Source organism: Drosophila santomea, chromosome 2R (genome assembly GCF_016746245.2).
Source record: "Drosophila santomea strain STO CAGO 1482 chromosome 2R, Prin_Dsan_1.1, whole genome shotgun sequence".
Taxonomy (NCBI): Eukaryota; Metazoa; Arthropoda; class Insecta; order Diptera; family Drosophilidae; genus Drosophila; species Drosophila santomea.
The window spans coordinates 18906694-19129486 of record NC_053017.2 but is presented as its reverse complement, the minus strand read 5'-3'; the positions used below and the strand labels follow the sequence as shown (position 1 = coordinate 19129486).

Genomic DNA, 222793 nt, shown 5'->3' with positions numbered 1-222793 from the left:
TATGCAATTTGTTGGCTAACTAGATGGCTATCTCTGCCCAGTTTGTGGTAGTTGTTCTCGAGCCGACTCCACTCCACTGGACTTCCCTCCGGAATCTCTGGCTCTTTTCTTTTCTTTTCGTGCTATTACTACTTGTACTTTATGCATCGCATGGCGTTAGTGTTTTGCGTCTTATTAGACTCTAATTGCACTGGTAGTTGGCTGCACTTCGAGTTCGGATTGGGCAATGAATGGGAATTTCAGTTTTGTGGCCCTGATCATGGATCAAAAGGGTTTTCCGGCCCGCACTGGCAACCTTCAATTATGGTCCAAATGAGCCGCAAGCTGGCCTAGTTGAAACCAATTAACCGAAAATGTTGAGGAATTTAAATAAGCGTTATAATCGGAAAACCGTCTCAATAGTTTAATATGCAAACGGTACATAAACGGGTTGTTCCTTATTAATTACCGCACTTAGGTCAATTCGAATTCATTATTCTTAAGATAAAGGCTTTGATAATCTAATAGAGCACTCCAAGAACACTGAGAAACTTACTTATTTGAACACATAAGCATCCTAATTAAATTTTGTACTATTTATGTGTGGCCATAATCATAAAGTTCTTCACCGAATTTCAACCCATTGCCCCACTGAGCGGCTCCAACTGGGCCAATCCACTCAACACCACTCCAATTGGCTTCAGTCCAACCAGCGCCAGTTGGTCTGCCCCTGTCCATCAAGGAAACCACCGCAAGGACGCACAGCGTATTCGAATGTCAGGCAGTTTTGGTATTTGGTAGGTGGCTTCTGGTACCGATAGTTATTTTTTCTGTGGCGTCAGCGTTTCCACTAGGCGACTGTCTTACGCAATGCACTTGCCAGCAAACAAGCCAGCAAACAATCGCATTGACGCCAACAGCCCACAACGACGTCATAGATATAGCCACATTCATAGTCATAGTCATAGCCGCGATGTCATATTCAAATGTCCGGACGGAGCCAAAAGCTGGCGTCACTTTGCCCATCTATGCACTGTGTATCCGAAACGAAATGTTTGAGGTCAACTTGAGGCGGCGCCACCTCCTTCGGTGCCACCATAAAATATTCAATATAGTTCGCATCGTTTTATTAGTTTTACCCCAGGAGGAGCCCCTCGATGGCTTTTCATGCTATTTTTAGTCAAGGCCTCAAAGCAAGCCATCCATAATTGGGCCTACCACTTTGCGTGGGCCAGCTGAACTTGAATAGGCTTTCAACTTGTTAAAGAACAGAAGGTTAAGGAGGCATTGGTTGCTCTATTTCAAACACATGTACCTTTAATGCCTTCGCATTGAATTTAACTCCTGTATTTAGCATCCTTTTTATATACCAATAATGTTGCAACATTTTGAATATGTATTATTTTAAGCTGCAATAAGAATTACTATACCTCCTGCTAAGAGTATAATTATGACCAAACTTTGGCTTCACTTGAGAGATTTATTCCTCTGACCAGACCAGCCCCCGACCAAAAGTCTGGCTACTAAAAATATAACTTTTGTCCAGGACAAACTTATTTCATTCAGAGAATTTCGGCAACTTGGTTTTTTGTGTTTGCACGATTGTGAAAAGTTTTTGTGTAGGCGACTCGTTGTCTGGCAGTCGAAGGAATTGAGGTCGTTCTGGCTGGGTGGGTGTACGGATAAGGCGATAAGGATTGGGATGATGATGGGAATGGGGATGAGGAGTCCACCCCACCTCCCACATGCCAGATGATGCAGCTGTTGTGGGAGTGGACTATATAGATAGGAGCCTGAGGGCTCTGTGTCACGTTTCAATAAGCTTTGATTGCCGGCAATTATCTGGCAGTTGGCATCGGCGAAAGCCTCGAATTTGTCGCGTATCCCTTTGGCATTGTATTATTTATGAGTCCGTGATTTGGGTCCTGGATTCGTCCTCAATTACTGGTACCCGCAGCCAACTGGCTGCCAAAAGTTTGCACATCAGCCTTTGTCGGGATTCGGGACCCTAATTGAATGATTTCAAGAGGAAGGATACTTCTTTTGACGTTAGTCCAAAGATTAAGCTGGCCGGCTTGTGTTGGTATCGTACCCAACTTCGTGGAATGGCATACGCTATTGATTGGCAAACGACTGGTGTTATGGGGGGCCAGAAATTGCGATGGTTTAGTTGGTAATGGCATTATGTGATCCGGATGTAACGAGTGGGCACGAGTGTTTGCAGAGTGTTTCAGTTTAGCAGCTTTGAGTGGTTATGGCACAACTTTGTTATCCGTAGGAATTATTCAATAGATTAGTTTGGAATTACGTTACATTAACTGATACTTTCCGATTGTTTTGGCGAGCGAGGCACAATAATGCGATTAGTTGTTAGCGCATATCATTAGGCAATTACATAGTATCGATTGTTTCTGTTACAGCATTAGGGTTCGGTGAAATAATATTTGCTATCAATGAACTTACAGACCGATTATGGGATATATTCAAACTACCGTAAAACGTTAAATTAGAATATACCTTCAAATGCAATTTAGTTGTTATGGAAATAATTGAACTTAAAGTGGTTTATTCCCTAAAGGCGACCATTAAGATAGAAAATTCCAAAGGAAATGATAGTCTACCTCAAAAAATGTTCTATTAATATACCATTCTAACAAATTTAGCCACTGAAATGCCATAAAAAGTTCAGTGAACTTTTTCGTAAAAACCACAAAGCTATGTGAGTGCTTTGCACCTTATTTTAGCTCAACACCACCCAAATTTCTCATCCAATTCGCGCCTCAAAACAGCGGAAATGCGACGGGGCAGACATGTCTGCTATTTTGTATGCAAAAAAGAACAGAATACTAAAAAACGGAAGCAGAAAGTTGATTAAAATTTCATGGCGACGCATTTGCCTGAGGAAAAACGAAGAAAAAGACAAAGACGCTGCAAAAGTGTCTGCAAATGTAAGGGTAAAACATTTCAGCATGCAACAACTGGGAAAAACATGAGGTGCATGTGGTGCAAAAAGTTGCTGAAACTTCATTGAATTATCGCACCCAGAGGAGCTGGAAAAGTCAAAGAAGGAGCTCCTCACTCTCGCCCGAAAGAAAGCGAAATTGCAATTCATTCGCAACCACCAGTCGCCTGTGAAGACATTTTCCGAGTTAGGAGCTTTTCCCTTCTTAAAGTGAAAATGGTAATGGCCGCGCAGTGGAAATCGTTGTGTGTGAAAATTTAACAAGGGTGAATAAATTTGACTCATCGTTTGCCATACGATTCAATTTGAAGCTCCCCTTAAATTCGGCGAACTTTCTGCACTTGACAGTCATGTGTGTGATTTGATAAACTCGGCTTTTGTGTGGTACTTTATCCGCCTTTCATTGACTTGTCTCATATGCTGGTAAGGGGATTTTAGATTGCTGTTTAAGTTTGCTTTCGAATATAGATCTTACCCAATTTGCGGAAGTTTATGGCAAACAAGTAGATAAGCCATTTATCAGGCACCTTTCGCATAAAAGCAAAGTTTTAAAAGGAGTTTGAACTTTCTGAGTGTTTCGATTCACCTCATTGTTATTTCACAGATAGTGAAAGTTGGAACAGAAGTTTTGATAACATAAAGTTCGAAGAGAGAAAAGTTTTACAATGGGAAGCATGTAGAAAACAAGACTGCCAGCATTATTTGATGTGCCTCAAACCTCCATTTGTTCACCTCTATTTTCTGTCCACATGTCAAAGTCACAAATGTCACTTAATCCTGGCGCAGTCAATAAGCCAGGACACCTTTTTACGAAACAAAAACAGAGGGGTAACAAGCAAACAAACAAAGCTGACATAAATTTCATATGAATTATGACACTTGGAACTATAATGCCAATGCCACACAGCGATTCACAAAAAAAACGAAAATATCCTTTTGTGACAAATGAAACTGAAACCCAAACACGGGCAACTGCAGCACGTGATTGTGATATTACGATTTTGCGATTTCGAATTCCGAATTCCCAATTCCGTTTGAGCCGCATGCTCCATGACAGCTCCATAAATATGAAATATGCTGCCGGGCAAAAGTCACGTGCGATTGACAGACAAATTGAAAGTGCCATTGCATTCGCCAATTGTCTAATTGCCAGTCATTTATTTTCGTGCCAAATTGAAGCGCGCACTTGTCAATGGCCAAAACGTGTCAGCGCTAAGGATCCAATTAGTTGAATGGGCCAGGAAATCAATAAGCATTCGGAGATACTTCTCCCAAGGGCGTGCTTCAGTGTGTAAATACTCCGGCTTACTGTGAATGTTTTCCCAGTTCAACAAGTGAACCAATCGTACATCTCCACATGCTTCGGAAGTTATTTTTAGGAAGCTGTATCTATATATATCAATTTGGATGGTCATTCGATATAAAGTATTCTTCTATTTAAAAACACTTAACATATCACTTTGCTTAAATTCGGATTTCGTTAAATTAATATTAAATTGGCTTTAAAATACAAAATACATTCTGTATGATCATCATTTTAAGTACTAATTCGGATTTCGTTAAGTTAATATAAAATTTGCTTTAAAATACAATATATTCTCTATGATCATCATTTAAGTATTACTTACTAACCTTCTATTTTCATTAAGCGTAAAAATATACGCACAACGCTAATATAAATGCAAATTCAAGCAACCAATTGTATAAATGGCCTATCGAATCACCCTGAATATGAGGAATATATAGCCCGTGCCAGGAGAATGGTAGCCCAGACATTTAGTTGATGCATCTCCCCTAGTTTTACCCATCCCCATCCCCATTCCCATCTTAATTATCCATGGGCTTCAAGTGGTTCACAGTGCCAGCGATAAGGCTGGGGATCCGGGTCCAAAAACAAAACCAGAGCCAGTTGTTGACTAAATGTTTTTGGCGTCCGTTAGTGCAAGATGTGGAATAAGAAAAGGTTGAACACAATCATGACCACACTGAGAGAAAACTACATCTTAATAGCTATGAAAATATCAATGAACTGAAGGACGACATTTCATATGTAAATCTGAAATGAAAGATACAATTAAAGTAGAAGTAAACCAAATATATGGTTTTTCTTTTACTCTAAGAACTAAAACATGTTTTTCTCTGTAGCTGGGCACATTTTCTCAGTCGATTGCCAGGTAATGCGTCTAAAATGAACTTCAAACGGCGCCTCGAGATAAAGAACATTTTCCCCGTTCGCTCGTCTACTCGCTTTCCATCTTCCTTGGTTGTTCAAGATATGTAAATATAGTTCATTGATGATTTTAGCTGGAAATGCGGGTCTTGGATGAGATTGGTCTATCGATTTGGGTGAGTCACCTTCGTTGAATCACTGGAATTAACGAGAAAAATGCAGAAGTGCAGCTGCCTTGCAATTAAAAGCACCGCCCACGCCCCTCAAATTTGCGGATCAATTGGGAAAGCGTGCTATTTTGGACCCGTGCCAAGGATGCGTACCATATATAACATATAGCACCAGCTGGTTTTGCTGCAACAATGCCACACAAATTAGAGCCAGAGACAATGGAGGAGGAAACTGCATTAAGGCGGCCAATTGCGGTGACCGAGGAGGGAAATGTTGGAAAACTCGGGGAAAGGTGAAAGGCGAAAGTGTGCCATTTGTGCGAGTGCGTGCTCCTCTCAGGTAAAAGTTGGCCGAAAAGGACGAGCATACAGGCAAACTGCGGTTGACAATAAATTACGAGTAAAAATTTCATGCCAAATTATTGCCAAACCATTTGGAGGCGGAAAAGCCGTTTCGTTACGCCCCCTATTTGGGCTGCTATTTAAAATTGATTTAAATTCGCCTTGGCCTTAGGCTCTGAATGGGGAAATTATTTGCTAATGGGGCCCGGCCATAAATCTCTGCCACCTTTTTCCGCATTTTCTGCACATTTCAGGCGGAATTTTCCAGGCTGCAGCCAACAAGAGTTGCATACTTACGGGGCACTTTGCATGTACAGTTGTGATTTAGTGGCAATTTCCCAGTGCCGCAACCTTGGAAATAAGGATCTCAAAGTTGGCCTAATGGGTCTCATTACAGTTGCTTTTTAAGCTGAGTTGAAGGTGAGGTCGATGAAGGAGTAGTGAAAATATGGTCAAATCGCGAAAGATGTTACTCTAAGTTTAAGCCGTTTCACCGTTTCAACTATTTGAATTTACATCCAGTTAGGGGAAATCCGAAATGTTCCCTAATAAATCACCTATTGATTTTCGTTGGCAGCACAAACAATTAAGGCAAACAATTAAATATACACCTGAACAAGAAATTTCCCAGAAAAAATGTGTATTACCTGACTCATTAGTTTAACCAAAGCAATAATTTTCCTGGTTTTTCCCAACGCCATTGGCAACAATTGAAAATATGATTTAGGTAAGTGTTTTGATATGCGGCCAGCAAACAAGTCACGAAATAAATAATATATATGGAACGATTTGATTAATAGCCGACCAAGAAGTCCTTGGCAAGGGCTAACAAAAACCAAATAAAAAGTGAAACAAAAGGGAGAGAAACAAATTTCATTGATTGGCTGGACCGCACACAATGTTGAAAGGAATTTTTGATTTATCAGAGGCGGCGGCCATTCGAATAGAGAAATAGAGGGAAATTAGTTAAGGAATTCCGGGCAACGCACAGGTAGAAATGTGGGGAGGAGCAGGAGGAGGAGGAGGAGCAGGGGCTAGGAGGATCCAACAGGTGCCCTCGGCTGCTAATTGAACTCCTTCAACGGCTGGAACACACACTCTGGAACACACACTCAGACATCTGGCACATTAAGTTTTCAGCCACCGAGCTGAAGGTAAGGAAAGGAATTCCCTGCCCCTAACCACCACTTCTCTCCTCCTTCGGGCCGCTTCTTTTTTTTTTAATTAAGTACAACAACGCAGCAAAATTGATTTCCAGAGTTTGCTTATCGCAGAGGCAGGATCTCTAAGAGATGCGATGCCGGCGATAAGGTCGCTGCCCACTCTCCCCAACCTAATATAGATGGTATGATATGTCCATAATCGCTGCGAGATGGTCCCATTCCGTGTTCTGCCGCAGGACGAAGGCGATCGAGGAGGTTGCCAAGTCATTAGGATTATTGGACTGTGCTAATTGCGACTATTAATAAGTTGAAAAAGCAAGATGTCGTGAGACGTTATCTCTCTCTCTCTCTCTCAAGTAATAATCTAAATTTTAAAGGAGATATTTCTCATTTTATTAGAACTGGCTTTTAAGAATGGCATTTACAATGGCTCACCTTGCCGTGACTGCATAAATTAAGCCAAAATTTATGCCGTCCAAGCTCTGGTTACCCAGATTTCTATCGGTCAACTCTGAGAAGAATCCACCAGACATTGATCAAAGCGATGATAGAATAAATTCCAATTAAGCTATCAGAATGCAGAGGAAAACCCAGTGAGATAGATCCAACGGTAAACGGCACTGACAATGCCAAACGAACGTATAAATTTTCCACGTGCTTATCGGATGGGAAAGTATCTAGGGTTCTTCTCTCTTCTGTGAGATTGGTCTGATGGCCAATGTCTCTATAAAGCGATCATTAAAATTATGGCATATCGGTTGACCGACGACCAATTCTTCGACGTGGCCCTAATGAAATTATTAAAAATGCATTTAACTCGGAGCCCCGTCCAGAAATATTCATAATATGCATAAAGGGTCGGGCGAACGGGTCTGGCCCACATAAATAACTAACCTTATGCCATCGTGGCCATAGTGGCCATCGTGGCCATCTTGGGTAGCAAACTAATTATGCATTCATTTTGTTTGCCAACAATTAAGTGGCCCGGGGGCGTGGCGCATTTTTCATTTTACTTATTAGTAGTCGGACATGCCCTTGGGCAGATCCTGTGCTCTGCTTTTGATTAATGGCAGGCACGCACTTGATTTACCAGCCCAAAGGATCGTTAGTGCGGCCAACAAACTCCACAAGCCCCACAAACTCCAAAACCATGACCCACTTAGGAAGTGACTTTAAGAAGGCCACGACATGATCAAATTCAAATGCTAAAATATCAAAAGATTTCCTGACCGCCAGATGTGTAAGTTCTGCAGTGAGCGGAAAAGTTCACATTCTAATATTAATTTGATAAATAAGTAAAAAGTAGCCAATAGATTTAGAGGTATCAAAAAGGCATTGTTGCAGGATGTACTAAATAAATTTATGTACTTTGAGAAATTAAGGTATTTAAATTCCAAGCAAAGTCGCTGTATTTATCTGCATTTTTTTTGGCAGTGACTTCAAACGGGTTTGGCAATCAAATGACCATTTATTCAAGCCACATTCGGTTGCAGTGGTGAAAGAACCACCCACGCGACAATTACTTTCTAAAAAGCCGAACGATGCCGCCTTGCAAATCAAATTTTGCACCAAATTAGGCGCCAAATCGGTTAAAATGTTAAAATTGGAAGCCAGTTGGCCCGCTGGCTACATGCCACATGCCACATGCTGTGTGCCCGCAAAAGAATTCCATTTCATGGGCGTTTTTCTAATTTCTACCAGCAGCAGCAGCCGACGTCGTTGAGGCATCGCATCGCATCGGCAACGCAGAAAAATTCCAATGAACACAGTAATGCAGAAAACGCCTTATCCGGTCGCCTTTTTCGTTATCGAAGAGGGGGAGTCTGTTGGCCAGGGGATCGATCGGCCACTGGAAGGGCAACGGGAACGGGAACGGGAACTGTCAACGCCGAGAGTCCCAGTCCCAGTCCAAGTGCAAGTCCAAGTGCAAGTCCAAGTCCAAGTGCAAGTCCAAGTTGCGGTGCCCACCCATGTTGCCGCTGTCCATTGGCTTCTGCGGTGCATTCATTTGACAAACGCTGACAGCGGCGACAATGTCGCAGCAGCCGCATCAGGGACGCAACAGCAGCAACTGCAACAGCAGCAACTGCAACAGCAGCAACTGCAGCAGCAGCAACTGCAGCAACAGCAACACAGCAAACCGATTGCGGATGCAAGTGGCCATCGTTGTGGGCTATTGGTATTGGCTTTTGAGGAGCCGGCGGTTGGGGGGAACTTGATTTCTTATTTGAATATTTATTTCTGGCGGCAGGGACGTTGTCTTCGGCGTCGCCATCGATCGTGACAATCGCCAACGCAAGTGCAAAACTCTTCACTTCATGTGTCGATCTACATCGGGGGGGTCTCGATCGCGATATGCTGCGCTACAGTTAACCAATCGCAACGTGCACTGACAGAAAAAGGTACGAGCAGGAGTTAGCGGAACTGAATTCCATTATGCATTTGGTTCAAGCCAAGTCAGAGTGCAAAGCACTTCAAACGAATTTCTAAACTCTATTACTGTACCAGCTTTCTAATTTAATTTCTTTTTTTGCAATTGAGAAGAGCTATATTTTAAATGTATCTGCGTAAGTGTTATATGCAACTCCTTATCTACTGCCTGCCTTCATATAATATCAAGTTCACATTATGGCGTACGACGTATGCGCATTTTCTTGCAGTGCACTTGGCCCGCCTATCATAGACGATTAAAATTGACGTTAGTGGAGTTGTGAACGCATCGCTGCTCACACATCGCCCCTGCAACCCCTTCCCCCCCCAAAAAGACCCCGCCACCCCACGTCAACACTTTCTTTGGCTAAACGTTTTCATTATTTATGAATTGATCAATTTGTTGCTGCCGCTGCTGCTGTTTGGCCCTGCAACTACGACTATCATCAGCGACCATCAAGTTGCATCGTTTGGTTTGTTTGTTGTGGCCATTAGCGTCACTTGGTCGATGCCATGAGGCCCCCCCCTGATCAACCGCCCCCTGCTCCACCGAACTGAACTTAATTTATTTCAAATTGTTGCGGCGCGTCATCAACTGCAAAATTATTTACCCAACTAATTTATGCAGATTTTTAAAAACGTTTCAAATTAGTTGTGGAGTGGGGAAGTGGGAAGCGAGTGGGGGGACGTCGTGGGGTCATGGGATCAGGGTGGGTGAGGATGCGAACTATCACGGAGATCGCTTGATAATTGTCATTGACTGGAGGTTAAGTGAGGATTGAGTATCGATATTGCAATGACAAGTCTGTACGCTTCCCTATAAAAATATTTGTAGTGCTTCTAATATTGAAGAACAAACAGCCACATAAATAAAAGTTTGAACTTAATTACCTTGTGAAAGTATCTTAAATTCTCAGTAACTATGGACGAACTCTTCCTGTAACTTTTTCGAATTCTCGGCTAAAAAACCGTTTTCTGTAACAACTTAAATCCTACTGGTATTCCAGCACCTCTGCTGCATTTAATGTGTCATGTTTTGCTAGCGATATCAGAATCAGCAGCAATTTGCATTTAAGGATATATGTGCTCAAGGCTGTCGCTTTGCCATAAATGAAATTGAATGCACACGACATATGTATATCATTGACACACATCTGACTGACAATGGGCCTGAGACACTTATTTGCCTTTGTGGCCTTTTGTTGTTGTTTATGGACACGCGATGCAGGTGCGGCAATTAAACTCAGATCCATGCCATTTGGGAGCCCTTGACAGAACCGACTCTACCACCGCCTTTACCTCTGCCAAAACCCCAAGTTGTACCCAGAGACCAGGGCTAATGAATTGAGTCAACTATTTGGGCAGTCAATTAGCACACAGATGTTAATTTAGGACAGTCCAAACTTTGGCCCCTCTTGGGTGTGCGTTCCTCGCTCGCAATGGAATGCGAACAGCGATCGTGATAAATACAGGGCCACTTCCATAAGCCGAATGACCATCTGCTTATGATAAAAAAAATGATCTAATAATGATCTAATAATGATAATAAAAATGATCAACAAATTTAAACAAAGTTATAAAAATATTTCGAGTATATTTCAAAGTATATCATATGACTATATAGGGCATTAAATAAATTTTATATAAATATCGATATAAATATATTCCAGAGGAAAGAGTTTAGTGTTATAATAATTATTATAGCAAATACATTTCCCTTATTTAAAGGTCTCACTGTCATTAACTCAGGGGCCAGTTAGTCGTTGACTTCTTCTAAATATTGGTGTCACTCGGGTGGACAGGAAGGCCGCGATACTTCCTCCCAGCCCGGAATGTGGGATTGTCGGGTGTACAGCCCATATAGCCGCATTCTGTGGATTGCAACTGGCCTCGGGGCAACTCCCCGCTTTTGGGTTTATTTTCTTTGGCCGTGTATTCATTTCCAAGCACGTTGCGGTCAGGGTTGAGTTCCTGTCAATAGCGTTGAGCTGAGCCTCGTCCTGGCTGATTTCAATTGAAAAACCGCAACTGCTGCAGGGCGATCCTTTGTTGCTGTTAACCGGAAGCCAAGTCCATGTCCAATGTCCTGTTCTCCGTCGGCGGGCTTTTATTTAACATGACGCAACAGAATGGTCGAGAGAAAGGCCACAAATGTCCTGTCGTCGTCTGCCACCGAGTCACCCCTCCCATCATCACCTTTCACCTTTTTTGGCCGCCGGCGAAATTCTGGGACAGCATTCGTCCCATGACTAGGCGTTTTTCGCTTTCTTCCCCTTTGTGACATTTTGCTGCAGATTTCTGCCTCATTAAGGGGCACGACATTCCCTAAAAATCAAAGGAAGTGGAGCGGATGGAAAATGCGTACATGCCAACAATTTTCTACATGAGAAGCGGAAGGAAATTGGCAATTCCAGAAGCGATTAGGTTTGAATCACACTTTAAAAAGAGGCATTGCCAATTAGTTACTTCCCTTTGGCAACGAAATTCGAACAGAAAATATCATAAAGATTGGAGTTTCGAATGTATAATAACATTTACACTTTAAGGAAGTAATTTGACACTGTCATAGGCAATAAATTTATGAGAAGATAATGACAGATACTCGAGTATTATCAGTTTAAATATAGACGCAACGGAAATTGGTAATTGGTACGAAATGGTGTTCATTCATTTTACAATTGAAATGCAGATCCATTATAATAATAATTATAATATTAAATATAATAATAATTATAATAATAATAATAATTATATGGACTTCCCACTTCCAGCAATGTCTGGCCGCATCCGCTCTTACGCATCTAGCATTCCCAATAAATCGAATTTATTTCCTCGTGATATCAGACATTCCTCGATTAGAATCATCCGATAAGAACATTCACAGAAAAGAAAAGTCGCCAAATGAAATCATATTACAAATATGCGGGACAATTTCCACAGCCAACGCTAATCAGTCAAAAGGCGTGCAACCCTTTTGGAATTTCCTTTTAACGGCAACCCATTTGACCACTTGGTGGCTTGTTTTTGGCCCACAGCTTATCGATGATGGTGTTTCGCATCGGGTATCGGGTAAGATTACGTGGAATATTGGAGGGAAATTACCCACCAGCCGGTACGAATGATCTGTGATCACTGATCACGCGTCGAGTGCGGATGTTTACACTTTGCTTGGCGGTTATCGCCGCGAGAAGAACTAACTAACTAACTAACTAACTACACCCGCACCGTACCGCACCGATCCATATTGCCATCTATATTTCGCACTTGGCATAAGCAATTATCGGCGGCGATAACCAGAAGTTGGAAGCCACTGGAGAACCGTGACCTACTACAAAACCCCCCGGCAATCGGAGGCATATGGTATGGTGCAATTGGCCAGGAGCGGCCCGTTTGTGGCATTTACCAGGCGCATTAAGGGCCAACAATCGCTGGAGGTCCGCGGTCCCATTTAAGCCCCTATTTTGCGTCGCGCAAACAACCTGTAAACCTCGCCGCAGGCTTACACATCGAAGTGCAGGCCAGATATAAATAATACTATATACCTTCCACATATAAACAATATCGACTAAGAGAGGAAAAGCCAGCACGATCTCAAGGCATGCCGGCGGACTCGAGGTTGTCAAGTGGGTCTTACAGCCGGGTCTTAGGAGTTCTCCAAAACAAAATAAACCCTAAGTAAGATAAAAGTTCGCCTCGATTTCTTTCCCGTGCAATTCCAAAAAAAAAGTATTTATGGCGCGATTCAAAATTGTACATACAAAAAAATGTCTTTTGTGTGCAGAATTTTATTTAAAACAATATAATTTTATTTCCAGCAATCATTTTCCCCTACAAATATTCATGTATTAACCATTTACAATTTTGTTAAAGACATTTTATTGGCCCGATTTTATTGCACTTTTTATTTCACTAATTGAGTTTATTGTTGTGCAGTCACGTTTCGATGGAATGATACTGGAACAAGTCACGCGACATTTTTTGGCATATCATATCGTATATTCGCAGTCGAGAATCGAAAATCCCTTGGTTTATGGATCTCTCAAAGTTAATCTCTGAATGGCGTCATGTACTTTCTTTATACGTAGAAGGTGGTCAAGACTAAATTAGTTTTGATTCCGTCAGCACAAAAAAACTTGGCCAACCAATATGTTCAAGAGGAAAGTTGAAATTATTCCATTAGCAACAAGATTCGGAGAAGGATCTGGTAATTTTTCCATTGTGGGGCGCCAGCAGAAATTAAAGTGGCCAATTGGCGCTATCAGCGGACGCGGATGACATCACTTTCAACAACCTCTTGGGCGGTCATTAAGTCGCAATTTGGCCAAAATAAATACCTTCGTCTGACTATCACTTATCGATTGGAAATGCGACTTTATTGCCAGTAAGGGGGTCCCGTTACGCAAACGGCACTTGGCTTGGTTTATTGGCCCACAGGCCTCCCCTTGGCTAGCTTTTCTTTTTGGTTCTGGTTTATCGTTGGTGGTGAATGGTAATGGTAAAAATACTTTCGCCATTAGCTGTTTTTTGTTTATGGTGCAGACCTATCGTACCGCAAGGCTCTCCTGTTGCCGTGGTCAACACCCTAGACTCTAGATTCGAATTTGTGGTGCTAGGTCAAGGCCAAGTTATCGCATATCCATATCCATACATATATGTACATATGTGCAAATGCGTTTGTCAACCTTACTCGGCACTTTATACTTTATTGAGTCAGGTGCCAAAAATATGTGATCAGAGATATTAGGGCAAACATAATTGAGGGAATTTTACTAAAGCTGGTCTGAGAAATGGAAATTAAATTAAAATGATTTTAAAAGCAATTCAGTGCGAATATCAATCAAACACGTGATCAACCGAAAATCATCGTATTATCTACTTAAAACAAATATTTACACAAAATGCGGGGAATCCCTTTACACAGTGCTATTTATACATAAATGTACTCAAAAAGGTGCAAGTTCCAATTCTAAGTACCATGGGAGGGCTTCCGCAATTGCGTGCTAAATTGGTTTCTAATCACAAATTCCATTTAGCCCTGACCACAGCAATTTAATTTCCAGGAATTCGCAAGCTAAATTAGAGTTATCACTTGAGGTGAGTCAGGAAGTACCGTAGATCAGAGGCGCGTCCGTTTAAATTACTAAGTATATATACCATAGTTTATATGGCAGCGGGTGTAACTGGAATGGGAAGTCTACTTTGCAGATAAGTGGACAACCGGTTAGAACTGGTAACATTGGCTAAATGATGTCTTATCGCTAAACTAAGAGCTTAACAATAGAGAATTGCCACTAAGTCGGTTTAGTGCCCGGCGGCAATAACACTTGAGATGGGTTCACGTGGAGAGGTCTGTTCCGTTTTCCGGGTACTATGTCTTATTGCTGGCACATCCCTCTTTCAAGAAGTTTATGGCCCAGACAAATCAATCAACCGACCTTGGCGCTAGCCACAATTATCCACAATTAGAGGCAATAGATTAAGTCCGTCAACCGTTGCCCCAAAAACGGAAGTCGAAGGCAGCTGTTAATTGGCTGTAGTCTATAAAAATCAGTCTATCAATGGTCATATAAATCACTACAATTGTATGGGATTCGATTCTTTGATATTCGACCGACGACGCAGCGGCCAAAGGCACACGACGATCCTGTGTGTGCAAGGACATCAATGAAATTAAGTTTTACCAGGAAAATTACATACCTATTACCCGGCGGGCGTACCTGGCCAACATTACAGTTGCCAATTGCCAAAGGCCTCAATTATGCACGGCCTGTCACATAAATTGTCAATTCGTTGGACATTTGGGCCAGGTTAAAATCGGGAATCTACCTGGCTTGTACCTCTTATCGTCTCTTAGCCCACCTCGTCCCCTGTCGCTCCCTTTGTTCGGCTATTTTTAACGATTTTTTGCAACAGTTTTCTGGACTAACTACTGAGCACCGATAGGTGTGTGCTATCTGAGGGCAGAAGTGTTTTATCTGGCACTTTACTTCTTTACTTGTAATTGGCCACGCCGATAAGGGATTGGGATCGGTTAAATCCTGGGTGGCATGCGACCAAAGCGTTACATTTTAAGCCTTGTGCAATTCTATGTATATGCTAAAAATAAGCCATGTTCTCCTAAAATGGATCACCTTCAAAAGAATAAATTACTCTGCGTATATATTACAATAAAGCTAATTGGGTTAACATTTATAATCGAATAGCTCTTAAACATCCGTCTTACCTTTCAGAAAGCTCATTAGCTCTCATTAGATCGCTGATCACTGATCGCTGAATCACAGCGTTTACAAATCATCAAAAGCATGTCATACATGCAATGCCCATGACAACAACAGAAATGCATTTGGAAAATTAACATTTTCAACTTTGTAGCGTGTGACAAGAGTTCTGGCTAACGAACTTTTACTACTTTCTAACTGGATCGCGGGAAAACAAAGTCCGCTCAGCAGTTGGTCGTGGGTGAGTCAAGGTTTATGCTAATTTCGTGCATTTCCCAACCATAATTTACGGCTACATAATTCAGATACTTTATGTGGGGAAAAAACAGTCGGCGAATTCCGAGAGGGCTGGTCAACTGGCCAACTGGTCAACTGGTCGACAGGCTGACAGGAGGCGACAAAACATTTTGACACTTTCCCACATCGGCTCCTCCCTTCACAAAGTCCCTGTCCCGTTGAGTCACATGCGCTTATTTTTGTTGGAAAAGTCGTAAAATTTTTAATAATATTGGCGCGAGAAATTATTTAAAAATATTCTTTGCTCATTCAAATGCGCCGGTCCCCTGATTGACTGCCATGAAGTCATCAGCATCAGCATCGGCATCATGATCACGATCATCAAATTGATCGGCCCAATCAAGTTCTCAGGCGTTGCGGCGAACAACAAAACCTCGATCGATTGGATCTGAAACCTCACCTCTGTGACACTCAGTCGAGTGCCGGGGACAAGTTTTTGAAGTTTTTGTTTCGGGTTATTGTTCGAGGGCGTCAATAGAACGGAATATTGACACCTTAGTTGTTTTGGGGAAAAAAAAGGTAGGGGTCGGAGAATATCGCATTCGAGATGCTTTCAGTTCACTGGTTGATTGTGGAAAGACGAGGCTTTATGGTATATTTGCTTACGTAATAAACAATTCTTATTCAAAACGGCTCAATTATACCACAAATTATATCAGCACGTATTTAAAATGGCTTAGTTCGGATAAATTAATATTTAGAAGTGGGTACATTCTTCTACATAGCTTTCATTTTCAAAATAGTTCGATGCATTTTATCGCAAACTTTCAATTCAAATTATTTTAATTATTTAAAATATTTTATCGAAGGTATCTTCCTCTTTATTATAAAACTGCATATAAAAAACATTAATCTTTTAGCAAAAACTGAAAAAATCTAACATAAATCACATAAAGTATAATCCACAATTTCTTCTCACCGCTTTCTACTCTATATTTTTCACAACCAATCCGAGATTATCGTCTATACTCAACAATATTGTGAGGATCATTGTTTTTAAAGCCTACGCAGAGATTAAACTGGATTTCCTTTTTGGCAAACCAAACAAAATATGGTTCGTAACCCTCTTTACAATCAAAATGGGTACCAAAACTCCGTAACGGTTAACCAGGCAGCATATAACTCAAACTGAAAGCTTTTTACTTTATCTGATTAGGGGGCGAATAAATCAAAATGCCTCACACCCAAAGAAAGGCCGAAACCTTTAAGCCGACTCGACCCAATCAAAAACACATTAAAACCAAAAGGCCGACAAATAAACAACAACAATTTGTCAAAGTGGCAACAACAATCAACGCCATTTAATTAGATGCCATTGATTAGGAGCGCAGGGAATGCGCATCTTCGAATGCATTTTTGTAATTTTTCTCCACGGCTTTTCCCCGCTCATTTCCTACCACTTGAAAACTCGTCGAGCTTGACAAATTTGACAGGCCTGATTGAAAATGAAAAGTTGGACACAAAAAGGTGCTGTTCGACAAAAGAAAGAGGGCCCCGCGAAGAATCATTAAAAGCCCAAGCTTTTCGACCAACAAAAGATGCCACAAACCACTGGCCGAGTTGGGAAGTTTCGGACATTTGAAAGTCTGGGAGTTGGAAAGCAAATGTCAAGTAGTTGGCACTTTCAAAAATTAAAAATAAAATCAAATACAAGTATCGCTGCCACGTCTATTCCCCATCGCCATCGCCTTCGATTTGGGTTTGCCGCAATAGGTGAGAATTTATGTAGATTTTTTCGCTGCCACCTGGGCTATTTGTCAACTAGTTAAGTCTTTAGTCCATGAGGGATTGACAGGCGGGCTAACTATCTAGCTGGCTAGCCTCCGTTTCAATTTGGCTTCCACCTTGCCTTGGCTGCAAAAGCCGGACTCAAAACACCAAGACTACGAGCACATGATATTGTGTGAATATTTTATGTCTGTGACGTGGCTGCCACGTAAACATGCCGCTTAGTTTTGCAGTTTCAGCAACTGCAGACACTTTTTCCAGGTGCTGGCAAATATTTGAAATATTTTGGCTAAGTACAGGCAAATTGCCAAGGCAAGGAGTTCATTTTTTTGCAACCAACGACATAAAATATGATAGGTTGGGGATTAATAAAATATGATGTATGGCAAGATGGTTCCAAATATAAGTACAACTAATGAAAACTGAAAAATAGTAATTATAAGGTTAATTAATTAATTCAATTTGAACGTGAAATCACTTCTCATCTTATACACTTTCTTTGGGAACAGTGTCGCATTTCCATTTACGTAAGTCCCACTTAACTTGATCTGTTCAAGTTGAAACCATTTGAAATTTAGAAAAACTAGGCCATTAAAATATTTAAAGACTTTAACCTACTTTAACGTGGCGTTAAATACCTGAACGAAAAGAACAAAAAGAAAAGTAATAGAAAATAGAAATAGAATGTGAAAAAGCTGGAAAACCTATCTTCGAACACAATGAGCCACTGACGAGCCACACAGCTATGATTGTGTGCACAAGGCACTTACTAAGTGGACTGCCGGCGAAAACTGGCTTCGCAAAAGGTGCCAAAAGCCAAGTTCTGCCAACTGCCAACTGCCAACTACCAACTACCAATTGCAATGGGGAAGGTCAGTGTGCGGTTAATTACCAAACGAAGCTGTTAGACTCACATTTGGCCGAATGGTACTTGAAACACCGGCGATCTGTCGTCAAATATCCATAAGAATAGTATAAGATTGTATACGATCAAAATGCTTGCAGATAACTATCAGTAAATTAGCTTTATTAATAAGTATGACTAAAATCAAATCAAACACTTAATATCTAACATCAGTAGATAATACCAAATATAAATATTTGAAATACTTAATTGTCTCGACTTTATCAAACATTTTAATATATATTTCGTAATCAAACACTTAATATCTAACATCAGATAATACCAAATATAAATAATTCAAATACCTAATTGTCTCAACTTTATCAAACATTTTAAAATATATATCGTAATCAAACTATTAATATCTAACATCAGTAGATATTACCAAATATAAATATTTCAAATACTTAATTGTCTCAACTTTATCAAACATTTTAATCATGTATCTATTTCCTTTAAAATTTGTTAAAGAATAATTCATTTATACCAAATATAAATATTTCAAATACTTAATTGTCTCGACTTTATCAAACATTTTAATATATATTTCGTAATCAAACACTTAATTTCTAACATCAGTTGATAATATCAAATATAAATATTTTAAATACTTAATTGTCTAAACTTTATCAAACATTTTAATCATCTTTCTATTTCCTTTAAAATTTGTTAAAGATTAATTCTTTTTTTTAACGAGCTTGTAATCAAAACGATTATAACTTTTCTGACAATATTTCTTTCGTCAAATGAAAGTATATTTATTAAAGGCACTGGAAAATCTTACCTAAAAACGTATTATTTGTACGTAAACATTGTTTCTAAGCCTAAAATATCTTTCAGTGCCTCCACAGATTCTATGTCCCAGTCGAAGTTGAAGGTGACGTCGAAGTTAAAGTTAGTGTCGAGGTGGGAGCAACAGTTAGCATTCCGTCAGTGCAAGTGGCACAGCAACAGATGGCCAAGTGTCTGGCCTAACTGTTTACCGGCGCTTTTACGATGGCCAAGTACTGAAGGTGAGGGGGTGTTGGTGAAGCGGAGATGTGGGTGGGCGTGGCCAAACATTGACAAATCATCTTGACACCTTTAGACCGTAATAAAAATGGGTTACGGACATGATTTGCAATGCAATAAACTTAATTGAGTGCGCGTCAGATTTTAATTTTAACCCGTACCCCCGAACCCAAAACCGGTTGTTTGTCCCTCTCTCGCAATTATCGGAATTCCCACCCAACGGATCGGATCAAATCGAATCGTATATAGAATGCACAAAAAATTTCTTCAACTGTTTCTCGATTAAGAGCCGAAACAAAAAAGAACGAGCTGGTTCTAAGGCGCGAAGTCGTAAAACGTTTTTTGATGCCGTCATGGTTCCCTTTCGATATTCGCTTTAACGATGCCATAAAAATCGCCGACATTGTTGTCGATATATAGAAGACAGATGACAGATTTTTTCGAATTTAGTTATTGCATTATAAAAAACCGTGTTAAGATTTAAATGGCGCCAAATTGTTAATAAGCGTCGCATATATTTTTGGTCATCATTAACGAGGTATTTCCGACTTTAGTGCCTTGCCATTATGATTATAATGGCTATAAATCGAAACTGATTTTTCGATCCCAGCGTTTAGGTTTTTTTTTGGCAAAAATCTTCTTTGTCCGTATTCCCTAAAGACCTGACACAAAGATTTCTGCATAAGGGCTTAGACAATAATTTTTAAAATATTTAAAATAGGCATAAGCCATAATAGTTCTAGATTTCCATAAAATCTATGTGTACTACATAATTTTGTAGGCCATGGCAAATTATGCCCACTTATATCAATAACCTGCATCAGATGCAACTTTTCCTTTATGCAAATTCATTTAATTTGCAACAATTAAATTAAGATGCTAACTAATCCCACTTAATTGCCGCCTGTCGTCAAAGTTGGCTAAATCCCCGCGTAAGCTGCACTTGAAAAATGGTTAAAAAATCAACATGACTATGAATGTCTCGAAAAGTGGGTAAGGGTATGGAGTTGGCCAGATGCGCCGGTATTTCCGTCACTTAAGCCATGGCTTAAAATGTTTCTTCATTAGAATAAGTGTCATAAAAATAAACGCATAAAAACATCTCACCGATAGCTGGCCGTAAGCGGATCTAATCATTTTCCCATAAACAGCCGGCGATGCTCAACTAAAATCTGCTTAAATTTCACCTGACACGCTAATTTGGCCAATAAACATTCGACAACAAAAAGCTGGGCTGAGAAAAAATGTAACCACAAAATTCGAATGAAATTTCGAAGGCGCCTAGCCGAAAATACCCCAACAACAATTTGTATACAAGAAAGTAATAAAATATACACAATGTGTACAAATACATACATATACATATGTATGTACAATATCTACCGACATTCCTAACCGACTTTGCTCATGTTGTTCTTGCACTTGGACTTGGGCAATAAATTCACCTCAAAACCAGTGAGCTATTTGCTTTTGAGTTATTTTGACGCCAAACCGAGACGTATTCTAATGCAAATTTTGAGTTTTATTTGTTTGGGTTTTTGATATTTCCACTTCCTTCCCCTCCAACCAAAAAAAAAACCTGCTCATCCCGCCTGGGAGGTGTAACATTTAAATGCCGGACAAAGCTTCGAACTTATGGGTTGGGTGGGTCTGGTCAATTATTTAAGTTTCTAAAAACATGTATGATAAAACGTGTTGCGAGAATAATTATCCAGGAAAAAGTTCCGTGATAATACCAAACCATAAACAATAAACTAATACACGATAATTGTAATACATAAATAACAGCCGCAGGCTAAGTATAGATACATTATAAGGTTGGCAACAAACTCAAGGATATTTTACTAAAATCTGTTTGGGAGTTAGCTTTAGTTAAAGATTCTCGACTCCAACCACTAGCCTTGGATTGGAAACCCATATACTCAATGCCGAATTCCCCAGTTTGAAAACCGAAGATTCTAGCGTCATCCACAGATGAAACCCAAGCCGTGAGAGCATCTCAATAGCCTCGTAGACAGATCGCAGAGCGCCATAGAAAAGTGGCAAGTGCTTTGCGTATTTAAATTTATTGCTTAACAAATTTATTTTTTGTTAAACAAATTTATAAATTATTGCCGCGAGAGTATAATAAAATTTCATTAGCGGCATTTGCCGACTCCGTATATGTGAATATCGGTCTAAGGCGTTGGCGTGGCGTGGCATGGCGTGGCATGGCGCGTTTCGTTGTGAGCATTTACGATTTTTTATTTATTTTTGTATATTTTTTTTAACTTTTCGCTTAGGAGCGCGATCACAGACACGCGGCGCCAGTTGGCCAAGAGAGATCTTTGTTTTGGCCAGAGCTGTCTCGAACTGGACGGAGATTGGCCAGCTAGGTGGAGAGCTCAGGCGCAGGTTGCTGATAAATCCGATGTGAGGCATGAAAAGCTAGCCGAATTTGCATGTGTCGCTGCGACACAGAAATCGCTGGTTAATTAATTTCAGACACGCCATACATCTCGGGTACTTTGCATAAATTAATATGAAATCTGTATTTATGATTTATGCAGTGTCAACATGGCCCGAACATCTATCAAACAATTTCCATCGATCGCTGAAGATTGCTGGAGATCGCAGCACAAAAGAAGATGTGATGGAAATATTCGAAAAAAAAACGCCCACGCGTTTTGCACGCGACTTTGTGGCGACTTTGCGGCGACTTTGGCCCGCCACATTATTTATCGTTATCCGAGCAGATTGAGGTCAGGCAGTCAGGAGATTTACACATTGTCACATTGTTGTAGATTCTTATCAATTGTTACACGATTTTCGAATTATGTTTTGATATTCCCCAGTCGATTTTGGTACGATTTGCCGGAATGCGCATTATGAATAGCCGAATTGGGTGACCCCAGAAATGTTGCCATGTTTCCGGATTGCGAGATGGTCTTGGAGAAACATTTTCACAGACCAGAGATGATGGGAAAACACGTACATCATGTCTTCAGAAGAAACCTTGTATACATATTCCATAGATCTGAACAGAATAAGGTAACAAAATACTTACTTTAGAACTTTCACAGACTTTGTTACCAAAATTATCGAGGTTTTTCGAGTAATATTTGTATGTGCTAGAATTTTCATAGAATTCCCCCACTATTCGCTAAATAAATACCGCATGTTTGTATTGTACTATATGTGTTTCATATTTATTATTTTGAATTCGTATCGTTTCATCGTCATTCGCAAATTGCTCATTGTAATTACTATTATGGTTATTGTTTGTCAGCAGCCCATTATCATTATGATTCTGATTATTGTTAACAACATTAATATTTTCGTTAGGGTTTTCAATATTAGGTTGTTGCTGCTGTTGCTGCTGCTGCACATGTTGCTGTTGCAGTTGCAGTTGCTGTTGCTGTTGCTGTTGCTGTTGCAACTTGAGGCCACGAAGAAGTTTCTTTAGAATCTGCCCTCCGTGCTCCTCGTCGTTTGGGTAGCCATCGTCGATTATATTATTAGCATCAATATGATTGCGATTCTCCACAACAGTTTCGGTAGTAACTGTCTCTGTCTCTGTCTCTGTCTCTGTTTCCGTCTCTGTCTCACCTTCGGGGGGCGTCACTGTTGTCTCAACTTGGCTTTCAGCTGAGGCAAGTTCAATTCGATCGGTTAATTGCTTAAGATTATTGTCAATATTCTGATTGAACGCGCTGTGGCTATGGCTAGGGCTATGGCTATTTGGACTATCGAACTTAGTGCTATCGTCTAAACTACTAGAATCAGTCGTGCTACTTTTAGTATTCAAATTATAATGCTCGTTACTGTACAAGTAGTTGTAGTTTTTTGGCAAGGCAGGTATTGCATGATTAACGCTAACGCTATTACTATCAATTAGTTGCTTTACGTTTACGTTAACGTTTAAGTTTAAATCTAGTTCTAAGTTTAAGTTACTATTAACATATGGTTTTGAGTATTCGTTTTGTGGGTGCTGCTCATCCTGCTGCTGCAATCGCTGCGAGGGCAGCTCCACCAGTTGCATATCAGCATCGGGCGCACTGCTGCTGCTGCTGCCACCGCCCCTTGTTGCGCCTGCACCTGTTGCAACCGCACCGGCACCGGCACCTGTTGCACCCGCTGAGCGTTTTCGCCTGTCCCGCTTGCGACGACTGGCTGCCATGATGGCCACCAGATTGAAGGCGCTGGGTGCCAACGAGGCGGCCGTGGCGGTCAGGGCGGTCGATGTGGCCGTCGACGAGGAGGAGGAGGAGGACGAGGCCGAGGAGGTGGCCTTGGGCAGATGCTCCACCCGCTCGCGTTCCCGCTCCTTGTCGCCCGCCTCGCGCTGTTCGCGCTCCCACAACTCGCGCTGCAACTTGTGCTGCTGCCGCTCCAAGCGGCGACGTCTGCGCCGCTCCAGTATTGTGGCATTGTTGTTGTTGTTGTGATGATGAGGCCCCTCCAGGTTTTTGGGCTGCGGTTTGGCCATCACACCCACTGTGCCGTAATGCCTATGGCGACGGCGGTGCTGCTGTGGCTGCTGCTGTTGCAGTTGCAGCTGCCGCTTCTTTTGTTGCAGCCTCTGGCGGCGATCGAACTTACGATTCCTCTGCAGGATCACCTTTTCCTGCTGCAGATCCCGCTCATTGTTGTTGCTGTTGTTGTTGTTGTTGCTATTGGCTTGGTTGTAGGACTTAAGGCTATTACTGTTGTGACTGCTGATTTTGTCAGGGCTATTGCTGTTGCTACTATTGCTATTAATACTTGTTGGGCGACGCGATTTGGAACGCGTCCGTTTTGTGACCGCCACTGGGCTCGCTGGTGTGGTTCTTGTTGTTGTGGTACTGGGTGGTGGTGTTGTTGTTGTTGTTGTTGTGGTTGATGTAGTTGTTGTTGTGGTGGAGGTGGTGGTGCTGCTGCTCAGCACTTTAGCCAAATGTAAATTGAATTTCTCCTCATTCAAAGGAAAGAAAAACAGTATGGCCTTCTTCATCACTTTCGGCTTGGAAAAATCATTTAGGCCAATTGGCTTAAAATTTCCCTTGAAACCCACACGCAGCGCTGGATTATAGGCGCTGCTAAAGTTTTGATTGCCCATGAATATTTCCTCCTTAAAGTGGCAGTCCTTTGTGGCGTTTCTCTATAGAAGAAAAAATAATAAGAGGAAAAGAGGACTTTAGTATGGACTTGAAATTAGTAGCCAAATTATTTGTATTTTTGAGCTCAAAAAATGGAAATAAAACCCCAAAAGTTATTCAGATAAGCTGGCTAATCTCTTAATTAAACACATTTTGGGGGAGGAAGTAAGTTGCAAAATGTAATGTATTATTTATCATAATCGTAGAAACCTATTAAACGTCTACCAACGATTATTAACTATAATATAATAATTGGCGAAAACTCACCTTTCCAACCAGTCTGCCGTGATGGAAGCACAGATAGTAGTCTACATCCGCCGAATAGATGGTGATTTTGAAATCCAAGCTGAACACATCGTTGACAGCTTCCATAGTGAAGTATTCTATAGGTAAAAAGAGATAGGAAAAAATCCGAAATTTAATTAATTATTGGCAAACAACAAACATGCGGTGGCTATTGTGTAAATATTTAATGGAACTGGAACTGGAACCACTTGAAGCGCCTACAGATAACCCAATTAATTGAAAGGTTTTTGATAAAGTTATGAAGGGGCTTTTGATTAGAATGAAACTATGTGCCTTTTCAGTGAAAGACTTGATGAAATCAATAGATCGCCCCAGTCAATTACCGGCGCTGGCTGAGTCGTTGAACTCTCACTGGGCGAAAGGTTTTAACCCTGAAATTGAGCTAGGTCTGATAATTCCGATCGAATTGGCTTGTGTTAGTTAGGCTTTGGACTCGGATCTTTAGGAAAGACCTTCGAAGACCCGGCAAATCGATCATACTGCCCCAGTAGCGCCTGCTGCCCGATAAGATAAAATACGGTGCGGACAATTTTGTTTCCGTTTCATCGGATTGGAATCGGGATTGCATTTAAGCATAACAGCGGTGTATTGCTGGAAATCCCTTGGACTTATGAGTGACGCAAGGCGGCGCCTGATCTTGTCACTTTCGCTCAGTCATCAACCCACAATGAATGCTCCTGAACTTCAAAGCTCCAGCTTCAGCTCCAGCTTCAGCTCCAGCTCCAGCTCCAGAGGCTTGGAAACCGCAGCAAATGAATTCCGAATAAATTAAGAGCGGCCGGACAAACAAAACAAATGCGAAACCGCAATGGGCGCCGTTCGGCGCGGTTCATAACATCAATCAAATATTAAATTACCAATAATTTAATTAAGCACACAATATGCACAGCCACAGCCACAGACGGAGATCCAGACCCAGACAGAGTTCAAGATATATGGTACAGGCCAAATTGGCTAGCTTCGACTTTTTCAAATGCCACTACACGGCATTGTGTACGTCAAAAGTCAATCAAATTACAAAGTCAAACAAAATCTCTAATTATATGCCTAAAAAAAACCCTCTTTTTATTTTACTGTATGTATTGGTTCAGTTTAGGGTGGCCGGACTTTATCTGCAGAAGTACTTGTGTAAATGCCAATTTAATTTAAATGCCAATGGTAATTGATGAACATGCGAGACGCATGAGTAAGAGCCGTCTCAGTTCGCATTCAGTTCGGAATATTTTAGTCGTATATTTTTTATAAATATATGTATATATATATTAGTAATACTTACGATACGTCCGCAATATGTTCTCGGCGGTCACTTTGCCGTGCGAATTGATGTGCAGCGCAAGTTCGCTGTGTTTGCTCAATGTTAAAACATTTTTCGCGGCGCATGCTGGCATCGCAAGAGCAACCACAAAATTCTGCAAAAAGGAGGAAAAAATAGAAGAGAACCTCGATTAATGGACGATTCATTTGCATTACAGCCACATCTGGCCACTAATCCCGCAATCCTGCACCGAGTAACCCTTTTTGCCCCATAAATTTCCATTAATACGATGAGCTTTTTACTACACCGCCGCCCCGCACATGCGACACAACATTTTTTATGGTCATGGTCAAAGTTGGGCCCGCAAGCCAACTGGCCATTATGTTGGTGTTATGGTAGTCCAGGTAATTGGTTTCTCAATGGGATATGTTGTTCTAAGCTTTGACATTCTGTAGATACGGCTAGCCGTTCGTTCCCATGCATTTAAATAGGAAGCAAATGTCCTATTACGGAATTTAATTGCTTGGAATTTGCCCGAATGAATGTGGAATCTGCATGTGATTTGGCTCGAGGAACCTTCTTGGAAAATCACCTGACAAGAGGCAAGCTTCCAGAATTAAATATTTCACCACCTGACACGTGTATGTCTCATGCCCACCATTATTGGCACGTTTTCGACCTTTGGACCACCGAATCGCGACCCACTGTCCGTATGATATCACAATTATTCTAAGATAAAGAAATATGCAAATCAGCAAATCAGCAAAACAGGCGAATGGGCCAGACATATGACATGTAAAGTGGGGCGAGTGCAAATCGAGTATTTATCATTTATCGGGGCTTAGATCGAACCATAGCCATACATCATCGTTCACCGCACGGCACCAACAGCGACCAGGAACCATTATTAGCTATTTATGGGGAAATGGCCAAAAATAACGCTGGACTTTAGCGGAGGGCTTAGTTGGACTTTCGGTTGGGTAAGCGATGGGGTTGTGGACACAATCCAAAACAAATTGACCTAAGCACTGAGATCGACGCGTGCCGATCGATTTATCGCGACTTAACCACTCGTGTATCGTGTTGTGCAAGTGGTTGACATGCCTCATATTTTCCATCATCTAGTTGACAGAGTGTCAGTTTTTCTGTTTGCACTTCTCATAAAAAAAAAAACCAAAAAAATTAAAAGAGAAAAAAATTGAGAATGCCGTGCGACCTTTTCCATAGTTCAATGACGTTGCCCCGGCGTGTATGTGTAACAATCATAATCATAATAATAATAATTATTATTTTTTATAGGCCGCCTCAAGTGGAGAGACCCCACAAAACCGAGAGCCACTCCAATGTACACACGCTTCCCATATCAAAACTCCGAATTGCTTCGCCCCCACTCCGATTTCGATTACACACACTCAATCTCTCGAACGAATAAAAATATTTTGACATTTCTCAAGATAATTATTCAGAGTGTGTTGTGTTGAAAGCAAGGCAGCTTTCGATTGAGATTGAAGATTGAAGATTTCCAGATGGTTTTTGGCTTTTGGCCATCCAATGGATCCAAAACTGGATCAAGGCTTTGCCCGAACTATTCTAGGAAAATATTAAGATATGCTAGTTTGCAGAAATCCCCTGCGAAAGTTATTCATAACCCATTAATTTGCTAAGATACACAATAACGTATGTAGGTCGTACAAATTCAAATCACTGTAGTCACAGTGGGACAAAAACTCACCATCAGTATTAAAATAGTCCTGACATTGGGCATGAACTTGTGGAACCTGCAAGTATGCGAAAAATAAACGAAATGAGTATCAGAGTTCAATAGTATTCACAATTAAATTACGCTAGCCACTATAAATAAAGAGTTGAGTGTGATTCAAAGGAAAAACATTTGCATAAATCTTACAGATTATTATTAATGATTATTATTGCTTCTATTGATTTGTTTTCAACTTTATTCGTTTTGTTTTGTTTTTTTTTTTTTTTTTTTGCTTTCCGAGACGAGCTTCCGTCTTAAACAACAATTAAGTCATTTTACGGCCGATCGTGAGATCTCTAAAAATGTATTTAAACAAAAAATGCGGCACGTATCCATCGGATTTCCATGGAGAGCCCTTCCAGTGCCTCTGGCTCAATGTCACCCCACACAAGTGACCACAAGTGGCCACTCGGAAAACGCCAGAGGAAAATGTGCTTTATTTTTTCCCCTTTTTTGTTGTTTTTTTTTTTTATCGATTCAGCCGAACAAGTCTTGTCATATTTTGTTGTACTTTCCGCACTGCATATTTCGTTTCCCGACCAACTAATCTCCGGGCCCAAAAGGTCATTGATTTCAGCTTAGCACTGAACTGAACTGAACTACAAAAACAGCAAAAGTTAAAAAAAAAAAAAGCACCGAACAAGAAAAGAACTCAAGACTCAGAAGGGTAGTTTCTTAGGACGAAGGTCTCTGTGTGTGAAAAGTGAAAACGCAAAGAATCGAGCTCGAGAAATCAATATGCAACGAACGAACGAACGAACAAGAGTCAAAAGTTAAAACTGCCCCAGGAGGAGGCGACTTGCAAGGGCCCTTAGTGGCAAAACCAAATCCATATAGGAATCTGAATCTGAATCCCTAACCCTCTCAGTGGGCAGTCCCGAAAATGAAAATAAAGCCAAAGCGAACTCAGCCAAATCAAATGCCTGGTGGCGTGCGATTTTTATCATTTTTCAATTTCACAGCAGACAATAAGGTTCATTTTGAAATGTGCAAACACATACGGGCAAACACACATTCTCAATGAAATTTCACAATGCCCGTCGAAGGAACAACATTTTTCAAACGCTTTTATTATTTCTTTGCCTTGCTGCTTGCTTGGCAATTAAGTTGACCTGAAGCTCTTGCAATTTATGCTTAGACGGCTTGCTAAATAAATTATTGCAGGGCTCTTTCTACGACTGCTGGCAGATCAATAGGAGTAGCTGACGAAATTTCAGTCATCTTATGTTAGGTAGTTAGACAAAAAAGAAAAGCCTTTTTCGTGGCCTGGCAACCGCAGAACATAAAAAACCAAAACTGAAATTGAAACCGAAACCAATACCAAAACCAAAACTAAAACCAAAACTTCCAAAGTTCAGAACTTCTGTAAGACCAGACAAAAGAACCGAACGCATGAACCGCGGCTTTGCAGAGAGAAAAACCCAACAAACTCTTTTTTTTATGATTAACAAACTGACTATCCAATAATGACAATAGTTATATATGAATTGTGAAATCAGAAATGGCAAATCATATCCTTTATTTTCGATCTAGATTGCTGTAGTCCCTAACTATTAAGATGCCTCTATGCAAGTAACTTTTTAGTACGCTTTAGGAGAGTTAAAGTTTTATTGCAAGTGATGAATTAGTGTGTAATCCATTTGTAATTTCCATGAAGAATACATCTCCGCTATTAACTATGTATTTCTCCGCGTGCATCGGCGGTTCCCATGTATGTAACTCGATATCGCTTCTATGGCCAGTCGCCTCTGTCTGTGCTTCACTTTTGTTCGCTTCTGCGACTCATAATTACCTTATTTGGTATGCAGACAGGAGCCCAGAATGGAGCCAAAGGGGTCGGTCTCTGGTGAGTGCCTTGAGTTTCCTTGGTCTGGCTTACGCAATGTTGAGGAGCCCAGCCACCTCTGAATAGTGTGTGCCCTGCATACTGAATAGCAATAGTTTTCGATTGAGAGTTTTCCTTTCGCTACGTGCTCACACTTTTCTATTTGTTTTCTGTTTTTTTTTTTCTTTTGCTTGGACCACCCCAAACGAGGAGCTTTCATTCACAAGTCTCGCAACTCGAACTCGAAACAGTGGAACCTCCTTTCGTAATACCAACGACGTCACAGCGACCACATTCGACATGTGCAATCTAATCGCCGGCGACATTTTCAGGCCTTTAATTAGTTTGTCCACTCGATTGTACGGTCTTTCGGCCACCGGCTGTATATGTATATGTATATGAACATACTTATAAATCTGAAAACTAAAATTAAAATTAAACTCCAAGTGCTTCGCCGCGATCGCATCGCACGATAAAATGCTAAGCAGTGGGTCTCTCTTAATTTCCCATTCGATTGCAATCGAATGCAAACTAGTTTGGGCCTCGAATCTCCGACTCTCGAGAACGGGGCACGTGTTGGCATCTACTATAGAGACACATTAACACTTGTTGCTTCCAGCTCTCACTTATAGCCGCATAATTGTACCCCGTCGTAGTTCATACTCATATTGCAAACCAAATACATATGGCATCTGCGGAATGCGCAGCCGATTAGATTAGGCCATAAAGTATTTGGACACAAAAATGAATTGGCACCAAAGATTTGCCAGATAGTCAGTCATTGTACTTTGATTGCGGGCACGTGCTGTGTTGTGGGTAATCCATCGTGTAATTATGATCCTGCAACTGCTGCTCGGCTCGATTTTCCCTCTCGATTGCCAGATTGCCACGTGTTCTGGTGTGAAATTTTATGCTGTCAATTGTGCGAATGATTTCGATTGTAATGACGATGGGAACGATCATGATGACGATGCCAGGGCAACCCTGTGCCATTCATTTTTTGTGCAGTTTTTTCACTTTATTCGTTGCCCGGCTGCACTTAATGCAATTTTTTCCTTTGTTTTAAGGGGTGGCTCGAACGGGGAACTGACTGTTACTTAATACTCTTACATCATCCACCTTGCGCTTTTCGCCGAGCAACCCTAAGCCTCATCCCTCGGAAACCCCCCTCTTTAGCCCTCGAAATCCCTTAAACCCCCCGACCCCCGTCCCCTGATTTCTCCGACTGCAACTGCAACTTTACGTGTTTGCTCTCCTCTGTGCCGACTTCATGAAGTTCCAACTGGAAGGGATGGCTACGATACGTATGTACTTTGTGCCACAAGTACTCAACTGACTCTGACAGTTGCCAGTTTTGTGTTGCCATTGTTTTTGCAGCAGGGCGCCGAGCTGGTGGGCATTATTTGAAAATATTTATATGTGGAATGCGCACAGCAGCAGCGACTGCAGTTGCAACTGCAACAGGCAGTGGGAGGTGGCATTTGAATCGGATGCGGATTCGGATTTGGATTCAGTTGCGGATTGGGAATGTGAAGTATGCATTTTAATGCAACTTGAGATGTAGAACAATATGCAAATCAAGAGTGGGGTTTGGTTATATAAAAATACGTTTGGCAGCAAATTGGCAAAAAATTCTATAACATATATACTAATTATTTGAAAGTAACTTCATAATACTTTTTACCAATTTAAGAAACGCAATTATTAAACCCCAACTTGCTTTAAGTAATTCGCGCACACTTCTCGGCCCCTCTCCAGACTACTTTAATTAAGAGTTAAGACTTGAGTTTGCTCGCAGCAGCAGCATGCCAAAAACTTTGCATACTTTTGGCACCAAGAGTGCTCTTGGCCATTCATCTCGGTTATTTCCCCCTCGGCCCCCCCAAAAACCTCTTGAACTTGTAGCCACCAAAGCAACGCCCCAAATATAATAGAGCAGGCACCATCACCACCACCACCACCACCAGAGCACTGGGAATGGGAATGGAACTGGGATGGGGAAGGGGAAGGGGAATCCGTGAGAGTTCAGTGTACCCCGGCGATAAGCTAATGTTGTTTTCAGACTGTTCAGTAGATATATATAGGAGACGACGAATCATTTGATGTCAAGGCTGCGGGGGAGATGGCAGAAAAGTGCTGGAATGCTGAAAAAGTCGACGTGCCGCCACACAAATCTCGCCTCATTAGCAAGCCGCCCTTCTCACCTTTGCATGCACTGAGCGAAAAGGTGATGGGTTCTGTAATAATTAATTAATTCAAGCGAAAATATTGTATATACAATGGGCGAAGATCTACCATTGTGAAGAGAGGACTACATCTTAGTTTAGTAAATATTTAGAAAAAGGACTACATCTTAGTTTAGTAAATATTTAGAAACAGAGTGTTTTGCATTTGAACTGTTAATAAACATTGATTGTTTGGCTGTTGGTTTGATTAATGGCTCGCATTGAACGAAGTATTGTTAACTTTATTAATGATTATAAACATCACGTGTTTTGCTCGGTGTGACCACCCCCTTTTTTTCTACCCATTCCGATAATATAGTACCGCTTTATAGAGGGTTGTATCTAATGCGATTTTCGCCACCAGGACAGCTGCACCATCGGAGGTGATAAGCGGCTTTCGGCCCTGCGCTCTCAGCCCTTTTGATAAGTCCGGGCTACTTAAGTAGCAGCGAATATACGAATATACTTTGTTAGGCATTCAGCAGCAACTTTCCCAAAGTGTCAACACCGTCCCAGACAGTGCAAAAAAGAGACGGGGCTAGGGCTAGGGAAGAGAAGGAGAAAGAGATGGGCAGATGGCGACGAAATCGATGAGGCGATGGCGAGTTGAAGGCAAACATAAAGGCAAGTGCATCCGTTGAATTTGTCTAGGGCTGTGAGGGGGGGGCTACTCAAATATGACACCTTTTCTGGAAGTAAATAATAATTGCCTTGCACCTGAACTGGGGAGAAAACGCGTGTTTCGCTTTTCATTCCAGCTAAATTGCCAGCTTAAATGGCTAAGCAAATACATTTGATATGGTTTTAAAGCGGATCGCTGAATATATCGAAATCGGGCACCTTATCGAGCGTTATGGTTCTATAAAAGCCAGTTTTACATTACTGTAAATATCTGATAACCAACGATAGTCGCTTGCCAATAAATCACCTAGACAATAAACCGAAAAGATAAATCAATCGCTAAGCTGATTAGCGTTTGGGGATTCAAAGAAACGCCTCTGGTCGAAAATACAAAACTTTCTAATTCATCAAAAACTTCAACTTCGATGCGTTTTATCTGCGATGATTTTTCATGGCACCTCCAAAAGTGGGTGTGCTTATGGTGCTTTGTATTTTTGTTTTTGTTGTTCCTTTTACGAAACCAAACTAAGCCAACAATGACAACACCATTGGCCAGCATTGTGGGTCAGGTGCAACGGCAATCGTGGTGTGTGCAGCTGTGATGCCCAATGCAAATATTTGGCATAAATTGAACAATTAATCAGCCGTCCCTGTCGCTCTAAACAAATATTTGCGATTGCCTTTAAGGAAAGCCAACTTATCGCCGAGTTGTAAAGCACTAGCGAAACGTAGTAAAATATTATGGATACCTTCGAGGGGCCGAACTTTTGGGGTAGGGGCTTTTTTGTTAGGGTCTGCATTACTTACTATGCGAAAAAGCAAAACAAACTATAAACACTTGACGGCCGCATGGTTCTTTTTTGGCGCATTGTTATTATTTGGTATATGTATATATGTACATACATATGTACATACGAGTATGTGAAGATATAGTACGCGTAGTACGCCGTGGCGTATATTTTGAACGTGTTCTTTGCTGATAAGATAGTGACGAACTCGTTCCATTCGCTTTTTACCTTTTATTTTCATTTTCAACTGGGTGAGAACTTGGCTGGCTGGCTGGCTCAGATCATGGGTTTATGGGGGTTGGCTTGGCCAGATCTTGGCCACTTAGTCACTGGCATTGAGCTGGTCATAAAGACATAAAGCCGTAAAAATCGATTAAATCGATTGCAAATCGAAGATCGCCAAAACGTCAATCGAGATATATGCGGCGTGCGGTGAATTCGTGGGCTTATCGCCCTCAGTAATCCATTCCTCTCCGGGTAAGTCCTCCATAATCCAGACAGAGCTGAATCGTACAGGTGCTGGAAGTGTGCCCGGAATGTACTAAACGAATTCTCCACGCTCTGGTGTGATAATGATAAACAAATTCAGAGGCGAATTGTGACGCGGCTTTGCCGTCGGCGGATTACTTATAAAGCTCTGATCCCAGCTGCCAATGTGACTAATCGTTTGATATACTCTATAAGCTACATATATGCTGCTGATTTACGTATACATCATCGCCGTGTTATCTCTATGAAATGGGTGCAGGGCACTGAGGGACGTGCCTTTTGGGGACGTTTCCTAATGCTGCTTCTCGATTTCAAGCTTTGGCGTCATTTGTTTGGGAACCCAATTATTTAAGCCACAATTCGCAACCCACTTTTCGTATATACAGCTTTTTTCAACCGCGCGTAACCTAATTATAAACTATTGGATGTGACATTTTTTTTTTTTTGATTTTTTTATTTAGCGGCTTTGGGCGCCAGCAAACTTTTGTTGGTCTGTTAATTTCCTCAAACTTTCGTATATATTTTACAACCTTTTACAATTAACCAGGAAACTGACACGTTTAATGATAATTCAATATTTTTAATTGTAATTATCATAGTCGCGTTTTGACAATTCTAGGACATGAGTATAAACTAGAATTTACATATTTATTCATTGAACTTGGTGATTTTCCTACGAGTCATGATGGAAAAGAGTGCAGTTAACTTGGCCAAGGTTGTCCGGCCACCATTAACGGTAACAAATGAGGCAAGACTCGGTTTCTGGGTTTCTCGATTGCATTAATCAAAGCTGCACAAAAATATGTGCCTAGTCACAGATGTATTTATGATGTTTTGGCATTTGAGCTCGTGCCGCGTGGCCAAATCATAAATTTCAATAAAACTCTCGAGGGTGTAGATTAATGTATATAATTCGAGGGGTTCCATTCGATGATCTTCTCCTCATGGATCTTCTTTGGGATCACGAAAAACACCGCTGCCGTTCGTGCTTATCAATCGATTTAGACCAAGCCCATAAGTTCTGTGCTCTCGGTTGTTATCTCCGCGTATTTCCGTTTAATTAATAAAAGGAGAAAACAAATTCGAAGTATCAAATCAAATATTGTCTATTTTTACAGGAGAACGCGACGCTTATCGTCTGTCTCTCCGAAAATATTTCTGATGGGGCGTGGCGCTGTTTGTCTTGTGAATTTGTTGAACTCGTTTATGATTTGGACTTAGGTGGGAATTGTGATTGAGATTAGAAACAATTACTCTGTATTAATCGGTATTAAAGGCTTTAGGTTAACGCTTTTCATGCGAGTTTCGCGAATGATTTTCAACGGGGGTTGGCGCGTTTGCAATTGATTTATAACTCAGGTAAATGTCCTGATCACAGAACACGCCACAAACCCTCGAAAGTTTTTCGAAAAAGGGGTTGTACGCACACAGGAGCACGGAACACACACACACACACACATGCTGATTTATCCTGACAGTTTGCATGTGTTGGTGCCATAACAAGTTATAAACGGCAATTATGGACCTGAACCTGAAACTCAAACCGAAACTGAAACTGAACCTGAAACAGAAACTGAAACAGCAACAGAAACCAAGACTCGGACTCGGACTTGGTCTTTGGCACATTTCACATTTCTTGTTTCGAACATATAATTGTGCTTTTTATGTGCGTTTGGAAATTGTTTTTTAAGTGAAATGGCGCTGCGCCTGATAAACAGCCCTCCGTCCACAATATATATTAGTTTTATAGTTGCGTCTGTGTTTGTGTGGGAATTGTGCGAAAAGTAAAGGGAGCGAACAACACAGGTCATGGTATTCGCGGATTATTCCTTGGATTGCGTATGGTTTGCCATCCGTTTTTGGTTTGAGCATAGCGTGTTCCACTCTTTTGCCTTCGCACGTGGTTTAAGAATACTCAGTGTTCGAGGAAAAAATGTTAAAATAAACAGTTCTTAAATAGTTCGATTTTTAAAGCGAACCTAAGAGTAGAACCTTGTGATATGTATAAAATATTCAAGGAAACATGAAAGCACCCCTTTTTCTACTAAATATAACCTGCCAAATATTTTATTTTTTGAATACCACGCCATTTTGGTTTCCTACTTAAACCAATCAGCCCCATTTTCATAGAAGAACGCCTATAATTTCAGCACCTTTATAAATTTATCATGACTATAAAACTTTCTGAGGAACCCTCATAAAAATATATACTAGACACTCTCGGAAACATTATGCGATTATTGGGATTTTTAGGAACTACAATTTTATCATTTTCATGAATAATGCAAAACATTGAGTCACGCTCAGAATTAGTTTCAAAACTTACATCGTATACTTTTGGCCGCATTGTAGCCCCCAAATTTAAGGGTATAAATTATAATCCAACATGGGTTTGTGCGTAGTATCGTCGCGAGTCTATCATTTGACTGACGAAAGAGTTTTAATTTTCTGCTGAGTTTGGAGTCCGAGCGGAAATTCAGAAATCAGAAGTTTTGTAAACTCGCATATGCATGTGGATGTGTACGGCGAATCCGAATCTGATACTTTGGGCAGAAAAGCAGCGTCAACAAATTTACAATTACACCGCAAAAAAATGCAATCAAATACGGGCGTGTTGCTTGGTTTTCAGTTTTTTTGGTTTTTGTTTTTTGTTTTTCGTTACTCTTGCAATTTGTATTTTTTTTATAACCGCACTTTATGTTATGTACATGCGATATTTCGCCTTGATTTGCGTATTTTATTACTTTTGATTAACAATATGTAATTGGTTGTAATAAATATATTATTATTGGGTGTATATACTTGTATTGCACTTTTGTCAACAGCGACGCAACGACGACACGATATTATTAGTTGTATTTATTCGAATATATCTTTTGTGTATTCTCGCGTTGCACAAAAATTTGATTAATTTTGTGGTAACTTTTTATTTTTTTTTGTTTTGCACTGGCACTGGGGCACTCGAAAATATATATTTCGCTTGTGTTTTTTTAACTGGTTTTGGGTGTGCGATTTTTAAAACAAAATCAGTATCTGTAGCCGCGCAATGCACTTTTCACCTCTGGCTAATTAATCTGGCTCGAACGCATTTGTTGCTCTCGATTGTGACTTGGAATTTTTCAAAAATATTTTCCAAGGCATTTGGTGTGCTGGTTGGTGTCTGGTTGACTTGGCTATTGGCTATCCGTTGCTTCCGCTGGCAGCGATCTACAACCGACGAAAGGTGAAAAGAAACTGAATCTGAATCTGAGCGTCGTCAAACATCGAGCTCTAGCGTTTGTCGTCGCCTCGAACCGAACCGAACCGCCAACGACGCCGACAATCCGACCATCCGACCATCCGACAATCCGAATCCGGCCAACCGCGCTCGTTTCCACTCGCACTCGCTCCCGCTTCGAACCGCCCCCGCCCCTCATCCCTCAGCGCGCATTCACAGTTTGTCGTTATAAATTCTTCGAGTCGAGTCGCAGACATGTCCATGTGCGGGTGATAGATGGCTCGGCGGAAAGGCTGGTCCGGAATTCCTCGCCCGCTTCTCACTTCCTTGCGGATCGCTTGGGGCTCGACTCCAAATCTCCCAAGTGGAGCAGTTCGTTCTCAAAGGTTTCTAGGTTCATTTTGGAGGTCAAAGTATTTAGGAAGTTACAGAGTTACAATGTAATGCATTTACCACTTTTTAATGCATATCTGGTATATATTTCTATGTGCAATTCAAAACAACAAGCAATTCAATTACAATGTTGATTAATTAATTATCAAGATCATTTATAAGAGAACTAGGAATTTACATACATTTAAACCTTGGATTATATTTTTAATTGCAAAATCCCGAATATAGCTTATAATTTATTTAGACCAAACTCACCTAACTTCAGTGATCATAAATAAGCAAGGAGACCGAGCAGCTTGCATTTGTCACTCCTTGAAATGCTTGCTCCATTTAGGAAAACTGGGTCTCCCGGCCAGATAATGATCTCTGGGTGGCGTCCACCTGCTCCACTTTATTAAAAACAAAACAAAAAAGAAAACTAGTCTCCCACCCAATTGCCGAATACCAACGGAATGGCCCGGAAAAATGCTAGACGATATTGGGCAAGGTCCAGTTGGCGAGCCATTAGCAAAGTTGCCCCTGCATTTTGATATTGATCGATTAGCCAGCCAGTTGTATCAGGCAGTTTTATTGATCATGCTGTAAATCAAATGGTGTTTGTTGCCAGCGACCCAAAAACAAAGCACAAATCGTACAACGATTAAGTTAAGCAATACTTATTTTGGTAACAGAAAGCTGGAATAAAGAGATGTAAGTAAAAGGCTTATCGAGAATCGCAATAAGTCTAATCATAATGATCCATAGAAAATGAACAGTTTTGTTGGTCAGTTATGGTTGGATCATTGTGAGGGATATGAAAATAGAACCAGTAAACAAATTCCTTAGAAATGTTTAGTAAATTAGTACGTCAGCATCCCAGTGATCTGGCGGAGAATAACGCATGAGACCTACGATATTATCAAAGGGGAACTTCCCCCGAAAACGAGAACAACAACCCATGTGGACTTTGCTCGTGTTTCAATTTCCAATTAACTCGTTACCTAGATAACTGCACAAGTTTTGTGATAGGTTCAATTAGAGCACTAGACTCTTCACCAAAGATCTGGCCATGAATGAAGTGAAACAGCTCCAAAAGAAATACAGTAGCATACTGTTATCAAAAATGCCAAAGTGATCACAAATATTCATCGGTGTCAGCTATTTTGCTTACGTCTTCTAAGTTATGCGACAAATGACGCATAATTGAAAGCGCAATATGATTGCTCTAGAATTCCGTTGAAATGCTAGAACAATGATGAAATGGCAGCATAATCGAATGGGATCGGTCTAGTTGTTTATGGCGCCCCATAAACATGATGAAATTGATAAAGGGACTTAGCCAAGCTTTTATATCCGATAAAATCGTTGAAAATCAGTTAACGTGCTTTTTATCGCATCTTTCGAATTCCCACCTACATTTATTTAACAGCACGAACTTGTTGCGGCTGAAACATGTTGCTTGCTCTGCTAATCAAGCGGACTTTGTCGAGTACATGGTTCTGTTATTCTGCAAGCAGTACACTTTAGTCGTTGTCAAGCAGTGCGTGTGTAAGCCGGCTGTTAGTTGAGGTGTTTAACATTTTGGTTCGATGTCGAACTTGGTATGCAACATGATTTTAGGGGTGCATTTCAAGTTCTTGGAATATTGTTTACATTTGCAGTAAGAAATTAGAATTAAGAATTAGAATTAAGAACTACCTTAGATAAGTTGAATATTTTATAAAAGCTTTATTAATATGGATGTTTTTATTGCTTTGCATGGGAAATTCCTTTTTGTATTACAATTTTTAATTTCAAAAATTTATAAGTCAAAAAACTGAAAAATGTTTTTGGTTATGGTTATATTTTGATTAAAGTTTTCGTTTACCTATATTAAATAACTTATAAATATATATTTGCCATTAGGGAAAAGCAAAGTGGAATGTTCGAAAAACTATTGGTTCCTATTTTAAAATGTCAATTACTTCTATATCTGTGAAATCCTAAATTAATTTCGATTTAATTTAAGCTATAATATATATTGCACAATTTACTAATTAAAGAAGAACCTGTGTGAAAATGTCAATGAAGATTAATGAGGCGGTTTGCAAATGACAAAATAATAAAAAGAACACAAAACTATTTTTTTAATGATAATGACAATGACAAATTAATTAAATCAATGAATCTGATGCAAAATTTCAGGCGTCAGTCTCAAGTGGTTAGTAAAATAAAAAATCAGGCTAATTGATAAGCAGAACAGCGTGCGAGAAATACTATAGCTGATTAAACCTAAACCATTTATTAATTTGCAGGTCACCTCTTTGGCCGGTCAAGGTAAGTGTAAGTCATCCCACCCAGATTGTGTTAATAGAAGAAAATTAAACGCAACCGCACAGAGAATTCCACGTAGCCATAACTGCATAATCACAGATAGGATTCTTATTGAGCCACTGTGGTCCTCATTTTATTTTTTTTTTTGGCCCGAAACAGCGGGACATAAAGGACATTGGCGCCATGTCGCGTCACAGTGAAAAAATGGCAAACGAGAAAAATGTGTGAAATCTTCACGACTCCGGAAAACAAAGGAAACGGATTCAAATATTTATGAGGATGTCAGGTGTCCTGACAAGTCAATTTTAGGTTTTCACCTCTGGTTTCTCTTTTCAAGCAAAACGCAGCTACTCTGATTTATGAGTCTGTGGGTGTCCTTTCGAGACGAGCTCGTCATATCTGATGCAAATGTGTCACACTCACGACCGAGAGATTATTCCCCCCTTTTTTTTTGCCGAGGCTGGAGTTTAGCCACTCCAGGCGCAGAGAAAATAAAAACCCTGAGAAATATTTTAATTAAAATTCACTGCCCCAAAAAAGAGCGGCAACGAAACTACCAAAACCACAGGCAGACAGGATAAACTTAAACCTAAACCCGAACCACCGCCGCCTGATCTCAACTGATAAACGCGAAAAAACCAACAACAAGAGCGGCCCAAAGGTAAAATAAAGCCAACGGTGGGCGTTGGTAAAAAACGATCTGCAAAAAGTAAGTAAAGCACAAAAGGAGGCAAATGCGATATGTGCATATATGATGTGGTATGACGAGATTGGATGCTCTTGAGCTAAATATTTTAAGAGATTTTGTTACAAAAATGTATATAATAATTTTAAATTCATGCTTACAAGCTTATTTAAAACTCTATGGTTGGGAAGGCATTTAAACAGATCGAGGATATAAAATAAGATTTAATAATGATAAACAAGTTTAAATGTTTAGTATAATAAATAGATACATACATATATTTAATTTATTTCCCAAAATTTTTAAAGTAAAGTTCTTGTTGTGTGTTGCTGTGATAAATAAAGATCGTGGTAAACACCAAATGAATAGGGTATTAAAAGCATAACAATCTCCGCGTTCCAAGGAACTGTAAGCGATTGTCTCTGGACGTGAATCGCTGCAGAGAGTTAACCTTTCAACGCCGATGGTGTTGCTGATGGGTAAAGGTTGCTGGACGTGGACAGTGCAGCTCCGCAGGATAACACATGATCAATCGATGGAACTCTCTTTCGAGGCCCGAGGGTCCCCCAATTTACCGCTTGGCATATCGCGCGCATATCTGCTTTATTGTCTCCGGGTTTTTTTGCTTTCGTGTGCAGCAAATTCAATTAAACACAACAGCAATACACAATGAATTTTGTATTTTGTTTTTGGAACGGGAACCCGTTTTTAATTACCGAAAAGAAACGCCCGTATTTGGTGTTTTTCGGCAGTGGCCAACTGTCGAATCGAATTGGTCACTAACAAGAGTTTCGTTAATGAAAATGTAGACAACCCCCTTTTCCCACTAATTTTCACTACCCCAGGGATCATTTTCGCCTTTAATTTATGCGTTGGGCATCATTGAGTTTCCAGTTGAAGTGAAAGTGATCGGAACTTCTGTTAACATTAACGCGTGGCTGACTTCTGATCGATCTTGTCAGAGGGTTGAATGGAACCCCAAGATCTGTGGTAGTTCCTAGATCCTTAATTCCGATCAAAACGACTTGGCAAATGTTTACAAATGAAGTGTACACAGTGAAGACCTCAGACAATTGTTGATCCCTTATGATAACAAACGCGTTGCCCCTATGTTATGTAAAATTCGTATTCGCAAGGGTTGCATGTTTTTAGTTTCCCAAAAATTTCAACTCAAAAAGGCTGACAAAAGTTGTAATATTTCAGTGTCTGTTGTTCCACACCCGATACACGTGTATTTGGGCAATTGATTAACAATACTCCAACCGCGAAGTGAGAGGTTTCAATGTAAAAACAATGGTTTTTTCCGATTTGCACAGAGATACATACATAAATATATGCAGATATGTATAAATGCGTATCAACAAGGGACACAACATCACAAGCCCAAAATAGCAACAAAAACAACGGAATTTGCGTACGTTTGTCATTACCAATAAACAATACCTTAAATATAAACAAAATAAATTCCGGGATTATCGAAGCAAAAATTATATGAAAGGAAACGCGTGTGCCCCAAAATTGGCAAAATCATATAGCCTCTTTAATTTGGAGCTGGCGCCAGTCTATATACGTTATATTTATGACATTTTACGATTTCTGTGAATTGGCATCATCAAATTGGCATTTGCGTTTTTAATATTTTCGCTGCGAATTAACGCTCTTTTGGCGAAAGGTTAAGGCCAAGGCGAAAAGGTTAATGTGTTTCTAAATGCCTTGCTAATTGACGAGCGGTTTTGCACTAACAAAGGGAATCTCCTCCATTGAATTTGGTAGCTTAAATGATTTAATTGAAAAAAAGTTAGAGAAGATTTCGCTGAAGTAGGTCAGTTTCAAGTGGTAATCTCATATGTGGAATATCTTGAGTATCAGTTAGTGAAAGTTAAAATGAACTACAAAAAAGGGAAATTGTAAATTCAAAGGGTTCCAAAATCTCATCTGTAGTATCTACCAAGATTTATACGTACATATGTATATTCCTCTAGGTTCTAAAATTTTAAAATTGATATGGTTTGAAATTCGTTGCTTAAAAGTTACAAAGTAAGCACTAATATTACATTTTTAATTATATAACCCTAATTTAATGAATTGCATAAGTTTTAAAGACTGTAGGCGGGTATATATTTTTGACTCAGATAAGTATTAATAATTTAGGCTGTTCTCTACAAATACTTTTATAAATAACCATACATTACGTTGCCAAAAAATAAAAATATTACTATGAAAACACGTCTGTAAGTTTGTTTGCTTTAGTTGTTAGCTTTTCTAGGCTTGAGTACGCTATTTATTATTCATAAGAAAGCTGTGTCCAAATTTGACCAAGCGATATCTCCACCTGCCTAAAAATAAGACATTTCCTAGTTTGCATCTAAATATGTGGTAATAGACACCTCCAACAACAGCCATTAGCCTACTAGTCGCTTCATTAGAAGGCCATTAAGGCAAAGATGCCACCAGACCGTAATGATCATGGCGATGCTAATGCAGATGGGACAAGCAAATATTTTGATCGGCACTTGTAATTTGATGCGCAATAAATTGCTGTTTCTCCCACCTACAAATGGAAACAGAGGCGGGTGAAAATACACACATTCGAATGTATCAAAGTATCGGAAATAACAATAGGCCAAAGTTAGAGCCAAACATTTTCATTAACCGGACAACGCATGACACCCACAACTTCCATGCTGTTTGCACGCTCATAAGAAGCGGGCTCATAATTCATTGGGCCAATAGACCCAAAGCATCGGCAGCTGCTGTGGGCCAAGAAAAAAATGCCTAAAACGCTGAATGAAATATTCGGGGCTTTGCGTTAACAATTTTCGCACAAGTGCGAAGTGCCACAGCCAACGACACCGGATTATAAAATCTCTTCTCGCTTATAAATACCCCACTAACCGAAAACCGAAAACCGAAAACCGAAAACCAAAAACCAAAAACCGAATGCACGAAAACCGAATAAATCTCGAACTGACGAATTTCGCGCTGTGACTTCCTCTGATACTTAGCTCAAATTCGCATGTGTCCCCGAAAAAAAATGAGGAGTCTGATATGCATTCCTCTTCTAATTAGTGAACTCTGATCACCGCCATGGGAACTTAGTCGAAACGCTTTGGCAGTTGAGGTAATTAGCACCACAAGCAAATTTTGAGAACAGGTGTTCGATAGCTCGTGATTGAAACCAAATCTAACAAGATTTTGTTCGAGCTTTTGGGTGCAAAAAAAAACCAATTGAAAAGTTAAGGTGGAAAGAGATTAAAAAAAGTTTGAATATTTATTATTTATTTCTGGTTACCCTGAGCTCGTTTACGTTGCTTAACACATTACTCATAATAATTTATTTTAAGGTTTTACAACGTAATACTGGAATTTCTACAGAAGTGTTTCCCTTTTTGCTTTCCAAACGCTACGAGCCCTGATCTTTCAGCATCGGAAAACGCCCCCACCTGGCAAACTAATCAACTCAGCTTGAGGTGCAACTGCATGTGGCAACTGGCCCATCCTGTTAGCCAAGTTAACCAAGTTAACCAAGTTAACCAAGTTCAGGAGCCAATGGCCATATGAATGGCAATCGGCCGCCAGTCTATGCGGCGCAATCGAGTGAGAAAATTAAAATTACATGACCGCGCTCTCGACTGCGGATGCAGTGGATCCCACATTAAAAGGTTCATAACTTCCAAGTCAATTACGCGATGCGCCCGCTGCGAGACTCTCGCCTGAGAATGGATACTGGATTCTTGGCTCTGGATTCTTGGCTCTGGATTATGAATTCTGGATTCTGGATTCTGGGATTCTGGGATTCCTGGGATGTGAATTAGAAAAATTGCACGCTCAAGTGGAAGAGAGGACCTGTGGTCTGGTTTTTGGTCCAGTCTGTTCCCTTCTGTTCTTTCTGACTGACTGACTGACATAACTCACGAGTGGCAGACGCGGCAGCAGACGCAGACGCAGACGCAGATACTGATGCAAACAAACACAGATACGGCCTCCGCATTTAACCGCTGCTCCGTTGCAGGTGAACTAGACAAGCAGGAGCAGATCCTCAAGAGCACTCCACAAATAAAAGGGACTACTGTGGGAATCATGCCGATCTGGCCAGCACCAAACACAACTAAAAACAACTAAAAGGAACAGCGCAGTCCAACAGGCTCGCCATCAGCGAATTAATTTGTGACGCGCGCTCTCCAAGGAGCTCCTCCGATGCTACCCCCTCCTCATCCAAAGTGCACAGGGATCCACACTGCACAGCCCATGCCCATCTTCATATGCAGCCAACCCAGTCCAGCTCCAGATTGCCAGTTGCAGTCGAGGAGCCACGGCCTGGAGGCAATTTACTCTCTTCGCTCGGCGGTGCACGCTGTGGTAGCCAAACTCGTGACTGCAACAATGCACAGTGGTCTGTGTTATATATAATTTGGCTTGAAAAAAAAAACTGGGAAAATTGCATATATAAAAATTACAAAATGCTTTATAATAAAATCAGCTACACTTAAAAATATAAATTAGATGATCACCATAAACTTTTTTTTAGTCAGAAGTAATAAATTAGAAAAATCTTTAAAATTTGGAATTGAAACCTATCATACCTTATTTGACTGCATATATTTTCTAACCGAACTTTGCTGTTGATAATATATGTTATTACTCAATGGACTATTATGAAATGTGAGAATGAGACTCATTTAATTAGTTTTCGGTATGTTTTGATATGATTTGAAAATCTTTGAAATTTCTTTCAAATAATTTTCAAGCAACATTTGAGCGATCATTACATACTGTGGCATAGCCGTGCTCGTCTTCGTCATCGTCGTGTGGCAAGTGGCTGCTGCTTGACTGCAGTTGCAGTTTTGGCCTCCGCTGGAGCTTCATCTGCTTGAGCTTCTACTGCTGGAGATGCCCCAGCCTTCTGGAGTCGCCTCCTTCTACTTCTGAGTCGCCTTTTTGCCTTTTTGGGGGCATCATCTTGGCGGCTTTGGCGCTGGTGTCAAACGTTTTGTAATCTGTCACGTCGCATCGTTTTAATATTTGTGCGCTCATGGCCCAAGTACGAGGAAATGCACTCGGTTGCGTGTAAAAATAGGCGTAACCCTTTGGTATTTATGGTCTGGCCGGCTGGATGAGCCGACTTTGCAGACTCTGCCGTCTCTGCAGTCTTCCGTCTTCAGTCTGCATCTGCACTGGAGCACAGTGGAGCATCCGGGACGGCGCTCCCCGATCGTTTTGTTTGGTTTTCAGCAGCAGAATCAGATGCCTTTTGGGGTCTTGCGGCGGTAGCAACAGGTTCAAGTGCTTCGCATAGCACTTGGTCTGGGCTTTTTGGGCCCAGCTCCTTGGTTTCTGCCACTCTTTGATTATCTAAATCATTATTAGTTTGACCTTCAGCCCCGGGCTGGATCTGCGCTCGTGCAACTGCTTCTCTTCTCTTATCTTATTAATTATTTGCTCTTTATTGCCGGTGGAATGGGTCGATGGACTACTGTGCGTATGAGTCATCTTAGAAATGCCGATGGGTAAAATGGAACAAGCGAGAAATGTGCAAGCTGAGAAAGTTTCTGCAAGGAGGAAGAAATAGTTCATTGAATACTTTAGTTTACAACGTTCGCCTATCGATGTAAGAGTTTTAATTAGAGATTAAGTAGATAATCAAATGAAGTGCAGAGGGAATTTATATTGATATTCCCGAATCAATTATTTCTTTTGCAGTATGATTAAGTAGATAATCAAATGAAGTGCAGAGGGAATTTATATTGATATTCCCGAATGATTTATTTCTTTTGCATTTGATTTCCGTTATAATTTTTATAGGACTCAGAATAATTTTTTTTTGTGTATTTATGCTCAGACAATTTAAGGTAAGAAACAAGAATGAGGAACAGAACGTCAGAACGCGAAAATCAACTGACTGACAGCTTGTTATCCCCAAAGAGCCTTCACCTTGTTCCGTTATAATTAGCCATCGCTAATTACCACTTTCGCGAAGACCACCCGTACATTGACCCACTGAACACATTGGCTCACTCCAATGCCCAATTCCCACCAGCTGTCCGTGGGCCATTCAGCACGCATCTCAGCGCGTCAATTTGCCAACCCAACTCAAAGGCCATGACCAACGTCGCTTTGAGCGGATCCCGAAGATACAGTAGTTAGCCATTGCAATGGCTGACAACCGTTAATCAGGCGCCACAAATCAGCAGAGAGCCACATATGCACACATGGGGGATTTGGGGAATGGCCCCCCCTTCTGCCTTCTGATTGGATGGGCGCCAGAATGGATATGCTATATTTAGATAGAGAGAAAATGGCGCTGCAGACTGCGTGATTTTCCATTCACTCGCTGGATCCGTGATGGCAGCCGCTTCCCATGACTGCTCCTTTGTGTCTGCGCGAAAATATTGACACGATCCGCACCGATATTGCACGCGCATTAGAATGGATAAGCTAAATAAACTCGTAAATACCAGTAAATCATTGTGTACCAGCAAAGTGGCCCAATTGCCGCCGAGGATGCGTGGGTGGGATCGATCGTGTTGGAGTGTTAATTGCCCCAGACTCAATCGGCCGGAATGGAATGGAATATTTATGAGATTGGGCAATCGATTAGACAAAGTCCATCCAATGTATATTCATATCAATCGTCGGTGCTAATTGAATTCGAGACTGCGAAAAGAACTGAACAAAGGCGGAAGTGATCGTGACTGCCGATAAATGGAAACACAACAGATGTAAGCATATCAACAGAGGTGTAACTTTATTCGCAAAATACATAACACAACCACAGAATGACTTTAGTCGCCGTAAAAATGAAAGTCTAGCATGTGCTGTATCAAAAAATCTTAACATAATTTATCACAAAATTTTATCTCATCTATCGATCTTTATTCTACATCTTTCCGTTCAGCATCCTTATCTATTCTAATCTAAGCTTTCAAGTATCTCTACTCTCTATATATCTTTCAGATGATCCTTCAGCATTCTACCAATCTCCTCAAGCTTCTACTATTTCTTGCTATCTCTTCTGTAAGGACTCAAGTTCTTAACGATATAATAATTGAACTAAACCAACGCCTACTTATCTCCGATAACTTGTTGTATTGCAATCAATCCGATAAACTAAGTGAATACGAGGTCAAGTATCTAAAACACATGGCACCCATAAGCTTGATGATCTTCACCTCAGTTGAAAAGTTAAATTTCACACAAGTTGAATATAATTTAGGTGCTGATAACAAAATCTTTTTGATTATGGGCGAAGACGAACCACCCTATGATTTCTTTCATGCCCTGAATTTACATTTTCAGTTTGCTGAATATGTCATTGTGATCGATGAACCCGTTGATCTGAAAAGGAGCACCAAATGGCTAGATTTTGTGAAGCACCTTTGGCAGCAAGGATACGTGCAGTTGCTATTCTACACCTCGTTCGATGAGCAACTGTATCACAAAATCATATTTCCCGAAACCATCATAGTGGAGACTTTGATAGAGGACTATATATCCAGTCGGGGAACGTTCGAGGATCTCTATGGCTATCCGGTTAGGGTGGCTGCCTATAATAATGCTCCGCGCTCTATGCTATATGTGAATCACTGGGGCGAGCAGGTATTCGCTGGGTTCTACATGAGATTCATCAGAGCTTTCATAGGCTGTAGGAATGGCAGCTTTGTGCCAGTGCTCACACCAAGTGATTCTCCCGGGAATTGTACCCTGAATTTGGTCAACGAAACAGTGGATGTGTGTGCAGATGCCTTGGCAGCGAATCCTGCCGCTTTTAGTCTAACCCACGGATTCAGGATCGCCTCGGCGAATGTTTTGGTGACACATGCGAAACCGCTCCACTCCTATCGCTATCTGACCGCTCCATTTCAATGGAGTGTATGGGCCTGTTTGGTCGTCTATGTGCTGCTGGTGGTCAGTTTCCTGAGCTTTATTGGATGGCTGCGAAGCGGAAGGTGGGACTTTAGTAAGCATCTGCTCGAGGTATTTAGCTCACTTTTGTTCAGTGGATTCTACCTGAAGGAAATCAGTGGAAGGGCGAGGTACATAATGTTTGGAGTCTTGTTCATAGCTGGATTTGTCTACTCCACCGAGTATCTGGGACTACTCAAAAGTATGCTAATCTCGGAGGTTTTTGAGAAGCAAATTGATACCTTTGAGGCACTGGTGGAGAGTAACATAACCCTGATGGTGGATCCATATGATAAGCTCTTATTTGCCAAATACAATATGCCCCAGATACTTGCCCCCATAATGGAGCTGGTCAGTTTTGAGACTCTTTTGGAGCACAGAAATCGGTTCGATCAGGATTACGCGTACATATTGTTCTCGGATCGAATGGCGCTATACGACTATGCCCAGCAGTTCCTGAAGCATCCGAAACTGTTGCGAATCCCCATCGACTTCTCGTTCCTCTACACTGGCATTCCGATGCGAAAGAGATGGTTTCTGAAGCACCATTTGGGACGGGCCTGGTACTGGGCCTTCGAGAGTGGTCTTACAAGGAAACTGGCCTTGGACGCCGACTTCGAGGCAGTTCGCGTGGGCTATCTGAGCTTCCTCATCACGGAGCATGTGGAGGCCCAGCCGCTGGATGTGGATTATTTCGTCATGCCGGCAATTGCTCTGGCCATCGGCTACATCCTGGCCCTTGTGAGTTTTGTCATCGAGATGACGGCCTGGCGCATGAGGGAATTCCTGGGATGCAAGAAGGCGACGATGACGAGTACCGGTTGTTGTCCAGGAGGCGGTCATCTTGATGTTGATTGAGTGACGGATTGATGTTGTGATGTCTGCTTTTTCTACATTCTTCATGTTGTAAAGTCTTCACAAAAAGTGTTTACCTGTCCTTGTCCGCTATAAATAAAAATAACTTAGCTAAAGATACCCAAATATAGGTGCTAACCACACCATCACAAAAGTTCCTAAAGTATTCCACACTTTTATAATAATTGTTAATTAGTAATATAGACTTGTTTAAATATTGTTAAAATAAAATAAAAATAATATTTGCTTAGTAGTTCCCTAAAATATATTTTGTTTCCATTTCAGATGATTTTCTTTGCAACATTTCTAGCACTGATGCATCTTGTGATTACCCATACAAATTTCATAACTGGCAAAAGTTTGCCTAATATTATAAATGAGCTCAACGAGCGCCTAACAATCTCCACTAATATTATTTTCTGCAAGCAGTTTGACAACCTAATACCCTTTGAAGCACCCACATCGAGATTCGTATACAGCTCGTTGGAAGCCTTCAATATCACCAGCTTAAGGAACCACGTGGGAAACGACAATAAGCTCTTTATAATAGTGGGAAATGAGCCACCTTATGAACTGTTGGCCAAACTTGAGCTAAGCTTTCAGCAGGTGGACTTTCTCTTAGTGATCGACAACCGAATCGAGGAAGAGAAATGGAAGCGCTTTATAAATTATGCTTGGCGGCTGGGATATGTCAAGATCTTAATATATTCAACATGCACAGGACTTGCCTATGACAAAATACTATTTCCGAGTCTGAGGATAAGGGAAACTAATATTGAAGACTATATGAAGGTTCGCGGCACAATTCACAATGTTAATGGCTTTCAAGTTCGAGTGGCTGCGTACAACAATGTTCCCCGAAGTTTTATTTATTCAGATAGAAATGGCAAAACGATATATGCTGGATATTATATGCGATTTGCACGCGCCTTTATGAAACACATAAACGCTACTTTCAAGGCAGTTCATACACCCAACGATTCACCACTAAATTGCACCCAATTTATTCTGAATAATACGGTGGATATGTGCGCCGATGCTTTGGTTCAAAACTCCAAAGTGTTTTTTATATCCAGAGAGGTCAGAATTTCTCCTGCCAATGTGGTGGTACCTCATGGAAAACCATTGCATAGCTATAGATACTTGACAGCGCCGTTCAACACCAAAGTGTGGATTGTTTTAGCCACTTATGTGTTTCTGATTTCCTTGTTTCTTTGTCTGATACACTGGCTTAGAAGCGGAAAATGGGACTTTAGTGGAAATTTGCTCGAAGTGTACAGCTCACTTTTATTCAATGGCTTTCACCTGAAGGCGATCAAGGGAACGGAACGCTACATTCTGTTTGGAGTATTATTCATATCGGGATTTGTGTACTCCACCATGTATTTGGGTTTGCTGAAGAGCATGCTCATTTCGGAGACTTTTGAGAAGCAGATACAAACCTTCGAGGAACTGGCTGCATCAAATATTCCGCTCCTCATCGATCCGTATGATAGTATGATCTTTCAACAGCATCACATTCCAAAATCGCTGTGGACCGCTGTGAGAACAGTGCCATCGGAAACCTTACTCAGACATCGAAACAACTTTGACCAGAAGTACGCCTATGTGTTGTTTCCAGATCGCATGGACATGTTCATCTACGCCCAGAAATACCTACGGCATCCCAAGTTCCGTCGCATACCCATCGACATTTGTTTCCTCTTTGCCGGATTCCCCATGAGCAAAAAGTGGTTCCTCAAGCATCACCTCAGTAGGGCCTGGTTCCATGCATTCGAGAGCGGCATATTAGATAAAATGGCCTCGGATTCCTATCGCGAGTCAGTGGGCCAGGGATATCTCAACTTTCCCATTACGGAGCCCTTGGAGGCGAAGCCTTTGGGTCTATATTACTTCGTGATGCCAGCGATTTCGCTAGTCCTCGGTTATTCAATGGCCTTACTCAGCTTTATTACAGAATTTATTGCGTGCAAATTACGTTTCACTTGCAAATATAGATGTTAATATGGTGGTAGATATAAATGATATGAAGGATTTGATTTTATGAATCAACCAAAAACAAGTCCGAAGAAAATATAAGATAAAAATCTGAGATACACTAAATTTACAGATCATCCACCTTTTAAATTTGTTTAACATTTACTAATTATTCAGCACGCTCCAGAAAATAGTACAACGTAAGATCAATACACTTCTTTTGGAAATAAAATAGGACAGAAAAAATGGGACCACATTTCATTCTGTTATGTTGGAGAAATACTTTCAAAGAATATTTTGGGTATGAGCAATTTATATTCGAAAAAAACTCCAAAGTACCTGGTACACGAAACCAAAAAGACCGTCTAAGACTTGAGATCACATTTTTATGTCAATGCTTATCTGAGCAATTTTCTTTGCAGCTTGAGGCAGTATCCAAAAACCACCCTGTGGCCTGGAACCCTTCGAAATAAATAGCACTTGAGATATTTCCAAAACATTTGCCAGCCAAGTCCCTAAGCAATTTGCACAGCCCATTGTATGCAGTCCGAATGATAACAGAAAAATAAGAATCCGGCCAAGAAGTAAGGGGTGACTTGTCCAAAAATGGAGCTGACTTGCGCAAATATTTGCCGAAAATGGAATTTTCGGGTCAACTCCCCCTGCGGTGGATGGGTGGATTTTCGATTTGGATTTTAAAGTTCGTTGACACCCACGCCTGGCACTTTTTTTAGTGTGTTTTGTCGCTGTGGCGCCATTAAGTATGCAGCAGCAATGTGGCGACAATAAAGTTTACGCCTCGGCGCCATGGCCAAAAGAAGGAGGAGTTGCAATAGCCAAGGATAAATGGGATGGCCTGGAATGCACACAGTGGGAGTTTGAGTTTCAGCTGGAGATAAGTCGTGCGATCTGGGACACCATCGTCAGCTCATCCCAATTATGGGCTATCTCTGCACTTCAAGAAAAATCCAGTTGAGTTGAAACATACATATTTATCTTCAATGCTTTGTATGTGATTTGGGCAAAGACATTATTGAGCAAAATAGTTTAGTAGTTCATAGGAGCATTTGCTAATTTCATGTTGTGACATGTAATGAATAACATTTGTAATCCATATCAATTCACATGAAACAGTAAACTAACTAAAAAAGAAAATAGTCACTGATACAAATAAATATTTAATATTTTTAAATGATGTGTAATTCGTGTGTACATGGGAGTTCAAAAAGTAGGAATTATTTCCGCAAACTTGAGTCATTGTTTTCTCTGTGTGGCACAGTTTCCAGACAATGGAGTTGCCAAGCAGCCCATGTACATCCCGGGTTTGTAGGACTCCTCTTAATGAGTGGGAGGGTCATGTGCGTGCCTCGCATCCATATCGCAAAAATCAACGATAAACTCTCGCCCTTCAGCCGCTTTAATTGCCCAATTCGTGTGTTTTCAACGCGCTTCGAATCGAATCGAATCGAATCGAATCGAACTGAATCGAACTGAATCGATTTCGTGATTGCGCGATTCGTATCTGCTTTAAAGTAAACATTTGTTTTAATCTGGGGGCGGCTTTTAATTAAGATTGCGTACGGCGATAAATGGCAAGTGTTGCAGAAGTTCCCTGCCATCGCGTTTCGATTGAGTAAAAAGTAAGTAAGTTGGGATTTAACTGTTTTTATTTTATTTAAGCGTGTTGAAAGTTATTGATTCTTTTTGTTAAATTAACAATAATTTTGTATTTACTTTTGCAAGTGAGTTCCTATTTTAACGATATCTACTTATATACAAGTTTATACAAATATTCCATGAAATGGATGGTTCAAAATAAATACATTTTATTGAGGGTAAGTAAAAAGGGATTTAACTGTTTTTATTTTATTTAAGCGTATGTGTTGAAACCATGACAATTTTTTGATTCTCTTTGTTAAATTAAAAATAATATTGCGGAAGGAAAAGTGAGTTCCTATTTCAATGGTTCAAAATAAATATAAATTATAAGTATAGTATAATATGTATAGTATAGTAGTTCTAATAGCTAATATAAAATTCACTGATTGCAAGACTTCTTTTAGTTAAAGCTTACTCACTTTAATACTGGTAGCACTGCACCAACTTCTCTCACCTGTTACGCAATTTTCCAAACGGCAATTCAATCCGCCAACTCTTTTATCAGCCAGACAGGGCGACACCGTAAATCACCTGGGAAGCAGACAAAAGGCCAGCGGAAACAATTGAGAGCTCGGACTGGGACGTCATTGATACCAATATCTGATCGACTGGATGGATTCTGTAGCACCTTTTGTTTTTTGCCGGCTAATTGAAATGGCCAGGTGTAATTGTCGTTGATGCCAGCAGCATCCACCATGGCCAGGGATGGCAAAGTTGGTTGCAAAGTTAAACACTGTTATTTAAATCAATGCCGCGCTTCCTTTTTTCGCCGCATCGCCACATATGAGATGGCAATTTATGGGCCATGCCTAATTGTCCGCATCGAACTTCAAAGTGGCCTCGCTCCACGATGTTGGCCAAGTCCGAGGAATGCAATTATCGCGCTTCAAGTTATGCTAAGATAAATGGCCACAAGTCCGGCACAGTCGACTGCAGTCGGTGGAAATTGGCAACACTTTCCAGTCGTCTTTCCCTTCGCGGTCATAAACTAAACAAAACGAACGCGAGAAATATAAAAAAAATGTGTGCTCTTGTTGAAGGCGTAAAAAATAAAAAAATAAAAAAAAAATATGCCGCACACGCAACTGACAATTGGCCATTTTTGGTTGATTCAACAATTTATGGCAGCAGAGGGGCGGAGGTGTGTCACTGGGTCCACGTCGTCGTCGGCATGACCAAAAGACCCACATAATAATCACAGGCATAAAACCTATACAGAAAACCCTTATATTTCTTTAGTTTAATCTTTGATTTTGAATGTTACTGGTTTAGCAGAAAAATTCTAAAGTAAAAAAGCAAAGATCTCTTTGCATTGATGAATGCATGCATTTGCTTTCAATATTTTATATATATTTTTTATATATTTTATATATATATATTTTATATATAGTCGTATAGATATATCATACTTAAGTATAGGATATGTTGAGTTTTCAATGTTTTATATACACATATCTGAGACATAAACATATTTGTTGACCCAGTCGATAAGTTATTAAGCATATTGAAAGCAATGCAGATTTGTAAAATTAAAACCCAGATAAGCTTGCCGCAAAGTCCTAGCTTTTATTCCCTTGTTCAATTCTTTTAATTCGATCATTTGAAAGCTCCATCATCCTGTGTCGTTTGTCCCCAATCAACTCTAAATATTTCCAAGAAAGAGCCTCCTGCAGACATTAATCGAATGAAGATCTACGGACATCGCCTGGAGCATTTGATGGCACTTTCGCTGGATGCCATTGGGCCACGTCTTTGGGTCAGTCAGATGCTAAAAATAAAGAGTAAGAAAGTAAAGGTAGCAAACCGAGCAGCCGCGAAATGAAACGCTGTCCAATTAAGCGCAACAAACAACTTTTGCGCCACATGCCACACAACAGGCGTTTATCGGGCACTCAGATCGCATCGCATCCCGACCGACCGATCGATTCGATCCTTGCCTCCCCGACCGACCCACCACATCCTCATCCTCCTCTCTCCCAGTTCTCCCAATGACCAGGAGAACGGCCATTGTAATGGCCAACGATTTGTCGCTGTCCGAGCGACCAGACCCTGGCCCATAATGACACTCGTTGATCGTGCGGCCGCGATAAGATTGCACAAAGATAAAGCGCCGATATCGGAACCCGAGGGTTAAAATACATAAAGGAGGCGATGGGGCGGAGGCGACAGCAGCGGCATTTATGCTAATAAGTTGACATTTGACCACCATGACGAAATAATGAACCGATCAGGAGCCGTCAACGTGACAGGTACTTCAAGGAAGCAGTACCATGGGTTGAGCATCCCAAGTATAACTTAAATAACTTAAAATTATGTGTTTGTGTGTATATGTAACAGATTGTACATCTGTATATTGCTAACGATATAACTACAATTCAATTATTTATATCTTTCAATTGGTTTTTCATACACTACGAAATAATTCCACCATTTAATGGCTACAATTTGTTTGCGATCGGTCACCGACTAAGCCCACTGTGCTTATTACGCGTTTTGCCGGACAATCTCGACATTTGTTTTGACACAGGAGCAGAACCGACGGCACCACCGGCACCACCGGCACCACCGGCACCACCGGCACCGCTGGCCATGATGATCACTAATTTCCTGGAATTTCACGCGCTCTCCTCGCTTATCGAGATGCAAATTTTTCTCAACTTTTATTGTATCTTCACACGATCTGAGCCGACTGCTTGTTAACTACCATTTTGTGGTCTCAAATGAATTTTAATTGTCGTACTTGTAGTTGCACGTAATTAGCAATAATTAACAATTCGCTCATCACACCGTTGGAAATTTATTACTATCAAGTGGGGGTTTTCTGGAAATTTAAAATATTAAACGCAACTAAGCGGCTACTCCTGATTTCTGTAGTTTCTTTCGCTGTAGTTTCTTTCACTGTAGTTTCTTTCCCTGAAGTTTCTGTTGCTGTAGTTTCTGCTCGAATAGTCCCTTTGATACTTTTGATCATGGTCCTGGTGATAGCGTCTCCAGCTCTGCTGATCGCGTTCTCCTGATCGGTACCCTCGAGTCCTATCCTGCCATTCCTCCTGATCCCTTTCATAGCTGCGGAAATAAGTCTGTTGGCTCCAGCGATTGCCTCTTGAATGGTCATGGGGGTCCTGATAGGATTCCTGTTTCCCGCGACCATATGGACAGGCGTTAAAGTCTCCTGAAAAGAGATTTACAATATAGGGTAAGGTTTATAGTAGTAATTTATTAAAGGCACCGAAGTAAAATAAAGAAAATTATTTATAATAAAAACATCATAAATTGTTCCCTAAAATTAAACATTTTTATTTTCACCTCTAAGCACATACGATAGTTAAGCTGCATATGCTTAATATTAGTATACTTACTGTGGTGGGACTTGTAATGCACATCTTCATCCCCTGTGTAATGTCTAACTTGCTGCCGCCAATCTTCTGGTTTTGTGCTATAGCCATACCTATTGTTATGGTCCTTTTTACTTCGATTCGCTGAGGATCTCTCTATGGAAGAACGCTGCCTATTGGTCTGTTGATTCGGGAGTGTCCTTAGGGAGTTCAAGTAATTGTGTCGTTCGATTTCATGACCGCGGGCCGAAGAAAAGGCTGCAAATCACATATAGAAATAGGTGTATATATAACGAAACTGTATTGAAAGAAAGAGTTTCTACGAACTTTTTATCGCCTCCTCAGGGGACTTGTTCATTACGGAGATCATGAAGTAGCAGATCAGGTATCCAGTGCGATTTACTCCGTGTGTGCAATGGACTCCAATTAGTTTGTCTGCAAGAAAACAGAATTACAATTGGATAAAATAATTTTCAAATTTTATATAAATATACATATACATGTATAAGCTTCAGTACTAAATACTTCAAATGTTAAATGAGTCTTCTCGGCATCGAAGTCAACCAAGTTGGGTGATATTTCTTCCCTGTTTAGAGGCCGCACCACAGCCTTTCTGCAGTGCCGCATGTTGCTGCAAATTGCTACAAATTTCATTTCAAACACGGCCACAGGAATGTCCCTCCTCTCCCCCTCTCCCCCAACCGAGCTCCACCAAGCCTCCCAAATCTCGCTCCACGCCCAATTGGTAACACCCACGCGGCGGGACCGCAACAGAGAAAACCGGCCTGGCAATTTGGCATAAAAGCAGAAGCGACCTGAGCTAAATCTAGAAAACAGCGCGCTCTGCCAATAATAACATTGGCTATAAATTTCACAAAAACATGTCAGCAGGAGGGATTCGCAAGCGGTTTCCAGAGGGGCATGGTGGGACAACCCACCAGGTCGCGGTGGCCTGTCTTTGTGCACTGTGCGGGTGCTTTGGTTTCGGCTTGGGCCTGGGGTTTGGCTTTGGCCTGGTTGCTGGATTCCCTGGTCATTGGCAGCGGGCGAAGCTGCCAGTCAGTCAGTCAGTACGTCATGTTTGGTTTGCTTTCAAGCCAACTTACCAACTTACAGGCAAAACGAATAACGAAATTAAATGACGAGAACGCACGGCGCATCCTTGTCGATATACCAAATACAGTGGGAATAACCTAATATATTTAATGACATACACGCATGTAAGAAGTTCAACGAAACTTAATATTATTGTTCACAACTACGTATGTAATTATTATAATAAAAAATTGTTACAAAAAAGTGTTGTTCAATATGAAACGTCCGATTTAACGTAAAACTGCAGATGATTCCACTGTGCCAACGACTGTGCCTTGTTTTCTAGCCTCATTGGTCGTTGACAAGTTGCGACCACCTCGGATTTGACTTATTTTCCTGATCTGTTTCGTTGTAAATATGTTGGCAGCCTTCGTGTATTTATTTATTGTTTGCTCCACGCGACTTTCCGCGGCGCCAGATCGTGTTTTAATTAAGCCCTAGACGGCATCAGAATCTGCGAAGGCATTCTGGCCAACATTTTTGCATATTGTAAGCCAAATTGGTTCGCACATACATTAGCGCAACATGAAAGTGCCTGCGAAACATAGGTCTTATACGCGCCCAGTTTTTTGAAAGAATGTGCAGCACACAGACGTTTGATACCCTAAAAACTTATTCTACTATGCATGAATAATTAAGTTCGACGTTTTAATAATTTAAGAGTTTTCTTAGAATAGGAGTATACAGTAAGTACAATAATTCTCTTGACTCTATGAGCTTCAGAGCGAAAATGGAACACAGTTTAAGAAGTATTTTTTAAAATTCGAATATAAATATATTATAAAGTATCTACGGCAGTCGTAAAGTTATAATAAGAATTGAATTTCTTCTCTGCATGAATGCATTTGAATTTTACACATTTAAATGAAAAGATGCTTGCCGATGGCCTCGCATGCCTTTGTGCATAATTGGAAATGCCTTTTCCCCACTCGCGGCATGACTAAGCTCCGTGCTCCGTAAGTGATTTGTTTGCCCGGCTCCCGACTGGCAGACAGCCTCAAGCTCGGGCTCAACTCAAAGGCCAAAAAACTGACTGGCTGACTGGCTGGCTGACTGACTGATTGAGTGTGTGCGCGCCCACATTGGTGCGCCAGTTGGCTGTTAAAGGGTTAAATAGAGTATTTCTCTTTTCAGGCACTTGGCTGCGAGCACCGCGAACACATTTCACCGCATTGGCCATGTTTGCTGTGTGCTTGCCGGCTGATAGGAATCTTTGGAGGCAGTGCAGCCAGGGATTAGGATACGTGGTAATTGCGGGTGCCCCCTTTGATACGATTTGTTTGCATATTTTGCGGCTCTAATTGCGTGGACAGATATGCATCTGAATCTGCATTGTTGACGGGAAAGCGTTTCCCACGGCATTGAGCCTCAGAGATCATGATGTGTGGGATGATTTGTCAGCACTCACCATTATCCGCATTGCTCTCAAGGAAGTCTGCCACGAAACCACAGAATCTGCAATGACATGGTAAAGATATTGATCGTTAATAGTAATATGGTAATATCCTATGGCGAATCCAAAATTGGTTTGGGTATTTAGCTGTAACCAGTTACCATTTCAATTTACTTTAATAAGATATTATAATTTCAATACAATGTTATTAGAATCACTTTTATAAAGCAAACATATTATATTATATTGAATGCTAAAACACATAATTATAGTATATATAATATATAAATATTTAAAAGAGCAGTACAAGAATCCAACTTACAATAATCCTAAGGAAATTTAACAATATACATACATATGTACATTTTTATAAGGAGTAAAAACACAACTTAAATTACTAATGATGATAATTACCCGTGAATATTCTACAGTATTGCTCTTATATTAATGGGATTATAAAAGATGAGCTTCGGATACTCAAAAAATTACAAAATTTTCACGCGAAAGCTAATACATAGGGCTATTAGTAGTTGTTTCAATTTATAATTACTTTTCGGCAAGAGCCCGCGAAGGCGTCTGCTTCCCGGGGATCATCAGCTTCTGGTGACGCACATCGTGGTCGGTTAGGGCACTTGGCCGGTAGTATCGATTCGTGTTGGTCAGATCGATGATGAGACCCAGATCGGGAACGGACTGCAGAAGGGATTCGGGCGCCAGGCGGAGATTCTCATTCACTCTGGCGTTGACATGCTGCAAAAAAGAAGGAAAAAGGAAGCTGAGCAAATATACGAGGGCATTACAATGGGGCGGCTATAGATTGCTCAATTTATGCAAAATGCCCGGAGGGCAGGCAATTAATAAAGGCCAAGGATCCGTGGCGTTATTTAATTAAGCAAAAACAATTTAATTTAATATTCATGTGGGGTCCATGTTCCAGTTGCCACTTTTATGCATAATTACAATGCACAAATTTCGTCGTCGTCCGTTGTTATTTATATTTTTAGAGAGCCGCGCAGTCGGTGGTCCAGATCCTGGGTTTTCAACATCCATCAATTGCCGGCTCTCCTGTCAACCGGTTTGGTTTCTTGGATCTCGGACATGGTACGTGGTACGCCATTGGGCGGGCGGGGAACCATCGTGAACTCACCTGATTCAGCGGCACCTTGAATGCTATGAAGCGAGTGCCAGGAACACGATCTCCAATCGGTTTGTAGTTCAACCATCTGCGATTGGCACAAAAACAAATGCATGAGAGCAGCGTAAACAACACTGATTACTGTGGAATTACCTCGGCCCAATGTCCTTGGGCTGCACTCACCTGTCTGGTATAGCTTTGCTCATTTTCTCTGCTTTCCAAACCTTTTACACCCCACTTTAAAACAGAGATTTTGATATTTCGTTAAAAATTGTTCAGAATGTTTTGCAACGATGAATGCTTATTGAGGTGTTGCCAGATCACGCAAGGGAAACATATGCTGCTGTGTTGACACTGTTAGCTAAACTGTGACTGGTCACGATTACTGTTAAAACGCACTCAGTCGCTCTGTAACTGAAGTAAAAACATTCATAACCTATTTTAAATGCTCTTATTTCATACTGCATCGCATTATAATTATTTATTCAATGAAGTGTATGTTTATATTTTTAATATTTCCGGATGAATGTTTTTTCACACTTTTGAGCTTAAGTGCCTGCTGTTAAAAGTTCACATAGATAACAGACTACATATGTAAAGTAACAGCTGTTGTGCATCTGCAAAAGGTACCAAAAAACGACAAACGCGTAAATCAGCGGAAACCTTTGGACTTTCTGTGATTTTGTAGCGAAGGTAAGTTTTAATTAAATATTTATAGACTTAAATTAATCAAACAACAATTTTCCCTCGCGTGGACAGCTCCTTCAACCACCCAACATCCAAAATGTTCGCCAGCAACACGCGTAATCTTATGCGCAGCAGCATCGTAAGTGCAAAATTATTAACCAGATAAAAAAGGCGCAGGCGCTGATGGCTAAAAATTAAATAACAATGTATTAATTTAACCATTTGCAGTTGCAGCGATGCAAGAGCACCTTGGTGGTCGCCGAGCACAACAATGAGGCCCTCAACCCAATCACCCTGAACACCATATCCGCGGCCAAGAAGATCGGTGGTGACGTCACAGTTCTGGTGGCAGGCACAAAATGCGGACCCGTAAGTCCCAAGAAGTCTCAAATTAGGGTGGCTTCACTTGCATGTCACGAAATGTCGCAAAATAATCTAGCCAAGTTCACTGAGCCAGCATCTGAAGATCTTTGCGATCAGGCAGCAATCATACCGGCAACAGGTTATATAAACATATCTCGATAGAAAACAATACTTTGGTGTTGTTTGGAATACTGTGTGTAGATACAGGAATTGTTATAGACCTTAGTTAAATCTATATGATCTAATTATCAGACACACAGTACACGTTATTCTAGTCAGCCGCAAATCCGTTTAAATTCGGAGTTCATTTTCTTTTACATTTAAACTGACAAACAAATTAAAGAAGATTGGTCTAGGTCTAATAAGAAAGTGCACAAGCAAGTTTGTTTAAAATCAAGACTTAATACAGTAATTTAGTTTGTTTTAAAAAAGTGATTTTGTTGGATGACCACAATCTTTATTTCAGTAATATAATTACGATTTAAAAACCAAATGATTTAAGTTAAAATTATCGAACCACCCTAAACCATCTCCAATGATTATAAGTTTTCGCTGTGGCTGACAATCTTACATAACCACTCTTATTTTCCAGGCCTCCGAGGCTCTTTCCAAGGTGGATGGCGTGTCCAAGGTTCTGGTGGCCGAGAACGCCGCCTTCAACGGTTTCACCGCTGAATCGCTGACCCCATTGGTCCTGGCCGCCCAATCTCAGTTCAAGTTCACCCACATCCTGGCCGGAGCTTCTGCTTTTGGCAAAAACGTGCTGCCCCGCGTGGCGGCCAAACTGGATGTGTCGCCCATTTCGGAGATCATCGATGTTAAGTCGGAGGACACCTTTGTGCGCACTATCTACGCCGGAAATGCCATCCTCACACTGAAATCCAAGGATGCCGTTAAGGTGATTACTGTGAGGAGCACCAACTTCCCACCAGCAGCCACCAGCGGAGGAAGTGGTGCTGTGGAGCAGGCTCCAGCTGGAGACTTCGCCAGCAGCCTGTCTGAATTTGTATCCCAGGAGCTGACCAAGTCCGATCGCCCAGAGCTGGCCGGAGCCAAGGTTATTGTGTCCGGAGGAAGGGGCCTGAAGTCCGGAGATAACTTCAAGCTGTTGTACGATCTGGCCGATAAGTTTGGAGCTGCTGTGGGTGCCTCTCGTGCTGCCGTCGATGCTGGATTTGTGCCTAACGATCTGCAAATCGGTCAGACCGGAAAGATTGTGGCCCCCGAGCTGTACATCGCCGTTGGAATCTCAGGCGCCATCCAGCACTTGGCTGGCATGAAGGACTCCAAGACGATCGTGGCCATCAACAAGGATCCCGAAGCCCCCATCTTCCAGGTCGCCGATATTGGCATCGTGGCCGATCTTTTCAAGGCTGTGCCCGAACTAACCGGAAAGTTGTAAGGCGAGATTGTCACGTGTTGTAGTATAAAGATTGTGTACCAATGAATTGATAACTGTTGCATTTATTTGAATTTTTACATAAGTCCGTGGAAGATTTTTCACTTAAATTTTGTAATAAAACAAGCCGAAGACCTATTCTATGTGAAAATTGAAGTCTTATCAGTTCAGAGATGCACAAAATATTTAAACAAAACCCAGACAAGCCAAGCAAAGTAAATGCAAATAGGATAAACTGATTACTGAACATTGCAAATTGTACCTAGTCTGGGATTTTTCCCTTATCAGTTCCGCATCGTATGTTTATTTTTCACGAAGCTTTTATCAAAGCTTTATTAATTAAAGTAGTAATACTAGAAAGCTGTTCAAGCCGTAAACAAATTGTAGCTAAAAGCATCAAAAAGCTTTCTAGCCACTTGCCAACTTTTTAAAAAGTGCGGAATTAGGAACGAACAAAATAAAAAATTTAAGGGTCAATTCGTAAACCGTTGGTATATTTTTGGTACAATCGCGTTAAATATAAATCGCAGAATCATTAAAACTAGAATCAGGCCAAACACTACGCCTATGACCAAAGTGGTCCACTCTAAAGGATTCAGGCTGTTGGTTGTGGGCAAAACATGTGTGTTGATGCCGCTCTGAAACGGAAAAATAGTGACAATGAACACTTGACACAAAGGTAAGGATTGGAGTAACTCACCCAGCCACCATTCTCGTTGATCCACGGAACCAGCTCATCTTCGATCACCTCCGAAACGCTCTCCATCAACTTGGGCAGATATTCCGGATGTCCTTGACGTACACAGTCAACGGAAAGACCGCCGGCGATGGCAAACAATGAGATCACCTTGCTCCAGGTGATCTCCACCCGAAAGAGCTCCCGGCCCACGGCGCCCAAAAGCAAGCTCACTGCATCCGGGGTATGGAACTCACCACCCGGATTTCGGCAAATCTGCCGCGCTACTCCGGTGTAAACTCTGGGATGCATGCGCTCCAGTTCATCGCCCAGCTGTGGGTAAGGTTTGTAAAATTATAAATAATTATAAAACAATTAAAACACTTTGTTTGCTTGCCACTTGCCACTTGGACCGCTGGAAACACATCTCGCACAATGCCCATGGAGGTGGAGCCCAGTATGCTGCGTATGCGCTGCAGTCCCAGCTTTTTATTGAACAAACCGGATCTTCTCAGACGTCTCTTGATGTAATGACCGCACAGGCAACGACCCTTCGGATGTGGATTATTTTGGGGCTTATGCGCTCTATTTGATAGGCAACTAACTCACCTGAGATATGATATCCTGCGCCGGTATCTGTGCCGCCTTCCAGCCAATCGTATAGGAGAGTTTCCTGGTGACGGCATCGCTGACATTGCTCAACCTCCGCCTCGTGGTCTCCTTGGGCCCACCACCCACCTCCAAAAGTGAGGCCGAATGGAGTGTGGCTGGAAAACTGAACTTTCTGCGATTCTGTGCCTGCAGCAGGCGCTCACTTTGTGTGTTGGCCATCGGAAATCCGTTGCTGAAATTATCATTATTCGTGGGATACGAGGTGCCGGGCATGTTTCGCTACCGAGATCGTTCGAGATCCTGAGGGAAATCGCTTATAAGTATGGCAAGAGGTGGCGACACTTAAGTCATACATATATCAACTCAAGCTGTCTGAGTATCCAGTATTTCAGTTTCTAACGATCCCCCACGAAGATTGTGCAGAGAGTGTGTTGTTAGTTTAATAAATTGCATTCAATTTGGCAATTTCTTCCGCTGGGGAATCATAACCAGCTGAAAGGAAACCAGTCCCACAGTTACAACTTACATCAAAAATAATTGGCTCACTACGCTAAATGTCATGTTTAGCTGATTGAAAGCCCATAAATGTGGCCCATAAAAAGCTAGTAAATGAACTCTGAAATCAGATACGAGTAAAGTGAACTCTTTCCACGTGTATAAATGATTACAAAAATTTTAAGTAGACAGACAGTAGACAATTAATGATATTTTATGAAATTTTAAAAGTCAAATCGATGTCAAGTTTGAATAAATATGGATACAGTATCACCTTCAAACCATTATAAAAGTAAATGTTCTAATTAGTATATTTTTTTTTATAATTAATATCAAGGTAGTATATTTTTTTATAATGAATATCAAGGTAGTATATTTTTTTATAATTAATATCAAGGTAGTATGTTTATTTATATTTAATATAAAGGTAGTATATTTTTTTATAATTAATATCAAGGTAGTATATTTTTTTTAGAATTAATTTCAAGGACGTGATTTAGCAACCATGTATTTGAGAACAATGTTTCCCTGCTTAGTTTCCATTATGACGCTCTGCGATGACTGTTTGTTTGAGCCTGCCCGAAATGGGCACATTAACGGACAGATTGTCGGCTCGTTAGGTTTGATTGGCTTCTGGCCAACAGCGATCAGAAATCCGCAATATGGCCAAAATGCTGCTGTGTAAGCTGCTGTTGTCATTAGTTGTCCACAAGCGAGATGTCAAATGGCAAGTGATTTGTGGGACAATCTGGCCGGTGCGGCAAGTGAATCGAAGATGGAACTTGCAACCAAACTCTGATCAATGGCTAACTGGCTGCTTATTCCCCGAAGAGCACTTCGCAATTAGCTTTACATAACCTGACCCACTCAAGACGCATTCGTGACCAAGGAAAGTCAGTTGGGTACAACAAAGTCGTGTGGCAGCCGACCATCAAAAGTGATAGCTGAGAAAGTGTGAGGCTCCAGAATAATTTGGCCTTAAATGAATCCAGGCCATAGTAGTCACGCCCAAAACGCCGCAACCTGGAGCTTATATAAAAACCATATCACTTGCGATTCAATCAGTCAGTTATTGGTCAAAATGTCAACCAAGCGGATCATAGCCCTTTTTGGATTGTTAACTATCCACCAGAGCCACGCGGATGTGTCGCACTTCTTTGCTTCGCCATTGGAACACTACGGCAACCATCTGCATGGCCAAACGCCTTTCCAGGTGGCACTATCGCCTCCGAACCTATATGGTCCCCCGTCTGCTGCTCCCATAGCTCCTGCCCCAGTGGCGCCTGTGGCTCCTGTGGCCACCACCGAATTCAGTCTGCCGGAGATCATCGAGAACCGCAGTGCAAAGATTCAGGGAGCCGGACATGGCAACTTTATACCTCTGAGTCAGCACTACCTACCGCCGGCTGTGGATGAGCGGCCCAACTATGAAAGTCCCAAACCAAGGTGCATTCCAAATCTCAAAAATATTGCTGTATTGCTAATTTAATCATGCATTGCTTTTCTTAGCGAGGAAACTTATCCAGCTTACTACTATCCGCAACCTGGAGGCAGCATCATTACCACCTCCACACCAACCACTGCCACCACTTCGAGACCCATCATTGTACAAGATGCTGGAGAGGATGTGGAGACGATACACTCGCCAGGCTACGACTATCATGCCCCAGTGGCTGTTCCGGTTTTCCCCCAGCAGCCTGCTTCCACTCCTGCTCCAGTTTACCTGCCACCCGGTGATGGAAACCAGGACCAAAATCACCTAAGACTCCGGCTGAAGGACATGCGTTGCCTTTCGGCGGGCTACTTTCGGGCTGTTCTCAAGTTGGACAGCTTTTTGGGAGCAGTGCCCACTGTGGACCAGGACAACGATGATCAGCTGGACAAACGCTGCGAACTGCGGCTGTCTCGAAGTTTTCTGCTCTTGGACATTTCCGGCGAGAATTTCGAGCGTTGTGGTGTGAGAACCTGTGGCCAGGATCTTTGCCTGCGTCTGCGATTCCCCGCCATCAGAGGATTGAGAACCAGTGGCGATTCGATCCTTACCCTACACTGCAAGGCTCAAGAGCGGGTGGCTGTGAAAACGCATGCCCTGAAAATGGGCGTGGCCAATGATGTGTAGGATACCCTTTCCTTTCGGAAATTTGCAAATTTCACTTCTATTAACAAACTATTTTTCTCTTATTCAGCCAAGCCCGCAGTGGAGGTAGCTACGCCCATGGAGGAGATCAAAACGCCTTCCGCACCCACGTGGAGCTGTTGAGAAAAGGAAGCACTGGCTACACCCGTCACCTGGAAAGCAACGGCGCCGTCCAGTTGGGCGAAGAGCTCCTCCTGAGAGCACACGTTCTGGCCGGAGATGGTATGTCATCTAACGTTTAAAGACCATGGTCTTGAAAGGTAGGCCTTGTATCCTTCTTCCAGGCTGGAACTACACCAAACTCAGTGACGTTCAGCTGCAGAGGATTGCAACGGGAGGAGAGGTTCTCAACACGGTTCAGTTGGTCAGTTCGAGGGGCTGTCTAAATCCCGCCATGCAGACCATCTGCGCCCATCCACCCATCTCGGAACCACCGCTCGGCCAGAGGCTGCACTTCAAGGCGGTCATGTTCCCGGGCATGCGAAGTGGTGAGGTTCTGGTCATAGCCATGCGCATCACCGGCTGTTTGGAACGCGAGGATTGCCTGGTGACGGCCCAAGATTGTTTGCCATCGGTGGGCCAACGGAGGCGACGGAATGTCTCACACGGCAATGGCACCGAAGTCTCGGAACTGTCGCATCTCACCTTCCGGGTAATAATGCCCGGTGAAGAGGATGTATCTCTGGAGGAGCGGGATATTGGGATGGGAGATTCGGGGATCAGAGCGACATCCAAATCACTAGCTCTCTTTGGCAGCTTGGGATTTGTGGTGATGCTGCTGGGTGTTGCTGTTGTGGCATTGTATAAATTTGGAAAGTAGTTGAATTTGGCTCAAATTTGTACTAATTATAAAGCTAACAGTTGAACAATGATCCTAGGCTTTTAGTTTTAAATCTATTTTGCCAGTTGGAAACTTTCATTTATAAGTTAAACCATATAACCCTTTCACTCATTCATCTCTGAACCATCAGAAGTATTAAAAGCAGTCACAAATCGCCATCCATGGCAATCGTATCTGTATCTGAGGCGCCAATCTGTAACTGACTTTTATCTATCTGGCTGCCAAGTAAATTGACTGATCGCCACTGCGGAATGAACAGCGAGCCAATGTTTGCCCATTTCGAGATTAAAACAGAAATTAGCACTTAATAAAATGTAATTTATGTTCATGTCGCCGCTGATTGAGCGAGCCTGAGAATAAAATCAAAAAAAAAAAAAAAGAACTACATTTTCAAAAGCTCGAGAAGCAAGTAAATGACTGATTTCCAAACTGCGCGCGCAATTCGCAAATTGCGAACTGCAAACTGCGATTTAGTTATGGCCAGATAGTTAGATAGTTGAAGCCAAAACCGAAATTTTATCACGTTTTCACGCTTCGAGCGCGGCTAATGAAACCTCGTTCGCAGTCGATTTTTGGCTTTGTTATTTGGTGCAATTTGTTGTCGGTTTTCGTATACACTCGTATGATAATCCATCCATCTGCTGGCCGACAGACAGTTTGCGCTTAATGGGCATGAAAATCGCCGCCAATTAGCCGTTGATTTCAGCCACGTTTTACTCGATGGGTGGTCAAAAGTCTAGAGTTACAATTTAATTACTCATTCGGGGCTTCAGGAGATGGAGATACGAGTACGTTGGTATTTCGGATTGGTTGGTTTTGGTTTTAGCTTAAATGTTTAAATCAAAACATATATTTTCTTCTTCCTTTGTGGAAATATAAATGATTATTTAAATGCTTTGATGTGCGCTTTTTAAATATTTGCTATGTTATTTTAAATATTTAGTATTCTAGTATTCTTTAGTATTCTGCTTAGGTTTTAATTAGTTCTAGAATAAAAACACTGCTTAGGTTTTAATTAGTTCTAGAATAAAAACACTGCTTAGGTTTTTTAATTAGTTCTAGAATAAGAACTCGCTGGAAATAATTTCACCTGTGTTTTTTAAGGAGTTTGTTGCACCTTACTCGTATAAAAGCGATCATAAAAATATTCTATAATTACGTTCTATTAACTGTGGTAATTCCCATAACGCTAGCTGGCCTTTTGCCATTTTTTTTGTTGACCTAACCCAAGCGTAAGAGGCATTCCCACAGCTGAGATCATCGACAGCTCGGCGAGATGCCCCCAATTGCATCCCCATCTCCACTTTTGGGGAATGTGGCGCGATGTTTTACAGGCTTTGCCTGCAATGTTGGCTAATTAATAATCCTGACACGTTTCGCCTCGAACACAAATTGAATTGGGGGCACAATTGGGGGGGTGGGAGGTGGTAATCTTGGGGGGGGAATCTTGGCGCTTGCAGGCAAGGCTACTTTGTCTTTGTCGCCTAAATGGCAGGCAAAATGTTTGCCGAACATAAATTAATGTTGTCCCCAGTTCGTGGCGCTTAAGTTCGTGTTCGATTTGGCCGCAATCCGTGTACTCCACTATATACTCCTCTTTAAAGTGAAGTTGCAGTGGAGCTCGCCAGTCGAACGCCACTCATTTCTTTCGCCAAAATGGCTGCAATTTACACTCTTCATTCAGCATCCAAATCGGATAAGTATGTGTGTGTCTGTGGACCTGGCCTAAACAATTTTCATGTCTGCTTAAATTACCGACTACTTAGTGCCCAGTTTAGCAATGCCTAATAAATATTTATGAGCGCACTTCATTTTAGCCAAGTTTCAATGGACAAGCAAAACGCAGTTCTATGAATGGGGATGTCGATGTTCGATGTTCATGACTGCAATCGCCGATTTCGCTGCTCATTAAAGGAGTCGCAAACTCAAAAGGTACCGAAAGGTAGCAGTTCGAGTTAATTAAAGCATTATGTCTGTTACTGATGTATCAATAAATAGCTAATATTTAATCAGAAAAGGAATAAGCAGCTCTCCATTCAGCTTTAATTTCAGAGAAAGTTTACGGAAAAGCGAGAATTCGGAAAGAAAATCTTGAGTCTCCAACTAAACTTCTAAAAGATGAAGGGCATAACATGAAAAACAATAATTAATTAAAAAGGTATTTTTTAAATAAATTGACAACTTTGGAATAAGAAGCTTAAAACCAAATCTTGAAATATACAAAACGCAAGATTATACTTATTTTTACTCGTAAAATCTGCGGATATCTATCTTTATTTATATTTATAATTTCTAGGTGACGCTTTTCTTAACTTTTATTCCTATTTCATTTAATTCTTGATATGCCTGATCTCAACTTTTGTACATTTGTTTCTTTGGATATCTATCTTTATTTATATTTATAATTTCTGGGTGAAGCTTTACTTAACTTTTATTCGATTTAATTTAATTCTTGATATGCCTGATCTCAACTTTTGTGTATAGCTCATCCATTTAACAAGTTCTCGCTCAACGATTCCACGTAAGTATTGCAAATTAATTGGATTACACAAGCTGTTATTTATTTATGCACAACACCCAATTGTTAATGCTCTGCGATTGGCCGGGTTGGCCACAAAAAAAATATAACTAAATCAACATCTCGGAGTCGGCGAGTTGCTCGCACTCATTAGCAACTTTTATTAGCCAAAAGTGTCAAATGCTTTATCTCGGTCTTGGATTGGCCCAAACCGAGTTGCCTTTAAAGCATTCGTTTGATTTCATTTCATTTTTTGTTTTTTGCCAACTTTATTGGCCGCTCGACTCGTTTTTTGTGCGTTTTGCTGCGTTTTTAGCATTGTGGGCATGTTAACATTTGTGTTATTGATTTTTTACAACATTTGACAGTTACGCAGACTCAGATTGGAATTTCGTATATCTTTTTGTATTTTTTAGCTCGCTTTTGAGGCGAATTCGGAGCGCATGACAAGCGATTTGGAGCAATTTGACTTTCGACTGCCGATTGGTTAATCAAATTTGAGTTCATTAAATTGCCATTTTTACATTTAATTGCATATCTGATCGCCGGACAGCAATGACAGCGCATAGTAATACTATATCATAAACGACACATAAACTGCTTCAAAATACTGTCATTTATTGGAGCCGCAATCTTGCGGTTTTACTGCTTTTGCTGTACTATTATTATTATATCTCTGTTTTTTGTTGTGTTTTGTGCTTATTTTTGTGGTCACTCAGCTCGAATGGAAATGGGAAATTAGCAGACGTTAAAACGCCTCTGTTTGACATCGTTTGCAATTGGAAATTTACACCACCCTCAGGCGTCGTTACAGGTGGCAAACATTGTTCAGTTCATTAATTGTTGATTTTGCACTTTTTTCACTTTTTCACCCATTCAGCCACCAATGTGCGTCATTCAAATCGAACGTGAACAGCGTTAAAGCCAAGTTTTCATGGGCCCAAAGGTGGGAGGGACGAGGGGCTACAGCTGCTTTTCGCCAGTTAATTGCATTTACTTCTAGAGACTTTGATCCGATCTTGTTCTACATCCCTAAAACATTTCTACAGATACGAGTATGTACTTTGGAAATGGGTGTCGCAATTGAGGAAATGTTGTGGTTTTTATGCATAACATAAAGCTACTTTTTAAATGAAATTATTTATATTTATTATTTATTTATACAATTTTTTTGTTCTATTCTGAAATTTATTTACGAACTGTACGAAATGTATTGATATTTCTTATAACGAAAACCAAACTGACCTTTAAGATTTCATTTGTTTTATGACTAGAGTTCCAGCTTAAATGATTCGATACACCCACAAAGTGTCACATTTCCCATCCAGATCTTTGAGATACAGCACCCCCATATGAACATACGAGTATGTACGTATGTACATATATTATTAATCTTTGCATAAAAATCGTAAATAATTTCCCCGAATAGACCCGGCAAATCAAAGTGTCCAACGCCTTTGTCAATAAACATTTGTCGTTCCACTAATTGCCAACGTATTTCGCTGCTCGTCGAGCAACAAACAAACAGAAAAGCATTAAAAAACGAAAAGCAAAAAACAGAAAAAACTGAAAAAAAAAACCAAATCATTTATGGCAAAGTCAATTGCGCTATTGCTATCTCTTTCGGCGGTGTGGGTGGAAGCATTACGAAGATTATCCAGCAAAAGCAACAACAACAAGTGCAACACACACGCACACAGAAAACAACGAAATTTAATTAAATTAAAATTGCTGTTGGCCTGTTTCTCCTTCAGCTGCTGCTTCTTTATTCCGGTTAAAAGGGGCGTTCAACTCGAGTTAAAGGGTTTTATTTTGCAATTATTGATATTTATCCGTACCGCTTTTCACACTTATTTATGTTTACGTTTGCGGAGTGACCTTTAGCTGTTTAAATTTTCTGTGTTTTGTCATTATTTGTAATATTCACAATGGCTTGTATTGTATTGAATTACACATTTTTTATTATTCACTGGTGATATTTACCACCATTATTATCACCATTTCGAAAGCCTAATGTAGATTCTTATATTTGCTATTTGAAGAATATTTAAAATAAATCAATAATGTGTAACAACTAATTATTGTACATTTATTTAGTATTACCACTCCCCTTATCACATATTTGGCTTATCGCATATTTGGCATCGGATCGCATTGATACGGATGTTTATCTTTGATTGTCGCGGATGCGCCATTTGTGCTGATAGTGATAATGGGTCATTTGTTATTATCTATTTCAATTTCAGTTTACGATGAGCGAATAATAAGGCAGAACTGTTGGGGTTCCGGCTGTGCGGCATGGAAATTACATAATTACTTATGCGAGGCGCGTTCTGGCTGGCAACGGAATCGGAATCGGAATCAGGTTGCTGAATATTCACGGTCAGCTTTTGTCGTTCGAAGGTTTTTTCGTTTCAAAGTAATCACCGGAAACCACAAATAATTTGTGTTGTCAAATTTGTTAGTGCATTGGAAACCAACCGTTTTATTTTTCACCAAAAACTGAAACTGCTAACTGCCGCAAACGTTCCGCGCTCGTCGAAGGCTAAAAATGAATTGAACTCAAGTTGAAAAAAACCGAAAACCAAATCGCAAAAGCAAACTAACCGCCTTATCGATATAAAAGAGCGCAACTATCGGTGCAGTGTCATCGCTAAGTGTGGTAGTATATATGAAGTTCATATTTCCAGTGAACGGCTGTGGCAGCACTGAAGATAGTTTTTGCGCTTGTTTTGGTGTGGCCACACTGCCTGTTGGCTTGCTATTGTTTACATTCATTTATTTCGCCTTTTAATTTGGTGGTAAGTCAAGCCGGCGGTCTCCTATCATCTGCAGCAAGTGAAACGACAAGCAGGTTTAAGTTTACCGCCTTAAAGAAAGTTGTGATAACATCTTTTCATCGTTTCAAACTAAGAACACCATTTCTTTGTTCTCGGAGGAAGAAGTAACCTTTTTTTTGGCAAGTTCAGCAAACCATTAAAATTCGTGGCAGCCGTTTGCTGCGAAATAATTGCCGATTTTAGACAGGAATCATTAGAAGGGTATATAATCTACTCTCCTTTTCCTCAGTTAACACTATTGTTAAAAAAAAAAACAAAGAAGAACGCGCTTAGTCGAGTGCCTCGACTATGAGATACCCGTTACTCTGCTAACTAATAGCAATATACATTTTTGTATGGAATAAGCGCCACCTGTTGGAGAAAGCGGCACCTGTTGCTCATTTTCAGAACATAAACATAACTGACGTCACTAGCCATCCTTATTTGTATAATATGAAACATTTTAATATAATATAATCAAATAATTGTATGATAAACATAATATATAATAATAATCCTTAGATAAGAACTGACATACGGACATGGCTAAACCACATTTGCTAAAGATCAATAATTAAGAGACTAATGGTCCGGTTAAAAACATTTGTAGATCATTTGAAGTACATTCAAATCCAAAGAGTTAAAAAATAATAAAAAAGTGTCATTATTTCTTAAACGTTTTAACCAAATCAAAACAAAGAGAGTATTTAAAACCATAGGGAAAGTGATAAAAATCTAAATACATTTTATAGATAGATATTGAAAACAAATTTTGAATGCTAATTAATTTAAATCTTCAATACAGGAGGATACACACAAGAAGCTAAACTGTGATAGTCCTCTCCTATATAAAAAAGAGGAAAAGCGAATCTGATTAAACTATTTGATTGGCCAGTTGCCGATAATATTCGACATGGCTGATGATCCGGAAAACTCAGTGGATAGGCCCACAGACGACGGAGATGCGGGCAAACCGGAAAAGATGTTCACCCTTAAGAAATGGAATGCAGTTGCAATGTGGAGTTGGGACGTGGAATGCGATATCTGTGCCATTTGTCGTGTTCAAGTCATGGGTAAGCTAATACTGCTGCTTTCAAATCTCTAATACTGAATAATAATAACAATAATAGTAGTATTAGTGTCGTGTCCTGGATAAGAACTAGGGCCGAGGGAGCACCAAGTTGCCAGCGTAAGCTCGTCGTATTTGGATCGTGGGATCTCGGTAAACCTCTCACCTCTCCAACATAACGAGAATAAATATTAGAAGTGCCTGTAAAAGTAATTACATTCGTTCCGTCCTCACTGCCCCACCAGATAAGCTGTAGCTTGATATGAAAATATATTACTTGTCACGAAGAAAGGTCAGAAATTGTAGGACAACGTTCTTGTACGCATTACTGTCAATCTTTCAAAGCATATGCCTAAATGGATTTAGAATAGGTATAAGAATTAGTTGAATAGCAGTTAGATTTTGATTGTTACATAATGAACATGTGAAACAGTTTAGCAACTAATATTTTTTCTAAATCATCAGCATCTATTATGCACTTTCTCTGCGTCACTGAGAGTCATTGAACACTACGATGGAAAATGAATGATCAAATGACCCAATTCATGACAGGACTAAGCATGAATAAGTGCAAATACCAATAATATCACGCACAAGTAAACAATAAACAAACTAGAATGATGAACACATAATCGCCCAGCCATTGCACGGATGCTTCTTTCGCAATTGTTTATTCGCTTAATAGCCGACCGATAAGATGCGAACCCAAACAGATGCAATGCGAGGTCCATGTAATGCTCCTCCTTATCGAGGCTATTCGGTCAAGCGTCGGCAGCAGCTAGATTTTTGCGATAATTGCCAGGGCAAGATCGAACTCAAGCGTTACTATTTTAGCATTTCATGTGCCTCCGGAATGGCCATCTAGCCGCGATTGGTCATTTAGACACTCACAAATGTATATATAAATAAATATGTATGTATGTATATATTTAACGAGGACACATTCGGAATGAAACTCACGTATCTGAGGCGGTGACATTGCTGCAACTTAAAACTGCATTGTCAAGGTCGTATGCAAAGCGATATTCCAACGAAAGTAAACGTAACTTGGATTTGGTTTGATTTGTATTTTAAATTAGTCTACATATAGATACACTTACAGCGTAGGTAAAGTACAATATATATTCGATATATAGCCAATTGGTGTATTTTTCCAGGGAGATTTTGGTTTGTTTTGCTTTTGCTTGCATTTTGCTCTACAACTAACTACGATTCATGTCATTTTTTACACCGATAAATTCACGCAACATTCATTAAAATGTCAACAAATTACTGCTAGAAATCATAATTTACATAATAAAACTAGTTTTTATGATTTTAAATAATTATAACAATTATGCGTGTAGAAAGGAAATTCTTTTGCTAAGCATTACAAGTTAGCTAGGACTAACAATATCAGAGCGCCTGGATGGGATCATAGACTTCACGTCTTCACGTCTCAGGATAACCGCACCGATTGCGTTTTACACACGTCTCTTAAGCACTAAAGGCACTAGTCTAGTATTTGGTTTGATCGCATATTCAGATCCTTGGCAACACGCCGTTTACATGTTGAAGGACAATGGCTTGATGTTGGCCACCGAGGACATGCGGCGCACACGACCCATCATTTTTCGCTCGATATCCTCCAGCGTCTTGCCCTGCGTTTCGGGCACGTATAATATCACAAAGAACAGACCCACGAAGCAGATGGCGCCGAATAGCCAGAAGGCTCCATGGGCGCCCAAAGAACCTGCACAAAAAAAATATTCAAAATTATTAAACCGCTCTTTTTAGTTAGCTCAAAGCTTGCACTACGCACCAACGAGGTCCTGGAAGGTCTTGGTCACCACAAACGTGCAGGTCCAGTTGAAAGACGTGGCCACCGAAGCCGCAGCTCCGCGAATCTTGGCCGGCAGAATCTCGCCCATCATCAGCCAGGGAATGGGTCCGAAGCCCACGGAGAATCCCAGAATGTAGACGACAAAGCATGTGAGTGGCAGCCAACCCAAATGGGAAACATCTGGACCATGGGCCTTGCAGTAGAAGAAGCCGCCCAAAACGAACAGGGTCAGGACCATTGCGATGTCGGATGCATACAGAAGAATCTAAAAAAAAAAAAACGGAATTGCATTTAGTAAACAAGGACTTTCATTTATATGCAGCTTTAAACCCACCTTTCTGCCCGCCCGATCAATTAGAAGGATGCCAATAAACGTGGCCACAAAGTTAACCACACCCACAATGATTGTGCAGACATTGCCATCGATGGTGGAACCTGCATCCTTAAAGATCTGCACCGTGTAGAAGATAACCGCATTGATACCGCTGAACTGCTGGAAGAACATCAGACCCAACGAAATGGACAATGGCTTCAGATTGTTGCGCTTCAGCAGCTCCAGCATAGTATTCTGCGTGACCTGACGATCGGCATCGGCCTGGGATCGCATCAAACCCTTCAGCTCGGGCTCCACATCCGCCTCCTTGCCACGCAGCCAGGTCAAAGCCTTTCTGGCGCGCTCCTCGCGACCACGGCTCACATACCAGCGCGGTGTTTCCGGGATCAGGAACATCAAAATCAGGAAAGGAACGGGCAGAGCTGCTCCCAGGAAGGCAAGCATCGACCAGTTCATAAAGGATCCAGCCACAAAGCAGACCAAGATGCCAATGTTACCAAAGGCCGTGGGCAGCAAACCCAAAGTGCCTCGCACCTCCGGCTGCACTGTCTCACCCAGATAGACGGGTAGGGATAAAGAGGCAATGCCGACGCAGAATCCAGCCAGGAATCGACCGCACAGAACCATGGCCACATTCACAGCACAGGCAATCAGCAGCGATGAGACGATGAAGGGCACCGCGGTGGCCAAAATGGTGTTGCGCCTGCCCATATATTCGATCAAGGGTCCTCCGGCCACGCCACCTACCAATCCAGCCAGCGGCATGATGCCACCAACCCAGGAACCCTGAAATTAGATAGATTTCAATTGTTAGCTATGTTAGGTTAAAATATTGGATTTCCTGAGGATTACGTCTAGCTGACAAATTTGTGTGAGATGCGAACAAAGAGCTCACTTAACTTTGACGAAATACGTTTTTCTAGTACTTACAGCATCTTTGGTGACCGTAAATGAGGTGATATTCGGATCGGACATCGACACAAGAGCGGGGGACGTATAGGCGCTGACAAATCCAACCACTAGGGAACCCAGCGAGACGCTCAGAGCAGCTATGACCTGGAAATAGGAAGAAATACGATTTCAAATTGGTAAAGCTTATAGTTTTCAACAGTATTTTGATGCAATGATGCAATGCAGGCACCTGGGATAAGGTACAAATGGCCTTGGGCTCCTCAACTGGCACGGAAAAGGACACATGGGTGTCCGCTCGCATGAGGATCTTCATTGCGGAGATGTATCTTTTTTAGCTGAATCACGAACTGAAATCGTTTTTTTTGGGCTGGCAACGAGGCTGCGAATGTAGCTAATACAGCTTTAGCTTCCTGCCTTTCACTTTGCTCCTTGGAATGGGAATACTTTCGGAGTGTTCGCACGTCAAAACTCAACTGAAACTTGTAATTTTGCCCGAGTGCAGCGGCAGTTGCATTTTCACTAGTTTTCAATATTCGAGAATAGTTTGTGCCTGTGATTTGATGGGGCTCAGGCACGTACACGAAGCCAACGAGTGCTGATCGGATCGATATCGCTTATGTGAGCGGCAGAGATTATTCTGTTCGCAAGCGTTTGATCAAGACACCAAGCTTATCAGTTTGTTTTCGAATGGCAAAGACAAAGAAAAGGCGCTATGCCGATTTTGAAAAGCGGTTTCAGGCTGTTTTCAGCGAACGTCGCCAGCTCGAATGCAAACTGCAACTGCCAAAACATCGACAACGAAGTTGCAGGGTCAGCGTTCGGTCAGCTGTCAGAGTTTACCTCTGCTCAACACACAATCTATTTGGATCCGATCCACGCATTTATCAGGCAGCTAGCGATATTTTTAGTACGGCCATAACTAAATGCGTTAATTTCAATTAAGGCAAGAGCGTCTCAGACTCAAACGCAGCGTGCGAAAATAGCTCAAATGGCCCACACACCGGCAGCTCAATCTGGAGGCCCCGTAAATTGCTCAACGAGTGCTTTATTGTCGCATTAGTGCCATTCATAATCTTGGGGCCCGGGAGGCGCCAACGAGCTTAACGAGCGGACAATACGTGTCCTCCACCGCCCCTGGGTTTCACTGTGCGCGGCTTCGAAGGACTACACTCGGAGAATTTGGAGCAAATCTACGTTTAATTACACTCGGAGAATTTGGAGCAAATCTACGTTTAATTACACTCGGAGAATTTGGAGCAAATCTACGTTTAATTACACTCGGAAAATTTGAAGCAAATCTACGTTTAATTACACTCGGAGAATTTGGAGCATATATACGTTTAATTACACTCGGAGAATTTGGTGCAAATCTACGTTTAATTACACTCGGAAAATTTGAAGCAAATCTACGTTTAATTACACTCGGAGAATTTGGAGCAAATCTACGTTTAATTACACTCGGAGAATTTGGAGCATATCTACGTTTAATTACACTCGGAGAATTTGAAGCTAATCTACGTTTAATTACACTCGAAAAATTTAAAGCAAATCTACGTTTAATTAGACTCGGAAAATTGTGAGCAAATCTACGTTTAATTACACTCGGAAAATTTGGAGCAAATTTTCGTTTAATTACACTCGGAAAATTTGGAGGAAATCTAAGTTTAATTACACTCGGAGAATTTGAAGCAAGTCTACGTTTAATTACACTCGGAAAATTTGGAGCAAATCTAAGTTTAATTACACTCGGAGAATTTTGAGCAAATCTACTGTTGAACTCCGAGTTCGGATTTTTCGGATGCTTAGACTTTATAAACATTGAAGAACTATGATCGCTCAAGTTTTTAAATATTTTTAAATTAGAAAGGAGTTCTTGCTTAAGCCCAAAATGAACAGGATGAATTAAGGGTTGATAATGATTTTTCGCTAAGTGCACGCATGTGTGACCCACCTGTGTCCAAATGAATATGGGATTCGTGGTGGGGCGGTAGACCTCCAGCTTGGGCTTGCCATCCTCGGTTATCTGGCGCACGAAGGGCACCGCATGACGGATGTTCTCGCCGCGTTTGTTGCCCATCTCGTCCATCTCGTAAAGTCGACGGCTGCGGGAGGAGGTGAAGAAGGTTGCAAAACTGCGTGTCAGTCGGTTGTGTATTTGGAAGGTTGCCTTTGCTAACAGTAGTCTATTAAAGTGTGGCTCATTGCGTAGGCGCGTGTACGGCGGATTAGCCCGAGGCGAAGATACTATGAGATCGCTCAGTATAGTCCCAATTTGTATGCCACTTGGATTAAATAATCAACGAAAGTGCGCAAATAGCTTGAAAGCAATCTTAGGCATGCAAAGAGCTTGCTATTCAATTACTCGAATTGTTCATCATTTACTACGCGTGTATTTTGGAGTGGCTTACTTTTCCATCTTATTTACATATATGGGGCTCTTAAAGTCAAATATGCATAAACAAATAAGCATCAGTAATTTCAAAGTTAACCTCATTAAGGCTCAAGTCTGTGATTAGTGTGTTTAATCTGAAACTATTTTGTTAACTGAATTACTTTTGAAAAACAACAAAAAGCCAATCGCGTTTTGTGATCTTTCTTGGTATTGAGTGACACCCTTTCACTGAACTTATCAGTTCCAAGAAATGTTTGTTTAACGATCAATTTATCACAACTGTCTATAAAAGCGCATAGGTTGTTTTCCAAGTTCATACAAGTTACCATCCGCTTCCTTGCATTAATGGTAATTCCATATAATTTTACCTATACTACAAAGTCCAGAGACACAAAAGCGTACTGCAGATAACCCCTGGCTATGAACTCTCTCGGGTTTTTTACCCAATTTGCTTGCTATTTTTGATTATTTACCATATAGACACTCACCTTTTGCGGGAATCTGTGCTGATGGAACGCTGCTGTTGGAAGTGCTGACGCGAAGTGAGGAAGTCCTCGTCGCTCTCGCTTTCCAGATCCTTGAGATCGATGATCACCGGCTTGGTAATGTCCTTGGGTCGGTGGATCAGGCGTTTGTGCTCGGCATCCTCGCCCTCTTCGTCACTGTCGGTACTTGATCCCTGAAGGACCTTATCAAGCTTGAATGTTACACGTGGATCCAAGCTCTGGTGCTTGCGTCCTTGGAACTCCCGTCGTGTCTTGTGGAACTCCTCTTCCGACGACGACTCCTTCAGTAGATCCTGCAGAAAGCGTGTGCCCTTCACGTCCAGGGAGACGTGCTTCTTGGCCTGAAACTGTCGGCGATTGTCGTTGGCCAAAATGTGCTTCAGGTCCTTCAAGATGCCCTTGTGATCGACGCTGGTCGCCTTCTGCTGCTGGAATCCAGTTCGCTTCTCCTCGAAACTGTCCTCGTCGCTGCTCTCGGCCGCTTTGTTACTGTTGGTATTGCTGTTTCCGGTATCCCGGCGCTCGAAGGACACGCGTGATCCTTTCAAGCTCTGCTTGCTGCGCTGCAGCTCGTCACCCTGGGCACCTCTCTGTTGGCGATCGCGATGTTCGCGGATCTCCAAGGATGTGGGCGGTGGGGGCAAGGGGGTCAACTCCAAACTACCACTGGCGCGCAGGGGAGTCCTCTTTTGTTGCTGTGTAGGTGGTTCGTTGATGTCGTCGTCCTCCAAAAGTGGGCGAAACGATAGCGGTGGCTCGTCCTCCAGCAAGTGCTGTGTCCTTACGGTCTGTGGATGCCTTTGCGGTGACACTTGGGGAAATAGGAACGGATCCTCTGGCAGAATTGTGTCCAAGCTGGTCGCTGTGTTCGATGTGGACAAATTACTCTCCACGCGATGATAGCCCAGCTCGTCCTGTGTGGATCGAATAGATTCGAAACGAGAGACAGTCGCGAATTAATTAAATTGAATTATAAGCATGGCATATTTATGAAGCCTCCCCATCAGAAGCCTCTCCATCAAAAAACCGCTCCAAACCGCCCGAAATCTTTGCGATTAAGTCGCGAGTGTGTGATTGGCGTTCTTGAACACCACCAATCGCCAAAGGTTGCAAGAGGTCCAGCATTATCAGGTCATGTGCGTACTTGATGCTGTTCTTTAAAAATGTTGTTTTTGGATCCTTGTGATGTTTTTAATGGCCCTATACTCATAGCAAACTTTAATGGCTAATATAATATAATGCTCTTCACACATTTTACTGATAGTTTTTATTAAAGTTTTTTATAGGCTAATTATCAGTTTAACGAAGTGCTAAAAACCATTTATTGTTAATAGTTTATATGTCAAAGGTTTCATCTAAAAATTCTATAATGTAAAATATTTTAAAAATATTTTCAAATATAAGATTAATCCCAATCTTCAGATTACATATAAGAAATCTAATAATGCCTATCCAATGAAGTGGATCTGGGCTTCAGGCTTGTCGACTACCCCAATATTATTTTCCATGGGATACTTACACCTACTCGGGTTAGTTTTTCCTTGAGCTTGCCCATGGCGTTGCTCAGCGGTTGATGACCGCCGCCTCCGCCGCCGGCTCCTCTGTTGTCGCGTCCACTCATCTTATCAGCTCTATAGCTTTGTAGGTGAACTTGAACTTGTAAGTTTTCCTCGAAAAGTTTGTTTTCGCGTCAAATTTTCACTTGTTTTGGTGTCTTCCAATCGATCACATACACACAATGTCTTCTTCTCTTGGTTGACTTGATTTTTGTCTTTGCTGCAAGAAAATAGAGGATTTCAGATCGTTAAAATATTATACAAGGCTATTTAAATATACGTATGCTCTTCACTTTTTAATCAAATGCATTTATCAGCAGTTCTGATTGGTCTGATGTCTGGCACAGTTATATTGCTTTTATAATATGGTTTGTAATTGACTACTGATATACTGGAACAATCTAGAGTATAATTATGCATTAACTGGAATGGCCTAATGTCTGAAAAAAGGGGCAAATCGCAATAATTTAGTGTAGACAGAGTTTTATACTCGAAAAGCTATAGATAAGTGCACTATATCAGCGATTCTCGTCTGCCTCAAATCGTCTAAATTAATGGGTTGGGTTTTAGATAACGCTCGAGCCCCCTGAGCACCCAAACACACCCACTTTCTGTGGCCGGTTGTCCTTGATTTCCACATGTGACCAACTTTGCAGCCACAGTGGAGGCGCTGTTTTTCCGCAATACATATGTATGTATGTACATAGTTGTTTTTATTTACTTTTCACGCAAACTTGTGTGTGCGGCTGGTTTTCGCGGCAACGTGGAATTTATTTATGATCTTTTATATTTGGCATGCGGCAGTTGGCTAAAAAATATACGTCCGAAACGTATTTCAAAAATTTTCCACACACTTTTCTTTGCGCATATACTTATTAGCTGATTAATGACCGCATCGCGGAAAAAAAAGGGAAATATTTTCATTTTTTGGCTTTGTCAAATTTTGCCCGTTCTATTTGTATTTATGTTGACTTTTCACTTTGCGTCATGTGATGCCCTGGAAAATGTGTGGGCGCCATGACGTCGACGATTCGTCTCCGCTTTTCTTGCCAACGCTTTTCCACCAACAACACTCCCTGCTCTTGCCTTTCCATCTATATAAATTTGTTGTGTATGCTCTGCAATTCTATTCTGTTTTCGGAATTCCGTGCAAATATCAGCAGGCGTGACATAACGCCAGGTCTAATTCATGTGTGTGGGGGCGTGGCCTCCCACCCGAAAGTTGAATTGCAGCAACACCGCTCAAAATATTTCAATATTCTGTTTTTTCTAAATTTCTAATATTTACATATATTCTGTAATTTTTGCGAATAAATATTTTAAAAATTATTCTTTAACCTTTGTTAAAATAAACATCTTAAATATATGTTTACTATCAGCTCTATAATTCAGCAAGTTCAAACATAAGTGATAGAAATTACTTGTTGCAGCATTGATACTATGATAAACATACATATGTATGTACATACATATGTCTGAAAATGTCTATATATTCGAAGTGTGTGCATTTCCCTCTCCAAATAGTATACTTTTAATGGCCTAAACTAATAGCATTTCTCCGCGTGTCGCCTGTTCAGTTATCCATTTTTGGTTAATGAACGTGCTGCGCTTTTCGCCAGTCTGAAACGCAATTGCAACGCCAGTGTTTATATGCAAATTCTTGCGCGAAAGGCGCTAAACGTTGCCATTGACCTTGAAGGCCGCCGCCTGAGTGGGCGGTTGGGCAAATGACACATATTTTTGGGGGCCTGCGAGGCGAAGGCGAAAGCGAAGAGATCGAGATCGCAGCACAGACTCTCTTAAGCCCTGGTTGGGGCCAGAGCCGCTCTCTTAACAATCGAACTCACGTGCCGAATGAACCCCGCTCTCACACGCACGCACACTGCCAAAGGGTAAACGCACACAGGTGCGCAGCCTACGTCAACAGTGCAACGTTGCGATTTTGTATTTTGTATACGCGTTATTAGTATTCGTCATGATCTTGCGGGCATTTTATTTTTAACAAACGTTTTTCATGCTGACAGCAGATTAAGAAAAGCGTAATCGAAACTCAAATTAACAAAAGGCAGCCGCCAGACGGGTATAATAAGTAAATTCGCTTCAATTAGCGCAAAAGATCGCCCACACTCGAATTTAAATTAAATTAAAATTAAAATGTATATTTTTGCATTTTTTTTTTTTTGCTTTTTTCTTGTCCAACTTTGTTTTCACTTTTTGCGCGCCACGCCACTTACAAATATGCACTACACACCATTCGCAAATATTTTTGTAAGAGATAAAAGCCAAGTGTTCTTGTCTAAAATTAAGAATTTTCACGGTCGCCACTCTCCCAAAATTGTTCTCGACTTTTCTTTATTTCCTCGAAGATTGCATTCTACCCTTGGGCAAAAAGTTTTTGCCATTTCTTTTTCGCTTGTCTTACTGCTCTTTTACAACATTTTTCGCACATTACGTAAAATAGTTTGCAGTTCGCAGCGGGTTCATTAAAATGTTGCTTCATAAATATTTCCCACTTTGACGTAGTATGCAAAAATGCGCATAAATTGGCAGGTTTTTTTTTATATTTCTTGTATACGCCAGACAGCTCAGAGACTGTTTTATTTTTTTATCTGTATATTTATTCGAATAGTTTCTGCAAATTTACTTGAGAAACGCGATAAGTTGGCGACCGGAACTGCTCAGAAACCAAACTATTCAGAAATAAACAACTGGAATGTAACACTGTGTGTGGTAGTAGTTTTCTTATTCGCTTTCGGTTTTAAAATATTTTTTTTGCGGCGATTTTTATGGTCTTTTACCTTTGGAACAAACTACTAAATGTGATATCCACTATTGTGGCACTGAAGTTCGAGATTCGAATGCGCAACGTTTATATAGCGCACACCGATTTCGTCGCGGAAGAAGAAGAGTTATTCGCTCAAGCTTTTTGTTGGTCCCCAACGGTAAAACAGGCGCTCTCTGCGCCCTCTCTCGCTCATCGCATGCTAGTATGGGTGCGTTGGCGAGAGTCGGGGCTGAGGTATTTCTGGTGAGAGAGCGTCGAGCGAAGGTCGAAAAGAAGGCATGAATGAATGGGGCTCGTCTATGTGTGTGCCTGTGTGTGTGTGTGTGGGACGCCTCCTAGTCGTAGGTGTCTCCGCAGTAGTTGTTGCTCTTGTTGTTGCTGCTCCTGGCAGTGGCAGATGGAGGCTGCGGGAGAGCGTGATGACGCGTGTTCTTGAAGAGAGCAGCCGCGACTCGCGACCCAGTGGCACCATCCAAACCCATTTATTTAGTACTCTTTTCGCGCAAAGGGTTTCCTTGGCTCACTACTCCTTTTGATTCATTGTTGCAAATATTCAGTTGCGCATTCATATGCCAAATTGCATATCAATCAGACAGCTATTAATGCCACAGTCATCGTTCAAAATTGCAATGATTTTTCGGAGAATTTGTAATTTTGTTTGCTTGCTTATTATTCAAAATGTTCAAAATGTAGCAAAACAACACATCATATTTTATTTTTTCAAGCTGTTTGATCGCTTAACTAGGATAGTTAAGCTATTAATCACCATTTCTTATAAGTATGAAACTTCTAATCTCTTTACAAAGTCTTTGCCTTAAAATAAAACGTTGATTGTGGGATTATCAAGATAATCTAAACTTCTATTTCAAGGTTGAAAGCTAACTAACCGGCTAATTTAAAGGCAACATATTATGATTATATTTTTCAAGTTAGGATATAGCCGCAGTCGGCGTACTTTCGGTTTGTACTCGGTTTATTGATTTGTTTTGGCCACTGCTTGGTTATAGTTATAGTATGGTTATGTTCAATGACCAATTGCCGTGGCCGGGAAGCTGAGAGTTCCTCGGCTCCGCCAATTGATTTTTATTTACACACATATTTTCAATTGATTGTTATTAAATTGACTTTGAGGCGCGTGCAAATTTCTGGAAGCCTTGGGAAACATTTTGCGTGCGACTCCATGTGTCCGCCAGTCGATGTCAATATCAATTCACTCACTTTAGTTTTCGGGGGCCTGACGCAAGTGCAACCAAAACAAACGATGATGGATGTTGTTATGATTTGGGGAAATGAGCATTAGGCAAATAATTAAACGCATCACAAGTGCTTCGCGTTTCTGCGGCTCTCTGCACTATTTGTATTTTTATTCATTTATTGGTTTATTTATTTGGCTTTCGTTTCAAAAAAAAAACAAGAGAGAACGCTATAGTCGAGTTCCCCGACTATCTGATACCCGTTACTCAGCTAGTGGAAGGGAGAAGGAGAGTCTTAAACACAATTTTTGGCGGTTTGTAGGCGTTATAGTGGGCGTGGCAGAAAGTTTTTTGACAAATCAGTAGAAATTTACAAGACCAATATAAAAATGAAAAAATATCAAAACATTTTTCAAAAGTGTGGGCGTAGCAGCTTTGGGCGGTTTGAGGGCGTTAGAGTGGGCGTGGCAAAAAGTTTTTTGGCAAATCGATAGAAATTTACAAGACTAATACAAAAATGAAAAAATTTCAAAACATTTTTCAAAAGTGTGGGCGTGGCAGTTTTGGGCGGTTTGTGAGCGTTAGAGTGGGCGTGGCAACATGAATCGACAAACTTGCGCTGCTTCTATGTCTCTGGAGTCTGTATGCTTAATCTCAACTTTCTAGCTTTTGTAGTTCCTGAGATCTCGACGTTCATACGGACGGACAGACGGACAGACGGACAGACGGACAGACGGACAGACGGACGGACAGACGGACATGGCCAGATCGACTCGGCTATTGATCCTGATCAAAAATATATATACTTTATATGGTCGGAAACGCTTCCTTCTGCCTGTTACATACTTTTCAACGAATCTAGTATACCCTTTTACTCTACGAGTAACGGGTATAAAAAAGAACAGCAAACGCGCCCCCCTAAAAAGAAAACAACGCGGGGGGCTCGTCTGTCTCTCTATTTCATAACGTGGCATAAACATTGCGCGCAATGAGACGACACAATTTCCAAGTACCAGGCCCGCCAGCCGGTTTTCGGTTTATTTGCAGATACAGATACCGATACGACTAAACAGCAACAGATACGGATACCTCAGTACTCAGCAATGCAATGGAAGATATGAATGGTCACCAGCGGTCACCCTGACCAACAGAAGTGCCATGAATTTCACCAACTAAAATTTGAAAACTGATCAGCATCGGATTAACCAACTAAAATTTGAAAACTGCTCAACATCGGATTAACCAGCTAAAACTCATAGATTGTTTTTCCTGAGGCATTGACAACAAACTGAAAACCCTAAACGAACTAGATAATGGCCTGAATCCGATCATTACGAAGCATTTACGATAGCAAAACTACCAATTAATAGGTGTTTATTGGCAGCATTTATCTCTGAAGATCAGGACCCCCCGTTGCTCTGCGCCTCTAATCGAATATTTTGGGCAATAAACGGAAAGTTTTTAGTCACGATTCTACGGAGCACGCGTAAGATACTTCGGCATTTCCATTTCCACCACATCGACCCTCATTTGCCCTCGACTCGAAGTTGCGATCGTTTCGTATTGGATTGTATCTGGTGTTGTTCTTGCTTTTTTTTCGATTTTTTTGGCATGACTCAAGGCTCATTTGGATCGAGGAAAAGTAATAACAAATAAATAAATAGTTAAGGCTCTCAAATGTTGATGAATGTTGTCGTTTGGGAAGGTCAAAAATGCGGCACGCAAAAAAATGTTTGAATACAAAACTTGATTGACAGGAATCGCGAGAGGGAGAGAAAGATCTCAAGAGAGGGATGGCGAGAGAAAATGAGCTGGCGAAATAGGAATTTAAAGTGGTGTAAAAAATCAAAAGTGCAATGAACTTTAAAATAATTGCACAAATGTGAAGTACTAAGGGTTTGACTTTGGGCACGGCACTGAGACAAATTTTTGACAACTCGGCAGTTTAAAAAATATTAATTTTTTGAATTTCTCTGCTTTTAATGGAATTAAATGAAATGGAATAGTTCTCAACCCCAAAATGGAATAATCACCATGAATTCCTATCGCTTAGAAACCAGCAATTTCAGATGATTCACCAAAGCATAATGGAGTATTCGCATTAACAGGCTTTTCGCATTCAAGGCTTTTAACTTATCTGTGGCAAGATAGGTGTATCAGTTCTGTTTTCCCGCACATGACGTAATTAACGGGGAGCTTTCACGTAATTACCGAACTGTACTCGCTTTTCACAGACCCACTTCCTATTTTGTCTATTTTTAGCAACTGTTGGGTTGTCTAAAAAATAAGCGAAAACCACAACTGTAATGGCGAACCAAGTGCAGAAAATGCCAAAAGAGACGAGCCCCCCAGTTGCACATACAGGCTAGAGACAGAGAGAGAGTGATACAGAAAGAGAGAGAGGGGGGCATATATATGTATATGTAATGAAAGAGAGGGAGTTATAGAGGGGTAGAGCAGAGGTATAGCACCTGGTAACAGCATTGAGGTAAGAGAAATCCGAAGAGAGTACATCAACCTATACAATTTGCGAAGTGGCGCAGGCGCGCGATTCGAAAGCTGATGCAATTGCGCATTTATTGCATCAGACTCTTTCAACGAGGCTCCACTGTAAACATAAATATAACTCAAACTCTTGTACGTGAACGGAAATTTTCCATGCGCTAATTAAAGAACTTCGACAAAGTCAAATTGAAGCAAATGGCAGAAAATCATTAAAAGCTTATTTATCTAATTGAAGTCACATAAAATTTCGCAAGCGAAAGAGAGAGTAATCAAAAGAGAGAGAGAGAGAGGGACACGTGATCTCTTTCCGTTCTCTTTTCTGCTTTTTTTGCAGCTAAAATTAGCGCTAAGATATCAAAATATGTAAGCCAAAAAAGAGACCAATAAGTTACGTTAAGCATGTGATTCCGCCCCTCCCCCCCTTCTTTCTTTATTCGTCACGCGGGCACCCAATAAAAAAGTTGTGTTTTTTGCAAACACAAAAAACCAGAAAATAGATTTCCGATTTTAAGGAATAATAGCGATACATTTTATTGGCCTCTCAAAGAATAAGTATGAAATGTTCTAGAGTGGATTTGATACTGACCTGCTTTTTTTCTGTGTACATATGTACATATGTATGTACGAACTACACACGTTTGTGTGTATACATATGAATATTCGATTGCGTCTGTATGCGTGGTGACGTTGCCGCTTTTGGCAAACCAGACGAGCCTCCAACCAACACTAAGAGCCCCCATAGCCACCATAGCCCCCATAGCACACACACCCATACACCCATACACACATGACCAATTAAGCTCCACATGATGACTTTGCTGAACCTTTAGATATACTGCAAGCAAACTTTGGCTGGCACCTTGCAGCAGGCCATTTGCCTTGCTGATTAGATCCGATTATGACGATCTTCCCGATCGCACTTTAAACTCAGTCCAACTCACCAATGCACCCGAGTATCCATCCATCCGATCGATCGATCGCTGTCCCCTAGAGAAAAGCTCGCCCAAAAAAAGCTTTGTTCGCCACCTAATCATTAGAATTTGACTTTTGTTTTCTATTAATACCCGGCTAATTTTCAATGGGAAGTGGCTGCCTAGTACAACAACTAACACGTGTGCAAATACGACCTGTTTCAGCGGTGTACCGGAAAAAGTTGCACATCAATAAGAGGGTGTGAAAATGGGTATCTTAAAATCAAGCAGAAGATATATTTAGAAAATATATCATCTGATTTAAATTTGAGTCATAGTAATATTATTCATGAAAATAATACCAGTTGTTAATAAATTCAGTATATGTACATAACAGTGTATTTTCTGGAATGGCTCGTTAAACATGAACCATTTTTCTGTGTGTAGCGACAGGTGAGACAGCAAGAGGTACTCAGACATCCAGGTAATTAAGGCAAGCTAAATGGCAAGACCAGTGCCCTTCAGCCAAGGTCACAGTCACACTGTCCGACTGTCTAACAGCATTTTTGTCACCAACCAACCACCAGTGGGCAGTTCAAAAGCTGCGAAGTTGCGTCAGATCGCTAATAGAAAACTTAACTCGACATACACCTATATGCATGTGTACATACATATCAACATGATATCCACGAGATACATATAGGAATAAACCCACAAACAAAACGGCGATCGGCGGCGTCTGGCTTGACTAGTTAGTCATACACAGTTTCAGTCTGCCAGCCAGTATGCAAAGATTAAAATACTTAACCGAGTCTGGTTTTGGCGGCTTTAATTGATGGCGTTTATTTATAAATCATCTCATGAATATGTACATTTTTCAGAGGGTAAAACAATGTAGGTTCCGTTCGGCGTGGAACTATAGCGGCCTGTAGGGTAGATCAGCTATCGTACGATAGTCTACGGGCACTAAGCAAACTGCTTTTAAGGTGTTAATTAAATAGATGATGCAAAACGGTGTGCAAAAAGTACCTAGAAGTTAACTTAATGCCATCTATTAGGTACCGAACATTCCGAGGCACATCTACTACTCATACTCGTACTCATAGAAGTCAATAATGAAAGCACAAAAATGTCAATGGAACCTTTAATTGTATAAATTAAGCAACAATAAGGGCACATTATGTGCTAAGTAATAAATAGAAGCCTTGACCTACGTGCAAAAATGTTCAACGCGTAGTAGACAGTTTCGATATCGTTTGTTTTCAAAACAAATGCCAAATAGCAAAACTCTGAAATGGCCAACTAATTCTTAATCCATTTATTCCACCCTGCTCGAGAACTCGCCACGTGGACGATTTCAAGTTGCAATCCGACGGCGCCAAGAACATGGCCTCGGTGGCGCAGTTGGCAGCGCGTAAGTCTCATAATCTTAAGGTCGTGAGTTCGAGCCTCACCCGGGGCATGTAACTTTTTTTATTTCTCTTCTCCCCTATTGAATTTCTCATTTTTTATGATCCTTAAATCTAAGTGTTTAACTAAACTGTTTTAATATTTTTATCCCAGTATTTTAACAGTTTCAATTCTATATAATGGTTGTTAGAATGATGTTTACTCTCTTCTTGCTTTAATTTGTAACAGATTTTGTGTTTGGCTTAAATATTATCAGTAAATATCTATCTAGAGTGTGCAGTTGTACCTATTCTAATCAAATATTTTGACATCGTGCAAAGCATTTAGGCAACCCTTCATAAATTGCGAGTGCACTCTACAAATCCGTCATAAAATTACGCTGGCGTGCGGCCGGGATTATTACGGTTACAAAATGCAGTGCCGTAATTTAAACCGTGCAATTACACGACCATTACGGCTGACATTAGCTTCCTCCATCTAGCAACGAGATCGGGACAAAGCAAATAGCAGCGGTCCACGGGCGGTGCAATGATCAGGTCGGAGCCACCAGGCAGGCAAACCCGGGATGATGGGCGACGTCAATATTTGGACTAAACCCACAACCACACCCACCCCGTCTGAATGTCACGCGGTCGCCAGTGGGTTAAGGCTGCTCCAACCGGAATTTTGTGATAGGTCGGTTTAATATTCAATGAACTCTGCTGCACTTGAACAAAAGAACTCAGAAGAGCATAGGACAAGCAAATTGGAAGTTGTTCACCTGGAAGATTGAAATTTATAAATATATTATAATTTAGGGTAATGCATTGTTAACAAAACTTAAAATAATATATTTTGTATGGGTTATTCTTCCAACGCGGTGTAAGAAAACGTTTAGAAGTTGTAATATCGCAAAATTGCATATAAAAAGAGCTCGATCTCAAGCCCTCGACTGTTGCAAGTTGAATATCCCTTCATATGACACCTTGTTGCAACTGGTCAAGTGGCATGGCTTAAAAGACGAAGCAAGGTCAGCGAGATCCGGTATAGCTACCAGTACATAAGATACTGATAACAACTGAAAACCTCAGAGGGAGGGCGCTGCAACAGATCTTTCAAAAAGAGTACCGGCTGCGAGTACCAATTTAAAAGGCAAGTGGAAAATTTCATGGAAAATCCCCAGTGCAGTGCAGAGATTTCAAAAAAGTTCCTCTGAAACAAAAAGAAAAATCCAAAATTTTCCATCGAACGACTGCAACTGATCTCCGATGTGCGCGCGTGAGTGAGAAAGTGCCTCTGCCTCACAACCGCATACCTCTCTTATTTTTGCCCCTCTGAGTAACCGCTACCCTACACAACCATCGCATCGATTCGGTGCTTCGGTGATCGCCATAAATTTCAAGTTTGCACCGAGTTCGCCTCGTTCTCCGATCTCTGCACATGTGATCGGTCATGTACGTATGGCAACTGTGTGTATACCATATGTGCGATACATATCTGTATCTGTAGCTGTATCTGAATGTGCCAGATATTGGCCACTCGTAAGTGGAACAAGCCAGAAATTGCTACGCTGTGTCTTTTCATTTGGTGTCTGTGCAATTCCGTACAATGTATGGCTCTCGAGACTTTTCCGTTTCAGAATTCCCTACCTAACTTCCCAAAAAAATATTTTTATTGACTAGCATTCGATTTTAAGGAAGTAAACTAACCTGCTAAGTTTCTAAATAAATTATTTGCAAGCAAGTGATTGAGATTAAATCGTAGTAGCTATTTGTTTACCCACTCAAAGATCACACACTAATTGCCTGATCTTGGAACTGTAAGAACGTATTTATCTTTACCTTTGTGGCATGCTCGGTGAAGGCATTATCCCTTTGCCACCGCTGCACCACCTTGTTAATTTCCTCTAAATGCCTGAATTATTTTACCGACCGCCCGAACACTCTGCATTCATTAACATTTATCTACTAACATTCACACCTTCAATTCGATCACATGTGCGATTTTCCACGAACCGATATGGCAATGTGATTTGGCAGAAGATATGACTGAAAACACCATCATCCTCACAAAAAAAGTTTCCACGAGCCGAGTGGGGTTTTCCCTTAAAGATAAAGATAACACTACCGTATCTTGATCTAATTTTAAATCATAATCATAATGAGTTTTGGATATTATAGTGTACAAAATGTACTTAAATATTTAAGAAATTTATAGGCACACAAGTGAAATCCAAGTGCAATGATCACAATTTTCTGGATAGGGCATTAACCGACTCTTTCATGAGGATGCACTTAAGAGAGCGTTTCTCGCAGACAGCGAAAGCGAAGAGCGCCAAATCGCAAAGAGCAGCGAACAAAGAGCGGGTTTTGGGGGCACGTTCGTTGGCTGATTTTCTTTATTTTTTTTTCGAATTTCTTGTTGTTGCTGCTGCTTGTTGTTTGCTGGCTGCTGGGCGACAAGCCCCCGTGCATGACGTCACGTAAGCGAGACCGTTACAACAAATGCGAAACGGGTTGTGCGGGGGGAAGCTAGAGAGAGGGTCACAGAGTGTGAGTGAGAGAGAGAGAGAGGGGAAAAGAGATAGCAGCACATGCAACGTGACACGCGAAGCGAAGCACAAATAAATAGTAAAATATTTATTTTAATGTCGAGCATGTGACCAATTTGTCGGTGAATCGACTGCAGCGATAAGACGCAGATATTAAGAGCCCGATAAAATAGCCATCGAGGTGCAGAAAACGCGGGTCGCAGGTGCGAAAATTCTCGATCGTTTGCTATGTACATACATATGTATATGCCACCATTTAAGGGCTATTATTAGGCCCGATCCCAGACAGATTCCAATGCACCCGCCAACCTTGAACTTGCAACACGCAAGTACTTACATACAGATGCATTTATATAACGGCCAGACATTTTTGCATTTGCATATGGCCGTGCACTCGACTAGATCCAATTCCAATTCCGATTCCGATCCGCTCCGATTCACCTATCTATCTATATAGTTCGTTGTATATAGTCGGCGAGCGTCTGGTCAGGTGCGGCAAACTGGAATTCTTAATCAGTCGGCTGTCGACTTGCATCGGCAGACCTGAAATCAAAGGCAGTAACGATTTTGTTAAGTATGTCTGACTGGTTTGCCGGCCATTCCACTGACACCCTCTACTGAATATGGGGTATATGGGTTACCCGGTCGTATAGGTATTCAAAGATGTTATGACATGAAAGCATCTACAAAGAAAATAGTTTATGTTTTGATATGCATTCTTCTTAGCATCATCATTTGTTAAAACAATTTATAAACACTATACATATGTATATTATAAAAAAAGCAATAGTCCTCTAATAGAAATAAAGAATTTGGCACCATTTATAGAAAAAAGAATGTGTAAATAACCATTAGGCCGTGTTAAATTATGTGGTTTTTAAAGATTTCTCCTTTTAGGATCATTTAGCATACTTTTAGGATCTTTTTGAAGACATCTCAAACTATTTCTAAAAAAAAGGAATTGTGAACTAAATCCCTTTACAGGCTCTTGTGGCATTGGTTCTTTATAAAATATTTATATATGTATGCTAGTACTTTTTTTAGTACTTAAAAAAAAGATTATATTTAATATTTTAGTTTTTTAAGATATAACAAAATCAAAATGCTTCAAATGGTATTTTTTAAATAAATAAATCTACTGCCACTTGCCTTTCTGTTTCAACTCTGAACTGCTGTTACGTTGCTGGTCAAGATCACTCGATCGTCTTGGGAGCTCTCTTGGGTAGCCAGACGCACAGCTTCCAGCTTCCGGCTGGTCAGGTCAGGTGAGCTGGGCTCGGATCGGCTGAGGTGGGCACGTCGTTGTCACGTTTCGTTTGTCTGCGATTTGTATGTACATATTGTGCAATTAAGTCGGGGCGGGCTCAATTGTCGCTTAGACTAATGCATATGCATGGGCCATAAAACGAAGTCAAATACCGATCCGCGCGACTTGATTTCCAGATACGCAGATGCCCGGCCACGCCCCCCTCCCTTTTGCCGCTCTGCCTAACGATCTTGAACTAAACAATTGAACTCGAGGAATACTAGATACTTGGCTACATAGTTTATAGTTTCGTAGGGAGAACTTCGCAGATTTGCAATGACGCAGTTGGCGCTGGGTGCGCATATTTTTCCACCAACTGTACCGTGGGTATTCCGTATCGTTGTGACCAAAATCAATCAATTTGCCGTTCTGGTATCGATTTAAACGAAAACCGCCTCCGGTCGGTGAATTGATTGCTTATGTGCGAAGCTGGGTGGAAAACTGAGATACCATTTCTCCGTCTGGTACACTTTATTTCTGCCACTGTGCCTAGGCCGAGCCCTCTAAAAAAATTTTTCCACTGCTCGTAATTGTTTATTGACTTGATTGACTTTAACTTGCCACACAGACTTTTTTTATTACGGCAAGGAAATCAAATCGATCGTTAGTGTATGCAAATTAATCGTAGCACAGCCGTTCTATTGACTGTATTTCGACTGCTCCTAACTTACGCAATCTGGGGCGCCAAAAAAAAACAAAACGGGCGTCACTCGCTTTTCTCGAAAAACACCTGTGTCAATGTACGAGCGACGCCGTAGGCGTAAAAGGTGAAATCCAGTCGGTAGGTTCCCGCGGGCACTGGCATGCTGATCTTTGTGAAATCCAGGGCGAACTTCTCAACCGTCATGTGATTCTGGAAAAAAAATATGGAGTGATGCAGGGTACAAACAATTGATTAACCTCACACACACTCATGATTTCAAAAAACTCCGTTCTGCCATGAAAGCCATTCAAATCTAAATCAAGTTTAAACATCAAGCTGTTATCAAAATACCAATAACATTTTAGATTCAACAACTACGTTAATATAATTAAAGAGTTTGATAAAAGCAGCCAAATCATATAGATTGCCAAGCAGAAACAGTGTTTGAGATCATGAAGAATTCACTATACACTTACCTCCTTCCAAGGACACGTTTGATTAAAGTTACTCTGCTTTCGGATAGCATCAAAGATGAAGCGTTCAAAGGACAGATTGTAGTTTTTGCTGGCCATAAGCTTGCAGAAATCAAAGAGTATGTTGTACATGAAGGGTCGATAGCCATCCCGCCTTTGGAAGCACTGCAATCTGGTGGTCAGGTTCCGGATGGGAAGCTGCAACAGGCTGACCTTCAGGGAGAGTTCCACCTGATTCCTGTGCACCACCTTCAGGCGGCAGTATTCATATTTGGTGAAACCACGAGATGTGGGCAAGTCCATGCACTTGACGTTGGTGAACTTCAGCAGGCGAGTGCCCTAAAGAAATACTTTAATATAATTTTAAAAAAAGTAATCAAGAGAATCATCAAACCATTGCATCCTGCAGCAAAACAGACAGAAACAGAAAATATATTGGCACATTCGACGGCATTTTGAGTGCGTGAAACAACGGCACAGGTCAATCAAAAAATGTTCGAATTTACAAATCAGTAAACAACGATAAGCCCGAAAATTTGATGGAATAATAATTATTTCCAGATTCATAAGCAATTAAAATATCGTTTACCAAATACAACGTAATTTCTGGCAACTGCACTTCAAATCCCACTAGTTCAAAGACCCAGGAAAAGGGCAGTCAGGCATTTTTTGTGAACAAAACGTATTTAAGCCATCGATTAGAGCCACAGTTCGTGACCCATGGCTATTGACTTCTTCTACAATTACACAAAATCATTAAATTCTTGGAAGTATGTTAACAATTTCCTGTTCTTCTGATCGTTTTTCGCTTACCCAAAAGTGCTAAATCCAGGGGAAATTGTGAGGCGATTTTCACACCAAAAAAAAAAAACATTATTCCTTGACTCATGCGGGGTGTACAATTCGCTTGTTCTTTTTTTTCTTTACTGGTTATACTGTTTTTTGCTAGTTTTTCTTTCGTTTTTTTTTCTTTCCCATATTTCTACGGGTCAGCGAAATTCTCCGCTGCAACGCCAGCCAATGCGGCGTATACGTGATGCCTCACAAGCCGTCCGGTGACGACGCATTTACCTTACCTGCTTGTTCTGTTGATTGTCGTTTTCGAAGGTGTATTGTAAATTTCTGCCGACGCGATCGTATTTCGAAATGTCAACACCAACACCTGCAGTAGGTAATTCAAGCGACTCAGGTGATGCCCAGCTACACGGAAAGAAAATAGGTCATGTTGGGCTGCTTGAAAGTCTTATATACCGTATAAATATGCGACCATCTTGAAGCTTTAGTGCTCTAAAATTTTCAATTATATCGAAACCATTTTCTAGTTAGTTAGTTAGGGCTACACAATTTTCAAAATCAAACACGTTTAGAAAACCTTTACATTTTCCCGCAGTACTTACAATGAGCCACTGATTAAACCATTTTTGCATGGACTTGTCGAATTTCGGCGGTGATTCTGAGAAAATTTTTTTGCCGCCAGTGAAAACCGACGCGTTCCCAATTCGGGCCGCCAAGTACAGTGACCTCTCCCACGAACAACAACCCAAATAACTGAAACGAAATGCGGAGAATGGCTTGCTGATTTGTGATTTACTTTGCACTTATTTTTTATGTGCATGAATGTTGAATGAACGTTTTTGCCGATTTTGGTGTGAATATTTTCTGAATGAAGGCATTTCCGCTGGCCAAGAGCATTTATATCGAATAACTGCAATCGGAGGACATTGTCAATAGCTTTTGGCCATAATCAATTCAGGGGAAATCGCGCTGGTGTCAAAGATTCATTTGCGTCACGGAATCAGGGATTTGAAACGGTTGCCATTTTAAGCTAATTGTGGCTCAAAGTCGCCAGTGACGCGTTTTGCGAAGAGCACTTGCGGATCACTTATTGCACTTTTCTACAGTTCTATTTTTAAAGTGTCTTACGACAAGTCACTTGACCTTTTCACCCCGTCCGGTTGATTCAATTAAGTCGATTTCTCTAATACCTACACAGGGTGTAAATATAAATGTCCACCTGGTGATTCACCAATCAACTCAATAAGTTTATGACACAAAATATGCGAAATTCTATTAAAGATAGTGGATAGTGAGCTATGTCATAAATCTAAATATGCCCAACAAATTAAAATATGAGTAGTATATATCTCTTTTGTATTATTAGAAAAAGGAAAACTCTATTTTATTAGCTTTTGAATAACTGAAATACCTATTTCCTCATTTAAAATGATCGTTTATATCTTCCAATATTTTTCATTTTATTCAGATTCCTGCCTTCGCTGCCAGGCGGACAACAAGCGGGATGTGATGGGTCGCCAGGACTGTGTGGTGGTTTGGGGCGAGTGCAACCACTCCTTCCACCACTGCTGCATGTCGCTGTGGGTCAAGCAGAACAACAGATGCCCGTTGTGCCAGCAGGAGTGGTCCATTCAACGCATGGGAAAATAGATATCTCCACCTGATATTACTAAATGCTGTATCTTATAACAATTAAAAATAAAACTTAAAAATATTAATATACAGAATTGAAGTCAGAAAGCAGTGTATCTAGAATGAAATTAAGAACAAAATAATCCTGCCTCAAAATTATTCAAAAAAGGAACAAAAAAAATAAAAAAGATTACATGCCCCGGGTGAGGCTCGAACTCACGACCTTAAGATTATGAGACTTACGCGCTGCCAACTGCGCCACCGAGGCTATGTTAGAACACCGGCTAACGAGAACTTCAACCCCCAAATGTTCTACATCGAGAACAACAGTTGTTCTTAACGCTTATACCAGGCATCGATGGATTACTTTATGTACTTTCTGAATAATAAAAGATGAATGAAAGCTGTTTTATCCGTTTTGCAATTGCAAAACTCCCCTTAGCTTCTATGAGTCATTGGAAAGCCGTCCTCCACCTGTCCCTTTGGCGCAGAGGATAGCGCGTTGGACTTCTAATCCAAAGGTCGCGGGTTCGATCCCCGCAAGGGATGAAACGATTAGTTCGAGTAAATTTTTTGGCGTATCTTTTTTTTTTTTTTAATGATAACAACTTTCTAATTTTGATAACAAATCATGGTATGTCTTTAGGCCTTGGGCTGCAGCGACGGGGAAAGGTTGCGTTCGAGTACTGGACTACTAAGTCGTAATTTCTCCACATTAGCGGCATCTGTGTTCAAACTTTCTTCTGTCAATCGTTTAGCGCGTAACTCTTGTATGGATGCTGTTGGAGATTTGAGATATATAAGTTTCTTTAGCTACAAAATTCCATTTCGCAATTCAAAAACTCACGACTGTATGGAGTGTATTTGTCAGATATCCAACTTTCGATATTATAGCCAATAAAACCCACAACGCCGGCTATTGGTAACGTGATGTAAACGGCGTTGCGCCTTATTAGAGCCATTACAATTGGCCACATCTCGATTTAAATCCTTGTGTTTGGTAAATTCCAAGCAATAAAGCAGAAAAACACGAAATAAGCGGCGTGCAGAATTATAAAATCAGGTGAACAGCTGATAGAGCTGCCAGACTGGTGAGAATATGTGGTGAACCAGTTCACTACAGTTCCTATTGAAATTTCAGTACTCTCGGGATGGTACTAAAAATCCTTTGTCGAACTTATTTTAAAATGAAATAGGAATGTTTTTAAATGGAAGATACTTCTTCTAACATTTTGAACAGCTTTGTATCGAAACTTTTCAAAAACAATAATGCAGTCACACTAACGGCTGATTGCGCTACATCTGCGTAATATTTTGCTTGCGTCGAACGGTCACACACAATATTTTTTGTGTTTTTGTGCTCTCTCCTTTCGTCGGTAGTGCAATATTGCAATACAAATTACATAAAAACGGGAAAAAAGCAGGCAAAACTAGAAGATCGCGGTGAACGGGCAAGCGAATACTTGCACAAACTCAACGGCGAAAAAGATGCAAGAACGGGAAAAACGTATTTACGCATTACGCAGAGAGTCGTTGATTTGTCGTTGTTTTTTGTTTTTATAATGCCAATATCGGGGTAGCTGCACCAAATGCAGTTTACTGAGATTTCTTGTGATGTAGGCAAAACATAATCATAATAACTACAAACATCAATAACAGAAAACACCGATATCATTATTCTCTTCGCAACAAAAACAACAACTGGCAGAACGAACCAATACAACAGGAGCAATAACTGCGTCGATTGAGTGCAATCAACAATTACAACGCAATCAGAACAAAGAACTACCAGCAGCAGCAGCAGCAAAAACAACAACAAACAAACGGTGGACAGTGCGAAAAACGAGAAGGAGGAAGAGGAAGAAGAACAACAATAGTAGAAGACGACGCATAATTTCCTCACGCTCACACGGACACTCGCACACTTGCACTCACAAGTTCGCTTGCACAAGGAGAGCGCAACAACAAAGAAGATCGAAGAGCGTGGGAGAGTAAGAACCGAGAAGCGAGCGAAAGGGAAAGGAAGCGGATAAAGAGTGGGGGAGTAACTGCATTTCTGGATTCGGATCTGGATCTCTGGATATATCCACACGTAAAATGACCAATTCGGGACGAAATCATCATCGATTCGACGTAAGTAATCCAGCAGGTTTACGATCCGATCGTAAAAACTCGCAGTTCTTTGGTTTTTGGGGTATTTTTTGCTGTGATCCTAAGATATCTACAGATTTTTCTATATTTAAAATATATTTATAATTTTGTATACTTGGGATACATCTATTATTGTATTCTAAACATCCCACTCCTAACTTTGTTATAGATAATACAGTAATTACAGTAAATAAAGTTTTTTTGTCAGTGCTCGCTTATTTTTAATTTCTTTTTTCAGTTTTTTTTCAATATTTTATATTGTTTGTTGAATATTTTAATATCGTATTGTTAAAACAAATAAGCGACTTCGAATCTTTAGGTTTGCTTTTTCCTTCTTGTTGGTTCCTTTGTGACGTTTAAGCAACAACTTTTGAAGGGGGTTTTTGACCTCAACCATTTCACATTTCATTTCCTTGTTTAGTTTTAATTCCTTTACGTCAAAACCCCTGGAATCTCAACAGACTTTCAAGTGGACGATAAGAAATCAGCAAAGAGCAATAAAGTCTGATTCTTCCTCCACGTTTCATCAATATGTATTTGCTGAATTAGTTCTTGAGAATTGAGTTAGTTGGTTTTAAATTAATAATCAACCCTAATAATATAGCTTTTTATGCCATTTATATGAGGGGTTTTTTGTATTTAAATATCCAAATTACTTCATATCACAGCGAAAGTGAGTTTAAAGCTTTTTTTATTCCACTCAAACCGGATCTTATAGATATCTATAATTTAAATGCAAGCGAGGAAGTGAAGGAAAATTATTTGGCTTTGTTGGTTGGCCAGGGGGTTTCCTTCCCTGATTTTCCGAGCTCAGGGCGCGCTGTTGCTGCTTCGTTTGTTTGCCCGTCCAGACAGTTAGTCAGTCACTTCAGTTTCCCCGGCTGCCGCAGAGCCACCAATAAAATAGACTGCATCTCGTTTATTTTTATGGCAAGGCGGGTTCTTTGTCCTTCGTTTGAAGTCAGGAATAAGGAATATGGAGAGGAAGAAAACAGGAGTCATCGCCTTTGTCGGAGCGTCAGGGAGTTTGCCCAGCCTTTAAAAGTGTAAGTGGCTAATGTCTCACCCTCCCTCGAAAGTTATATGTATGTTTTTCTTGCGACAAAAGTGCAATAAACTCGCTGACAACAGACCCCCCAGTATTAGCCCCCCCAAAAACCCCCACAGCCAGCCACCAAACTCGAGTAATGACCAGTGGAGAAGTGAGGACTTCTGACAAATTGGAAATTCTTCGCCAAGTGCAGTACAAAGTAAACAGCAAACAGAAAACAAAGCTCATGAGCTCATGAGAATTTACCAATTTGTTGGACACTGAAAGATATAGTTTGCTGATGCCCCAGGCTTAAAGTAAACTTATCAACGTTGTAGTCTTAATTTCGGGGTACATTTTAAATATTTCCAATACAATATTTCTTTCTGTGGAGAAATCTTAATTGCTGGGAAGAAGAGAGCGAAAATGAAAACGAAGACTCATTTTAATTGCGTTCTCCCATGCTTTAATCGTCCCGAATTGCTTATTTATTTTGGTGCTTACTGACTGTCCATTCTTGGTATTCGGCATTAAGTACTTTACTTATCTAGAACCAAACCCCAAAAGCCAATAACAAACGAAAGTAAACAGATTGCCCGATAAACAGCTGACGAGCATTGCCACAAAGTCTGGCAGCATTGCAACCCTTGCAGATTTACGAAATCGCGGAGAATGGGGAGGAATCCAAGGAAATGAGAGGCAGTCTCGTGGGATTTATAGTTTCGATTTGGAATGCCAATACCCTATAAACAGACGGATACCATTTGGTTCGTTGCCTAGTATCTTTCTTAACAACAACTTTCCTAACAAATAATCCTGATACATCTGGCTAAATATTATCCTTTTAATTGTATGATGTTTTTATCGCTTTGATTGACATACTCTGTGCTTGTTTTGTGTCTTTTTGTTATTTGAAAAAACAATTCTTTTGCGAAATTAGTAGTAATAAAACGGCATTTAAAGTAATAAAACTGTTCTGGAAATTGTTCCACTACATCAAATTTGTTGGTCCTTTGTTTATTTTCTAAATAAAACACGTAAGTTTCGTTTTTCGATTGACCCTGCCTTAAGGTTCAAGTAGGTGGGCAAGGGCATCAAAAGTTCTTTGCTTTTGCCTGCTCAATTACACTCTCTCTTTCGCCCGAAGATTCGCTCTCATTGAGATATTTTAGCTGGCTTTTTTTCTGTTGACGGCCTTTGTGTGGGTGCATTGCCCCGCCCCCTCGTTGCAACAAAGAGAATGAGAGAGGAAGAGAGAGAGAGTGCGGTGTGACAGCTGTTTCTGGAGCTTCGGTGGCGATGCGTTCTCGATTCTCCACTCAGTTCTCATTCGGCGCTCTGTTGTCATCGATGTTGTCTCGCGAAAAGTGCAGCTCTCGTTCGCTTTTCGTGTCTCGCGTTTCTGCATTTACACGGTTTTTTCTCGCAGCTGAGGAAAAATCGAAAGAAAATCTATTTCACGCAAGCCCAGCTGAAAATATAAACAAATGGTAGGGCGAATTGTGTGCAAAATTTGCTGGCAAAGTTACTGAAAGTGTGTTTTGTGATGTGCACATTGCTATGCCAGTTGTTTTAGGCTTTTCCGCCTGGGTTTTCCCCCTCATCAGCTGTTCTGTGTGTATTTTGTTGGCCAGCCTTAGAGTTTCCTTTCAACCATTTTCAAAGACCGCCTTGTGTTGCGAATGCCTTCTTGAGCTTACCCCTTGTGAATTTCTATATTTATCGACAAAAAAGACATATTGAGTGCAACCCGATTTGGATGCTGACCCAGTTTTCCCTATGCGCTGACCTTGCCAACGTGCATGTGCATACATACATATGTACATACATACATATGTGTGTATGTATATAAGTTGTACACTATGTACCGTGAATATATAGAACGGAAGCACGCTTGTCTGTCAGTGCTATCAACTCTCAACTTTTTGTGAGCCAGCTGACCCGGCCATGGCTTATATAAAATGCAGCCCAGATTTGTTGTCATGTGGGCTTCACATATACATACATAACAAACGACACAGACACGAACAAATATTATAGATGCATTATTCCTCTTTTTGTGTGTTTTGTGTTTGCTCGAGGTCACTTGGAAAGTAAATGCCCGACTGGGAATTTTTAATTTGTTTACTTTTTTCCACACGCACCAACCGCCCACTTTTTCAACCCATTTTGTGTTCTTTTTTCTTTCCGTCAGCTGTTTCGGCTTGATTACGTATACGCCATGTGTTGCATGATCAAATAAATAATAAACTATGCAAAACGCAGCAATCAAGCGGAATGCCTTGCACTTCTCGCTGCCATCACTTAAAGCGAATTGAGTTGAAACTATTTGGGGTCTCAGCTGCACTTGAATTTGCATAAGTACGTGCAAAAGATATAGCGCCTCTAAACCGATACAGAACTGTGGTTGAAACCATACCTCAGGGGAAACCATATTTTCAGAGTACTTCTGCCCCGTAACCTTGTTAAAAAAAAATGCTATTTTATACAAAATATACCTCACATGTAGCGAAGTTTAATAAACCGTAGTTTTAAACCAGTACTATGGATACTTGAGTAATATACCTAAACAAAACCATGCTTTGCATCACACCACTGTAAATCTGAGATACAATACTTCGCCCTGATTGAATTCAGGGCTATTTAAGTGTTTTTGTCACAAAATGATGGTAGTTTGTCATCCTTTAATGGTATAATTGAATGTAAGCATATGAATATTTCTATGTATTTATTTCAACTCCTAGTCTGGTCAAAGACGTGTTGCAATCAATAATTTATTGGACCTTCAATCGCTTTATTTGAATCTCATACATATGAATGCCATTTACAATTGTGGAAACAGCAATTTTATAACTGACTTGTATTGTGTTCATAGCGCATCTGTAATTGTTGTTCCATTTACAGTACTTCTGACAATGAATGGAATTGGTATTGTTAACTTAAGTAGATGTATACTCTAAAGATATTCATAATCGACCTGTTCATACTTCTTCTTGATATGCAATAACTATTTTGCTTTTAAGCCACTTTTAAGACTTATTTTTGAATTAAAAGTTGTTTTAGCTACTTATTATAAAATGAAATAAAACGGTTCTAAAGTGGAATATACCTCCCCCCCAGTTAGTTGCTTCTTTCGGTTATCAGTTGAACTCAGTGTAATTGTCATTATTATTTATATCCACACTTATTTCTTGTTCGCTCAAATTCGTCACACGTTCGATCGATTGCCTTTTTTAAATTGCCTTTGATGACTTTTCATTTAAGTTGAATGCCACCGAGTGGCGGTGGGTGTGGGGTGTGAGGGTGGGGTGTGGGGATCCGACTCCCCAAAACCGCTTAAAGTTGGGTGCGCATTTCAATTAAAGCACGACCGCAACCTTGATGTTTGAAACTCTGTTTTGTGTCGCAGAGTCTCGTAATAAATTCCACTGTTGTTCTATTTTTCACGTGCAAAACGACGCTGTTTTGGTTTTATTTACGGACCAATCAACCAGTTCCTGTTGCAGTAAGTGATTTAAAAATAATAAAACTTAAAAATAAGCAGAGCAGCGCCGGCGAGAAGCCGAAAAGCTGAAGAGCTCAAAAGCCGGGAGCAACGTATTGAAGACGCAATTTGTGAATAATTTAATCGAGCGTTCACACGGCGCCAGCTGTGAAAATAAAGAGAGAGTGCCGAAGAGTTAATTGAATCGGCAGAGGAGCAGCGCACGCAGATAAGAACCGGGTATGTTTGCCAGCAACGCCGAGACGGGCGTCATGGAGGTCGGCGGCACCAGTGGCACCAGCAACAACAGCAACAATGGTGGCAGCGGTAGCAACAGTGGCGGCGCCGGCGGCAGCATCGAGCTGCTGTGCCCGCCCAGCGGCAGCAGCAGCATCAGCGGCAGCGCCAGTTTCAGCAGCAACAGCGGTGCCAGCGGCAGCAGCAGTCAGACGCACAGCACGGCCGTCAGCAGTGCCACAGATCGCAGCAACAACAACGGCAATCACAATCCGAGCTTACAACTGAATGGTAATGGTGGCAGCAACACGAGGCAACACAGCAGCAGCAGCAGCGGCAGCAACAGCAGCAGCAGCAATATAAGCCCACCCCCCAGCAGCAGCAGCATTAGCAGCAGCAACAACAATAATCACAGCAGCAACATCATAAGCGGCTTCTGCAGCACCATTTGGCGTTCGGCCACATTTGGCAGTGCCACGCCGGTGATTAACCCATTACCAGCGGTACTCATTAACCCCAAGAGCATGGAGAGCAGCAGCGACAGTTGCTCGTTGAGCTCCTCGACCACGCCGGAGGTTTGCCTGGCTGACCAGCAAAGGAAAAACATGACCGACAGCGCTCAAGAGGATCAGACAGAGGATCAGTCCGTAAGAAAAACAAATTCTGAAAAAACAGATGATCACAACCAGATCAAGCCAAACAAACACCTATCGTTACCACCATCGAAGACATTTCTCCCACTTCAGCGGTCGTACAACATCATCTGATCCAGCATTTTGTACATATTGCTCAAAGAAACCCACTCAGAAACCCGATCGATTCGTTACGTCTCTCTCTTTTCCCCTATCTATCTATCTATCTATCTATCTATCTTGCCCCACGATTCCTCCATTAATTAATTTGTTTTTTGCTCCGGAACTCAATTCAGTTTATTGGTTTTCATGGATGTTATAATTTTGGGACCACTCGAGGAATCAGTCAGTTGATTTTGTTTAGCCATCACATCTCCGATTGCGAACTTCACAGCCATGGAAATCTACATTTGAATGCCCATTTGAAATTCCATCACTCATCCGCCATGTTGTGTCCGTTTCAGCAAACATTCCTAGGCGCCACCGAACTGGACGATGAGATAATCAAACAACTGCCAAAGGAGGTACTGCTGCGTGTCTTCTCCTATCTGGATGTTGTCTCACTATGCCGCTGTGCACAGGTAAATTAACTAGGACAAGTTTGGGCGTTCCGTTTTACCGCCACTAATGAATTTTTCATGCCACAGGTATGCAAATATTGGAACGTGCTGGCCCTCGACGGTTCCAGCTGGCAGAAAATCAATCTTTTCGACTTTCAACGTGATATCGAGGTGAGCCTGGGGCATCTAATGCTTAGCGGAAGCCATGTGCAATATTGATTATTAGTCCAAATCAATATTAAATAAACATCTCCTATTTTATATATTCATTAATAATATACATTTAATACAAACAGGGTCCAGTGATTGAGAACATATCGCAGCGATGTCGCGGTTTTCTCAAGTCACTGTCGCTGCGTGGCTGCCAGTCGGTGGGAGATCAGTCCGTAAGGTAAGTAGCTGGCCAAGCCACTCGTGAATGCATACTAACAAGTAAACTGGATATTTCAGAACTCTAGCGAATCACTGCCACAATATCGAGCACCTAGATCTGTCGGATTGCAAGAAGATAACCGATATATCCACACAGTCCATCAGCAGGTATTGCTCCAAGCTAACGGCCATTAATTTGCACTCGTGCTCCAACATAACAGACAACAGCTTGAAGTATTTATCCGATGGCTGTCCAGTAGGTTTACTTGAATAACCCATACGAAATAAGCATACTTTATCGGGTTGTTCCCGCAGAACCTCATGGAGATCAACGTGTCCTGGTGCCACCTGATCTCCGAGAACGGTGTGGAGGCGCTGGCTCGTGGCTGCGTCAAGCTGCGCAAATTCAGCAGTAAAGGTTGTAAACAAATAAACGACAATGCCATAATGTGCCTGGCCAAATACTGTCCCGATTTAATGGTGCTAAATCTACACAGCTGCGAGGTACGTGCATACTATCTACTTAAATGACAATAAGGTTTCACAATCCTTTGCTTTTCGCAGACCATAACAGACTCATCGATTCGCCAACTGGCCGCCAATTGCCACAAGCTGCAGAAGTTGTGCGTGTCCAAGTGCGCGGACCTCACCGATCTCACTCTGTTGTCCCTCTCGCAGCACAATCAGCTACTGAACACCCTGGAGGTGTCTGGGTGTCGCAACTTCACGGACATTGGCTTCCAGGCGCTGGGGCGAAACTGCAAGTATCTGGAGCGGATGGACTTGGAGGAGTGCAGCCAGATTACAGACCTAACGTTGGCTCATCTTGCCACTGGCTGTCCCAGCTTAGAGAAATTGGTAGACTTAATTGGCAGCCTGTGATATATGAACACTATTTAACCTCGTGGCTTTTCCATAGACCCTTTCGCATTGTGAGCTGATTACGGACGATGGTATTCGACACCTCACCACTGGCAGCTGTGCTGCCGAAATTCTGTCCGTGCTGGAGCTAGACAACTGCCCCCTGATAACCGATCGAACGCTAGAGCATTTGGTGTCCTGCCACAATCTGCAGCGCATCGAGTTATTCGACTGTCAGCTTATCACCCGCACCGCCATACGCAAGCTGAAGGTAAGATAAAGCAATTCATTTTATCGATTGGGATCGATTGAGATATAATATAATATGTATGCCCTCGCAGAACCATCTACCAAATATCAAGGTGCACGCCTACTTTGCCCCCGGAACGCCGCCGGCTGTGACCAGCGGCCACCGACCACGCTATTGCCGCTGCTGTGAGATTCTTTGAGATACGGCCATCGGCTTCGCCAGAAAGATAATGCGAAAGACAGCCACGGACTGATGCTGGCCCGTGTGCATCGTCATGTTCGCCATGGTGTTCAGCCTGACCCTCGTCTCGATGATCTGCATGTACTTGCTGGGCCTGCTCGACGCGGCGATGACCACATAGCCACCAGATTCAGATTGAGATACGAAACAGCAGAAGCAGCATCAGCAGCAGCGGCTTGATCGAAACCGAAAACCTAACCCTAGTTTTAATTTAAAGCGAGTTTCAAAAACTCGCAGAAACCAGCATCAAATTGTGATTATTTTATTTAATATGCTACGTTAACTAGACCCTCACTTGTGTAAACTGTATTAGCCCCCACACTCTACGTTTGTTATTAACTGCAGCCCGATGAATTGCTAGCTTATATAGATCTGTATATATACATATATGTAGTCGATCCACGGCAGTTTCAGATGGTTCCGCTGAATGTTCTGTGTCTAGCCTAAAAACTGCAATTATGTGCGTTTAGTTTTAACTCTCATACACGCATGCCTGTATTAAATGTTTGCTAAATTATGACTAAATTAAAAAACCATCTGAGGCATGCTTCGGATTTTATCTCTCACTGGTCCCAAAAACGAAAGAAATAAGAAAATACTGGAGTTTTCCAAATTCCGAAACATGTCGATAGAACCACAAAGCGTTCAAAACACTTACTATCCGAGATACTATTAATTTCACTTTTAGTCCACTCAAGTCTAGTGCCAGCTAAACTGTTCAGCAAGCAATTAGCATTATCTATGTATAGCCATGTATATTACACAACGAACAAACGACTCACACTGGATCATATTCCCCGAAACACAAAGCGCAGTACCCACATCAATAATCCAATAAATCTATATACACCTTTTGGGTTCACACAGATATTTATACAGATTATTTTGTAATGTATTATCTAATGAAAAATGTATAAAAGGGCCACGAAAGTTATCGTTGAGCGATAAGCTCACAGTCGGTCCAACACCACTAAGTAGATTATATAGGGTTTTCACCACTGAAAGGTTTCCCCTGTCCAGAATAACTATATCCAATCCTCGAGAGATCGAAGCGAACCCAAGTTGTGAGCTGGGGAATTGAATTGAAACAATGTCGTGACGAACGCCCCTAACCCATTACTTCCACAGCAATCCAATGATTCCCTCGACACACACAGATAAGCACAATAAAACGCAAAACGATACCAGATGAGATATTTTCCTGATTCTTTTTATTCTGTCTTAATGTTAAGCTAAGCAAATGGTGTCATACAAACATATACCTACCATATATTTTCCTAGAAAGAAAAAACCAAAAAGAAGTCAAAATCATATTTACACTACAAATACAATAAAAAGAAAATTGCAAAAAGATAAAACAAGAGTTGTAAGTTGCGTATTTTAACGGATCGTTCTGTCTGTCTCTTGTAGTGAGTTTCAACTTTGTGTTAAAACTGTTTAACAAGAAAAGAACTAAAGAATCACAACTGATATGTATTAATTAGACTTTAGAGTTGAACAAAGAACACAAAAAATAAATAAATATATATATTTGGAAAATTGCCGTTAAGCGCAATCGAGTTCCGTACCACGCAAGAAAAAACTTTTGGTTCAATAAAATTTACATCTAAAAGGAGAATTAAATATTATATACACCTCTATATATATATATATATGTATTATGTAAAGGCTTTACAATGCAGACTAATATATTTACATCATATGTACGTGTGTAGTTTTGCAAACAAAAAGTAATAAAAGAAATGAAATTAACAAGAATTAATATTGCAAAACACAAAAATATGACATTTTAAACTGAGAAACGTTTAACATAAATAATATTTTAAATATCAAGAACAAGGACTCTGTGTTTTATTTAGCAATAAATTTTCGTTGAAAAAGTGCTTGCTATCCATATAACTTAAAAATATTTGGATTTCAGTTTCAGGTAAGTTTGTCTAATAAAAAAAGGTATTTTGTTAGGTATTTATAAGCATTATCATCATAAGCATTATCAATCATATTATCATCGTAATATATTACTCATTTACAATTATTCGTTTAGTTCTGCTGAATAAACAAATTTTGAAAAAGTTTCTTTTCAACATGCTTTCGTGTCATACAGCCTTAAGAGCACAGCGCACTGGGATTTTCACCACACCGCGATAGGGTCACATTGACCCGCCCACAGCTGGTCTGGTCTCACAGTCTCACCTCACAGTTGTTTTGTTGGGAAAAAAAATAAACAATAATTTAGGTAGTGTTGTGCGCGACCAAAAAGTAGGAATTATGCGAATCTCGACAGCGAAAAGGCAACGCGATGCTAGCAATGAAAGTGTAGGCGTGAGTTTTCCGGATTTTCCAGCCTATCGGCACTCTCAGTGCACCTGTGTTGGCATTTCCACCGATTTTTTCGCCTGTGGAGCTGCAATGGCGCATAAGTTGAGAACGATCAATTTCGCTAAATAGAAAGAGCAATTAAGGATAAAGAGCGGTGTGTAGAGAGAGAGGAGAGCGAAGCGAAGAGAGCGGTACGTGGGTGCAGTTGAAAATAGCGAAAAAGAACCGTTTTACCCGTCAAAGAAGAGTTCATAAGTGGCGAATACAAATGTGAAAAGCCAATGAAAGCTGGCAATCCGTGGGTTATATAAAAAATATATAAGTAAATCAAGTGCCACGAAATGCAGGCTTGCAAAAATCGAAAATAAATCAATGATATAGACGCAAAGTCCAGGAAAAAGAAGAAGCAGCAGCAACACAGCTGAGTGCGTGTGTGTGAACGCTGATTGCCTGCAAGTGTTTTTGTGTGTGTAGTGTGTGCTCCAAGCAAGTGAAATCAATAATATTTGCAGCTAGAAGCAATTAATAAAAACTGCAATAATGTCAAAAAATCTAATTGAGGCAACAAATTAGCAAAGCCACAAAAGCAGGCTGCACTGCGCGAAAATTGTGCCTTTCCACGGATCTTCTGCTGCAAAGCGAAAGAAGGTATGTCGGCCATTTTATTGCGTTCTTCTCTTCTCACTTTTACGTATTTGGGGTCTAAAATAAAGTTCGCAAATTGTCATGTATGTACATCTAAAGTAAATATTATAATTTATATGAATTCTTCAGCTGCGAAGATTGCCTTTTAAACGAAGCTCTTAACTGAAAACAAAGCAGGAAACAACAAAGCATACACAAAACAAAAATCAAGATTTACGTACAATTAGAATGGTGGGCATAACTAAACCAAAAACCCATTAGATATGATGTTTTGCAGTAAGCAATTAAAACCAACTTTTTGAAGCTTTCGCCTCAGGTTGTTATTACGTTTATCAAATATACATTACATTGACCTTTCCCATATTTGTTCTGAGTGTATTAATGTTTCTCCATGTGTGCATACTTTGTTGATTAAGTTTATGGCCAAAGTAAGTGATTTCAATTCACATTTCACTGCCTCTGGTTCAATACTTATTTGCTGTCTTTTACTTCCCCTACTTTCCCCCACCCTTGCCTTCTCTTAATCAGCTGTGTCATGTGTGTGTGTGTGTGAGCGAATGAGAAAGAGAGCGCAAACAAAGAAACGGTTAGCGCCGACTTTGCTGTATCCTTGAATTCGTTGCGTTTCACGTCGCTTTGTTTCCTATTCCTTTTATGCGCAGAAGAAACCGACAACAAAGGAAATCACATTAAAAACGGTTGACAGTTTGAGTTTTCTTCCACATCCATATTGATTTAATATTTGCATTGATTTGTTTAAATGATTGCCAAAGGCGGACTGCTTACATAAGCAATTAGCTGCTGCGATTTTGCTGCCAAGTGCGCATTGCATCCGCAAAATCTTGGCAGGCAGGTTAAAGATGTTGCTCTCTAAGCGGACTAACGGTTGTCGGCGCCCTGTCATTTCCCCCCATTCGTTGGCGGCCATTTTAATCGTGCGAATCAAAGGCTACGTGAAAAGAAGGTGGGGAATGGGTACCTGTCAGTCTAATAACATTAAAGCTTATTGAGAAGTTAATACATTATCTAAGGCAATTATATATTAAAATTAAACTCAGAAAACAAAAGCAAACAATCGAAGATGCATTCTATGTAGGAGTATTACATTACATACGATGTAATTCCATATTGTATCCTTTTTTAAAGAGATATTTTTACCATGAACATTTTGTATTCGTTATCCACTTAATTAAATAACATTATAATTGATAATCATTTACGAATTAATTACTCACATGAAACATACTTGAATAACATTTGAATAGGATAGATTTAATTAACACCCGCATATGGATAATGCCGAATGAATCATGGAATGAATCGATCTGAATAATGAAACCGTATTATTTTTAACCCTGATTACGAGCCTCTATTTCACCATTCTCAGTCGAAGAAGGTCGGGTCTTTTCCCATTAAATATGTCAGCAAATATACTCACTCACCCAAGGGAAGGACACAGTAAAACCCCTGCGTGTCTGGTCGTTTTTATGGTTTTCCACGCTGTTAATGGAAGCCATAAGTGTGGTGTTGTAGTATACCCTGCACTCCGCCGCCGCGCAATTCTCAGTGTGAACTTTCGCCGATAAGGAGAAGTAAACCGTAGAAAAACCGCAGGCTTATCTCGCAGTCACCGAAACCCAAATTCGTTGTTTGCCTTACTGTTTGGTAAGTCCATTCGATGTTTCATTTATGAGTAGTTAAACGTGTATATTTATGGTATGTGGTTATGAGATAACCCGTTCCGAAATTCGAAACTGGAACTCCTGATAAGGTCTATCTCAGTTCCCAGTTCCCTGGGGTTATTGCATTACGATTCAGGGTCGTATATCACATTAGGTCTTGGGCTGATAACGACAGAACGTTGCCTCACTTAACTGCCCTTTGTTGAATTGCCCGCTTCTTTAAATGAGTTTCAATGAACATATCCTGGTTCTGTTTATTGGGAGCCATATAAATTGTGCACCACAACACACTTTTAAAGTCGCACCTTATCATTTAACACAATTATGATATACATAAATAAAAAATAAAACAATTATTCAAAAAACTACATATATTATATATGAAATCATTTGTATTTGAGCTAACGTTTATAAGCAGGGGTTCAAGAACCCATAAGTATCTCAAGGATAAACTTGGGATTTCATAAAACAGAAATCGACTTTGTTTGGGACTTATGGAACCTGTTCCTGGATCTTAGAACGCTGCCATCCGCGTGATTTCTTTGCCGGACTCTCTACTACGCATTATAGGTGTTCTCGAAATTCGCTCACAGAGAATCTTGATGGGGGGGCGGGATGAGAGTGGGAGGAAGTGCGATGAGAGCGGCAGAGAGGGAGAGAGAGAGAGAGTGGCTAACGCTCAGTGACCCCAACTTTTCAGCCGTTGACTTGTTCCGTTCCCGTTCCGTTGTTTTTGTTGTTGCTACCGCTCCTTCCCCGCTTTTGCGTTTTATTTTACGTTATTTTGTTTGTTGGGTTGAATGACTTTGGAACAACAACAAGAATAGCAAAAACAACGTGTGCCAGCCAGCAAAAAAAAACAGGAAAAATTAAAAGTAACAACATTTTTGGGGGCACTCGTCTTTCCCTCTCTCTCTCTCTCTCTCTCTCGGGGGAAAACAACAGAGAGAGATGTTAAGCCAACGAACCCACCAAAATTTTCAACAGCTGATTGGTTTGGGAGGTAGAAATCGAGAGGTTTTCAGGGGGAGGGTATGTGGGGATATGTGTACGTCTCGTCTGGAAAATGCACCTCCCTCTTCCGAATTTGTTGATTTACTTTGTGTTTAGAATAACTCGTTCATCCGAGGGTTGCTACAGTTGATGGTGGGGGAGGGGTAGAGGGTCTGGAGGGTCTAACAACAAATCATTGTTTTGATTGGTATTCGTGCAATGGCTTTGATGGAATTTGCATTTCTTTCAATTCGCCACTTTATCGCTTCAATCAAAGCAAACAAAAAATATAAAAACAAATCGAAATCATGTTCCATATGAGTTCTCTAAGTTGCCAACAAAAGCTTTTTGTTTAGATTTTTTTGTTGTCGTTTTGCTTCTTTTTGCTTTTACAGAAAAAAACATCATGTAGTCATCGCATGATTTTGGGATTGGTGGCAAAGTTGGTGGAGCATCTTGGTCTTGGGTAGGATCCATTTTTATTAAGAATTATGTATATACATATATTCCTTTTAGGCAAGTATAAATGCTATACCTACTTGCGTCATGGTATCGATGATAAATCATAAAAAAGCAATGATTCTACCCATTTGTTGAATGCTTGAAGTTAGAAATGTGGTGAAATAAATGTTATTTGTTTAGTAAGTGGGTGTTATGTAGATGTATGTATGTACATATGTATTCTTATCTCGACAATGCAATTTACCATTACTAACTTAATGAGATAGTCTTCAATTATTCAAGGACCCCACCATTCAAATGTCTGGCTGTCAACTGAGGCAGATAACCAAAACGCTGGGTCATTGGCCGTCTATGTATTGTTGGGGCCTGCGTCACCCCGTTTTTCCAATCACTCCCACAATCACCTCCCCAAATGGCCGCCACACTTGGCTTTGATGTCGCAGCTGTCTGCGCTCTCAACCTTAAACTTTCCGCTTTTCCGTGGAAAGCTCATTACAGTGTCACCTCGTTCGCCAGTTGTCCCCATTCCCCACACCTTTCCCCCACTTTTCTCCCCTTGTCGCTCACCTGACGAGTCAATCACAGTCACGTGTGGGCCAAATAACAAGAACAGCTGTGTTGGTGTGCCGGAAAACACGAAGGAAAACACACGACAGACACAAAGAGCAAAAATATCGGAAAGTAGACAATGCCAAGGGTTGAACAGTGGTTGTTCGCTATAATGGAAAACGCAAATTCGATAGCATTTTTATAGCTCGAAAATTATTTGCAGAAAAACATCGAAACGCAAAACTACTAAACAAAATAAACGATATAGTTATGTATATGTAGTTTTAAAACTAAAGTCTTTCCAGGAGAAAAGAATTTATTTGATTATTTTACAAGTCTTCCAAACACACGTTATTCTTAAGCAGGATCCACTGTACAATGCACACGCGTTACATGAGCTGCCCCCAGCCGTTCTTGTGTTAGTGCCTCGTCTGCCTTGAGTCTATATTTGCTCGCAATCAATCCAAGGTTTTTCCAAGGGTTTAAAAACTCGAAACTTTTCAACTGCGTTCTTTGCAATTTTACAATTGCTGGGGCGGCAAAACGCCCTATAATTTATAAGTTATGGTAAACAAATCAACACATGTGGTCTTTCTTAAAGATTGAAACAAAGTATAAGCAACGCAGTGTACAGTGATGTCTCGCTTATGTAATCACTCGTGAAGGTGAACAAAAACTGCGAGATTCTTTATAAACTGCCTGAGTTCTATAGCATACGGAAGATTCAAATTAATTTAGCAAAGAAATGTTTCTCAACTACTCTTGTTTTGAATATGAAGATTATCATCAAACTTTGTTCGTTCACAGCAGCGTATACTGTAATTTTGTTAGACGAGTTTTGTTTTCCTCTTTTGCGGGCTGTCTGCTTTCATAAGGTTTTTAACCGTTTTATTATCAAAACAGCTGATCGACGCAACTAAGTGTGTGTTTGTATCTGTGTGCGGAAAACAACTGCGCATATAAAAACCGAAAGAGAGAGAGGGATAGAGTTAGCCCTTTTTAAAGAGCGTTCGAAAGAGAGAGACGGAAAGAAAAAGCAAGCTTGGAAAACATTTTAATTCGCTGAAAGTATTAGTGGAAAAATTAACAATAAACTTAAACTATGCCAACCATGCTCATTCGCAGACTTGAACGTTTTTCGCATTCCATCTTAATTAAAATTAAGCGAAGAAAGCCAGCCGTCAATCAGTGGAACTTTTCAAGCTTCGAAGCCAATGTATAGAAGAAAAAAACAAAAAAGGGGTCTGCAAAAAATCACAAAAAAAAAAGACATTTACGCCCAAGGGCTTTTGTGATCTCATCTTCTCATTTATGTAAAGCGCCCCCTGGCGATAATTTGTGCGTGGAAAATTTTTGGTTTCGAGCAAGACTTTCCATAAGAATGAAGGAGGGAGTACATACAAACATAACTACCTGTAACTGAAGTTCCCTAAAATTGAATTCCACTTGCGCGCGATAAAGGAAGGTGGGAAAGAAAACAGTAAATATTTGTCTCGAACTTGTTATCAGGGGTTGGGAAAATTGGGAGTCGTCTGGCTCTCAGATGAGAAAAAAACCCAGAAAACGATTGATAGATAGAGCTGCTAATCGGTCCACGCGGTTTCTCCATTAATTATTGACTTGACGTCACTCGACAAGCGATATATAACAGGAAAAAGATAAAGATTGTAAAGAGGAATTCAGATGATGCAAGGAAAAACATTTGCTTCAGTAAATACAAGATTTGTCATGAATTAAAAAGTGTCACAATCATTCAAAACTAAGTATTTACAACCAAATTGAGTTGAAAGATGTTGTTGAATTGTGTCAACGCCAAAAGAAAATGCATTACTGCCATCGGTAACAGTGCGTTGTAACTTGGGTTTTTTCTTTGTCTGGATGAAGGGGGTCAACAGCAGTTCTTGTTTTCCTGTTTGGCCAGGATGGCGGCGAGTGGAGTGGTGTAGAGTGGGGTAAGGGGGAGTGAGGGGAAGCCCAGAGCCCAGACTTTTTCGTCTGGTCTTCGCTTTCGCATTGGTGTTTGGGCATTTCTTTGTCTGGCAGCCTGCCGCCTGCTTCTTTGTTGTCGCCGTGAATCCGTGTATCCGTGTCTCTGAGTATCTCAGTATCTGAGTATTTGAGTTCGAGTTTGAGTTTGAGTATCTGAGTATCCTTCGGTTCCAGCAAGTTGGGTTACTCGAGTTCACTTCTTCGCTGCTTTTTCTGCAGACGGACGACTGACAACTATCTGTGGACATAGCGTTTGTGGCGGCTGCTCCTACAGTGGCCAACGGTTAAGAGAAACTCTGGACTTGCCAGCCAACTTTATATGCCGGTTGTGTGCCAACGAAATCGCTTTCGTACATAAATCAATCTAAGAGGGTTTGTTAAAGACTTAAAGAGCTTAAAATAAAAGTGTCTGTTATTTTTCTAATAGTAATTAACTATCAGTTCGACGTTTAAATTATTGATAACCTCAAATCATTCAACAAATCTATTATTTGTTTGATTTTCGGCTTTTGTTTATACGAGTTACTTGGATGCAGGGATATTATCTATCGATACTATGAAGTTTTCCAAAAAGAAAATAAATCTTTTGAAATAATATCAACTACAAATCATATCAGCATGTTGAAAAGAGCAGCAGCATTCAGAATGTACGGGCGTGCTGGTTGTTCCGCTGATAAGATTCGCATCGCAGCAGAACGGAGGAAATGAAAGACTAAGATAGGCGGAGCAAGGGAGAAAGAGGGAGACGCAGAGAAAGAGAGACAGAGAGGGAGAGCGGCCAAACATAAGTTCTGAATGTTGTTGCTGTTGTCTGGGTCGCTGACGATTTTTGGGGCCTGCTATGTACGGATATATGTAAGTATGTATGTATGTGTAATCGCTCATACCTATATACACTGAAAGCGCATGCGTTTTTGTTGTTTTTTGGCGCTCCACGACTGTTTCGCTTCTTCAAGAAATCTGCCAACAAGTACCCGAGTTGTTGTGTGCATGCATATATACATATACATACATAAATATATATCGCTATATATACATACATACGAACGAACGCTATTTTCGTACATAAGGCAAAACAACACTCGACAACATGGCATCTCGAACATATGGAAACGGGTTCTCTATCTCTGTCTTTTTCTCTTTTTATTTAAACAACGCGCATGTGTGTAAGTGTGTGCGTGTATCTGTGTTTGGTGTATTTGTGAGTGGCTTTTGTTATTGAATCGCTATCGCAACAACATTTGCTCTTGCCCTACTAAAATACAAAAAGGGTTTCACCAAAGCAAGCCATTCCATTTCATAACAATCAAATAACATTGCGATAACATAGCCATCTTTCTATTTTCTTTCATCTATGCTTTGTTATATGTGAAGAAAACGTTTTATGTAACGATTTTTATATTCTTAATCTCGAAACATGCGATTAGGTTCGCACACACGACTCTCCACTGTAATTTGCAGTTGTCGATCTCTGGCTTACCTATTTACTGGGCTTATCATATGGGCTTATTTACTTTTTTCGAGTTCCGCCTTGGTGTTGGTGAGCTCCATATGATTTTTGTGTACATTTTTGGCCTGCGCAACAGCAACATGTTGCCACTGGGCTGGCCAGCAACATGTTGCCGCACAAATAAACCCACAAAAACTACTGGCCAAATGTACGACGTAGTTATCCCCGCCACCGCGAGGGGTGCACATACATACATATCTACAAATATCTAGCCACACACACACTGTATATACACGTACATAGTATATACATAAACAAAGCGCTGCTGGCTGCTCAGCTGTTTTAGAAAGTTGCCGTCAGCAGCAGCGAACGGTTCGCAGCGCTTGGCTCCTCCGCTCAATTTTCCATTCATTTCATTTCGAGACGTCGAAGCGAACACACGCGTCACCAGCCATTGAGTAGAGTACAGAAATTCAGAAATACAGAAATTCAGAAATACAGAAGAGCAAAGAGGAAAAAAAACTCGAGAGCTGCAGAAAATATAATTCTACCCAATAGGCAATATATTTTTTCCCAGTGTGCGCGCGTGTGTGAGTGAAGTGCAGAGACGCTCCGAAAAGAAATACGACAAAATAAAAGCCACAAAATCTAAGCAAACAAGTTTGTTTGGCTAATATTAAACGCGTTTACCTGCGAAACACGAACCGTATAAGAAATATACACACATAACGCGCTGTTCAAGAGCGTTGAGAATTCAAATGCAGCTAAGCGAACGCCCAAAAATATGTGGCCAGTGCCATTTAATCAGCCTCAGGACTAGAAGCCAATTAATCCAACAAAATCAAAGGCGACTCAAATCCGCATCGGTTAATACCTAAAACATGAACTTCTAACATCTACTTGAGTGTGTATTCCAATTTGCAAATTGCACCCGCAAACAAAATCAGAAATAAAATTGGGAAGTTTTTGAAAAGCTGTGTGTGAACAGCTACAAAGAAAAGGTTGGTGCACAAAAACCAAAATAATTGTATGGCTTTAACGTTAGCTGCCTGCCAAGTTAGTTGTTTGCCCATCTCTATGTGTTTGTGGCCACTCAGCTGGTTAGCTGCGCATGTGTTGGTGACGTAATGCCCGAGCACACGCCACTAACACTTGTGCAGCGCAATTGGCGAGGTTCCGCAACCCCCATCCCCATCCCCTTCCCTATCCCCACCCCCACCGCCATCACCCACTACACGTCAGCCACCCACACAGTTGGCAATAATTGAAGATCGCTCACAACGACAGTGGGGCGTCTGTACAAGGTACTATTCTGTATTGTAATGTAAGAGGTACACGATTTAGAGCTCTGAAGACCTTGACAATTAAAATGATTAGTGTATACCACAATTTCAGAGCAACGAATTTAAAGAAAAGTAAAAAACAAAAACTAGCTCGTGGTTTTTAAAAAAATTATATATTATTCTGATTACCAGCTTAAAGCCTTGAACTACAAAAAAGTTTTACCATATTGCTGTTAACTGGATTTTCAGTAACCTCAACCCATTTTTGATTGCTTGCGTAAGAAATGCATACATCTAAATTTCAAAGTCTTAATAGAGAAGCTTCTTAAAAATGTGGTGCAAGTTGAGCTTAGGGAGCGGGGCCTGTGGCTGGTCATTTGTGTAGGTGAAGCACTTTGGGAGACTATGTGACGCCCCCTTCGATGTTATTTGACACACACCCATGCACACACACACACAAAACAGCACACACACAGCAGCACACATAATTTACTGAAAAGTCAATTCAAATCATGCTCTCTGACGGCCCCCCCGTTCCTTTCCCTCTCCCTCTCTTTCCACCCCCCTATCGCTATCTCTATCTTTCCACTCCCTGAAATGTGGTTTTTGTGTGCTGTAAAAAGTCAGGAAAACTACTCGAGTTTTTTTTTTTTTAATATAATTGACACACATTTTCTAATTGTGGCGTTGCATTTGCTGTGTGTCAACACTTTGGTTGCTGCTTTGCATGGGGCACTTACTATGTATCCACCCTGCTTTTGAACTTCTTTACTCGTCGCTCCCCTTTGTAACCTGTTTGCCTCAATCAGCTGTGCGGAAACAAAGGCAGCAAATGGCTACAGTCAGAGATCATGAAATCATGTAACAGAAAGCTACACGAGCTCAAAGAATAAAATGCGCAATACTTTAACCACCCACGTGTTCGGGTTGTTAGATCACATCTATAAGAATAAGGAGGAGGAAAAGATCATGATTATGTATGACATACATTTTTAGTAACAATAAGAAAATTGGGCAAATAAATTATTTTTTAAAACGTAATATTTAATATGTTATAAGTTATATGTTCGGAATTTATTTCTCTTTATCGAGTGAGCACTTTAGAAAGAAAGGTCACTTTAAAAGCAATGCAAAGAATTAAACAGAACGATAACAGGACAAACTTTCACTATCTGTGAACCTGCCTTTTATATAAGTGAAAGTGTTTACTTTTTTCGTCTTTGGCAGATGAGCCAAAAAAAAAAAAAAATAAAATAGCCAGGTCAGCACCAGCTGTTCTTCTTATGAAATTGAACTTTGGTTAAAGTTTTGCTGCGGTTTTTACACGTACACTCGACCAATTTATATCAATTCAGATAGGGGAAAAAAAAGTACATAAATGAAATGTAACGAACTCGGACCCTCACACACACACACATGCATACTTTTGTCATAGTAATTTTATACGTGCGCAGTTGAAATGTAAATGAATAAGGGGGAAAGGCAAACAGTGGGTTAGGGGGCGTCAGAAAGAGAGGCAGGAAAAAGAATTGGAGTTGGAAAAGTATCAAGTGAATAAGGTGACGAGCAAGGGAGAGGGAAGATCGTGCGGATGGGGGTTAAAGGAAGGCATTAACACGTCTTGCGGTCATTTGCTTTTCGAGAGAATAAGTGCGTGTGTTCTTTATATTTTTTGCTCTCGATTTGCAAGAAATATTTTGGCTAAAAATAAAAACGTGCTCGTCCTGTTCTGGCTGGCTCCGTCTCACTCTCCATCCAGTCCTCTTCCTCTCTTTCGCCCACTCCAGCGGCTGGCCTCAACTCCCCATGGGTGCGAGCGAGACGAGCTCACGTGCTCTCGCATTACACACACACGTGGAGGAAGAAGAGCACCATAACTGGACTGCGTTTGTTTACATTTTTGCTTTGTTTTTGCCTCGTTGTTTTTGCCCACTTTGATTTTGCGGCTGTGTTTTTATTTTTATTTACTGCGCACATGTGAGCATCAGCAGGGCAATGTGGGTGGGGGAGAGAGCGCGAATCGAGAGAAGGGTGGAGAGCGGGAGAGTGAAAATACCTCAACTTTATTTGTTGTGTAAGAGAATCAGGGTGTCTCACTCTCTGTAATTATTAAGTTTTTTCAATGTTACATTTCCTGTTCATTTACCACTTAGTTTACTGCAATGGTATTTCCTTTTCTAATCTTATTTCTTATATCTTTTCGTTTCAGCAAAAAAAAGCAAAAAAATAATGGAATTTTAACAAAGTTTTGAAAGGTAAGTGAAGGGGGATTTATAAAAAAAAACCTTGACTTCTTTTTTGATATGATAACAAGTATAGGATAGTGTTAAAAAGTTAGTTGTTAAAGCTTTCTGGGTTATAAACTAAAAATAACTTAAGATATTTTACTAGATTTAAACCTAATTTGACGGAACCTTTGGGTAAATAAGTTTAAATATAAAAGTTGAAGCTACTTTTTGAAGTTTCAACGCTATATCATGCAACTCTCTATATTGGATGATCATGCTGATAAGCCTTTTCCCCCAACAAAGTGCTCTTTGTGCCGTTCGTAGGAGAGAAAAAATAGAGATAGATAAAGAGGATGGGTGATAAATGGGGTGGGCTACATGTAACCCATCAAAGGTGCGGCCCCCTAGAAACACACAAAAAAGAAAAACTAAAGCTCGCTCAGCTGTGAAGGCTTATGATTGGGAGGGTCACCACCACATGAGTGTTCAAACACGCACACACACACACACACATACAGAAAATGGGCTTTTGTAAGGTCGGCAGCGAGGTCAATCAGTGTTTGGAAAAGCGATTGTCTTGAAGTCTTCCTGGGAAATGAAAATTGAATAAGACATACGGACATACAGGGCAAATCCCTTACAATGCAATAAAATATTAATGGTATTCAGGCAGCTATTTACATTGATTCATCATTGGGCTTTAACTTTCAAAACGAATTAAAGGAATACCCAAAATACTATTTAAACTTACTTTGATATCAATGATTTTATAAGTAAATTAAAATGGTAACGTTAATAGGCCTTGAAAAATGTATTAAAAAGCATGGGTTTCAAGATTTTTCTTACTTATCTCCATTGCATCTCAAGAATTTTATTGTGACTTCCGCTTAATATGACACATTTCCAAGTTAACGAACTTCTGCAGCTAACGAGTATAAACAAGTATAATTAACTTTTTACGGTGACGCATTCGGCAGGATGACTAAAGGGAAACAAAATCATATGAGATGATGTTGATGTTGAAAGCAATAAACAAAGTCGTTTTCTTTGTCTGTGCCTTTCGTTGCACTCACGTGTTAACTTTTCTTTGTTGTTTCATAATGCCGAAAAGGGGACGCCGAAATGGAAACCTCAAAAACAAACGAAAGGCGAACGGAACTTGTTTTTCTGAAAAGTTGCAACATAACAATTTTCCACTCGCGGTCGTTTTTCGTTTTCCTATCTGCTTTGAACTGGTTATTGTGTTGTGCAGCGCCCCCTGGCGGCGGGTTTCGTTACCAGCCTTTCACTCCGCTTGGCGCGCCTTCAAAATTTGTTATCCGTTCGATTTGTATACCCTTCAGATAGTGTATCTTTCAGTTTGTTTGTCTCTTGATCTACATTTAAATAGGACAGATTTCTGTTAGAAGGTGTAGTTGCAGGATTGTAATTAATTACATACAACTTTATTATAATTTGGTACCTATATAAATATTGGAGTAATATTTCTGGCACAGGTTAATGCATTTTCTCTCTTATTTTAACCAAAGTAGGGTATAAAAAGTTAAGTTGCGCTTGTTACTTCCCGTTCCCGCATTCGTTTTCCTTCTGCCATTCGCCTCGCCTGCATTTTCCGCTTGGCAATCAAATTTTGTGTACTGTGCGTCAAAAAAAAGGGAAATACACGCAACAATTAATGGGAAAAAATCAAACGAAACAAAAATGTGCAATAAATAAATAATTCAAGCAAGACAATCTACGTACGAACACAAGTGCAGCGCGCGTTGCAAAATCAAAAAGCATGCCAAGGACGTTGGCCGAGCTAAATGAAATTAGTCCAACAATGCGCCCCCTGCCCCACCAGCTTTTCCGCCCCTCACCCCACCCCCTTCTCGGCCTGCTCTCGATCGCTTTGCCAAGAAGAAGTGGTGACAATTATCAACAGAGTGTGCCAGTGGAGGGGGAGGAGGTGGAAAGACTATAGCATATGACAAACCTTTTTCGATCAACTTAATTGCTGCTGCTTTTACATCTCCGCTTTGCTCAATGTGCAATTATTTAAGCAGGCATTAAAGATTTCCTACAGCAATTAGTTACAAGGCTACTATCTACTGAAAATTGCCTCAATTAGGGTTTTTCACATTTGCCAACTAAAATATTTTGCTTTTACAGTCGAGATACTTACAAATCGATTTGCACTATAATGTAGTATTTTCGTTTTATTTATCTAAAATAATTAACACAAATTTAAATTTAAATTTAAAACTATTTTACATGGCATATTTGAGAAAAATATTATACATTTAAAACAAAAATTTGATGTTTTTATAAAATAATACAAATTTGTCATATTAATAAACAATGACAATCTGATATTTTAATTTGTAAGTATTTCCCTACGTGTCCCGTGCGATTTTCCACTTTTGTCATTTTCCGACATTTCCTCGAACATCGCGCGTTTTTCTTCCAACTGCGTCATCGAGTATAATTTCCATTTTCGGGTGGCAAGCGAGTTTTGCGCCGTTTTCCGCCAGCGAGATGTAAATGATAATGGTCAGCTGAAAGGGAGGGGAACAGAAATGAATTTGGCAATAATGTAATCGAAATATTATTAAACTCTGGCGTACCGTTCGCCTGTCCCCATTTCCATACGGGTTATCGCGTCTGTATGGGTCGTCTATTGTGGGCCAAGAGTATTTTATATAGTATACATGTATCTATATAAACGCGAATGTGCCATAAACAAAACTCAACACTCACACACACACGGGCACAGCAAACATTGCAAAGCAATACAAAAATCAGATGTTTTCTAATACAAACACAGAGAGAGAGGCAAAAGCTTGCGCTCTCTTGCTCTCTTTTTTTTCCCCTTATGTATCCGTGTCTGTCTCGCGCGCTACTTATGTATTGTGTATGCAGGTCAAGAAGAAACGCAAAAACAAAAAGCAAAAGTAAAGACAAACATGTTTACCCAAGAGAGCGCGCTCTCTCTCTCTCTCTCTCTTTTCAGCTGGCAACATGTTGCACGCGATAATCGCCATACATGTGCACCACTTGCATGTTTGCCTCTTAAGTTGGTTTTGTATTTCGATTCGCGATTCGCGATTCGCGGTTCTGCTGTTGCCAAGCAAAGTTTTAGAGAAATAATAAATAACAAGAAATGCATAAATAGAATTGCGAAACGCAAGATGATTTTGTGTAGCAAACAGAGTTTTTACTCTCTCCACCATAATTATCTGGATAAATATTATAATATATATGTACATATAAAAATATTTATCAACAATAAGCAAACAAATATTTTCTGCAGAATTTAATCATTCTATAAAGTTTTGAGGCGATTTGAGTTGCTTCATTTCCCGCATTAAAATTCTTCCATTTACATTTTGATTATGATTCTCCAAATTAAACACATCAAATCTAATGTCTTTAAGTTTCAAATAAAACACAACAATTTTATTCATTTATTTAAAATATAAATAAGTGACATACACACACCTTTAAGCAACTCATCTTGTAGAGCATCCATGTAGAATGTGCCACAGAACGACCTTCAAATTCTCACACAGATACACACCCACACCAGTGCGCTGCTGTTGCGAAGCCTGGCTCAATGACGTCACACGCTAGCAACATGTTGTTGCTAAGCTGTCGAGCCGTGCGACTTTCGTGGGGCCGAAAGAGGGGGGTGGTGGGGGTGTTTGATGCATTGTGCATTGCCAAACGGCTGACATGTTGCTCCTAACTGGGTCTCCGGTTAAGTAACGACCTGGTTTCCAACTCTGCTCGTTTTTTCTCGCTTACCAGTGTGCATGTGCATGTGCATGTGCATATGAGTGTTAGGTTTAGTGCGGTGCACATGATGATTTCAGGCCAAAATGGGGCCGTGTCAGTGGGGCAGTCGCAGTTAAACAATTGGCCAAGAGAATTGTGCTGGTCTTTTGTTGCTTCCGCACCGGAAGGATAAACCAAAGTAAACCATGTCAGGAGTACATAATGCCCAGTACATAGTACACGGACCTTGGGGATTGGATTCAAGTTGAGGGTGCTGCTTTCGCCATTCGACCTTCGCCACTTGCAGTGGGTGGGCGGTGGGCGGGAGTCTGCCAGCTGCATCTGTTGCTGGGCTTATTTATAGAACAGCCTTGCGGATTTCGCAAGGAAGTCAAGGGTACATTACCATGAGTCTGCCAACCTAGTTTTATCCAACCTAGTTTAGTCCAACCTAGTTCAATCCTAGTTTAAGCTACAAATTGCGTAATTTAAAGTCTCTAAAAGTCAGTAAAGTGTATGTAGGTATCTAATGTTTAACTAAAAATAGATTATATTGTATGTCCTAGAACGTATGACATTTTAAACATAAAGTTAGGCAATCATTTTCTACGTGAAACTATACGTCTTTGTTACATTAGTTTATCTGCCACTAGACTTTTTAAACATGTACTGTTTACTTTTTCAGTGTACTTCTGGTGCAAGAAGCAGCAGCAGCAGCAATAGCTAGCGGAATCGGATCCGGAACCGGAAATAGCATCAGATCCTGCGGACGGGCAACCAACCGAGCGACCGACCGAACATGATACCGACAAGCGTCACCAACTCGCCGCCACCAGCGGGTTTGGGCCAGAATGGAGCATCTGCCTCCTTGGGCTCGGCTACTGCGGCGGCTGGTGGGATGCTGTCCGGCTTGGGAATGGTAGGGGGGGTCTCTGCAAGTGGGTCGGCAGGAACAGGAGCTCAGAACAACTACAGTTCCGTTGTGCTCGGCCTGGCATCGCTGATACTCGAGGGCAGACCCATTGCAGACGATGAGTACCAGCAGCAGACGGTGGGAATAGTTGGAGCAGGATCAGCAGCTGGATCTGGGGGCGGACGCCTCTCGCCACGACCCTCCACCTCCAGGGCGGCCATCAACATCACAACGAATCCCTATGGTACCATGGGAGGATCGGAAAATAGAGCCGGCTTTGGAAGTGGTTCGACCGGGTCGCCCAGCAGTAGTTCCCTAACCCACCAGCGCTGGACACAGAAGCTCTGCCAGCTGCGTCAGATATCGCCGGCTGCCCAAACGATGAGCGCTGAACCGGAGTTGGTTTCCCTGGCCATCAATGATCTCAACAAAGATCATGGCGACTATGAAATTGTACGACGTGTCATGCTCAATCGAGCTGGTGCAACAACGGGTCTGGTTAGCAGCGCCGGTGGTGGAACCAACAATTCCAGTGCCGCCAGTTCACCGGGCTCCAATTCATCGGACAACATTCTCCACTCGCTGCAATCGCTGGCCACCACCTGCTTACGAGGTGGACCTGCCTTGGCACCGCCACCACTTGAGTCTAGACCTCTGAATCTTGCCTTTCACTGGTCGAGTTTGGGGGGAGCTGGTGGCCGAGGAGTGGGAGGATTAGGAGGATTAGGAGGAGCAGCAGCAAGCACTAGCAACACACCAACACCAACAACAACGGCAACTGCCACTGCCAGCAGCGGAGCAAGTAGCTCCGCATCGCGGCCCAAACACGGGCCGCACTGTGATCAGTTCCTCAGGAAGATGGGTCTGGCCAAGGGCGAGATGCCATCCGAGGCTGAGGAGCACATCTGTGATATGTCCTACGTGAATATGACCGTAAGTCCAAAAAAATTAATCACTTACTTCCTTGTGCCTATTTAAATCTTGAATTCATTTGCAGTGCAACCGTTGGCGGGCGTATTGCATGAAAATGGAGGCCATCCTGGCCAGACGCGAGCCCGTTTGCATCGAGGTTTACCTGGGTCCCGTGAGCCAAAAGCTCCTGCTGGAGCAGTGGATCATAAGCGGCAAGGAGAAGTAAGACTTAGAGATATACATTTAACTTTAAATGTCTAACATCATCTCCTTCCGTTTAAAGAGTTCCACCACCCACGATGACGTTGACTTCGCTGTGCAGCGCCATTCGGAGTCAGTTGTACTTCTCCCAGATAGTGGCCTGGTGTGATCTGCTCCGCAAGTGTGATCCATCGGTGTACGACAGTGGCCGCGTTATCTTTTCCAACTGCGGCAACAATGCTGGAGATTTGGCGACCAGCTACACAACATGCGGTGGCCAGAAGAGACCACGTCTTAACATCTTCTACAGGATCAAGCAGCACAACACCAATAGCAGCACCAATAGTGGGCTGCATCAGGAGGATGGCTTCAGTGCCAAGGCCAATGTGCACAATTTTCCCAACGTCAATGTTTCGGAGAGCTACAGCATCTCTGTAAGCGTGCGCAGTTTGCCAAGGATTAATGGTGGCCTGCCGCATGTGGAGCCATTGCCTCCTAGTCCAGCTCCACGGAGTTTGAGGCCGTGCGGAGGAGATCCGGCTAGTACGCCCACTGGAGGCGGTGGACTTCATGCTGCCACGCCGACTGGCCTGGGTGCCAGGACTAGTGCTCTCACCCCAACGACAACGACAACGGCTGGCGGCTCCAACTGTGATAATGTAAAACCAGGAATGGGACAGGTATTGGACGAACTCGATGGGGACTCGAGTTTCAGCCATCGGGAGAGGCAGCTGCAGAAGTATCGCAAGCGAATGCAGCGAAGGGACAAGAAGAGGGAGAGAAAAGCAACACCCGAGCGGGAAAGTAATCGACAACAATCGGAGGAACCGATGGAAGAGGGCGAGGAGTCACAGACGCCGTCCCAGACGCCGTCAGAAACGCAATCCCTAGCCTTGACATTGCAGCAACCAAGGCGCATCGCCATGATCTCCACGGGCACGCAAACTTCTTTAAGTAGTTGTCAGCAATGTGGCAGTGAGAAGACTCTCCTCTGTCTCAGCTGTACGGGTGGAGCACATGGTGGTGGGTCTAACGGAGCAGCAAATGGATCAGCTAATATATCGACAAATGGAGTGTCAGATGATGGAGATGATAGCGACACCACAGCATCCGAAATGGAGGAGACCTCCACTTGCAGCCTAAGTAGCGCTGATCTCATTGTGGGCACACCCCGCAACAACGCGGAGCTCTTACTTCAGGCCATCCAACGCACGCCAAAGAACCGAAATCGGAAGCCCCATCCAGGGGCTTCGAATCACGATGCTCCACTAGGAACCTCCTGTCGTAACGCCGATCTCAATGGGGGGCAGAACAACAATATTCTGAAGGCCACACCCGCCGCCAGTGGCTGCCAAGTTTGCAAGCGCCAGAAGACCCAGCACAACTTTGCAAATGGCAAGGTCCACCAACCCACCAATGGGAAGCAGGCGAGCAATGGCTTTGCCAGCATGCATAAGGAGGCGGAGAAGCCACATGATGTTCAGGTGAGTTCTTGCGACTAATCCGAGGAATATGTTTAACTAATGAAGCTCTATGTACACAGATTCTCTCCACCAAGCTGACGCCCAACATCGAACGCTGCTCCCTTAATCCTGTAGAGCGCTGCAAGACTCCACCGCCGGGTGTAGCCGACCACATAGTGGTGCAGTTCAAGACGCCGCTGAGCCAAGTGCCAGCCAAGCATCAACCGGATGCGATGGTGCCGTTGCAGCAGCAACAGCTGGGCAAATCCTCACCGAAGCCAGCTCAACTCAGGTTGAATTGTGGTTCTAATTTGTTGGAGAGTGAGACTCCGCCACCTATTACATCGCCACAGATGCGAAAGGTACTGCCCAAGGTGAACCTTACAACGATCTTCTGCAGTTCGGCGCCCATCGCCATCGGCTGTCCCGCCTTCAGTTTTGATCCAGCTGCCTTGAGTCATGCCCATTCGCAGTTGCTAGCTCCGGATGTCAGCGTTACGCCGCCAGTGCAGAAATCCTTCTCTGCTCCCACATTGCCACATGCAGCTTCTCTGTCCGTGTCGCCTAGATTCTCCAAACAAGCGTTGGCCGCCCACAAGCGGCGCTCCCGCCATTTGAGCGATCGTAGCGATCGAAGTTCCCTTGGATCCGATGAGCAGTTGTCCGATGAGGATCTCGAATCCGGCCTATGCAGTCCAGCCGGTGGATCTCCGTTGAAATGTCGCGCCAGAATGGCGGCTCATTTTGCAGGACGTCCTCTGCTGGGTAATCTGGAGGAATCTCTGCTACAGAGAAGGCTCATGCCCAAGATCGAGGTGATGGGCTTTAAGCTGCAGCTGGGAGCCTCCGGCGGATTCTGTCCCACCCAGCTGACCATCCCAGCCGTCTCTTACTTCTACGAACTGCATGGCGAGACGCTCAGCACGCCCTATTTGGTAAGTTCTTACAATAGCGTTTTAGTTTTTCAGAAAAATGGAATTAAGGAATGTGGAAAATCTCTTTTTTGCAGTGCGAGATTCGTCTGCCGCGCAAGGGATATTCGGTTCCCAGGTCGGGCACGGTTCAGGCCACGCTACTAAATCCCATGGGCACGGTGGTACGGATGTTTGTGATACCCTACGACATGCGGGACATGCCACCGCTGCACCGCACCTTCATTCGGCAGCGCATTCTGGCCGAGGAGCTCAGCCAGGAGCAGGATGAGGGGCACAAAATGCCACGGAGTCCCACAGTCACTAGCACCACCAGCAAGCTGGGACACTTCATCAGCGCCGAGCAAATGAAGCGGCTGCGCTACTCCATACACCTCAGGTAAAGAGACACCTCCAATCACATAGATCAACTAACACATCGTTTGCAATCCATCCAGGTTCCAGACATCGCGCTCCGGACGATTGTGCCTGCATACGGACATCCGACTGCTGATCTCACGCCGCACTGATTGCGATACGGCGGCCGCACACGCGAAGGGCGTTTTGGAGGCACCCAATGAGCTGGTCACGGACACAATGATGCCAGCTGAGCCGCGCTACAGTGCGCGACAGGAGAGCGCCGGCAGGATTTAGTAGCTACTGCAAGCCCTGGGCGGCACCTTTGAGCTGCTACGCCGCCTGTGCAAGCAGCTCCAGAACAAGTGGCAGCAGCGGGAGGCAAGGGACCTGTGGCAGTGGCCCAGATACCAATTGTAGGAGAAGATGGAGCAGAAACGGGAGAGCCAGGAAGATACGGAGGGCAGGTGGCGAAACAAACTCCTGTGTGTGTGTGTGTGACAACCAACCAATTGCTTTACTAGTTATCGTTTAATTTATCCCTAAGCTTAGTTTCCTTTAATATTTTTGGTATTTTACCTCGTGCGAGGTTTTGTTCGTTTAGTTTGAGTTTGAATTGATGAATTTGAACAATTGGAAAATTTGCGCGAAAACATTGCGAAAGTAAAAATGTTGAATATGAAAGCAATCGAATCGGTCAGTCAGCCAGACGAGCGAAGCAAAATTATCTGCATCCGTATCTGTGTAACTGCAATTGTATCTCTATTTTAAACTCTATCTTTTGGGGTCCACAATACACGAGGGTGAAGCGGAGCAACTAGCAATACTAAAAACTATGCAATGTGTGAGTGTGAAATCGCAAGGGAGTTAAATACGTATATAGAGGGCATGCATGCAGATACCACATACAATATATATTTGAATATATATTTATGTACCATAATCGTCGTGTAGCGTCAGCAATTTTAAAGGCAATTTGCGAAGGGGGGTCAGCGATTTGCAGTAGGGAATAGTTTTGGGAATTAGGAGATCAGTTCAGATCAGATCAGATATGTGCGCTCATATCGATCGTTGTTGTTAGTGTGTAGTGTGTTTTAACCACAGAAATTAAAGAATGCAAACGATTTCGTTGAGTGCAAGTTTCAAATGAATTAACCCGCTAGTTTCGATTTTAATTTCGTATTTCCGTTCTGAGAGTGTCTATTAAGCGTGCCTGTGATACGATATGAGCTGCATGTGGGGGTATTTCTAATAGAGTTTTTAGTTAAATACAATTTTGTCATTTTTCCTTTTGTTTTCGGTTTACAAACTACGGATTAGTTAACCAATTTTGTTTTCCATACGCAATAAGTGCTTGGAGTTTTTTGCACGCCATGCAATCGTCGACTTCAAGCGCATCTGTACTTCAATAATATGACTACTATACGGATCTAGATGTGTTGAATTCTAACCAAATTCTTATTTTCCAATTGATACCTGACTATAACTATTGTATAACAACGTACTACACAGCTATTAACAAATTTTCAATCTAGGTGGTATGAAAAACAAATGAAAAATTACATATAAAAATGAGATAAACTCGAAAAAACAAAAAAAAAACAAAAAAGCGAAACAATAAAGAAATAGTCGATGGGGATATGCATTAAAACCATCGACTGAGAATCATACAATTTACTTTGTTCAATTTGTTTTAAGTAGAGAGCTTAATGTGCGCTGTCAATAGCAATTATATGTGTAACAATAACACCAATATACAATACAATGATTCAATAAAGGGAATGTGTTTTTTTTTTTGGGTAAGGCAATCAAATTCAGTGACTGCAAAATGTAACTATTTAATATCATTAAAAAAAGTGCTAGTTTTTGTGTCCCATATTAAGTAAATTTATTTTTTAATCTCTGAACTGAGGAGAAGCTTATCAGTTTTAAAAACCTTACTTTTAATTAAATTTATTCAATTTTGTAGAATCAATTGATGAATTTTAAAATCAAAAAATGACCGTTACATTCTTCAAGTTTTTATAGCACTTTGATCAGCTGAGCAACGCTTTAGGGTATTTTACAAAAGTACCGCTGCGAACTTGAGGCGTAATTAATCTGGTCCCACTTGCCATAGCTATCGATATATTTGTGCGAACCTATCGGGCTTACCTAATTTTCTGGTAAATATGCGGCCCAATTTGTTTTCCGGCGCCTCGCGGCTCTTGACATACAGCCGGAATGGAAAACTTCTGACTCGGGGAAGGAGCACCAAGGCCACCTCCAGCAGCCTGGACTCCCAGCACCAGGATGCGGCGACCACCGAGGGTGGAAGATCGGAATCCGTGGAGGAGTCGCCGGAGCAGCAGCAAAAACTGCCAACCAGGGAGCCACTGGCCAAGAACTTCTTCATCGGTGTGGTGGACAAGGAGCTGTTGGCCTATCCGGAGGTGATACCACGGGATGAGATGGCCCAGCTGGAGAATTCCCTGCTGCCGCTGAAGAACTACTTTGGGGAGCCAAGGGAAACGGAGGAGACCACCCCGGAGACTCTCCGCCAGCTGGGACTCTATGGACTGAATGTGTCCACAGACTTCGATGGCAAAGGCTTTGGCTGGAGTGCCAGTCTAATGGCCAGTGAGCCGGATTCAACGGATATCAATGTAACCCTGAGCCTACAAACGCATCGCGTGGTCGTCGATCTTCTGAAGGAGGTGGGAACTCCGCTGCAACAGCAGAGGTATCTCCAGGACTTGGCTACTGGCAAACTGATTGGCACCGAGGCTATATATGAGATCTCACCACCCGAGGAGGACTACTTTAGCACCCAAGCAGAGTTGGTGCCAGAAACCGGAAAGTGGCACCTTAATGGCGAAAAATCATTTGTGATCTGCACACCCGGCGAGCGGCAGCTTTTCCTGGTGCTGGCCCAAACCCAACAGCCGAGTGTGCCGGGTGTTTTGGGACGCGGCACCACCATCTTTCTGGTTGATTCCCAGCAGGAAGGTGTGCGCCTGGGCGAAAAGCACGCCACATTCGGTACCCGGAAGGCGGAAATACGGCGTGTGCACTTCGATCACGTAAAATTGGGAGAGGATCAGGTGGTGGGCTTACCCCACGATGGCAACCGGTACTCGGAGCAGCTGGTGCGATCCTCCCGCTTGAGGGGCAGCCTGGTGGGCGTGTCGTTGGCCAAGAAACTGCTAAACGAATTGGCCCAGTACACTGTGAGCACCACTCAGTGTGGAGTCCAACTTCAGTAAGTACTACACTACTATGAATTTCATAGTTTGAATTTATTTAAGAACTTATTCATTCAAAAATATAGGGACCTTGAGCTTCCGCGCATCCACATGTCGAGAGCAATGTGCTCCGTCTATGCGATGGAGAGCATGCTCTACTTGAGCGCCGGCTTGCTGGATGAGTTCCGTGCCCAGGATGTGACACTGGAGAGTGCCATAACAAAGTACTACACCCTGCGACAGCTGTACGCCATTGCCACCCAGAACCTGGGACTCGTGGGACCCAAGAGTCTGCTTGTTGGCGAGGCCACAGAGCTGGCACTACGTGATGCAGCGCAGCTGTGCACGCAAGGTGAATCCCTGGACACCTTGGGCATGTTCATTGCCTTGACCGGATTGCAGCATGCGGGGGTAATGTTCTTTTGCATTCGAAATTTTGTGTAATGGAACTTAATAACTCGACATTTTCAGCAAGCCATGAATACGGGCGTGCGCAAGTCCAGAAATCCCCTCTTCAATCCTGGCCACATTTTTGCCAAGTTCCTGGACACCAACAGCATCGACAATCCCAAGACCAAGATGCAGCTATCGGAGCACGTGCATCCATCCCTAGAGGCGGCGTCCCAGTGCATTGAGCAGTCGGTGGCGCGTCTCCAAATGGCTGTGGAGCTGATGTTCACCAAGCACGGCAACGCGGTGGTGGAGCGGCAAAGTGAAATGCAGCGCCTGGCGGAGGTGGGCACCCTTATCTATGCGATGTGGGCCAGTGTGGCGAGGGCCTCCCGATCCTACTGCATTGGACTACCGCTGGCGGATCATGAGCTGCTCACGGCGACAGCGATTTGCTCGGAGGGCAGGGATCGCGTCCGCACCCTTTGCACGGAGATCTATGGCGGCCATTTCGTGAATAACGACAACACCCTGGTGCGACTCTCCAAACAAGTGGCCAAGAGCAAGGGCTACTTCGCCGTGCATCCGCTGACATTTAACTTCTAAGCCCAGCTGGTAGTTAAGTTTATTATTGTGCCCTTACGATTAAAGTAAATACTTGTTATTGATAACTCGCCTATGTTCATTTCCTCTTGATGAAAACCGACTTTACTATGTTTCTTATTTTACTTTGGTTTGATTAAGGGTATTTATTCGAATTTCATTTTTTTTGAAGGAGTTTAAATCTTCAAATATTTAGTAAAAATTATACTAAAGAGATGCTCAAAATTGCTTTAAAAACTTTAAAGTAACGCTATAAAAATTCAAAAACAATCATAGATTTTATGCTTTTTTAAGTGAACGTAATAATTGGCCAAAAAAAACTTAGCTTAAACTTAAAATGACTAAAGTATAGTGTATCATTTCAAACAAACTTAAAATTTGGAAAACAGCACAACTTACTTCAAATCCCTAAGCCATCACAAATATTCTACCATTCTGAGAAACCAGCGTGAAATGGCGTAATCCGTTGAGTTTACCACCTGTCCGCCTTTTCCGCTGCACTGGGAATTGGATTTGCATTCGGTTTAAGTGGTTGAACTGGGCGTATTGATAAAGAATTGACAATTTGGTAAGCGGCGCAGGAAGACGGCCAAAAGCGTGAGTGTGTGTGTGCATGTTCAAGAACGTGTGCGTGTGTGTGAGCAGGTGGTAAGATAGTCTGCAAACTGTACTTTCAACATAAGGCAATTAGCTTACTCTAAGTACTCTGTCAATATCAGGCCAATCGAAATGTGGTTAAAGGTTTTGAGCAAACAAGCGCAGAATTCCTAATAATTTGGATGACTATTAAATGATTAATAGACAGAAGCGTGCGCAAGTGTGTGTGTTTGTTTGTGCCCACAACTACACGGCAAGATTTTGTTTCATTTCCACTTGTTTCGCCGCCTCACTCTCATCGCTGTTAGTTAACATAGCTCTGCCAGCGACTAACATGCACTCACACTCGTGCAGCGGCAGAACTGCAGGCAGCGTAAATCGAAGAGAGCGAATTCATAAAAGAGTATCGGTTTCTCTATCGAAGCGTTCGGACGTCGAAAAGATAAAAGAATACGAACTTAATTTAAATCTAATCCATCTGCGAGTAAATTAAACAACAATAATGATTGATTTTTAAGTGGCGCGCACATACATATTTAATTAATTAATTAATTTTGATGTTTAATAAATAATATAGAAAGTCGAAGTGAACTTGCAAACCTCGCGATTTGCTGGAAATTTGCGCGTGTGCGGGTGGAACAGTGACACTCGTGTGAAAATCATCGCCAAGGAAAAGGCGGATAATAAAAGGGAAAAACGCCCGCGGCGAAAATTATTGCGTTTGTGTGGGTGTGCAAAAAAAGAAGGAAGAAATATCAAGAGCAAAGAAGTTCGTGAAATTGCTAAAAATTAAGTGTGTTTGTGCTTGTGTGAGTGGGTGACAAATGAATGGGCAGCGAAAAAGACGAGAAGTCAATCAGCGATAAGCAGTTAAAACAAACAAAAAAGGTGAGCTGAAATTTATAGCTAAATCAAACACAGTTATATGTAATAAAAGGTGTATAAAGTTCACTGATGAAAAATTATACGTATTTCACCCCTAAATGTTTCCCCGTTGAGTTCAATACGACAACCCCACCCCCTTTTATCAGCCCTCCCCCACTCCCCTTCCCCTATCAACCGCAAACAAATAAAATAGGCAGAAAAACCGAAGCGGATAAAGAAGAGGAAGAAGCGAAAGAAGTAGCGTCGCCGATTTCAGTCCTTCATTCCATTTCATTTCGTTCCACATGCTTTTGCTGCCCCTGCTTTGTTGTTGCTGCTGCTGCCTTTGTTGTTGTTTTTGCTCTTGTTCTTGTTCTTGTTCTTGCTGTATTTCGGCTTGACTTCGGCGGTGACAGTGAGCAATGGAAGGCGGCGAACGGCGAACTCTGGAAATTGCCACAAGCAGTGGCACACGACGCGGCCAACAAACACACGCACACACACACACACGCATGCGAGCATACTCTGCTGGCCAGAGCAAATACAACGTACAGTGGGACCTTGTTTGGGGGAATAAACATGAATAGTTCGAATTAATTTATTTCTCTTTACTGACAATTTACTAATATACTCAACACTTTTCCACTACAAAAATTTAAAATTTTAAAAAAGAAAATGATTATAGTTCCACTAAACTTGTTAAGTTTAAGTTTAGTTTAAACGTGTTTTTACAATGTTACCGGAGTTATTTCAATCATAATTACTAAAGAAATTATCTTTTAAGCTTATTTTTATTTTAAAAATTATGCGTGTAATGGTTTTGGACACAGATTTATTTATTCAATATTCACTTTAAATTAAACTAATACATTAAGTGAATTAAGCAATTAGTGCTAAAGATCCAGTTGACATATTGATGAAATTACAACAATTGATGATTAACCCCCTAAATACAAAAATGAGTGGAAATAAAAATAACTAATTTGGGAAATTAGAGCCTTTCATTTTCACGAGCTATTACATTTTCAAGAATAATCATATAGTCATAAATTAAATACAAGTAATTTGAAGTAGCCAAGCTCCACTGTACCCGCACGAATACAGTGACACATGCAGGGGGCAGCGACTGCGACAGCGACGGCGGCAGAGGCAAAGACACCTCGAGGAGTCAACTCACCTCTCAAAACCGATACCTCTGCTTCAATTTTTTCTTTTATTTTTCTTTTTGCGCTCATATTGTAGTTTAATTTTTATTTTTTTTTAGCCCGCCCTGTCCGCATGTTTTGTGCGTGTGTGTGTGTCAGTTGGGCTCACACAAATACAATATATCAGCGGCAGAGAAGTCGGCGTCGCTCGCTGTTGTTGTTGCTGCTGCTGCTATTATTTGTTGTTGCTGGTTCTGCGCGCTTTTATTTGAGATTTGCGCACGAATGGCTTTTGCTTTTGCTCTTGGAGTTGTATATAAATTGTAAAGCGGTTGTGGGAAGGGGTAGCAGGAGGGGGAGGGGCTTTCAGGCTAGTTTCGTTCTAGAGTTCGCGAGCACACAAACACACACAAACGCACACACACGTGCATACATACGTTTGTCAGAAATACGGGTACACAACATAGAGGAAAAATAAGGAGAAAAAAAACAAGACTGCAAGTGGATTGGGCTTTGAATTTTGTTTTGTACACTTTTCCCCCGGCCCTTCTGCTCCGCCCTACCTTCTTTTGAGTGAATTTTTCACCTCCTCCCCCAATTACTGCTGTTCCTTACCTTTCTTGGCATATTTCGCCGTTTCCCCTTCGCATGTTAATTGCCGGCGTTGAACTTTTAGTTGTTAATCAATTTAGTTCGGCTGCTCTTTTGCCTCTTTCCACTTCTTGGCCGTGTTTGTTTTATAAACACATGCCGCTTCTTTTATTGTCTTTATTTCAAATATAGCAATATGCTACGAGCACATCTAAAGTTATTTTTATAATGGGAATTTAAGCAATACAGCAAACATACCAAATAAAAATGTATGCCAGTATAAACTTGAATAATTGCCACACATTAAAAGGAAATAAACTGGCTTGGAATAACAAAAAATATACACAAAGAAACTTTAGCCGCATTTTATCAGATTGTTCCCTTCTATACTGACAGCTTATTAAACAACTGATATGTGCGGTCGTTTAAAAATATATGCTTTACTTACTATTAATACAAATGTTTCGTTTGCCTCAGTCGTTCTAGCAAATCAATTGACTAAGCTAATCAAAACGTTAACTGTGTTTGTTTAAGTCTTCTTTATTTGTTTGGTTCCAATTTCCTCTTTGCATTTCCGATTTCCTTTTTAGCCAAAAAATTAAAAGAGGTGCCCGACGCCAGATGTCGCCACTGTTAGCTGATTCCGGCTGCTGCTGTTGCTTCTTCTTCTTCATCGCTCTGCTTTTACTCGGCCCGCAAATCGATTTTGATTTGGTTCCATCTCTTTCGCACACACCCTCGACTTCTCTGTTTGTGTGTGTGTGTGGGTGAGCAATAAGCTTAACATAAATCATTATAACGGCACATACAGGAGGGACCTTACATGTCACCCCACCCCCCAGTGCCCCTCGCACCCATAACCCCCCTTTTTTCTGTATGTATGTTTGTATATTTGTTCGTTTCGGCTGTCATTTCATATGGAATTCTATATGAGAACGCACAAAATCGATTTCTAATCGTGTAAATAAATGGCGACAAATGCTGCGACCTCTCATTCTTCCCTCTTCCTCCTGCACCAGCTCTGCCATCTCTCCTTTCGCATAGCAACAAAGAGGGGGAAAGAGGGAGAGAGACAGGGAGAAGGTTTGCATGGGCAATTGTTTCAAAACCAAAAGTTGCACACTGGAAAAAATACTCCGTTTTACTTAGTTAGGGCAAAACTTAAAACAAAGAAAAATGCGTGGAATAATTATGTGACTGACCTTTATTTTAATGTAATATAACAAATTTGTAGGATAAACAAAATAAACATTTTTAATCAACATACTTATATACTTTTTCCGGTGCAGTCAACAGATTTCTGGTTGCACCTTGAGTTTTTTCGATGGCAAGGCAATGGGGAATGTGGTGCTGGCCAAAATCAAACAGGATTCGAAGCGAAAGGTGAGAAGAGGTGAGGAGGAAAGAAATTGGAGAAGAGGGCCAAAGGGAGGAGCCAACAGCAGCCACACAGTCACTCTGTTTAAATGCCAGAGATAAACGAAAGGACTTCGGGAGGAGAGCTTCCTGAAATTCGTATTCCAAAAACACACAAAAACCTACACAGCAAACCGTAGTTGCTCGCAAAAAATCAGCATGGGCTTACGCAACAAATATTTTAGGTGGGTTATACATATGTACATAGGCGCATATATTTGATATGCCTGCTTGAAAGCGGAGAAACGTATATACCCTTTCGCAAAAAATAAGATAAGCCGAGTTGGAAACTTAGATTTATGCTTGCCATTCTATTGATTAACTTAACACTAAAAGCTAAGATATAAGAGAGTATTTTATAAATGTTCTTCCTTTGACAAGCTTGAACTTATTAGTTTAAGACCTTAGTGTTAAAAAAAAGCTGAATTGAATACTTAAGATTAAGATACTCCATACAAAAAGATGAAGCATTAAAGAGTATTGTGTAAACGTTATTCCTTTAATTAGGTTGAATCACTCAGTTTGAGACCATAGTGATTATACCCATCGAACGCAAAGCAGTGGAAAACAAATATCTGGAAAGGGCTTTACATTTTGTCCGTTGATTTTTGGGGAGGCAGAGAGGGGGTTTTTTTTTGGGCTGATGAACAATTGCATTTTGAAATGCACACACATTTTATTTGTTTTGCTGCTGGAATTTTGGGGTCTCTCGCTTTTCCCCGACTGTAAACACAATTCAAAGTGGCATCTAAAGGGGGTGAAGTAAAAAATCGCTCGCCCGAAATCAGAGGGGTGAAAAGGGGGGTATTAACTCTATACCTCTGTCTCTTTCCGATTCTCTGGGGAAACATCGATGGATCACACAAAATTGAATTTACTACTGTGTGCTGGCTTCGTTTGTGTTTTCATTGCAATTGCTTTGCACGTTTGCAAAATATTGGCAGTAATTGAATTTATGGAGGTAGGGGGAGGGGCAGGGACGGGAGCGGGGGCAATTGGGCGGGTCAACACTATCCAAAATTGAAATAATAAAGATGAGTGAGCTACCTATGTATATATTTTCAGGCCCGCTTTTCCAGCCATTCGTGCTTTTCCATTGTCCACTCATTTGCCGCTGCTATCGCTATCTCGCTCGCACACAATGTTCGCCAATTTTCATTGCGATTTTTCTTGTGGTCGGAAATTCTCTTATTTCTGCTTGATTCCGTTCATTTGTGGAGCCCAATTCGTATTACGAAATATATGTGCATATATTTTTCATCAGTTCGGTTCGGTTTTTAATTGAATCGCTTATCGGCGGTTGAAGCATATATTTTGGGCACTTTGAATGCCGATTTCTGAAATGGTGGGAAATGCTGCTGGTTGTGTAGATAAGTGCTATGCATAAATGGCAATTGTTAGGCGGTATTTAAAACAACTACTAACTAAACGTAAGCTATCTGATCTGAAGGCATTTTATCTGCATAATTGCTTACTGATTGCTGGAATAGTTATAGCAGAAATATACCTAGATATTCGCTTTAACATCGCCCAGAAGATTTGATGGTAAATTCCTCTATTTAAAGTAGAGTTACCCTTGGACAAATATGAAACATTTGAATGATAATGTAACTTTCATTCAGTTTTTAGTTTTTGATGAATGTTAGGGTGTTGGCTTTATAATTGTACGTGATAATGGTTATAATTTTTCCAGAAATCCATGTTGCTGCTGCTGGATAATCCAGTTATTTTGCAGCTTTCGGTTTCGCGTACGCCGCACCACCATCATCTCTACTTATTCCTTTTGTCGGTTTGCTTTCGGTTCGGAAGTTCCATGTGAACTTTAGCCCCGTGCTGTGGCTGTTGTTGTTGTTGTTGTTGTTGCATGTTGGGCGATTGCCTGCAAAGGAGATCCTGGATAAAGAGCATATAGAAGGCGGGGGGTGGCTGGCTAAAGGACGGGGTTCGGGGTCTCGAGTGGGCAACTGTTTGGCTTTGGGTTTGGCCCATCATCCAGTCACCCCAAAGGCATTTGTGCTCTACTTCATTATGTGGATATATATTTGTACGTATCTATGTATGTTGCACTACACATGTGTGTAGCTGTGTGCACGGCAGGCGTCTTTGTGTGCGTGTGTATCTATGGGTGGGCAAAAGGTATGGCCAAAGCTGAAGCTTCGCTTCGCTCATGTCCTCGGTTTCGTCGTCTATTGAATCCTGCTTATTTCTGGAAAGGGAGCGCAAGTGGCGGCATTTTCGTGGCCCTCGAATGGAGATTGGGAAAATGACAAGGACGCGGATGAAAAGGGGGCGAGAAAATGGGGACGGGCGAGGGAGCAATTGGAGCAGGAAAGTCAGGAGGATATTCTCGCCGGGCGGCGGCCTTTAACCAATGTTGTAATTATATGCTCACTAGGTGGCATATGTGTCCATGTTTCTGGCTATTTTCTTTATACAAAAGCACTAGGCAACATGGTTATACCAATTTAGAAGACACTAATTGTCTATCTATCAAATTTTAGCTCTAGGAATGAAAATGTTTTCTTTTTATTTGTTGCAGGTAATCAAGGTGTTTAAGCATTACTTGTGCATGTGCAGAAGTTGATTTAACTTTAATTCCTAGTAATATTATAATATTTAGCACGGTGCATAGCTGTATTGATAAAGATACTTAATAGGAAAACAGTGCCGTGTTGACCAATGTCATGCGAGGCATCTCTGTTTGCATGAAACGCGAGCTCAGACTCGGCTCTCGTTCTGCTTCTTCCTGCTAAGAGCCGCCTCCCACGCCTCCAACGCCCTTGCCCCGCTCCATCTGCTCCACCGAAATTTCTGCAGCGAAAACTTTGCCATTTCGCTTTTGTGCTCCGAAACTCATGTGCTGCTCCGTGTGCGAGTGTTGCAAGTATCTGCAACTGTTGTATCTGTATCTGCGCAGCGAGCAGTTTCCCTGTGCCATTGTGCAAATTATACAAATGCTGAGGAGGATGCCGAGATGCTGGGAAGACGCTGGCGACGCTGGCGAGGCTGTCACCATCGCCAGCTCGCCATCCATGCATCTGCGAGATACATTAGACAGTTTGCTGCGTGCCAAGCGGCCACATTTACAGATACAGATGCAGATACATTTGCAGATGCAGATACATTTTGCTGGTACAGCTGCAGATGCGGATACACATTCTGTATCTATTTCTGTGCGGCGTATGGGAAATTGTTGTAATTTGCATGGCTCAACTTTGGATGAGCTGTCGCCGACGCTGCTCTTGCATCCGCATAATGTATCTATGTATCTGCTAGATGCGTGGGCGTGGCACCCCGCCACTGCTCATTAGATTTACTTGAGATACTTTCCACACTCATATAAAGATAAATCATCAATAAAATGTGCAGTCACATCCAAATTGTTCGCTCTGCTAATTAGGAAATAAGATTATTCGTTCGGCATTCTATTTGCTTGTAAATTGCATAGCCCAAAAGAATTTCCCAGGTCACAACTTGAGTCGCTGGAAAACACATGTCTTTTTGTTTATTTGATTGAAAATTTCTGAATCATTTATTGTGTGATTTAAGCAGCTTGAAAATCAAAAGCAAACTAAGCCCATTTAATTAAATCTAAATTGTCACGCTGTACAGCTTTGACTAAAAGTGTTCGGCCACTGAATTCAAATCAATTTAAATAAATTCAATTTGTTTATGAAAATACGGGCTTAAAACCCTAAGTGTTGAAGCATTTAAATCGATACGGAAAGTGATGTAATCCAAATGACACCTTATGTTTGCGGAATGAATATCCTTGTAGGCATTCAAGTGCGCATACAAATGCTGCCAAAGATGTTTACTTATTGACGTGAAGGAAGCTGACTGGCAAAAGGCTTCTGACTGGTGAATTGACTTATGATAAAATTAAAGTACGACTTTAAACTTTGCTGACCGTTTGGTAGTTCCTTTGGCAGCCCTACAATAGAGCCCAACTAATCACAGTGAATCGTGCCTTGCTTCTACTTCTGACTGTCCTGTCCGAAGCCTCGAATAAAAAGTATGAAGACAGTGGGGACACACAATCACAATCAGCCGCAAAAAGCTGTGCCGTGCCAATTAAGCTGACTTTGAGGAACTTCGTGGTGTCCTTTTTGTGCCGTTTCTGCCTTTTCTGCCTATGTGGACCCCCTTTTTGGCCCCACTCATTTGTGGTTCTGCTGATGAAAATTAACAAAAAGCTGAAACGTTGTTGGCTTTGCTTTTGGGCCCCTTGGCGCTCATTTTGTCTACAGCACGCACTCGATTTAGCAAAACACAACCATTTATGATTGCTTCATTTATTTAGACTTTCTGTGTATTAAATTATAGATTGTAGTGTTTAAATAATTTTCTGTTTGTAACATTTTCTCATTTCAACTTTATTGTATTTCAATTGAATGAGCAGTGTTAGTTATAGAGTATCTACTGTATTTTCCACTGGCCGCAGTTCCTTTTCCTCCTGCTTCCTCTTCTCAAAAATGCTCTACTTCTTGCTCTTTCTGGCTGCGTTGTTACCCTCTCTTTTCCGCACACACACACGCGTGTGCTTAAACATTTTTTCTTCCGCACATTTTTTATGCACGTGTGTGTGTATTCTTTTGCAAACTGCAGCTTCGCTGTTGGACATGGATGTGGCCAAGGGGGGAGGGGGGTTAAGGGGGGTTAGCTGAGTGTGCGGTGGGATGGGGGTAAAAAGTCGTAAGGGGGATTTCAAAAACTTGGCCTGTGTGTTGTTGCCTCTGACTCTGGCGTTTTTCTCTGCACGACATCCCTGCTTGCGCCTCGCTGCTTCCCGCGCTCCTTCCCCTCAATCGCCCCGTCCTGCTCCCTCTGTCATTTCCTTTATTCCGCTGTCGCCCCTGCCATCAGCACCCCCCTGTGGCACCCTCTCCTGGCCCACGGCTATGGCAGCCAGCCAGGCTGACGAGCAAGTTTGAATTGTAATCCTGGTTGTTGTAGTTGGCACACGCTCTTCGCCGCCTCTTGTCTCTCTTTCCTCCTTGTTGCTGCTGCAGCAAGTTTCTGCCTCACAGCCCCTCCATCCCGCTCCTTGACCCCGCTCCCCCCTTTTATCAAGCTGCGTTCGACAGCATCAGCCTTTGCTTTTGTCTGCTGCCGCCACGTCGCCGCTTCATGCACCTTCTCCAGCTTCTCTTTATCCGCCTGCTGTTCCTCCTGCTGCTCCTCCTCCTCCTCCTGCTCCCCGAGCACCTCTTTCTGGTTGCTCCCCCTGCCCCTGCCGCCCCTCCACCCCCTCCTTAGCCTCTCCACCTTTGGCACTGTGCACGTCCTTCTTGTCGCTGCCCTTTTGCATTTCACTCCGGCTCGCAGGTCCCACAACTTTGGCTTGAAAACATTGCGAAAAATGTGCAATATTATTGATGACGCTTGGTAAATCGATTATGTCTCGGGGGAGGGGGTAGACCACTCTATAGCATATATTACATTAGTTAAATAATTATGGTTTTGTAATGCTTTTACTTGAGCATGCGGGAATTTCCATGGAAAGTGGGTTTATTCCCACAACGTATAATTTTGTTACAATTTTGTAAAGTATTGTATATTGTAAAATGTATAAATATTTCTTGAAAATCTACTTTAATCTGCGAAATTAGAAAGGTATTTAAAACTTTAAAGCTAGATAAAAAAAAAGATTGGCATTATCATATGGGTATCTGTACAATTTCGATTTATCTTGTAGCAATCTTCATGAGCGTACGCCAGAAGGTATGCAATAGTTTCCTCAAATCGAATGCAAGGTATTTAGTTGTCGACTACAGTAGTTCTTGCCGTTTTAATCACGCTCTAATAGCATTTTTAGCACCTACGCCTGTGAATGAGCGCGAATGAGAGTAGGGGCGGGGTTAGATGATGCGATTGCATGGAGTACACATGCGTGTGTCTGCAATTTTCCAACATTGCCCCCCTACGCTCCCCCAGAAAACACACTTTCCGCTTACAAAAACGCAATTTCACTTGACATTATTTAACAATTTGCATTGCTGCTTCCGCAACAGCTACATATTTGTATAAACAACAACTACAACCAACACGAACTAACGCCGCAAAGTTTCGGCTGCAACAACAAAGTCAACATTAACAGGACAACAAGAAGGAGACACCTTTTCATTGAGTTCACACATACACAACTATGTATGTGCAACTCCAGACTATTCACCCACACAAGCACGCATGGCGAAATTCGCTTGCTCACTTCCATTTTGCCGTTTCCTGTTACCCCTCTCCAACTCGCCCCCCTCACGCCTTCTTTTGGCATCATGCATTGCTTAATTTCTCACTTGTTTCCTTTACATCAGGGTGACTCTGATTCTTGTTTCATTTTCAGAAGTAAGCTGGGATTAAAAAATAGTTTAAAACAATCATTTAATCTACAATAGTTCGATAATCCTTCACTATTGTTTAACTAATAAGCTTTTAATCTCTGACAGTTTGAGGAACTAGTCTATCTTTAAAAAAGCGCGTGAAATTCAGATTTATCATCTGAATTTACTTGACCAATGTATGGCTCAAAAACCATTAAATAATTACGATTTATTTTTCGTATCTTTGGGAAGATGTTCATATGTTTTGCTTAATATTCAAACGCCTAGCGTGGTTCTTCGACAATTTTAATTGACCCACCCTAACAAACACGCACACACTTGTAAGTCGTCAAGGAAGCAGTGTCATCTGCTTTAGTTCTTATAGCAATTTTAATTGCCAGCACTCGAATGGACGAAGCCCGCCCGCAAGAGCAGCACAAGTTACGGCACTGAAAATTAAAGGCGAAGGAAAATGAAATAAAGAAATTTAAATCATACAAACGCTCTCCATCTTTCTCCAAATTCAGTTGTTGCCCTCTCCCTTCCACTTTGGCCCCTAACAACGACACCTTCACCTGACTACACCCGCTCCTTCTCCTTCTCCGCTCGCTCCTTGCTTCCCTTCCCTCTCTCCCACTCACTCACTCTCCCCCGTCCATTATCCTCCCCGTCCCCCTTTACCCATGCCCTGTGGGCACGTTCGTTAAATGTTGAATAAATTTTCTCATATAATCGCAGTCGTCGCCCGTTGCTCTCTGCGGCGACTCTCTCCCCCCCGCCATCCGCACCCGCACCGCTCTCAACCACACATTTTCTCCCTCTCCCAATCAGCAAACAACAACAGCAACAACGCGGTTGTCTCCGCAGCGCTGCCGCCGTCGCAGCTGGCTTCGCAGTCGCTGCCGCCGATGTTGAATGTTTGATGTTGAATGTTGATGGTGTTAGTTTGGTTCGGAAACTCGTCGGTCGCGCAAGTGAAATCCTAAGCGAAAGATAATAAATCTAAAACAAATGCTTAGAAAAGTATGAAAGATATGAAAATATGAATGTGATGTCGGTGCGAAATAATTAGGAAAGTGAACGTGCCCAAATTTGTGATTGTGCCAAAGTAAGATAGCAAATGTATAAAAGTAACCAATAACAAACATAACAAATGAAAAATGTATTAAAAAAGCCACCAAAACAGCAAAGGAAGTGCGACAGATACATATACACAAAGCTAAAACGAAATCCGTTTGGGCCAAGTTCTGCTGCTTCTTCTCTTCCTCCTCCGCTGCTTCTTCTTCTATAAACGCAGCCAACCGTGGCAGTGCATGTGTGTGTGTGTGCGAGCGCGCATTTTCTTTTGTCCATTCCGCCACCTTATTCTCCACGCTCTTCTTTCCGTACAGCCGCCAAAGGAGACGGCAAAAAAAAGGATTAAGAAAAGAAGTCAGCTTGTTGGATTATTTTTATTTCGCTCCAAAATTGATCAAAAAGGTGCGGTATTGTGATTGAAACTGATAGCCTAACTAAAGAGGTATTCGTAAGATAAACATACTTTAAAACCTGAGCTGTTCCTAAAGCATTTATAGAGTTAGGCCGGTGATGCTACGTAAAATGTTGGGAAAGAAAAGGATTGATATAAGCAAGGCTGAGTTATTAGAAGAACAATATCTGATTATAAGCATTTTAATTACAACAACTCAGACAGCAAAAAACATACCTTCAGTTGTTTGAATGTGTGTACTTAGTAGAAACTAATACTTTTGGTAAATATTAACAAAGTGGGTTTTTTAGTTAGATGGTTAAACTTTCAAGATTATGGGGAGGTCTTACTTTTAATTAAGATGCACTTTGTACTGATTGATTGGTTCGGGAATAGACATATGTAAACTGTTTGGACTTTAATAAAATGATAATGCCATTTAATCAGATGTATGATAAGTTTCCATCTTCGCTCACCAATTCCACAAAAAAAAAGATTATTAAAGACAATTTTTAAGTTAAATTGCCAGGTGTTTAAGGGAAACCCTGTGTATTTTGTTTCTTTGCGGATATTGACCCTATGACTACTTAACGAAACTGATTAATAACAATCTTATAGTTAAACGTAGAAAATGTGCAATTTGCAGTGTCGTTCAAAGATTTCTCACGATATTTGTAGTTTTCAATGCAATCTTTTTGAGCAGCGTGCAATAAGATTTATTATGACCACAATTGCAGTCCGGCATTTCAACTTGCTTTTGTTGTATTTTTATGTATCAATAATTACAAAGAGCGAGTGAGTGAGAGAGGGTGTGTGGAGAGGAGTGGAGAGGCAGCAAGCAGCAGGCAGCAGGCAGAGCAAGAGGCAAAAACAACGACGACGCTTGGGAAACGAAATTGAAGCACACGGATGGAAATGGAATGAGAGGGAGCGCGAGTGCGAGAGCGAGTGAGAGGGGGTGATGGAGTGGGCCAGTGTGAGCGAAAGGGAGAGGGAGACGGGGAATACGTAACGGCCAGTCACAGCAGAAAGCAACAACAATAACAATTGCAACAACAAAAACAACAGCAACGGGTGAACATTGGAGACATGTTTGTGCGGCGGCGCTCATTTATTTTATGTCTCGGCTTGGCTTTGTTGTTGTTGCTGCTGCTTTTGCGCTACTTTGGAGCTGCCTATCCTGCCCCCCTCCCCAGCTTCCCCAAACATGCATATGTGTGTGTGTGTGTGTGTGTGCATGACTCGCTTGTTACTTTGTTCTTGTTTTCTGGTTCTGTTTCATATTCTGCCGACTCAACTTGACAAACGAAACGAACTGAACTCGAACTGAAAAATGCCGCAAAATCGAGACCTTAACGGATTAAAACTGAAATACAGAGCAACTTGGCTAAGTTCAATATAAATATGATATTAAAAGTGAAAAAAAATGAAATAACGGTGGGTTAAGCGTGCCCAAGACTTAAAGTGCTGGTGGTCCATATTTTAAAGTTCTTGTAATTGTGTCGTTAAGTTGAAATGTTTCCTCGCTTAAAGATAAAGCCGCTATATGAATTTCTGGAATGTACTCAAACCAATGGTTTAATATTTGGAAAAATGTTAAATGTATTGGCTTGCAATTTTAAATCAACACTTGTTTTTTATCTTATTAATAAATTAAAATGAATAATGCTCAATCTATCCAAGTGTTGTAGGGAAGTTCCACTGTGAAATCATTGAGGAATTGACGATAAACATGTATTGCGTGGGCTCAATGAGCGAATGAGTGAGCTGCAGATACGACTGTGAAGTCATCTATTCGTTATGGAAGTGGAAGCATCTTTCCGGATCATCTCGACATATTAATGCTTAACCCTTTGGTGGCGAAAACCAATTAAGACGGTTTTTTAAAGCCTAACCACGCGCAGGCGAGCCGAAGTCGGCTGAAATTCCTGTGTATTTCACCCGTAGTGAATTGTTTCTGCGTTTTGGCCAACTTACCGGCGTCGCTGCCTCTGCTTCTGCCTCTGCCGGCGTCGCAGCGCGGTCAGGCCTCCATTCGTTGTTGCTGTTATTATTATTTTTGTTGTTTTAGCTCTCGGCCATTCCTCTCCACTGTCCACTGTCTGAATCCCATTCGTTTCTAAAATAAAATCTTGCGCTGTGTTTGGACGCGTCTTTTTCGCATACCCTTTATAAGAAAGTGCTTTAATTTCGTTGATTTCAGTTTTAAAGTCAATATCGAAATGCGGTTCTTTGACTATATCTATCTAATGAAGTTTTAAGAATTAAAATGCATTTAAATTCAAAGTCCCATAAGAGCTAATTGTAAATTAAAATCCCGAAATAGAAAATATGTTGATCAACTCAAGATATTGAAATCGAAAAATATAAAATCTGACACTCAAGTCTTTCATGTATTTTAGTGTATAACACTTTCGGCTTGACGCAGTTTAACCATCTTTATGGTCTTTTTTCGTGCTGTTGCGGATTTGTGATTTCGATATTTAGTTGGATTTCTGTCTGTACCCCGCCCCCCTCCCATTCGGTCCCCTTTGCACCCGTTCCGCCCGCTTGTCCATCTGTCAAGTTTTGTTTCGTCTGTTGTTTTGCCGTCGGTTTCGCTTCGCTCCTCGCTGATTGCTCTGTGCCCCGTCCAGCTTCTCCTCCCCTCTTTCCTGGCCTCTTTTCCGTCCCCCGCCCATCTCTCTTTAACGCTACCCCCTCTTTCGTTTGTTTTTGGGTGTACGCCATCGTCTCTGCAGCGTGTTTCTTTTCATATTATTTAATTTATTTCGTTGGTTTTCATTGTGGCCATGCTCGTTGTTGCCCCTGCCTCTACCACTGCCACTGCCCCCTTTCCCTTCCCAACTTCATCCGCATCGTACTTCGCCTGCCCCTCCTCCTATTCATCGCCCTCTCCCTCTCCCGCAGCTCTTCCTTGTTCTGGGTTCATCTGTATCTACAATTCGTCATGTCGTTTGTACCTTTTTCTCCACTGTTCAGCTTCATCATCATCCCTTCAACGGATTTTTGAGGCATTTCAGTGATGAATTTGTTTTCTTGTTTAATTTTAGTCATTTGCCCAGCACCCTCACCACCACAAATGCACTTTCTAAGCACACACACGCACACCACACAAATGCACCCGTATAAATGCCCTTTGAGAAATGCATCTGCTCTTTGATCGCTTTGAATTTACAGTTTTTATTATACCCGTTACTCGTAGAGTAAAAGGGTATACTAGATTCGTTGAAAAGTATGTAACAGGCAGAAGGAAGCGTTTCCGACCATATAAAGTACATATATTCTTGATCAGGACCAATAGCCGAGTCGATATGACCATGTCCGTCTGTCCGTCTGTCCGTCTGTCCGTCTGTCCGTCTGTCCGTCTGTCCGTCTGTCCGTATGAACGTCGAGATCTCAGGAAGTACACAAGCTAGAAAGTTGAGATTAAGTATACAGACTCCAGGGACATAGACGCAGCGCAAGTTTGTCGATTCAGGTTGCCACGCCCACTCTTACGCCCACAAACCGCCCAAAACTGCCACGCCCACATTTTTGAAAAATGTTTTAATATTTTTTCATTTTTGTATTGGTCTTGTAAATTTCTATCGATTTGCAAAAAAACTTTTTGCCACGCCCACTCTAACGCCCACAAACCACCCAAAGCTGCCACGCCCACACTTTTGAAAAATGTTTTGATATTTTTTCATTTTTGTATTGGTGTTGTAAATTTCTATCTATTTGCCAAAAAACTTTTGGCCACGCCCACTCTAACGCCCACAAACCGCCCAAAGCTGCCACGCCCACACTTTTGAAAAATGTTTTGATATTTTTTCAGTTTTGTATTAGACTTGTAAATTTCTATCTATTTGCCAAAAAACTTTTGGCCACGCCCACTCTAACGCCCACAAACCGCCCCAAGCTGCCACGCCCACACTTTTGAAAAATGTTTTGATATTTTTTCAGTTTTGTATTAGTCTTGTAAATTTCTATCTATTTGCCAAAAAACTTTTGGCCACGCCCACTCTAACGCCCACAAACCGCCAAAAACTGTCCTTCGCACTTACACTAGCTGAGTAACGGGTATCATATAGTCGGGGAACTCGACTATAGCGTTCTCTCTTGTTTTTCTACTGTCAATGAGAAGCACTGAGAAAAACGCTAGGCATGGAAATATAAAATCAATAAAATAACTCATATTCAATGATGCATAAAAAAAAGTCGTTATAAATATTATAAATATATGCGAGCCTAGTCTAACTGAATAGGTTTCTTATTTCTCACTGTACAAAGTGGTCAGCTAAAAAGCCACGCCATTTAATCACTTGGCTAAAAACGAGACATTGTGTGTGTGTACTCTATAGAGCAATTAATGGATTTTGCAAAACAGATTTCCAGTTTGCCGTGCGCACGATAAACAACTAAAGGTTTGTTTAGTTAACGGGAGAGCTGTGATATCATTGGGGCACTCGAAGCACATTAGAAGCAAATGCCGAGGTTCCAGGCAATCGGTTAATTAAATTACAAATGTTTTTACATTTACCAAGAGCTGGAAAGCGCAAGCTCGAACCCAAACGATAACACTTGGCCAACGAGCGATAATTTACGGTTAGGTTAGGTTCGTTCTGTTGGCTGTTGCTATCTGATTGATTGCATTGCCCAGAAATACAGTGGAGCTTCTTATAAGCGAAAATCTTACACAGAACATTTTGATTGACTATACAAAACCATTGCAACTGACGTGCCCTTTAATAGTAAAAATTAGGATATAATCTTTAGTTCTGTTTATTTTTACTTCTGATATATGTATGCTTGTTGTAGTATTTTTATCGAATATTCACTGTGGAAAAGTACACAGACGGCAGTGCACAGTTCCTTCGATTTAAGGCGAGTTTCGTTTGCTTTTTGTAGCCCGGATTTATTGAAGCGCAGCGCACAGACAGGCTATTCGCTTCCCTCTCGCTCGCTCCCACTATGGCTACCTCTTTCTCGACTCCTCCAACGCACTGACTGACTGTCAATTGTTTTCTTGGCCTCTTTGGCCCCTCCATCTCTTTTTCGCCCAGTTTTCCGTCTCGTTCTGCCAACTGATTCAATTGAAAAATGTTGACTCTTTTCTTATTTTGTTCTTCCCATTGCTTTTTCGAATTTCGGATCGGACTCGGCCGTTCATTAGCTTTCGTGGTACAGAATATTTAACCCCCTGTCAGTCGCTGGCTCTCTTTAACCCCCTGACGCCACCACCTTCTTCGGGAAGTGCTAAATGACCGGCAGCTTCGAGAAGTTGACCAAAATGCTGCGAACGCCATTGTTTATATAAAGTAGTGACTCACCATCCCTCCATCTCTATCCATTTTTTTGTAGAAAAAAAAGAAAAAAAAATACAACAGAATCCCATAGAAAACTCATCATTGTTGTTGTTGCTTGTCTGCTTAATTTCAGCAGAGAGTGGGGAAAAATTGTAGGAAAATACCGAAATTATAATTGTGCATCGCATTCTTCGGGATTCTTCAATTTCGTTTTTATATAAAAGCTTTTCTTTTGAGCGACGGCGTCCTATAAATTTCAAAAATCATTTTAAATTTATCGTGTGATTGCGTTAACCAGCCCAAAAAGAGCCAAGCGGAAATGTACACATAAAAAATCCACGAAACCACAAGAAATACGCCGAAATCATTCTGTTATCTATACCCTGAAAAGAGAGTGAGAATTAAGTGAAAATTAAAACAGATAGAGATGAATGAGAAAATGAAAGCAAAATCGAGTGGCGACAAAAGTGAATAGTTGAATAATAATAAAAGTAAACAAATCGGCAACAAAGCGAAACAGAAAGAACTACAAGTTTATCTTCAAGTTTTGAAATATTTTGAGAGGTGAGTTGTTCTCACAGGGATAAAAGGATGCTAAAGTATTTTAATGAAATCTTGATCTATTAAATGCTTTTCACACCTATAACTTGTACCTAAAAAGAGTAACAATAAACCATCGGGAGTATAAAATGTATCTGAAAGTTGTCCTTCCCGGTGTTACAAAGTATGCACATTTGCTATCCTGTTCCTCTTTGACCCCCCAACTGTATCCTTTTATGCCACCCCCGTTATTCCAAACGCGTTCTGCCTTTTGTTGGGATAATCTGATTTAAGCATTAATTAAATTGCTGTGCGGACTGACGCATGTGTGTGCGTCTATGTATCTTTTTATCCGTGTATCTATCGCCGTCCCTCTGCGGCCGTGCGTACAAAATAAAGCACAGATACACAAACACATACGACTGTGTGCTGTCCATATTAGATTACGTGCAACAAGCTCTTTAATTGTATTTGCCGTCTAATGAAATCACCGCAGCGCAGAGCAACATTTAAAAGCTTTGGCCAACAAAAAGCGAATTGCGTACAGTTGTGCAACGGCGACCATTCGATTCGATTCGATCCGATTCGATTCGATTGGATTGAATTGGATTGTAATCGCTGGCGGTACAGAGGGCACAAGCGAAAGAATCGGTCATAAACCACACGTGTAGTTATCGAGATATTTCGGGGAAATGCTGGCGCCAAGTGCAGGAAATCAACGGAAACAATTGTGACTTGAAGCGGGGTGGTTTGACCGTTGCTATAGAAACGGGGGTTAAAACCAATGATATTTAATTTGACACATTTACATTTTCAAACAAAAAGGTATTACAAAATGGTTATACCTTAGGGGTCCTTAAGAAAGGAAGGTTATCTACATTCTATCAGATGTAGATGCCTAAGGCTAAACTATTATAGTATGTAACCGTGCTGCAGTTGTGTTTGACCATAAAACACAGATTTTTACATGGTAATAAATAAAACTCTATTACACCGCAATAATTTTAGCAGCACAACTCCCAAGATACTTTTAAATCACTATTTAAAGCCGACTCATCATGAGGCATTTTCGAAAACAGAGGTGTCAGAGGTTTAGTTTAACTCCTTGAAGAATCGAACATGTCCCCGATATCAGATGCTTGTCCAGTGAAGGGAGAACCGAAGGCGGAAAGGGAAGTGACGGAGAAAATGGGAAGAAGCAGGAGGAGGAGGAGAGGAAGGACAGGTAGAAGCAGGTGGCTGGTATAAATTGGCAACTGCACATGGTCAACTGCACATGACTGGAAATTGCATCACGTTATCATCATTTTGCGAATGCCAAGGAGGAGCACAGCGGAAGAGAAAAGGGGAAGGGATTGCACTGGATGCAGCAACTAAATGCGCCCACTCCGCCCACCACATGGGTGTGATAGCGGGGGACTAGGAGGGAGGGAGCCATACGGCGTAGGAGTGCGAGAGGGAGAGAGACAAAGACTCCCCTACTCCTCTCCTATTCTCTTGTTCTCCTTTGCTCCTCCTTTAAATTGCTCTGGCACCTTGTTGTTGTTTCTGCTGCTGCTGCTGCTTTGCTGCTGTAGTTGTTTCTGTTGTTGGTGCAAATGGCAAATACGTCAATGTTGTTGCATTCCTTTCACCCCTCGTCCTTTTACCTCCTTGAAGAGCTCTCACTCGCACAGTCGCGCCTTCTCGCTCTAATTTATGGGTCGTGCGCGCTCTCTCGTTCCACTTGGAGCTTTTGTCCCTTGTCCAATGCGCCTCCATCTCTCCGTTACTCCCAAATCGCCCCTTTTCCACATTCACCTCTGTCCCTTTGCCACCGCATCCCCGCATCCCACATCCAGTGTCCCATGCATTCCTCTTACTCCTGCCATCCTGCAGCAGTTACAACATCAACCACACCAACATCGCTACATAAATACCAACTACAGTCCAACCTGACTAAGTAACAAGCAATTATGCATTCCCAGCTTAAGTTATGACACTTGAACTTTTTTAGACATTTTCCTAGCTTTTGCAACTCCGTGTAGAATAACTTGTATCTTGCGAATATATAAATAGAAGATGAACATATTAGGTTACAAAGCAGCCCAAAGCAAAACACCTTCTTAGTTTAATATTATTTCGATTTAGGGAATCTTTACTGTAATAGAACTGCCTGCGGTTGTCATTGTTGTTGTTCTAGCCTCGCTGCATAAATTCATTTGTTTGCTCCCATTGCTGTTTTTGTTGTTCTCGCTGCTGCTTGTTGTTGCTGCTGCTGTTATTGCCGCTGCTGCAGTTGTTGTTGTTGCTAGTTCTGTTTCGCTGCCGCTGTCGCTGCGGGCAGAGCAGTCGACGGCAGCGCTTGCTTGGACTTCATTTGGTTTTGTTGTTCTTGTCATGGTTGTTGTTGCCAGCTCCTCTGCTTCTCTGCCCTTCTTCTTCGTGTTCCTTTTCCTCTGCATCTCCTTCCCGCTGGCGTTGCCATTTTCAATTTTAGTTTTGCTGTTCTGCTGATGCCGCTTCTTCGTCCTCCCCTTGCTCTACACCCATTCGCAATTCTCGATTCTCATTCGGCTCGTTTTACTGCCACTTCACTCTGGCTAACCCCTGCCACGCCCCCATTTCTGCACCCACCCAGCCGCACAACTCCCCCCCGTTTTTGCACCACCCACACGCCAAAGTTGTGTGTCCTTGCACACTCGTTTCCTGTTCGTTTTGTTGGCCTGTTCGTCCTGTGTGCGACAACCCACGATTTCTCCGCCTCTCTCTCTGCCCTCCGTTCGTTACACGCCCCGTTTCGGTTCAGAGTTTACATTTTATGTGTGTCCCTTTTTTATTTTTTTTTTGCACAGTTTTCTTGCCCAGGCGAGAGACCCAACACCTCCCAATTTTCCCACCCGCCGCCACCACTCGCCGTCGGTTTTTCTCCCAAAAACTGGTTGGCAATATATCCTTCATGATAATGTATTCCAGGCTGGAGAAGTGCAAAACAAGAATAACAGAATCGGCGCAGGATTTTCGTTTCATTTCCAGTGGGCTTTCTTGTTTCAAATATAATTTTCACCCCTTCGTGCCAAGGATTTCATCACATTAATGTTTGTCATAAGTACCAGATGTTTTTCTGCTATAAATAGTCATATTTCATACAAAAGCTAGTTATCTTTCTACAAATCTTCCTACAAATTTCATGACTAAAATGCGAATAAATAATACAACTTAAGACAACGTAAAATAGTGCAATTTCTATGCTAGTAGAAAATAAATATAATATATGTATAAGGCTTAAGTCAGCAAGGATTGGTAGAACAAATCTTTAAAGCGATTTTTCCAGCTTTACATCAATTTTGGGACTTGAACACTATTGCATTACTCGTTCTTCTTGATACAAGCTATAATTACCTGATATATAGCTATATTGTTGCAAACTGCGTAAATGTATTTGTAGTTTGATATTTGACCTTCGAACTTAAGAGCAAAGATAAATTTACAACTAAGTATGGCCTTAAGTACAGAAAGTCTTTTTTCGTCATTTGCATCTTTGAAACTTTGTAAAGAGCTTTAAAGGTCTTATTTTCCTCACACTGCAAGGCTGTGAAAATGTCTGGATTTAATAAATGTGTGGTAGACGGCTTAATTGGACCAATTAATAAAATTAAACGATTATGCATATTTTATATCGCTGTGGGTAAATTTCACAATTTGAAGAGGCGAACAATTTAAAGCATTTAACAGGTAAATTGCTTAAAATTCTGGCTAAGTGTGCCAGTTAGGGTGATGAAAATGAAAGCCGAAAGATAACAGAAGGGATAAAAGTTTCCCGTGTGCGTTTTAGGGAAAGTGCTCAACTCTTTAAATAAATGCAATTAAAGTGCAATTTAGGAAGGAGCACGTATTTGATTTTTGATTTATGGGTATTGCTTAGACGTCAATGGACTTCAATGAATGAATGAACTTAAAAGACGTCCGTAGAGTGCTTAACTCAGTACCCAAAATTGATTAATAAAAATGGGTACAGAAAAGCGAGTGGAACTTGTTGCGCTGAAGCTGTTGCATTTTCTTGTTGCAGCACTCGATCGCAAGGCGTTGCAGACCGTTGAAATGGGAGAGGGATAGAGGGAAGCAGACGGGGAAGGGGAAACGAGACTAAAGATCGCGCCAGACGATGACGCAGACGACGGCAGGCTTGTTGGACGCTGAAACAGGGCAGGGGTATTGCTTTTTGAGTCAATAACCTCGCTCACTCCACAAGAAAAAAAAACGAGGAAGAGTCAGAAGCACTCACATTGTCCCCCTCTCTTTTACCCGCTCAACGAACATCTCTTTCGCACACAATCCCACACCGGAGGCCGTCGAAAAGAATAAGGGGGAAAAAATGAAGAATCAAAAGTAGAAGAATGCGCAGAAGAAGTTAAGTCAGAAAGCCAGAAAAACCTTTAATCCAGGAAAGGCAACTACTCAAAAATGCATTCAATCTTTTGTTTGCGATCAAGTGCATTACAACTTAGAAAACCCCAACCAACAGATACAATAATTACTATATTTCTTATCGGAAATCTTCAGTATAACATCCCGACTCATCTTCGCAATTACTTTTCGAAGCAGATCGTACCTGTATCTCAACACTAACAGCATTTGAAATACATTGAATCTGAAAGATTTATAACATTATTGGCTCTTTTGTATCGCAGTTCTTGCCTAAATATTTTTTAAAGAATAACTAATACTTATAAACTGTATAAATAAAATAATGTAAATAAATAAACCGAAAGAAAACAAACTAAATGGAAAAAGGATAAAAATATATGTATGAATATTTGAGAGCGACATAAAGCTGATATGCGATTTCGAGCTCTTCGAATCTATTTTAGTTATACAAGAAATTCGGATTCAGTTGTTGTTCCGTTGTTCAAGCAATTGATTAGCTTTTCGGGCTTATTGACCAAAGAAAACAGCCGTAAACTTTTTTAATAGCAAATCAAACGAAACGGCGGCGCTATCTGCATCTGTGTGGGTATAAGATACAACACAACCTCAAACACACGCATACACAATGGAAAGAAACAAAAAAGCTAGGGAAAAAACACAACAAATGAAAAAGAAATAAAGGCAACTCATGAGCGTTGGACGATGGACAGACAGTCGGCCAGCCAATTGAGCTAGAGAGAGAAGATAATCAAGAGCAAACAACAACGGGTATTCCAGGCGGGCGGTGGGCGGCGGGTGGCAGAGTGGTGGTGTGGGAATGGGCTGGTGTGTAGTGGAGTGACGCCAGCACAATATGAGAAGAATTTCACATTTGTTCGCTGCTGTCACTCACAAATATTGATGTGAAAAGACTGGCAGAAGGAGCGGCAGAGGTGGGAGTGAGAGGGTGTGAGAGGCGGCGAGTCACACACAAATACACACAGTGCAAAATGATATGGAAACAACAAGAACAACGCACACACCTTCCCAATCGCCTGCGTCGTCGTCGACTGCGCTGCCGCCCCCGCGACGCCGGCAGAGGCAGAGGCAGCAAAGTGTGGCGGTGTCAAAGACAAATGCCCGAATCATATTGCTTGCTCCCTCAGCTCTGCCTCCCTTCAACCTTTCACCCAGCTCCTCCCCCACCCCTTGTGGTGAACCCAAAGGCAAAAGCCCAAGCTGAAGAAGAAGACAAAAGGCAAAGTTTTACAGTGCTACTTCCGCTTAAACATTAAATGCAACTTGGAAAGTGGAAGAAAGGGATTCAAGGATTGCATACCATTGAGTAATATTCACAGCCATAATGCAGAGAACAATGAAATTATCTGTACTAAAATGTGTCGATGTTTTACAGCACTAGATACCTAGGTAACCCAATTAAAAAGTACGAAATTACATTTGTATATCTCGATTTGAAAGGAACAATAAGTATGGAAAACGCTTAAAATTCTATAATCAGAATCCCTTCTAAGTACCAGCGTAGCGCACTGTCATTAAGCAAGCTCCACTGTACCAAGTCGTTCTGTCCGTTTGTTTTATTTCTTGCTTGTTATAAATTGCCAGAGCTCTTTCGCAGACTCCCCTCTCCCCTCACGCATTCTCTCTCCTGAGCTACCACCTCCCTCCCCTTATAAGAGCGCACATCTGTCGCCTGCCGATGCGTGACAACAAAAAAAATAAAACCGAATGAAAGAAAGCAGGAAAAAGAGTGCGCAATTACAGTTATTAGCGAGCCACAGTGGGCCCATCTTAGGGAACCTAAACGTTGGCTCATTAAAAGCGATTAATACAGCTAAAACTAATAATAATAATAAAAAGTAAAGACATAGAGGCATAAAGAAAAGTGCAATCATCTACCACGGTGCGTGGCAACAACAAATGTAAAGCGGACCTCTCTGCCTCTCTTTCTCTGCCGCCCGCGCTCTCCCTTTTGCGTTCCGTTTCCGATGGTCCGCCGCCGACACTTGCGGTTCTTGCGCTCTCCGCACTCTCCACACGCTCATTCGCCGCGAAATCACAAACACAGACGGACGCGTCGCCAAACGGCGCTTGTAAATATTTTTGTTAATTGTACATTTGAATCGCGGAAAATGCAATAGCGAGTGCAAACAATTGCCGTTAACTGCTGTCGCAGCGCAAGTAATAAAAGCAAAGCCCTAAACAGTTAATATAACAGTCTTATAAATCTCCATAACGCATAAAAGAGACCAAGAGAACATTACAAATTTCATGAATGAATTTACTAAAGTGATACAAACAAAAAAAAAAAACTGCCGAAAAAGTGCAAATTGCTGTGAACGGATTTTTTTTCTTCTTTTTTCGCTTGTGTATGCATCGCTTTTCGCAGTCGCCGCCTGCAGTCTGCGAATGTGTTTGTGTGGGTGTCTTGACTTTTCTTTTTACTTCTTTTCTCTTGTTTTCATTAGTGGATGTGGTAAACGTTGCGCATGACTTGTAAAGTTCAAGTTTTCTTCACAAGAGGGATTTTTTCTTTTATTGTTAAACAAAAATGCAATATTGTGCGTAATTTGTCAATTCGCCGCCGACGACTTGGCTGAGCACTGAATTCGCCGCTCTGCCGATGACGTGCAGGTGTAGTGGTAAAAGAGAGGACTCAGCTTCTGCTTCCGTTTTATGCGTGTACGGTCTCTCTCTCTCGCTGGCGTGTAGTTTTTTTTAGTTTTGTTTTGCTTTCCATATTTCGGCCGATTCTGCTTTGTGCTCGAGTTTCGCCCAAGCGTTGAGGCATTGCCAACACAGAGAGCGGAGTAATAGCGAAGATTGAAGTTGAAAAATGAAACCGTTTGATGAATGGTATCTTCAAAATACAAGTGTGGTGTACACTTGAGTTACTATAACTGTTAAAAATACTATATAAAGTGTTCTTGTATACATAATGTGTAAAAAATTTGAATGAAATAGTTCAATTGATTTATCTAATTTTAATTAAAATAATTTTACGTACCATTTACATATATCTCAAATACAAAGAATACCTAAAAAAAATGAAATTTTCTGAATTTATTGCAGACTCCAAACGCATGTTACGCACAATAGTTGGTCCTAAGAACTAGGGGATTTTGAACATGAACAAAAATGCCGGCGATGGCAGCGATGGCAAAAACTCAAACAAAAACTCGAATGCGGGAGGGGGTGCTGGAGCCGGGGGGCCGCACGACCCCACCGGCCTCCTAGATGCAGCTTCCCTGTTTGGTAAGAATTTTATTGTTAATTTGTAAGCGATTATCTTAAATGTTTTTCTCTTTTTCCAGCCTACTGGGGACGTGATCCCACTGGAGCGGCTGCTGCAGCTGCCTCCAATCCGCTCTTCAACTCGCAGTTCAATGCCGCCGCTGCTGCCGGATTGGGTTTATTGCCACAAGCCGGAGGCGCCTCTGCCAATGACCGTTATTCCATGGCAGCAGCAGCTGCGGCGGCGGCGGGAGCCCACCACCACCAGAACACGATGGCAGTGGCAGCTTCCCAGGCCGCAAGTTTGGCCGGTTTGCATCCAGCAAGTGAGTAAAATGTCGGCACATTCCGTATTTTAGTAGCAACACCTCAAGAAGAAGTTTTTGACGCCACGAAATTAGCGGCTGCTTTGGTGCCGTGCGTTAAGGTGACTTCGTCCCACAAAATCGTAAAATCGTAAAAAAGTCTACGCGAGTTCGATTCTCGCTTGTTGATATCAGTTTTTATCTGCAATATAATTCCCCCTAATTGTGTGGAGTAAAACAGCAAACATCTTGTCTATCGCGCAGATCGTTTGAAGAAAATACTCCTAGAGCATTATTTAGTAACTTGCGATTCGCTTTACACTGGCCACGAAGCTTCACCCAGAGCTGGGCAGTGAAAAATGGTCAAGCACAAATATTTTAGTGTACTTTGACATCTTGTATAATTGCTTTTTAAATCAGTACTGATTTGCATCAGCAATGCAATGTTTAGTTTGCTCTTTGGCGTAACTTAACTAACGTAAAAGTGTTGAATTGACTCAACTATGCAATATCATACATATTTGTAAAAATCCGTTTCTAACTCGCTGCTAATCGATTTACAGGCTGGTGGTCAATGGCCCAGTTAGCTGCCCAGGATTACTTCAGTCGCCTGCAAGCCTCGGGTCTCTCTCCCTTTCCACATCCCGATTTAGCGGCTGCCTTTGGGCCAGCTGGGATGGGAATGGGCGGCGGTGCTGGTGGAGCGGGTGCGGGAGGAGGTGGAGCAGGAGTACTTGGACAGGGCGGCGGTGGAAACGGCGGTAGTGGCAACGGTGGTGGTGGATCCTCATCTGGCTCCTCCGGCAGCAAGTCGAACAAGTCCCGCAAGGAGAAGCGAGCTGCCCAGCAGCAACAGCAACAACAGCAAAGTCTGGCCAACAGTCTAAATGCGGCTGCTGCGGCGGCAGCAGCGGCAGCAGCCAATAATCCAGCCGCCGCGCTGGCCAGCATGCATGGTTTTGGGGTAGGAGTTCCGGGCACTAGCATTCCGTCGGTGAGCACGGGTAGCGGATCGATATCCACAAATAGTGGAGGACATGGAAGTTACAAGGTGAGAATAAACACGATATATCTAAATTAAAAACTTAAATCCTTTTTTAACTTATTAGAGCACGGCCAGCGCTTATGGTAAGCCCTCGACTATGACGAGCAGCAGCATGGGTAATAATCCGGGCTCTGCCTACGATCCGGTGACGCTGCACAAGGAGCTGCTGGCCATGCAGGCCGTGGCAGCCGCTGCTTCCGGCTCAGGATCAAGCGGTTCCTCAGGCAAGAAGTCCGGTGGGGGTGGCTCCTCATCGTCCTCGATGCATGGCCTTGGCATGGGAATTGGCGGCGGCGGCGGAATGATGTCCAGTGGCAAAGCTTCGACCAGTGTAAGCGCTAGCAATTCCTCATTGGGAGGAATGCATCCCAGTTTAACCAGCAGCAATCCGCTGATGTCGCCCCATTCGGGCTTGGGCTCCTCGTCTTCATCATCGAGCAAGGATCGTGACAAAAACAATCCCTCGCTCAACGCTCTTAACTCGCTCTCACAGTTTGGAGCGTTGGGAATGACGCCGCAGCAGAGCATGCAGGCGGCAATGAATGCTTTTGCAGCCAGCACAGGTGTGTCGCCATCTGCCACGGTAACGTCCTCGCCGCATCACTCCTCCCAGCAGCAGCAGCAAATGGGAGGCAACAGTTCCACGTCGGGATCGGGCAAATCCAGTTCAAAGGATTACATGATGGGGTAATTTAAGCTTGAGCCATCACACTATTTTACACTACTAATTATATTATTCCCTAGCAGTACTGGTAGTGAGCACCCATCTCTGCTCGGAGTTCGTTTACCACCGGACACGGAGATAATCAAGTACACGTCCTCGATTGTGGGGCCCAAGATTCCTGGTACTACCTCGCGCGGTCGCAAAAAGACTATTTCCGAAACAGAACAGCAAACAACACAACAACAACAGAAACAACAACACCAAGCAGAACAACACCTACTCCAACAACAGCAACAAGCACAAAAAGAGCTCGACAGCACCAAAAATGCCATTTCCTCTCTGCTTGCATTTCCAGGTCTCAGTCCCGCGAAGCGGGCTAGACTCGAAATGGAGTACGCGGCAATGGCTGCGGCCGCTCAACAGCAGCATCAGCAGGCACAGCAGCAACATCAGGCGCAGCAGCAACTTCACGGGATGCTCGGAGCAGCCGGGATCCCGGGAATGGCTGGACTGGTCGGTCTGCCTGGCATGAGTGGTAATCCCCTCGATCAGTTGACTGTAAGCAAGGCCAGTTCTTCAACGGCTCCCACAACCAGTACCAGTTCCTCCTCAGCAGGGAGCAACCTGCTCAACCAGAGCAATAGTGATCGCGTGGAGGTGATCAAACTGCCACCAACAATCACTTCCAACGGAGCCTATAATCTCTCAAGTAAGGGAAAAGAGGTGCACGACCTCACCACCGACATGGCTCCCAACTCTGGAGGTGTGAATCTCAGCCTAAAGTCCAACGCGAGCGGCAGCGCTCTGACACCCAGCGGTGCCGTCGGCTCAGCCAGCAATCCCATTACCATTGATGACTTTGACGCACCACTTAATCTTTCCATGAAGCCCTCGGATAAGAGCAACAGTAGCTCATCAAATGCAGCAGCAGGGGGCTCCTCCTCTTCCACTGCAGCATTGGCTAACTTGGCGAGCGATTATCAGGCAGCGTCCAGTGGTCAAAGCGGCAATAGCCTGCAAAGTTTAAGCTCTATTACAGCTGCTTTGGGTGGAACTGGAGGTATGCCTGGTGGTTCCATATCCGGCAGCGGAGGAACCTCTCCAGCTCCGGCTGGTGCAGGATCAGGAGCCGCGGGTGGTGGCTCGGGATCTGGTTCCGGGGGTGGATCGTCCTCTTACAAAGAGGGAAGACCTCGTAATCTGGGACGTGGCGTATCCAAGCCCAAGAAGAACACAGTGGCATCACTGCTGGCTCAATCCCGAGCTGTGGGCCTTAAACCTATGCTGGCCACCCAACAACTTCTTCAACAGGGTGCTGATATTGTAAGTTAATCTGTGAATAAATCATGAAATACCATGAAACTTAATACTTTCGAATTTTTAGGAGAAAATCCGCCTGGCACTCAGCGAAGCCAATGCCCATATGGAGACTTCTACGGATTCCGAGAGCGTGGCGGCCGAAAGTGGACTTTCAGAGTCTGAGAGTGAGGATGCCAATATTCTGAATGTAGCGGAGCTAAGGGTGCCACTGGAATTGGGCTGGAAGCGGGAGACGGTGATTCGTGGACTGACTAAACAAGGTCAGATCCGTGGAGAGGTCACCTATTATGCACCAGGAAGCACGACGCCGCTGAAGAGCAACGGACAGGTTTTTGCTGTGAGTTTGTAGGGCGACTTTTTTGAATATTTTAAAGCAAATTCTGTAACACAAAATGATAACTCTAAACCACTACTAATTTATAATTGGAGTTTAAAATGTAATTAGAATAGCTTTAATTTATATTTTCCATAATTCTGCCCATTAAGAAGCACCAAATTTTAAAATTGGCTACAATGCACACAAGTATATTCACTTTCTAAGAACTTAGCTAATTCATTTACCCATTCACAGATCCTGGAGCAGCAGCCATCGAATCTAAGCCGTGAAAACTTTAGTTTCTCCGCGCGAGCCATTGTTGGTTCATTCCTGCAGCCCGCGCCACCGCCGTACGCCAATGATGGCGAGTACATACGGATGACGGACGAGGACGTGGCCAAGCGGCTAGAGGATCTGAAGGTCTTTACCCGCCAGACACTTAACGTGGAACAGCGGATTGAGATCGCAAAGCAACAGCAGGCGATGCGTGATGCCAAGAAGCTGCAAAAGGAGGAATTGGCCAGAAATAAGGAGAAGGCTCGTCAGGAGAAGAACTCCAAGTTGGAGCAGCAGCGCAAGGACAAGGAGCTCAAGAATCAGCAGGCTATAGAGGTACTTTGAAAGTTTAATACTTGTGAAGATTAACTGCTTATGCGAACTCATATTTTTAGGAGCGCAAAAAGCGTCAGGAGGAACTAGATCGCCTTAAGCAAGAGGAATTGCTTAAGAAGCAACAGGTTAGTCTAGATTACTGGGCTCCGCTGAAATCAGTGTATAATTCTGTTTTGTTTTGCAATAGGAGAAAGAAAAGCGTCGTCAGGAGGCCATTTTAGCTAAGGAACAGGTACTTAATGCCTTACCTTCTGTCTTGTGGTTGATACCAATCCGATCACTTTCCGTTTAATATTTGGGAGAAAACCAACTATTTTAGCTTTCCAAAACGAAATTTATTAATTGCTTCAAGATTTGTTTCTTTATGCCTTTATTTCCTGTTCCTCTTCCTTGTCTGTACATTAATCTATTTAAATTTTATTTACTGATACCATTTTGGTGATTTGGGCCATTGAATGAGTTATATTCTAAATTTGTTGTCTAAATTGAGCTTTTGTTGAACTTTTTATCGTGTTTCGGTGTGTTCGAACTATCCGCTTATTGGTTTTTGTTTATTAGGGGTCGTAAAAGACCAAATTTGCCATCTCGGTATCAGTTACTTCCCTCAAGATATTAACCAAAACCAACTGTTTTTAATTTAGGAACTACAGAAACAGAAAGAAATGCTGTTGGCCGCCGAAATGGTAAGAGGACTATATAATCCTTTGGAATAAGTAATAAAATTCATTAAACTTTGTTATTTTCTCTCCACAAAGGAACGAGAACGTCGTCGCCAACATATGAGTCTCATTCGGATGTTGGAGCTTCGTCGGAAATTCGAGGATCGTGAAAAGAAGAAACATCAGCTGGTGCTGGACCGTTTACTTCTGCGTGAGCGTCGTATGGCGGAGCGCAAACGAGATGCCGAGATTTTGCAGTTGATAAGGCGTCCTAATGAGGACTCTGAAATGCCACAAGAACTGGTAATCCCAGAGCTGGATAGGATTGCGGGCAACAGACTTCCCGGCCAGGCAATGGCCGATTTGCTCATGGTCTTTGAATTCCTGCATAATTTCGGGGAGACTCTGGGCTTTGACATGGAATCCCTGCCTTCGCTTCAAAACCTGCATGATGCTTTAATGAGCGATAGCAATGCGGATGCGGAGGAGGAGTTGCTGTCGGTGATGACGCATCTATTGGTTTGTGCCATTGAGGATCCAGGTGTTCCCAATCCCGGCAGACACACCACTTTACTGGGACAATCGCTGCGCAATGCGGACATCACCAACTCGAATGTATCCGAAATCCTGAGGATTTATCTGTATGCTACGGCCACAGGTGAAGTGCGTCAAATGCACGGAATCACTGTGGATCGTGAGCGGGAGAGAAGGGTGCCAGATCATCACCAACTAGATAGCGATACCACCACTCACTCGCACTCAGTAAAGAACCAGGAGTATTATAAGCTTCTCCATGAAAACGATACCTGGAAGTTGTCGCAATCGCTGAAAGATCGCCCCTTCGTTGCGTTGAATCCCACCCGTAAAGCCCAAATGTTGGCCCACCTTTGCAATGACCTGCTCATGAATAAGGCCGTGCTCCGCCAGATTGATGGAAGCCTGGAAACTTGCGCCCAGATGCGAAAGGAGAAATACATGACGGACATGAAGGTGCGCAAGTACAAGGCTCTTCACATGCGCAAGGCTCGAATTGAGGCCTACGAACGAGCTCAGGCGGAGCGTGAGGCGGCCATGCAGGCGTTGATGGCACAGCAGAAGCTGGATGCAGAACGTCTTAAGGCGGAGGAGGAAGCCAAGGCCGCGGCAGCAGAAGAAGCAGCAGCTGCAGCCGAAACAGATGGAGAGGCAGCCAAAGGTGGCTCACCCAATGGCGAGAAGGCAGAAGATGGCGATCAGGATGTGGAGGGAGCCGTCAAAGAAGCCCAACCGCAGCAACCAATGGAAGTGGATGGCGTGGTCGATGAGGAATCTCTTGTAAGTCCTGCCAAAACCATCGTCCAAACGGACAATAGCCTGACGCCCAGCAAACAGGACATGCCCACACCCACTTACCAAATTAATGGATCCAGCACACCTACCACAAGTGCTGTTACTGGAGGCGAAATGAATGCTCTGCTGCAGGCCAAGAAAAGCGGGGCCCGGAACTCCATCAACGATGAACACCACCACGATGTTAGTATTATTGACGATGATCTTTCCGACTTGGATTCGGAGATCACGAATGTCGAGGAGGACGAGGACAATCGCTTGAGTGCCGATGAGTTGCAGAAGAAGCTCGACAAGATTGTCAGAGCTTCCCTTAACTGCAAAGAGGCGCTGGAGAAGAGCACAAATCAGCTGAGAGCAGCGTGCTTCGGGCAGGATCGCTTCTGGCGTCGCTACTGGAAGTTGCCCAAGGCTGGTGGTATTTTTATTGAAGCACTTGAGTCGGCCCAGAATGATATATGCGGTTATCACGAGGCATTGGAGGGCATGGATGACAAAAAGGAGGCAAATGACGAGAAAGAGAACTCCGAGAATGAGAAAGATATTGCGGCGGAGTCCAGTGAGCAAGCAATGGAAGTGGATGAATCTGACACCAAACTGGATGATGGTGTTCCAGCTCCGGACGTCGAGATGCCTGAATCTAATCAACAGAACGCACATCAAGATGAGGAAGATGACGATGATGATGTAACTGAAATCAACAAGGTGGAACCGGAAATTGTTGATCTGGGCGATGATGACGACGATGCAGCTCCTCCACTGCCCAAGATGGAACTTCCCAGGCCAGAGATCAAAGTTAAATCAGAAATGGAGCTGATGGGTCCACCACCCACGACCATGATATCCACCAAGACCGACTTTGAAGCTGAAATTAAAATACCCGCTATGCCCGGCATATTGATGCCGCCTACCCTCAACAACAACAACACCAATAATAACAATAACAACAATGGAAGCGACAACTGTGTTAAGTTGGACACTGGTTTGGGACTAGGACAGCAGCAGCAGCCGCAGCAGCAGAACTTTAGCCAGATCAAGTCGGAGGATGTGAAAAAAGAGGATGACTGCATAATAGTATCTACATCCAGTGTCGACGATACACCAAAGTGGTTCTCCATTGTCCGTCGGGAGGTTCCACTCATCAGTGAGCTGCCAGCGGAGGAGGGAGGCGTGGTGGGCCAGGAACTGCAGATCAGCTATGCAAATCAGAATTGCTCGGCCCAGCTGCAGCTGCAAGGTCATCCATGGGATCTGATCAACAACATGCAGTACTATTCGATTCCAATGGACGAATGCAAGGTGGACACCAGTAAACTGGGCCACGAGTGCATCTTCTCGCTGAGCGGGCTCGATGAAAAGCAAATGCTAGCCAAGGTGGAGGAGTATAAGGCCCACAAGGTGGAGTCAAAAAACGGTCTGGGCTCTCCTCATCGCCACCACGAGACTAAAGATGATGAGGAGCAGGCCAAGCTGAAGTTGGACAAGGAGATGGACACCGAAATGGAAACAGATGCAGATGAGCTTGCCGGCAAGGAAAAGTTTTTTCGCTTGCGCTCTGATGCACCACCGGATACGGGAGGAGGGGCCAGCGAGGGAACTGATGTAAAGCCCAAGATGGAGCTTCGTTTGGATGAGGCATTATCACAGGCATATTACCACAACATAGCCAATATGTCGTTGAGCAGTGTTCAAACTTATATACCCATCGACATTCCTCTGCCGCTTTCCATGACCCCCGATGAGCATCGTCTGCTGGAGCAGGTTAAGCTGGCAGGTTTTCCGGAACGAGTTCACGGCGTTTACGTGCCTCGCAGGCAGCGCTACGGCTGGTGGCAATTGGACGATGAACAGAAGCTGCGCCAGCTGCTCAAAACACTCAATCCGTCCGGTTTGAGGGAGCGCGAACTGCAGGAGAATCTTCAACGTTTCCTAGGGCTGGAACAGCCATTGGGTGTGAATTATCAGCTAAAATCGGACACCGACTTCCCGGAGGAGTTCCTAATGCCTGACAAAAAGGGCGATTGGAATCCCAAGGTGGCCAAACGAGTGGAGCTTGCCCTTATCGAACAACTAGAATCGCTGGAGGACAAGGTGGCCAGTGCTTCCATGCAACTGAAGAACTGGCAATTGCCCAACCGTGTGGAGAGTGAACTCACCTTGGACTCGCAGGAGGATGTCACCGAGGAGGATTTCGTGAGCATCATACCCATGATCCGTGAAAGAATCATTGACTTGGAGGCAAATATCGAAAGGCGTTACTTGAAGCCACCGTTGGGCTCGCAGACAGGCGATGCCCATTTGGCGGTGATTGCTCAGAACCAGCATACTAGCACTCAGACGCAGAACTCCGCATCGGCAGCCGCATATCTCCTGCAGATGCAACAGCAGCAGCAGCAACAGCAGTTGGCCCAACAGCAGCAGCAGCAACAGCAACAGGGTTCAGGTACGGGAAATAGCCTGAATCCCTCATCCTTCAACGAGCGTACTATGGCTTTGGCAGCAGCGGCCGCGGGGCCAGGAAACGCAACCGGAGGCGCAAACTCGGCAGTCGTAGCAGGAGCCACGCCCTGCGAATCGGGGAGCGGAGAAGCGAACTCCGGCAACGCGTCTCCGGCCAGCAACTGCGACAGCGATCGAGACGAGAAGGTGGAGCAGATCCCCAAGGGATTGGTGCAGTGGCGTGACGCAGTGTCCCGATCGCACACCACCGCCCAGCTGGCGATGGCCCTGTACGTGCTGGAATCCTGCGTGGCCTGGGACAAGAGCATTATGAAAGCGGTAAGATTAGGAGGGTTTTGGAAACCTTTGAGAATTCCCGATAAGAAAACGATAACCTGCTTGGCACCCGCCTATATTTGTGGTCCATTTCATTGTTGTTTTGGCTGCACACACACTAACACCCACTACTCACACCCCACACACATAATTGTACACACATGCATTGCACAACCATCTAATATTTCGACACACTAACCGGTATTCACCACAACTGAAACGGAGGTTTTGAAAAATTTGTGAACTTGTATCACAGTTGTTTTATGATTTGTATTCCTGACTTGCATTTTAAATTTTCTCTATACGTTTGGTTTTTTAATGCAATTACCTTTTTATTAAAATAGATTTAACAGAATAGTAATTTATTCAACCATAATAAGGCACATTGCGGAATATTTTTTATGGTAGATTTTAATTTTTAAAGAATATGCAACTGTGATTACACTTCTTTATGAATTTTTTTTTAGTAACATATGTAGTTAAGTAGTTTGGAAAAGCCCCTTTGCATAAAAAAACTTGGAAATTGCCTGTGAAATTAATTCGAATTTTGTTTTGTTTCTCCTTCCGATTTTGTTTTTCCTTCTTAACTGTCTCTTGCTGAATGTTTGACTTGTTTGTTGCTTGTGGTGTTTCATGGTGTTCTTTAAACAAAATACAACAAATTTAACGCTTTCATACTCACACACACACAAATACATTATCCACCACTCACACACACACATGTACATGAATGCTTTGGTTGCCCATTACCGTTTACCGATAACCGCTAAACCCCCTACAAACGAAACCCACCAAACCCACCACGACTGTTAATCCCACCCTTTAAACGAACCGTTTCGAACTGCCATCCGAAAAGTATGCAACAAAAAACAAGTCCAGCAAAAAGAAGAGCAGCGCCAAAAAGCAGGCAACACCCTCGAAGAAGCAGCAGCAGAAGAAAAAGAAAAAGGAGCAGCAGTTGACCCCCAATGGAAAAGACAGCAAAACCGCAATCAATAAGCCAGAAAACAAGGCTCCGCTGAGCATCAAAATCAACCTTAAGGCTCTGGCCCAAAATGGGCAGTGTTTGCTGAATCAAGCCCAAACTAAAACACCCCCTATCCTAACCAAATCCCCAACCGCATCCCCATCCTCCCATCCAAACACTAGCGACTCCGACTCGGACTTTGGCAAACGGACGAAGAAGAAGAGCGGCGGCAAACGCAGACGCTCGGCCAACAAAACAAACTCTAGCAAATATTCCAATTCCTTACAGAATTGCCAGTTCTGCACGTCCGGCGAAAACGAGGACAAGTTGCTACTGTGCGACGGCTGCGACAAGGGCTATCACACCTATTGCTTCAAGCCCAAGATGGACAACATTCCCGATGGCGATTGGTGAGTACTCCAGTACCAGAACAAGTACCAGTCCTCTATCTCTAAACATCCTCATTCCTCACATGTCACTGTCATAGATTACAAAAAAGAAAACACATTAATCCGCGTTGTCTTGTTGAGCGTTGATCGTTAACCTTTGAGAAACTGTGGCACTGTTCCTCTCTCTCTCTCTCTCTCTCTCTCTGTTCCCAACTACAATCCCTGATCTGTTGAATATTTAGTAACATTAAAACCTTTTCCTCTGCTATTTCAGGTACTGCTACGAGTGCGTGAACAAGGCCACCAATGAGCGCAAGTGCATCGTTTGCGGCGGTCATCGTCCTTCGCCCGTGGGCAAGATGATCTACTGTGACTTGTGTCCCCGTGCCTACCACGCCGATTGCTATATACCACCGCTGCTGAAGGTACCGCGTGGCAAGTGGTACTGCCACGGCTGCATCTCGCGGGCGCCTCCGCCGAAGAAGAGAAGTGCCGGTGGAACGTCCGGCAGCAGCAGCAAATCCAGAAGGGACAGGGATAGGGAGTCGGGCGGTTCGGCCAAGCGGCGTAGCGACAACAGCAAGACACCAGCCATGGAGCACATGCAGCAGCAGCAGCAGCAGATGCCACTGGCAGGCGGGGATTCCCACCACCACCATCATCATCATCAGCAGCCGCCGTCGCTGAACTCCTCGCACGATGAGTCGATGAATTCTCTGCCGGCGGCTCCTCTGAGGTGAGTGTGGGGGCCTGCGGGCGGCTGAATGGGCGGCGGAGTACACGGTCCGGGTTCCAGTTAAATAATGCCTCTGCTCTCTGCAGTCCGGCGCACTCGGTGGTCTCGGCTACGACCTACGATGACCAGCACCATGCCAACAACTCGGTCGATGGCAACAGTCGCTTCCACGCGCATCTCATTCCCCCGCCAAATAATGGCACTGCGGCTCTGCTGGAAGATGTGCCGGGCGGCGGCAGTGTGATGCCCGGTGGCTACCCAGTTTATACGCCAGTTGCGGCTGGCAACTTCTCAGCCGGATTGATAAACCAAGCGCCGGTGCCGCCAGCGATGCCGTTTGCCAACGTGGTCGCCATGTCGCCACGGGCTGTCACGCCCACCCGCACCCGAACGCCCACACCGACGCCAGCACCCACTCCGCCACCACCACCGCCGACACCGCTGCTCATGCAGGCCTCGCCCACAGCTACCGTCCTCCATGTAAACGCCTGCCAGTCGCCGCCCCAACAACAGCACGCGCAGCTGATGACCATGCCCTCGCCTCCAGCCATTGGAGTTGGAGCGGCAACTAACCAAATGTCGCCGCCGCCCATCAATATACATGCCATTCAGGAAGCCAAGGAGAAGCTGAAGCAGGAGAAGAAGGAGAAGCACGCCACCAAGAAGCTCATGAAGGAGCTGGCCGTCTGCAAGACGCTTTTGGGGGAAATGGAGGTGGGAACTAAACAGAATTCGTTTAATAAATTGGTTACCTAATGTGGTTTGCATTACGTCTTGCAGCTTCATGAGGACTCGTGGCCATTTCTATTGCCAGTTAACACCAAGCAGTTTCCTACATATCGAAAAATAATCAAAACTCCCATGGACTTGTCCACAATCAAAAAGAAACTGCAAGATTTGAGGTTAGTAACGTAGTTTTACTTCTTTAAAAACCATAAACTCACTAGTTGAACTTTGATTTGAACAGCTACAAAACCCGTGAGGACTTCTGCGTGGACGTGCGTCAGATCTTCGACAATTGTGAAATGTTTAACGAGGACGATTCGCCCGTTGGCAAGGCAGGTCACGGCATGCGCAAGTTCTTCGAGTCACGCTGGGGTGAACTGACTGACAAGCACTCCTGATCCAGCACCACTAGCCTGCCACAGATCCAGATGGCCACCAGCACCAGTAACTCCATCAGCATGGGCACCATTGGCACCATTGGCACCACCGGCACCATCGTCACACCGAACAACAACATGGCCGTTACAGCAACGCATCCCATTGAAATGGTCACCGTGATCGCGGCAACGCAAAAGGATGAGGAGGCAGCCGTGGAGCAACCGACAACAGCATTAACTGAAGCAGCACAATTTTGGTCAAGAGATTAGATTAGGTTAAGCAGAGATTGTACATAAATGGGAGAAAGGAGAGGGTTAGTTATAGTCTAGAAGCGCAGCATACACATTAATATATATATTTATATATAGTAGCTATATAAAAACACACACGCGAAAGTATTCAACGTCCTACGTCGGTAAAGACCTTGGAAAGGGGTAGCTTTGATTAAATTAAATCACCAGCCAAGGCGAACAACAAATATGCAAGTGAAGAAGTGTAATCAGATATTAAGCATCCAAGGGCGAAAGAAGCAGCAGCAGTATAAACACGAACTATTAGCCGACATAAACTAGCAGTTAGTAATCGTATCGCATAAGAAGCCATCTACAGTAGACGCCCGAACTGGATAACCGCTAACGAATGACAAAAAGAACACGTACAAAAACTGTCTACCAATTTCCGATCCGATCCGATCGATCGATCCATCGTTTGAACAGTATTTTGTGCACAAAGCCGCGTCGCTTTATTTTCTACACTTACAATTCGAACTCTAATTTTAACAACTATTGTTTAAGCACCAACGAAGCGCTCATTTAAGTTTTAAAGTGTATTTTGTACTTATAGCAACTCCGAAATCTGTATTTAAACGTATTATAACTAGAGCTAACAGTTGCCCAGGCAAAAATGCGAACAATTATACTCAAAAGGCGGTGCGAGGAGGACTTGTAAATGTAAATGAAAGCATATTAAAATTAAATGTATTAAATTATTTATTCTGTGTAAATTTTCCACACTGTAGTTGGTACTTTGATCGTAACTTTGGCAAATCGCAAATACAACTCGAAATCAAATCAAATCGAAACCGAGAATAAATTTAAATTAACTTATCCGAACGAAAGAAGCCGACGAAGCAGATAGGAAGTGCAGTGAGGAAGTGCAGTGGACATATCCTAGCGGGATCTAAGCGCAACTCCAGGACAGTATTAGAGGCAGTGGGATCCGGCTAGCAAGGCATCTGACATTTTAGCTGTACATATATAGGAAGTAGCCAGCCCGCATACAAAATTCAAGCCGATGCAAGCAATACAGACAGATATACCGCCTGAAATTGTTGGGGGGAATTACAAATGTTACATATAAATTACTATATATACACAGAATACGAATTAGCAAAGCAATGATATTTACACGATGGTATCTACATTTTTGAATAATTCGAAACTCATTTGCAGTGCAGCACAATAATTGAATGAAATTGAAACTGAAACTGAAACTGAAACTAAAACAGAAACTGAAGCAGAAACAGAAACAGAAAAAGCAACATAGAGCGAAGAATGTTTTTAAAGCGTGCGAGGGCGGCGGCCAGTCAATATCAGTATCTTTTGCAACAAGACGATAATAGTTTAGAACACCAGACCAGAACTACCTACACCTACAATCCAACAGAAAGCAGCCAACCAGCCAGCCGAACACAGAATTAGTTGAGCGAAAGCATGTATTTTTTAGCGCAGCCATTATAGTTTGTAAAGAGGATTATTTGGAACCGTGTTTACCACAAAATGAGCGAGATGCATTCGCAATGAGTTGCTTGTGTAAATAGGAAGCGAAAGCCCCTGAACCCATGCATGTACATTGTATATAGGATAATGATACGCATTATATGGCATAAGTCCCAAGTTCAGTGCCCCTCCCCGCATTACCCATTACCCCTTACCCATTATCCATTACCCATTACGAATGAGCCATGAGCTACGTTATTGGCATGTTATTGGCATTCATACAGTTGTGTCACTTCACTATAATTGATTCGCAATAATTGAGCATTGAGCATTGAGCAAACAGCATTTGCTGCCCCGTTTGCAACTCGCGTATGGATATCTAAATTCCATGGGGAGATCTGTGGAAGCTCCCCGCCATAACAATAACTGCATACATAATGGAATCTTGATTTGTATTTATGTGTGTTCGTGGTGATACAACAGATAGATATATATATATATATATATTTTAAAATTATATGTACCCAACCTACGCATATGTGAATGTAACTTACTCATTAAACAAATATTAAACGATGGATATACTCGATAACCAAGCATCCATATTATGATTGTGAGGGGATAGCTGCCAGCTATGGCCGCTATGGCCACATATGCTAAAACAAAACAATACTGAAAATTACAAAAAAAAATTCATACATTTTGGTGGGGCATTTTCGACATTTGTGCACAAGGAAAATATAAGTAAATCATATAAAACATAAAACGAATCTTTTTTTGCGGCTTTATTATGGAACAAGTATTTGAGTGCTTTCCAGCTTCATTATAGCTTATTCATTATAACTTAAACCATCTGAGTAAACTGAGAAGACAGCCACTTAAAAATGGACACAATTTGCTGACTGTAATCTTGAACTCCTCCTCAGACATGCAATTTTATATGATCGACATTATGAACTTACAAAAACCGAACCGCTTTTTGATGGCCAAGATGCTGGATGCCCCACACGCTCCATCGACAGCTGACTGAGCATGGCTGATCTGATCTGACCAATCTGAATTCATCTGTAACCCATGCTAACCACAAGCTTTTGAGCCTGGCCATTTGGCTACTTGGCCACTTGGCTACTTGGCCATTTACTTGGCCGTTTACCGTTCCATTTGGGCCATGCTTCGTTGGCTGTGACAGGCCATAATCATACAAATGAAACGGGCAGAAAACGGAACAATCTGCATTTTGAAAGCGCATTAAAGACTCACCGCAACTGTCGGATGGAATGGGATCGTCGGAGATCTGAAAAGGCGTTCTCTTACGAGCGGTGCTTTTATTTCCCCATCCGATTTACGACTTCAAATCAATCGGGCAGCAGCATAAATCACTTCCTTTGTTGCTTGCGCTAAATTTGAATTGCTGACAGATTGGCCAGCATTTGAGAACCCTTTTTTTTACGTGGGTGCGAGAATGCCTTTTAGCCAGAAATCTTTCGGAAGCATAAACATGAAGTTTTGTTGTGGGAACGGCGGTAGCCTGAGGTGTTAATATCTTAGCCGATTTTAATCCGCAGCAATCAGGGCTCCAAACGCTTGACAAAAGATGTGCTTACCCTTTTACCTCTAAAGGCTCGATTTTCAATCGCCGGCGATATTGACAGTTGGAAACTCGAAACGCTTTAAATTCACTGATTTATGTAATTATTCGCAGCGACAAGAATTTCGTGCGCAGCCCAACGGCGAACGAAATACAAAAAAATCGATAAGCTGGAAAGGGACGACTCCAGCAGAGGAGGACCACGACTGGAGATTGGGTCCGCTGCTCCAGCCACATTATCAAAACATCATGGAAGATGACCAAATTAACTGGTCTCCAACCGAAGACGACAGACTGCAAGTTGCACTGCGAGGAAATAGGTAGCAGTTTGAAATAGCTCGGCAATTTAAAACATGTCAATTTCCTTGGGTTTGGATTTAAGTTTGATTTTATGTGGGAAAAAGATTATGTCACAAACCAAATACCTTTGGAAAATTTAATTAGGGCTGCTAAAAATTTTAAAATATCCACACAACACATTTGATTCTTGAGCACACAAAGCACTTTTTAAAGCAAATGGTTTTAAGGTAAAGACAACTCACTTCTTCAGTTTTAAATTTAGTTCGTAATGTTCCTGATTTCCGAGGGTACAGAACTAAGTTCCTTAAAACCAGTATCAAATCAAAAAAGTCTGTTGCGATGTATTTTTTTTTCTGATATTCTAAAAGTATGGCTCCCATTTTCTCTCCTTCCTTAAACTTGAATTTTACCCGGTTTTATTTGTTTATCAATGAATTTTCGCTTCATTCCGAATGATTTTTCAAATGCATTGAACATTTGTTCCCTGTGCAGAGGCATCTTCAGTCCAAGCTCCACTGCAATGGCGACTACTTAGCGGTGCTACCTGGTCAGAACCCCTTCCTCCAACACCCCTCCCCCCTTCGTCTGCTGCGGAGGGCAATAAAATTGACTCCATCGAAATTAAGAACGAACCAAACAAAATTGTATTGAAAGGTCTTTGTGGAACTGCAGGCGGCACGGGGAGCAGCCAACTAATTTAGTGCCCTGCACCGAAACGAGTTTGCCTCGACTGCATCCTCCGATTCCACTCCATGGCAGCTCTACCTATAAACCCATATGTATACCTACATATAATGTATCCCATATATACATATGCATAAATGCATATGGAAGCAGTCGCGGTTGTGTGTTCGCTGCCCAAAATGGAGATTTCGGTGCCCGCGGCCAGTCGTGGGTCTCATTTCTGATTTTGGTGGCCTCTTGATTGGGACATTAATTAAGACACAAATTGCTATACCAAAATGTGCATGGAAATGTCCATGGAACTAGGAGGCCGTTCGTGAATACAAAAATTAAGTACATCAGTTATCCCATGCATATTTATGCTGCGCTGAAAATTAATGACAGCTCAATGGGGGCATTGCTTTTAAAATGGTCGCTGTGTAGTAATGAAATAATGAAAACTGGAAACTGCTGGGCTATTCACTAGTTTAATTTTAATAATAAGTGTATACATACTCTATATATAATAAAACTCATTACTTGTAGGACAAAAGAGCATAAGATACCTACATTCCATGAAGTATGTTTATTCTTGATTAGGACCACTAAGCAAGTCAATTTAGCGTTGTCCGTTTGTCAGCTTGTCCGTCCGTATAAACGTTAGTATCTCGCGAACTGTAAAGTCTAATAAAGTTGACTGATTTTGTTACGCCTGTATTTACACGAATTAAATGCGTGTTGCTAAATGTTTAGGATGCAGGCGGCAATCAATGTGTTTTGTTTCGTTGCGGAGTATCAATAATTTCCAGCAAAATGTCAAGAAATTTCTTCGACAATTGTCAGCTGCTGCAGAAATGTCTTTCATGTGTATTTACATGCACGTGCAGAGGGAGGGGCGAACTGAAGGCCAGAAATCGATGGCTACTGACGATGCTGATGATGATGCCATCTCTGCCGGGCAGCCTGACATGGCAGTTGCTTGTCCACCGTCCCGAGACTCCTCTCCGTCCGCCACGAGGCTCCTCAACTCTATTATCGCTTTGCACCGATCGTCTACGTATTTTTCCCGGACTTGGACTTGGACCTGAAGCTGAAGCTGGTTGGAGTTGGACTTGGACTTGGACAACATCATATTGGTGACACATGAACACGATTGCGAGCTTCCAGGCAGGAGTCAGTCTATAAAGTTGGCAAGCTGCAGTTGCTGCTGCTGTTGCTGGTTTGTCTGGCTGTACAACGTGCAACATTTGCATTTTTTTAATTTGCTACAACTGCAACGTGCGGCGAGTGCAACTCCATCTGCGTTGCCATCTCGCTCTGTGCATCTCCATGTTGGCGTGCGCTCCAACCTCGCCTGGCTCAAGTTGAGTTAGGTCCGTGCCATTTACGGACCTCCTTTATCGGGAAATGAAAACATCAGGGCCCAGCAGTCAGAGGCGTTTTTTGCGGCCCAAAAAGGAGCGAAAGCCAACAGATGGCCGGGGGTCAGGTCGCCCTGGAGATGCTTGCACGGAAAGAAATAGGATCAGAGATCAGGGGGTCCCACGATCTCAATCGGAGATCTAACTTGCCAACCGATTACGAAACTAAGATCAAGTGACTTTGAACTTCTCTCTATAAGTGTAAAGTACTTAATTTTCAGAGATTTCAATATTCGTATGCTTGATAGATACAAATATCATTACGATACTAAATTTCACATCTTTTCACATTTGCTTAGAAGGTTATATAACTTAATTTATAAATCTTATGTTATAATCAAAAAGTATAAACATATTTCAAAGTATAAACATAGATCAAGTGACTTTGAACTTCTTTCTATAAGATACAAATATCATTACGATACTAAATTTCACATCTTTTCACATTTGCTTAGAAGGTTATATAACTTAATTTATAAATCTTATGTTATAATCAAAAAGTATAAACATATTTCAAAGTATAAACATAGATCAAGTGACTTTGAACTTCTTTCTATAAGATACAAATATCATTACGATACTAAATTTCACATCTTTTCACATTTGTTTAGAAGTTTATATAACTTCGTTTATAAATCTTATATTATAATCAAAAAGTATAAACATATTTCCAACATAATATTGCTCTAAGGCTTCTTTATATACACATATATTTATGCAAATATATGTAGCACATTTAAATACATAAACAATGCTTATTCACGAAAATGACAGCTTTCCTGGCTCCAAATGCTCCACTTAAACGCTAATCAACATGTGAATGCTTCTGACTGCGAAAGAAGGCCACACCTACCATCATTTCATACAATTTTTCTGTGTGTCCCAAAGTCGAGAAGACCAAATTGCCGAAGGAAACGCCGGCTTTAATGGCCCGGCTAATCATGATTTCCGTTCGCACTATTTAAGCTGCTCACAAATCATGATGCGCTCTCGGTGTCAGATCTTCAATCTTCTTCTTCAATCTGGGATCTCAAATCTTCAATGTCCAATCCGAGAAATGAGCCAACAGCTCGGGCGTTGGCGGCTCTGCGCGTTTCATGTGTAATTGTCTTCGTAATTCTAGAGAAATTGCAGCCGCCGCGTTGGCCACTTGATTTATGCGTAGGGGAAAAGGAAATGGCACGGCTGATGGAGAAGGAAAAAAAAAAAAATAGTTTTTAATTAAAAATATTTTATGCTCGATTTCTGACGAAGCTGCATTAGCTTCTTCTTTTCTTCGCTGCTCTCCTCTGCTCTCCTCCGCCATATTGTCGGCCATTAAAACAATTCTACACATTTTCCACAGCCCATCGCCAGCTGCTTGCTAACTTGGCCCAGACCAAGTCCAACTCCAGCTCCATCTCCAAGACCCAGAGCCAAGAGCCAAGAGCCAAGACCACGACCAATCCAGTTGGCCGACACCCATTAGTGCTCAACATGGAAGCTTCGGCGCTCATTCGATTTTAATTGCCACCTTTTGCCGGGGCCCTTTTCGTGGGATTTTTGGTTTCAGTTTTGGTTCGGGGTTTAGTTTGGTTTGGTTGGGTTTGGGTTTGGGTTTGGGTATTCGTTTTTCGCTCCTCGCATTTGGTCATTAGCGCTGGGCCTGCGTGTAAAATGGCAGCTCATTGCGGTTGTCCACTTAAAACCACTCCAATGCACTCCGAAAAATACTTGATGCAAACGTAAAAAAGGAATCGAGTTAGGAATATGAAGTGGTATAACTTAATACCTAGACTTACATGAATGATTTGAAATACTTAGGAATATTCTGCACTATATACTCGTACTTCCTACCGATTTCTTGCCATGTTGTCCCTACAAAGTTGTCGACATATTCAGGTTGATTCGTTCGGTTCTGTTGAGTTGGGCTCGGTCAGTTTGGTTAGGTTTGTAACTAATCCGTGAGTGGAGGGATCACATGTGCAAAGTCATCAAGCAGGGGAATGTGCTCGCTGGGCCCTGATAATGATGATATATGGCACATTATATACACCAACTCACGAACGGCTAATGGAAATTGTTTAAACTGCTTACCAGGAATCTCTCAAAATATTCGCTTTGATTGCCTTATAGTTATGACTGCAACTTATTGGCCGCCCTGGCCTTCTCTTCGATTATTATTAGTATATATGTACATATGTGATTTTGTTTTGTTTGATTTCTGCAGGTGTTCCAGTTGGAGGACAGGAAATGTCGTAATTGCTGCAAATTTCGTAGCTCTTTTGTAATTAGGATTGTTTGAGTTAATGATTTTGGTCGTTCATTTTCTTGGCATGCAACCATTGGCCGAGAATCAATGAGTAATTTGGCCAGCGAGTTATTCTTGGTAAATCTATAAAACAATTTCGGAAAATTGCTTAAGTTTGAGGCTAGGAAAAGAATCAACTCATTGAACTCAACAAAGGTGAATATTACTAACAAGACTTCTGTTCTTTTCAAAGAATGTTTTCTTTTTGGGGTTAGAAAATAGGTGGCACAAAGTGAAAGTAGTTCATTTGAGAAACTTTTGCCATTGATACTTAGTTAACAATTTTGGGCTAAAAGTATAAAAAACTCTTTCCAATTTCCAATCCCCATGAAAATGAATTCATGTGTTAGGAACACGTTCTATTAAATCTTCCTTCACTTGCAACACTGATTATTAATATTTATGAACCTCATATAAATGGCGTTTTCCACCCTATTTCCACCCATTTTGCTGGGCCTGGGAAACGCAGTCGAGGGTTTCTCCTGTGTCATTCATTAAATACCGATATCCGCCTGGCACTAAATGCCTGTGAGCCGCCCCACTGGAAATGCAGAAATGCCATTGTTCCAGCAGCTAACTAGCTAACTATCTGCTAACTACTAACAACTAACTACTAAGCAGCTAACTGACTAACTGACTAACTAACCAGCAGCTAACTACGCTTAAAAGCTGGCCAACGGTGATAAATAACTATTTGCCTTCCAGGCAGCGGGCATCAAAAGTGTTGAGAGCACGCAATAATCGCGCTGAAATGCCAGATACAGATACAGATACAGATACAGATGCAATTAATTAACGCTTCGAGTGCGATTGCAAAATCTAACACAAACACTAAACAATTCCCACTCGGACTCGCACTTAATTGCCCATTGTAATTGGGCCTTAATGATCTGCGAGAGTTGTGGCTGAATGTTTTCGATTCGATTTTGATTCGCTGCAATTCGAGTGACGCGAACGCATTTTCGCCATTCACCATTCGCAACTTGCACATAAAATTGTGTTAATAAGCAGTGGATCATGGCGGCTCTGCACTCCCACAAACGGCCCCCCCTTTTCGCAGCCCATGAAGTGCGCCCCATGCTGGCCAGAAATAAGATATGGCCGCTAATAGGCTACAACTTTATTGGCCAGCTATCGGTTTTAACTCCGACTTCAGTTTCAGTTTCTGCCAGCCTCTGTTCAATTACGTTTTAATGATGCCAACTCCAATTGCGTCGTGTGGGTTTAATTAACTTAATGAACCCTGCTCACTCACACACTCAAGCACCACCGCAGTTATGGCCACTCTATATAGCAAGTAAATATGTGCACGCAAAATAATGGCCATCGATGTCACTAGAGTAGTTTGGTACTCTAAAGTACATACATAGGTGTATGTTTTAACTTGATATAAATAAAATTAATGTGTGTCAAACGAATGAAAGCTTATCAAAATGTTTCACTCTTTGAAGTGTAAAAGAAATACTGTCATAGAAATATTGTCGAAAGATAAACACTTATTTCTCTGTGTAATAGTAAGTGTAAGTGTAAGTGCATCTGATGGATACGCCGCTTGAGGCAATTAAGAGCTGCCATTTCTGCGTCAACTGATTGGCAACGACTTTGGCCTTGGTAATTGCCATCGCTCCTCAATTTACACTCTGATTTCGATCAATTATTGTTTTCCGCTGCCCCATCCCATCCATCCATCCATCTATCTATCTATCCATCCATCCAGGCAACCATCGCAGCACAGATCCATCGGCGCTTCCTTATAGAGAGTGCTCCATGTGCGGGTTCGGTTCATTAACAAATATTAGTCTTAATATTGTTTTATCATTTCCAATTTATGACGACTTTTTTCCCGACTTTGGCAAGCATTCTTCGGGCGAAAAATGCGGGTAGCCGCTGCTCTAGTGGCTCTATAATTATTGCATTATGAGGAATGGCAGTAATTGGATCATTATTAGTGGGAGGAAATGGAGGAAATCCCCCTCAGAGATCATCATTTATGTCTACTGTTAGAATGTTCTACTGTTCATAATGCTTTAAAATATAGTAAACTATAAAAACTCAAGCATAGATTAAGATGGTTATAACTTCACAGAAATGAATTCCTCTTTTAAGGTGTATTTCCTTGTTTAAGTTGTTTCGTTGTTTAAGTTGTTTCGTTGTTTAAGTTCTTTCGTTGTTTAAGTTGTTTCGTTGTTTAAGTTCTTTCGTTGTTTAAGTTTTTTCGTTGTTTGAGTTCCCAGATCTTGCCAAAAAGTTACCTTCGCTCATGTTCTACGTGGGTTTTTCAGCTGAAGAGAGCGCATAATTTGCGGCCTGGCTAAATCGCAGATTCCCATCGTCTAATTGAGTATTTCTAACCATTTTTGGCGTATCCAATTATATTTCGCATATGAATCGCTGCTCCGCTCAAAAGTAAGTTATTTCCTGGCGCTGGCCGAGGATCCTGAGGTGCTGGCTCAATGCGCCATTTGCGGACTCGGGAATCGGACTTGGAATCGGAATCGCAGTGCTCGCGGTCAGAACGTGAGACACAGCAACGTGAATGGGCGGAGAATCGACGGAGAATGGTGGAGTGGAGTCTCCATCCAGCTCCAAAGATGGAGCTAGTACACTGCGCCGAAGTTCGATGGCTACTCCGAAAATGTTATGAAAAATACCAAATTAATTAAAATAGAACTCGCTGCAGGAGCCATGGCGATTGGTTCTAAAAGTTTATTTAATAAATTCATTAAATTATTATTAACAAAGATATTACAACAGATATTTTAGAAATATTTCAAATAGTTGATTTAAAAAGAGTTAAAAATGAAATATCTACATATGTTTGTTTCCATTTGCATGTACACCATTCAAGATCCAGACTTCCTAAATGTTCTTCTTGCTAAACCAATTACATATATGCATGTATGTTCTTTTACGTATAAATTGCGTTTTTAGTGACCCTATTTTCTCGCTGTGCACTAGTAGGGCAGCCATCTGGCGGACGAAAAAAATGCAAGAGGCAGCCAAAAGGCACGAAGGATGCTTTAAATGGAATGGCTAACTCTTCTTCTTTGGGCCTAAGTAAGTTATAAATAATAACTGGCGTGTTGTAAATCAAAATTATCAGTTTGCGTTTGGCTTGCCCTTCTGCGAGTGGGTTTCTGCGCCTTTTGCTGCTTTTGCTGGCTTTCCTGGTTTTCGCTGTATTTTACCTGGCCAAAATGACCAATGCAGACGAGCAAATTATGGCCATGGCCCGTAGTCTGTCCATGGCTGTCCATTGTGATTACACGTCTGGTTGGACCGATCGCTCTGGACGCAGCTGTAATTATAAGGAGGTTTTCGACTGTGCATGAAAATTGCTGGGGGGGCTGGTCCAGCGTTTAACTGCATAATGTTAAAGTACTTACCCGGCCATTTGGCTATCAAGTGTTTGTGGAATCGAAACTGGCCTATGAGCTCATCATCCCGTGATCCGGTGATTGGTGAGTCAGAAATGGGGAAAATGTCACCCCTTTTTTTGTTGCCAGTTTGGTTGCCATGTTAACTGGCAATTGAGCCATGTTCGATTAATCTCTTTGATTTATGCTCACGTGAGCCGCCATGCCGGCAAAAAACCGAACATTAACAAATGTCGCCTGTCTGCGCCCTGTTTTCTGGCCCCAAACCCCCAATCCCCCCACCCTCCTCCATATTTGCCCATAAGGCCGCATGTGTTATGCGACTTTAATTGGCGTTTATTGTGCGGGACGAGACGCCTGGCTGTGAGCACCCAACTCGATCCCCGCCAACTGGCGAGTAAGTCGGAGCGCTCCAAGCCAGGCCCCTGAGTCAGGCCAAGATCGGGATCGGGATCGGGAGCTAGAGCTGGAGCTGTAGCTGTAGCTGGAGACCACTGCACACTCAGGGAAAATGCACCTTTTAAAAACTAGCCTTTAAATCAGAGATTGAGCTAAAACCAAAGTTAATGAGCAATTAATCCATGACTTGTACTAATGCAGAAAAACTATGCAGCTAATTGTTGCTATATTATTTTAAAAGCTATTTTCTTTAAAGGTTATATCAGAAATCAGATTATTTAGTTTTAAAACTTTTCTAAAGACACTATATTACACACCGAAAGCCTAAGTTAAGTATTTACAATGCAATAGGTTATAAATATAAGAAGATAATAGGATATAAAAAGGATATGTTGTGTTTACCTTAAGTTTTGGTATCAGGACTAGAACTGTTGCAATAAACAATGGTTAAATTGAAGTCATCATCTTTTTTTCTGAGTGCATTTTCTAGGATCCCCCTGTTGGCGGCATTCGAGGCAACTTCTTGGTGCCGCCATTTGTTGTTGTTGTGGAATTATGAAGCCATAAATATGAAATTCAGCACATTTATTAGCGTTGTCAAATGTCGTGGCCCAAAGTTGTAGTTGTAGTTGTTGTTGCCGTGGTTGTTAGTGTTGTCAGTTTGCAGTTTGCGCTTATGGCTTCGACTTGGCTTATGGCTCATGGCTCATGGCTAATGGCTAATGGCTTTAACTTTAACTTTAGCTCTGACTTTGGCCATAGAGTTTGGCGCTGGAGTTTGGCCAATAGTGGAGCTTGTTTTCGGCTTGTTTAAACAGCAGTTGGGCTCTGCGCAGCGCGCATATAGGCATTATATTCGTTTTCGTTCCGTTGACACCAAATTTATTGCCAGTAATTTGTGCTGAGCTGTGAAAAATCTTTGGTGGCCAAGAGTTTTTGGGGAAGTTAACCAAGTTACAGATGGGGCATCGGTAATCTTAGCGATCTGCTTGAATGCGAAATTCTGGCTAAAATCTTGTCTGAAAATGTATTGCTGCGTATCGTGGGTTTCCGTTTAATGGGCACTTTGTTGATTTTCCATTTACCCCAAAGGTTAATAAGTTGAAATTCCCCCAAAAAAAAAAGTATTAACGAAAACAAGTGAAACAACAGCGCCTGATCGAAGCTTGTTATTAAGAAATGAAATTTTGTTGCTTTATTAGGTTTTCATAATCATGGTCTCGTCCACGACGTAGACCCCCCACCCCCCCTCTCCACTGCAACGTTGATTGCAATTTCAACTTTAACTCGGCTGCTTAAACATTTTTTATGGCCAGTGAGTTACGCCCCCTTTGGCTGGGGTGTAATATTTTTGATTGCCTTCGGACACGAGATGCCTTCAGAAAATTGCTTAAGTGAAAAAAATGATGGAGCCTGGTGGCCAGAAAATTGATTGGAAAAACATGCAAGTCCTGCCGGGGGTAAGCCCTATTATTCGGGTTCCGAATGTGCCATTAAGGGGGTAACTAACTCCCTGGCTCTTAACTGGGCTTAGATGAGTTCCAGGTACACTATACACTATAGTGGAATACTATAAACTTATACATATGTATTTACAACATATATTTGAAACTTATGTAAACTTATAGTTAAACCGAGAAAGCAGTTCTTACATTTCATTCCACTTTCTTCTAGCTTCATTTAAAAATAAAACAAAATCTAAAATACTTTTTTTTAAGTAAAGAAAGTTTCCTAATCAAAGCTCAAAGTGCAAAAAGAATGTAGAGAAGGAGGTCACCTCGGTTCCAGGAACCGATTCTTCTCACGCTGCTTGGGTGGCAGATCCTCGGGAGCCTGAGGAGCGGCACCTCAGATCTTGGCCTGGCCCATAAATAAGGCTCGCAGTATGGTTGACAAAGGGATGAGCCGAGCCAGTGCCGGGCAATTTGTGAGTTGACAAAATATCGAAGGCGGCCGAAATCAAAGGGCGGCAGGAATTGACCTGCTTTCCGTATCGGCATTTGTATCTCGGCCGGCTTGTGTGTGTAAATATTTGGACAGATATCCTGGCTGAAAGGACCTTTGACTGCTTCCTTTAAGCCGATTTGTGTGAGCCGATCATTGTGCAATCGCTGTGATGTTGTCATGTTGTGATGTTGTGATGTTGTGATGCTGTGCTGCCGTTCTGGCTGCCATTGACCATTGACTTCTATGGACAATTGGCGCTTTGGGTGGGCCAATCAGGGGAGTTGGAAATATGTTGGCACTTGTAAAACGCTTCGCCTCGAAATGGTCAACTGGCCAACAATGCAATGTGGCCAAGTTAACAAGTTGTTTGGCATCTTGTCCAGCCGCCGAACGGCCATAATAAAATAATTGTCAATTGCCAGTCGGCAATGCCAGCTGACTGTCAATATTGACAGCTCATCAGATTGTTGGCGGCGTACTCGTATATATCGTGTATATATATAAGCCATTCCGCTTACATGATCATCGCACATGCGCATAATCATTCATAATTACAGTGGATATCGGGCCATGTCTGCTTCCTCTTCTCGCTTCATAACCTGACACTGATGTCGCCCGATTTGGAATGGGAATGGTAGTAGAAATGGTAGTGGGAATGGTAGTAGAAATGTGAGTGGGAATGGTAGTGGGAATGGTAGTGGGGATTGGGCACTGGAGCACTGCTGGTGGCTCCAACGGCTCTTGGCCACTTGGAGCCGCATGCCGGGCGTGTTTGGGTTAATCGCTGATCTCTCCCCAGTGGAAAAGTGGAAGAGCTCGACCAGAAGTCGGTCAGTGCGCAGTTATGATAACAAGACACCCTATATAAGGCGGATGCGGCGAGTGCCGCTGGATTTATGAATTAACTCGGTATAAACCAGTCATTCTAGTTAATTCTATTTTTAAAATTTCGAAAATCTTTCATGTAAGTATTATTCTATTGGAAGATAACTAACTAAATAATTAAAATATATTCTTCGCTTGAAGTTCAAACTATAAGTTATCATTTGATTATACGAATTATGATAGTTTGCTATAAACTAATGATACAACTAATTGCTACCGTTATTGGTTGTGTTAGTTTGATTTGTTTTTTTGCACCAAGCTAAAATATATTTCATAAATAAATATAAATAAAAACAGAATTATATTCCCACTCTTTCAGTTCAATTATAATTCAATCGAGTAAACGCGCTTTACATTCTTTTTATCTCCCTTTTTGAGGCTGCTTCCCCGAGTAAAATATGTTTAGGGACCGCAGAGCAACTTCCAGTTATCCTTCACCATCCAGCCGCATCCTTCAGTTTGGGGATGAAACAACCCTTGGCCACTTACGGCCTCTAGCCATCTCGCTCTGCACCATCTGCTTGCTCGCTCCCTCCACCAGGCACCCCTGCTGCCTTCTAAACGTTTCTAATTTGCTGATGGCTCACAAGGGAGTGTCCATCTCCATCTCCATCTCCATCTCCATCTCCATCTCCATCTCCTTCTCCTTTTCCTTCTCCTTCTCCTTCTCCACATCCACATCCATATCCATGCACATCCTTCGCCCCGCTTCTCGGCGATGGCGTAATGCGGCATTTTCCATTTCCCATTTCCCACCCCTCGCGCTGTCTTGGGTTTTCCCGGCTTCACTTCCTTCTGCTTTTGTGGCTGTTGTGCTGATGGAATAATAAAACCGCGCGTGTTTTTACTACAAATTGACGCTGCTAAAGATCAAATGGCGAATGCTTCGCCCCCATTTCCACCTTTTAGTGCACTGCAAAAAAAAATATTATTAAAAATTTAAAATCGCATAATTTTGCTGAGATCATGTGCTTTAATTTTGTGAAATATATAAAGTACAACGAATTAAAAATAAAGCCTAGTTTCCACATAGTTTCTTACCCAATTGCTAGCCAGATATCCAACGTTTGTAAGATCTTAAATCACATTTTGTTTATAGCCATATTGTGTGAATTTTTTGAAATGTTGAAAAAGTTTTCTTCCGTGTGCCTGGGTTCGTGTGCGAAAGCTCCACGTGTAGATTGAATTGAATTGCTCGGGGGATTTTATGGCACGTTGCGGAAATCGTTTTATTATCCTTGTTGGCCGTTGTTCATTTCGGGCTCGTTGCCAAAGTGCGTGGGTGGCACCGTGGCAGCGTGGCAGTGTGGCAATTTATTATCTGACGCCAGCATGTGTAAATAAACTTGGTGTGCCACGCCCCCTGCCTCTACGCCTGCCTCTTCTTCTGCCAGGACGACCGCAACGCAAACACAAACAGAGGCGCATTCACATGGACATGGACATGGACATGGACGGGGGGACAGGGATTTGGACTGGGAAAGGGGAAAGGGGAAACAATTGCGTGGCAGTGTCACGGATTCGCTCGTAACGAGCTAAACAAGATGCGGCGGGGGCGATAAGGCCGTAATCAAATTATGCACAGGACCAAAGGGGATTCGGGTTGATTTTAAGTTAATTAAAAATCATGGCTAAACAACGCCCTTGTTGGGCTTACTCGCTGGGATCTCAGTGGGTGCTGGGTGTTGGGTGCTGGGTGCTGAGCTTTGGGATTGGGCGATAAGCATGTAAGTGCACAGATTGAATTAATTACACCCCGGTGGGTGGTTTCATCTGGGTGGTGCTATCTACCCGCTCCCAGGCGGCTCCAAAATGGCGCTGCACCCGACAGTTGGTGACCCTAATCAAGCGTCGTAAAAGTTGGGACGTTTAATTACGGACTGGCGGAGGGACTTCCACTGTTATTAGGGGTAAAATTAATTATCCAGCGAACTAGCAAACCACCGAAATGTTTTGGCTTCTCTTCCCTTTCACTCTCTCCGCATAGAAATGAGATTTTAATTAATTCAGTTATTAGTGTAAATATATGTTATTGCTTGGTACGTGGATGGAATGTTTTTTTGGTTGGTCTAGAAACTACGTGTATATTAAACAATCATCATTACAATCATCATCATCGCTGGCAGTAGTCATCTACATATTAGTTCTTTTAGAGGCGGAAAATTATTCCAAAATTTGGTTCATTTTTGGGCGCAATTCAGTTTAGATATGATCAAACCATTTGCTTAATTTGGGGGCATTTTAAATTTAAATTGGGGAATTTTTAAACCGTCATGACGGATGTTAAAAAAAGGTTTTGCTTGTGAGTCATTTTAGTATTATGTTGAATTAGTTGTGTTATAAAAATCTAGTTTTTTACTGTTTACCTTAAGGCAGTTTAGGTGTAGCTTAGCTGCAGTTTAGGTGCAGTTTAAAAAGCTTGAACAATTTGCCGTAATCGTGCTTGTACTTAAATTTCTTATTCATTCGCTGAAAACTTTCCAAAGAAAATCCACTCACATTTTCCCCGTTTCCCCACCCGCCAATGACTTTAACAGCTGCCAGGTTTTCCATTCAATTAGATGCACTGAAAGGCAAATAGGCGTTGTGGGGCGTCAAGAAAACGAGGGCGGCGTTGGCGTTTCCAACTACCACACGCTGAAAAGCTGAAAAGCTCAAAAGGTTAAGTTGAGAGTTTAAACTTTTCGAACCTCGGCCAAAGCCACGCCCACTGCTGTGCCAAGATGGGGAGGTAGTGGCCTTAAATCGAGTGATTAGGCATTTTGAAGAACCCTTGGGAAATTCAAAAGCGGCACGCAATATGCATTTTAGTATTCGCTATTCGTAGTACACAGAAAATAAATATAGAAAATGAATAAGAAAATTCTTAACTTAGTAGTTTTATTAGTTCCTGCAGCAAGCTGCAGCTATATTTCTCTCGGTGCAAGTGCGGCACAACTCTTTGGTTATATTTTCATTAGCGACTTTTAATGGCAGCTTGCAACGCCTGGGAATCGAGCAACCTGGTCAGGAATCGGGAATCGTTAAGTTCTCCCATCGGAGCAGCCGTCTAATTATCCAAGCACCTCCCGCTGTTTGTTTTCCGGCTGCATTGCGAGTAATTAAAATAGCCGGAGGACCTCGAACCGCTCCTAACTTGGCCTAATCAACATGGCCGGCGACACGAAACGGAAGCGCATGGCAGCGTTTAGCGAATGCCAACACCGACGCCATTTCCACACGCATGTGAGTGTGTGTGTGTGTGTGTGTGTGTGTGTGCGCCCCTTTTTGGGGGTTGAAGGTGTGGCGCGGTCTGCGGAGGGTTAACTAGGCCTATGGCAACCATTGAGGCCATGTAGTTAGCGTTAATGATGGCCAATATTCCGTGTGGAAGTGGGCTTGATGCTTCCTGGGAAAGGTCGGCCAGAAGGCAGTAAGTAATTAAAAGTTCACTGTTCCTAGGCATTAATTCATTAAGTGTGTGGATTCTAACAATGTGACTCTATGAAATTTGAGTTCCTTTTAAGTAATTTGTAAACATTCCTCGAAGAAAAAAATGGCTACAAGAAAGTTACATCGCATAGAAACTATAAAAAAGATTGGCAAGGATGCTCTGATATAGATCTATGCATATGAATGACACTAAAAATAAATTAAATAATTGAAGAAACATTATTTTGTTTGGTTAAAAGAAACCATAGGAAAGTGTATGAGCCAAAAAGAAAAGTTATTAAACCTTAACACAAGTACTTACGACTACTTGGCGCTCCAAAATTAGTTTCTAGATTGCGTGCTAGGAAAACCATGTCAAATTTGGGCTAGTTATTTGGGCACGTGAAGAACTAATCACTAATTAGAGGTAATACCAGTTAATTGGCCAAGTTCTGTACTCCGTTAATTACGGCCTATCGCAGGACTTCATCTATCGGACGGAAACATTTACAACTTTATCATAATGCGGCCATAAAATGCCGCAAAATCTGATTGGAAACTCGAAACGGGCAACCAGTTTCAGTTTCTTATTCCGCCAGGGGAACAGCGGCACTTCATTAGCAGAAAAGGGGGGTAGAGCGATACATTAGCATTAAAAGCCACTTAGGAGGCGACACAAGCAGCAGGAGAAGCAGGAGTAGGAGCAGGAGTAGGAGCAGGAGTAGGAGCCACCATCCTCCCCGGCTGGTCGCAATTATAGTACGCCATTAGGCCGGGACTTCAGAGCAGAACTGCAGAGCCTCAACTTTAGAGGTTCAGCAGCAAATCAAAGAGCGGCCTAGCCGCGCTGCCTAAATGAGGCAAAAAATTAAATAATTTAATCTTGTTATTGCTGGAAAATCAAGTTGTTGACTTAAAAATCAACTCGCGTGAAGATCGTGCTGGCTGCTTTTCGTTGCGTTGCGTTGCGTTTCGTTTCGTTTCGTGTCGTTTCCCTTATGGCCAGAACTCTGATAAAACTGGTTCCAGAAGTTGGCCAGAAGGATCCACTTTCCAACACACAGACATATAGAGATATACAGAGACAGGAACCCACACTCGTGCACTTCTTATGACTTCATAATCTTAATTAACGTTTTCGCGTTTTGCTTGCCACAGTCTGGGATCCCCAAGATCGGCTGGCCGTCCAGCTCCCATGGTGCCCATGGAGTCCATGGAGTCGTCCATGGTCGTCCCCAATCAAGTGAAGTTGTAGCCCGAAAATGAGAAGGAAAACAGCAAACAGATACAAAAAAAGGAACGTGTTCGTGGGGTGTTGTGCTGTGCTGCCTCTCTGCCTTGGTGCTTAATAAATGCAAGGCAGGTAGAGGATCCACATTCACATCCAATTCCGAGATCCCGACTCCAGAGCCTGTCCAACCAGTTCGTGTCCGAGGAGTGGAGAAGTGGTCGCTGGTCGGCGATCGGCGATCGGCGGACCCTTATGTATCTGCTGGTTTGCTTTGGGCTGTGCTTAATGATGCCTGGAATTCAGCATGGCCGAAAACCCAACTGGCGATCTTCGTTCTTCGGAGCTTTTTGCAATAAAGATATTTGCTAAAGAATTCCGCTGTTCAATTTCAAATGGAGCAATTTGCCGGGCACCCAAAGTTCTGTCTCCGCCAAAAAAAAGCAGAAAATACAGCGAAGAAAAAATGAAGTTAAAATGGATGGAGAACACTGCGTTTGCGTTCGCGTTCGCGTTCGTGTGTTATTGAAAAACATTTATCATGTCCTGTCAATGGGCATGTAACTGATACTTAACCACAAATGTTGCCACATCCTCATAAATCCACTTAACACACACGCTCACAAAATGGCCGTGCAGCATCTGTGTGGCAAGTGCAGGATGTGTGCGGGATGTTCGATATGTCTAAGGACGTTTCAGGACACCCTGCTAACGAGGGGTTGAGACGTACGGCTTATAGCTCAGCCTCCGGGAGGGTGACTCCTGACATCCTTCCCGCTCCTCGTGCAACTTGTAACAACTGACGATGACATGGATATGTCTGCGGTTGTGGATATGGATATGGATTTGGTTGTGGATGTGGATTTGTGTTTCCCATTTGATTGCTGTTAATGGGCTCTCCCTTCCTAGAACTCCCTTCGAGAAACTCTTGGCCATATTCGCCATTCGCATCTTGGTGAAAGTGCAGCAGCTGCTTGAGCCAGTAAGTGGATCTGTCGGCTACGATTCGCTTAATTGCTTATGAATACTTAGCTCTCTGGCTACCAGGAATGTACTAATCACCAATGCTGAGAAGCCGGCTGGAAATCGGCAAATGAAATTGCATCAGCTGCGGTATAGTTTTATTTGAGAGTAAGTGGGTCAAATTAAGAAAGAATTTCGCAAATGGGCAACTTTCTAATGCGCTTTTAAATGCTCCAAGAAGAGGGAGGAAGGGAAAGATAAAGTAGCGCACTCTAAGCAGTTTATTAAACCTAAAATCAGTAAAGATATATATGTATTATTTATAAGAATATATCAAACTCCTCAAGAAATGAATTTTCCGTGGCACAACCTCTATAATCCTCTGTAAAAAGTTTAAGCCAATTACTTTGTCTGGCTGCAGATGGGATGTCAAAGCCGATCGCTCTTGTTTGCCGATAACTAATGATAGAGAAACGAGCGCCTGAGCACGACTTGTGCGAATTGATTGAAAAACTGTTAGCATTTGACACGCCATTTTGTGGCCATTAAAAGATAAAGTCAAAAACCAACAGACAGCCATCAAAAGCCGCGGAGCAGTGACAGGGGGAGGACAGCGCGAGTAAGCCGAAAAACCACAAGTTGGCCAAGAGCGATCCGACCACGTTTTGCATTTGAAATCAGCTCATGGAGGTGGGGAAATATGTATGTACAATGTACATAGGTAACCGCCGGGCAAATGGTACGCAGAACACACAAAACCAAGGAAAAACGGGGCAGAAAGTGTGTGGTTGGGGGTAAGAGATTCTTTTGTGGCAGCAGATTACATTAATGCGACGATTACAAGCGGCAACGGGCATAATAAATGGTTAATGCTGGAAAATACGCTTTTCAATTTCCACAGGGGGATTGGGATTGGCGCAGGAGACAAAGTCTGGGATCTGTTTATATTGATTGTTTGCCCAGAACTATGAGATTATTAGCACTTGGCTGCAGCTGCCGCTTCGCATTCACAAACGGCTACACGGATACAGATACATAGATATATAGATACGGGGCAGCATAGATACAGATGCTTATAGGGGCTGATTGGAACGCCCCTTACACATACTCGAGCATGGGATGTTGCGTGTTCTGCGTCCATTTTCCAAATTTTGCTGCTTCATCATCGCATCGCATCTCATCTCGTATCATCCCATCCGTGCTGTAATCCCACTCCTCTGACTGGCTGATGATACGAAAGTAAGTATAGGGTTTTACATCCCTCCCCCCCGACTCCTCTGCAACTCCTACACGGCAATAAATATTTTGTATTTATTAATAAGTATCTATAACACTGGCTTATAAAACATGTTTATGTGTAGCGTATGAAATAGTTATACTGAAAATGCGAACATAACAGCTATTTTTTTTTTGCTGTGCACTCGAACATTGCTGGCGGCATCATCAACAACGGGGGCAACATTCGGGAAAATTTATGACCCGCTGGGCATTAGGAGAACATCGATTTAGTTTTCCACCCCCTCCACCAGCAGCCAACGACCAACGACCAACGACCACCGACCATCACATTATCAATTTCAATTTTTTGTTTGATTTGATTTGGCCCTAATGTGTTTTCCAATTGTGCGCACATGACGATATTCGCTGTTCGCTGTTCGATGTCCGATGTTTGCTGCTCGTCGTGCAATATGCTGTAATTTGTTACTGATGACCAGGATGCAGTGCATCATTTGTTGCGGGGCAGCACTCGCGTCACGGCCAAAAATGGAGGCGCTAACGCACATTTGCCAAACTGAATGCAAGGCTGGAATAAGAGTCGAGCATGCGATTGCGTTTATCTCGACCAGATGGCAAATTATTCCTTATTTATAAAGCTCCATTTTCCATCGGTTCCGCTGGCAGCTGGCTTAAGCAGTCAGCAGCTTCTCCTCGTACTAAAGCCTTTGCCTAATGGAGCGGTACAGTGGGTATTAGCCAGTGGATTTACCCAAAAGTAAAACCATACAAAACCTAGTATGTACATTTAACTTAGAAACTACTACTTTAAAGATTATATTATATTTCTAATTTAAATCAAAGAATATTGTTCAAATTTCCTGAATTTATTCTGTAGCTTCCAAATTTCCTGAATTTATTCTGTAGGTTCCAAATTTCCTGAATTTATTCTGTAGGTTAACATATAGCCTTGCTCTCAGGGACAAAGCGAGAAGGTTAATCTAAAGATTTTACTGCCAGCAGCCGCAAAGTTCATAAAACGCATGCTTTTAGCCACTTATCAAAAATACCACCCAGACTTTATGTGTATATATGGCTTGTTTATGAAGTTCATTGGAATTTACGAGGTCGTATTTTTGGCCCAGCTGAAAGCGCACAGAATTTAGCCTAATCGTCCCATTGTTTGAGCTGCTGCTCCAGTCCTTTTGTGGCTTCTCCTTAAGTCCAATGCGGCTTAGAAGTTCGATCCGAGACCCGCTTGCATATTCATAAACTCGGGCTTTGCCTTGAATTTTCCCCCCCTTCCCTGGTTCGCCCTCTATATGGACTGCTCACATTTCGTTTTTGGCCATCGGAGCAGCCGAGTTGGCCAATTCAGAGACGTCTCTATAGCGAAATTAGGACCTGGCAGAGGCATATGGTCCGTCGCCATATTTACAGAGTGCAGTTGTACTAGAGGGGTTTATTTTTCGGGGGGGCATCGAGGGGATCTGTCTGTGGACTGGCGCCTTTATTTTTTATATTTTGACTTCGGGTTCCTCAACTTAATTGCCAGAAAGAGGCGCTTTTGTGAAGGGGAACCGGGGGCAGTCTACCTCTAATTTGTTATTGTCCCAATATCAACAACAAATCAATCAATCGATCATTTACAAAGCGTTCAGCGATCAAATTTGATCGCTTTTCGTTCGTTTCGTTCGCTGGGAAAAACATCATAAATTATAAATTTACACAAACATACATTTTATGTATGTGCATACTATACTACACACGGCGATCGTTGCGACTGAGGCCACATAAAAGATATTGTATTATTATTTATGTTTTATGTTTATGCTTTTCCATGCGGCTGGCTGCCCGGGGCAACTCCATTTTTTTCGTGGGCATCCGCAGCGCACCACCATTTCAATATGGCTGTCGTCGATTTGGTGGTGCCTTACTCCCCTTCCCTCTTCTCCCACCATACCAGATCCCCATCCCCATCCATATCCCCATACCCCCCATTTTTTTTGGGATCCCCAGCTGCTGCAGCTCTTCGAATTTCGAATCGATTTCGCTGCTCTTTCCTTCGAAAAAATCACGTTGCGCTCATAAAATATTGTTGACAAGTTTCTTTCGGCCGCTCGTTGTTCTGCTTTTGGCCAGGCCTTTGTATTGAAATGAGCTTTTGATTTTATACCCGAGAATTTGCTGTTAACTGTTACCAATTGCGCATAAAATTTTATAATATACACGTCTCCATACGCTTTTTTATGGTTTCGTTTCGTTTCGTTTCGCTCCTCGATTCGGATTCTGATTCTGATTTTGATTCGGATTCGGATTGGAATTGGAATTGGTATACCGCGGTTTTTATTAAATGAGCAGAAAACAAAAGCAATCAATGCCAAAAATAACAGAGCAGCTAAAACGAAACAACGTTTATAAGGCCGATCGTAAAATTAGTGAACATGTTAATGGTTGATTGGGCGTCATATATCTTTCATCTTATGGCGCTTAGTTGTATGTTTGTTGAATGCATATGTATATCCGTATTGCCAGATGACTTTTCGGCCCGGCTTTGATCGCAATCAAAATCGGTACACTATACTCGTACTATATATGAGGGGCCGTAAACTTGATTGGTGTGTGTTGAAAATGTCATAAATCGCTTTTATTTTGGGCATTAGAAGTGGAGTGTTTCCGCGGCTGCTTTTTCCCTCAATTTCTAGGCACTGTGGGAATCGAAAAGCAAGTAGTTTCAGAGCTTCGAATTTTATACAACAGCAATTTTGACTACTTTTTATAAAGAAAGAAGAAATGATCAGAATTTAATAGCATTTCCCTGAGTTTAAGCGCATGTGCCTAGTATCATCCCCATTGATATTCTTTTTGATAGAAACTATTCTAAGATGGCCTAATGACGGTCGACAGCTGCAGAAAACTAAGCCAATAAACAAGGGGAAAATTGAGAAAATGGCAGCCGGCGGAAAACGTAGCAAACAGCACGCGCACAAAGTTCTTATAAGAAAGCAAATTAACTTTTTATACCCGTTACTCGTAGAGTAAAAGGGTATACTAGATTCGTTGAAAAGTATGTAACAGGCAGAAGGAAGCGTTTCCGACCATATAAAGTATATATATTGTTGATCAGGATCAATAGCCGAGTCGATCTGGCCATGTCCGTCTGTCCGTCCGTCTGTCCGTCTGTCCGTCCGTCTGTCCGTCTGTCTGTCCGTATGAACGTCGAGATCTCAGGAACTACAAAAGCTAGAAAGCTGAGATTAAGCATACAGACTCCAGAGACATAGAAGCAGCGCAAGTTTGTCGATTCATGTTGCCACGCCCACTCTAACGCCCACAAACCGCCCAAAACTGCCACGTCCACACTTTTGAAAAATGTTTCGATTTTTTTTCATTTTTGTATTAGTCTTGTAAATTTCTAACGATTTGCCAAAAATCATGTATTTAATCATATGAACTCCGCACCCAGCACCACGGACCACGCACCCCGGACCCCGCACACAGGATCCCGCACACCGGACCCGGACCCCCGCACACAGGACCCCGCACACCGGACCCCGCACACCGGACCCCGCACACCGGACCCCGCACCCCGGACCACGCACCCCGGACCACGGACCTTGGACCCCGCACCCCGGACCCCGCACACAGGACCCCGCACACTGGACCCCGCACCCCGGACCACCCACCACGCACACCGGACCCCGCACCCGGACCCCGGGACCCCTTTTTGCCACGCCCAATCTAACGTCCACAAACCGCCTAAAGCTGCCACGCCCACCCCTTTGAAAAATGTTTTGATATTTTTTCATTTTTGTATTAGTCTTGTAAATTTCTATCGATTTGCCAAAAAACTTTTTGCCACGCCCAATCTAACGCCCACAAAACCGCCAAAAACTGTATGTGCTGAAGACTCTCCTTCGCACTTCGAATAGCTGAGTAACGGGTATCAGATAGTCGGGGAACTCGACTATAGCGTTCTCTCTTGTTTTTTTGTGGAGACAGAGAGAAGAAAGGCATTAGAAGAATGTATATACGAGTATATGTATATATATGACAAACAAGGCTGAACAGTGTGAGGGATATCAAAGGCAGGAAAAGTCAACAGCAATAAAATGACAATGGCCAGAAATCAGGAGCAGGACCAAATCATAAGCAGGAGCAGGAGCAGGAGCAGGAGCTGAGGCAATAAAACCGAAATCAGGATAATGGCAGGCAGCCAGAATGCCGCCTGAAGTCAGCAAATTAAATAAATCCCCAGGGCGGCAGATGTCCACAGATCGTTCGCGGGCTTGGGCCAAGATGTCTGGCCGCAAAGGACATTTTTTGGGCTATAAAAATCAATTACATAATGAACAGCAGAAGGGGGAGGGGGAGGTGGAATGACAAGCACAAAGCAGCTAAGCTGATGCTGGCCCAAACGCATTTGGCAGTAGCACCGATGAGCACTGGGCCAACAAAGGAGCAGCAGCCTTCTTTTTTGACTTCTGTGCGGTTGGCGAAATAAAAACAAACAATGTCGCATGTGCGCATCCTGTTGCCAAAAAAAAAATGCAGACAAAGGTGTAGGGCTCGCACAGGATGCGCAGCGGGACGCGTGTTTCTTGGCCTCCTGGTTTTGTCCTGGGCCCAGACAAAAATTCCATTAAGCAAAACGGTGCGCTCACAAGAAAATAAACAGGAAAACCAGCAGCACTTGCCAAAAAATAACAGGATGCCCATTAAAAGGCAAGGGAGTGAGGGGAATAAAGGGAACACAAAAATACTACTCAGTTTTGTTAATCTGAATATATCTGCAATATTTCAAGTATTTCAAATATTTATAAATTATTTATAATGAAAAGTTATCATAAACATCATAAACATTCTGGGTAAGGAAAACCAGCTCGACCTAATTAATTTCAACAGCGGTTTCTTTATTTTTTTAAGACAGTGTTTACATAATTTATACATATAAAACCAAATGAAATTTAATCAGCAGATTTTATAGTAAGGTAGGTAAGGTATTTCTTGATTCTATATTTATATAAAAGACTGTCTACTAAGGAATAGGAAAGGTTGCTTAAAGTTCTTACTCAAAATAGATTGAGAGCAATTGAAAATACTTTTAAACACCCTTGAAAGTATATTAAAAAACCTTAGTTTTTTTTTGTAAAACTAACAAATTTTTCTCGGTGCAGCAACTGGGTTTTCCTTTGCGGTTGGGTGACAATTGGTACGAAAAATAAAACAAAGATCCCGAAATCGAAGGGGCAGAAAAAAGGGGATACAAACCGCCGTGTTTTTGCGGCTCCTACTCATTTAGCAAATTGAGTTTTTCTACGCAAAATATAATGCAGGCCAAAAACCCCAACAGTTGCCCCGACAGGAGAAACGATTGCGTGACTCAAATGTTTTCATCATTTCGGTAAAATTATAATTTACCATATAATGGGCTGAAGGTATAAATTATATTGCCGGGAACAGCAATAACAGCAATAACAGCCGAAACCAGGACCTCGTCCTTTATGAGTAATGCACTGCCAAAGGAACTGCCAACCACCCATATTTTTGGGCTGTGTGTGTGTGTGTTGTGGGGGAGCGTGTGTGTTGTGGGGGAGCGTGGGTGTTGTGGGTGTAGCCCACCGTCATGAAAAACTAAAATGTCAAGAATTGTGACAGCTAAATGATTGCTGGGCCAATATGGATTACAGGTCCCGAAGGACGGGCGAAATCGCGTAATTTGTTGTAAATCGTAACTCGTAACTGGTAACTGGTTACTGGTAACTGGTGGGTAAAAAGGGGGGCAATGCAGTTCACAAACTGCTGGCAATTGAAGTCTCGTTTGCCAGACAATTGCCGGACGGACAAGTGATTGAGACAGACGCCCCAACGGGAATGAAGTTTTAATCAAAGCGTTACGGAAAAAACATTGCTGGCGAAAATCAATGGTTAAGAGCTTTGTTTTGCTGTAATTGTAATGGGTGTAGTTTGCAGTTATTGCTAGCAGTTTTGAATGTGAATTTATGCCGATAGCCGAGGATTGTGAGTACTAGTACAAAAACTTTAAATACCTATATAAAAAAGAAAAATATGTGCCAAATGGTAAACAAATCCAAAACTACTCAAAAATGCGCCACAAAGAATATTACGACACCAGATGTCGTGATAATTTTTGAAAGTCAAAGCACACATACGTTTCTAATGAGCGTTTCGAAATCAGAGAATCTGGCCCATTTATTGTAATTCCCCAAAGTCATAAAACCCCTGTGCAGTCCTTTCAACCATTCAACCACTTCCAGGGATATAATCACTTCTGTGAAGTGGTCTGCTTATCACGCTCGGCCAGTTGCCAACCCTTTTCACTCTAATCGCGTCCAAATATCCAGGGGTCAACTCAGCCAGCTGCTTAGCAATTTGCATGAGTCAAAATATTTGCTTAATAAACGTCGTTTGGAGTCGCAGTTTTATTTGGATTCGCACCGAGAAGAGGTGCGAAAAGCAATCATTAAGTGGTGAGATGACGATGATGACTCGCCTTGAGATCAGACGCAGATGTGATGCAAGAACTGCCTGGTTGTTAGCCGCATCATTAAAATGCTTTAATTAATTTTTTATTTATTTGCTTTACCCCGTGGCGTCTGGAGTTTTTCTGTGCCGTATTTTGGCAGAACCCATCCTTCAAACGGGCCCTGCATTTCGGCCATTTGGGTGGTCCATCGCGGAGGCGGCGCCTCTGAACTTGGGCCTGTAAGTGGGATGTGGACAGCGGTACTCCGACACCAATGCCGACACCCATGGCTAATTGATCAGCGCTCAGCGGGCAGCCGCCTGATTTGGGTATATGGTTGTGGGTATACAGTATGGGTATGGGTATGGGTATGGGTATGGGTATGGGTATGGGTATGGCCAGCAAATTGGCCAAATTAATTCGGTTTTCGCTGGAGCTGCGGCCGGTGATCTCTGTTTTGACTGCCGGCAACGCGTGCGATGAATTCCGAGATGAAGAAAATTAATTAAAATAACAATTTACGCCAGAAACATGTAAATTTCCAGCTAAACGGAGAGTTGAGTTGATAGTTGATAGATGCACAGGCGAAAATTTTTAGGGTGTTATTCTCTTACTTACCACAAATGATAGCATTATTTTGTATGATATTTAGTATTGGTTTTTTCGTATGTGTTTCACAATATCATGGTAATTGTACTTCAGTTGGAGCTACTTTAAATTCGATGTACTTCAGTTGGAGCTTTCAAATTGAAACATGTAAATTCGATGTAGCTTTTCTCTGTGTACCTGTTCTTTTTCGGGTTTTACGAACTGTCAGCCCTGTCAGTCATAAAAAGGTAGTTTATGTGCACCTTCATTTCCATTTCTCTATCCACATCCACATCCACATCCACTCCCCCAATGCCCGATCTTGGCCATTAGTTCTGCGTCAGCTGCTGGCCCTGCTGCCATTGGGCCATTGATAAGCATCGTCTTGGCCGCACTGCGTCGCTTTCTGGGCCTCCAATAAAATGTCACGATGCAGGGCGATAAGCACCTGTTAGCCCCCTCTTCTTCACCTGTGCGATTGAGTGTCTTTGGGTTCCGCTTCCAGCCAGATGCCATACCATTTACGATTACCCATACGTATACCCATACGAATACGAATACGAATACCCATACGAATACGAGTACGAGTATACGTATGTAGGCATATAAAACGCACTATTTTATATACAGCTTGGCCATAAATTCTGTTGGCCATGTTTGAGTCTCCTCACTTTCCCCTGTCATCCGCACTCCTCACTTCTTGCGGTTAGTTTTATTATCCTATTTAAGCCACATTAAAATCAACGGGGTGCGCGACATTTGACAAAAACAATTTATTGGACATTAATGCCTGCCGACAGTTGCAGTCAAAGGAGTTGGAGAAGCTGGAGAAGCAGGAGGAAGATGGAGGTCACTATGCGGCTTCCTGGCGGGGGTCCCAGCGTCCATGAGTCTTCTGTGGGAAGCGGGAGAGGACTCAACGAAATTCCGAGTTCCAAGTGGGAGCGGCGGCTTCAAATGATGTGGCGACTTGCCCGATTTGTGCCTGTGATTCAGCCATTTGCTGGTGATTCTGAGAGGGAGGCACAGGAAACGGGAGTGTCCTGGAGTGGTTAGTAATAAGGAATTCATATCAAGTCTATGTGTTGAGCTAAAATATAGTAGCTATTACTATAAGCAAACTAAAGCTATTCATGAAAAGTTGAACAGTTTTAAAGAACATTTGGTACAAGTGTTCAAAGAATATTAAATCCAATAGTTAGATGAAAATGTAGAGTATATGAATATGAATATCAGCCATGTTGCAGTGCACAAGGGTTGATGAGTTTGGCTTGTAAAAGCATCGTAAGAGAATGATCTATATCTGCTTAATTATGTTTGTTGTGTTGTGTGCAGTGCTCGAGGGTAAGTCCATTAAATGTAAAGCACCCGAAATCCTTTCTCACCCACTCGAGTCTCATCCGTCATGGCCACTCAACTCAACCCACATCCAGCGCGTATTTATCGCCCGCACGGCTTTCAATTCCCAGAATTTTCAAATGGGGTTAATAGTATGGTATACATATATTGTGTGTATATATGGTGTAGAACCATGTTTCCAAATCCAAAACCGGAACCGTGACCAGAACCGCAACCATAACCATAACGATGCGACGCCATTTTGGCGGCGGGCAAAGCAAACACAGTTTCTAATTGCCACCCTTAAGTTTTGCGAGGGGTTGAAATTGAAATTCATATGCAGACTGGCAGACAGACTGTCCATGATTATGATTATGTCATTTGGCTGAGAAATCCACAAGCATATAGAGGACAATGGGCTCTGAAAAACAGGAAACAGGATATTTCTGGGTGGTTCCCGGAACATAATTTAGTTTTCTGTTCGGGCTTATTAGCGTGCACAAATCAATTCTCAAAGGATTTGCACAACAAATCCCTTTTGTGGCCTGTGCTCGGCTTTCCGGCCGTGATTTATGTCACGCGTCCTGGGAAAGTCCTGCGCCTCCTGGATTCCTGGTGTTGTGTAACAGATAGCGATGCGGCCAAAGGGTTCCCATCTCCCCTCTTTTGACTTTTGTCTGTCCCGATAATGGCCTGGCCTCGTGAAATACATATAGAGTAAAACGGGGGAAATGAGATCGAGATTCGTCAGGACTCGACTCGACTCGAGTGGCGGGTGAAAGGCGCAAAATTGTCAGCGGGGCACGTACAGGCGAATAGCTGGGAATTGGAAATCAGAAGGACCTTCAAACGGATGGTAGCCACTCTAACCAGTAGCTTTAAGAGTCAATTAAATATAATTAACTAAATTATGCGGGTCGATCCGAATCGCATTCATAGCAAAGGGCGGCAAAGAGCCGAACTTGAAACACGCATAATAGCTTACTTAGCCCGGCTGAAAGACACGCACTTAATCAGCGATCTACGCAGCGAACCAAACCAATCTGGCCAAAAGCGAACTCCAGTGAACCGGGCTAAAAAAAAAATGTGGGCTGCACGGCAAGAAAACTTGTGTAGGCTTTAGCCAATTAACTGGGAGTGTAAACAGACTCAACCAGAGTTACACTTTCTTAGTGGGGCAATGTGAATGTGAGTTATTAAACTACGAAAGCCAAGCAAAGCATATACATATGTATATATATAACATATACAACATTGTGAACTTTCAACTTACAATGTAAAGCTGCAAGTGCACAGACTTTGTTCACTGTGTGTGGCAAAAACCATTTAAAATGTTGTGGCTGCCGTTGCTGCTGATCATTATGCGATCAATGTTGATCATTTTATCCCGCAGGCTGTTGACAGCCCCAGCGCATGGACATGACAGCGAGAAGAGGCCGGATACTCAGATACCCAGATACCCAGACACTCATACCCATACCCATACTCAGTCCACATCCAGATCGAGATCCAGAGACCGAACCGAACCGAACCGATCTTCGTCTTCATCATGGTGTATATAATAATTACCAGGGCATACACGCACAGGCCGCCCAGAAAAATACTGAAAAAGGGCTACAAAACTCTGCTTAATTTTCTCGTCTCCCAGGCAGAAGTCTCTAAATGGCTTTGGTCCGTAACCGACATTTTGTTTTTGGAGAAGGAGCAGCAGCAGCAGCAGGAGCAGCAGCAGGAACTGGAGCAGGAGATGGGCATGGGCATGGAGTTGGAGAAGGGTTCTGCTGCCTTATAAAAATGCAAAATTATGTACAAGCCCGAAACGACGTTGTTGTATATTGATCCTGTCTGTCGTGTATGGGTCTGGGTCTGGGTCTGGAACTGGGTGCCTCTTATATAGTTGTAGCTATCGCTGGCATGGCTGCACTTCGTGGTAGCCTCATGCTATCGTCCTCTGGTCTTCCTGCCTCTTCAGCTGCCTGCTGCTGCCTCGTTTCATTTCGCCTTTTTCCCCCTCTTTTGTTTTTTGGGATATACTTAAGCACGATCGCCGTTTGCCTGCTTCTTAAATGATTTCTGTATGTTTTTTCTTTTTTCGACTCGGCTCCTTTTCTTATGAACCAATCAACGCACACATTCTCATTCGCATTCGCATTCGGGATGCTTTGGGCTCCTTGTACGGCGATCTTCCGCAAATTGGCGGCCATAAGCATTGCAAAATTATCTCGTCGCTGTCTCTGTTCGATTTGGACAGACGACCGGCGACCAACGTCCACTGTCCAATGTCCAGTGTCCAACGTCCAACGTCCAGTGTCCAACGTCCGACATCCGACGACCAGAAACAACAATAACAACGGACAACAACCGATGTCAGTACCCAGAAATACTGAAATATTCCACAAAATGTCTCTCCGATCTCGAAGGCCTCGGAGTCCCCAATCCTCAGTCCCCAATCCTCAGTCCTCAGTCCCCAGTCCTCAATCCACATGTGCCCAACCCAAAAAGACACACAGACTCCGATCGCAGCCTGTTTGCTTATATTTCATGGGCTTAGCTGCAGATAGCTTATTTCTGTTTCAAATGCTGGGAGCAGGAAACAAGGGTTAACGATTAACTTCCAGCGAATTTTCGGATCCATTTATTTTATATTTTGGCACAAACTAGAGAGGAAGTAAGGTATCTTGGTTCGAAGAGATGAATTTATATGCTAGCTTCAATATTATTATTGCATTTTTTTTTCTCCTTGTCACTCTTTTTATTCCCATAGAGTTATCAGTTACTTTTAATTAAGCTGTGCAATGTGGTTTTGCATTAAAAGTTTCCTTCAATTTTCAACTTTTAGACCACTTTTAGACCATCAACTAGAACCACTTAATCATCGTTCCAACACACCAATGAAACCACTTGATTTTCGCAGTAAAAGTTCCCTCCTATTAACTTCGTGTTCCGTAACCATTTCCTTGCTCATTCCCAGATGCCCCACCCATTGCCATTCGATGTGCTGAAAACTCATTTCGATATTTATGACTGGACATTACACGAGCCGCATACAAAGTTTCGCCAATACATCACGCAAATTACAATGACTTTGGGCCGCAAATGCCATTAGCAGTAATGGGGCTTCGAAATAGTTCCGGTACATCCACGGATAGTTTGCTGCTTGTCCGGTTCCCAGTCCAGTCCGAGCTCGAATCCGGTGGTCATAAGAGGCTTAGTGGGCGCGGAGGCCATAAAAGGCTTAAAGAAGTCGGGGCCATGTAAGCGGAGACAAATGGATGGAATTGCCGCGCTTAGTGTCAAAATATTTTGTGCGGCGCAGCAAGACTTCCTGGCGCACAGAGCGATTGATCGACCTTCGATGACTTAACGCTTTGGCCCTGGGATTTCTATCTATCTATCTATCTATCCATACCCCTGTATGGAGTATCTTTGTATCTGCGACTCGTTTGATGCAATTCATCGTTGCCGACAAGGCACACAAAACACTTTCTCCCCCAGCAGAATCTTTCGGCTAATTCTTCTTGCCTCATTGGCCGCTTACCGCATCGAGGTCCTGTGCCCATTAATTTTGGCCATTGTCAGGCCATTTACTATATATAATCTCCTTGGGCCAGGATCCTTTTTACCCCCAACCCCACAGTGTTTGTGTGTGTTTGTGTGCGTCTGGCTGTCACAACAATTATGTCGGCATTTGGTCAAACGACGCTGAGGAAGGACAAGAAATGTCAAAAGGATTTTTATTGACTTTTTATGTTGTTAACTGACCGACATAATGCCCAGTTTTGTGGGTGATTACCGAGCTCTAGTCTGGGTGGTCCCGGCATCACCGACAACAAGTGCCAGGCTCCGATTTCTGTCGGCGCTGCTCTGATCTTGCAGCACATTGCACCCAGCACATGTGTCCTGTGTAGCAGTGTCCTGTTTTTGGTGATATATGGCTTGTAATTGCCGAGTCAGTGGGTGACCTGGCCATCGAGGGTTTTCCCATCCGTATTCCCCCCATCCTTAGTTCGTCATTTTACGATTTTTAAATTTTTCTTGAGGAGCCGGTGAAAGTGTCACGGCGACATCATCAGCAGCAGCAGCAGCAGCAGCAGCACAACAACGACTCCTGCGATCATTAATCGATCTCGATCTCGCGCGTTGAAAGGCGATCGCGAGGAACATCGACGACAACGACAACAACGACAATCAGCAGCAACAAACAACTGAGGCAGTCACAACACAACACAACACAACACAACACAGCACAAAACAAAACAACTGCAACGGCAACAACCGCGGCAGCAATGGCCACGTCAACAGCAGCCAAAGTAGCAGCAAACAAATGCAACAATACAATAAATATCCCCAAACGGACGACTTCAGAACAAGGTGGCGAAAATTGGGGATTGGGACCAACAGGAATGGGGAATACCCTTAAATGCATATTTTAGTAGTCATTCGAAAAAGAGTTTATACATTTAAATACTTGGAAATACTCAAAATACAATGCTGTATATACAAAACAGTTTATTATAGTAGATAGTTATAATTCATGTATATACAAACAGTTTATTATATTGGATAGTTATAATTCATGCATATACAAAAAGTTTATTATTGTAGATGGTTATAATTCAAATATTATCCAAAAATTTATATAATAAATTGACATAAAAACAGTTCATTATAGTAGATAGTTATAATTCATATATTATCCAAAAATTTATATAATAAATTGATATAAATTGATATACAAACAGTTTATTATAGTAGTTAGTTATAATTCATATATTGTCCAAATATTTATATAATAAATTTATATAAATTGATTAGTATTGCATTTAGAAATTGTCACCAAAATATTTAGAAGCATATTGAAAGAAACCTTTTGGCATAGAAAAACGTAACTATTTACTTATTTTCAAAGTTTGTTATAGGTTTCAAGCATCTTCTAGGCATCTCCATAAATCTCAGGGTATGTCCATATGGAGGACACCAAACGGCAGGCGAAGGCTGATCGCCTGCGATCGTTTCACTTCCACCTCGCATGGCCATATCATCATCCCGCATCCCGGTACTCTAAACCACCAGCTACCAGTGACAATGCGATCCGGCTTCTGGGTCCATGGACGACCATCCGGTGGTGGCGAAGGGTTCCAGAGAGAGAGAGTCTGTATTTTTGTATTTTGCAGTGACTTCGACTTTCTGGGCGATGCTATCAACGCATTGAGCATTGAATTACAGTCGCACATAAACTGCAGGAGTTTGTTTTTGTATTCGTATTCGAATTCCCACTCGGAATCCTATACGGATAGGGATTCGTACTCCTATCGAGATCGGTGTCTTCGCTTTGCTTAAATGCTCATTTAAAGAGATTTACAATGTATGCCACTTAAGTACAAGCCGGGTTCTCGGCTCTTTGGCCCGATAAGAGCGGATTGTTGCATTAATTTTGCTGTCCATATGGCAACACGTATGCGTTGGCACTGAGAGAAAATACAGACGCTGTTTTGGCGATGTTATAATAACTAAAAACATTTCCAAACTAAGTACGTTAAATAGGGAACATGGGACTATTTTTTTTTAAAAAGTTTGAAGATTTAAATTAGTATAACACTTAACTTACTGCTTTTTGTAATTATTTTCCAAAAAGAAAAATATATATTGGTATTATTTTAGATTTGCAGTTAAATGTTATCTAGCTGGTTTGCTCAAACGAATTAAAGGTATTAACTTATCTTGGCAAGCATGTGAAGAAGAGTTGAAACATGTAACATGTTTTTTGTAATCAATAATATTATTATATAGATTATTCTCTCTGTGTACGTGCTGCAGCGAAGGCGGCAGCGGCTATGAGATTAATTGCTGTAGTCATTAAAAGCGGCCACCAGGCGATGGCATCTAATGCACGATCCGTCGATCGAACATACATCAACATCAGCATTACTCCTCCCCATCCCGAATCCCGAATCCCGATCCTAGCTGGGATCCTGCCTGTTCGGAGCTGTCCCTAGATCTCAGAGTGTGTGTGTGCACCTTTCGAGGGCGGCGGCAAATACCTTGTTATCCCGATTGCTCTCAATACAAAGGCATAAATCGTCTTGTTTTGACAGCGAAATCGACCGCAGGCAGGCCGCATGGAAAGGCAGGGCCCAAAGGCAACTCCTGTTTGTAAACCTGGCCCACACACACACACACCACACACACACACACACACGAGTCGAGTCGAAGTAAACTCCTTTGACTTTGACCGAAACTAATCATTGTTGCGCCAACAAGAAGTCAACTGCACTCCGCATTGTTTGGTCCTCCGATGTCCTGCTGCGTCCTGCTGGCCATGTGTTCCTTGGCCCGCCTGCTTAACTAATTTTTTGTTTCTCCACAGCAAAAAGAAAGGTGTCCTGATCCTGATAGCCGCCTAGCCGCATAGCCGTTGCTCTGTGCCAAATTAAATTCTCTGCGGTTTGCGACATGCGGCGCTGGCAATTGCGGTTTGCCAAATGTTTAGTACGAGCCACAAAAACTCTCACGATTTGGCTTTTTTTTTTGGTTTTTTTGTTTTGCCAAAGCAGCAGTGGCAGCAGCAGCATCTCAGTTACTCTAATTGCCTGACTGGCTTTAATTAAAAAGCCAAATCCACAGCCAGCGCAAACTTAACACTAATTAGATTGCCAACTTCGAGCCCTGTCTATATAAGGCAACTTGCCAGCATTTCCCATTCGCATCGTTTGTTTAATGGTGTAGATTGTTGCACGCTGACAATTTGCAGCAGCTTCAGCCGCAGCAGCAACAGTCGCAACAGCAGCAACAGCAGCAACAGCAGCAACTGCAATTGGCAGCTGCATTTGGTTCACAGAATGTCGCGCCTATATTAAGTAGATGGTAAATTGTGCTCCGCGACTGCAGCATTCTTATGTCAGCTCAGCTCTCTCGATTCAATTCGATGCGATTTGGCTTAGTTCGCTTTTGGGTAATGGTATTGCTTTTTGGATTTTTTTATCGCTAAAGGTTAGAAGGCGCCTAAGTGAAACTTTCGAAGGCTCCGCGGAATGTTGGGGCCTCTGAGTTGTGCCCAAATTGTGGTTCCTGCTTATATGGTTAATCGAAGTCGAATTTCTGCTTAATTTGATAGTTCGCTGGGAAGTGGCATTCGCTGACTAGAAGAAGCATGTGTTTGGGCTAAGATACATTTTTAGATAGGGCAAATGGCAATACTTCACATATGCACATGCATTACATTAGTCAAATTAAAAGCGTAACCATACTATTATAAACCTCTATACTAATTGATGTGAGAGGCAAGCACAAGATATAGCAATTAGGGGCGCAATTTCAGACGAAGATGCATCGCTTACATGTGCCAGGAGTCACTCAACTCCCATCCACTCATCTTGACGCGTCTCCACTCTCGACCAAGTGAATGTGGCTTTAAACCCCAGCCCCAGGGCCAAAAGGGGGCAGCTGTTTGGCTGCTGCTGCTGCCATGAAAACCATCGATGGGGATCACTTAATCGATTTTAAGCGCCCGCAAGCATAATTTCCATTTTGGAGCCCGACAACAACAGCAATTGCACGGCTATCAGCGGCAATCAAACTGAGCTTAAGACGCATGGACCACCGCTCATCTTCTTGCTTTTCTTCCAGCCCGATTCTTTCGATTCTTCCGATTCTTCGGCCATATTCTGCAGCGTCTTCTTCTTGCGCGGTTGCCCAGTTAATGCAAAATTAAAACATAAATCGTGCGCTGCGCGCCATTATGGTTATTACAAAGCAGCATGCCAAAGCTGTAAAAGGCGCAGAGGCAGGGGGCGTGGCAGGGGGCAGTGGTTTTCAAGGCGTGATTGAGTGGGGCACATACACACACACACACACACACACACATACACACACCACCCGAGAAAAATTGCACTAAAAGTACGCGCAAAATGATCGTTCGATCAAGTGAAAGATTGCTTAATACACCGAAAAAAAAAATTATTCAAAAGAATAAAAATTAATTCTGAAAAGTGCTGAAAGCAGCCATTTACTTATATTGAGAACAAATAAATCTATGAAATGTACAAATGACTATTACTACCACAAGTCTTTTGGCAATCAAGCTGATTTCTATGAGTGTTGCAAGGAGGAGTTGCCGCTTGCAACTCGCAATTCAGCCATAAAGTGGAGAATTATATATGAGCAGCATGGCCAGCACTCTTGGCCATGTAACAGCTATGGCGGCTCGACTCGCGTTGTTATTACCAAAAGGCCACAAGAAATGCTGAACTCAGAACTGGCCAAATTGCAATGATTTAATAATGCTGCCAGATGAAGACTCACTCACTTAGCCGCTGCACCGAACCGCTGAGCCACTGAGCCACTAAGCCAGTTAAACCACCAAAACCACCAAAAACCAGCAAACTACACCACTTCACTTGGTGGGGCGGAGTCAGCAATTGGCCCTTGGCCCTGGAATGAAATATGGAAAATAAAACAAGTCGACTGCTGCGATGGCTGATGCTGAAATTGTTTAAGCGGTTAAAAAGAGCCTCGTAGATCACGTGCTTATTAAATAATTTATTTAAGCACCCAATTCAATTTAATAATAAAAATGTAGCCGCAGCAACGAGAGCCACACAACATGGGCACAACAAGTGCCACTTACCGCCATGGCCGAGAGCCAACCACCGATCCACAGATCCCCTCATCCTTCCCCCCCGGTCACTAAACCACCATAAAGTACGGACTCCGGACCTGGACAGACTGACGGCACCACCGCGGACATGGACACCATGGCAGCCACCACCATCAAAGTGGTTAATTGCCAGGCGATTTTGTTCTTGCCCATATGCAATTTCCTTGTCGCCCTCGTCCCCCCCCGCTTATCCACGTTACCCCCCTCTTACACGGAGAAAAAACTAGCTGTTAACTGATTACAGGGTATTTTGATTAGGAAAGTGAGAAGACTGTTTCTGCATAATGAATATACAAATATTAGCTGCTAATAAATAAATTTGATTATTTTAATTTTTAACAAATACAATTCCTTTGTGGCACCTAATTGTTTTTCGTGCACACTTCTCTTCTTGCGCGCTTTGCAATTAAATGGGTGGCAGCGAAAAGTGGGCGTGGCCGACTGCATACGCGCTTTTCATTTAACTCTCGACTGGCTGCCACTCCTGCACTTGTCGTTTCAGCTTCTCTCGGCCAGCTAGCTCATTTATTTAATGGTTTAATTGCAGGTCTTGTTTTCCCCCCCGCCAGCGACACCCCTCTCCCCCTCTCCCCCTCTACCACTGCACTGTGATTAAAGTGGCCTCGTGGAAATGGATTCTGAAACTAAGTTGGATCAGGTTCCAGGTCGCCATGGGATCTTGCCATCATCTCGCGGATGATGTTCATTAGGTTTGGCTCTTCAATTTGCAAATTTATGTCTTCATAAGCCAGCACTTGGCTATTGTTGTTGCCCCGTCATAGCTATAAGTGCAGCAGCTGGTTAACTGATTCATGTCGCGCTCCTTTTTCGGCCTGCGGATCGTACGTGACTCAGTTGCTCAAATTTTGAAACAGGAGGATCCCAAAAAAAAGAGTTCATTTGGGCCTTAAATGCACAAGGATTAAAGAGGATTTGCAGGATTTCTAGGGAGTATGATTCATTTGTTAGAATAGAAAAGAAAAAGGGGCATATATAAGCCTACACATCAATATTATATATTATTTGTGTAACTATTTCAATATATATCTACTCTAAAACATAAGCTAGAACTTAATAATAACAGATAACTTGTGCAATTAATTTTTACCTTCCCACACTCACTTGATGCGACCTTTTGAGTGTGAATTGTGCAAACAAAAAGCAATCGAATGCGAGAAAACTCGTCGGACAACCCCATAATTCAGTGATATTTAATCTCAAACAAATAATAATAATAATAATTTCCTGCCAAAGCAAACAACCAAAGCCCAGAGCGAAAAGCCATCGAAAACTGGCCAGGGAAATGCCAGTGAGCCAGTGAAGCCACGGGTTTGAGCCAAACAAACGCCTCAAACACGCCCACATCAACAACAGCATTTTGGTCAATCAATATCGTAAAATGCAATTTATGATTTGTGGCTTCGATTGGCCAAAAACAAATAGCGAAGCAGAAACAAAAGCCGGGCCAAAAGCACGAGAGGGGCTTGAGGATTGAGCAACAACGGCAACAAACAAGCAACATGCCACATGCAACACCAAGGAGACAGCGGCTGCTCGCAGCGGCAGCGGCAGCAGCAACCAAAAGTTATGGCACAATTTTCACATCATTTTCCACCGCCCCACGCCGATCTCTGAGTTATGGGATGCGATGGAGTCGAAGTTGGGATCTGGACTTGGAGTTCGATGCCAGTCCGCAATTTCGAAGTTTCCCAGTTTCCCGTCTTGAGAGGCACGTAAAATAATTTAACCAGCGTTTAACCTTAGTTTTTCGCCACTCGCCAGTGTCTGGGGATCGGCATCGGCATCGGGAATGGGAATTGCAGGCCATTGTTGTTGCACGTTGCACGTTGCAAGTTGGTGCGGTGCCGCAAGTTGCGGTGTTGCAGCTGTCCGAGCGTTGATTATGATGAAGTTGTGCGCAATTTGTTGGCCGTCTGTTGCCCACCAGGCACAACGGAAATTGGAGATGCGAGATGGAAGATGCAACATGCAAGATGCAAGATGCAAGATGGTTTTTTCTTGGTGGTGGTGAGCTTTGGCCATGGCCAAAGATCGCTTAATTGGCCTCAACTGGAACCGAAGTGGAACCGAAAGCCTTCCACCAAACTCCTCTTTCACTTAACAGTTTTCGTTGCGCCACGGCACACGAGACTAATTAAATTGCGAGCGCTATAAGCCAGGGTCATAAATAGTCGCTCCTCATTCCTCGATTCTCGCTCCTCGCTCCTCGCTCCTCGAGATAAACAGATGTGGTCTACATGGCTCCGCCCCAGAGTTTTGCGGCTCAGCTCACGACTCCTTGGGCTCTCCGGCTCCTTTGGAGAGTGGAGAGTGTAGAGAACAGCACTCTCTTTCTAGCAGCTCTACCCTTCCCTCTTCCGGCCGCAAAAGCTTGCTGTCTTTGTCTGGCGCAAGAAACTGGTTTTCGAAGTTTCGAATTTCGAGTTTCCCCAACTTCGAAATGTATCTGACAGATACAAATGCCGCCACAGTCGCAATTATGACTTAATGTCTGGGCCATTCGATCAAGAGCGGTAACAAAACCAAGGGTTATGAAGAGTGGGGGGGGTTCTCGGCAGCGGAATGCGCAATTTCCTGTTAAATGATACGTGCTATGAACGTTTAATTTATGCCACCTCTGGTTTAATATTAGCTTTGTTCTGCCTCGCTGACCCGCTCCCCCTGTTTCCCACCCAAAATGGCCTGATAATTCCCCTCCCCTCCCTCATTTTTAATTCCACAGCGAGGGCCACGCATGCGCAGACCATAAATTATGTGCAACGTTTTCATTTCCCCATGTGCAATCCAAATGGGATCATGATTAAAGCCGCCGAGCTACAAGCCACTACATTTAACCACCCCCCCATCCATTTTTTGGTAGCTCGAAACCTCACAAGATCCATCCAAACCTTTGCGGAACGCTGAGCACTGAAATTGCCATCTCAATCTGACAATCCCTCAGTGGAGCAGTGGATACCAAACCAGCAAGGAGGGGAGCTGGGGGAAAATGGGGGAAAACCAGGTGGAAAAGACTCCGAACACTTAGCGCTTTTTAGCCGCTCGTTGGTCGTCGGTCGTTTGTATGTCTGTTCTCCGGCAATTTGAGCGATAAAACAAATAATACATTGCACCCACTTATTTGCACTGACTTGCCCCCTTTTTCCACCTTTTTCCGCCTTTTTCCCCCGTTTCTCTGATTCTCGCATTGTTCTCGCCCCTCTGTTGTTTGTTCTTCTTCATTGTTGTTCTTGATTTGTTTGCCAGTTCGCCAGTTTTCCAGTTTGCCAGCGATAATGAAAAGGTGTAAAATGTCAGTTTTGTTTGCTGTGCCCCCATTTTGTAATTGTTTGTTTATTATTGCTGTTATCCGCTTATTTGCAGTGGCGCCTAGTGCACAGGTGTGCATTCGATGTGGCCAATTGAAGAATCTCAGCTGAGGAGTGGAAAATTAATTATGCAATAATGCAAACGAAACTCAATTGATTTATGCAGTCTTGTTTGTCACTGATTTGTGCTAGTCAATTAATTGTTAGCAAATAGTCAAATAGCAAACTCTGCTTCTAACTATAATTTAGTATTGTTTTATGGCTTGTCGTAGAACAGGAACATTAAACGAGCGTGCAATTTGATTATACTTTTGAAATAAAATCATGTTTCTATCTTAAACACAACTATAATTAATAACAATTAAAGCATTCAAGACACTAAGCAACAATTACAACTAACAAAGTTGCCTGATCGCTATCTGATAAACACCTTTGAACACACCGTGTGGTATTTTACCCATTCTGCCATTGAAAAGAGTTCACTTTTCCACCACCTAATGCATATTAATCTCCGTGGATCTTCCGACTTCTAGACTGACTCTACGTGCCGTCACGGAGTAGCTGGAAATCAGCCATGCCTACATAGAGAATAAGAGAGTTGAAATATGCCACAAGGCTTCCGAGTGAGTTATGTCAGTGGGGCAGGGGGAGTTCAGTTTCCATTCAGGTGGCTTCCAATCCGATCTACGCAAATCGCACCTTTCGAGCTGTTGATCTAATCCGAAGCTGTTCACACTTGGCATTAATATCCAATATCCAATTGTGGTATCACTTTTGATCGGTCTTAAGTGTTGGATCTAGTACGGGTACTATTATTAGGCAGCCACGTTTCACAGGCGAGTGTGAGAAGTACCATCGGTATTTGTATGAGAAGCAAGCTGTACACATAAAAATTCAATTAGTGCGATTGCGGAATTCCATTTGGTGTTTCTATGTACATTGAAATCAGATGATTCTTAGCTGCTGCTGAACGCGTGTGCCTTGATATTTTAATATTCAGTTTAGAAAATGTTTTCGGTATAAAACTAACCAGCTGTCGAACGAAATGAAAGTCGAGGCGATAAGGCCATTAATTTGGTGCCCAAATCGGCAGTCAAAATCGAGCGTGCCACACGCTTTAGCCTTTGGGCTTCTTTCGACTCCATTTTCCCTACCACGCTCCTAATTAGTTTTCGCTCTTTAGTCAGCGAAAGTCGCAAACTTGCAGAGTTGCAAATTTGCGAAATTGATTTATGTTGAAAATCGAACAGGAATCAAAGCCCATCAATCAAAGGGGGAAATCTATTTCTGCGGACCCTCGAGCCCAACGGCAGGGTGATTAATTTCAATAAACTCGAACAAGCCGCCTAGGAAAGAAGGAAAGATCGCGAAATGGGTCATGGATCCACAGACTCACAGTCCAAGTCCAAGTCCCAGTCCGAGTTCCAGTCAGGGAGTCTGGTCTTTTTGGCTCTGGGGGATTACAACGTCTCCCGAATGTCTCTGAGAATTTATTATTTGCACTGGATCCAAAGGCAGCCCCGCGAATTGAGAGGGTGGGCGATTCGGATGGCGGTGGTGCTGTTGCTGTTGCTGGTGGTGCTGATGGTGGTGGTGCTGATGGTGGTGATGGTGGTTGTGGTTGTTCTGCTGCTCGATCCTCGGCGAACGAACACAACTCATTTGCAAATTCCAACGAAACACTGTTCCGCAGAATTTTCAACGATCATTTAGAATTCAGTTTGGGTGCAGAATCGCTTTGGCTGCTGCTGCTGCTGTTGCTGCCTCGAAGTCTCAGCTTTTCAGTTGCGGTTGCATGCCCCAGCACAGCCGCAGCATTCAAACTGGCAACAGCACTGAAAAAGGAGATTGGAAACGTATATAATATACGTATTAAACAGTTGCTAGGAATTCAGTGCTAAATATTGTGAGGGATTTAATATGTGAATATATGTATATCCATGGATAATATATAATGTATATAATGGATCATTGTTTATTTGATTAAAGGACTTACGTACAAAGTTGTTCCTATGCAATTGTATGCTGAAGAGCACTATTAACATGATCGATTAATTACTTTTTGTTATCTAAACTAGCACACATTTCGCAGTAATTTTCTCTCTGTGTGCCGGGCATCGCTGCCCCCGTCTCGTTCTCAATCCCATTCTGGTTCCCCCGCCTCGGTTTCAGGTTCAGGTTCAGTTTTAGTTTCAGTTTCAGGTTCAGGTTCAGTTTCAGCCGGAGCTTGAGCTTGGCCCGAGCTTGAGGTTCGGTGCATGTTCAGGTTCGAGACGGGGCTTTGAAGATGCGCCGCAAGTTGTTCGAGACCACCCAAGAAGTGGACGCAGCGCTAAGGATGCTCGGTTGCTGAGTTGCTGTGTTGCTGGGATGCTTGGATGCTGGACGGATACTGGTGAATGCTTTAAACTGCTGCAAAGGGCGCTGCGCGAGTGTGAGTGTGTATCTGTGTGTGTGCTGGGCCGCAATAAATGCGCAAATAAAGTCACAATTAGAGTTGAACTGGTGGGAACGTCGAGCAGCCGCGACATCGGCGAACTGGGCAGAAGGGGGCAAGATGCTTTTGGCATACGCTTTTGGTTAATATTTTCGACTGGCCGATGGACTGGGTCCCCAGGAACCCCCCCTTCCCCCTCCCCCGCTCCGCACCGGCTTCTGTGGCATATTTTGAGATGCGTGAAGAATGCCTCCATCTGCAGATGCAGCTGCGTCTCAACTCCAACTGCCAAGTCCGTGGTGCTAAAGTAGAAATACTTGTACTGCCCATGGATCGTATTGTTAGTTGGGGTCCTGTCTTCATCTGAGGATTCTGGCATGGACTCCTTGGGCGGGGTCATTGATTTGTTACGAATTTATTAGTCAGAAGCGGCATTCGGTCAACACTGAGCAGTGCACCACTGAGTAGAAAACATGGGATATTCGATACATACATATTTTTTTCCACATTTTTAAAGGCTTACTGAGTAGTTGCCTTTTTCAATTTCTTTTGGGTGCCACTAGCTTGCGTAAATATAATTATTGTGGAGCACAATTTGAGATCGCCATTCTGCAGATGCAATGTCCACTCCCATTGCTCGAAAGCAATCAAATCGCAACTGCTTCACACGCTCCATGGTTGTTCCGCAATTAAGCCAAATGTATCTGGATAATTGCGGCGATGTTCTCTCACTATCGCCACCTTCTCGATGTGGATCCATGTGGTTCTGCTCCTCGGATGGATCCGAGAAGCAATTAACCGGGCTCATCCGTCCCATGGCGAGTGCCCGAGTGTTCCATCGATTGCAGATCGAGGGGATGGGATCCGTTATCGGGCGCACTGGCGATAATTGCGGCAACCAATTTGTAAGATACTCTTATGACAGATACAGATACAGGTACAGATACAGATACAGACGCGGCAGTATAATGCAAGATCTATGGCCCATACCGCACATCGCGCCGTCGCAAATGAATAATGCAGGCATGAAAATGGCCAACGCATTTATTTCACTTAATGCGATTTTTATCGATGGCGGGCCATGAAACTCTGGGAACTCCCATTACAAATCACCGTTAATGAAGTCCAAGTCCAGCTCTCGATATAATCTGGCGAAACATGGCAGCGCTGCTGGAGTCGAGGAATTTGCGAGTGTCGTTGATTGGATCGTTTTGGGCCAAAGAAAGTGTGCAAGTCCAAGGCTGCGCCGAAGGCTGTCAGCGCAATTAAGCCGGCAAGATGGGTAATTGCAAGCGGATCGTATGGCCCGTACTTAGCTGCCACGCGTTTCCAACTCACTCACAATGACCGATGACACAAAGGACACACGACCTGTGACCTTCGGGACCTGCTTCTTGATTCTCTGACACGCGTGCCACTGCCAAGGACTAACAGTAGGCAGGCATCCTTGAGCTCGAGCTCCTGAGATCCTGGCAAGGTTTACGACGCTACACGGCGACCTTGCCTTTTGCCTTCCGTTTGGGGGGTCCAAAGTCAATCGGAGCATCGCTCCCGTCACAACCTTGGCCACCAACAAATCAATCAGTCACAGTAGCTGCCAGCCTTCCCTGGAACACTCTGTAGCAGCATGTCCTGCGACTTGAAAAATATTCAAACTCTGTCTACTTGCTACACTCCACTCTACACTAAAGGAAATAATACCCCAGCTATACCACTTTTTGAATTTCGAGAGTTTTATGAGTTTTGAAAAGGCCTAAAGCTGCAAACATTTTGGAACTGTGCATTCTCAGTTCGCCCGAAGCTGTCATTGTTTGTCCCGGATGACACTAATCCAGCTTATAATTTTATTGGGCCTACGAGCAGCACTTGGCGTGGGTGTCCCTGCCCCCCTGCCACGAATCCCCCTTCAACCGCCCCATGTGGCAACGGTAGCGAAATATTCTGACACGCGGCTTTTGACAAACCCAATTCATCATCGCCGCAAACTTGAGGAGGGAATAAGTCCAAGCGGCTTAGTGTCCATGGCTGTGATGCATGATCGTTTAATTGGATGTGGACTATCTGGAATATAGTACAGTGAAGCCCCTGGCTGGAAGGCCAAAACATGCACACAACTCAATTGCAGACAAATTAAGTTTTCGTGGGCCGGACGCGGACTTTTCCAAATTGAATTTTTCAACAGTTTCACGGGAAATGCGCCGCTCAGGTGTTCAAGCAAAAGCTTTTTATCTGGCCATGCGATATACTTTATGACTCAACAATCGATGGAGCCGCCGAGGAGTTCATTTTCATGCCTTTTTCGAAGGAACTGCCGCTTTTGGGTGTTCGTGTTAATAATTTAGCTGCTTATCGCCAACGTGCCGACGTTCAAAATGGTTACTGGTTGGGGGGAAGTATCATATCCTATCCACTATACTACTTTACCACTCCATATCGCCTGTCTGTCAGCCAGTGGATTGTGGAATAGTTCTAGCTACTTCTAGTTCCCCTGCCAATTAGCGGGCTCTTGCCACTTGGCACTCGGCATTAGATACCCTGTTCTGGGCCTAATTGGCAGGCGTTGAGTTTGAGCTTATCAACGCAGCCACTCGATAACTTGCCACAGACAATGGCCCCAAAAGGTTGGGGCAGAGAGGGGAGCGCTGTGAGGGGGGGGGGGGGAGGGTTTCGAGCCAAACTGGAACCCGGTACACGAAGACCACACACGACGCATGCGCAAACGAGATTTAAATGAGTCGCAACTCTCTCACGATTCTGAGTTTCAGCGAAATCCGCAAGGGCGCAGTGCATTTTTCCATCTCCATCTCTTTTGGGTGCCCGGAATGCCACGCATTTCAGAGATACTTTTGCCACCTCAGCGGCGATTAAATGCACACGCACGAACCAGATACTCAGAGAGAAAAACAGATACTTAGTTTTCCGCTGTCTGATAACAAAGCGAGTGCTTAACGAGCTTTCACATATTTTTAAGTGGCTAAATATAAAGTGGGTAATTGTATAGAAACTAAGTACATCTAACATTTAGTCTTTCAAAGTATATATAAATTAATGTACAAGTAATATACAGAAGTATGAACGTGTGGTATGAATAGATAAACTTGTTAAAGTGTTTGCCCAATACCTTCATTTGTACTCTAGAAGATTTTATAAAGAAGATACTGTCTATCTTACTAAAAGTGTACTTTCCTAAATGTGCTAACCATTTTTTTAAGTGCAACTAACGAAGTCGAAGGGTAGGGAAACGCGGTAAGCGGCTTTTGGGGCCGACTCTCCCTTTTAATTGCCAACTACAAGGACCACACACGCGGTCCGGTCCGCTGAAGAGGCTGGAGATTAGGGGGCATTTAAAATGTAAATCGACAGACGGCAGCCCAACGGTCGCTCGCACATCCATTTGTTGTCACAACAAAAGGGGCAATGAAAAATGAGGCAAGCAACAGGTTGCCATCGCCTCTAAGACGCGATAAGATGACAATGACCTGACCGCAAAGTGCCCCCAAAATGCAACCGCAGCAGCATCCCAGTGCTGCTCATAGTCCATAGTCCATAGTCGAACTGCCCCTTTTCAGTGCCCCTGGATTTCCATCTCCCTTGTTCCGTGTGACACTAATGTCCTGTATGGCATTTGTCGTTGTCGGCATCTCTCGTTTGTCCACCGCCGCTTATCGGATTGCCCCGAAACAAATGGAAGGTGTATAGGAATATAGGAATAATAGACGGGGAAAAACCCCCATGCCACAAAATAACCATCCATACGTAGCATTTTCAGATTCTCTGACCCCTTTGCCACATTCGCCTCATAATTTACGATCAGCGGTGGAAAAGCCTGTAAGTGCTTTCCTCTGATTGTAATAACAATATTTTGCTTTCGGCTTTCGCCGCATGATTAACTGAAAAGCCAAGAAAACCCGATCGGCGGCTTGTCAGCTTGTTAAGTCCAAGTGGATCGCAGATTGGCTACGAAACGAAAGCGCGAAATGCGTTAATTTCGCGGCCAATTGACGTGTTCGATGCTCGGTGGCAAGCCTTTCGGCGGCATGCACTGCAAGAAATATTTCCAAATTGGTGGCAACTAATTGAAGTGAAGACTGAGATTTGTATGTACTTCGTAAAGCTATTTCTGCATTACAAATTAATACTAATAATTATTTATTTGGAAAACCTATTGAATTTAAGTATTTATAATGTGTAAAGATTTAGTTTATATTAGAGAAAATGATATTTACCACAAACATGATTGGTAAGCCAATATAATGCAATAGTCGCTTCTCTGCCCACCGATTGAGCAGAGTGCGCCACATGGACGTGGAAGTGGACGTGGAATTGGACGTGGACGTGCCAGGGAGCTTGTCCAGCGTGTAGCTGCTTCTTGTTTGTTGCGGCTGCTGTTGGTTTTAGCCGCTAATCAGTGGTGGTCGCTTGACTGATTCAATTGACTTGGCCAGCGAGGAGATGGGAGATCCGGGGGGGGATTGGAGGAAGTGCACCTCCCATGTGGCCGCCAACCTGCTGCTCACTTTACGCTTGATTTGATAAATGAATAGTGGCGGGGAAAAGGAGGGCGGCAGAACCGAGCTCAGCTGGCTGCCTGCAAATATTTGCACTGCACTTAGCACTCAGCACCCCCCCTGGCCATCCCCCCTCCCCCAACCAACCGTTTGGACGGCATTTTGAAAGCTTCAATCAAGCAAAGCCACCGCAAAAGCAACAGCAACACCAAAAGCAAAAGCAAAAGCGGTAGCAACCAGCGGGTTGAGCTCGAGCCGCCTCAGCGACTGCAATTATGTGGAATGAGGTGCTAATTTATGGATTTGAAAAAAAAGGAAAAACACTTTTTACCCCTGCCAAAGCAATTTTCGCGTACGTAATTTACACTATTCCTCTGATTGCTCAGTTAGCTAACGGTTTTCGCCTGCATTATGCACTTAAGTGGAACTAAACGCTTGACGGCGATCGTTGGTGGGGGAAATCGGGAAGTTGTTTCAAGTGGTTTTGTGGGTGGAAAATGCTACAAAATCAGATATACCCTTCAGAAATCATATCCAGGCTGGAGATGATGTCATGGGTGCTCTTGCGATTCAAAGATGATTCAATGTTGTGACTCAAGCTGCCGTTCATTGCCTGAGTCAGAAATAGTTGGCATACTTTTGCCATTTGATTGGTAAAACAATAGAGGTGCCAGATGGGTAACGATTAGTACATTTCTAAATAGTGTCTCAGACATCTACTTCAATGAGCATATGATGGCACTTAAGTAAATCGTTTATAACCGTTTAGTAGATGAATCTCAACTGCATATGATACCAGCGAACATCTCGATTCCCATTAATATGCAGGCTCATTTCATAATGATAAGTAAATATCCATTTCAAGTATCCCATGCCGCACTAATTGTTCCAACGTGACCCGAACGCGGAGTTCCAAGTTCGGAGTTTGGAGTTGGGAACCATGTAGAGCCGAATCGGACAGATATCATCCTCGAATCGTCCAATGGGAGAGACGCATTAATTTAATGCGAGTTTCAGGTCATTGGTAGGAAAACCGAAATTGATTGCCCCAATCTGGGCGAACGATCTCCCAGTGCTCTCCAGTGCTCGAATGTGTGTAAGTGAGAAACCTTGTAGATACATCCAGCCATGTGTATCTGTATCTGGCCGTTGATGGTTTCGTATCTAAGGCATCTTTCATGGGTTCGTAGGTAAGGCTTTAGTTATTCGGTATTCGGTTTTTGGTATTCGGTTTTCGGTTTTCGGCATTTTTGAGGGCGTGTTTGCCGTTGTTGTTACCGCAATCATTCCCTCCACTAATTATTTATTACGCTTTAGCGTCCGCGCAGCGAGATATAGATACATTTTCGTTGGGGGCTCCTCCATTCTCAGGAAATTTGTTTATTTATGGCCGATGGTGGCTTTGTTATTAAAATGTTATTGGATTTCTCTCGCTTTCCAGCTGGGAGAGCCCAAGATTGGGCCAAGATCATTAGGCCGTACATGGTGTTGTGGTGTGGGGGGGGGGTGTTGTGATAAATGATTTCCATTCTGGCCATTCCGACAGTTTCCCTGCCTGCCATTTGCTGCGTTTTATGTTCCCTGTTTTCTTCTGAGGCCCATAAATTGGCTTTATTTTTCATTTCGGGCATTTTCAGGTGTCGGCCACGATAAAATGGCCGCCTTGGAGTGTTCTCGATCCTTTGAACTAGCGCCGAATTTCGGGGAGGAGGTGGAAAATGGAAATGGAAAATGATTTTCCCAGTCAAGGACAAGCCACCCAGAAGGTATGGCTGCTGGTCGTGTGACTCCAGTGGCCTTGATTAAAACGAACTATGGTATAGGGAAAACATCATTAGAAGGCAGGCGAAAGCACCTCAATTAGTCGGGCAGCAAGGACGAGTCAAGGTCGCCGGTGGGAACCCATTTGCAGTTGCTGCCGTTCGCAGCTTCCGTAGCCTTCGTCCTGTTTTTCATCATTTCGAATACAAGGCCCTTGTCCTTGTCCTGCCAACCGCACAATTATTTGCAGCCGGAAAGAGGACCTCCTGTCGCGTTAGCGTGGCTAATCGCCCGGCACTTGTCCTTCTCCTTGTCCTTGTCCTTGTCCTTGGCCAACATCTGTGAGCCTCCGTCTGAGCCTGTCTAATATCCTTAGAGCGCATCGAGGCCGACTTTCATGCTTTGCGGTTTAATCGAGTTAACAGATTTGCGAGGAGTTGCACTGTGTGCACTGTTTGCTGGACTGTTTGCAAACACCAGTTCGCTTAGGTTTTTATTGGATTAACCGCACACAAAACACACTGAACACACAAAAGTGTCTTAAGACGCTCAAGTCGCTTATCCTTTGGCTTATGCAATTTTGTTTAGCCAGATTTCCGGGAAAATGCCTGTGGCAAATCGCCAATCGCCAATTAAGTGGGCGTCGAACAAGAGATTTGGGACACCAGCAAAGGCCAAGATTGCGATCGCAAAAAGTTCAGCAACTTTCACCTGTCTTTTAGGGAAATTTACACAAAAAAACAAATCAACGCGAAACTACAAGAAAAAACAACAAAATTAATTGCCATTTGGGCATTAAAATAAGATATTAAACACTTAGGAGCAATTAGCGGCTAAGAGAGAAGAGCAAACATCAATAGCAAATGGCAGAAAGCGGCTAACAAGCCTGGCTAAAACTGACAAATTAGCTGAGAAAACGATTTGCGGCGAGTGGCAAATTAAACAAATTACAGCTTTGCTAGCAACTTGCAGCGGAAATTAGCCAGCAAAAGCGAGTGGGTTAATTGATCGCAAACGAGTTAAAAGGCTCATGC

General features: G+C 42.4%; 15 protein-coding genes, 1 long non-coding RNA gene and 3 other non-coding genes across 38 annotated transcripts; 11 read left to right on the top strand and 8 right to left on the bottom strand.

Annotated features, from left to right (window-relative positions):
- Nucleotides 1-22516: 22516 nt before the first annotated feature.
- On the bottom strand, nt 22517-36982 carry LOC120444558 (probable serine/threonine-protein kinase DDB_G0282963). Its single transcript, XM_039624313.1, has 5 exons — nt 36086-36982; nt 27785-27830; nt 26074-26206; nt 24759-24874; nt 22517-24493 (listed from the first exon to the last, which is right to left on the bottom strand). Coding segments are annotated over exons 1-5 (2274 nt in total). The 5' UTR covers nt 36088-36982.
- Nucleotides 36983-47300: 10318 nt separating this feature from the next.
- LOC120446019 lies at nt 47301-49106 on the top strand. The gene has a single exon (XM_039626774.1). The coding sequence runs from the start codon at nt 47301-47303 to the stop codon at nt 49104-49106; it is 1806 nt and encodes a 601-aa protein (XP_039482708.1).
- A 312-nt stretch (nt 49107-49418) lies between these two features.
- Nucleotides 49419-55439, top strand: LOC120444930. Its single transcript, XM_039624931.1, has 3 exons — nt 49419-51027; nt 54347-54520; nt 55267-55439. Exons 1-3 carry the CDS (start codon nt 49419-49421, stop codon nt 55437-55439), a joined length of 1956 nt encoding a protein of 651 aa, XP_039480865.1.
- A 73-nt stretch (nt 55440-55512) lies between these two features.
- LOC120446600 (RNA/RNP complex-1-interacting phosphatase) lies at nt 55513-60020 on the bottom strand. Its single transcript, XM_039627632.2, has 7 exons — nt 59881-60020; nt 59710-59785; nt 59113-59312; nt 58578-58624; nt 56402-56509; nt 56099-56332; nt 55513-55911 (listed from the first exon to the last, which is right to left on the bottom strand). Exons 1-7 carry the CDS (start codon nt 59901-59903, stop codon nt 55595-55597), a joined length of 1005 nt encoding a protein of 334 aa, XP_039483566.1. The 5' UTR covers nt 59904-60020; the 3' UTR covers nt 55513-55594.
- A 267-nt stretch (nt 60021-60287) lies between these two features.
- Nucleotides 60288-62297, top strand: LOC120446601 (electron transfer flavoprotein subunit alpha, mitochondrial). The gene is made up of 4 exons (XM_039627633.2): nt 60288-60390; nt 60457-60523; nt 60613-60753; nt 61340-62297. The coding sequence occupies exons 2-4, from the start codon at nt 60482-60484 to the stop codon at nt 62147-62149; spliced, it is 993 nt and encodes a 330-aa protein (XP_039483567.1). The 5' UTR covers nt 60288-60390; nt 60457-60481; the 3' UTR covers nt 62150-62297.
- Nucleotides 62116-71983, bottom strand: LOC120446602 (bcl-2-related ovarian killer protein). 5 transcript variants are annotated; one of them, XM_039627634.2, is made up of 6 exons: nt 71907-71978; nt 63788-63926; nt 63432-63734; nt 63227-63373; nt 62847-63155; nt 62612-62784 (listed from the first exon to the last, which is right to left on the bottom strand). In XM_039627634.2, the coding sequence occupies exons 3-6, from the start codon at nt 63705-63707 to the stop codon at nt 62620-62622; spliced, it is 897 nt and encodes a 298-aa protein (XP_039483568.1). In that variant the 5' UTR covers nt 63708-63734; nt 63788-63926; nt 71907-71978; the 3' UTR covers nt 62612-62619. The 5 variants fall into 5 exon arrangements, with proteins under 5 accessions (XP_039483571.1, XP_039483568.1, XP_039483570.1 ...); XM_039627636.2 differs by lacking the exon at nt 63788-63926 and having other exon boundaries at nt 63432-63666; nt 71907-71983; XM_039627635.2 differs by lacking the exon at nt 63788-63926 and having other exon boundaries at nt 71907-71976.
- On the top strand, nt 63921-71736 carry LOC120446606. Its single transcript, XM_039627646.2, has 4 exons — nt 63921-65375; nt 65439-66044; nt 66116-66288; nt 66351-71736. The coding sequence occupies exons 1-4, from the start codon at nt 64912-64914 to the stop codon at nt 66884-66886; spliced, it is 1779 nt and encodes a 592-aa protein (XP_039483580.1). The 5' UTR covers nt 63921-64911; the 3' UTR covers nt 66887-71736.
- Nucleotides 71984-72090: 107 nt separating the features above from the next.
- On the top strand, nt 72091-97126 carry LOC120446605 (RING-box protein 2). Of its 3 annotated transcripts, XM_039627642.1 has the most exons (3): nt 72091-72226; nt 73050-73317; nt 96855-97126. In XM_039627642.1, the coding sequence occupies exons 2-3, from the start codon at nt 73158-73160 to the stop codon at nt 97034-97036; spliced, it is 342 nt and encodes a 113-aa protein (XP_039483576.1). In that variant the 5' UTR covers nt 72091-72226; nt 73050-73157; the 3' UTR covers nt 97037-97126. The 3 variants fall into 3 exon arrangements, with proteins under 3 accessions (XP_039483576.1, XP_039483577.1, XP_039483578.1); XM_039627643.1 differs by lacking the exons at nt 72091-72226; nt 96855-97126 and adding an exon at nt 73375-73526 and having other exon boundaries at nt 73184-73317; XM_039627644.1 differs by lacking the exons at nt 72091-72226; nt 96855-97126 and adding an exon at nt 73378-73526 and having other exon boundaries at nt 73199-73317.
- LOC120446599 (facilitated trehalose transporter Tret1) lies at nt 74361-83685 on the bottom strand. Of its 2 annotated transcripts, XM_039627629.1 has the most exons (8): nt 83634-83685; nt 80799-81055; nt 79262-80193; nt 78333-78483; nt 76400-76525; nt 75470-76255; nt 75115-75400; nt 74361-75045 (listed from the first exon to the last, which is right to left on the bottom strand). In XM_039627629.1, the coding sequence occupies exons 2-8, from the start codon at nt 80898-80900 to the stop codon at nt 74858-74860; spliced, it is 2571 nt and encodes an 856-aa protein (XP_039483563.1). In that variant the 5' UTR covers nt 80901-81055; nt 83634-83685; the 3' UTR covers nt 74361-74857. The 2 variants fall into 2 exon arrangements, with proteins under 2 accessions (XP_039483563.1, XP_039483564.1); XM_039627630.2 differs by lacking the exons at nt 78333-78483; nt 79262-80193; nt 80799-81055; nt 83634-83685 and adding an exon at nt 76611-76872.
- Nucleotides 89619-89691, top strand: Trnam-cau. Its single transcript has one exon. It is a non-coding gene; the product is annotated as a tRNA-Met (tRNA).
- Nucleotides 93800-95751, bottom strand: LOC120446603. 3 transcript variants are annotated; one of them, XM_039627640.2, is made up of 5 exons: nt 95405-95751; nt 95181-95328; nt 94986-94994; nt 94595-94930; nt 93802-94328 (listed from the first exon to the last, which is right to left on the bottom strand). In XM_039627640.2, exons 3-5 carry the CDS (start codon nt 94986-94988, stop codon nt 94182-94184), a joined length of 486 nt encoding a protein of 161 aa, XP_039483574.1. In that variant the 5' UTR covers nt 94989-94994; nt 95181-95328; nt 95405-95751; the 3' UTR covers nt 93802-94181. The 3 variants fall into 3 exon arrangements, with proteins under 3 accessions (XP_039483573.1, XP_039483574.1, XP_039483575.1); XM_039627641.2 differs by having other exon boundaries at nt 95181-95751; XM_039627639.1 differs by lacking the exons at nt 95181-95328; nt 95405-95751 and having other exon boundaries at nt 93800-94328; nt 94986-95135.
- Nucleotides 97127-97213: 87 nt separating the features above from the next.
- On the bottom strand, nt 97214-97286 carry Trnam-cau. Its single transcript has one exon. It is a non-coding gene; the product is annotated as a tRNA-Met (tRNA).
- Nucleotides 97287-97494: 208 nt separating this feature from the next.
- Trnar-ucu lies at nt 97495-97567 on the top strand. Its single transcript has one exon. It is a non-coding gene; the product is annotated as a tRNA-Arg (tRNA).
- A 26-nt stretch (nt 97568-97593) lies between these two features.
- Nucleotides 97594-98094, bottom strand: LOC120445549 (small integral membrane protein 12-A). The gene is made up of 2 exons (XM_039626021.2): nt 97866-98094; nt 97594-97797 (listed from the first exon to the last, which is right to left on the bottom strand). The coding sequence occupies exons 1-2, from the start codon at nt 97993-97995 to the stop codon at nt 97661-97663; spliced, it is 267 nt and encodes an 88-aa protein (XP_039481955.1). The 5' UTR covers nt 97996-98094; the 3' UTR covers nt 97594-97660.
- A 249-nt stretch (nt 98095-98343) lies between these two features.
- LOC120445119 (F-box/LRR-repeat protein 20) lies at nt 98344-108031 on the top strand. 3 transcript variants are annotated; one of them, XM_039625265.2, is made up of 11 exons: nt 98344-98634; nt 98727-99151; nt 103694-104567; nt 105017-105133; nt 105200-105283; nt 105409-105503; nt 105563-105740; nt 105800-105988; nt 106049-106342; nt 106404-106616; nt 106687-108031. In XM_039625265.2, exons 3-11 carry the CDS (start codon nt 103926-103928, stop codon nt 106792-106794), a joined length of 1920 nt encoding a protein of 639 aa, XP_039481199.1. In that variant the 5' UTR covers nt 98344-98634; nt 98727-99151; nt 103694-103925; the 3' UTR covers nt 106795-108031. The 3 variants fall into 3 exon arrangements, with proteins under 3 accessions (XP_039481199.1, XP_039481200.1, XP_039481201.1); XM_039625266.2 differs by lacking the exon at nt 103694-104567 and having other exon boundaries at nt 98351-99151; XM_039625267.2 differs by lacking the exons at nt 98344-98634; nt 98727-99151; nt 103694-104567 and adding an exon at nt 101292-101689.
- Nucleotides 108032-109001: 970 nt separating this feature from the next.
- Nucleotides 109002-130621, top strand: LOC120447213. Of its 2 annotated transcripts, none has more exons than XM_039628726.2 (8): nt 109002-109802; nt 120417-120462; nt 124877-126037; nt 126102-126238; nt 126300-127701; nt 127761-128615; nt 128690-128991; nt 129050-130621. In XM_039628726.2, exons 3-8 carry the CDS (start codon nt 124991-124993, stop codon nt 129243-129245), a joined length of 3939 nt encoding a protein of 1312 aa, XP_039484660.1. In that variant the 5' UTR covers nt 109002-109802; nt 120417-120462; nt 124877-124990; the 3' UTR covers nt 129246-130621. The 2 variants fall into 2 exon arrangements, with proteins under 2 accessions (XP_039484660.1, XP_039484661.1); XM_039628727.2 differs by lacking the exon at nt 109002-109802 and adding an exon at nt 117303-117925.
- On the bottom strand, nt 121272-121803 carry LOC120447214. Its single transcript, XR_005615923.1, has 2 exons — nt 121509-121803; nt 121272-121417 (listed from the first exon to the last, which is right to left on the bottom strand). It is a non-coding gene; the product is annotated as an uncharacterized LOC120447214 (long non-coding RNA).
- Nucleotides 130622-130922: 301 nt separating the features above from the next.
- On the top strand, nt 130923-133233 carry LOC120445993 (complex I assembly factor ACAD9, mitochondrial). The gene is made up of 3 exons (XM_039626725.2): nt 130923-132189; nt 132259-132583; nt 132644-133233. Exons 1-3 carry the CDS (start codon nt 131120-131122, stop codon nt 133166-133168), a joined length of 1920 nt encoding a protein of 639 aa, XP_039482659.1. The 5' UTR covers nt 130923-131119; the 3' UTR covers nt 133169-133233.
- A 944-nt stretch (nt 133234-134177) lies between these two features.
- On the top strand, nt 134178-173617 carry LOC120446786 (bromodomain adjacent to zinc finger domain protein 2B). 8 transcript variants are annotated; one of them, XM_039627934.2, is made up of 17 exons: nt 134178-134650; nt 158874-159056; nt 159116-159361; nt 159904-160391; nt 160450-161072; nt 161133-161230; nt 161405-162372; nt 162434-162706; nt 162941-163297; nt 163357-163422; nt 163939-163980; nt 164053-168060; nt 168914-169434; nt 169688-170149; nt 170236-170863; nt 170930-171051; nt 171117-173617. In XM_039627934.2, exons 2-17 carry the CDS (start codon nt 158930-158932, stop codon nt 171271-171273), a joined length of 9186 nt encoding a protein of 3061 aa, XP_039483868.1. In that variant the 5' UTR covers nt 134178-134650; nt 158874-158929; the 3' UTR covers nt 171274-173617. The 8 variants fall into 8 exon arrangements, with proteins under 8 accessions (XP_039483868.1, XP_039483870.1, XP_039483866.1 ...); XM_039627936.2 differs by adding an exon at nt 163485-163529 and having other exon boundaries at nt 161133-162372; nt 169313-169434; XM_039627932.2 differs by adding an exon at nt 163485-163529 and having other exon boundaries at nt 161133-162372.
- The last annotated feature ends 49176 nt before the right edge of the window (nt 173618-222793 follow it).

Bases quoted from the DNA above. Each gene is read 5' to 3' on its own strand.
- LOC120445549 (XM_039626021.2), bottom strand. From the start codon at position 97,995: ATGTGGCCAATTGTAATGGCTCTAATAAGGCGCAACGCCGTTTACATC. The intron at 97,798-97,865 runs GTGAGTTTTTGA...AATCTCCAACAG, and splicing joins CAAATACACTCCATACAGTC to CATCCATACAAGAGTTACGC.
- LOC120446602 (XM_039627634.2), bottom strand. From the start codon at position 63,707: ATGCCCGGCACCTCGTATCCCACGAATAATGATAATTTCAGCAACGGA. The intron at 63,374-63,431 runs GTGAGTTAGTTG...CCACATCCGAAG, and splicing joins CGCAGGATATCATATCTCAG to GGTCGTTGCCTGTGCGGTCA. The intron at 63,156-63,226 runs GCAAGTGGCAAG...CCTTACCCACAG, and splicing joins TGTTTCCAGCGGTCCAAGTG to CTGGGCGATGAACTGGAGCG.
- LOC120446601 (XM_039627633.2), top strand. From the start codon at position 60,482: ATGTTCGCCAGCAACACGCGTAATCTTATGCGCAGCAGCATC. The intron at 60,524-60,612 runs GTAAGTGCAAAA...AACCATTTGCAG, and splicing joins ATCTTATGCGCAGCAGCATC to TTGCAGCGATGCAAGAGCAC. The intron at 60,754-61,339 runs GTAAGTCCCAAG...CTTATTTTCCAG, and splicing joins CAGGCACAAAATGCGGACCC to GCCTCCGAGGCTCTTTCCAA.
- LOC120446599 (XM_039627629.1), bottom strand. From the start codon at position 80,900: ATGAGTGGACGCGACAACAGAGGAGCCGGCGGCGGAGGCGGCGGTCAT. The intron at 80,194-80,798 runs GTAAGTATCCCA...CGATCCACACAG, and splicing joins AAAAACTAACCCGAGTAGGT to GACGAGCTGGGCTATCATCG. The intron at 75,046-75,114 runs GTGCGTAGTGCA...TTTTTTGTGCAG, and splicing joins GACCTTCCAGGACCTCGTTG to GTTCTTTGGGCGCCCATGGA.
- LOC120447213 (XM_039628726.2), top strand. From the start codon at position 124,991: ATGATACCGACAAGCGTCACCAACTCGCCGCCACCAGCGGGTTTGGGC. The intron at 126,038-126,101 runs GTAAGTCCAAAA...ATTCATTTGCAG, and splicing joins TGTCCTACGTGAATATGACC to TGCAACCGTTGGCGGGCGTA. The intron at 127,702-127,760 runs GTGAGTTCTTGC...CTATGTACACAG, and splicing joins AGAAGCCACATGATGTTCAG to ATTCTCTCCACCAAGCTGAC.
- LOC120446606 (XM_039627646.2), top strand. From the start codon at position 64,912: ATGAATCCAGGCCATAGTAGTCACGCCCAAAACGCCGCAACCTGGAGC. The intron at 65,376-65,438 runs GTGCATTCCAAA...TGCTTTTCTTAG, and splicing joins TATGAAAGTCCCAAACCAAG to CGAGGAAACTTATCCAGCTT. The intron at 66,045-66,115 runs GTAGGATACCCT...TCTCTTATTCAG, and splicing joins ATGGGCGTGGCCAATGATGT to CCAAGCCCGCAGTGGAGGTA.
- LOC120445119 (XM_039625265.2), top strand. From the start codon at position 103,926: ATGTTTGCCAGCAACGCCGAGACGGGCGTCATGGAGGTCGGCGGCACC. The intron at 104,568-105,016 runs GTAAGAAAAACA...TGTCCGTTTCAG, and splicing joins ATCAGACAGAGGATCAGTCC to CAAACATTCCTAGGCGCCAC. The intron at 106,617-106,686 runs GTAAGATAAAGC...ATGCCCTCGCAG, and splicing joins CCGCCATACGCAAGCTGAAG to AACCATCTACCAAATATCAA.
- LOC120444558 (XM_039624313.1), bottom strand. The intron at 24,875-26,073 runs GTAAGTATTACT...TTTTACCTATAG, and splicing joins GAACATATTGCGGACGTATC to AATACTTCACTATGGAAGCT. The intron at 24,494-24,758 runs GTGAGTTTTCGC...TTTCTTCTATAG, and splicing joins ACGGCAGACTGGTTGGAAAG to AGAAACGCCACAAAGGACTG.
- LOC120444930 (XM_039624931.1), top strand. From the start codon at position 49,419: ATGCATCTTGTGATTACCCATACAAATTTCATAACTGGCAAAAGTTTG. The intron at 51,028-54,346 runs GTTATTCAATGG...ATCATTTGAAAG, and splicing joins AGCGATTTCGCTAGTCCTCG to CTCCATCATCCTGTGTCGTT. The intron at 54,521-55,266 runs GTAAGAAAGTAA...GTTTTGACACAG, and splicing joins TCAGATGCTAAAAATAAAGA to GAGCAGAACCGACGGCACCA.
- LOC120446605 (XM_039627642.1), top strand. From the start codon at position 73,158: ATGGCTGATGATCCGGAAAACTCAGTGGATAGGCCCACAGACGACGGA. The intron at 73,318-96,854 runs GTAAGCTAATAC...CATTTTATTCAG, and splicing joins TTGTCGTGTTCAAGTCATGG to ATTCCTGCCTTCGCTGCCAG.
- LOC120446019 (XM_039626774.1), top strand. From the start codon at position 47,301: ATGATCCTTCAGCATTCTACCAATCTCCTCAAGCTTCTACTATTTCTT.
- LOC120446603 (XM_039627639.1), bottom strand. From the start codon at position 95,045: ATGCCGTCGAATGTGCCAATATATTTTCTGTTTCTGTCTGTTTTGCTG. The intron at 94,931-94,985 runs GTTTGATGATTC...GTATTTCTTTAG, and splicing joins TTTTGCTGCAGGATGCAATG to GGCACTCGCCTGCTGAAGTT. The intron at 94,329-94,594 runs GTAAGTGTATAG...TTTTTTTTCCAG, and splicing joins AAACGTGTCCTTGGAAGGAG to AATCACATGACGGTTGAGAA.
- LOC120446600 (XM_039627632.2), bottom strand. From the start codon at position 59,903: ATGAGCAAAGCTATACCAGACAG. The intron at 58,625-59,112 runs GTAATTATAAAT...ATGTCATTGCAG, and splicing joins TCGCGGGCTCTTGCCGAAAA to ATTCTGTGGTTTCGTGGCAG. The intron at 56,333-56,401 runs GTTCGTAGAAAC...TGTGATTTGCAG, and splicing joins CCCTGAGGAGGCGATAAAAA to CCTTTTCTTCGGCCCGCGGT.
- LOC120446786 (XM_039627931.2), top strand. From the start codon at position 158,930: ATGAACAAAAATGCCGGCGATGGCAGCGATGGCAAAAACTCAAACAAA. The intron at 162,373-162,433 runs GTAAGTTAATCT...TCGAATTTTTAG, and splicing joins TTCAACAGGGTGCTGATATT to GAGAAAATCCGCCTGGCACT. The intron at 170,150-170,235 runs GTGAGTGTGGGG...TGCTCTCTGCAG, and splicing joins CTGCCGGCGGCTCCTCTGAG to TCCGGCGCACTCGGTGGTCT.
- LOC120445993 (XM_039626725.2), top strand. From the start codon at position 131,120: ATGCGGCCCAATTTGTTTTCCGGCGCCTCGCGGCTCTTGACATACAGC. The intron at 132,190-132,258 runs GTAAGTACTACA...TCAAAAATATAG, and splicing joins CAGTGTGGAGTCCAACTTCA to GGACCTTGAGCTTCCGCGCA. The intron at 132,584-132,643 runs GTAATGTTCTTT...CGACATTTTCAG, and splicing joins CCGGATTGCAGCATGCGGGG to CAAGCCATGAATACGGGCGT.